The sequence below is a fragment of the Dreissena polymorpha genome, chromosome 3 (assembly GCF_020536995.1).
Source record: "Dreissena polymorpha isolate Duluth1 chromosome 3, UMN_Dpol_1.0, whole genome shotgun sequence".
In the NCBI taxonomy this organism is placed as follows: Eukaryota; Metazoa; Mollusca; class Bivalvia; order Myida; family Dreissenidae; genus Dreissena; species Dreissena polymorpha.
In genome coordinates this window covers 12,778,057-13,064,774 of record NC_068357.1, presented here as the reverse complement: position 1 = coordinate 13,064,774, position 286,718 = coordinate 12,778,057, and the positions used below count along the sequence as shown (strand labels likewise).

Sequence of the window (286,718 nt, the reverse complement as noted above, 5' to 3'; positions counted from 1 at the left end):
AAGAAACAGACCACAATAAAGAGATAAGTATGGTGAGTACAAGTTCTCCAGATTACACTTTTGTTTAACCGTTGGTGGGTCCTTCTTATACAGGTAAAACTTTCCAAAATTGACACAGGATCTGTAGTGAAAATAAATACTACAATTGCACTTTTTAGAATCATGAACATGTATCTTCCATTACAGCCAGCGGTACTGAAGCTACACAGGCAATACTCTTCCTAAACAAGGTCAAATTAATCTCAAATGCAGTTAAACGTCAAAGGTGATTAAAACTGATTTCAACATTGTGAATAGCAAATCACGTCCAGTATTTGGTATGCAATCTTACATAGATCTTGGACTTAAGCAGTTTACATTCTTAGTTGAGAATAAAGACCTTGACCGTGACCCGTTTAAAGGGGTTATTTCTGGTAAAAGCCAATTGTACTTCAAATCATATGCTGTTCCTGAGGTCAATCATCCTAGAAGAGTCCCTGAGGCACTCAAAACAAGCGATGTGTTTGTGAAACACTATGTCCCCATATATTTGACCTTTGACCTTGAAGGATGACCTTGACCTTTCACCACTCAAAATGTGCAGCTCCATGAGATACACATGCATGCTTAATATCAAGTTGCTATCTTCAATATTGCAAAAGTGTACATTAAATGAGCAATTTTGACCCATATATTTGACCTTTGACCTTGAAGGATGACCTTGACCTTAACTTTTCACCACCCAAAATGTGCAGCTCTATGAGAAACACATGCATGCCAAATATGAAGTTGCTATCTTCAATTTTGCAAAAGTTATGGCAAATGTTAAAGTTGAAGCAATCACACAAACCCACCAACCAACCAACAAACCAACAGACAGGGCAAAAACAATATGTCCCCCACTATAGTGGTGGGGGACATAAAAAGACCAAGGACGAAACCAGACAGTATTTAAAAAGAACAGATCCTTATTCAGGTAAATTAACCAACTGACTGGGTTACTTTATTAGTTATAGTAGAGAAACCTAAGACAGGTCAGTGGAGGGTATGTCTAAACCCTAAGCATGTTAATGAGGCTATCAGATATCCGCATTTTTGCTTTATTTCACAATTGATGATGTCCTGAGACACAACATGGCACAAAGCACATTGGCATCTTAAACGTAACATTATCGTGCTTATTGGTCAATAAAGTTGGGCACCTAGTCCTCTTACCTTACGTTGTTCAGTAAACCTTTTGGATTGTAAAGGTACTTACATATGCCATTTAGTCTGAATTACAGTCAAGGCATTGGGCAAAGGACAAAGACGAGACATTTGAAGGTCTTAAAGAATAGCATGTGCAGTTGACGATATTTGGATTTGTGGAAGTAGATCATCTCAGCATGACAGTAATATAATCACATTGCTGGACAGGGTATGCGAAAAAGGTGTATGTTTCAATCCTGAGAATTGATTGACGTGAAAGAAGTGCCATTCTTTGGTCATGTCCTGACAGAAAATGGTCTTAATGTTGACAGTGAAAAGGTGAAGGCCATTATGTCTTTGCAGTACCCAAAGTCAAAGGTAGAACTAGAAACAGTTCTTGGCATGGTAAATTACCTGTAAAATTGTTCACCACATTTGGCTGATATAACTAGCAGTTTACATACTTTAATAAAGAAAGCCGTGGAATTCCTATTTGATAAGCCATAAATTGACGCTTTCAATAAAATGACTGACATAGTGACGCTAAGCCCAGGACTTCCTTAATTTGACAATAATTAACAGGTCACTCTTGAATGTGATACAAGCAACCATTTTGCATGATGGCAAACCAAGGTCATGGTCAAAAAGCGTTTGATTTTAATTAATGCAACAGATGAAAAGTCTGATCCATACAATGCAGTTCTAAAGTACATAAATACTCCACTGTTTATCAGTTGTTTGCATCTTGAAAATGTTTTTCTTAGAAAAATAGGGAGATGTTCCATGATTTTTATACATAGATAAAGGCTATTGCTAATTAACATACCCAATGGTTAGTAATGATATAGATGCAGACTGAGTCCATACATTCAGTCTCGGGTATGTATTTCTTCGACTAACATTATTGCTAGTACATGTAGTAGTAGAGTTTAAGCTTCATTTCAATGCTATTTAATATGTAACCTCAAAATTGTGTTATTTTTAAGTCATTTGACTATACTATACATCTGGATTACAATCCTCTCCATTACAACAATACAACAATAGCACAAAAGAACACTCGACATTATAGGATATTGGTCTCAAAAGTCAAGCTCCACACTCAAAAGAAAAACATACATGAGACTACTGTTTATATTTAGCATTATTCACAGTTATCTGTCAGCAACACAATCAGTTTCTTCACTTGACCTGTGCTGCATGTACCTAAGATCTATTTATACTTGTGATAACATAATCACAATGAGGGTATTGTTCTAGTCTGTATTTGCTTCCGACTTCACTTATTTTTTTATTGAGCACTTCTCACTATCAACAGACCACCTGACTATAATCTTCCTTGTGAAGAAGAACACTAATGGTTCCCAAGCAGTGTTTCAAGTGTGCTGTCATGACTTATAATTAACAAGAGATTGTTTGTCAGAAACACAATGCCCCCTACTGCAGTGCTTTGAAGCCATATATTTGACCTATGGCCTTGAAGGATGATCTTGACCTTGACCTTACACCACTCAAAATGTGCAGCTCCACGAGATGCTCATGTATGCCAAATATCAAGTTGTTATCTTCAATATTGCAAAAGTTATGGCCAATGTTAAAGTTTTTGGACAGACGCACAGACTGACAGAGACTGTAGGACAGTTCAACTGCTATATGCCACCCTACCGGGGGCATTAAAACTTCCTTTTGCAATATCTAGAGAGTGAATATTAAAATTATTACAATTTAAATGTGATCATAAAAAATAATCACCTAAAAATGTTTTTATAGATTTTACAGTTTCTGTGTTCAAAAAGAATTAAAATGGTGTTGTTAAGTCTGTTTAACCGTCACAAACTTCATAATGTAGTATTCCTACTACTGCTAATGAACAGTATACAGTTTGATGAAAATACTAAAACACTTAATTTAAGATCCATGTTAGTAAGTAATTTAGAATTTCGAAAATCAAATATTACGTCAAAATTACTACAGATTGTTGCTTCTAAAAATAATTTAACAAATCCAAGATATCTACAATGTCAATGTCAAATTGTGATTGGGATGTAGCTTTGGTCTTGTTCAACAACTGTTAAAATATCCAAGTGATGTAGCTCATGGAGTTGATGCAAGAGAAATCTTTGAAATATTGTTTATGTGTACAAATAGAATCAGACCATCACAACTAAGAATATCAGGAATATTCAATATCAATGAACAAGTGTAAAAACCTATAAATAGTACATAATAAATGGCAATATATTTTGTACTTCATTATAACAAGTCCTATCCAAAAACGAGAACAAAATGTGGAAAGTGAAAGTAAGAGCACACCAAGATTTCTATTTATTAAAAGGGATTGAAGTGTTTCTACGATTGTTCAATTTAAGTGTTGTTTACAGTACATATCATATAGAAAAAACAGAATATCAGTAAAAATAATCAATGTACCCCAATATTGTGCTTAATGCCAGTCATTAAGTTTGCAGACACTTAAAATTAATAATTTTCTTTTTTTTGAATTATTTTTCCAACCCCGGTAACCCTTACCCTTGTTTCTGAAAATTTAGATACGAAAAATATATTTAAACAAGAGCACTGCATAATGGGTGCCAACGCTCTGCTGCCAAAGCTTGTCAGATTATTTTTTTTAGAGGTCACAGTTACCTTGACCTTTGACCTAGAGACCCCAAAATGGGTGTGGCGTGTAGAACTCATGAAGGTGTATATATAAAGTTTCAAAGTTGTAGGTGGAAGCACTTTGATTTTAGAGCAAAATGTCAAGGTTTTAGCACGACGCGGACAGCGGACGACAACGGACACGACACGACGAGCAGGCTATGACAATACCTCGGGTTTTCTCCGAAAACAGCCGAGCTAAAAATTCAGGTGACCGAAAATTTAGAGACAAAAAACACATTTCATTGATGCCCAGATATGGGTATGCGTTGCATAAGAGCATCCATTGTACAAACAGCTTACCGTAATTACTTTATGTTTTCGGACACTCTAAATTTTCGGACATCCCTTTTTTAACAAAAATAATTATATCTTACACTCTTAATTTTCGGACACACGAGTTTGCGTCCATAAATAATGTCTTAGAATTTTTCGGCACTTTATTTTACAGCGCTATTTTACCAAAATTCGGTCCTGTTTTCGATATCTAATGACACTTCGATCATGGGGTTTAACAACCAGATTAACATCATAAAACATGGCAGGTGCATGCCTGAGGGCAACGGAACATTACATGTGCGTTATTGGGTAAATAACATTGTAAATCGGTATAAAACAATGGTTTCGCCCTATAGCATAAGTGTTATGACAATAACCAGGGGTAGTGCCAATTAACAGTTCAATTATCTTCTGCAATGGTACTACCCCTTCTCAGTAAAATAAGTGTGACAAATACTTAACGCTTTAAAGTGTGATGCACCCTATTGCAAGTTTTACGAACAATGGAAGGTGCTAGGCAACAACTATCGGAAATGAACAAAGAATTCATAGTTTGCTTATTTTATTGCGTTAATTAAAATGCAGTGCAAACATATATAGCTGTAATTTATACTATACCGCATGGTATTTTACAAGCGCGTGCTATTACCGGTAGTCGTTGATACAATGAACACTATTTTTGGACACTTCATTTTTCGACTCTAAGTTTTCGGACACCTGTATTTTGTGAATATTTTTCGGACACGAAAACAAGTTATTATTTTTAAGTGTCCGAAAACATAGAGTAATTACGGTATATCACGTGCTCCTAAAATACCACGTCGTGTAGTATAAAATACTGCTAGATGTGTTTGCAATTTATTAAATATAATTTAACAAGCTTTATTTTTTATGCTCCCCCGAAAAATTTTGGGGGGAGCATATAGTCGCCGCTTCGTCTGTCTGTGCGTGTGTCCCTCTGTCCGTGCACAATTTTTGTCCGGGCTATTTCTCAGCAATTAATGACCGAATTCAATGAAACTTTATGGGAAGCTTCACTACCAAGAGGAGATGTGCATATTATCAGCCTGTTCTGCTCGGATGATTTATAGAGTTATGACCCTTTGAAATTTTCCATTAACTGTACATATAGTGCAATTCTTGTCCGGGCTATTTCTCAGCAACTAATGACTGGAATTCAATGAAACTTTATGGGAAGCTTCACTACCAAGAGATGTGCATATTATCAGCCGGTTGGCGTCGGGTGATTTTTCACAGAGTTATGGCCCTTTGAAATTTTCCATTGTACATATAGTGCAATTATTGTCCAAGCTATGTCTCAGCAACTTATTACGGGAATTCAATGAAACTTTATGGGAAGCTTCACTACCAACAGGAGATGTGCAAATTATCAGCCGGTTATGGTCGGATGATTTTTCACAGAGTTATGGCCCTTTGAAATTTTCTATAAACTGTACATATAGTGCAATTCTTGTCTGGGCTATTTCTCCCCAACTACTGACTGGAATACAATGAAGCTTTATGGGAAGCTTAACTACCTTGAGGTGATGCACATGTTATTAGTGGGTTCTGGTTAGATGATCATTTAGAGAGTTATGGCCCTTTGAAATTTTTAAGTTGCTAAACCGTCCATCGTATTATTTTGTCCAAAGTTATGCCTCTCAAGACGTTTCCTTTTATCTGAATATATAGTGCAATATTGTGACAAAAAAAACTTTGGGGAGCATCACCCGTCTCTGACGGTTTCTTGTCAAACAAAAATTACTACAACAGTTGGGGAACAGGTTCAAAGATAAGCATTTGATATCCCAATACTCTAGTATGTAAGTGTAATTAATGCAATAAATAAACATCTGCAAACTATTAATTCTGTGTTTGTTCATCAGTTTTTGTCTATTCCCTTCAATTGTTTGTATAACTAGCACCAGGGCGCATTACGTTTGGAAGCATGTATTATTTGTCAAGGCTATCTTTCTTAGATGAAACCATTGTTTAGTACTGGTATACATGAATATTTACCCATTCACACAAATGTAATGGTACATTGCCATCAGGCATTCATCTGCCACAGTTTATGACCTTAATCCGGTCATACATCGCATGATCAAAGTCACACCAGATAAACGTAAAAAACACAGAAATCTGGTCTCGTAGCACTGTCAGATAAACTGTCAGAACAATTTAGAGCTATTAAATATAGACGAAAACCTGTATATAAGAAAAATATGCAAATCAGCTTTGAATATAAAACAAGGCATTGCCTTTCTGATAAAAAATAATATAGGTGTCACAGTCGATAACTTTAAGGAAATAATAATTGGCAGACAAGCAAGTATAGATATCAAAATACACGAAACACAAATAACATTAATCAACGTCTACGGCCCTAACATAGACGATTCCACATTTTACGAAACATTACAATCCTTTATAATAAATAACCAAGATAAAAACATTATAATCGGTGGTGATTTCAATACGGTCCTGAACCCATTAATAGATAAAAAGAATGGAAACCTTTATACTCATACTAAAAATAGAAACATTTTTAAACAACATAATTGAAAACTACAATATGATAGACATCTGGCGTACAGTATACCCAAACGAGAGCAAATTCACCTGGCATTCAAACACAAAACCAACAATATTTTGTAGATTAGACTATTTTTTTAATATCTGAATCTCTTTGCAACATTATTGACACATGTAAAATAAAACCAGGATTTATGACTGACCACTCTCTAGTTGAACTTAAACTGCACAATATACAACCTGAAAGAGGCCCAGGATACTTTAAAATTAACAACAGCATCTTATTAGATACACAATATCAAACACAAATAAAACAGGAAATATTAAATACAGTCCAAAATAATAAAGATGCAAACCCAAACACCTTATGGGAAGTAATTAAAGGAAATATACGTAACACAACAATTAGATACACATCATTTAAACAAAAAGAAACACACAAACTTGAAACTGAAACCATCAAAACCATTGAAACACTTGAAAAACAATTGCATCAAACAAACACAAATGACACCACCGACATTGAAAATGAAATAACATTAAAAAAACAAATATTAGATGGAATCTATCATACACATCTCAATGGAATAATACTAAGAGCGCGGGCACAGCATGTTGAACACAATGAAAAGAATACAAAATATTTCGCAAACATTGAAAAACGTAGAAGTGAACAAAAAACTGTACACAAATTAGTAGTCAATGGCAAAGATATAACAAACAGAACTCAAATACTAGAAGAACAACGTTTGTTTTTCGAAACCCTCTATAAACGAAAAAATGCTGAAAATAACACTCTTTTTAAAAATACACATCATGCTTTAAACCAGGAAGAAAAAGAACTGTGCGACGGATTGCTTAATGAATATGAATGTGGATTACCCCTAAAAGAAATGCAAAATAACAAAAGCCCAGGATCTGATGGCATCACAATCGAATTTTATAAAATATTCTGGAATAATATAAAAACACATCTAATTAATTCACTTAACTATTCATTTAACAACGAAAACTTAACTACGCTACAAAAACAAGGTATTATTTCACTTATTCCAAAACCTGGAAAAAACTTAGAATCCTTATCAAACTGGCGCCCGATTAGTTTACTAAACAATGATTACAAAATTGCAACTAAAAGTATAGCAAACAGAATAAAAAAAATATTACCATCAATCATTTCAAAATCTCAATCTGGTTTCATAAAAGGACGTTACATTGGTGAAAACGTTCGTCTTATCCAAGAATGCATAAACTATTTCAACAACTCAAATAATCCTGGTCTAATATTCTTTGCAGACTTTGAAAAGGCATTCGATTCGCTTGATCATTCATTTATGTTCTCTTGCTTAGAAAATATGAACTTTGGTGAAAGTCTCATTCAATGGGTCAAACTATTCTATACCGATATTAACAGTATAATCATCAACAATGGCTTCTTTTCAAACAGTTTTAACATCGAACGAGGGGTTCGACAAGGATGTCTACTCTCATCATCGCTATTTATTATTTGCATAGAGTATCTATCACATCACATCCAATCAAATGAACACATAAAAGGCATATCACTAGAACCTGACGAAGAAATCAAACAATCCCTATTTGCTGATGATGCAACTTATTTTTTAAATAACAATAGCGATTCTTTCCATAACCTCATAGAGTCGCTAACCATTTACGGAATGACATCGGGTCTTAAGCTAAACAAAAGTAAATGTACTGTGCTACGAGTAGGTAAATTAAAACAAAGTAATGTTCAATATAAAAAAGAAATGAAATTTAATTGGACATCCGATGAAGCCACAACGTTAGGAATTACATTCACAAATAATGAAAAGGATACAGTTCTTAAAAACATAATACCTAAATTACAGAATTTTAAAAACTGCTTAAAATCATGGCATCATCGTAAACTTACACTAATCGGAAAAAACACTGTATTGAAAACGTTTGCACTTCCTAAATTAATATATGTATTAACAGTTCTCCCAAATCCACCAAGTGATGTTATTAACGATATAAAATCAGCAATATTCAATTTCATATGGGACGGTAAGCCTGATAAAATAAAAAGAACTCAGTTAATTCAATCTGTAGAAAATGGAGGTATCCAATTAACGAACATTGAATCATTCTTGAATGCAATCAAATGCAGCTGGGTTAAACGATACCTAGATAATACCAATACGAGTAAATGGAAATTATTCTACCAGAAAATCCTAAAAAAATATGGTGACTCCTTACTCTTTGAATGTAACATCAGCAATAATATCTTACATGAAATTGCAAACGAAAACATATTTATGTCTGATGTTCTATCAGCGTGGAGTGATGTCACTCATAACTTAGAGACCCAAACCAGCAGTAAAACAATTTTATGGAACAATAAAGACATAACTTCAAACAATAAGACGTTTTTCTATAAAGACTGGTTTGAACGAAGCATTAAATATGTCGACCAATTATATGACTACAGAATTAAGGATTTCTACTCTTTTGATAATATATGCTACATATACGGAATACCTTCAAATAATTTTTTGAAGTACTACACACTTATCAAAAGCATACCCATACATATTAAATCGGAAACCAATACAAATAATACACCATGTACTCAAACAACATTTGTAGAAAACATACTTGGAAGAAAAAAACAAAACAAATAAAATATTTTACACACTACAAATTAAAAACCCTACAGAAAACTCCAAAATCCAAAATAAATGGCAAGTTCTTTTGGAGAAAATGAACTTAATTGGAAACACATATTTACCATGCCATATAAAGCAACTATTGAAAGCACACTGAGAAATTTTCAATATAAATACATCCATAGAATTATAGCTACAAATAAATATCTTTTTAAATGTAAATTATCTAACTCAAATCTGTGTGACTTCTGCAGTGAAAACATTGAAACTATAGAACATCTTTTTTGGGAGTGCAAACACATCCAGCCTATTTGAAATCAATTAATATCTTTTCTTGAACAACATCAACTAAACGTTAAACTATCTCTCTTAAATGTAAGTTTCGGAATTAACTCATTGAAATCAATAGACTGTAATAATATTGTGAATTTTATGGTTATATTAATGAAATATTTTATCTTAAACATGAAGTACAAAAAACAAGTACCAAATTTTAATTGTTTTGTCCATAGTCTTAAACTAAAAATTCAAATTGAGAAAGAAATAGCCCTCAGTAATGACACATTACACATCTTTGAACAAAAATGGAATCGGATTAAATTCTCATAATGTTTTGTCCACTTATATACATTTCACTCTAATGTTAGTCTATCTCTCTAAAATAGTTTGTTTATTTTTTTTTTATTCTTATTTTTTCAGTCAGACAAGATCATTGTGAATATACAACAAAACACACAAGTCCAGTATCTTTTCTTTCAACTTTATACAATTCATCATATTTCATAACTATTCCTCTGTTGTTCTTTTCTTTTCTCTCAAAAAAAAATATATATATATTAGCATATCTTGTATAACATGTCTGAACTATATTGCTTTGTACAATCACTATGTTGTATGATCATATACATGTTTACATTGTATGTATGATATTGAATAAAAAAAAAAAAAAAAAAAAAAAAAAAAAAAAAAAATATTGCTATCTGTCAGTATTAAGTCTGCGTTCCAAGTTAAGTGACATGTGATTAGGTTCCTATAATTTCCTAGGTGCCAATCACCAAAAAGGATATATAGGAAGAAGCCAATGAAAGTACCAATCATTTAAGAATCTTGACATTTACTGCACATATTACATTAGTAATGGTTTAACTTACCAAAATTAATCTAAAACTCACAAACTCTTTGAGCATGAATTAGAACAGTCACGTTCATGCCTGAATTTTGTTCAGAGCGCAAGGGAAATTCAGTTTTAAGAACTAATTTCCAAAAATGCAATCCTCCTACCAATTAAGTCTTGTTTTGATACCTCATATTACAGCAGAGATATTCCCTGTACACATTTCTGCAAGACCTTGTGACCTAGTTTTGACAAAAGTGACTCAGATTCTAACTTGACCTAGATAATTTCAAAATAAACCTACCTAATTTCATGAAAGATAAATTGAACAATATTTCTTTTTTTTAACACACTTGAACGTACTTTCAACAAATACAATTTAGTGAATTTTAAGTGCACTTATATACTTAAAATTTACACTGAAGCGTTTGTTTGTTTTTAAATACACTATATCTTTTTTTAAATACACTTGAGATAATTTTTCAGACAAATAGTCTTAAAAGTGTATACATGCACTAGATTAATGCAAGTAAGTCTATTTTTCCAAAGTAAATTAACGCGGTTAAATAAACTGAATAATTACACTTGAAGTGCACTTTCTTGGGAACAAAAAAAAACTTAAGTGTATTAGTGCACTTTAATAATGCTTTTAGTCACACTTAACCCAAAAAATGTACTTAAGCGTATCAGTTCCACTGGAAAATACACTTTTAAAATACTCTAAAGCGCATTATTATACTCAACAAGTGTATTATTTGAGAAAAATGCATAAACAAGAGGGCCTGAAAGGCCCAAAGTCGCTCACCTGAGATAACAAGATATTATTGGGACAAATCTTCTGACCAAGTTTCATGAAGACCACCCCTTGGAAGCCATGTTTTTCATGCAAACATAATTATTTTCGACTTTATCCAAGATATCATTGAGACCAATCTTCTGACCAAATTTCATCAACATTGGACAATAAATGTGGCCTTTTGTGTTAACAAGGTTTTACTATAGCCATATAAGGAAATATGCCCCGCCCCCTGGCGGCCATGTTTTTCAACCAAAGGGCATCATTTTTTAACTCTTCTAAGATATTATTGGGATGAATCTTCTGACCAAGTTTCATGAAGATTGGACAATAAATGTGGCCTATATAGTGTTAACAAGATTTCACTATAGCCATATATAGCCATATAAGGAAAAATGCCCCGCCCCTTGACAGCCATGTTTTTCAAGCATAGGTTACCATTTTCAAACTCATCCAAGATATCATTGGGACAAATCTTCTGACCAAGTTTCAAGAAGATCGCAAAATAAATGTGGCCTCTAGAGTGTTAACAAGGTTTTACTATAGCCATATAAGGAAAAATGTCCCGCCCCCTGTTGGCCATGTTTTTCAACCAACCGGCATCATTTTCAAACTCTTTCAAGATATTATTGGGATTAATCTTCTGACCAAGTTTCATGAAGATTTGACAATAAATGTGGCCTCTAGAGTGTTAACAAGATTTTACTATTGCCATATATAGCCATATAAGGAAAAATGCCTCGCCCCTTGGCAGCCATGTTTTTCAAGCAAAGGTTACCATTTTTGAACTCATCCAAGATATCATTAGAAAAAATCTTCGGACCAAGTTTCATGAAGATCGGAAAAAAAAGGTGGACTCTAGAGTGTTAACAAGGTTTTACTAAAGCCATATAAGGAAAAATGCCCTTCCCCCTGGCAGCCATGAACGGCCACCGGAAAAACTTTGCGAATCCGAAATTTCGCAAACTTAAGTACCCTTTTTCTTAAAGATTTGCTACTTTGAGACATAGTATGCGATAAAAGTCTTATCGTTGATTAATAATTGGTTATTTTCACTCAAAAACGCGTTTTCTTCACTATGAAATTTATAAGCAAAGTTGGGGTTCCCATGGGATTTTTGCATTTTCCCATGGGATTTTCGATTTTCCCATGGGATTTTTTCTCCCATGGGATTTCTTTTCTCCCATAATTTGCAAATGGGAGAAAAATCCCATGGGATTTTGAACATTTTAAAAAACGTGTTTTATTTGCGTTTGCAAGTATTTTAACGTTATTTAAGGACTGTATATTGGTTTTATGCCAATTATATATAAAAATATTTAGTAATAAAAAAATCCCATTTTAAAATGGGAGAAAAAAATCCCATGGGATTTTTTTCTTATTTTGAGAGATTTATTCATGAAACTTTCAGAAACATCATATTTTATGAAATGATGAACAACTACGATATTTTAATGCGTTTAGTCGTGTTTAAAAAAAAACAAAAAATCCCATGGGATTTTTAAATCCCATGGGATTTTTAAATCCCATGGGATTTTTTCTCCCATGGGATTTTTTTCCAATGGGATTTTTCAGTTTCGTAAGCCGAATAAGTTTCTTAATGCGAAAAACAACAATAAAGGAAATAATAATTATAATTTTGAATAATAAATTGAATAATATAAATAACATGAATATTTTTAAAATGAGTTACAATTAAAGGTTTATGCTAGTAGAACTTATCATTTCTTGTTCGAGCAGATGGTTGAGTCCAATTGGTGAGTATGCCAGCTTAGAACCAGTATAAATGCATCGCAGACAGACAACGCTGTCATACTGTACACACCGCTGAGTAACAATCTTTATTGCATTTCATTTTGCAACAGAAAATGAACTCCGTAGTATAATTGATCTTATATATGCCCTCTGCTTTTGAAAGCGTGCAACACATTAACATAACAATAAGTCCATGCCAAAAACTATGTGCAAATTCCATTCAAAGCTATATACACATTATAAAGGTCAGATGATCCGCGTCATGCGAAAATGGGTCTTATGTCATATGCGGCCGAAGTTGGTCCATCCTAGCTTGTCCAACCGCGCAGTCTGGTCAGGTACTACGCTGACTAATATATAAAGTCAAGCCATGATTCGTGGTCTCATATCCTAACTCGGTAGCTCCTGTGCGAAACTTTCACCGGAAACGACGGCACCGAGACGGGCGCTCGAACTTTGCGGATGCGCGTTATATGTTATATATAATAGCGCGATGTGTTTTTTCTTGCCTCAAATTAGTAAGCCCAATCAGCGTTTTATTGTGTTTTTTGCTTCTACTATTAACAAGAACTTCAACTGATACGAACATGAATTTTATTTTAATATGTTTATTTAATGCTCGGAAAACTCATTGTATATTTAGACTACTACTTATAAAACAAAGTCGGGTTTTCGGCATAAAAATTGTTATTCCAAACCAGATTTTACGCACTTTACTGTACAAAATACCGTTAGGGCCACCGTGGTTACTCATTAAAATCCAGAGGGCGAGAATGCGAGAACGCGAAAGTACGATGACGACAGTGCGACAATACGATGGCGACAATGCGTTCGTACGATTGCGAAAACGCGCTAGTACGATGACGACAATGCGACAGTGCGACAATACAATGGCGGCAGTGCGATAGTACGGGGGCGACAATGCGATAGTCATATCGTACTGTCGCCGTGGTATCATCGCAATGTCGCCATCGTTCTATCGCATTGTCGCCATCGTATTGTCGCACTGTCGCCATCTCATTTTCGAATTGCCGCCATCATACTATCGCGTTATCGCATTGGCACCATCGTACTATCGCACTGTCGGCTATCGCCATCGTATTGTCGCACTGTCGTCATCGTATTTTCGCACTGTCGTCATCGTATTATCGCACTATAGAACTGTAGTATTGTCGCCATCGTACTATCTCACTGTCGCCATCGTATTGTCGCACTGTCGTCATCGCACTGTCTGATTGTCGTCATCGTATTATCGCGTTCTCGCATTGTCGCCATCGTACTATCGCATTGTCGCCATCGTATTGTCACCCTGTCATCATCGTATTGTCACATTGTCGCCATCGTACTATCGCGTTCTCGCGTTCTCGCCCTCTGGATTGTAATGTGTAACCACGATGGCACTAACGGTATTCGGTAATACTGCTAAAGCACAGTATGATTAGGTCACTCCCAATGCTCAAATCTCTATGTCTATTTTAGTAACAACACATGTCTATGGAAGGATATTTAGGTAAAAGTTACATCATTCGTGGTGAATATTTACATTATGACCGATGCTTATTCTAATTTGCTTTATGACAATTCCAACATGCTTGTTGTCTATTCGTTTATACTTGATGATTGCTGCAACATTACATCATTCATGAATAATATTTACATTGTGCGTGATGTTTATTCTAACATGCTTCATGACAGTTCCAACATGCTTGTTCTCTATCGGTTATACTTGATGATTGTTTCAACATGCTTGGTGACTATCCAATGTTTGTGTGTTCATTATTCCTGAAACCAGTCATAATCGGTTTTGCCACTAAGCGTCATTAACAACGGCAGTTAGCAACAGGCAGTAAGCAGAATGCAAGTTACTAAATTATGACATCAGGTGGCGCGCGTTTATTTTCCGTATGTTGAATAAATTACTTTTCGGAAAAAAAAACCGAAAACATCCGAATCATTTTGACTAGTAAACTGAATAAGCTGAATTAGTTCCCTTCGTTATATAATCTCCATTAAACTAAATACGTTCATTATTGCCATGAAGACCAGTAAGTTTACACAATGAATTGACTGCCGTGAATGTTTTTGATATTTGTAAGATGCAATTGGCACTCAAGAAATTATACATGCATTTTATTCAGAACATAACGGGGCTGATGTGTTGGAATTGTGGCCCTTCCCTAGTCCAAATAATTACAGTAGACGTAATCTACCGATGTGCATTGCATATCGACCTCATATTTATAAAGTAGCCCAAACCCCCATTGCCACAGACCTGTGCGTGAAACTTTCAGATTTCTCTAGTCTGTTTACCATGCTATAATTACAATTTCTATAAACACATATTTATCATTTTATGACTATATAATGTCTGTGGTATACAGAGAAACCTGAAAGTTACAAGTACTCGTGTCTAGTACTGTACAACTATTGTACTCCTCGTTGAGAAAACAACTACTTCATCTACATGTATTAAAATATCATAAAACATAATTTTCAATCAAGTTGGAAAAAATCAATAAATAAATGTCATATAAACAGGTTTGTCATGAACGTTGACGTCGCTCTTGGTTACCAGAAAAATTCCCACGCACGGATTTCAACCGTCATTGTTTACAATCAATTAAATGCATAAGTACTTGAATTTGTATAGTGTTTTTTAAAAGTGTCCAGCTACAGGTGGTTAGCGTGTGGCTATAATACTAGTTAGTGAAAACATATTTTGGAATGATAAGTAATCATATTATAACGAAAAATCAACTTTTCTTAAAAAAAATAAGTTAAATATATATTCAACAAGGTATCCAACTCGAAATCATCCGAAAACGGGATGCATCGTTTTAAACAGCCATTACTTCATCAATTTTGCAGCGATTTTCACGATCTTGGTCTTATTCAACGCAGAAATAAATTTCCTTTCTGGAAATGTATATGTCTTGCAATATTTTTACAAATACTGGGTCAACTTTTAAAAAATAACACGATACACAACTCGCGTGACCCAGCTGTGATCGATCAGACAGTATTCATGACTGAAATCTTCACGGGGAAATGGGCATTTTCCCTGCAAAGTTCACGAACCTCGATACCATAATTCAATAAAACGTATGAAAAAAAAACATTCTTACCGTGCTTGCCGTAGAATTATGCATCAAAACTAACTGTCCAGCGCATTTTCAAACCTTTGTTTACATACATTTCAACCAACTGACATTTTAAACACAAGGGTGATTTCATTGCTCCAATGCGGAGTTGTGTCCTTACAACTGGAGATTTCATTCATAAATACGGTCTGATCGATAACAACTGGGTCAAGCGAATTATGTATAGCTTTATTTTTTAAAATTTGACCCAGCATGTGTAGAAATATAACAATATATATACATTTCCTAAAAGGAAATTCATTTCTGCGTTGAATAAGACCGGGTCATGAAAATCGCTGCAAAATTAATTTAGTAATGGCTGCTCAAAACGATGCACCCCGTTTTCGGATGATTTCGAGTTGGATACCTTGTTATATATAAAACGGTAGTGATTTTTTTTTTTTAGAAAATTTGATTTTTCGTTTTAATATGATTATTTATCATTCAAAAAGATGTTTTCACTAATTATTATCATAGCCACACGCTAACCACCTGTGTGTCCAGCACGTGTGCCGGGAGAACAGGGCTTAATGTATTTTTTGTTAAGCTCTATAATATTTATATCCAATCTGTATGAAAAAATGTCGGTGAACATTATTCCGGTGTTAATTTTTGAAAATATTGAGGCATTCGTTAATTATGGATCTAAAACGGAACATTAATCCGCAAAAAAAACACCGGGCATATTGCATATTAGATCGGACACATGAAATTATTTCGAAAGAAAGCAATAAGAGTTTCAATTCTACAAGAGTAAGTATCGCTGTGCACGATTACGCTCTTACTGCTCGTATATATTTGACTCTTGGCAAATACCTAGTGTTTTATTTTGCTTAATCTAAATTGTGTCATGCATCTATATGTACTTAAAGCAGCATGACCAACAGCTCTTTCATATGTGAAAGAGATTGACACGAAATACCTACCCATCTATAATAAAGTTTATATGTGCACTTCAATATTATAGTTTTAAAGAATTTTATGTGGTGCAATATAAAAGTACTCTATTAAATTTGAAATTATGTAATCGATTTCCTCTCAACATACATGCAAAGTTCCAGATAACTTTTTCAGCAAAATCTTGGTTTACACTCTATAATAATCCAGCCTTAAAGTCTATTATTAATTCTTTTTTTTCATGTAAATATAATTTTTGGCACATCCGCATTTAGGTTTATAGTCTAAGAAGAGCTAATGACAATTGCCGGTTTACAGCAGACTTTTTGCGATAAAAGGACCAGATAATGGAAAACGTTCGGCTTTTCGACTGTTGTAAAGATGGTCTGTTATTCATAATAACGTTAAAGTGCTGTTGATTTCATAATTGTAATGAGGGCCTAGACGAGTGGGAACTCATTGATAAAATGTTTACATTATATGCATTGATATTGAGTTTTACGCATGATCACACATTTTGAATTCTTATTTTATTTTTCCAATGTGTAACCGTACGCACAGAATTTAAGTCTACTTTTTTACTAAATTTAATTCAATTTTTTACGACTTTAAGCGTCTTATCTGGAGCTCTGCATACATGCATTAGTAGCATATATTGAAATATATCCATAGACTTTCTTTGGTTATTGAAGGTAAATTACTGTACAAAAAATATGGTTAGTCATTAACCAAAAAAAAGTTAAGTCTACAAACACGCGGTTAATTTCGGTTCAGTAGCAAATATCTTACAAAGGTGCGCAACTTCTCCTATAACATAAAATTTCCGTTATACGCCGTAAATTTCCGTAGTCCTCCGTAGCATTTCGGAATGACTGTCAATTGACATCATTGTATCATGCATGATAGTATGTTGCTTTGTGCTTGGGTGAAACTCACATCTTACCATCGCGTTAATTTATTAAACGCATTAATATTTGATTTCATTATGCACTGCGCCTATTGCACAAGTCTCTCTGCACAAACCAACATACACATATGCAGCATGCAATTAACGAACAAGAATGTTGCATCTGTACACATGCATGATACCATTAAGCAGAATGTAAATAGACATTGGACATCAGGCAAGATGTAAGTGTCATCAAGCATGAAAAGGTGTCTACATATTAATTGAAAGTACCATCAAGAATCATGACACAGTCACAAAGAAGGATGTAATTTTTACCTAAATACCCTTCCATATTTGTCGGCACTGTGTGTTTGCTTAATTTCACTGAAGAACGTCTACTGGTAAATCTTACAAAAAAAGTGATAAATAAGACTGAGTAGCAATTTTTTCGGCGTTGCTGTTTAACGTCAAATTTGGCCTTTCAACGAACTTCTTAAAAGCCCATTGAACTTTAATGAAGAAGTTTCCCGCTTGTAGGTCCGAATGAATTAAATCAAATTTTGCAATTGGCAATTTGATAGAAATCCCCATAAAACATTGCACATAGCTTTCTGAAATAAACAGGCCACATTGAACGCATTCACGATATCCAACAGCTCTCTTTGCAAAGACCTATCTAGTGTTTCTTGGCCGTGTAAGATCTATAATTAGAACATCGTCACCTAAACATCTACTAATAGAAGAGCATATTTTGGGGAAACAAATTCAATAAGAGTACAAAACGTCCACGATCAATAATGTGTAGTTTGTTAAAGATATCACGGCAGTAAAAACATAGCACTTTAAAGAGACCACAATCTGGTACATTTGGTCAATTGTTGCGTCCGTGGCGGACAATACATTTTTAAAAAGAAAGCGTACAAAAAAGCAAACACAAAGTTCTTCGTAAGCTTGTTTTAATCTTAAAAACACATAATCGACAGTCATTCCAGTCAAATACAATACTAACAGTCAGCACTCTAGAGATCAAAAGTGCGGATATAAATATTTAATTCAGGGATATCAAGTGTATCAAGTTCGAATTCCGGAAAAAATAGCCGGTAGTCTGGGGCATTAGGTCCCTTACAGGGATAAAAGGTAAATCCCCGCCCGAGCCGTAGCTAACTGATTTATTGTAGTCTTTCTAGTTGCAATTTCTGGTGAGTACAATGCGGAATATTACGGATATTTGCAACATGTCGAAGATTTTCGGAAAGTAGCGAAGAGGTTTTCATCAGTTAATATTCATGTCCGTGCCGGCCGCTAACTTATCAGAATCAATAAAAAAGAACCAGAAAAAATCGGTACCGATCGCAAATTTCCGGAATTCCGATAAAGCTTCAACATAATTTGTTCTCAAATGATCGCGTACTCGAACGAATCTGTCCCTACGCCTCAAACTCCCTTTAAATCTCATCGGACGTACATTGATCTCAAAATCTATCCTTGACGACTCAAATCATATTTCCTGAATAGTTTGGCCTATTGACGTCCCTGTAATTATAACAATGGTCTTTTGGATAAACACCGCTAAGTTGTTGCAATATAATAACCGTTTAAAATAGTTACCGGTTTTCATTTAATAAAATGAGTAAGTCATATTCGAGATTTCAGCGATTGCGAATATTTTGCTTTTGTTTCTCATAAGCATATGGTGCTTGGTATCTGCTATTGACTCCTATGTAGATTGCAAATATTACATAACCCTTACAGCGGCCGAGCGCAGATATCTGCATTTGGCCGCTAAAAAGAAAAATCTTTGCGCATTAATTTAATTCAAATCTCATTATCATAATCAAAATCATCATCATCGTCGTCGTCGTCACTACTACCACCACCACCATCATCATCATCATCATCTTCTTCTTCTTCTTCTTCTTCTTCTTCTTCTTCTTCTTCTTCTTCTTCTTCTTCCTCCTCCTCCTCATCATCATCATTAACAACAACAGCAACACCAACTTAACATCATCATCAAACAACAATAAACATCGTTAGCATACAATGTGCTTCATCAACCATACATAATTATATGCGTTAAAACACCATAATAGAACAGCATGAATGAAGCTGTCTATTACTCTTTTATATTTCCTATACCAATATTTTTTTCGTTAATTGAAGGACTAGTTGAAATCTTCTATAAAAGCCCTCCCACCCCCCCCCCCCAAAAAAAAAAAAAAAATAAAATAAAACATAATAATAATAACCCTAGCAAACAACAATAAACATAGGTTAGTTAGTATACACTGTGCTTTAGCAACCATGCATAATGAATGTTTATGACTTCGGACCGTTGTGATCAAATTTAAAAAAGCAAGATGGTATGTATGCGGGGTATCCGGAGAAGCGCCCCCCCGGAGAACTGCCCCCCCCCCCCGGAGAACTGCCCCCTTATTTTAAAGGTGGCGGAGAGGTGCCCCCCCATCAAATCGGTAGGGGCGGAGAACTGCCCCCCTGTCAGAATTTAGTAGGCGGATATCTGCCCCCCATCAAATCTGTCGGGGCGGAGAACTGCCCCCCCCCCGGTGTCATATTAGTTATTAGTTACGTAGTGAAAACAATACTTAAGGGTAATTTTACGTTATCGCCGTACACATTTTATCCGGTAACAATTTAATTTCAGTACAAGTATATTACCATTTATCGAACTAAATAACACAAATTGTCTAGAGGCATGTGATAATACTGTTTAAGGCCCTTGGTACGCATCTGCACCACTCACTATACATGAATGCCATGTAAAAGTCGTGTTTTAATAAGAGCGCGAAACATAGTCGAGATCCACACAGGAAACGCGTGCGTGTTAATACTGGCCATGTGTCGCAACTAAATATAGACGTGCAACTCAGTACTTATTGAGAAAAAGTTACATCGGAATTAAAGGGGCCTTTTCACAGATTTTGGCATTTTTTTAACTTATAACTAAATATGGCAGAACCGTTAAACAGCGAGCTACTCGCGTATTTGAAAAAGCTAGACACTAGAATGGACAACATAGAGAAAAAGCTAAACACTCTTGAAGAAGTAGAAAAAAAGGTTAGTAGCTTCGAATCAGAATTAAAAAAGTTGTGGTTGGTGGTAGAGGATAGAAACCGGAAGTTGGGCGAACAAGTCACGAGAGTCGAGGAAAAGACAGAGAGTATAGACTTTGCCCTGAGTGCTGTAGACAGTAAAGTGAGCGAACTGGAAAAACAGAGGAATACTTTGCAGGAAGAAGTTGTCTACTTGCAATCTCAATCTATGAGAAATAACTTGATGTTCGGTGGCATACCGGAACCAAGCGCCGGCACAACAGAAGACACCGAAAACACGTTACGGACGTTTCTGCACGAGAAAATGAAGCTGGCAAAGGAAGAAGCAGCATCCATTAGGTTGGAACGTGTACATCGGTCCCCAGGATCGCCAGTACACGGGAAAACCCGAAACATTGTGGCGAAGTTTAGCTACTTCAAAGACAGGGAAATGGTGAGGAAAAAATGGAAAGAACTGGACGGCACGGGTTTTACCGTCTTTGAGCAATATCCTCCGGAAGTGATACGGAAAAGAAGGTTATTGGTGCCGAAAATGAAAGAGGCGAGGCGGCTGGGGAAAAAAGCGTACCTGGCCTTCGATACGCTCTACATCGACGGAACCCCGGTGCGTGCCTAGGAACACGGCGGTGATGAACTGAAAATCCTGTCCTGGAATGTTAACGGACTTACCGATTGTAAAAAGTTATGTTCAAATTTTGTTAATATCTTGAGTTCTAATGATATATGTTTTTTGTTTGAATCCTGGACGAATAGCTCTAGTAATATAGATTTGAGTGGATATTTGACTTTTAACTTTTTTAGAAAATTCCAACATCGTAAAGCTCGAAGAAATAGTGGTGGTATTGTTGTTTATATTAAAGAAGAACTAGCCGATGGTGTTTCAATCGTAAAAAATCATTATGATACAATAATTTGGTTAAAATGTGATCGTACATTTTTTAATATCCCAGATGATTTTTATATATGTGCCACTTATGTATGGGGACATGATTCTCCAGTATATAATACCTTTAATGTAGATCTCTTTGAAATTTTAGAAAACGATATAACTTATTTTTCGGAATTTGGTAAAATATTTGTTACTGGCGATCTTAATAGCAGAGTTGGCAATAAATGTGATTTTATTGTACAAGATAAAATAAATACTGTATATGATGACTCTGATTACTGCCCAGATAACACCTCAGTTAGGGCCTCTGTTGATAGCTCACTAAATTGTCATGGAGTTAGATTACTTGATCTATGCAAATCCACTAGTTTACGTATTGTTAATGGTAGAGTTGGAAATAGCTGTAAGCAAACCTTTTATTCGAATAACGGTACGTCTGTCATTGACTATTTGTTGACAAAAGAATGCAGCTTTTCAAATATATCGGATTTTACCGTGCATGATTTTAATGAGTTCAGTGATCACGCCCCGTTACATTTTTCGTTATTATGTAATTATGTCTCGTCAGAGTATCAGTCTTACACCGATGTCAATTATAAATGGGACGATGTGTTACGAGAGCAATTTCGTTCAGGGATTATTTCTATGTTACCAGCATTTAATAATATTGTGCACCATATAGATTTTTCAAGTCGTTCATCAATTAATGACGTTTTGAATAATTTTACCGAAACTATTCGCAGTGTTGCGGACCCGTTATTCTCCAATTGTCGTGTTTATAATACCAACCCTAGTTTTAATGTTAATACCTGTATAAAACATGCAGAATGGTTTGACCACGAGTGCGTTACTGCACGAAATTTGTACCGCGCAGCTTTACGTGTTTTTAACTCTTGTAAAACAGATACTAACAGAGAAGGTTTATGTTCGAGTAAGAAATATTATAAAGACCTAATTCGTAGGAAGAAAGCCGTTTGCTATAGGCAACAAATGTTGAAGATCGAAAATTTAAGGAAGCAAAAACCAAGGGACTTCTGGCGATTTTTCAAAGCAAAAAATAGCGTCATTAAAAATAAAATATCATTAGAAGAATTTACAAAGTTTTTTGAAAACATTAGTAACAATAATGCTGATTTTTGTCATACTGGAGCAGAGGATTTTTGTTTAAATAATGATTTTAACTTAGAAAATTCTGCATTTCCTGAACTTGACTTGCCAATATCTGTTGAGGAAGTTCGCAATGCGATTAAACATTTAAAACGGAATAAATCATCTGGTAGTGATTGTATGTTGAATGAATATTTCCTTGAATGTAGTGATATCTTATCTGCCCATTTATGCGATGTGTTTAACGGTATTTTTGTATCGGGTTTTTTCCCCGATAAATGGACAGAAGGAGTAATAATCCCTTTGCATAAAAAAGGCTCAGTTAATGATGTAAATAACTATAGAGGGATTACCTTAGTAAGCTGCTTTTCAAAATTATTTACCACGATTTTAAATAAACGCATTGAAACTTTTTGCAATGAAAACACTATTATTTCGGATGCGCAGTTCGGATTTAGAAAAGGCTATTCAACTGTTGATGCTATTTTTATACTGATGTCAATTGTTCAAAATTATTTGAATGAAAATAAACGTTTGTATGTTATATACGTCGATATGTTTAAATGTTTTGACAGTATTTACCGCAATGCATTATGGTTGAAAATGTTTAAGTCTGGTATACAAGGTAAATTGTTAAGAATAGTGAAGGATATGTATGCGAATGTTAAGTCACGTGTTAAATCATGTTCATCCTATTCAGATTATTTTAGTTATGCGGTTGGACTGAGGTAAGGGGAGGTAATGTCGCCGATCTTGTTTTCTTTATTTGTTGAAGATTTTGAACTTTACTTACAAGATAGCATTAACTCTGGTTTGAGTATAGATGATATTGTGTTGATTTTATTATTATTTGCTGATGACATGGCTATTTTAGGCAAGTCACCTGCTGAAGTCCAATCACATTTAGATAAATTATATGTATACTGCAATGCTTGGGGGCTAAAAGTTAACACTGCAAAAACTAAAATAATGGTATTTCGGAAAAGAGGGCGATTAAAAGAAAATGAAAAATGGTCATATAATGGTATTGATATTGAAGTCGTTGATAACTTTAACTATTTAGGCACGGTGTTGAATTATACAGGAAGTTTTAAATTAAACCAAGAACATTTGGTTGGTAAAGCCCTTAAAGCATTGAATACATTATTGTTTAAATGCAATGAATTTGACATAAAACCGAAAATATTTTGCCAGTTGTTTGACGCTTTTGTGGGTTCTATATTAAATTATGCTTCAGAAGTGTGGGGTTTCACTAAGTCAGATGATATAGAACGCATACATTTAAAATTTTGCAAACGATTGCTACAGGTGAAAATAAATACATGTAATGTTGCTGTTTATGGAGAATTAGGTCGATATCCATTGTATGTAAACAGGTTTGTTAAAATTATTAAATATTGGTTTAAAGTTATGAACAATGAAAATATCATTATGCAAACTGTGTACAAACAAGCCTTGAGCGATTGTAATAAAGGTTATACAAACTGGGTCTCAAATGTCAAGAACATGTTAAATAATTTTGGATTCGGTTATGTATTTGAAAATCCTAACGTTGTACATGTTAATAGTTTTATTAGCGAGTTCAAATGTAGACTTGTCGACAATTTTAAACAAGAGTGGTACGGTAAAATGAATAATAGTACTGTATTAGATATGTATAAAGCTTTTAAAAGCTGTTTGGAATATGAACCATATTTAGATTTACTTCCTAGAAGCCTTCGATTATTTTTTGTAAGATTGAGAGTCTCTGCACATCCGTTGAGTATACAAACTGGCAGATACGCCCGAAATAACATACCACGTAATGAACGTTATTGTTTATGTTGTAATGTCTTGGATTTAGAAGACGAATACCATTTTATATGTATATGCCGCTGTTACACTGATTTAAGGAAAAAATATATTAGTCGCATATTTTATATTAACCCATCTGTATATAAATTCCACAAGTTATTAGCCTCATGTGACAAACCAGTCATTTCAAATGTATGTAAATATATGAAAGAAGCTTTTGCTATAAGAAATGCAATTCTTAATAATGCTGTTTAATAAATTTCATTACCGCTTTGATAGAATTTACGTATTCATGCAATTTGATTGTGTTTATTTATATTTGAATTCTTAAATGACCATTTATGTTATGTAATGTTATGTTGTTATACCTATTCATGTGACAGAAAATAATGTGTATATTTGTGTATTAAGACGATGTACTTATGTATAAGTCTGAATAAACTGTCTGTCTGTCTGTCTGTCTGTCTGTCCCATGGAAAAAAAACGTAAATTTACGTATAAAAAAGTAAATTAATAGGCAAAGCAAAGGCAATAATTTAGCTGACTTGAAGAAAAAAGTGAAGTGAAGTCGAATTCATAATCAATTTATTTATGTTGTTTAGTAAATTCATGTGACATACAAAATAACATACATAAATACACACATTACGGCAACAGTTTGCATTTTGAGCAGATCATGTCGACATGCCAAACAAACAAAATCGGTAACAGTTGCTTTAATTAGCAGCTAATAAGGCAGGCAGAGAACTTGTTACCGTTAACGATAAGCATCGCGATCTTTTAATTGGTAGACCGGACCGACCTTAATTGTTAAGAACTTGTTAGCTTTGAATAAAGCCGCATATTGAATAAAGCCGCATATTGAATAAAGCCGCATACGGGTTTATTATATTGAACCGTCCAAATCCGTAATTGGCGAAAACAAACAAATAAATTATTGTTTTCAGCTTGCATAAGGATGGATAAAATTGCATGCTAAGTGTTTGTTTTAATTAAGGGGAAAATATCAAATAATTCAGCCGCGAAAACTTTTTATTAGCAAAAAGTGATTTGTTTTTCTTTGTTCACATAGACGAAAATCACGTGATTATCAAGATGGCGACGTCCATGCCGAGGCAGGTATTTTTTTTTGCAGTTTTATAACTTTTATTACTTGTACAACTTTATATTATTTTTGAAATTTCACTCAATTTCCAGACATAATAGCAAGAAAGTTACTGGCGTTATTGTCATTTTAATACTCGCTTTATATATCGCCGCGAAACTTCTTTAATTAGGGGGCACTTCTCCGGGTCATCAATTCTGACAGGGGGGCAGTTCTCCGCCCCTTATTAATCAGCAGGGGGGCAGTTCTCCGCCCTATAAAAAACAGTGAGGGGGCAGTTCTCTGCCCAGTGAAAAATCTTTGGGGGGGCAGTTCTCCGGGGGGGCACTTCTCCTAGAGCCTGTATGCGGCACACAACACATAGATAATTATAGTTTTATACCTTAAACGTAGTTCATCAAAATAAAGATAAGTTATTATATATGTAATACTTAAATTAGGTTTATAACGTATGCATATTTGTCTAAAACTTGTGAAATGTGATTCGTAAGCCGACGACAACATTATCATTCGGACCCTTCTCCCCACCTAACAATCGAGATTAAACACCTGTGGAGATCCCGATCTTATCAATGAATAAACCGGTTCAATGATGTCAAGTCAAATAAAACATACCATTACTATCCAAATAAATATCTATCAAAAATGTAAATTGATATACCTACTTAACTAAAACTAAACTTAAACGATTAGCAAGAAAAATATATAAAGAAGAAGCAGGCAAAGTAGACAAATTAATTGTAACATATGTTTTCTCAGTCTCCCACTGTTGAACAATATAAATAGTATTTATCGCCACCCCAAAAGGGATCTTTATCACACGTTTGGCTCAACTAATATATAATCGTGACAGGACAAACTGTCAACAAATACCTTGTTAATGTTTTATACATAACTCCAGTCAAAGGTCAACTTCCAAGGAAACTGCGGCATGTTAAAACTGTTGATTATGACAAAATGTTGTTTAGTACAAATCAGTACAATAGCGTCTGTTATGTGGCCTATACTAATCCAGTTAAATAAAACTTTAATCGCAGAAAAGTTTAGATTCTTTACACCTTTAAAGGGGCCTTTTCACAGATTTTGGCCTTTTTTTTAACTTATTCATTAAATGCTTTATATTGATAAATGTAAACATTGGATCATAAAAGCTCCAGTAAAAAATCAAGAAAAAAAAAGAAAAAGGAAATGTACATTGCCCGGAGCAGGGTTCGAACCAGTGACCCCTGGAGTCCTGGCAGAGTCCTGTAGTATAAACGCTTATGCCTACTGAGCTATTCCGCCGAGTACACATTCTCGACGTATTTTATACCTTATATAAGCAATCTTCGTAGTTTCACAAAATTTAACGACAAAAACAGAACTCTCCAAATTATTCAATCGTTTCGCGTTGCAACGCTTTATATTTTTTAGGTTTTAAAATCGTCAAAAGATGCATATAATGGCTATATTAGAGCATGGTTAATGTTCAGTATAACTGTTTCCTCACAAATATCATAACTAAAACGAAAACTTACGAATCTGAAACAACTTTTTTCAATTTTGTCAATTTACCAAAGCGTGAAAAGATCCCTTTAAGAAAATATATAAAACAGTTCTTTCCTGTTTTAACAAAATGATACATTTAAAAATAAATTATGAAGCATCGCTAGCAATATTAGAAAGAGAAGTAGAAGGAGAATTATTATCAATAGTAGCAGTAGCAGCAGCAGCAGCAGTAGCAGAATCAGTAGCAGTAGCAGTAGCAGTAGCAGCAGCAGCAGCAGTAGCACTAGCAGTAGCAGTAGAAGTAGCACTAGCAGTAGCCGTATCAGTAGCAGTAACAGTAGCAGCAGCAACAGCAGCAGAAGCAGCAGCAGCAGTAGCAGTAGCACTATCAGAAGCAACAGCAGCAGCGGCAGTGGCAGCGGCAGTGGCAGTGGCAGTAGCAGTGGCAGTAGCAGTGGCAGTAGCAGTGGCAGTAGCAGTGGCAGTAGCAGTAGCACTATCAGTAGCAGCAGCAGCAGCACTGGCAGCGGCAGTGGCAGCGGCAGTGGCAGCGGCAGCGGCAGTGGCAGCGGCAGTGGCAGCGGCAGTGGCAGCGGCCTTGGCAGTGGCAGCGGCAGCGGCAGCAGTAGCAGTAGCAGTAGCAGTAAGAGTAGCCGAAGCAGTAGCAGTAGCGGCTTTTTGCTTTTTTGTTTTAGAAGTGTTTGTCGTATAAGAAGAACGCAAGGAAGACAAATTAATTGTAACATGTGTTATCTTAGTCTCCGTTGTAGTAGTATTTGTTGTATCTACACAGCCATTTTTCAGTCACCTGAGAGACATGTTTTTATAAGAGATTTAATTGTGGACCAATACATCGTGTATTAATATCAGTGTACACACTGGGACACCACATGGGGCGAGGATTAACAGATAAACTAGGCCTTCAATTAATTATGCGCCTAGAGGCAAACAATACTATAACTTACTGATAATTTTAGGATTGGGATGTGTTTGTATCTTATTTGAAATTAGCTAGCTTAATTCAAAAACTAATTATAGCCTCAATATTATCACAAGAACATCATCACATATTCATTGTGCAATATATAATCATATCACCATCACAATATGCCAGAGCGTTAGTATTTATTGTGCATACATATCCTACAGCAACATTTACAAAACTTATTACAAACCAACCGCTCAAGCTTTAATTAAGATTGATTTTAATTTATATTATGACATACATTAAAGATCACTGTCAATTAATTAAAAAATAGCTTGATGCTTCGTACTCAGCGATTTAAATAAAAGAAACGTTGCGTACACAATAATTGGGGTTAATAAAAAAAGTCTGCAATTAAAATAATCAAATTTAAATAATACAAGATTTAGTTTCAAATTGTCGCTCAAAAAATGTATCAGTTATATCAGTTACTAGGGAATCGATTTGTTTAATCTCCGCAATCCAATAATAATTATGGTGTTTGTATGACAAATTAATAGCTCTTCGTCATTGAATGTATGATACTCATAAAAATATTGAAACAATAACCACAACAACAACAACATATGTAATTATGTATATATCTTCTTCAGATACTCTGTGTCATACTTTCAAAATTATCCTCATAAGATTCATAATAATAAAATAAACACTATTGCAATCTTAGTAAAAACCAACTTAGCCGTTATGCTAATGATTTTATGTTCAGTATGCGTGTACATTTCAATATTATATAACAACAAGTGTTCACAAATACCTATGTTTAATAAATATTAAAAACATGAGAACCAATGAAGGTATTTCATTTTAATAGACTAGTTTTACCGTGTGTGTACATTCATATAAAATCTTTTGAAAATCACACTTGAGATAATGTCTTTAGGTTTTGCTATTTCTAATCGATTTTAACACCATAAAACCACCGTATTTTCTCTTACATTCTAAATTTTCTTACATTTCCTTTTTAAGCCAAAATATTTATGTTTTCATGATTCTAAATTTTCGGACATACGGATTTTCGTACAGTCAGTTAAACAGCGCTATTTTATCAGATGTTGACCCTGTTTTTGCTTATCTGATGACCCTGCGGTCATGCATTCTTACAACCGGATTAAAGTAATAAAACAGAATCATGCCTAAGGGCAATCGACCATTACATTTGCGTACTTGGGTAAATTACCTTGTAAACCTCTAATAAGCAATGGTTCCTTCCAACAGCGTTTGAAATGATATCGTATTAAGAAAGCCAAACGTTTATTGTTTTTACTTTTTATACATTATTTCAGTTGATTGCAAAGCTGTTAAGTTGCATTTTTAAAGTAAAGAACGAAGGGAACAACACAATAAAATTATGTACACTGATGTATTATTTCTACTTCAATTAAATAATTGACAAACAAACATAACACACTTGTCTCTAAATATTTTTCGTATTTAAATTTTCCAACACGAAAAACAATATCTTTAAGTGAACGGAAACTTATAATTATTACGGCATATAGTAAAAGCAGAGTTGTCTGAACCATCAGTAAAATAAAAAATAAAAAATGACACAGCTTATTTTTCCCTCAAGTGTTAATGATAATATGGATAAACAATTAAAAATACATAAAGTCAATTGTGTTGATTACTCGTTATTGAAATATTGCAATGCCAATTATAAGACATCTGATTAAAAACAAAATGTATGGTGGAATACCTAATCTGGAAATACAAACTAATGATACTATTAATGCAACAACAACAATCACATCTTTTCAAGCGCAATCAGAAAACTGCTACAGCTTTGTATTAACAAACATAAATATGTTTGTGCTTATAGATTTTGATAAACTTCAAATCTTTAAGCGTGCTATGAATTGAATATAATTTATATTTAAAAGTTTTGCTACTCTGTTGATAACTAGCAACAGCAAAAAGGAAGATACCATTTTTTATCATCTAATTTTATTTATATTTCATTGTTTATTTGTTTATGATCACAAGGATTGTTTGGATAACAGAGTGTGTCTAGATATACCGGTACCCTTAAAAATATTTTTATGAATTGCAATTAAGCGTAGAAATTAAACAGGCCCTAATACAGACACCATTTTTATCGGAATGCGATTATAGTTTCAATAGCAACTCGTAACGCTTTTAGCGACAAATTGACTTGGTCAAATACTGCATCTTAAACGGATAAATAAAATTGAAACCATTTATTTTCAATATTATCAAAATTATTATTTAGTTATTAATACATTAAGCAGCAAACTCTATTAATCAAAAAGATTTGATATAACATCCGAATTCACTGCAAAAATGAGCTGAGCGATAGGTTTTACGGTTGTTGAAATTGTTCACGATGAGAATGACGATGACGACGATGATGACGATGACGACGACGAGGAGGAGAACAACGACGATAACAATGACGATGATGATGATGATGATGACACTGATGATGATGATCACGACGATGACGACCATAACGATGTTGTTGGTGATAGTGACGATAATGCTGCTGCTGCTGCTGATGACGATGCTGCTGCTGATGATGCGGTGGAGGCTGAAGAGCAGGACGAGGACAAGGGCGACGACGACGACGACGACGATGATGATGATGATGATGATGATGATGATGATGATGATGATGATGATGATGATGATGATGATGATGATGATGATGATGATGATGATGATGATGATGACGATGATGATGACGATGATGATGATGATGATGATGATGATGATGATGATGATGATGATGATGATGATGATGATGATGATGATGATGATGATGATGATGATGATGATGATGATGATGATGATGATGATGATGATGATGATGATGATGATGATGATGATGATAATGATGATGATGATAATGATGAGATGATGATTATGTTGATGATGATGATCATGATAACGTTGATAACGATGATGTTGATGAAAATAACGATACTGTAAGTAGTAAATTAACTCATTAATTGTTATTATAATACACAAGCACATGCTAATGGATCTGTATCCGCAAGGCGGTCAAATGAAAACTCACTTGGTATAAATATGAAAATTGAATCAAAATATCATTGATTAGCTTGTTCGCATTGCATATGCTTATCATTGTGCACAGGCTAATCTTATTTGACGTGCATTAAGCCTCGTTTTCCATGAAAGCAGCCAATATGTGCATATTTTAATGATAAACACTAGACTGGCCATTGGCGTTTACAAGCTGGTATATACATTCACTGCTAGAGCAGAATCATTTGTCGTCTGCTGCAGACAGGCAGTGGTAATCGTTCCTAGCAGAGTGAGTTGTGGTTCTTGCCGTACTTAAGTCTTCTAAGCACCTACTGATTTGCATTTATTACCCATTCTCTTGAAACGCCGACTAATAAAGTGCGATAAACCGCCTTTAAGCACTTGGCACATTAACAAATAAGAACATTCCACACCTAACCGAGAACCGACGTCTTTAATCGCGAAACTATTACCAGAAATTGAATACCGCCAGAAACAACAATGAGCTCACTTCGATTAAATATAAATACACTATATTCATTGCGTCCTACGCAATCAAACATATCAACCGAAAATACCAGCGAATACAGTATTATATATGACATCGATCTTATATATCGCCTCAGACATGCGAGAGCGCCACGATGAGTGAAGAGTGTGTGTATGAGAGTTTGTTTAAAGGTCCTACTAGCATCTTCACGAGATTTGTGTAGCCCGACCTGAATGATGAATGAAATGGATGTAGTAACAGTTATATGAACACGATATATCCGTACCAATATCCACGTGAGCATATACTAATAATAATTAATTTTTTAATCGCCATAAGCTTGAAAATAAACGTAAATAGATACAACAAAGACCAATTCGGAGACTTTAAAATTTTTTAATTACCTCCCCTGCAATAGAAAATATATATGGAGACTCGCATTCTTTGGAATATCTAAATCTCATTATATCTTTCTCCGAAATTTTTTTCTGGTAAAAATCATCTTAAATTTAGCTGTATATTCGTATGTAATTAATTAAACAAGAGTTATAAAAAGGCATTGCAAAAAATATCGCGTTTTACTTGAATAAGTTACCTCCCTTAAGCCTATCGGAATATCAAAAATACGTATATAAACAAAACGCGTTCCTTGCATAAGTGATAATAAAGCGCGTGCCCGTGCCACTCGTCCTCCAAATACTTACTACATATAGTACAACGTATCTACAATCATTGCGACTAACTCATACCTCAGTAAATAAGTAACCAGGATAAATATACGTTTAGGTAATTAAGATATAAAACATACATATAAAAATTTACATGTTCCCTGTCTGCCGAACCCGGTCCATGGACTATAGCCACAAGAGGTTTCTATGTACCTATGTAGCCGGATTGCGCCCTCAGAGCGCCCAACACCGACACAGATCACGCTACTCTCCGGTCAAACACAATACTGCATAGGACTACTGCCTTTGTCACCATATTATCAGAATCATTAAAGTGCAAAATGGAAACTTTCAACTGTCCTTTCACTTCATAAGCCATTGGCGATCTTCAATGATCGCTTATTTCCGAGAGATGCATTTTATTTTTTTCAAACTTCGAATTTTGATATATGTTTAACTTATTCATTTAGATTACATTATTTTCACTATAAATATTGACTTTGATCCAATTATCATCTGAAAAATACGATTTCGCGATTTCTTCAAAGATCGAGCGAGCCTTTTTACCTGTTTACTTATATATATCTAATTTAAGGTTACACAGATGTAAAGTTGTCGTGGCCGAGTGGGTAAGGCGATAAAATTGATTTCTTTTGGGATTTTCCCGCGCAGGTTCGATTCCTGCCGACATCGCATACTTTTTGCGACGCGTTTTATTTCTTTTCTAACGTAATTTGATTTAATATAGCACATAAGCTATGTTTATTGTTAAATATGTTGAAAATTGTATGCACATCCTTCAATTTTAAAATTAAAACAACGTTATGGCTAAATTGATTAATTTACTGCTGAAAATACGAATGATGCATGTTGCATTTTTATTTTTATTTCAAAAAGTAAACGGTAAATCTGTCTATTTTTTGGTATTTTTGCTGTATATAGTGTTTCTATAAAAACTTAATTTAAAATATAACTTAAATGATACTATTTTGAATTTTATGACACTTTGTTTTTAACCGACCCAATTTTTACTTGGCTGAAATCACTTACATTTCATGGCGCTATTCCATAGATTAAAATTTGTAAAAAATAAATGTCTGTAAAAGAATACTTATATCATCTTGTTTAAACTATAAACACCTTTACTGCATCTGTACACACCAACTGCATGCCCACATTTGGAAATTTGAATGAATTATGGAACTTTTATATACCCCAGGGGTGAAAATAAACTGGACAAAAGCCGAGCGTGAGGGTGGTTTTGAAAAAATCGGTTTATTTTTTTTAAGCATGGAAAGCTACCTACAAATTTGCATGTAGTGTAGTAAAATGATGCTGATTAGGAAAATAATTAATTAAATTATATTTGGATATGTGCCCATTAGAGGTGCGCAAGCTTAAAAAGGTAGAATTACCGAAATTCCCGTTCTTACACGTTGTAGCATGGATCGGGTATTGAACACGATACACGTGTGTATTAGCACCCTACTGTAGTCCCGGCGGGGTTATCAACTGCACCAATACACCGGTAAGCAACCAGGGGAATATCATATGAAAAAAGAACTATCATGCATGTTTGTTTTGTTAAAGTGTGTCACAAAATTTCCCTAACTGCCGATGTCGGCTATAATCTCGGTATAAACATGCAAAGAAATTAACATATATATAATGTTAATGCCGATATGTTATTGGACATTTTGTATGTCAAATGTTCATTATTTGCATTAAAATTAAGACGATTGTATTGAACACGATACACGTGTGTATTAGCACCCTACTGTAGTCCCGGCGGGGTTATCAACTGTACCAATACACCGGTAAGCAACCAGGGGAATATCATATGAAAAAAGAACTATCATGCATGTTTGATGTGTTAAAGTGTGTCACTAAATTTCCCTAACTGCCGATGTCGGCTATAATTTCGGTATAAACATGCACAGAAATTAACATATATATAATGTTATTGCCGGTATGTTATTGGACATTTTGTATGTCAAATGTTCATTATTTGTATTAAAATTAAGACGATGCTTATTTGCCAGAAAGCGTTTATTTCAAATTCAAAACAAGCAATAATCATACATAATACCAAAATATAAAACTAACAAAATGGCAACACTCTCGCTTAACGCAACGTTCAGAAGCACGCGCACTTAACAAAATTATTGCAACTAATGCAAGCTGTAATTAATATGTGACTACTTGCTATACAACCAGTATCATGCGAAAATTGATCTTATTTAATTGTGGTTCCCTCTTTGAATTTATGTTGCCTGTCGACTTTTAGAATAATGTGTCAGTAAGAAATGTATTGCTTGCTCTACAACCAGCATCATGCGAAAATGGATCTTATTTAATTGTAAATCCCTCTTTGAACTTAAGTTGTCAGTCGACTTTTAGAATAATGTGTCAGTAATAAATGTTTTTCTTCAGTTTCAGTTGTTTTTTAAGAAAATTTAGTGAAAGATGCAAATGTGTCTTATTTATTTTTTTCTGTGTCTTCAATGTATCTTATTTATATGTGACTGCGTGCTTATTTTTTTTTCAAGAAATGAAAGATGCAAATGTGTCTTATTTTAATTGTATCCATGTCTTAAATGTGGCTTATTTATATAAGATAAAATGATATACTGCCAGTGTCATGCAAAAAAGGATCTAATTTCTTAATATCCACATTCACGCTTTGTTCTTTATTAGCACCGTCTTTAATTAGGCTATCTATTTAAAGTACAGATTACTGTGAACTTAATAATTGTGCAACGGTGATGTTGATCCATTATCGTTGTTAATTTAAAATATAGACAACAAGTTAGCAATTAATGAAATCAGTTATTTTGGAAGTAAATCTAATTGTTTCTGTACAGTAGCCAGGTGGATGTGTATTGAGCGGATAAGATAGGGATCACCACAACAAGTTTTTAATACACAGTATAGACTTCCCCTATTATTATTAATTACCTGATTGGAATAAAAAAAAGTGTTAAAGATCATTTCATGTGAAAAGCAGGATTTCTGACATAATTTCAATCGTTTTGCTTTTATACACAATTTCATGGAACAATGAATATATTGGCGCGATGGAACACAATTTATAAATCAAGCTGACAGTATAGTATCATTTTTTAATTATGTGTAATTTAATTCGCATTTCTCCCTTAACTCGTTCAATGACACGTGAACTTATATCAATTATAAAACATCACGTGCATCATTAAATATTTTTTTTTAATTATGAAAACATATATGTTCTACATGGTTTTGTTTAGTTTTTTTTCTCAACCAGAGAGACATTATAAAACATTGTTATATATAAAGCGCTTTACTTTTCTACATTACATAAAGATATATCGATTTTTTTGTTTAGTGTACGTGCTTGACATATTTATAAAAAGGCAGTGTTTATTTTTGTAATAAAATCGAAAATTGACATTTAATTTGATGCAATCCACATTGTTTAGCGGCCAAGCGCAGTATTCCGCTCTCGGCGGCCGATGGTGTATTGCAATATATACAATGAAAAGCTGGGTTTCTGACATAATTTCAATCGTTTTGTTGACGCGGAAGTGCTTTTTGGTGGCCAAAAATACTATTGTTCCCTTTATTTAAACCTAAATCAGTATTTTTTTACACTTGAAGGTTTGTACAGCGGGGATTTCGGTACCGGCGCGGGTTTATGTGCTTGTTAAGAATTACCGAAATCCCCGCTAAGAGGCAACATATTATCCTGATTTATGCTTTGATTAAACATTGATAACTAAATTGCAAAAGTGTATAGCATATTGTAAATAAGGTAGTACGATATCATTTGTTTCATCAGATTTGTTTGGAAAATACTTTCTGAAGACTTATTATTACTATGTCATGTTATATTTACATATACTTTTGTGTAACCAATGTTTTAAATGTACATTTTACCTTTTTTACATTCGTTTACACATTTTTCACATTAATAAACTATTTAATAATGGAAAAAATATTCTGATAAGAGTGTTTAAATGATTAACACTAATATGATTGTGTACAAATCAACATTAATGCAAAGCCAAAACCCAAACATAATGACATATAGACCCTTTAAGGCGTAATATGGGGGATTGGCGTAAACATGGGTGATTTCGGCTCTGGGCGTACGAATGTAGCAGTACCGAAATCCCCGCTAATTATTTTCCAAAAGAAGTAACCGAATGGGAGATAATACATGTCACTGGTTGCTAATGAAAAAAAACACTATAATAATTTTGTTGACACTTGAAGGTTTGTACAGCAGGATTTCGGTACCGGCGCGCGTTTAAGTTCTAGTGTAGAATTACCGAAATCCCCACTGAAAGGCAACTTAATGCTGTCAAGAGTGCTTAATAATTAAAATTAATATCAAATTTGTTGCACCTTAACATTCATGTGAAGTCAAAAACCATTCATACCGATGACCTATTGACCCTTTAAGGCGTAAATATGGGGATTTCGGTACTAGGCGGGCGAATGTAGAATTACCGAAATCCCCTTTTCATCATCGCACATTAGTGTAACATAAATTTTAACACAATATATGTAGGGAAACTCATATGAATCGCGTAATGTGAAAATGATTATTATGCTATAATTCGACCACGAAACTTGACGTGACTTAATACCGGACATTATGGAATGGAGCTACGCTTGCCGTATTTGACATAAGACCCATTTTCGCAAATTATCTTATCAATGCTTATATGAATTTGATTGCTATAATCTTATGCGTATTCGACACGGAATTATTGTCAAGGTTTTTCATTTTGTCAATATTTATCATAGCAGGGGACATTGCTGACATCAATATGGATACTGTTTTCATTTTCTGTCGAGAAATGATATGACTTATTATCAAGATTATTTTATAGTACGGTAGCGTTCTCTTCACAATTGAGATTTATTTGTACAGGTAAATTGCTCTTATACTCACCATTCGGACTCGACGATCGGCTCGAATAAAAATGTTAGTCGCTTAAAAGTACAAATTCATCATATTGAGCACGATTATTATTATTATTATTATTATTATTATTATTATTATTATTATTATTATTATTATTATTATTATTATTATTATAATTATTATTATTATATAGCTTTTAGAAACTTATACCATAAAAAAAATCCCATTGGAAAAAAAATCCCATGGGAAAAAAAATCCCATGGGACAAAAAAATCCCATGGGACAAAAAAATCCCATGGGATTTTTTTATTATTTTAGAACACGATATAACGCGTTGAAATCGCGAGAAATGCTCATCATTTGTTAAAAGGTAGTGTTTCTAAAGGTTACATGAATAAATCTCTAAAAATCAGAAAAAAATCCCATGGGATTTTTTTTTCCCATAAAAAAATGGGATTTTTTTCTATCAAAGTAAATTGAACGAAAATAAGCACACATGCTTTAACACTGCTTAAAATCGATAACTAAGCACAAACGAACGTGTTTTATGTTTTTGAAAATCCCATGGGATTTTTTCTCCCATAAAAAAAGCTGGAGAAAAATCCCATGGGAGAAACCAAAATTCCCATGGGATAATGAAAAATCCCATGGGAAATTACAAAAATCCCATGGGAACCCCAACTTTGCAAATAAAGTTCATAGTGAAGAAAACGCATTTAACAAGCAAAAATAACCAATTATTAATCACAAGTTAGACTTTTATCTTATACTTTATCACAAATAAGCAAACCTTCAAGAAAAAGGGTACTTAAGTTTGCGAATTTTCGGTTTCGCAAAGTTTTTCCGGTGGCCGTTCATGATTTTCAACCAACCGGCATCATTTTCAAACTCGTCCAAGATATTATTGGGATGAATCCTCTGACAAAATTTCATGAAGATCAGACAAAAAATGTGGCCTCTAGAGTGTTAACAAGATTTTATTATAGCCATATATAGCCATAAAAGGAAAAATGCCCCACCCGTTGGCAGCCATGTTTTTCAAGCAAATGTAACCATTTTCAAACTCAACCATAAAACTCCAGAAAACACATGTTCTGACCAAATTTCATGAAGATTGGACCAAAAATGTGACTTCTAGAGTGTCCACATGTTTTCACTATCTACATATAGAGAAAACTGCCCCGCCCCCTGGCAGCCATGTTTTTTCACCGATCTGGACCATTTTCAAACTCGTCCGAGATATCAATTAAAACCAATGTTTCCACCAAGTTTCATTTTGATTGGGCAAAAAATTGTGACTTCTAGAGTGTTCACAAGGTTGCTCTATAGCCATATAAGGAATACTGCCCCTCCCCCTGGCGGCCATATTTTTCAACAGACCGGAACCATTTTCAAACTCAACCAACATATCATTTAGACAAACATTTTGACAAAGTTACATGAAGATTTGGCATCAAATGTGACTTCTACAGTGTTCACAAGGTTTTTCTTTTTTTGACCTAGTGACCTAGTTTTTGACTCAGCATGACCCAGTTTCGAACTAAGTCGAGGCATCAATGGGAAAAAATTTCTGACCAAGTGTCATGAAGATCGGACTATAAATGTGGCCTCTAGAGTGTTCACAAGGCAAAATGTTGACGTCGGACGACGCCCGACGGACAAAAGGAGATCACAAAAGCTCACCATGAGCACGTTGTGCTCAGGTGAGCTAAAAACACACTTATTTGGACTAAAAATGCAGATGGTAAAGTGAATTATACCGTGCCAATCCTGCTGTGTTTAGTACACATCAAATGCATTTTTACACACTTCTTCAGGAAGGGAAGACATTCAATTTTTCTTTTAAAAAGTCCCCAAAATTTGTCAAAATTGTATAAAAATAAGACACAATCTCATCAAAAAAATTTAAAAACTAGTCAGATACTTTTAGAAATAGTAAAATTATGTTTCTTATGCATAAGTATAGTAAAATATCACAATTTCATTTGCTGGTCACTTTTGCTTTAAACAAGAGCACTGCATAGCGGGTGCCAACGCTCGGCTGCGGGTGCAGTTTTGAATTAATGAAAGCTTGTCAGAAGATTTTTTTTTTATATTATAGTTCACAGTGACCTTGACCTTTGACCTAGTGACCCAAAAATGGGTGTGGCGTAGAACTCATCAAGGTGCAGCTACATATGAAGTTTCAAAGTTGTAGGTGGAAGCACTTTGATTTTAGAGCCAATATTAAGGTTTTAGCACAACGCGGACAGCGGACGGCGGACAAGCTGGCTATGACAATACCTTGGGTTTTCTCCGAGAACAGCCGAGCTAAAAAAAAACATCATTCATCATCTGATCAATACAATTCTGACATGTTAACTATATCGTCAATAATAGCAAATACCATGGTCAATACCTTTGACAAACATAAAAATGTGTGTCTATGTGTTGTTTGGTTAGACACAATATTAGTTTATTCATTGAATTTTAGTTCTCTTGTGAGAAATGTAAGCCATATATTTTTTCCAAGTTTAAAACCTTTGTCAATAAAAAATGTCCCATGCTCATATGATTCCCTACAAATCATTGATATTTACAATGTTTGAAATTGAAATGTGTTTCATGAAAATGCAACTTTTAAAACAATATTAACACATATAAATGGATAAGAATACAACACCAGATTTCTGCACTTGTCTCGCTATCGGTCATCACAACATAATTACTCATGTGTTTTAACTTTCATCAATTTATCTTCCTCATAATTCAAGCAATTTCCAGTATAAAAGTGAATGCTTAAATCTTACTGTGATTGCTTTAAAGTGACTCCGTATTCGAACACATTTAGATCTCCGCCCCATTCTCACTCAGTTTTTTAACACAGAATCTCGAGTATTTCTATAAAATAAACTTATTTTCTAATGAAATGGTGTGGGTTATTATCCGAGCTTAAGTTACAACAATGGTTTCACCAGTTTCATGCCTTTGAATCATAACGGATTATAATCCATTCAAACAGCCATAACCCAGTCTTTGCATTAATTTTTTTAGGCACTATAGCCCGGTCGGGCTACCAGCTTAAAAATTTCACTAGCCCAAATCAATTTTAACTAGCCCGAATTAAAGTTATAATTCTGTTACATTTGTTACTATGTTTGTATTGAAGAAACTTAGAACAATCAAGATTAAACAAATAAACACTTGATTCTGTTTTTATTCACAGTTAATGTTTGACAAAAAATGTAATGCAAGGTCTCCAGACATCTCCATTTCATCATGGACGTTGTCTGAAACACTGACATCCAGGTCTGACAGGTCAGTTATGCTCTTAAAGGCAGCCTGAAATAAAATAATGTTATAACATGATACAAATGCTCCACACAAATATCTGAATAAAGTAAATGCACTTTCAAACTAGCAATAATACCTGGCTGTGCATTAGAAGAAGAACAAGAAGGTAACTTTTCTGCCACAACTTCTGGGTCTTCTTTATCTAAAACAACATTGAAAGTAGTAGTAACATTGCCTTAGCCTCATCTGGTTTGTTGCCGATGGTACCAGCATCTAAAATGCAGTATGGTACATATTTTAATTTACTGCCAGGATTTGTTCCTCGACATACAAACTTTATCTGTTTAAACTATACTTGTAAGTTAATGCATTATATTTAATTCATGGTTTCCACCAACCTGATGAAATCAAATTCCCTGACTTTTAACTGATTTTTCCCTGACCAATTCTTGGTTTTCACTGACTAATTTCGCGACATATTCGGCCTCCTCCTCCCCATACAGCTGACTAAATCCACCCATTTAATGTTTATTTTATTCTTTAACATAAAATATTTAACAAATAACAAAGCAGTACTACTTGTACAATAAACTATACATGAAGCAAGGCTATATGGTAAATACCACAAAACAAAAGATAACAAGCAAATTGTTGAATTGAAAGCCCCGGCTAATATGCTTCTGGACACAAAAAAGTTATATTTGACACTCAAAAAGCATTTTTTCAAGATACAAAGGGTCATAACTCTTATATTATCAGATGGTGTACAATGCCATTTGGCGTGCATCCTCCTATTATCCATATATATACTCCTACCAAGTTTCAATGGAATCCGCCAAAGCACTTCCAAGATATGGCTCCGGATGGACGGACGAAAAGATGGACGGACGGAAGGACGGACGGACAACGCCAAAACAAAATCCCTCCGCCTATGACGGGGGATAAAAAAGTTATGCATGTACAACCACCACATAATATGATTATGTCTCAAAAAATATATGAACAAAACATACTTCTATAGGTAGATACATGTGATGTTAGTTATGGCAATACAGTAGTAGCTTGTTTTCCCATGTTTCCTAGCGTAAAAGAACCACCACCACATATAAGACAGCGTGCTATGTTATCATTTTTAGAGTTTTTGCCAACCCATGATGAAAACAGGGTCTTTGAGCCAACAATCATTAAATAATGTCTGTTTACTCATGCTGGTAATATGTCTATATATGTGTACATTATATTAAATCTGAAATTAGAAGAGAAAATCAATATGTGATCTGTGATATATGGTAGGTTAATACGTGAAAATCATGCAGTTAGGAGCAGAAGCAGGTCTTCTTGATAACTGAAATAAATACGCAAAATTAGTAAAGCTCTTTCATGCTGTCATCTGTTATGAATCAGCTTTGGGGGCAAGGGCTGCAAAGCCTTTCAGCCTTCAAGGATACAAAAAATTAATCAAAGATAAAACAAGAAATGTGTTTGTCAGAAAAACTATGTCCCCTACTGTGCCGCTTTGAAGCTATATAGTTGACCTTGAAGGATGACCTCAACCTTTCACCACTCAAAATGTGCAGCTCTGTGAGATACACATGCTTGCCAAATATGAAATTGCTATCTTCAATATTGCAAAAGTTATTGCAAAATGTTAAAGTTTGAGCAAACAAACAAACAAACAAACCAACCAACAGACAGGGCAAAAACAATATGTCCCCCACTATAGTGGTGGGGGACATAAAAATAGACAAATTAACATTTTTGAACATGCTTTACACATGTTAATGTTTTATGTACATAGAAATAGTCAAAACATTTCAAATTAAACATATACTGTTGAATCTACTAAAACAAATGATACCTGAAGACTGCCATAGCCACTAAATAACTTATGCATTTACCCAAAATTTTATTTTTCCCTGACTTTTCACTGACTTTTCTGAAATTTCATTTTTCACTGACCATTTTTTTAAATTCCCTGACTTTTCACTGACCTTGAAAAAAATCAAATTTCCCTGACTTTTCAAGTTAAGTGGCAACCCTGTAATTGCATTTTTTTCATTTTGTATGAAATGCACTTACCACTTACCAGCCAGTCAGCAATGCAGGCTCAGAATCGAATTCCTAAATACTTGGAAACATGAAACCAAGCAAAGACCGATTATTTTTCCATTAAGGTTGGAATTTTCGTTTTTTTGACTGTTCATATTTTTTGTTGCTACCTTCATTCTCATTTTGCGGTTGATGTTTGTGGGTTGCGCCCTCAAAAAAACGCAGAAAAGACATTTAAACAAATTAATCTCCAATAGTTCTCCACCCAGTAATAATAGTTAAAGCGTCTCATGAGATCGAATGACAACACTGTTCGATAAGCGTCTAATCAATGAGTGCTCAACGTTTTTAATAAGCGTCTATATGAAGCTATGTGGAACTTGTTTCTAAGTTCGGACACGAAAGAAAAACACTCGACCGATCAGGCTACCGACTTGGAATTTTCACTCGACCCACGCAAAAATCAATTGACTTGGTCAACAGTCGAGTGGGTTACGTCCAAGACTGATAACCCATTACATGAGTAAAAAACAAAATTTGCAAAATCAGAAAAGAACAGCAAAACAGTTTGTACTTTTTAAATATAAAAGGTATATTTTTGACATTGTTGAGCCCAAAGAGTCCATTTAAACAGTTTACAACGGCTGTTTTTGAAAAAATATTTTGGACATATTAGATTTGTGAAACACTGGAATAAAATTTGTGAGATGACTCGGAACCCGGGCACTCTCAAAGAAGGAAAAAAGCCCTGCAACATGTCTAGGTTAGGATTGCAGAATAACTCCATGATTTGTTGCAGTATAACCACATGATTTATTGCAAAATAGCAATCTTTAATTTCATACTTTGTCTACAGAAAACAGGTCAAGGGTGGTCAGCCGTGGTAGAATGATTTAATAACAAGCAAAGTTTATCATGATACTGTACATTGCAGTTGCATTGTAAAATTATTAAAATCCACATTATACTATAAATTGAACCAAATTGTGCTACAGTGTACAAGCCTGTTAATCTGGCAAAAAGGACATGATTGTGTTTTCTAAGGTATGACAAGCATTGATAAATTATAAAAACAATTCTAATGACGAGTAAACACGTGACGTCATGCGCACCTGCAAAGTTAAGACTCCGCCTACTGGTTGGCAAAAAGAGATAGAATTCATATAATCATCGATTTTATTGATAATCATGCACTATATCAAATATAATTTTATAAATTATAACAGTGAATAAAATATAAGCATGCAAGGAAATGCATTTTAGGTACAATTATATTGTTGTTATTATTTGTTTTTACTAAAAACGAACTCGGGAGTAAAACACAATCTACGAGCTCGGTGTGTGATTACCACAACGATCTCTTTACTTAACACATCATTTAAGATTAAACAAATCTCAGAAATGTAAATTCTTTAAGAATAAATTAAATTTAATGAAAGAACACAATTAATGATGAAAACAAACAACAAATAGATCGATTTTATGTACGCAACATATAGTTCTGATTTGAACCTTAATATGTCTGTAATAACTTTCCATGTTACGTATTAAATAAATTATCTCGATAAATGTAATTGTTTTTATTCAATTGTTCACACCAATTTTGACACTGTTTGTTTCATCATTTTTAACCCGGTGTTTAATTACATCTTTGTTCATCACAAACTGATTATCTCGTTATGATCGGATACTGTCCAGACAGTTACAAAGTAATCATGGTGTCATAAAACCAGGGACCTATACTTGGGGTGCCTGCATAAACCACATGTGGTAGATGATTTTATTGTCATTAAACACAATTTAAGATACCTCCATGTTATCTCTTGGCATATTGACCAGTCATTTAAGCCAAATTTTAAAGCCATAATAGTTGCTTTAATAAAATATGTTATAATATTTTAAAAATTGAAGATATAAGTCCGAAATGGATTAGCAGGATTAAGTGTATATATATATATTAGCCAATTTAATCATAATATACAGTGTTTAATAACTATAAATTTAAAAAAATGTGCAATTTTACTGCTACACAATGAATGTATTTAACGATTACCGGCAAATATAAAATCGGCAATTACGTGTAAACATTGTACGTTACAGCAGTGCATGAAACAGTCCATCGTGAAAACAAGCAATCAACAAGAGCTGTCACCATAGGATGACTATAAACGCATGACAGAGGTTATGAGCTTTTTTCGAAACTTAAACGCAGATTTCGAAACCTAAACACGGACCCTAAGTTCAAGGTAAAGGTAACAGGGGTCAAACTTTGTGTGCGTATGGAAAGGCCTTGTCCATATACACATGCATACCAAATATGAAGGTTATATCTCAAGGGACATAGAAGTTATTAGCATTTTTCGAAACCTAAACACAGATTTAGAAACCGAAACGCGGACCCAAAGTTCAACATCAAGGTCACAGGGGTCAAAATTTTTGTGCGTATGGAAAGGCCTTGTCCATATACACATGCATACAAAATATGAAGGTTACATCTCAAGGGACATAAAAGTAATGAGCACTTTTCGAAACCTAAACACAGATTTCGAAACCTAAACGCGGACCCTAAGTTCAAGGTCAAGGTCACAGGGGTCAAAATGTGTGTGCGTATGGAAAGGCCTTGTCCTTATACACATGCATACCAAATATGAAGGTTATATCTCAAGGGACATAGAAGTTATGAGCATTTTTCGAAACCTAAATGCAAAGTGTGACGGAAAGACGGACGGACTGACGGACAGTCCGATCACTATATGACCTCCTACCGGGGGCATAAAAATACTTGCGTAAAATAAATTAAATATATAGTGTTATTTATCATAAAAAGCTTGATTGTTACATGTATCACTCCTTACACTTTCAATATACATGCAAAAACAGTTCAATTTGCACAATATGCAGGTTTTTTATGCTTAAAATTATTAATATTGTCATTCAATGGAAACGAAATGAAAATTCATTCAATGGAAAAGAAAATTACAAAATTTCACAATTATTATGTATTCCGCTTTGTTAGGGCTTTGTTTTATAATTGATTAAATGCAGCTCTTACACATTTGATCGCTGATGAACAATAACAATATCCACACCAATTATAATTATGATCAAATAAATATATGTTTCATAATTTTTGAAATATCATTTATTAAAGTCTTACTATAAGAAAGAATATGGCTTATAATGTTTTGTTTTGTGGGATTTTCAGTAGTTAGTCTTCCGATCACGTTTACTCTGATGCTAATAACTTATTCGTATTTTTATAAAGACGAACATATCTATGAATAAAAATTTATTGGTAGCAAATATGATTTTTTTGCGCTATTATTTGAGAGATTTGATGTTTACCAGTATTTCGAATTATTTTATCGTTTTATTGACTAAACAAAAGTCCTTTATATATGTTTTACATTACTGTAACCAGTGTTTTGCCAACCAGTCAGTGCTCATGCGCGGAAAATCCTGAATGTAAACAATAACAATTAACTCGTCTATATGAAGTAACATGCAGTTACTATCCTGCCATAGATGATCTAGGAGACGATAACATAGAACATGGATGTATTCTAATAATATGGGATTCATTTATAAATGTCAGGCAATTACAAAAAATGTGCATACAATCATGTGGAGCCTGTCTAAAAATGAATAATAAGTGTACACATATAAAAAAAAAAACACTTTAGGCATTAATGTGTTTCATATTAAAAATATTTTTTCCAAGTATATAGTCACTTTGATGGTATTGTTTAGTTGAGTTTGTCTTTCAGACATAACAGTTTCAAATCAACATTGCCCATTATGAATAAAATCTTCCGTTTTAATGAGAACACTCCTAAGTATTAACTAGTGGTTGAAGTGTGCATATATGACCTATGTATTGAACCAGTGGAGAACAATCTACAATACATCCTCAAGTTCAAATGTTAAAATATCAAAAGTGCTTTTTGGAAGAAAAATGCATCACAAAATTTACAACTAAATGTTTTTTATAGATTGAACGATTTCTAGCTTTAATATTCCATCAAAAGAAATGTTTGTCTTCAGCCTGAAATTCGTAAACGAAATTATAAATTCCTACATAAAAATTAAAACAAGAACACCACCTAGCGGGTGCAGACCTCTCAACTATTTTTCTTTTTAAAGGTGAAGGGACCTATCTTAATACTTCAATCAAAAAGGGGGAGGGGTGGGGTGGAGAAGGTTGTATAGTGTGGGGGTGTGGTCATTTATTACATTACCTTTGAATGAAAAAAAATGAAAAAATGATATTTTCTTGTGTTTTTTTTTGGGGGGGGGGATTCTTGGGTGGACTGGTCGGACAGTCTTTCAAAAATAAAATAATAAAAATAAATATTTTTTTTTAACCATGTTTCAAAAAATAATTTTTTTTGGGGGGAGGGTTTGTGCGGTGAGAGGGGGGTATAGTGTGGGGTGGAGTCATGTATTAGATGATCTTTAAAAAATAAGAACACAAATGGAAAAAAAAATGGCGGGATTCTGGGGTGGAGCGTGGAGGACGGTTATGGTGGAGTCCATTGTGGTATGTAAGGTAAGTGTTGTTTTGTCAAAGTATGAATCAAATCTGATCATAAATAAAGAACTTTAGCAATTTTAGCAAAATTTAAAACCTTGACCTTGAGAATCATGGTCAAAGGTCAAGGTCAAATTCAACTTGCCAGGTACAGTACCCTAATAATAGTAAGAAAGTATTTGAAGTTTGAAAGCAATAGCCTTGATACTTTAGAAGTAAAGTGGATCTAAACACGAAATTTAACCAAATATTCAAAGTAACTAAGTCAAAAAAGGGCAATAATTCTGTCAAAATGCCAGTAAAAGTTACATAACTTTGCCTGCACAGTCCTCTTATGATAGTTAGTAAGTGTTGCAAGTATGAAAGCAATAGCTTTGATACTTTAGGAATAAAGTGGAATTGAACACACAACTGTACCAAATTTTAAATTTTCTAAGTAACTTTGCCTGCCCAGTAACCTCATGATAGTAAGTAAGTGTGCCATGTTTGAATGCAATAAAATGTCTTTAAATGTCTTTAAAAATCTCATTGCGTATTGTAAATGGCACATTTTAGCACAATGTTTTTCTATGTTAAATTGAATTCAAACTAGCAAATATAGCAATATGGCAAATAAGGGTACCCTATTCAGGCGTTCAGAAACGATTTCCAGAGGTGCTGACCAAGTACAGCAAACATTTGTGGTTAGATAATTAAACGATTTCCATCTGATTGAGACACTACTATTTCAGTAGTGTTTGTTTTCTCAACTTCAAAGCCAAACTGTGTTAATTGATAGTCAATTAAGTCTTCCCCTGACTATTTAGTGACCGAGGACAGACCCTGAAATTCTGCATGATGGATTTTAACTCGTAACTGCAAGTGGGCCACAATTCGTGTCTATGTGTCATTTGAACATTGAGAGAGTAGTCGGGAATTCCTATTACTGAACACTGTAACATGCTTTACGCTGTGCACAGACACAGTGATGTGGCCAAAGTTTATGGGATTTCTCTCAAATCAAGCATGTCTAATGGTGTTATGTATAGGTCGAGTATCCCTCCGTAGGGTGTAATTTCTAAAGTTCTTTTTCTCTTTATTCATAAAAGCCATTGAGACTTGTATTATGTGGCTATTTCTAATATCCTATATGCTTCTTGAGTATTTTGATGACATCAATTGCATTTTAACTTAAAATATTAACTTGAAGTGTTTGTTTTCTGTTGTATGGGGCTTTTGTCGAAATATAGCTGCCAAAACGATGTTTGTACTGGTGTCTGACATTTTATTGAAATTATTGGAAGACGACATTCAAATTATACCAGGCTTGGAAAAGGAAAATGAAAGGCCAGAAAAAATGTTTTGAAAATTGGCAGTATTATAATGGGAACCTATCGGATTGGAATAAGTGTAATTTAAATTGTAAAAGCACATATACTGGAGTGTCAAAGTCGCAGAAATTTATCTGCAAGCATGATAGGAAAACGATGTTTAATGAGTTTTCGAGAGTTGGAGTACTATACTAGATGAGAGATGTGAATATTTTGGTAAAAATGGGTGGGAATGTAAAGGATAGGAAGGGGATCCGGTTGGGAAGAATAAGTGTTACATTTCCGTATTACCTTATGATGATCTTCATATATTTAAATTTCAGATGGAGGAAAAGATTTAAAAATACACAATGGCATGCATGCATCCCATTCATGCCATTCTCTCTTTTTCGTAAGCCTGATCATTTATGCCTTAAACAACAAATTGCGAAAAAATCAGTGGCAGTCCTGCTTTGACCTGTGTACTGGACATGATTTCAATCAATATTATCCGGATTGAATCATTTAAACACCACTATCACTTTTCTGGCTTAAATAGTAATGTCTAAGCTTTGTTTTACCTGTGGACCTACATTTTAGTTTAGTTTGAGTTGGTTGATTTGCGTGTTGTTTTGTTCAATTTTTTATTTGTGTTTGGTACATCCCATTCACGGTCACCATCAGTCACTAACTGTGTAACGATTATATCTCAACCGACTACTCGATTGCTCAGGGTGTATGGAAATTACTAAGGGTATATGGAAAATACACCATGGGCAAGTGACCCATCTAAGCCAATCGGATTAGGTCATTTTTGTAAGAGGTGAGATATAATGACATACGCAACAGATGAGCATAGCAACGTACAATCTTATATGCCCTGCTACATTGGCGATTCAATAATTAGCCTGTTGTTGTTCAGAAACAACTTGACATGCTCAGTTTGACATGCTACGAAATTATCCTTGTATAACCATCTTATTGAGTTTATTGGTCCAAAAGTTTGGCATTTGTGGGGTAGGGAAATTTGGTCAGACTTCCAAGAAATTTTTTACTTTTTGCCATTGACAGGCTGTATGAAGCTGCTATTATGAGCAAAAACACTCATCGTTTAGATAGAGTAATCAAACTAGACCTGCATTATACGTTGTATTGGCAATTCAGTGCATGGTATCAATTAACTTTAACCCTTTCCTTGACAGCCATTTAGCCAGTATAAGCCTCTCCAGTTACCACCAAACCTAGCTGCCTGCTGACCAGTGGCCGATAGCCTTCTGATCAATATCAATACCCCATCTTTACAGGCATTATTGGAAAAACGCTGTTTTATGACCTTCATTGCTTTTGAACCTGATATTTTCATAAAAATTGAAATATTATTGAAAAATACTCAATATGAAAGTTTTAGCTAATACAATTTCCTTTCCTGTGGTGTAAACTGTATGTTTCTACCTTAATTTATTGGTCAGTTATAGTCATGCAAAGTTGACCGTTGTGTGTTTTACTGGGTTTCAATGCAAATCTACCTTTTTGGAAACGCGACCCGCATTGCCTTTAAACCTGATTTTCTCATAAAAGTTGAAATATTATTGAAAAACCCTCAATATAAAAGTTTTAGCTAATACAATTTCCTTTCCTGTGGTGTAAACTGTATGTTTTTACATTATTTTATTCATCAGTTATAGTCATGTAAAGTTGACCGTTGTGTGCTTTACTGGGTTTAAATGCAAATCTCTTTCCAGCTCATATAGAAACTTTGCAAAGTTGGTGTGTTGAATCAAATACAAATAATTATTTTTTGGAATATTAAATATTTTTTCTTACTTTCCAAACTACAATTCTTCTTTCTTGAAGGAGATTTTTTTATATTATAAATTCATTCTGCAAGCCTCAAATTTTATGTAAATTCTTATAAATAACTATAGAAAAACAGAGAATTTCTAAAACAACTTCATTCATTTTCAAAATCAATTGTATTATTTCTCATAAAATTCTTACAATACTTGGTATTTCTATTACATTTGTATTCACCAAATGATTAATAAACATTTATAGATACCGGTATATATTTGTGGTTATTCGGCTAAATATTTTGTTATTTCAATTGTTTCTGCCTCGCATGCAATCCCTTTTTTTACAATAATAAAGTTAGACTAAAACACAAGAAGTGAAAACAATGTGAAAAAAGTGAATATCAATATTTATTGCTAATAATAAACAAACCACATAATAAATTTTTACATTCAAAAGACAAAAAACTATGCAAAAAATGTACATCTCATAAGTATGAAATCTTACAACGAAACGAAAAATGCAAGATCTCAATAATGAAAACATACAAATTACACTATTTACATAACTCACACATATATTTACATATATTACAAACATATTTACACTGCTACACATAAAAAAATATATTTACACTGCCTGATGATAGGCCACGTGGCACTCCTTACACAGGTGTACATTGCAGACTTCGCACCCATATACAGTGTCACTGCGGTGCCCAACCCTGGTTTTGTGGTACTTGCATGTTGTCCTTTTCGCATTTAGCCGAACATTTCTGTGACCTACGATGTTCTCTACGGGCATCAACGCTGGCCTGTCCACAGCATCATCCCTATCGCTGTGCTTGCGCCTCCGGTAGCCACCAATAAGCTCCTTCAATAGCTCCCTCTGGAAGTCGAGATGCGTGTACCTCCTCTTCTTCGTTTCCCTGGTGGACCACTCCTTGTAGAGGACGTAGCTATTCACAATAGCCGAATCCAGTAGCAACCAGAAGAGGTACCGCCACCATTTCTTAGAATTCCTGCCTGATGGGTACTTGGCACGCAGCTGGTCATGCACGTCAACACCTCCCATAGACCTGTTGTAGGCTGCAACTGAGTGGGGCTGTTGTTAATGGAGGATGTTCTGGCCAGATCGACGGGTTGCATCACAAATCTCGGTGGGGTCACTTAGGCTGGACAAATGGTGCACAGGCTTGCGGTCCATCCAGACAGAGGCCGTGATGTTGCTGTCCCCAAGCTGCAGGACTTGCGAGTCACCTCTTTGCCGAAGAGCTGCTGGCTTCTTCAGCTGTTGGGGAAATCCCTTCCGATTGCACCTCACTGTGCCACATGAATACAGTCCATTTTGGAGAAGGGATTTCACCATTGGAAGACCAGTGAAGAAATTTTCAAAGAAGACCCATCTGAAGGTATTTCTAATAAATCGTGTGAGTCTCATAACAACATTGTAGGCCAGTCCATGCTCCACACTATCACGGTCACGTCCCAGGTAAACTTCAAAAATGGCAAGGTATCCTGATCTGGAATCGCACAGCATCCAGCACTTGATACCACGCTTGATCGGTTTCGCAGGCATGTATTGTCGAAAGGATAAGCGTCCTGTGTATCCGATCATCGCTTCATCCACTGCCACATCTCTAGACAATACATAAGAGTTCCTGAATGTCTGAAGTAGAGCGTCTATCACCTGGCGGATCTTGAATAGCCGGTCATAGTTGTCAGATGCTCTGCTTGCTCAAGGCTCCTGACAGATGCATGGAAGTACCGGAGGATCTTGCAGTAACGGTTCCGTGTCATGGTCATCTGCACTCCTCACAGTCCAAAAAACATGTCCCTGGACCAGTACATGTCTGTTGTCGGCATCTGAACAATCCCCATCAGAATGTTGATTCCGAGGAAGGCCCGCATCTCTGTCTCTGTGACTTCAGCCCAGGAGGTGTCCGGACCATCCCTTGCCATGCAGAAGGTTGCGTAGGCATTGGTATGAACAACTAGCAGCTGGAGCAGAGCCACTGGAAAGAGGATGAAGAAGTTGTCAAGTGGTGAGCCTGTCGCCCGGTCCACCTTGCCCTCCAGCTGAGGCCCCGACTGTTCTGTGAACTCACGCATCTGTAAGCAAAAAAGATACCTCAATATTTTATAAAGCTCACCTATTTACTGGACATAATTTGATTGATTGATTGATTGATTGGTTGATTGATTGATGGACTGGTTGATTGATGGACTGATTTATTATTTGATAAATTGATTGATGGGCCGATTGACTGATCGATTGCTGAATGGATTGATAAATGACTGTATGGAATTTTTACTTGATCCGCTAATAAAAAATATTTTTATCATATTATTACAATTATTGTTATTATTATTTTTTTTATGATTATCATTATTATTATTTTCAGATACGTACCACAATCGGTGACAAGTCCTGTATCCAAGTGGCATCATCAGATATGACGACTGGTGCGTCATCATCGCTAAACGAAACGTCAGAGTCATCACTCTCATCAAGTGGCAAATCAATGTCAGAAGACCCAAAGCCAGAAAACTCTGAATCGTCGGAGTCACTATACAAAATGTGTGCCATGATTATACTAAGAATAATACATACGGAGTAGTTTTGAAAATCTGTAAAAATATAATCGTATTTGCAAATTGCTTTCTTTTAATAGCCAAACCACACACAATCAAAACCCCATCCAGTCTTTGATTGGATAAATCCAAACAAATATTTTATTGGCTAAAATTAAAGCAACATTTTACTTGGATGTTGCATAATGTGCCATGAATATTCATATAATTAATTTGTATTTTGCATTTTATTACCGATCGATATCCGGCAATGTCGGCGTCTTCAATAAGTCTTCAGTTTGTGTATTTATTTGCAAAATTCCAAATTGAGGCGGCTACTTTATTATCAAATAATCCAGTTTATAATCTGATTGCCGACAAATAACTTTATTACCCAGAAGTCGCCAACAAATCCGTGTACCAAATTACAAAACGCCGCGGTAACATGGCATGCGCGCCGACGTCATCTGAAGACTACTGCTGTGTCCGGTAAACGTGTTTATTAAAATGACACGGGTCCATATGCATACCACGAAAGAAAAAATATTTTCGCGCCCCTTTATTACAGTGATCATGTCGACATATATCACAAAACAAGCTAGTTTCCAAGAAACACCAAAATGCCGTCTTTTAAAATTCATACTGAGAAGCAATTATTTACTTTATTTTTTATATAATTTAATTACTGAATTCCCGTGTGAAAGTCAGTTTTGCTATAATATAACTTTCCTATCACAAAGTTTGATATCTTTCATTGTCATTACTAATTTTATAAATATAAAAGGATGAATTTTTTTATTTCGCCACGTAAAGATAGAAATACGTTTGCGATCCAGGCAAATAACAACAAAGTCGTGCATTTATTATGCTTATATTTGTTCAACATCAACACATATAATGTGGGTTTGAAGTCAAGTACTGCTTTCTGAAATAAAAGCAATAAATGTTAAAACAGTTTGCAAGAAAAATACAAGTGATAAATAAAACGTTTCTTTCAATGAGGTGATGAAGGACTTAATTGAAATATTTTTTGATTTGTCGGCATTTTGTTTCATTTCAGACACCATGCAGTTTTCATAATCTCTGTGCTTTATTACTTTAACCCGTGGTTTTTATCCCTAAATGTTATATAAGCACGTGCGCTATTAATTATTATGTTGGTCAGTACAAAAGGCATATTGAAGACCGCCGACTGCGTCTTTGTTTAATTGCCCAATCAAGCACCGATAATCCAATATCCAGTGTATTACAAAACACAAACTTTAGATAAGCACGTGTCGTGTGTAAAAACATTGAATTTACATGTCAGAAAAACATATCGAAGTAATTCTCGTATATGATATCGGAAACAAACATTTACGATATAATGGAATCAAACAACAATAAGAATGAAATCGATTTACTCCCTAATCATATTTATTCCTATGGAACGTGTTTATTTTTGTGGCAATTCATTTTTAAAGAGTTATTAATACGTTTTCGGAAAATGTCTAAAATTAAATACGGTTTGAGAATGGCAGTTATTTTAGAACATTTCGAAATGCCCGTTGCACGCACATCCCAGAACGTGATTTACGCATGTTCAAATGGTAAACCCTCGTCTGGATTTGACGTCAATTGCATCATAACTTTAAATAGCAACATTACCGGATGTTTACTCGACAGTTTAGAAAAATGATGATCGCAAGTGTACATGCAATTCTCTTACACTTAAAATGTCATTTTAAGCATTTAAATAGCAAATTTAATCGTGCTTGTAAAAATGCGTATATATCAGGTAATAGATAGGGTAGTAGAAATGCGTAGATATCAGGTAATCGATAGAGGCGTAGAAACGCGTATTTGACAGGGAATCGATAGGGTCGTAGAAACCCGTACCTGTCAAGGAAAGGGTTAAACCTATTAACGGCCATGCAATCGGGATCAAACTAGTTCTGGCTACCATAACTTTAAATGTCGCTTTTTATGATTTTTGACTGGCGCGACTTTAAAGTTATGGACTAACCCCATTAGGTAAGTCAACAAGAAATTCCTGAAAAGTTGACAGTTAACAAAGACCTGTCCAAAAAAGCTTTTAAATGCAGTTATTGGCCCAAATCAACCACTTGATCGGAAAGATTGACATCTTTCACATTTAACTGATATATTTCTTCACAAAATACTATCTAAAACATTTGAAATTTATCTTTTCTGCTCTAACATATCGAAAAAACAGCGATGTAACAGACATTCTTGAAATGAATATCTCCAGAGATTTCATGGTCATATGACGTTATTTCTATTTTTAGAAACGTACCATGTGCTTAAGTGTTTTCAAATTCAGAATGACATTTCACGGTATTTTAAATTATGCTGGCTTGTTTTGTAAACAAATTGTATTAAAATACAAACTCAAAGTAAAAATTATTTAAAACTACCTGATTCACACTGAAATCAGTCTTATAATCCACCGGACGTAAGTTGTTAATCACAAATAATAGATTTCAGAAAACAAAAGAAATGTTTACAATTTCAGCAAAAAATGTCAAGGTCGATCCGAATGAAAACTCGTCAGGTGACAAAGCGGCAATGGCGTAAAAATTGTGAATTTCAGATTGATGAGGGTTATTTTCATCTATTGTAAGATGCATTTGAAACATTTGAACCTTAAAATATTCCCTGATACAGTAATATATATTCATTCACAAATATATGTAGAAATGTATCCAAGAAAATTACCTTTCTTTGATTTATAGCGTGACATAAATATGCTACGACTCTGGTTGACTTTCGATACGGGGTTCCCTTCAGGTTCAGGTCTGTCAATACTATATAAACTGTACGCTGAAGTTTCTTTAGCTAGGATCGAACTTGTCGTGGGGCGAATTATATCAGTGTCTTGATGTGGTTCAATGTCATTATTTATAATTAAATATATGGTAAACAAACACTATGCATTTATAATGAAAAAGGCCTACCATACTTTCATCGTTGTTGTTGCAGAATAGAGCATTTTGGTCGTTTATTGGAAATACACGAAATATTCCCGCGTTGTTTACTGCGTCAATATTGAATGTGGTCGTCAAAATAGCTTCTTTTAGATCCATTCGTTCCTCCAAACTTCATACCAAAAATGTAAATACATGCCTTATCCCAACTCGGTGATAGCGTCGTTGCTATTCCGAATTATGATACAGCAAAACTATACAATTTCTTTGAAAATTATTTTGCCAAATAATATCAGTTGCTGCATAATCACATGAATTTCATAACAAGTGGCACTTTTGCGCCCTTCATCGCGAGGTATATTATTGAAGACCGCAGAGGGCCCATATCCGCGGAAAGGTTTTTACGTGAACGGAAATGGCCATATGTACTTTATTTTAAACCTTTCCAAACGTATAAACAATAGTGTAATAAATGTCTCTTTTAAATACGTTTGCACTGAAAATTTCCCCCATTGTTATGAAATATTCATGAATCGCGAGAAATTTTCAGGTCCAACGATAGATAGATAGGCTACTGAAACGACCAAACACAGTGAAAAGGGCTACTGAGTAAACAGTTTCGTAAAAAGAACGAATGATGTCATTTTTCGTGGAGTAAAATAAGGGCCACGTGTCATATCGTAAACAGCTTTTTATCTAACCAGAATCGATAATCAGTGTACAAATAATATATATATTTTACACGTAGCCTACATAGCTAAGTATATGTATAGCCAATATACGTATAGATGTAGGTCTACGAAAACCTACATTTGTACACGGAGCGTGTTTCTCATCTAGAGTCCGTGATTTGTATCATATGCAATAAAGAGATTTCGTAATTTTGTTTATCATGTTCCAACGCTAAGACGGAAACGCAAACCGCAACTGAAAGCGGGAAGTCTGTACACTCGCGAATCATATTAATATTACGTGATTCATATTAACAGATCGTTAATCAAATACTATTCTTTGTAATTGACAAAAAATAAACAAGTTAAAAGCATATTAAAATCTGAAATATTGTGTACTATGCGTCCAACTAGACCTGCAAGCCATTATACATGCCGCAAAAACTGCTACACTGATATTTTTTTAACACCTTTATTATAGCATTATATATTTCATATGAATTATATACCGCCGAAGATTTCTTGTAGGCGTAGTAATTTATACTTTCAATACTTTCATCAAATGTTATTAATGATTTACAGGAAGGCCAGAAAACATTACTCCTACCTCCATCGTACTACGGGTGGGCCATAAATTAATATTCTCTGACATCCGTAGAAAAAACCAAGCTTGGGAATTTTGTTTCGATGTAAAATGTCAATTCAAAAATAATTTAATTCGACAATTACTTCCTGACCATTTATGATACATTTACATGTTTTATCAAAATTTACAGATTTTTGTAATTAAATATTAAAAACTTTCAGCGAACACAGTTTGGCAAACCCTCCAACACTATAAATTGGAAATCTAAGTAAAAACTAAAAATTTACTTAAGTAAAGAAGGAATGGTGTATGTTATAGTGTTATAAAAGTTAGACCGCCGTAAACAAATACGATTCCAACCCATAAAGCATAAACACGCCATAGGCGGGACAGTTTATTATTGAACTCCAGTGGACAGAATGCAGTAAGATGGTAATAGAGTCTCTAGCGAAACAAGAACCATTTCTGTGCCGTTCCGCGTAAACCCATTGTCTGCGTCTCATCGGTGTATCGTTGCGTTCTACCGTGATGCTGTTGCAAAGACGCCACCAGTAAGATGAACTTCGGGTTTTACTTTGAAATATTTCCCGCGACATGGGGTGCTATTTGTTCTCCACCAAAGAAAGATGTCAGTTTAACGCAGTGGTTCGTACATGAGCTCCTCAAGTAGGCGACCCGGGTTCGAGCCCCGCTAAAGGCCACTGTCGTTGGTGGTCACCATTGAATGTATTTTAACAAACACTTTAATACTTAGTAGCTGGGAATTGCAACTGTAGTTAAAAATTAATTCCAACTTTTGTGATTCTAGTCAGTAAATAGACCCTTTTCACAATAGGCCATCTGATTTTAACCTTTCACTCTTTTGAACATTCGGCTATGTAACGACTTAGAAAACACAATATTGCATTGTCAGAATAAGTTATAAATATGTATTTGACATTATAAGTGTCAATACATTAAATAAATTGTCTTGTTTAAAGTACTTGTTTTTCTTTTTATTTCACACATTTGACACGCTCTGGTGGAGCTTTTATATCGCGCTGTTTGAATAAAGATCTATCTTGTTTATTGATACATCTGTTGTTTAATAGCCCCTGTGTTCCGGATAAACCCATTATCTCGTTATGATCAGATACTGTGCCGACAAATACTAAATAGCAGCATGGTGTCATAAACCACCCGTGCATGGTAGAAGCCTGGTCATTGAACACCATGTATGGTACCCCAATGTCTTTTCGAGGTAGAAGTATTACGTTGTCATTTCTAAGACTAATGTAACGCCAAATACTCAAACTAAATACTGTATGGATATTAGCCAGTTTAATCATAATAATACAGAGAATGCTGGACATTCGTCCTAGCCTATTTTTCACACAGGCGAACATTCGTTCCTATGTTTTTGACAACCTGATTCGTGCCTTCGTTATTTTGAAAATGCGGATAATGGTTCATACATGATTTTGACAGCCCGGACATTCGTTCCTTCGTTATTTGGACAGCCCGGAGATTCGTTCCTGAATAATTGCTATCAGGGTCATTATTATCACATTTTATCAAAATAATATGAAACTCTGGGCATTTTATCCGGTATTTTAAAGCGGGTATATACGATTTTGTCAAATATTTATGATTTTATATAAAATGTGTAAAAAACTAATTATATATATAATTCAATATAAATTAAAATAAAAGTTAAGAAGAACATGTGTCGAAAAATGCGAAATAAGCCAGATATTTAATTCTCAAATTGAAAACGGCTGTACAGCCAAATTCGCCAGCATGTATATCATTCATTAACAATGTGAATCTAAACTTAGTTTAACGGTTAATTTGAATTTCTGCAACGATATCTATTCATACGACACACGAACACTAACTCCAATCCTAATACAAAGACGAATGCTTCGGTTATTGTAGGAAAATATGTTCGTCACAATCGGCTCGGGCCGCTAATTTGTCTTTGCTGCATTTTATGAAATTCGGCTATATTGTATAATTTTTCTTGTCTATTTTGTGTAATTGTAACATATTTTATCAATATATTACAAATAAACACATATAAAAAATCGTATATACCCGCTTTAATATGTCGTGATTAAAGTAGTTGAAAAAAATAATGATTCATATTGTGTGTTATACCTTATATTGTTGTAAGATTTTATCGTGATCATGAGAATGAAAACGTTAAAAAAATATTCGAATATATCGACTTACACCGAGAACTTTATTTTGCCAAACCTAGCAGAAATCTGGGCGTTAAAACTATGTAGGAGTATATATATCCGGTCTGTCAAAATAATGTTGGAACGATTGTCCGGGATGTCTAACAACGTATGAACGAATGTCCGCCTTGTCAAAATTAGCGTAGGAACGATTTTCCTTGTTAAAGAATTTTCGGATACATAATTAAGTGCTTAATACGTATAAATACATTTGAAATATTTATTAACTTTTATGCTAAACACGAAACCTATTTAGCGGATACCACTAAAATACATTTCCGTCATTACATTGTCTTATAAAGAGTGTTCGTAAGTGTATGGAAGAACACAATTAAAACAATCATTTTCATTTACCGGGGTTAAAGAATGTTTCAGAAAAATAAAGACATGCGTCCACACAAGAGACATATATTTATCACTCATAATCAGGTTTAAAGAGAAATCAAGGTGCATGCATAGACAGTTCAGTTTGCTCCACGTTCGTTTTTTCACCTGTATAAAAGAATTCTTCAATATTGTCTTTCACTGTAAAAGAACGTTAATTAAAGTTAAACGAAACATGACATAACATTTAAAAAGTGCATGTGCTTTGTATTTTATATTGCTTTTTCTTATGATTGAGTCAGCACACATTTTACACATTCGATCGTTCGTGAAAAATATTACAGACCAACAAACAGAGAATTTAAGAAATATAATAAAGTTTTGTATTGTACAACTTAAGTATATCTTTGTTTTGTGCAATTATCAATGTTTATTCTTCAGATCACATTTGCTCTGATGACAATAGGTATATTGAATTTGAATCAAGATTAAATAAAATGTATATACACGTATACACTAGTGGTACTATATACTATGGCTTTCAAATATGACTTAGGTGTGGAAATGTTTATTTTATAACCCCTCATCAATTTATGGACTTAACAATACATCCATGTATGCATGTGTTTGCCGTAATTGTAACCAGTGTCAGTACTTATGAAAATCCCGAATGTAATACATAACAATCAACTGGTTTATAATCATCGATTCGATATGCTCCGTCAAAGATCTATACACGTTCAGCCTCGTTCTAAAATTCGACGCGTCACGTGATATCTAAAAATAGCAATAGCGGTAGTATTGTGAAACTGGTCTATTAATTATTAGTGCTCGGACATACTCCGAATACACACATAATGCAGCCTCCGGCGCGTAAGGACCTCATAAACTTCGATGCGCGCATACATACTTGGTGTTCCCATGGCGTCTTTATGCTTTTTGGCCATGTTCCACCGGTGTATGGTGAGAATTGCAAAACCGTGAATTTCTTAAGATAAACCGGAAGTCTTGCATTTCTCACGTTACCCCCGTGAGAATTACAAACCCGCTGACCGTGAAAACATTAAGACCAATGTCCGATACAAGTAGCACTTATTTAATTTGAATTTTTAGTAGTTTTGTTTATATTAAAAGTACAAAATGACTTTACATCAAGAATGCAAAAAACTACTGTTCGGATTGTTGTTATTTCCGGACATAAATGGTGAAAATTATTACTGGTAAAAATGAAAACGGTCCCGAGGTAAAACGGCCTCACAGGTTAAAACGGTCACTGTTTAAAATCAATGTGCTTACAACCGGACCCACATTTTTATGAATATGTTTATACTAAAGTGTTACCACAAGTATACTTAAAACGTTAAGATATCACACATTCTGTGAACGCTTATATGTGGAAATATGGTTAATTCTGAAGGTATTAAGTATCTGTAAGTGTTTATATTGAATTATAATGACTTGTTATCTTGGTAAATTAATTTTTTAAAAATCCTGCCAAAATTACTTAAGATATGGGAACCAAAAAGTGAATATTGTTTTATTGTGTAATACATTTACAGTTATTTCATCATTCGTCAAGTTATTAACCAAAATAATTGTGCTGGTGTTGGAAATATTTTATATTTCTAATGGCTTTTTCTAGCTTTTTCCCATTTTTTATATTCCCAAAATATTGTTTCAAATTATAATTGTGGAGATGTCCTATACGTATTGTCTATTGCTAGTAATACATTTATTATTATATATAATTACATTTGATTCATGTAAGACTCACTTTAATATTGACTGAAATAATGATGTTGGTAACTTGGTAGCGGTGTATTATATTTTTCATGGCTTGCAAAAATATTTGCCTTTTAGATTTGCAAAACCAACTTACAAACTGGCATCTCCAGCTGATAATAATTGCATTCGAGAAGTGCAAAACCAAGTAATTGTCTGAAATAATGATATTGGTGGTGGTTGTGTCTTATATTTGGCTTAAACTGCTAATACTTATTGCACGTGAAAAGTGCAAGAACAATCATTTGTCTAAAAAATAAAATTGGTGGTGGTTGTGTCTTATAAATTTGCCATAACCGTCTTATACTTATTGCCAGTGAGAAGTGCAATACCAAGTAATTGGCTGAAAAAATGATGTTGGCATTGGTAATGTGTCTTATCTTTGGCTTGACCAGCTGATAGGAATTGCCAGTGAGAAATGCAAGACCAATTAATTGTCTGACATATTGATGTTGGTGGTTCTGTCTTATATTTGGCTTGACTAGCTGATACAAATTGCCCCCCGAGAAGTTCAAGACCAAGTAATTGTCTGAAATAAAGTTATGTTGGTTGTGGCTGTGACTTATATTTGGCTTGACCTGCTGATACTTATTGCGGATCAGAAGTGCAAGACCAAGTTATTTCCTGAATTAAGGATGATGGTGGTTTTGTATTTAATTGTACTTGACCAACTGATACTTACTATCATTCGAAATGTGTCAGACCAAGTAATTGTCTGATAATGATGTTGGTGGTAGCCGTGTCTTATATCTGGCTCTTGTATCTTCAATGCAATTGAGTAATTAAATAGTAATTAAATTGAATGCGTTTTAGTTCTTGTATCTTCAATGCAATTGAGTAATTAAATAGTAATTAAATTGAATGCGTTTTAATTCCCTTTTATTATTGTTTAATTTGAGTTACAATGCTATGACGTTAAATTTTATTTACACTTAAATGTATTATGAATATTGCTGGGCCAAGTGTGAGGTTGAGCGCTCTATAACCAGGTTTAAACCCCCAATGCTTTGCATTGACCGTTCCAAGGCGGTGACCCCAGCTTTATTCATATTTTGTGTTTATGTTGGTTTGTATTGTGCTGTATTGTGCTGTTTTGTACTGTTTGGGCAATCGGTCACTTGCCTTAAATAAAGGACCAACTAATTGTTTTTAATAAAAATTCAATACTGCTCCAGCAGCTGGAGTTTCACTTCTTTATATTGAACAGCAGATATGTATTACCCATGAGAAGTGCAAGACCAAGTAATTAATAAAATCATGATGTTGATTGAGGTTGTGTCTTATGTGAGGCTTGACCAGCTGATACGTATTGCCCATGAGAAGCGCAAGACCAGGTAATTGTCTAAAATCATGAAATTAGTTGTGGTTGTTTCTTATATTTGGCTTGACCAGCTGATAGGTATGGCCCATGAGAAGTTCAAGACCAAGTATTTGTTTGAAATAATGATGTTGGTGGTGTTGGTGTCTTATTTTTGGCTTGACCAGCTGATATGTATGGCCCGTGAGAAGTGCAAGATCAAGCATTTGTTAGAAATAATGATGTTGGTGGTGGTTGTGTCTTATATTATTGGCTTGAACAGCTGTTATGTTTTGCCCATGAGAAGTGCAAGACCAAGTTATTGTCTAAAATCATGAAATTTGTTGTGGTTGTGTCTTATATTTGGCTTGACCAGCTTATATGTATGGCCTGTGAGAAGTGCAAGACCAAGTATTTGTTTGAAATAATGATGTTGTTGGTGATGGTGTCTTATCTTAGGCTTGACCAGCTGATATGTATGGCCGTGTGAAGTGCAAGACCAAGTATTTGTTTGAAATAAAGATGTTGGTTTTGAATGTGTCTTATTTTTGGCTTGACTAGCTGATATGTATTGCCCGTGAGAAGTGCAAGACCAAGTATGTGTTTAAAGAAGCAATCATACCACTTTAATGGGATTTTACAATTTAAAATTGCAAGTTTCAAACAAATAGTCATATATTCAATAACGAGCGTATGTATTATATTCAAACAAGCAAAATGACGCTATCGGCTAAAAAACAATAATGGTGCTTTAAGGGATAATAATCAACTGAACTAGATTAAATAATAAAGCGCTTTTACGCTTTTCATTGTAACTTTGGAGAAAAAATCATGTGTTACTTTTAAATCGTATAAAATATACGATCTACAATAAGTATAAATACGTATAAAATAAGATGTTAGCTTTTGGTAATAAAGGCCCGAGTTAAAATCCCGTGGTAGGCAATGAGATATACAACTAATGTAAAAATACTGAGCTCAAGCCCGGGATTGAACCCACGACCTCCAGAGTGGTAGTCCGACACTTTAACCACGTCGCTAAAGAGCTAGCCCAACAGCAAGGCTGTTGGAAGTGACCTTATTTCACTACACTCCTCCCCCTTTTAATGTTTCAAGGCCCAGACACGCCCGCTACAGCATGTCTTGCATCCGCATGGCCCTCCCAAAAACCATTAAACAGCTCAGACCCATTCCCGCATTCACAGTTCTTTTTTGCCTCGTCGCCATAAATGTGAAAATACTGAGCTCAAGCCCGGGATTGAACCCACAACCTCCGGAGTGGTAGTCCGACACTTTAACCACGTCGCTAAAGAGCTAGCCCAACAGCAAGGCTGTTGGAAGTGACCTTATTTCACTACACAACATTCTTTATGGCTTCGTAATTGTTTTTACTTTGTATAGATTTGTAAAGCTTTTAGGAAATAGACTTAATGAACCTTTTCAAAAAAGCGGAATTCGATGAAAATCTACGAAAAATCCTTTTTTACTCACGAAGTCGTTTGTGTTTAACATTATGAAACATTGACTTTGTAACGATAACATGAATATAATTTGTTGTAACTTTGATCATTATGTGCAATGATTGTCAATCTGTGATTTCTGCGTAGGTTTATAAAGGGGTGTTGGTAAGTGGCGTATATTTCTTTAAGCAAACAAATTCGTTGACCATTTAATGTTGGTATTGAACAACACTGAAGCTGTTTCAACATTAATATACTGTTTAGAGATTACAATTCTTCGTTGAACACGAATTTTTTACGACACAAGTACTAGTAAAACGAGATCAAAACGAAGAAAACTATATTTTTAAGTCATGGCATGACTTGCATCTGGTTTATAAGATATTTAAATGGATATAAAACGTTTATTACAAACCCATTCCGCCCATCTTAGAAACAATGAATCTTTTTTATCTAAATTTTATTTTGTATATTGGGATCTTTGAGATTTTTGCTGGTCTGGTCAATGTCTGTGAAGGTTGAAGGTGGTGTCTCACTTCAGATAGATTGATCATTGTATCATAGAGGCAGATCACGCATGATAAAGCTGGATGTCAGCTTTAGAACATGTCACATCATATGTATGCTAACGGCTTTTGATATTGAAAGTCATTAGTGCATATGCTAAAACCCTGCAAACATAAATTTCTCAAGAGAGTTATATAAACTTCCTTAAGTATATGTAATTCGTGAGACTAAAATGACAGGGAAAACATGTGTTTTCTCCCTTTGAACTCTACAAAGTTAACGCATCCGGGACTAGAATGCGTACAAGCAGGAGGTCTAGGAGGAAATGACTGTAGACCTTATTGTATGACCAATACTTGCACGATGTATTGTTTAATTTTAAAGACAAAACGTTCATGACGATGCATGAGGAACACTATCATGACCTTGAAACTGAAAGTCGAATTGCAATGAGAATGTTCCCATTCCAACGATAGCATACTTATTTATTAATACATCGTATACATTAAACATGTAATTGTTCTTGCTTTGAGACCGCTGAATTTCCTTAATTCAGCCGCCTGGTACATTGTTTCAGCATATCTGGTAATTTTTAGCAAAACTATTTTAAAAACTCTAATTAATAAACTGTCCTTTTCCAACCGTTTGTAAGAACGTTACACACGATTGATTATTTTATATACATGATTTTCGACTGATTTTTAAACATACCAAATTATAGTTTTAATCATTAATGTGGGTTCGCTCGTTTACATATAATTTACTCAATGTTTTATCGTTTTTGTTGTCAATGTAAAATTGCCAATAACTTTTCAAAACAATTTATTTTGTCAGTGAGGAGTTACCTCTCTTTGAAATATCAACGTTTCGATTCATTGCCACACTATATAACGATTCACTGACTTTGAAAATAAAATAACATCAGTCGAGGTAAAGTTTATTCATAGTAATACCGCATGTGCATGTAGACGCCTACAGGAATGCGTTTAAACATTACTTACAATTTCTGCGTAGGTTTATAAAGGGGTGTTAGTAAGTGACGTATATTTCTTTAAACAAACAACTTATGCGTAGGTTTATGAAAGGATGTTCATGAGTGATTTAAGCAAACGAAGTCGTCGACCATTTAATGTTGGTATTGACAAACCCTGAAGCTGTTTTAACATTAATGAATTGTTAAGAGATTACAATTATGCGTTGACCACGGCTTTTTAACGACAAAAGTACTTGTATAAAGAGGACAAGAAAAAACGAAGACAACTATATGTTTAAGTCATGGCATTACTTGCATCTGGTTCATACGATATAATTGGTTATTAGCTATAAAACGGGTAATTACAAACCCCTTCCGCCCATCGTAGAAACAATGAATCTTTTTTATTTCAATTTTGTTTGTATATTGGGATCTTTGAGATTTTTCCTGGTCTAGTCAATGTCTGCGAAGGTAAAATGTTATGTCTCACTTAAAATAGATTTATCATTGTATCATAGAGGCAGGGAACGCATGATAAATCTGGATTTTAGCTTAAGAACATGCCACATCTTATGTATGCTGACGGCTGTTTGCATTGAAAGTCAGTAGTGCAGATGCACAACCGCTGCATGCATCACAGATTGCGCTGACTGTTCATTCTCTGAAGGGCTGATATATATCAACTTTTAAATTCATCTAACTTCCTTAAATCGCTCGATTTTTTGTTGCTGTAGTTAAAACATTTTTCTCAAAACCTAGTTAGTTATTAAATACTAGTGCTGGTTCACACTCCGTCTCCTCAAAACATGCAATGCAAGAAGATCTCATGATCTCATGCGCTTCAAAAAAAACACATCCAATTTTTCGTCAGCTGAAGTTTCGCATTAACTTTATTAGTAATTTCACATAGTATCTGTTTTTGTACAGTTTTTAGCTGTATGAAAAAGTAGCTTCATGAAAAGACAGCATTTTTTTATGCAAATCAGTCCAAAAGGTTTCGTCGAAAGTTAAACACATGATGAAAGCATATTTAAATTAGTTAATATCTGGAATTTTATTTATTTCACTTAATCTGCACGAATACAACAAATAATGGCAACATTAACTTAATTACTTTAAGCAAACTATTTCATATTTAAATGTTAATGCGATAACATATCCATATTTTTTAGACAATATATCAACCATTTGACAAATATATAAAAAGTAAAGGAATCAAGTCCACGATTGAAAATCACTTATAAATAGTTTAGGCAAATTATAAATGCTATCTTTGAAAATGCAGTCTTCTGAGCCCACCAATCTGTAGACATTATAAAACTCTTTATGGAAACGATCAAACAAGGACCACCTACTCCATTCCTCCACCCACTGAATTCCTCTACTAACTCCATGCCTACACCTGCACAACTGTCGCAACCATCCTTTGTATTTTAGTGATTTTGGATTGATACATTATGTTTGATTTTATATTTTCTTTTTATGACTATGTTTTATTTCTGTTTTCAGAAATAAAAATGTCATTGCATAATTATGTTTTATCATCTACATATTGCGGCAATAAACCACCTTAAAACGAAGTTAGATGATTTTAAAAGTTGATATCTATCAGTCCTTCAGAGAATTAACAGTCGGCGCAATTTGTGATGCATGCAGCGTGCGTGCATATGCACTCTGCATGCATGCGCTGACTGTTCATTCTCTGCAATACTGATAGATATCGACATTTAAAGTCATCTAACTTCATTGTAAGGTGGTCTATGGCCGCAATATATAGATAATCAATTGTTTGTGATGAAAAACAAATAGTATGTTCAAAATAGTCCTATCTTTTATTAACGTATACCGAATTCAAAGAAGTGCAGTGGACACATTTTAATGTTGTCATTAATAACGCTTTTCTATGTACCTGAAATTAAAAAAAATAATATTTTGGTATATAGTCATACTATACAAAGGGAATATACACAGTAAATATATGCAATTTTGGCAGATGTATACGCATTTGAGCTGTTCATTGTGCCAAGAGCCAATTATGATGACAGTCCGTTTTCTTTACTTAGTGAGAAAGCTTACGAAGGAATTCGCATTGCGAGTGAACACCAATGTGATAGTATATCCAGGTGACATGGTCAATAAAATTCATGCCGAAAAGACTTTACACGACCTGGTCCATCTTATAATAAATTTGTAATGCAGTATAGTTAGTGCTTAACTTTTGACATGTGCGTAATCGGTATAATTTGTATCATTATTGATATATGTATAATTTAAGTGTGCACTGAATCATTACATATTTTGAGTTATCAGGGCTTATTGAAATGCAGTGGAAAGTTGGGACAGACATTGTGATTTAATAAATATTAAATAAACTGCGTTTTGTTAAAAAACAGATACTTCATGTTAGCTTTTAAGAATTTAAATTAGTTCCTACGCAAAGAAGATTTATCATTTTAACTGTAAACTTTTAAGATGCTATCATGATTTTGATGGTATGCAATGTGCCTACCCGGATCCTAAACATCCGAGATCAATAACACGCAAACATAACTTACAGATTTCCTCTTAAATATACACCCATTAAAAACGAATAATTGTTGTTAATGCGATAATAAAACTGTTTAGCTGCTTTTATTAACCGCATAACGTGATAATTTTGTTTCGTTTCACATGATGATCTTTATTTGCATTATAAATAACCAATTAAGTTGTAATATGCATATCTTGCCTGCTTGTATTTATGGTTTGAAAATGAAATGCATGACATAACTTTTTTAAGTGTAGTTATTCATAAACATGAATATTAAAAGTTTCTGGCAACCCTGCACATTGATCTTTGATAAAAAAAAGTATACCAATGTCACCAAAACTCAGTCTAGTTGCAATTTTTAGTCACATACAACAATTCTTCGAAAACAATTGCGAAAATGCAAAGCAATTCAGAGACTTATATAAAATTGTATTGAGTTTCAATCGAACTTTGATACGGATTTCTTATTGGTTTCAACAAATAATATGCTTGAAACTTAGACAATCGTTTAAGTATTTGGTGCTGATTTTTGCATCGAAGATTATTCGCTTTTATTTCCGAAATGGTATTTTCTGCTGCACACATGATTCAATAAATTCAATTAAATGCCATTGTAAAAACAGACTTCAAGAGTATATTTATAATTTCTTAAGATATTTAATGCGGCATGCTGTATGCAGCCCGGTCAGTAAAATCAGTGGCGATCGTAGAAATTAAAAGATTTAACTATATGCATACAAGACGGCAATAAAGGCCTTTAAGCGCTCACCTTAGTTTACCGACATACTTTGCTGAAGACTTGACCTAGTTTGTGATCACGTTTGACTCAATTGTAGGTCTGCATACTGTACAGAATAAAATATTACCAAGTTTAATCACGGCTGACTCATATGTAGCACTAGAATTGTGAACATTTTTTGACCAGGATTCCTTGTATTGTGACGCATCTGCCCTAGATTCAAACTCAGCCTTCATATTTTCAAGAAATTTAATCTTACAAAGTTTAATGAACTTGAGTCATAAATGTTGCAAATAGAGAAGTACGAAGTGCGATTTATAGAATAATTTTACCTGGTGACCTAGTTTTAAGACAAAGATTCAAACTTGACCTAAATATGTCCCGATTGTCAAAATAAACATTATGTCAAATGTTCATAAAGCTTGACATATAAAAATTTGACCTTTTTACATAGTTTTTTATTCACGTGATACATATTCTTATTCAGGCTATCCATTGCAAAAAATAAAGTTCAGACCAATTTTCATCAAAACCATATTACTTATGTGGCCTGTTAAGTTGTAATGAGGTTTTTCTAAGCTTTGACCTGGTTGCCTAGTGTTTGGACAAAAGTCAAACAAATTGAACTCTGCTCAGAAAATGTCAAGTTATACATTCTGATTAAGGTTCATAATATAGAGCCTTAAATGTTTGGACCTTATGACCTTGTTTTGAGAAACAATTAACCCATATTCAAACTCAACCTAGATAACATACACATAAACATGTTCATTTAAGTTTCCTCAAGATTGGATGAACAATTCTTAAGTTACCCCTAAGATGGTCTAATTTTGAAATATTTCTTACGTTATTTTACCATGAAAGTCTTATACATCCCCTGACCCCTTGTCTTGGCAAGTTTTGACACCCGGCTCATGGTTTGAACAAACTTGTTCAAGGACCACAATAAAATGTTGCGTTCCAAACAACACATCTCTCTGATTTTCGCTTTATACATAGAATGATAACAACTGACCAACAGTGCAGGATAAATGTTTACGCCATTAGCATAATTTTGACACATTTGGAACCATCACACGATGTCTTACACTGAATATCAAACCCTTGCCCTTGCATTAAAAAAACAATTTTACGCGATTAAATAGACGAGTCCATATAAATAATGTGACCCTTGGGGCGTAGCAAGTTTTGATCCCATTTGAACATAAGTTGAGGACCACAAAACCATGTTCCATCCCGAATAGTTAAGCCATGTACCATGTCATATCAGAGAGGACGAGTTTCTCAAGCTTATATTTTAAATATCTATTTGTTGCTTTTATTATCTATGTATGCAATTGATCGGAACGATTTGAACAAGTTTGTAAGAGAACAATCAAGAGATTATTCCTGTTAAGTTTCAACGGATAACAAGCTCAATGTTCTCCGGTGAGCTTAAAAGGCTAATACAATTCAGATAAAGGCCTTTCTTGGCCGGTTTTTATTGAATGTACATGAATATGGCGCGCTTTGAAAGTAATTTATTTGTGACAATATTCCTATTATGCATCTTTAAAATTGGGTGCACACATTGTAATGATATGTTACGATTTGTTTAACTTCCGACCAGTAATTATTTGGTATGATGTGTGTGCAACATGTAAGTATAATTATTATTTCAAAATAACAATGCACATAGAAAAAAAAGAGGGCACTTTGTTCGTATATTGCTAGCCTGAGTGGGTCAACCGATTTCGAAGCCAACGCATAATTGGAACAATCATGAAAGAGAGCAACACTCTAATGTCACATACCAAATATCAATTCAATTTATACGACTTCACCCCAACATCATGTGTGTGCATTTCCAAGTTTTTATAAGGTACTTCCGCAACTGGAGCTGCATTATGGGTGGACTCAGAATGTGCCTCTGCCTTGCTACATAATTTACATTCTTGACGAACGTTGGGATTATGACTATTATTTTAATTATGACTGCAGTTTCCATCTGTTTGTTGTTTCCTAAAAAAAATTTAATTTAAGTCTTTTTGTGAAATAAAAACACCCGGTGTATCCGGAGGTAACCACACCTCTTCGGTATTTGGACCACTAACTGAACTCAAATGCTGCCTGGAACGGGGATTAAACCCGGATCACCTAGATGAGAAGCGCGTGTACCAACTACTGCGCTTACCGGACAGCCAAACCCTCCACACACGCAGGCTGGGCCAATAGTGAGCAGAATAACGACACAGTTAAGCGAGAACCATTTTGACGTGCCACACATTATGCCTTCTTGAATTTTGCGTTTTGTAGATTGTTAAATTCAACTATAAAAGTGTATATAAATTATGTGAACCTTAGATGTGACTCGTTTTGACAATAGGACTATGATTTGAGAATTTTTTGTAAAGGACAACAAGATGATGTTTCATACTAAATATTAAACACATTCGCTTTGTGTGTTTTTTTAGAAAAAGATGTACACAGTTATTTACAATATAAGTCATTATAAATCATGTGACTCCTGGTGCGTTGCCTGTTTTGACCCCAGGGGGCATGATTTGATCTTTGTTGAGGACCACTAGACGATGTAAAATATGAACTATTTAAAATCTGCGCCTTTCGGATTCAACGGAATTTTTTTTAAAGAATGACCGTTAAAATCTATTTTTACCTCTAGTGACCTTACTATGCACAGACCGCAACGATTTGAACAACTTTGAAAGGCCGTCATTTTTTGGGAAGTTTCGTGGCTATGTCGCATGGAGCAAATTGTTGACGACACACGGTAAACAACACATTTCGCCGTGCGCCAGAGAGACGCACACCACAAAAGCTCATAGTGAGCATTTCGTGCTCAGGTGAGCTAATATAGCATCTTTCCTTGTGCGAAAATATGTGTTCTTTTCATTCCATGCTGAACTACAGAGCAAATAATGGCAAAAGGTAGGGTCTTTGTCATGATTAGATGTGTGAACTTTAACACACGCTCTTTCCGTGATGTTGAAGATTAATCTGAATAAGGGACAGATATCTATTATTTTAACAAAAGCAGATCTCGTGTGTAATGATGATAGAGCAATCTGCAAAAAATTGTTATTTTATATTGTCATATATTTTTGTGATCTTAAAAACATGTCAATAAAATTGACAGCATTAGTAAATGTGTTGAAACAGGTGTTTTATATTAAATATATCATGAAGTTAACAATGATTATGTTTCATTTTAATCAACTGAATGCAGTTAATGTTAATTCATGGTGACAATAATGTTAATTTGAACTCTTTAACTGTGTAAAAAATATTGAAATAATCAAAATCAGATAGCTCCAGGACGGGGTCAATTTGAACCCTAGGGGCTTTAAGAAACTTGGTAGAAGGCCACCATACGATTACAAATATTACTTCTTTTGGTCTTATTGCTTAAGCAAATTTGTTTTGTCATTTTGATATATAAGTCTTAGTAATTTATGTGACCACTTGGGTTTGTTCAAGTTTGACCCCAGGGACACGACATAAACAAATTGATAAGAGCAACACTATCCGATGTTACACAACAAATATTAAAGACCTGACCCATCTGGTTTAAGGGAATTTTTTAAATGAAATTTCATTATTTCGAATTTTATTTTCAGTTCTGGTGACCTACATATGTCATGAACCAAAATGATTTAAACAATTTCAAAGAGTGTCACGCAAATATTATATCTGTGAAGTTTCGCTAAAATATGTCGAGATGTGAAGACCGAGTTCATAGAAGACAACCGTCATACACGCACTACACGCACCGAATCCCTGAAACACGACGGACATCAGAGTATCCTTAACGCTCTTCATGAGAACTACTTGCTCAGGTGAGCTACACATTGATCGATGAATGACGAAGTTACAGTTTAAATAAGCTTGACCATCGACCAGTTAAAATGGTATTGACCTTTAAACAAGAGAGACATGTTTTTCATGCGACACTAATTCTCCTCTTGCTGGTTGTCGTTTTTTGTAATTTGTATTTTAAAAAAAATCATTATGAATGATGAACTCACTGTCTAGACATACTTGGAACAACACACACATTATCAGACACTCGAACGCACACACATTAAATTAACAATTAGGCCAGATTTATCGTGCTTTTATGTCTGATTCGACTAAAACACTAGAGCTTTGTCACAATTGTGACCATTGTATACACCCCACCGCTTTGTCAAAGGAAGGACGTCATGGCTAAGATCAAGTTCACATAACTCTGCAAGTGTGGATCACTGCGCAAGAAAATTGTGTCTTCTATATATCTGCACTTTAGCTGTAATAGTTGCCACACCTATTATTAAACTTGCCAGAACACTGTATTTACAGTACCGTCAGAATGATGAAGAAACAATAAAAAATGCCCCTCAACCCTAACAGGCCCATATTCTTAATCGGTCAAGTATAATAAAAGCAATCATTTTAGGCTAGTTTGGATAAATGTGGAACTTTTCCGATATTAACAAGATTTTCTTTTGCAATATATGACACACTAGCCTGAATCATGACATATATGTCTGTAAGCAGAGTCAGAGCCATTTGTGAACAAACAGAAGATATTATAAGAACACATATGGAGAGTTAGTATGTAGTGCATATATGTCATTACTAAAATTGCAACTTTACTTGTTGTGTTAGAATTATGGCTAATACTATGGTTGATGTGTTAGATCGATGGATGATGACTATGCTTAGTATCCGAATATGGCTAATGATTCAATGCATTCAAGGGTATAAGATTTTAAGAAGCATTTCTGTAAAAATAATATTTTTAGTGTGGCGATCTTATTTGATACATAAAAGCAATTATTTCTCTACAACCTAAAGAGAAAAAGAAATGTGGCTGGATAACAATGTTTTGTTTTAATTCTCAAAACACTCAGATTTGACAGAAGTCTGAGCAAACGATGGCATTTCAATACTACTGTCTTCAAGTATGATATATTACTGTGTCTGTTCATGTTTGAAAGAATCAATTTCTTTTTTTATAGACAAATGTTTGAGAGAAACATGTTAACATGTGTATGTTCCCTTTAATTATACCATAGCATTGACAACTTATTTGTTAGCATTGATGCAAAGGCTAAACAATAACATTCCGCTCAAATTGTTTAAACATGAATTAGGGATTTATTTTCAATAACCATTCCATATCGGAATAAACTCGGCAATCTGTATCGCATCGTATGGCATTGTACTTTGTATTGCTCATCTTAAAAATAATAGTCTCAGTATACTGTTTTCGTATTGGCAATCTTCTACCCATCAGTCTCGAGGGCGAATGCGACAAGTTAGGAACTGGAGCTCAGCCAAAGACTAAGTTTGCGACAAAGGGAACATCCCTGAGTACATTAAATGTAGGAACCCTTCATGCGTGCGGCAAGGCTGAACTGATGCACGAGCTAAAGCGCTACCGCTTTGATATCATCGGACTAGCCGATGGCAGATGGCTGGGCTTCGGAGAGACATCAACAGATGAAGGGTACAGTACATGGTTCATTAGTGAAGAGTGTATACACCGCCACATGTGTTATAGCAGATGATGACGGTTACCTCCTGTGCAATATGCCAACAGATGGGAGAAGTGGCCAAATGTGTGGACACAGTCTCTGGTCATCCCCACCGATAAAGGGAAGCCTCAAGTTGATGGAAAATTATCGCACCATCCGCCGTTTTAGCTATCACATCACACATCACCGTCAATCGATTGAAAAGTAAGACAGAGAAACAGCTTGTGGAATAGCAGGATTCCGAGCTGGGCGGAGTAAAGTGGAATGACAGCACTATGCCAGAAGATTTGGGAGGAGAAGAAGTGGCCCAAGGGGAGCATCCAGTCTCTGGTCATCCTCTCCCGAAAAAGGGCAAACTCAAGCTGTGCGAGAATAACTGGACCATCAGCCTCATCAGTCATCCCAGCAAAGCCATGCTACGCATCCTCCTAAACCGAGTAAAAGTAAGTCAGAGCAGTTGCTGACAGAAGAGCAGGCTGGATTCAGACCTGGGCGGAGCACAGTGCAACACCTCTTCAACTGCAGCGCCATTATGGAGAAACACCTCGACGGAAACTCCAGCAGAGCAGTACTTCTCAATGGACAGACGGGGGACTTATTCACGACGACACTAGACGACCGTCATGGTTGTCAGCTCTCCGCAGTCATGTTTAACCTTTTTATTAAGAAAATAATGCAGGAGATCCTCCAAGACCATCGCGCCACTATCTACATTGGTGGAAGACCATCTCCAACTTGGGATTTGATGATGACATTGACATCATTGGTGGCACCAGCAATGAACGCTTATAACCCACAAACGAATCTATGAAACAGCAAGAGCATAATTAATACCAGAATACCGTAACAAGATATTTTTTCGAAAATTTAGTAATGCACGTAGAATGTGACTCCCAAAGACAGTCTGGCTTTTTTCTATTCGTAGCATTATAACTCTCTGACGGTCTGTGTATTTTTTCATCGTCGAATCCTTATGACGTTTAGTAAAGTCTAGCTATCTCTTGGACTTTTATATTTCCTGGGCGTAGCCTGATGACCCTCAGAGACACCGGACAAAGTTGCTTGTTCCCGGACGTAGCCTATCGACATCAAATACAGCAGACAGCCAGTGACTAGTCGTTGCCTTATTTCACCGAAAGGCATCCAGACAGTCTAGCTGGTGACAAGTCGAAGTGTAGCAACTCTTAAAGAGTTTCAGACTGTCTGTCTTGCTAGTTCCAGGGTGAAGCCTTGTGACTGTCAATTCCTTTTAACATTATGGATAGTGTCTGGTCGTACCCTGATGACTCCCAAAGGCTCACAAACAGTATGGATTGTCCCTGATTGTAGCCTCGTAGCCTAATAACTTTGATAGAGGGTGCGCGTTGCCTTCCAGGGGCGATTCCTAATGTCTCTCAAACGATCTGACAGTCTCTTGGAATTAACCTTGTGATTTTCAAAAACTCGCACACTTCTTGCTACCGCTTAGACTTCAAAGCCCTAAACAACTCTAAAATTGTCTTGATGGATCTTGGGCGTACTCTTGTGCCCCTCAAAGGCTCACAGACCGTCGGGCTAGTGACTAGTCGTAGCATATTTTCTCGCACAGACTCCAAGACGGTCTGGTAAGGTTTTTTGTATAACATAGTGACTCCTTACGACCGAGGACTGTCTGGCTTGTACCTGAACTCCAAAACATTCCCAGACAACAAGGCTTGTGCCTGATAATAACCTCAAAACTCTTAAAGACTCCCAGACAGTCTGGCTAGTTTATGGCTTTGACACTTACCTAGGATCCATAATGACTAGAACACGCGTGTTGTACTGATTTTAAAGTCTCTATAAAGCTCAAAATCAAAGAAAATTTCGTAAAGTATTTCGTAAAATAAAGTGAACACCTAAACAATCAGTGTTCCTTATAGCAATAGCCACTATTTCAACGCTAGATGTGGTATGATTACATAGATTTTTGTAGATACAAAATGATCGTTTTTATTTATTTGTGACCACAATAAATTCCATGTTAATTTCCTGCGAATATATCTATTGATACGACACACGAACACTAAAATGGTACCATGTTAAAACCATAATAAAAACGAGCATTTTGTATCCACAAACATCTATTTTACCAGACCACATCTGGCGTTGAAATTTCGACAATGGCCATAAGGAACAATGATTTTGGCTAGTTTAGCTTTATTTTACGAAATATTTTACGAAATTTTCGTTGATTTTGAGTAGTAATGTAACTTTAAAATAGCACGAAGATATAACTCATGGGTAGTAATCGCTGAATGTAACTGCAATATGTAGGATATTAGTTCATGGGTAAGTACGCCCTCTAATTAAACTTTGCAAAAGCCAACATGTGTAAGCGTTCACATATATGTATGCTTTCACAGTTTAAGATTGCATTATTCGTGTTCTCACATACACTAGTAATAAACTGATTATAACGCATTTGCTTTTAACATACGTTCATATAAAAGACGTCATATGTATCGCCATTTATTCCATATGAAAGCGTTATTCAATTGAAAACTGGTGCATTAGTATACGAAGTTTCTATGTATATCAACAAAACCAACAGTGTGCAAAATGGATTTTGTATCGATCAGTGTGTAAACAATAGTTCTTCATTTAAATAGATCTATTGGGATTGAAGCTCATACCTAAAAATGGAATTTTTCATTACAATTTATGTATTGTAAAATAAACCATGCATTACATTTAAATATTCGTGATTATACATCACTCGTTCGGTTTAATGCCAAATGTTACATGACGCAAAATTACACATTCTCAGCAGATACCTAAATGATTCTTTCTGCCTACGTGAATCCGGGATCCAAATTACGCCTTTTATCATCAAAAACCTAATGCGTCTTTCCACCCACGTGAATCCGAATTTCTCTCTCTCTCTCTCTCTCTCTCTCTCTCTCTCTCTCTCTCTCTCTCTCTCTCTCTCTCTCTCTCTCTCTCTCTCTCTCTCTATATATATATATATAATATATTGTATTATGCCCTGATGAGCTATGCGAAACGCGTTGGCTAAATCAATATATATTTAAAATCCCAGACACGTGTTTTCACTTTTATTATATATATATATATATATATATATATATATATATATATATATATATATATATATATATATATATATATATATATATATATATATCGAACAGAATTTCGAAGTAATAGAAATGTATATAAAACTCGGAGGTAGAAAATAATGCACTCGTCATTGACTGGCTGTAACATGTTATTTCTGTTTTGCAAACGTTTCACACTCTGACAATTCGCGTTGTCATCACATACGTTAATGCTTTTTGTTTGCCTACGCGAATCCGGATTCAAAAATAAAGATTGAACGAGATTTCAAAGAATTACAAACTGTTTATGACTATACAGGCCATAAACCTTTTCGTTATGGCTTTGACAGACTAGAGCAATAGCAAGAGGTGGCGCAACATTTTCTTTTAAGATGCTATCATGCTTTCAATAATATGCAAGTCACCTACCCGGCCCGAATTGTAATGATTGATGTGGTTTTTAATATTTAAATTGTATAATTGCCTTTGATCATTGTATCATATTAATACCAAAACACAATTTCCTTTTTTTATTTACCAAATCATGTGGCAGCTTCGTTTCAATAAGGCTGTAAAAAGAGGTGTAACTGATATGGTTAAATCGTTTTAACGTAACATTGCACTCAATGTGAGTATAGTTTTCTGCTGTAAACCTGCTTCAATTAATTTTAATTGTATGTGGATGAAAAGTAAACTTTCAAAGGCTATGTATTATTGATCAAGCATTCTTATGCGAAATGCTGTATGCAGCATTAAAATAATTTAATAAACTAGATGCATGTCTTCAAAATTACAAGCCGTGTGTCAAGAAGGCATGTAATTACTTAGCAAGCTGCACCAATCCCATTATTTGTGGTAAATAAATACTTGGTCTTGCACTTCTCACGGGCAATACATATCAGCTGGTCAAGCCAAAAATAAGACACAATCACCACCAACATCTTTATTGCAAACAAATACTTGGTCTTGCACTTCACACGGCCATACATATCAGCCGGTCAAACCTAAGATAAGACACCATCACCACCAACATCATTATTTCAAACAAATACTTGGTCTTGCACTTCTCACAGACCATACATATAAGCTGGTCAAGCCAAATATAAGACACAACCACAGCAAATTTCATGATTTTAGACAATAACTAGTACTTGGTCTTGCACTTCTCATGGGCAAAACATAACAGCTGTTCAAGCCAATAATATAAGACACAACCACCACCAACATCATTATTTCTGATAAAAACTTGATCTTGCACTTCTCACGGGCAAAACATATCAGCTGGTCAAGCCAAAAATAAGACACCAACACCACCAACATCATTATTTCAAACAAATACTTGGTCTTGAACCTCTCATGGGCCATACCTATCAGCTGGTCAAGCCAAATATAAGAAACAACAACAACTAATTTCATGATTTTAGACAATTACCTGGTCTTGCGCTTCTCATGGGCAATACGTATCAGCTGGTCAAGCCTCACATAAGACACAACCTCAGTCAACATCATGATTTTATTAATTACTTGGTCTTGCACTTCTCATGGGTAATACATATCTGCTGTTCAAGCCAAATATAAGACACGACTACCACCAACATCATTATCAGGCAATTACTTGATCTGGCACATTTCTAATGATAATAAGTATCAGTTGGTCAAGCACAATTAAATACATAACCACCATCATCCTTAATTCAGGCAAAAGCTTGGTCTTGCACTTCTGATCCGCAATAAGTATCAGCAGGTCAAGCCAAATATAAGTCACAACCACAACCAACATAACTTTATTTCAGACAATTTCTTGGTCTTGAACTTCTCGGGGGGCAATTTGTATCAGCTAGTCAATCCAAATATAAGACAGAACCACCAACATCAATATGTCAGACAAATAATTGGTCTTGCATTTCTCACTGGCAATTTCTATCAGCTGGTCAAGACAAAGATAAGACACATTACCATTGCCAACATCATTTTTTCAGCCAATTACGTGGTATTGCACTTCTTACTGGCAATAAGTATAAGATGGTTATGGCAAATTTATAAGACACAACCACCACCAGTTTTATTTTTTTAGTGCTACGATAATAGTGTTATCCCTTCGAAAATACAATATCTACATTGTTTTGTTGTTTAATTTTTAGGAAAAATAATACGTTCATCATTGAATATTTATATGTTGATCGTTTAATTCTTGTTCAGAGTCATTCAATAAACGAGTCGCGTTCTGAGAAAACTGGGTTTAATGCATGTGCGTAAAATGTCGTCCCAGATTAGCCTGTGCAGTCCGCACAGGCTAATCAGGACGACACCTTCCGCCTTGACTGGATTTTCGTGTAGAAGAGACTTCCTTTAAACCAACAATACCATAAAAGCGGAAAGTGTCGTCCCTTATTAGCCTGTGCGGACTGCTCAGGCTAATCTGGGATGAAACTTTACGTTTATACATTGAGCCCCGTTTTCTCAGAACGCGTCTCAAATATACGATACATGAATTAGCATTCTTTCAAGACACAAATGCGGTCTTCTTAATGTACAAATGAGCGATTGGAAAACGTTAGTTGAAGATTGTCTGTATAGTAGCCAATTAGCTTCCTATGCTTTAAAATTTCCATAGGAATAAAGACATGTTACAGAAAGAGGCATTCGTTTGTTTTAACGTTGATTCATACGGTGGTTTACACGATGTACTGCAAATTCGAGTACGTGTTTTAAATTGTATTATAAGCTTTTTGAGACACAGTAAGGAAATCATTAATGAATAAATTATTAATCAGTTGACTGTTCCTTGGTTGCTAGGATATCCTGGCACTTAAATGCACCCCTTCAACCCACCACCACCTCGAAAGACGTGTGTCCCTATAGTACAGTTATGTCTCGTCTCGACCCTTCCAGCTTTAAAAGTATATCGGGTACTATATTCAACATTAACCCATTTATGCCTAGCATCTAGAAAGGCCTTGGCAAACAGCGTAGAACCAGATGAGACGCCGCATATTGCGGCGTCTCATCAGGGTCTGCGCTGTTTGATTGAAGGAATTACTGTAAGAATTATTTTAAATATAGAAATAAATATACTAGACATCCCTAATTTTGGAAATAAAGTGATCCAATTTAGAAGGATGCGAGAGACCACTAGGCATAAATGGGTTAAAGTGTAATGCTCCGTACTAATATTGTTTGTTTAGTGTTTAGGGAATTGTGATAAACCTTTTACATGCCATTTGTAGTCAACACATACATTTAGGCAGTATCAGGCAGTAAATCCATTTAGCAGACGCGTGGCAAAAATGGGACATGCATAAACAAACCTTTTGTAATTTAGATACAAAAACAACGTTCTACCCATGGATTGAAATTGTGACTGTTAATTAAGATCGCATGTGCAGATTTTATCAGGCAGTGGTTCATTTTAAAATTTGAACAAGTGTCATCGTCTCTTGAAGCTTTATGTTTTTGAACAAACGCTAAATAACATTATAAAGTTCATTGTAAAAGTTATTATAAGAAAATGAGTTAATCAATCACGTAACTCCTTTGAAATTGGATATTTTCTGAATGAAGTGTTGCTATAAAATAATTTTTAATCAATCGTTAAAAACAAGCAAAATTAAAATACTATTGTAAAAGGTTTATTTAATAACATAGCTAGGAATTACATTATTTAGGACATACAGGATTTAAGATTATACTGATAAATAGACAAACAGAAAGTATGCATGCGAAAACGTAAAACCACAAAACACAGCTGGTTGGAGTAAGATCTTTATATTTGGGTCCGAATTATCGAGCAAAATATTGTGCAATCATAGTATGGTAAGCCATAATAAACACATTCTATTAACAGAATATTTCAACTTACCATTGTTCTAGCTTATTGAGGCAATCCAAATTTTAAATTATAAATAATTTAAAGCATAACGGATTTCTGGATGTTACTTTAAAAAATCAGTGTTTTGCATAGGCTTGTAGACAGGCCCGATGTTTTTCTCCATTGAATGCATTCCTCCTCAAAATCGCTTTAGCAGAACGCCTGAAAACGAGCTGTACAAATCGCCATATACGTGCTGATTCGTGTAATCTTGGTTCTGCACCCAGACCTTCTCGCCTTCTCTCACTGGAACAATCACCGTCTGACTGCCTTCGTCCCAGACTCCTCCTGTCGCGTGTACCTTTGCTATCGTCCTGCCAGAGAGCATGATTCCCGCATGCATTGATTGACCATGAGGCATGTGTAAGATCGTTACGGAGAACAAGTAGATGCCAGCTCTGGGAGCTATGAACAAACCATGATAATTGTCATACGCCCTGCCTCTGTTGTAAATTACGGTTTCGAAAGGAATGACCTGATTCAGGCCGATGTGCGACAATGTGTTGGCTCTCACAGCAGTAAATGCGACGTATCCCCATCGACGACCTGTTAGAAAAGAAGATTATATGAGCATTGTTCTGAGAAAACTGGGCTTAATGCATGTGCGTAAAGTGGCATCCCAGATTAGCCTGTGCAGTCCGCACAGGCTAATCAGGGACGACACTCCGCTTAAACTAGATTTTCGGTTAAAAGGACTTCCTTTAAACGAAAAATACCATTAACGCGAAAGTGTCGTCCCTGATTAGCCTGTGCGGACTGAACAGGCTAATCTGGGACGACACTTTACGCACATGGATTAAGCCCAGTTTTCTCAGAACGCGGCTCATATTTGATTTTCCATATGAAAAAAGTAGAAACGCAAACGTAATACATCAACCGGAATATAAGAACACTGAGTAAAAGTACACGTTCGTCTTTGCACCGAGCACTATGTACCACCGTTTCTTCAAAAATTGCGAACGGTGTGTTTTTCTATTAAAACTCAAATATAACATTAAATATAAAAAAATCGGAAACGAAATATCATTCACACTCGGCGAACGTCAAATCAAACCATCACATCATTTCGTTAAATCTGACGAAAGTTGTGTCTGAATGTTTCTTATGGACCTTTGACGTTTTGAAAATAGTCAGAACGTATCACACAGGTGTGTAAATAAAAAAGAGAACACAAACTTTTTTCAATTGAAGGGACCTTTTCACAGATTTTGGCATGTATTGAGGCTTGTCATTAAATGCTTTATACTGATAGATGTAAATCTTGGATCTAAAAGGTTCCAGTAAAAAAAGAAAACAAGAATAAAATTAAAGAAAGAAATTAATGTAGCCCGCAACTTGACTCAAACCACTGACCCTTTGAGTAAAAATCTAACACATAGACCACTCGGCCCTCCATGCTCATACAATGAATGATGTATGTTATACTTTATATAAGCAATCCTCGTAATGTCACAACATATAACGACAGCAACAGAACTTTCCAAATTATTCAATTGTTTCGCGTTGCAACAATTTACAATGTTCAGGTTTTTAAATCGTCGAAAGATGCATATAATGAATATTTTAAAGCATGGTAAATGTTCATTATTACTTATTCCTCGCATATACCATAGCTACAACGAAAATTTGCAAATTTGAAACTTTTTTTTTATTTTGTCAATTTACCAAAACGTGAAAACGTCCCTTTAAAATGTACTCATAATAACTTTTATGTACTTAACTACACATTGACCAAATTCGACGACGTGATACTTCAATATATTGTTTATGATTTTTAATTCTGATGTTACATATGATATTTGTGAACGTATATTGAGAGTATTGAGGGTTATTAGCATCGCCTTAGGCCCAATTTCTTCATTAAATTATATATCATATATATAATAACAACACTGCAAAAAAGCGTAATATAAGTAAAATTTGCTATGACAAATAATATACACGTGCACATTTTGTCATTATTCGTGATACTGTATTATTCTTGCAACACTATATTTGAAAAAAAGTCACATTATTTCAGTTAGGGTAATAGTTTCATGTACAAAAAAAATTATATTGCCATAAATGTGGATTTCCATGATTCATAAAACGTATGATGATTTCAAGTTCAATAAACACCCAACTTTAACTTAAATGGTAGAAAAAACTATCCAAAATTACATGTGGTTTGTTATTAAAAATGTCTACCGCTGTCGGTGTTTTCGAATATCTATATCACGTGACCAGGCGGGAAAATCGATCAGTCATTTTGCTAGTGGTCCATTGTAAGGTGAAATAAATAAATAATGAACCTCGTTCTGATAACAAGATTTCCCTCATTGAATGGCTCCGATGTCTCAAAAATGTTGTCTGTCTGACGGGCTTTAGTTGATTATTTTGATGATTATTACCACTATTTTCAAAGTTTGTGATGCCTTTCACATCAATGTTTATATTTTATAAATGCATGCATATACAATTTGAATTTAAAGCTTGCAAATTCTTATTCAATGTGGACAAGTGGTAAAACAAGTGAAGAAGTGAATAATGTTAAAAAAATCTGTCACCTAAATGGATTTAGATATACGCGTAAACTCGAACAAAGCAAATGCACACTTGACAGTACTCACCCGAAAGGTTAGTGCTGTTTTCGGTAGCATCATCCTCACAGTCATACCTCGACTGTTGCAGTTCCTCTATTTGCTTTTGCTGCTGTTGATCAGTTGTTTGTAGATCTTTTATCTGTTTCTGCAGATGCTCGATGATCGGGGTGCTCTGTAGCGGAAATGGTGACTAAGAACTTATACAATGTTGTGTCCGTTGCTACACATGCATTAGTGCAAGACAAAACTTAGTTTTAATGCTTTATATTGACGCAATAAATTATTAGAAAAGATAGAGAAATTAAAAATGATATTCTTACGAGAAAGAGTAACGTGTGATCTATGCAATCTAACGACCACTTATTCATAATTTGAAAGGCCCTTCTAAGAGTGTTAACCCATTTATGCCTAGCGTCTAGAAAAAAGGCCTTGGCAAACAGCGAAGACCCAGATGAGACGCCGCATAATGCGGCGTTTCATCAGGGTCTGCGCTGTTTGCGTAAATGAATTTCTGTGAGAAATATTCTAAATATAGAAATACATATACTAGACATCCCTCATTTTGGAAATAAATTGATCCAATTTAGAAGGATGGGAGAGTCCACTAGGCATAAATGGGTTAAGGTATGCTCTGCTTCGCGAATATAGAAGTGTAGAGGAAGTGACACGACTTTAATCACATACATCGTACTAGGTTAACTACACTACACTATGACACATCTTACGCTTTACACCCGTTACAATTCTCAAAGACGAACGTATACCATGTACGGATCAAACGAAAAGTAAAAACTCACTATATGCAGCGGTTGAGCTTGTTCAGACAAGTCCTTGATGAGATCAAACTCTGCTATATGTTGTCCCCGAGCAAACAGAAGATGCAGCCCCACCGTGACGATGATGAACAGAGCCATTGCGATTCAGTCTTCGGTAGTTTCCGTTGTGAAGATCAAATCCAAATAAATTTGCTTCAATGTGCAGGGTTTATATACATTTTTGCATGCGTTATCGGTAACTCAAGAAAGGAAGCATTTTGATCTCTTAAAAGAATTAAATGATAAACACATTTTCGGGTTCCGAGCGAAAGTGAATTAGATCTGTAATATGCAACAATCTCTTCACAGCTTTTGGAAATATTGTTTCTAAAGATTTGCATGGGGCGTTTCACATTTAAAGATAAAATGCGATCAAAAGTGTTACACTTAAGATATCATTGTTAATGATCAGTTCAATTTTTAAGTTCGAGTGCATCCGTGTAAGTTCAAGTGATACGGTCACAATCAGATAATCTTGCAATTGACTTGTCTCTTAATTTCATGTCCTGGTTCATTGATATTCTTGACCTAGGTTTTGTCGTCCAGTAGTAGTTGTAATAGTAGTAGTAGCAGTAGTAGTAGTAGTAGTTGTAGTAGTAGTAGTAGTAGTAGTAGTAGTAGTAGTAGTAGTAGTAGTAGTAGTAGTAGTAGTAGTAGTAGTAGTAGTAGTAGTAGTAGTAGTAGTAGTAGTAGTAGTAGTAGTAGTAGTAGTAGTAGTAGTAGTAGTAGTAGTAGTAGTAGTAGTAGTAGTAGTAGTAGTAGTAGTAGTAGTAGTAGTAGTAGTAGTAGTAGTAGTAGTAGTAGTAGTAGTAGTAGTAGTAGAAGAAGTAGTAGTAGTAGTAGTAGTAGTAGTAGTAGTAGTAGTAGTAGTAGTAGTAGTAGTAGTAGTAGTAGTAGTAGTAGTAGTAGTAGTAGTAGTAGTAGTAGTAGTAGTAGTAGTAGTAGTAGGAGTGCGCCTGTATCTTTGTCTGTTTTTCTTTCTGTGTGTCTGTATTTCTGTTTATCTGTTTGTATGTCTGTTGTCCGTCTGTCTGTTGTCTGTTTGTCGGTGTGTCTGTCTTTCTCTCTGTTCCTCTGTCCGTCCGTATTACCGCCCGTGTGTCCGTCCGTCCGTGTGTCCTTATTTCCTTTTGTCCGTCTGTCCGTGAGTCGCGTCTGTTTCTATGTCTGTCTGTTTTTTTCTGTATGTCTCTCTGTATGTCTGTATGCCCATTTGTTCGTGTGTCATTCCGTGTGTCCTTATTTCTGACTGTTTGTGCATCTGTCTTTCCGTCTGAATGTCCGTCCGTTCGTCCCTGCGTCCGTATATCCGTCTGTCTTTCTTACCGTCTGTCCGTTTGTCGGATATACGGACATAAGGACGGACATACGCACTGACATACGGAAATAAGGACCCATGGACTGATGGAGGGATAGAGGGACGGGCGGAAGGACAGACAAACAGACAGACAGACAGACAGGCAGACAGACAGACAGGCAGGCATGCAGGCTGGCTGGCTGGCAGGCAGGCATGGAAGGCAGACAGGAAGGCAGGCAGGCAGGCAAAGACACGCAGACACATAGACAGACAGACGGATGGTCGAACGGACGGACAAACAGATAGACAGAAAAACAGACATACACACAGACAAACAGACAGACGCACGATTGGACGGAAATACGGACCGACGGACATACGTATGACGTAACCATTAAATCTTTGACAATAACCGAGTGTTCCGAGTGAAAATAACGCCAACTTATATCATAGCGAATGAAAAGGACATCATGTTAGATATACCCGCAGGTTAGTACAACAAACACACAACATACCATGATAAACACACAGCATATCATGACAAACACGCAGCATACCATGACGAACACACAGCATACAATGCCAAACACACAGCATACCATAACAAACACCTAGCATTCGATGACCAAAACAGCATACCATGACAAGGTACAAGAGCAAGACAAGGTACACGAAAAAGACACGGTGTTTTACAGCTGAAAATACTGCATATGCCAAAGAAAAAAGTCTTTATTGAAATGATTACTTTTTCAATTACCAGAGTGCAGGCAAGACCACAACAAAATGGGAAAAAATCTGTCAGAAACAACTTAATACAAAAATGTAGCTGCAAATTGCAGCTATAATCCAAAATGTGTCTCATATTTCGTAAGCCTATTAAACAAATTGGGTAGGATTATGTGACACGCTCGTGGTCCTTATATAATACAGCCTTAGGTGCGGTAGGGCCTGATAAATTTCGATCTTCACAAACACACGTGCACACGTATTCTTATCAAACGGGATTTATTTGAATGACAATTTATTATATAATAATTAATTATACATTAATTAAGTTAATTATACATGCTTATTGTCATTTAAAAATATTTAATTACCAGCACCTATACCAACGTGCAATGAACACATCAAAACGTGTCTCTTTTGCCAGTTTGTTAATTCATTGAAAAGTCATAATATCGTTATATTCGACTCTAAATTAGTATCAGTGTGGCCCTGAAAAAATATAAGTGTGCATCTTAAATGTGATTGTATTTCTCAATTAAACCGTCATTTTAAAGTTAGTTTTTGAGAAATAATCTATAACCTAACCCGAACACCTTCAAAATGTGGTTGTAATTATTGTCTTCGTATAATTAATCCGAACTGGTTCTTCCGCATTCTATATTTCTATGGTAAACCCATTTACCAGATGTCACTTTCTGTTGCACAGTTTTGAATTTTCTCCTGAAAGTTAAAGTATTTCTTAATGTTACCCATCGATGAAGACCGTCTTCTCTTTATTGTAATATACTACTAATTATAAATTGTTTTCACCACTGTAACTACATTAATTTTGAATAATTCATTCTCAAATTAGTAACATATAACGACCACAAGTTTGTAGTTGTTGTATTCCCTACACAAGTTACATAAAGCCAAGCATATGCTATGTGTGAATGACGTTATTAGGCGTCAACTTAGTATACAAAACTGCACCTAAAATGACTTACTTAAAGTAAAAGCACCGGCTTAACCATCATGCATACATTAGTCAACAATAACAAAACTTAATATACAAATGTAATATGAAATTGATTAAGGATAATGCAAATAAATAAAATATTTCACCGATAGAGCTGTCGGTACAGATCATACAAATCAAATCATAAACAAAAGATCATATCTTGTTCACGTTAAATAGTAAACAACTTTATATATCCGTGTTTTTCTATTCGACAAATTAATGAAACACTTGCGTCCTAAGTGGTGATCAAGAGATCCGCGATGTTATCTTTTAAACGTGTACCGGACTGATTGAAAACACTGTTTATCTCGTATAAGTGGTATGCTTTTCAAGGGGAACTCATAAAAAGTGAATGATCGGTGATCGAGAGATCCGCGATCTTAGCTTGCAAACCTACATTGAACTGATTAAAACACTGATTATCTCGTAAGTGATCGAATGTATATAAATATTGCCAGGATGTTTTCCATCCTTCACCGAATTGTGTTTGATATTTGACCTAGACATCACACTTGAGAGATGTGTTTCTCTAATCAGCCAGCAAGGTATGTTTGTCTGACAGCAATGACTTGCAAAACTTTCCACTTGTCTCGAAACGAGGATGGAGGATTTTACATGTATCCTTGACCTGGTTATAGGTCCACGGGCGAAGCAGCTGCATTGTTTATTGTTCAGTCCCGTATTGATCTGGAGATGCAAAAGTTGGAGAGGATGAGAATGTGTTTACGATGACATATTGCAATGGCATTAAGACAATTTAACTAATTTGAAACTATTTAATTGTGCTATTTTGTGTGGCAAAAGAAAGGCATACAGAACCAAGCTTTGTAATTTGGCCTTATAGCGGCTTCTTTCTGCAATGCTCTTCGATGATCTGAATGTAAATACTAGATATTGGTATGTCTTTAAATCTTTTTAATGGAGACGAAATGTAGATGGTACTCATTTTCATTTCATTTCATCGTGCCTAAAAAAGTAACGGTTCTGGTGCTATGGCCTGTATAGAGTCATTAAGTAATTAAATTGAAATATCTGCTCTTTTATTGTAATTTACTTTGAATTATGATGAAATGCTGTTAGATTTTATGGACCCTTATATGTTTGCTGAATACTTTGGACCAAGGTGTGAGTTTTAGAGCTCCTTTAATTTAAACCAGTTTAAGCCCACACTGTGTTTTTCCATTGACCTTTCCAAGGCGGTGACCCCTGATTGATTGATTTTCCGTGTTTTCGTCGTTAAATGTTTTCCGAATTCTTTATTATGTAAATATGCAATTTAAGAGAAATGTTTTGAGCTGAGTTTGAGGTTTTGGAGCTCGATAAGACCGTTCCAAGGCGAAAACCCTATATTTCTTCTTGATTGTGCGGTCTGTTATGTGCATGTATGTCTTTTCTAGTACATTTGTCTTGTGTCTCGTTGTTCTTTGCGCAATCGATTCCTTTCCATAAATAACTGACCGCCATATTTCCTAAATTAAAGACTGCAGCGTATAATAAGGGTTTGCTCTCCTGATGGTGTAGCTAACAACGCACTTTGTGTTTACATTAAACCCCTGTTGCTATGATATACTATCAAATGGTCCTTCCAGAATGTTCAACCCACTTGTAGTAATGATTAAATGATCTCCTTGCACTAATTTTTTTAATATCTTCAGTCGGTTACAGGATTAGATAAGACTGGCTGGTTTTAATTCTAATTAATGTAACACATATTGATTTGTAAAAATATTACTCATTTTAAATAAAAATAAGTTGTAAAGTTAACAACAAATCTACTTTAAAATGGTTAAATCATGTTTTAATAAAGCGAATAGGCAAGGTTTTCTTAAAACCAAATCCACATTTTTAGTAATATGCACAAGCTGGTGCCAAGATAGTTTTTCATTCTTTATAGAATGCTATTTAATACTTTTTAATACTTAACGACATGTTTGGTCAAATAAATTTGAATTGAATGATAAAGATAATGGTCACGTACGTGTGATCATTCTTTATTGCAAGTAAACATCTTAAGTCCTATTTCCGAAATATGTATCACAATAATTTAAATCTTCAGGATGAAAACATATTTAGATCCGTGTGCGAAGCCTGGTATGGTTTAGTATAGTCTTCGTATTGTTTTGAAATCGTAAGTGTTTCGTTTTTAACAGCTAGTATGTTCAAGTATGTATTTAATTCAAGTAGCAAAAACATCAAAACTAAGGTCAGGTAAAGATACAGATTAATCATCGTACTTCAAGGGTCTAACTACTTATTTAACTCATATTAGATAGATCATTTTCGTGATGATAATGCTATTATTAATTGTTATATTTACCAAACAAGAGCCGTGTTTGTGAAACACAATGCCCCCTACTGCGCTTTGAAGCCATATATTTGTCTTTTGACCTTGAAGGATGGCCTTGACCTTACATCACTCAAAATGTGCAGCTCCATGAGATACACATGAGTGCCAAATATCAAGTTGCTATCTTCAATATTGCAAAAGCTATGACCAAGGTTAAATTTTTGGACAGACACACACATACAATGACAGACAGACAGACAGACAGGCCAAAAGCAATATACCCCGATCATTCGATCCGGGGGCATAATAGGAATCTTTATATAGTATATCTGCAAAAAATAAACCAATTCTAAACATCCTTAATTAAGGAATAAAAAGACTACATTGGCTTGTTGTTTTTTCATCCACGTCAGAGGACTTGTGTCTTATATGGTGAGTTAACACTTTATGTTTATTCGTGCAATGTATTAGTACTGTGTTCATTTATATCATATATCAATAAACTAGTATTTAACTTGAAAATGCTTGAGCGCGTATTTCGAAATTTAATTAATAAATACATTCGGAATTCATTAGGTTATTTACCTTCGGGACATCGATTTAAAACCATTGCCTGCACAAGAAAACCTTTATAACCTTCAAGTCATTTAAGTGCAAATAATGCCAGTGCAAAATTGCATTATGTATCATTGAGCATTTAACATACTGACATATACCGTAAAAATTATTGGTTGGGTTGATGCCCAAGTCAGAAAGTGTCTCTTTCGCAGAGTATCTCATCCTTGCTTTTCATCAAGATTTTCCGCGTTCAACTTTTGAAACATATATTCAATAACATGGAAATAAATATATCAAACTTTAATTAAGGCGTAAAATACAAAGTTGTTTCTTTCCACTAACTCGACCAACATTAATATTTTGTGCCAATCCTAAACTTTTTCGGTTTTTAAGTTTTAATTTTCAATCCTTTGTTGCTGAAGTCGATCATATTTACTTGAATTTATTATAACTTTTAATTATAAAAAACAATTTTGTGAAGAGATTTGCAAATTTAATGTAATTTAATAGCCATATTAACCTGAGATAAAATCATATGAAAGTTAACACGACCTATGTACACGATTGTTGGGGAGATGTTAATGGTCACTAACAACATATAATTTTTGACTAAGTGTTCTTTCGTCTTACGGCTGTATTTTCACTCTCTGTTTTTATTGTACCCGTTGGGTAAAATCGTCTGCTAAGGTTTGCGTAAATCCTATAGCATGTGCGGTAATATTGAAAACTAATTGAGTAAACCGTTATAGAGTTGATACATTGATCACCAAACCTCGTTGAATACATTCTCTTGTAAAATGAGACACACATACTAGTACTCAAATAAATTTCTTATTTTGCATCAGTGTGATATGTCAATCTTATTTGTCTTATTTATTAAACATGTTTAAAGCATTAAATTGCATATACTTTGAAATATTGACCATTATAATGCCCTTCTAGAATTGATGTTCTTTAGTTATTTTTAACGCCAATAATTGCAATACATTTAGACGATTCAACATGTATAAAATGCAAATATGCAATATATTCTGCTTATTGATCATTTACCTTTATGTAGTCTGAAACAAAAGACGACACTTGCAACAAGGAGGTAAATAATGTCCACCATGAGGGTAACGCTGCTCTTCGCTTTCTTAGCCATTGTTCTGACAGCTTCGTGCGGTAAGTCCACACTCATCTTTTCTCTTGTATTAGCTTGTTCACGGTGCCTATACCACGTGACTTTTTCGGATCTATGTTGGAAAATTAAAGCGCGATCCAGTTAAGAAATTTTAAGGAATGGGATAAAGTGGAGAGCCCGCTTATTAGTAAGAGTTTTCTATACGTATCATGATCTTTTTAAACAAATAAGTATTTTTTTCAGTAAAGTGCAACCGCGCGTTTGAACGGTTAGAAAAATGTCGGATCAGTGTGGGGACTTCATATTACAAACGCGCGGTTTTACTTTGCTGAAAAAATACTTATCTGTTTAAAACAATCATGATACCTATACAAAAATATTTAAAGACATCATTAAAAATGTTAACTGGGTCGCGCTTTATTCTCCCAATAGGGTATGTAAGTGTCGTCATGTGACCACCGATATTTTACGAGATCTCCAACTTCCGGGTACAAAAAAAAATCAGAATGGCTATATCAATAATATACTGGTCTAACTACGTTGAATCGCATGTTAAATTAAGTCGAAAGAGTGAAGCAACGGTTGAAAGCGACAGGGTATTGAAATTCTTTATGGACGAACTGCGTATAATCCGTGCCAGCGTCCAGGCTTCGATGAAAAATACATCATATAATGTTACGGTTAGTTATATACATCCGAATTACTATGACAAAGTAAAATGATAATCGTACTCGTAATGGTTTAAACACTATTTATTTTCTCATTCAGATTTTGTTATATATGTTTCATTAGATTCACCTTGAACCAGAGGACAACGGCGTGATACAATCATCGACATGTCAGTGTCCAATGAGGGAATTCAAATGTCATCATGTGGCTGCTGCTTTTACTGTTTGGATAATGCACTAAATTACATATATTTGTATTGTTTATGTTTGAAACATGCTGTAAATATACTCAGAGAAAATAATTATCTGTTTACTATTCATGATACTTTTTTCAGCTAACAATTACATTTGTAAGTTTTTCATAATAAACACAAATATCCACACAGGGAATGTAGAAGCAAATGCTTATGTGTTACTATAGTATTAAGTATGTCTTGTATGTATTAAAGCTTTTAAAAGTTGTTATTAAATTAATTCATGATACAGATACAAGACAGCGAGCAAAACTGAAATTAAGTGTTCCTGGATGAAGCGTCCGAAATCCGCACCATCCAAGAAAACTGTGACGATGGCGGAAATGTATCCACCAAATCAGCCTGGATACAGGTAAAGAGCAAAAGAACTTTAAAATGATTAAAAAAATGTCATCTCAAAGCTGTTATTTTGAAATAATAAAATTGTGTACTCTATATAATTCTTATTCGAACCATCCTAGATTTATTCATTAACTCATGAGAATAATTGTTTTCATAATTATTTTTTAATGCAATGTACCTTTTTTACTCGTTACTCAAGGCTCTAAACAGATCTGTCTCAGATGATGACATAACTTTTATTTATAAACAACTTGGACAGTTGGGTCGCTTTACAGGTTCGCATAAGTGGTCCCTGTTAGAATGTTTTGTTCCTGTTATCATGATTTTTTCCTGTTAGCATTTTTGGTTACTGTTGAGCGGTTCCTGTTAGTATGAGTATTTCAGGTATGTGCGTTTGAATATATATGTATATGTTAAGCAATAATTTTCATGTAAAAAATTATGCTGTACAAATAGTGAGATATTACTTATAAAGCTATCTCATTGGCAATTATGTAGTTGTGATAGTATGACTTATAAATAATAATTCCAAAAAATCCTTGGTATGTCAAAAATTATCAATACCACATGGTCTTGTTTTTTTTTTTAAAATCATGAGCATTATTTAAATGGTCTTTTGCTAATATTTGACCTGTTCTTTTTATGTTTGAAGCTCTGCATTGGATTATGGCAGAGGAGCCACAGACACCGGATGTACCAGTGCCTCTCCTGAATGACTTGATGATCCATCCTGATTATCTGGGAGCTGTGGACCCCCGCAACCAAACAGCTGCAGCAACTATTGGACAGAGGAAAAATGCCTTATGGGCAGCTGTTCGCAAGTTGAGATTTACCGCCTCTAACTTCGGACATATCTTGTCAAGCGTTTGACAAAAAAACGTAAGTGCTAGTACATATTGCTATAATTTTAATATATATGACGCACATGTCTTCATGTTATGTGAGTTAATATAAATTTAAACTGGGTGGTCAATATGAACTTCTTATATATGTTTCTCAACATTAAAAAATAGACTTGCTTTACTTTTCTGCCATGTTTTAATGCATTGCAGTTACTTATGCTCGATTGGTCATTGTCGGCTCGGGTACTACTTACATGTACCCCGGGTACTCTTAAGTATACTTACATGTACCCCGGGTACGGTAAATATACTCAAAAGTACCCGGGAATTTGAACGCTAAATCGGTCGTTGTCGACTATTTTTGTTAAATTAATTTTGTTAACATAAGTGTCTTTTTTCTGTTAAATTGCCTCTATATCATCGAAACTCATACTCAAAAAGCATGGTGATGTAGTGTTTTTTTAAAGAGAAGTTTGTTTAAGATACACGATATCGTTTAACGGTATCGGTAGTATTTATTACGACATCAGATTTGGGGCGGGAAAACAACTCGAGTACAGTCTAATATAGCACGGGTATGTTTAAGTATATTTACCGTACCCGGGGTACATATAAGTATACTTAAGAGTACCCGGGGCACATGTAAGTAGTACCCGAGCCGACAATGACCAATCGAGCGTTACTTATACTGTTGTTTATTTGTAAATAAACATACAAGATACATAAGTGTTTTATATGTTTTTCAAGACTGACAGTGTCTTTGAAAAAAAGACTTCTGAGCGCGTATAACCTGGAAAAAAGGGCACCTGTGCAGTGGGGAGTAACACATGAGCAGGTGTGCATAGCTGAATACTGTAAGGTTGGAGGAGTCGCTGTACGCCCGACAGGCAAGTGAAAAATGTGTTTTTTTTTATAAGTTTGAACTGATCTTTAGTTGTAATAGAGTTTCATAATGTGCTTATTCTCCTGTTAATGCAGTTATGCTTTGTAATAAAATTAATTTTTAAGGTCATATCTGATGTTCTATCATTTTATTACAGGAATTTGGCTGCACAAGTCTGGTGTCTTGGGTGCATCACCAGATGGTTTTGTCGAAGGCGTGTTTAGGGGTTTAGTTCATCAACAACATGGACAAGCAACATGTAGTGCAGACATCATAGACGTAAAGTGCCCCTACACCGCCAGAGACATGACTATCCAGGAGGCGTGTTCATCTATCAAGGATTTCTACTTAGGTAAAACTATTATTTCTACATTTTCAATGTTGTAATGCATATTGATATAGTATATACAATTAAAAAATATGCATCAATTACCCATTTTGCATACAACGTGCAATTACATCCATTACTATAATTAAAAGCAGTGTGATGTAAAAGATGGTCTTGCTCTTACAATCTCTTTATGTATATAACACTACTACAGGGATTTCAATAGATTTGTGTAAACCAGGAGTCAAATTACCCCATGCTTGACTTTTTCGGGGGTCAAATAAAATAATCAGGGGTCAAAAAATGAAGTTATCTGTTCCTTGAATAATTTTTATATAGTCTGTAAATGTTGTTTTGCATATACTGAAATGAAATACTATGCAAACAATAATTGTATAAGAAATATATTGTGAAGTTAGTTTCTTTGTTACATTTGTGTCAATATGATGCTATGCAGTTATTTTCAGGAGTCGAAAGACCATCAATTTCAAAATCAAAAGCATAAAAAAGCATGATTGTGCTTCAATAGAAATTCCTGCTACTAGGTGACAATTGCCTTATAACACATGGATGCATGCTCATTTCAGATCAATCTTCTGATGGACAGCTTTCCCTCAAGCAAGCCCACAACTACTGGCATCAGATTCAAGGACAGCTACACATAACGGAGAACTAATACATGCGATCTTGTTGTGTGGACAAATAAAGAGCAAGTGATCAGAATAGCAAAGGATCATTTGTGGTCGGTCAATCTGTCAAAAATGATTGATTTTTATTTTTCGAGCTTTTTGACCATCACTATACGAATAAAGGTTACATTAAATCTGAGATGTTATTACTCCAGGGGTCAGTGCTTCGACCCCAGTTGAGGACTACACCTTTTGTTTTTATTCATCTTTTTGTAACTGGAGCTTGTTAGATTCAAAGATTAACATTTATCAATGTAAAAGCATTGAATGGAAAACTTCAACACGTGCCAAAATCTGTGAAAAGGCCCCTTTGAAGAAAGATGTTAATACATGTACTACCAATTAGTTGATTATTTATATATTGTTTATATAAAGATAAATGCACCATTTTGTGACAGTACAGATATTCTTTAATTCTACATTTTCAGAAGAATGTTGTTTTTATGTCCCCCACCACTATATTGGGGGACATATTGTTTTTGCCCTGTCTGTTGGTTGGTTGGTTTGTTTCTGCAAACTTTAACATTTGCCATAACTTTTGCAATATTGAAGATATCAACTTCATATTTGGCATGCATGTGTATCTCATGGAGCTGCACATTTTGAGTGGTGAAAGGTCAAGGTCATACTTCAGGGTCAAATAAATGGGGACATAGTGTTTCACAAACACATCGCTTGTTTTTATAAGTTTTCATTTGTTCATGTCGTAAGTAATGCATGCCTTTCAACAGCAGCTTTATCATGGTCTGAAGAGGTTCGCTCCTTTCAACTACTATGCTAGTTAGACTGAAACTTGCCTCAGCATAGAGGATCAACTCTTTATGGTACATACAAGTCACAACTAAATCCATTCTTTTTACAAAAAGATTTAGGAATACAGTATCATATACACGAAAAAATGTTTGAAGGAATTTTACAGGAACACAAAGTAATTCAAGTAGTTTAAATCCGATCTTCACCAAACTTGGTCAGAAGTTGTATCTAGATGATGTCTAGATCAATTTCGAATATGGGTTATGCCGGATAAAAAACTAGGTCATTGGGCCATTTAGTGCGTTTTAAACATTCAGCATGTTGTCTGCTCTCTAATTCAAGTAGTTTTCATCCAATATCTTTACCAAAGTTGGTCAGAAGTTTTATGATCTCTACGCCAAGTTTGAATATGGGCCATGCTGAGCCAAAAACTAGGTCATAGGGTCACTTAGTGCGTTATTTAACATTCATCATGATGTCCGCTCTTTATTCAAGTAGTTTTTATCCGATCTTCACCATACTTGGTCAGAAGTTTTTTCTAGATGATGTGAAGGTCAAGTTCGAACATGGGCCGTGCCGGGTCAAAAACTCGGTCATTGGGTCACTTTAACTGTGACAAAGCTCTAGTTTGAATCAATTTCATATTTATCTGCTATTTCCTTTAACAGAGGAGCCTGAAGATTAACAAGACAACAACACAATTGAAAAATTTTTGTCGATAAATGTCTGTATTGTGCAGGAATATGATCTTAAATATCATAATTTTTTATCCTTTCATTTGCCCTTTCTACATGAATTCGGCTCCTTCCAATTTTAAAGCAAAGTGAAGCTTCCTATTTTGTGAAATGACCTTAACTAGAAAGAAAAGAAAGAATGTTTAAAGAAACTCCAGCAGGAAGTTTATCAACAATTTGAAGCCCTTATCAGCCAAAATCAAGTCTCCTGGTTTAAGCTGCTCTAATATTTTCGAGTGATCAACAATAGCTGCATCTGATGTAGAGCCTGGATAAAGATCTGAACAAAAAACTAATGCACCATTTGGAGCAACACATGTAACAGCTTTTACAGTGTGTCTACTTTTATAATTACTATAAGAAAGTGTTTGATGGCTCATGTTACAAGGAACATCCTGCACAATTTCTGTAGCATCCATTGCAATTCTTGCAGAACTAAAGTCTTCAAATGACTTCGGCATGGATCCCTTGCATTTGAGTTGGCTTGGAACTCCTACTTTAAGTAAAATTCATTCAAACAATATTTCATGAAGCACAAAAATATATGTATTTATAATGTTCGAAACAGTTCCTCTGCTTGTATCGAATCTAACTGCCAAATCTAAGTACTTACAATTCAGACGTAATTTCATAAGGGTGATTAATAGTTGATCCTCTAGGCTGAAGCAGGCTACAGTCCAGCCAGCGTAGTAGTTGAAAGGAGCTAACCTCTTCAGAACACCCACCAGGACTTGGAAGACATCGACAGGAAAAGATGTGTAGAGCAGCATCTGAAATAAAACAGTGTGACATGAACATATTGAGTTGTGAGTGAGCAATGTTTTAACTGCGGTAGGAAATAAAAAGGATTAGAAATTATATACAAATTAAGCTTTTTAATACAATCAACATTACATTTGTACTCCACTGACTTTATTCCATATTTTGTGCAACAAAAATCATACGGATTCAATGATATAATTATTCTATATGTTCCAACTTAAAAAGAAAAGCAATTAGCCACTTATAAGTATACAAGAGATGTGTTCGTCAGAAACACAATGCCCCCTACTGTGCCGCTTTGAAATATTTTATTTATTTTTTACCTTTGACCTTGAAGGATGACCTTGACCTTGAACTTCCACCACTCAAAATGTGCAGCTTCATAAGATACACATGAATGTCAAATATCAAGTTGCTATCTTCAATATTGCAAAAGTTATGGCCAACGTTTAAGTTTTTTTTTCGGACGGACGGACAGACTGACATACTGACTGACGAACAGTTCAACTGCTATATGCCACCCTACCGTGGGCATAATAAAAGTCATGCATATACTTGTGCACAGTATCGAAATGATGGATTGTACCGAATTGCAAATGGAACAACAATTACAAAAAAGAAACTTGTATTATAACCAGAATGAATGAATGATATATTTTGTTATGTATTTTTTCATTGAGTACATTTTACAAGTATAAAAACAAATACCTTATCATTGTCACCAATAATGTCCTGAACCGACATTTTGGGCGCACTTTCATGCAGCCAAGTTCACCCTTTAGACGGGCTATCTCCCTTTCTAACTCTTGAACTGCAAATGAAAAATAATGAAAACTTTTATTATTAAAATGTTGCTGTATATTGAATGTCAATCAGTGATTTTTTACACGCAAGTCCTGCATCCTGTACTCACAAAAACCTCTAGGGATGCAAAGTTTCGAATTATGTGAGTCCAAAAAATGCATTGAAATTTCTAAAAAAATAATATCGTTTAATAATTGGACTCATTCTTTTATTTCTGGGGCTCATAGATTTGCCAGTTATTGAGTCCCAGGACTCAGATTAGAAAATTTGTTAAAAAATATCACTTGTCACGAACACTGTATTATGTGAATTTGGAATAAGACATCAAACTGGGAATGGATATCATTATAGTGATTTTCTCAAACAAAACTGATCATTTAAGATCTGAATTTATTTTATCAATACTTCAAGATTAAAAAGCAATTTTCCATGACTTTTTCATTAACAGTGATTGTATTTTTATCATTTTAACTGTATTTTAAAACTGTGTTCATGCGCGGCATGGACACAGTCTTATTTTATGAGGATTATAATAAAAATTCATAAAAAAATCCAGTTTTGTAGTAAAATCAATTTAAATGAAGCTATTATAATTGCAAGTGTCTATTTTAATCATAATTTGTCAAACTAAATAAATACAACATGTAAAACTGTATATTATGCACAGTTGAAAAAACACAATTTATTTCCAAGTTGATGTCTTTTTCCAACTTCACATAATAGAGTGTTTGTGTGAGTATTAAAGTAAGCATAATTGAAAAATTCTGTAGCATACTAGATTTTGTTGGTAGTTCAGCATCAATGTCATCATAAGCCCTGTAAGTCATGCGTGTAATAATTATGGTCCTGGGAAATTGTAGTAACATCTTCTGGTATGCTTTCTTTCACATCTTCCCTTTCCTTCAACTTCGGCCTTTTGCATCTGTTGTAAGAAAATAATTACTATAGCAAAAACTGAAACTGAAGAAACCTTATTAGAAGAGAAATTATTGTTATTATCCACTTCTTTCATAACAGAATACCAGCTATAAACATAAAATAAGGACATCTGGGATCAGCAACATTGAATGGTCAATGTGAACCATGATTTAATACTGTTTTTTATGAACATAGACTTAGTACTTTCTACTACATATTCTTTACTTAAATTTAAACTGTTAAATGAAAATTTAATTTGCTTATGTTAAAAAATAAATAAAAAATATAACATGTTATAATAAATATTCTACACTTTTTACTATGATATTTAAAACAAGATATGTGTTTGTAAGAAACACTATGTCCCCTTTTGCGCAGCTTTGAAGCTATATATTTGACCTTTGACCTTGAAGGATGACCTTGACCTTTCACCATTCAAAATGTGCAACTCCATGAGATACACATGCATGCCAAATATCAAGTTGCTATCTTCAATATAGCAAACGTTATTGCAAAATGTTAAAGTTGGCGCAAACCAACCAACAGACCAACAGACCAACCAACCAACCAACAGACAGGGCAAAAACAATATGTCCCCAACTATAGTGGTGGGGGACATAATAAATACTGAAAGTTTACTTGAACAATATTTTGCTCCGTATATAATTTTAGTACTTTAACAATATTTTGTTCCGTATATAATTTTAGTAATTTACCTTTTAGGTGTGTTCATTTCTTGGAAATGTAGATCTTTCTTCTGGTAATCAAAAACGGTTGGGCTATTTTCTTTCTTGCCATCTACAAAATGACAGCTACATATCCGGTCATTCCCGTTAACATCTCTGCCCGCTCGTCTGGAAATAACTAATTTCTTTTTCATTACGTATGCTATTGGAGTAAATAATATCTGCAAAATTCCATTTGATATAATCATTAAACAAATTATACTGTCATAAAATGGGTTTTCTTGTTAATGGATACATGTGTAGTGCCATTGACATCCGGTGCCACGCCCCCCTGCATAGAGGTACTCGGCTTGTGAGACGTTAGGATGACGGGACCATGCTGCCAGGGATGGGGCTCGCGACCAATCGGATGGAAGCTGATGCCTGCTTTGAATGCCACTCCTGGACCACGCTCTCTTTCGATGCAGACAGCGTACTGACCAGACGTAAAACTAGAAGATGCATTTGTGCACGAGGTAGTATAAGTGTATTGCATTGTATTTGTCCCCAATTTATTGCTATTTACCCATTGATATATGATTATTGGCCATACTTGCAAGAACCTACAAGAGCTAACCGTTTGAATCACTTCAATGGTGTCTAGAAGTGGGGATAAGTGAAAATTGTGTTCGACGGTTAGGCAGTTCTTCATGCGAAAGTCGGTATCCTAAAAGTAAGTGAACCGTGAATCGTATTTAGTCGTACATTTGTCTTGTTTGTTGCCTACGTACAATTGCAATATAAGTAGTCTGTGCTAGTCGTCTGCTAAGGAAGAGCCGTCTATTTTTAGACGTATTGCAAGGTGACCACGTGGTCTTACTGCTGGAAAACCACGCTTGTCTGCATTCGAGGTCGCGTGATTATTGGTGCGGAGTAGTTTAAGTGTACTAGCTGACCTGAATGTTTACAATGTTTGCGTCGCTGTTCAAAATGTAAACAGAGTACGAGAAATCGGGGTTTATGAGCAAGTCCGTCTGTGGTGTAGCTAGAGCAGCGCGGGTTGGGTAGTGTTTTGTTTTGGATTGGTGTAATGGATATGGTGAAATAATTGTTTTATTTGATGGTGAAATAATTGTTTAATTGCAATAAATATTCGCATTGAATCTGGAAATAAATTGCTAGACGTATTTTTTATATTGTGTGTGCTGTGTTTCTTCATTTTCTTGTGTACTGTGCCGCATTAAAAATGAGCAGTCAAAATATTTCTCCGGGTCCACAGCTTGTGCGTGTAAATTTCGACCCCCCCCACAAATGCTAACGTTGATCTCCGGAATAGGACCCAAATTGGCACGAGTCATTGTCCAACTTCGACAGGAATCAGGTTACTTGGACCTGGACACCTAAGAGGTCCTGATTAGGCGGCCCCTAAGTGTTAGGGAGTTAGATCAGCTGGATTTTACAGAAAATCCAATGCTTGCAGCGGCGTCCAAGGCTAGCGGAACCGATGACGACTACATTGATTGGGAGCCCTTAAGTAGGTCCAGGATCTATGAGTCTAGGTTCTGGGAGCACCCCATACATAGACCGGGGCCCCGAGGCTCAGGAGCGGGTTAAGGCGGAGCTAGCCTCTAAAATTTCCGAACCTGAGGCTGACATCACTGCCACATTGGAGCAGCTCCAGATACAGAGGCAAGAACCCCTGGCTCCTGGCGTCTGTTGACAAAACGGGGCCCAGTTGTTGCAGGAGATATCCCGACCCCTTTCGATAACCTGACATCGCGCCTCCCCATCCCGCCCCAGCCATTAGCTTTTCCCCGGATGAGGGCGGATAGAGCAATCGAGCGACCTAGGCGAAGTAGCCCTTGTCGTTCGGTTGTTTCAGCGGCCTCTTCCATGGCCCTTCCAGTGCATAATCCCTGGCGCACGGCAGATCACGACATGCCAACAATACTTAGAGAGATGTCCGCAGAATATTTGGGACACTAGCGGGCCCCAAGAAGCCTCCCTGCTCCTGTAGCGCGTCCTTGTCCAACCCATTTCACCATGCCTAACAGCCAACCTGTTGCAAGTGGCGTCTCACTGCCTAGCAACCAACCTGTCGTAAGTGGCGTCCCATTGTATAACAACCAACCTGTTGCAAGTGGCGTCTCACTGCCTAGCAACCAACCTGTTGTAAGTGGCGTCCCATTGTATAACAACCAACCTGTTGCAAGTGGCGTCTCACTGCCTAGCAACCAAACTGTTGTAAGTGGCGTCCTATTGTATAGCAACCAACCTGTTGCAAGTGGCGTCTCACTGCCTAGCAACCAACCTGTTGTAAGTGGCTTCTCAATGCCTAATAACCCAACCGTTTTGAGAAGTGTTCCCATGCAAAGCACCCTACCAGTGGTAGGTAATCTTATAGCAGTCAGCAATTTACCCATATTAGGTAATACAATTGCACCAAACGACCCAACCGTGGCCCTACCCAACACTATCCCCGTCCCGATAGGCCATCCAGTCCCAAGTAACCCCCCAACCCAGAGGGATCGGGACGTCTTGACTAGGCTGCCCAAAAGCTTGCAGTAAGACGGGCGAAGCAACTGATCCGTATTTCGCACCAAATTCGAGCGATACGTGAAGATGAACAACTGGACGGAAGCGGAGAGCGCAGACTGTCTTGTTTGGTGCCTGACAGGGAAGGCTGTAGATTTCTATGCTGTACGGGCTGAAGGGGGTGGTACAGTGCCCTATACTGACCTAATGCAGCGGCTGCAGGAGCGCTTTGGCGCTAAGGAGCTCCCTGCTACGGCTCAGGGCCGTTTCAAAGTAGCCCATCAGGAAATGGGCGAGTCCCTCGATGATTGGTCGGACCGGGTGCTTACCCTGGCGACCAAGGCCTTTAAAAATCTGCCCTCAACTTATGCCACTCAGCAGGCAGTGGCACGGTTTTGTCAGGGTTTGAGCGACAAGGAGGCCAGTAAGAACGTGAGCCTGCAAGTGCCGACATCGATGGGGGGATGCTATGAACCGCATCAAAATGCACAGTTATGTCCTGGCTGCGTGCGCCTCTGTTCCTTTGGGTGGTCCAAAGGGTAAATCAGAGGACTCCGGCGGGTTCACGCCGTGAATATCGAGTCTTCTCAGGGGGCGCTAAGCGGGTCAGCTGTCGACAGACTGGTCCAGGTGGTGGAGAGGCTAGAGGGCACCGTGGGGCATTTGTCCAAATCCGGAGGGAACTCTGCCGGGAACGTCCAGACACAGGCGTATGGTAACCAGCGACAGGGAAGGTATCCTGAGGGTGCAGGTGGCGGATACCGGAACCAGAACACCTACGGGCGGGGTCCTGGCCCCAATGCAAATAACCCTTATAACCAGAGTTATAACAATCGTAATGGCAACCCAGCGGGCGCACCTCGCGGGGGTTATGCCAATAAAGGAATGTTTTCAAACCGGCCTTCAGCGAACCAGGGCGGTCGCCCTGGTAACGCGCCTCCCCTAGATCCGGTAAGGCGTGGAAGTAAGCAGGATATGGACTGTTTCAAGTGGGGGGGGTTAGGGCACTTCCAGAGGGAATGTCCTGAACCCGCGCAACCCACCGCGCGCCCTTTAAAAAACTAGCCGGGGTCGGGCGCAGCGGCCCATGCCCGACCTTGACGTCAGTGGCCACAAAAAGGGAGACACCCGTAAAGGCTTACGTGGAGGCGGAGCCGCATAAGAAACCGGAAGAAGTTCATGTTAACCAGCTGGGGTCAGCGTCGCAGTTCTGCATGAAGGTGCAGGTTGGTGATGTGGTGGTCAATGCGGTGGTAGATTTAGCAGCAGAGGTGAGCATTATCTCCGATCGGGTATACCAGGCAATAAAGCGCCCCCCTCCCAAGCTACGCGATGTCAAGCTGTTGACGGCCGGCCGGAAGTTGTCCATGCAGGGGTCTGTCGTAGGTCCGGTTAAGTTGAAGATTGGCAATTATTGGTATAAAGAACAGTTGTATGAAGCCCCGATTGATACAAATATGCTATTGGGATTTGATATCTTGGTGAACAGAGGTAGATCTATCCTTAATATGGCGGACGCTACTCTTATTTTTGGCGGACAGACTATTAATCTTGACATTGGGTCAACAGACGGGCAAACACGGGTCGCTGAAGTGAGGGTTGGCAAGAGGCGAGTTATTCCACCAAACTCAGTGGTACAGCTGAAATGTACCATGCGTAGGTACGATGTGGACTACATTGTGGAGTCGTTTAGTAACTCTAAGTTGTTGATCCCTAGGGTGGTGCGTTCGGCGGGTTCTGATCCCGTACTGTGCCTGGTCAACCCTACGGATCGCTTTAGGTTGCTGAAGAAGAATGCACTCATTGCAAGGGCGTTTCCTGTTGCTTAGTACCTCCCTGGGGAGTCTTTAGCCCCAGACTTGGGGGGTCCGGGTGCAATCTTGTTCCCTTGGTGACGCAGCGCCGTCGGAGGCGGTTCCGGCGCACGTTCGAGACCTGTACGAGCGGTCAGGAGAACACCTGCAAGACTCTGAGAGGAGACAATTAGCTGCTCTGCTAAATGAGTATCATGATGTGTTTGCACAGGATGAGTTTGATTTGGGTTCATTCACCGCTATCACGCACACGCATTTCCGGTCAAAGAGCGAATGCGACGGACAACTGCTTGTTTTGCGGGAGAAGAAGAGTCTCATCTCGAGAATATGTTGAGGGCCGGTGTGATCCAGGAATCCACGTCGGAGTGGTCCTCAGCCCCGGTTTTGATCCGGAAGCGGGACGGGACTGTCAGGTGGTGCATAAAAAGTTGAACGATGTCACGGTCAAGGACGTGTTTCCGTTACCCCTGATTGATGACTGTCTCGATACTCTAGCTGGCAGTGTCTGGTTCTCCAAGCTGGATGCGAACTCAGCTTACTGGCAAGTGAACATCGCGGAGCAGGACCGGAAGAAGACGGCGTTTGTCACCAAGAACGGTCTTTTCGAACATGTCAAGATGGGTTTTGGGTTATGCAATGCACCCGCAACGTATTCCCGGGTTATGAACCTGATACTTCGAGGTCTCAATTGGGAGACCATGCTGGCTTTTCTCGATGATGTCGTCGTCCTAGGTAGCTCCTTTGCCAACCATCTGGCCAATATAAGGGAAGCCCTGGAAAGGTTCCGGCGGCACGGGTTGAAGCTAAAGGCCAAGAAGTGCGTCCTTTTCCAGCAGCAGGTGGAGTTCTTGGGCCGCCTGGTGAGCAGCAACGAGATCGCCATGACTGATACCGATATCAAAGTAGTTGTAGACTGGCCTGTGCCCAGGAGCTCCAAAGATGTCAAGCGGTTCATTAAGAACTCCTCGGACATAGCGGCACCATTGTATCGAGTCACGGGCAAGAACAACTTCAGATGGGAAGGTGAACAGCAGGAAGCGTTTGACGCATTAAAGGCGGCGTTAACGTCTCCCCCGGTGCTGGGCCTTCCAAACCAGATTGATGACTTTATCCTAGATACAGACGCGTCGGACGTCGCAATAGGCGCAGAGTTGATACAGTTTCAGCACGGTGAAGAACGGGTGATAGCCTACGGTAGCTACGCCCTTACCAAAGAGCAGAGGCGGTATTCTACCACCAGAAAAGAGCTTCTGGCAGTAGTACGGTTCACGCGTCAATTCCGACATTTCTTGTTAGGCAGACCTTTCGTTATCAGGACTGACCACTCAAGTTTAACATGGCTGTTGCGTTTTAAGGAGCCTCAGGGGCAGCTGGCGAGATGGATGGAAGAACTGTCTCAGTTTAACATGCAGCTGCAACACAGGGCAGGCCGGAAGCATGCGAATGCGGATGCTCTCTCTCGTTTACCGGAAGGGGAGTGGTTCGATGCGGGATTATGCGAGATCCGGTCCGGAGATTTGCCATGTGGGGTATGCAAGCACTGCCAGCGGGCAGATCAGTGCAGCGCGTTCACTGAAGACGTCGATGATGCGGTTCCGTTGGTGCTACCTACAGTTCGCGAAGTTGTCCGTCACATTGGGGTGTGCACCGACATGAGCACTGCAAGGGGCAACGGTGAGACTGGCGGCGTCGGCGATGATGAAGACGTGTTAACCGAAGGCGTCGAAAATGCGGTTCCGTTAGCGCTACCTACAGTTCGCGAAGATGTCCGTCACATTGAGGTGTGCACCGACATGAGCACTGTAAGGGGCAACGGTGAGACTGGCGGCTTCGATAATGCGGTTCCGTTTGCGCTACCTACAGTTCGCGAAGATGTCCGTCACATTGGGGTGTGCACCGACATGAACACTGTAAAGGGCAACGGTGAGACTGGCGGCGTCGGTTATGCAGTTCCGTTGGCACCGCCAACAGTGCGCGAAGTCGTCCGTGACATTGGGGTGTGCACCGACGTAAGCACTGGAGGGGGCAATGGTGAGACTGAATGCGTCAGTGACGAAGCAGCAGCAGCCAAGGGAGACAACAGCGGCAAGCAGGATCCTGAGTCACAGGGGTATTGTCCGACTTTAGAAAACTTGTTTCTAAATTCGTGTAGGGTTGATGTGTTAACGGTTGATGGTGTTTTCCGGATATGTGCATGTGGTCCAGAACCGGAAGTGAAGGCGCCGGCTGGGTCAAAGGAGTTTGAACCCAGCAGTTGGGGTTTTACGTGTGTCGATTTAATAAAGGCACAACTGCAGGATCCAGATCTTGGTTTCATTCTGCAGTGGTTCAACAAGGGGGTGGAACCCGGGGAAGCAGAACTGTTTGCGGCAAGCCCTGGAGCCAAGTTTTATTGGTTAAACAAGGGGCAATTAGCAGTGATAGACGAAGTGTTGTATCAAAATACCCTCGCATCAGAGGGAAAGCTGTTGGTAATGCCAAGGTCGCTGAGAAAGGAGGCCATCCGGTTGCATCAAGACATACCTTCAGCGGGTCACCAGGGTGTCAAGAGAACGTAGGAGAAGGTGAAGGATAAATTTGCCTGGTATGGTTTGAGCAAGGATGTTGCTGGGTATGTGGCTACCTGAAAGACCTGCAACCGGAACAAGAAGTCGGAGCGGAAAGGGAAAGGTCCTATGACTGAGCACCAGGCTGGAGCCCCAATGGAGAGGGTCCATTTAGATTTTTTGGGTCCATTGCCAAAGACGCGCCGAGGCAATGAGTATATACTCATGATGGTGGACCAGTTCACCAAGTGGGTCGAGTGTGTCCCGTTACCAACGCAGACGGCGGAGGAGACTGCTCATACCGCGGTTGACTATTTCTTCTCGAGATTCGTTTTCCCCCTTCAGGTCTTTTCTGATCAGGGGCGTAGTTTTGAGTCCAAGTTGTTTACAGAGTTGTGCAGGGTTCTTAAAATTCATAAGGCCCGTACCACACCGTACCGTCCGTCCGCCAACGGTCAGGTAGAGCGTTACAATTGAACGCTGATCGACGCTGTCCGGTGTTATATATGTAAACACCAGAACCAGTGGGACCAGAACCTGCAGCAGATAGCGGGTGCATTGCGCGCATCCGTCAACCGTAGTACGGGTTTCACGGCCAACAGGCTGATGTTGGGCAGAGAGGTCAACACCCCTGCAAGTCTGATGTTTCCCCAAAAGGGAGAGCATTTCGAAGAGGACAATTATGCGCATCAGTTGGCACAAGACCTACAATCGGCCCTAAGTGTGCTAGGGGCAAACTCAAGGCCGCTACAAAACGCATGAAGCGAAATTATGATCTCCGATTGCTCGAGCGCAACTACGAGGTGGGCGATGCCGTGTATATGTTGGATACCGCCACCTTAAAAGGTAAATGTAAGAAGCTGTGTCCCCCCCTGGAAGGGCCCAGGACTAGTGGTCAAAAAACTATCTAGTCTCATCTTCCAGGTAAAGCTCCGAAACGCGGTATTTGTGACGAACCACGATCGTTTGAAACCATGTCGCGACCGATTGCTACCCGCGTGGCTGCTAAAGAAAAGGGATTCGCCGGAGGCGGATTCTGGCGAGGTAGCCCCCGATGGGCAATTGTATTGCCTGTGCCAGAAACCCTGGCAAGGACGGTTCATGATCCAATGTGATCAATGTGACGAGTGGTACCATGGATCATGCGTGAATGTGACTGCAACAGAGGCTTTGGACATTCAAAAATACAGCTGTCCGAGGTGCTAATTTTTCAATCATAAACGGTTTTTATTTGTTTATTTTTATTTAATAATAATTGTTTAATAAATAAAGACGACAAATGTGTCTGCTCTACTTGCAGTGAGTGTATATACCAGCTTGTAAGACGATATTGGCCAGTCTAGTGTTTATCATTGAAATCTGTATATATTGGCTGTTTTCCGGGAAAACGGGGTTTAATGCATGGCAAATAGGATAAGCCTGTGTGCACTGATTAGCCTGTGTTATGCGCGGCTGATCAGTGGACGACAACAGTAAACAACTTCAGTGCCTTCAGCATTTAGATTGCGGCTTTCCGGGAAAACGGGGTTTAATGCATGGCAAATAGGATTAGCCTGTGTGCACTGATTAGCCTGTGTTATGCGCGGCTGATCAGTGGACAACAACAGTAAACAACTTCAGTGCCTTCAGCATTTGAATTGCGGCTTTCCGGGAAAACGGGGTTTAATGCATGGCAAATAGGATTAGCCTGTGTGCACTGATTAGCCTGTGTTATGCGCGGCTGATCAGTGGACGACAACAGTAAACAACTTCAGCATTTGGATTGTCTATTATTTCTAGGTTATTTTATTTTCCTTTTTTATAAGAACTTAAAACATGCGCGCGTCGTCTCATTTTATTCCTACGTCAATAATTCGAGTCGCTATGGCCACAAAAAGACTAGAATTGTTTTTTGTTTTTTTTGTTTTTTTTTGTTATGCTTGACTTCGTCATCGGTGTTGCGGAGTATTCACTTTCCATTGGACCGTCATATGCTCATTCCCTTTCAGCATGGACACTAGCTTTGAGATGAATGAGATTCTGCTTCTAAATGATGTGGATGGGTTGGGCCCTCGATCTAACCCACGTTGGGCGGCACAGATGGACGACGAAGACAGGTCGGAACAGGAGGTTGTCGAGATGGACACTAGCGAGATCGTCCCGATCGCAGCCCTAGAAGAGTCGTCTAGCTACGGGGACTCTGTCGGCATAGTCCTTACAGAGTTGCCCGGGAGACCTGCCGGCACAGTCCCGCAGGAGGTGTCCAGTGTGGGCAACGCAGCCCTAGAAGAGTCGTCTAGCTACGGGAACTCTGTCGTCATAGTCCTTACAGAGTTGCCCAAGAGACCTGCCGGCATAGTCCCGCAGGAGTTGTCCAGTTTTCGGAGCACGTCAGAAGAATCGTCTAGCTTCGGGAACTCTGTCGGCATAGTCCTTACAGAGTTGCCCAAGAGACCTGCCGGCATAGTCCCGCAGGAGTTGTCCAGTTTTCGGAACACGTCAGAAGAATCGTCTAGCTACGGGAACTCTGTTGTCATAGTCCTTACAGAGTTGCCCAAGGGACCGGCCGGCATAGTCCCGCAGGAGTTGTCCAGTTTTCGGAGCACGTCAGAAGAATCGTCTAGCTACGGGAACCCTGTCGGCACAGTCCTTACAGGGTTGCCCAAGAGACCTGTCGGCATAGACCCACAGGGACCTTCCAGATTCGTAGAGTCGTCTAGCCATGGGAATCCTGTTGGCATATCCAACATGGATTGCCCAATTTTACCACTGGCATAGTCCATCAGGGATCTTCCAGGTTTGTATCGTCTAGCCATGGGAATGCTGTTGGCATAGTCCAACATGGATTGCCCAACTTTTCCACTGGTATAGTCCATCAAGGATCTTCCAGGTTTGTATCGTCCGGCTATGGGAATATTGCTGGCATTGCACCGAGGCCCAGCAGGGATTGCCCAGTTATGGGAGTAAATCGCGGTGAATTGTCCGGTTACCAGTATCACACCGGTGACCACCAACAGGAGTTTTTTGGCTATGGTAACCACCAGGAGTCGTCCAGTCGCCGGTTTCCCACCGCGGGTAACACCCAGAGGGATCAGCGTAGTAATAGCAACTCCTCGGTAAACCGCCCTGGCGGTGCGTACGGTTATAACGTCGCCCACAACTCCCGGGAAAAACGACAGCTAAGACATAGGTCTAGTCATGAAAATCTAGGGAGGGATGGGAGATCTGGGAAACATTTAAGTGCTAGAAAACGTCATGCTCTAAGGGATGGGTCTGGGGATGAGGGTATAAGGTCCACCAAGATGACCAAGTATGAATCGTGTCCAATACGTGGGTGCAGAGGGGATTTCTCGCTACGCCATATTTAGGGTCACACCTTCCAGAAGTAATGGACCTTCGGGTACCAGTACATGATAATCTCACCCGTAGGAGGTTAAGTTTCCGTTTGGCTATGGGGGCCCGGGTTATTCGGGAAGGAACTACCTTGGTGGATTTAATGAGGTTTTGTTCGGCCATGGGGTACACTCTTCATGGAGCACCCGGAAACCCGTCCCAGATTGAGGCCGCTGGAGCTCTCGCAAGGGCCTCTGGGGAAGAGGCAGTGGCGTTCCTCGATTTGCTACACTGGAGCATTCTGATCAAATTGTGGGCCCTTCTTCCAGTTAATGAGCAAGAATTTTTTAGGTCAACTTATGCACTTTCTCTTGAGGAAAGGGATTCTAGGTGGCCGGAGGCTGTAGACAGCCATTGTCACCTAGACAGGTGGTCACGGAGGGTTAACTTCAACCTGGATATTAACATCTGGAATAGTATGACCTGTATGTCCCCCTTGGTGGATATTGAGATTAATTTGAGAGCCGTTGTCACTAATTTCTGTGACCCTTCCACTTATCCTGATAACTCCCTACTTGAGACCCTATATGGCGTCCGTTGTTTTTCAACGATTGGTTTGCACCCTAAGGGAGCCTCGAAGTATACGGACGCCGACATTCAGAAATTCTGTATGTTACTGGAAAGGCCAGAGGAAGTTTGTTTCGGGGAAGTCGAGCTCGACCACTCAGTGCCTTATGCAGAGTGGCTGGGGCAAGCAATCTTACTTAAAAGAGTCCTCAGTTTCCTTAAAGAACGCCATGTTCTGGTCCTACACTGTAGGGGGGCAGATGGGGACATACATGGAAAAGAGGTACACATGTGCCTCTTGTCCAAGGTGCCTGAACCACGTGACTTTTTTGGCTATGTGTGGGACAATCGGATGTAAACAAAACGTCGCTTCAGGTAACGTTTTTGATAATTTCTTTATTATTTCAAAACCATTTTCAAAAAAAACAAAGACGAGTGCCCGGTCATTCTCAAAAGACACAACTTTGGTAAGTTTGCGCTAAATTAATTAAGTAATTTTTCCAAAAAGTGCAACCGCGTGCTTGAAAACACACGAAGTGAAATGCTATGTGTGGTATATTTTTTATTCGATCAACAAAAACGTTGATTACAATGTTGTCGGGGGTTTAAAAAATCGGGCGGACATTGTAATTCCTTATAGAGAAGCTAAATACATTGCATGTTTGCGCAAATACATCTGATTCGGAGTGTGTGTATGAAAATGTAATGATGCTATGTGTGGGGCAATTTTTTTAAATGCTATGTGTGGTATACAAACTAAACTAGAGAATCGAAAGATTGACATTAACGTCAATAATATTTAAAGTCTGTCTGAATAACAAAAGTTGGTCAATAAACATTGTTGGTAGTGTTTTGCGCGCCTTTAATATGATAATCCTACGTTCATGTTACTCAAAATAATCATGATTGTCGATAACTTATATTCATATTTTGTTTACTTTAAGAATGCCATTTGTTTGCGAACAGTGTGGCAGAGAGGTCAAAACACGGTCGGGGATCTCCTTACACAAAGCCACCCACGCACGGACAGGAAAATAGTTCCGTTGGGCAAACTTTTTCTTGTTTGTTTCTATAAAATTGATTGCAACAAAATGTTGAATTTTCAGTGAATTGTAACTGCCAACTAATGCACAGGTGGAAGTAACGTACCCAGGATAGTATTTTTCATATATATATTTTTAGGAGCCCAATATATTCAAATAAATATATAAAATCATGTTTAATAAGAAAAAAATTGACAAAGAGCCATGAAAAAAAAATCCCCACCCTCTGATATTGAAATCATAACAAGGTCATTAACTAGACTTTATTATAGACCTGTCTTCGCGGGCCGCAAAAATGTCAAAAATAGCTTTAATCCAAAGCATCCCTTGATCCTACTATGGGCAATTGGACAACCTTTCAAAAAAAGTTAACTTCAAAAATATCTGTCCAGCCGTTAACTCACAGTTGGTCGAAAACCGAGCAATATTTCGAGTCCGTTTGTCAACACGAATAAATCTTCTACAGACTTTCAAACAATATTTTTTAGTTTTTGCCCCTTAATCGATAACTCCCGTCCTATTCCTTTGAAACAACGAAGCGTGTAAAATAATGCATGCATATGAACCACTTACCCCTAAAAACTTATTCCAATACAATCAGAATGATAAGTTATTTCCATTTATTCACATTTATTAAAACATCGTTGTTGTTGTTGATTGGATATTTATGTGCCTGGCTCTGTCAGTGTAATTCACTGCTAAGCCGGGTTCAAGAGCGATGGCTACTGTCGTTTTCAAGTAAATCAAATTTAGAGTTAAAACAGTTGTTGCAAAGAAAACATAACATTTTGGAATTAGTTTTTAGGGGTAAGTGGTTGCATATGCATGCATTATTTGACACGCTTCGTTGTTTCAAAGGAATAGGACGCGAGCTATCGATTAAGGGGCAAAAACTCAAAAATATTGTTTGAAAGTCTGTAGAAGATTTATTCGGGTTGACAAACGGACTCGAAATATTGCTCGGTTTTTGACCGACTGTGAGTTAACGGCTGGACAGATATTTTTGAAGTTAACTTTTTTTGAAAGGTTGTCCAATTGCCCATAGGAGGATCAATGGATGCTTTTGATTAAAGCTACTTTTGACATTTTTGCGGCCAGCGAAGACAGGTCTATGATAAATTCTAGTTAATGACCTTGTTATGATTCCAATATCAGAGGGTGGGGATTTTTTTTTCATGGCTCTTTGTCAATTTTTTTCTCATTAAACATGATTTTATATATTTATTTGAATATATTGGGCTCCTAAAAAATAAATAAATAAAATACTATCCAGGGTACGTTACTTCCACCTGTGAACTAATGTACTTGTTTAATACACAAAATCGTAAGGATTGTTTGTGCCAGATGTCATGTGAATATTAGTGCAACAAAACTACAAAAAGTGTTAGTTGTGTGTTTTTTAGCAGGAATGTGTAGGCATTTTTGACTGTAACGATAGTTATTAATTAAGCATAAAGAGATCATACAGCATTTTAAAATAAATAGACATTTGGATCTATAACATTTTTTTTCTGGAAAATCATGCATTTGTATCGAAATCCTATTGAGCTATCTGATATATCACGCATGCTTTTTTAAGTTTAACAGTTTATTTCATTTGTATTTTGTTCTTTTCAGGGAGATTAAAGTATATTTGGAAGCACCTTCAAGAGACGTTCTGATATCTTGATCAATGAAAAGTTGTCATATACAAACATGTGTAGTAAATGTACCAAAGTTTAAATGACTGTTTGTTTTATTACCAGATGGTGCAAGTATTGCAGGGAAAGAAAACAATCAAAGTAAATATTACATAAAAATTTGACATTTCAACAAATTGAACAACATTATATGATTTAATGTTTATTACTTGGTGCAGTGGTAACAAGATCTTGCAGCGCCCTTTCATGACCAGGGCGAATGAGTATTTTCATTTAACATCTCAAACTATTTTTAGTTATTCAGATTTCATTTGAATTTGGGTAAATGAAGTATTGATGCAATTCAATATGTTTGTTGGTATAATAACCCCCCACAAGTCAAGACCTTTTGGCGATGATCATTTGTTAATTAGAGGATTCATATGTTTGAATAGCAAGATTTGCAAATTCATAAATTGACTGATTACAATTTCTTTGTGAATACTAATGTACTTCTTTATGTATGAGGTGCTTTATTTTCTATTGTTACATGTGCATGCTAGTTATAAAGTGATGTTATTATTAATGACGTGTTTATTTTGATATACTGAAGATATTCATATGGAGATAATATTGGAATACACCACAAACAAGCATTATTGGATTCGAAGATGTTCATATGGAGATGATATTGGAATAGACCACAAACAAGCATCATTGGATTTAAATTGTTATTTGTTATGAAACACCTGTTTTATTAACACACATAATCAGATTTTATATTCATCTAATCAATTTTAGTAATAACATAAATACAAAACCCATAAATATACCACATATCAATACACACACTTTGTTTTGCTTATGCAAAAATACATGTTAAATGGTATGTTTGCATAGGTAGTTGAAATAGCTGTCCATAAACATCACAGAATGAAGCGGGGTCCCTGTCTCTGTCACTGTGGTTTTGATAATAAACTTTCCTCATATCACCTTCCGTGTGGTTTGATGGTGTTCATGTAGTTCTTACACAGCTTCGAACCTTAAAAGCGTTACAGATACTAATCCTTTTCAAGTCTGAAAAACAATAGAAGTAAAACCCATTTTAAAGCATGTGCTCTTATTTTCTTTGTCATTCATTAAAAAATGGACCAAATTCAATAATAAGGCAGAAATATCAATCATTATATTTATTTAAAGACAATAAGTAAAACAAAGAAATATTGTATTTCAACATAACATGTATGCTTTTATAAGGATTATGTTCAGTTAAACATAAATTGTTTACTCATTACACGATTACTTCAGTATTCAATAATGTATCATTTGGTTAATTTGATATATTTTCAGGACAGACTAAAGTTTATGTTCTAGATTCTTACAAAACTGTTTTCAGATTAAATGCAGAACTGACGGGCAAATTCTTGTATACCACACATAGCATTTAATAAATGTGTCCCACATATAGCAGTATAACATTTATGTACACACACACTCCGAATTAGATGTATTTGCGCAAACATACAGTGTAAGTAGCTTATCTATGAAGAATAACAATGTCCGCCCTATTTTTTAAACCCTCGACAATATTATAATCAATGTTTTTGTTGATTGAACAAAAAAATATACCACACATAGCATTTCACTTCATGTGTTTTCAAACACGCGTTTGCAGTTTTTGGAAAAAATACTGAATTAATTTTGCGCAAACTTAAGAAAGTTGTGTCTTTTTACAATGACCGAGCACTCGTCTTTGTTTTTTTGAAAATGGTTTTGAAATAATGAAGATATTATCAAAAACGTTACCTGAAACGACGTTTTGTTTACATCCGATTGTCCCACACATAGCCGAAAAAGTCACGTGGTTCAGGCACCTTGTTGTCCATCATGCTCGGAGTAGTGAGTCCAGAGCAGCGTTTCCACTTACATTGTTTCAAAGGAGACATGGAGGTTCTACGTATCTTCTTGAATTCTTTTCCCAACACTTACGTGGGATATACACACAATGTGGACGATATGACTGAGGATGCGGCAGTAGCACTTCGGTTAGTCCCTTCCGACCGTTTGCCTATCGAGACAGATGCCCCGTATTTTGGTGGCCCCCACCATTAAGAATACGTCAGCCCCAATGGTGGTTGGGTGGGCAGCCAAACATGTGGGTCGGTTTAGAGGCGAGAGCACCGCAAGTGTGCTAAGGGCCACAGTGGCTAACACTCGGGCACTCTATCGTTTGAACTGGTAAGGGATGAGGGCTGTCTGCAGGTTGTACCGTAAGTGTAATGTAGGTAGGGGGCGATAGTTACTTTTATTTTCTTGTACGGATTGTTGTTGCATTCCATTTCTTTTCTGTCTGTGGATAGTATTGTTAGTGTAATGTAGGTAGGGGGCGATAGTTTCTTTTTTTTTCTTGTACGGATTGTTGTTGCATTCCATTTCTTTTCTGTCTGTGGATAGTACCGTTAGTGTAATGTAGGTAGGGGGCGATAGTTTCTTTTATTTTCTTGTACGGATTGTTGTTGCATTCCATTTCTTTTCTGTCTGTGGATAGTACCGTTAGTGTAATATAGGTAGGGGGCGATAGTTTCTTTTATTTTCTTGTACGGATTGTTGTTGCATTCAATTTCTTTTAATTTCCTTGGTGTACGGGTCTTTGCCATTTTTTGTATAGAATTGAAAGTTAAATTTTCCGCATGTTGCATTTTTCGGTAGTTATAGGATTTTTCCTTCCAGTCCGCATTCCAATTTCCTTCCATTATGTTTTTTAGTTAATTTTTCCGGGAATTCTCCGAATGTTGCATTAGCCTGACACCACAAACCTTTTTTTCCTATAAATGCTTTTGTTTTTTTCTTAAGTACATAACATTATTGTTGATGGTATTCTAGCAAGGTGGCAACTTGTGGGTGATTTCTCCATGCCAAATAACCCACTTGTAGTTTAGCTGGTAAATGTGATGATGATTTTTTAATGATTATGGCGGTGGCGGATGTAGTAGTTTGTGATGATGGTGGTGCTAGTGATGATGACAGTCTTTGTAGTTTAGCTGGTAAATGTGATGATGTTTTTTTTTAAATTATGGCGGTGGCGGATGCAGTAGGTTGTGATGATGGTGGTGCTAGTGATGAGACTGGCCTGCGAAGTTTGCGCAGGCTGATTGGTGTTAAAGTGTTCAAATTCATAACTTATTGTTTTTTACAGGTTTCTTTGCTTTGTTTACCCGGTGCAAGTTCACTGTAGTTGATTTATTTTTAAGACACCGTCACAGGCTCACATACACAGGCTCAAGAGAGCATACGCTAACGCTCACGTTACAGGCTATAAGCCTGGGCTGTGAGTGTGGGAGTGTTGTTTTATTTTAGGGCTCAGGCCATTTATTCCATTAGCCCTTTATTGGCCTCGCCCACCAGTCCATTATTCTTTTGTCTTTTGGTTCTTTTTATTTTTGTACGGTCTCCTGTGAGTAGAACTTACTGGTAGGTTCTTTTCATTTTTCTTGTTTAATATAACTTCTCTATTTTTTTAATAATTCAGATATTTTTTGTAATGTAAAATTTGGCTGGTAGGATGTAGGTGCACGTTGGCCACTGTAAGGCGGTGGTTGTAGACCTGACACTCATACCTCGGCTTCCCTTCTTTGTGTACATCATTCGTGTACTCTTATCATTTTTTCTTGTCTGATTGTTTAGTATATCTGTTTATTCATGTTTCCCTGATTGGGAGTGGATATGCTGAAGTTGGTATTGCCACCCGGAAATAAATAGAGAATAAATAAAGATTATTATAGTTTTGTTATTAGATATTAAAAAATACATTATTTATATATTTACATGTTTATTATATCTATTGTCGTGCCTGGACTGATGGTGTGTTTTCATCCAAGTGTAACACGCATAAGGTCGTAAAAAGGTACGCGTAGCCTCGCTAAATACTGGCGGGTAGTTGGCTGCAGGGCGAGAGATTCAGGCAGTAATAAGTTGCATCTAGTGTAGTCTAACGGTGAGCTCTTTCAGCCCACTATTATTGGAAGTTCTCTGAAAATCCGGACTTGTGGGCATGTCACTGCCGAGGGAAACTGTTGCATACCACTCCATGTGGTGTTATTATTATTTAAATATTAATAATAATTTATGTTGTTATTTACAGCCACCGCTATGGCGATTGACATAACTGGGCGTAACCCTTCACACTCCAGTTTCCAGTACATTATGTCAGTGTTTCTTTTCTGTAGCGTGTTTTGCTGTCTATCCATGCATTTATAATGGCCAATTTCAGTGCTGGAGCTGTTTGCAGCCGAAGGCTGTTAATGGTTCCACTTTGTAGATGAACTGGCAGGGCGAGCCCATATATCTCAGAGTCCCTTCTTTCTTATTTTTGTAATAGTTCCTGATTTCGTCTATGCACGAGTCGCCCACTGCAGTACACTATAAATCAAAATAACACTGTTTGCATATGTATTATAAATATTCTTGTCCGGGAACAATTTAATGTTTGCATCTGTCATTTTAAGGATTTGAGGTGTTAGCATGATTAAAGATGACTAGGTATTGTCGTCGGAATCCTACTGGAATAGTCCAGCAGGGTTTGTCCAGTTTTGTGGACGGAAGTTTTCTATTGTTGTACTTGTTGTTCATTCTTTATTAAGTTCCCATTTTCTTGTGCTAAGGCTGCCCATGCAAGCGTGTTTGATTAGTCTTTAGTGTTGCGTTGGGCGCAGTTTAGTTACCTCATTCACTAAAGTTCAGGATGTATAATGTTCCATAGGTAAATACCTCATCAATAGAGCAGATAGAAATAACGATACATTAGTAATAATCAGAATAGAGTAGATGAATAACACATACAAGTAGAATAGAATAAAAGATAGATAAAGAATAACACATACAAGTAGAATAGAATAAAAGATAGATAAAGAATAACACATACAAGTAGAATATAATAAAAGATAAATAAATAAGTAATAAGTACCAATATACTCAGACCGGTGTTGGACATGGCCGACTGTTGTCTTAAAGGGTTGATCCGTGACCACCTGTCTAGGGTTGGGGCCATAAATCTGCATGTTGCGGCGTTCCCGCCGTATTGATACAATTAGGTTGTCCCGACTTTGGGGAGTCTGGGCACTGTCATAGTTCCGCTAAGTCGCTGCGTCTAGGCGTACATCGCATGGCAAAGGCGCCCTCCTTGCTTACGAAAGGGGCATTCGGGTCCGAGAGATAGTCAATATACTTCCTTGGAGTGCATGGGACGGCTTGGGCGCAGTGGCTTTAGAGGACGTTGCATGGCAAAGGTGCCCTCCTTCCTTACGAAAGGGGCATTGGGGTCCGAGAGATAGTCAATAAACTTCCTCGGGTGCGACGGGACGTCTGTTGCGGACTGACTATGACATTCGGTGGGACGATTCCTTGGTGAGTAGGGGGTCGTCCAAAAGAGAGAAAAGTGAGGGGATTGTAGTGCCAGTGACATCCGGTGCCACGCCCGCCTGCATAGAGGTACCCGGCTTGTGAGACGTTAGGATGACGGGACCATGCTGCCAGGGATGGAGCTCGCGACCAATCGGATGGAAGCTGATGCCTGCTGGGACCGCCACCTGGACCACGCTCTCTTTCGATGCAGACAGCGTACTGACCAGACGTACAACTAGGAGATTCATTTGTGCACGAGGTAGTATAAGTGTATTGCATTGTATTTGCCCCCAGGCCCAATTTATTGCTATTTACCCATTGATATATGATTATTGGCCATACGTGTAAGAACCCACAAGAGCTAACCGTTTGAATCACTTCACATGTTATACCAATCAATTCACTAAATAAACTTAGCCGTCTTTGATTCAAAACATATGGTTCAAACTTAATACTTACTCTACAAATATAAATGTTTAATGTATGTAAACAAAAAAGTTGGCGTTAACAAGCCGAACGTATCATATCCGGAAGCGTTCACACTCGTCAAGGGTTAACAAACTGGTTTGTGATTGTGCAAACAAAATCACTATACCTGCATCTATCAACCCATTTCTTCTTCTCCTTTGGGTTTATGGGGAACCTGAACAGACTACAGGTTCCATTGCCCCCAGTCCTGTGCACACAATGAATGGCAAAGCAATACACCATTTCAATGCTATAGCTGATGTACCCGGAAGTTCAAAAGCGAAAGTGAAAGTAAACGAGACTTACATAGCTATACAGATCTTAAAAAGTCACGTGGTATAGGCACCGTGGTATTATTCATTTCAAAACAACTGGAACGAATAAAAGTATACCATTATGTGAAGATAATAGTATACGTATATCTTATTTACATATGAATTATTTAACTTATCTAAACAAAAATGATTATTTAATGTGAAAATAAAAGGAGACGTCATTCCATGAGCATTTACTACATTACTGTATTACAGCACAGGTGACAGAGGTATTGGTATCGGTCAAATGTTCAATCTGACTGAGCGAATGTAATGCTCCGATCGAATTAAAGACATGATATTTATATCCCATACAATCGCGATTTTTCTTTAAACACTATCATTTATTTGTGTTAATTAGTTTACAAATCGAGTTCATATTTTCTATGCATAACAAAATCATTTCGGTTATAACTGATATTATGTGACAAACGCGCTTACTGACCTAGCAGTACATAAACACAATAATTCTGCTTCTTTTATTCTGCAGACATTCGCGGCAAGGATGCCCAAGCAAACATGGACGAATATGATGGCGGAATGATAGATGAATATAACAGCAAGATTGATGGGAAAATTGGGATTGGGTGATAGAAGTGTGGGAAAACAGTTATTCTGCAATTGTAAATTTTTTAGTTGCAAGTGCCGATGGACCAACGTTGGCAAGTGCTCTAACTTTTGCCTTATCCGTCCTCTCTGCCAGAATCGATGCTGCAGATATGTTAAGCAATAACGAATAGACATTATTCTGGTAAGAATATTACAACAAATGATATAAGTATGTTGTTGCTGGTTCAGAAAAGATTCAAGTTAGCGCATTTAAGCGATGCCCTTGAATCCAATACGATATGACATAGTATTTCGGTCGTAAAAACAATGACTTATTGAGTGGGTTTTCACAAATATATGATTCAGCATGTGCATCGTACATGATTGCATATGGTATTCTTAAAATGTACAGTAAAAAGCCAGAAATTGCATCCTTAAAGATAATTTTTATCAAACATTGTTTAAGTTCATTATTTCAAATTCAGCATGCATTGCGATGAATATAAATTTGAACTACATAAAATAGGTAGATCTAACTTTATTGTTAATTCAGCCAATTATTTGTCATTTACCCAGTAAAGTTAATCCAAATGTTACTTTTTTTCAGGACATGCAGCCTAAAGGACGGATTTGACTGCCAATACGTAAAGACAATTAATTATTTTGATCTTTGCTGTTAAAAACACACAAAAAGATATAAATATTCGTTTTGTGTTGTGTTATTAATTTAAACCTGAGATAAATACACGTACATATTATTTGTTCTAAACTTTGATTCCGGCTGTTGATTCAAATACCAATACCCATACAGTACAATTAACGCCAAATATAGATATGCCAATAATTAAGCCCCATCAATGCGAGTACCGGTAGCTTACATGTATATCAAGATTATAGTAATTTTCAATGATTTAAAATGTTCCTATTCATTAAAAAGGTAAAGAGGCGGAATAAATCGAATACATTGCATAGCACAGTTTTAGAAAGTTTATCCGATTCGGCCAAAAAAAGAAAATAAGGCTCGCTTAAGAATGCCGTACATGCTTTTTTCCAGATCACGAATAATCTCGTTACCAACCATGCATTGTCTATATATAGTACACTATGTAATACACAGGTATAAAATAAAGCAGTTTGATGCTTTCAATAACTTATGTATCTGTAGACCGTTTTAATTAACCCCTGAATGTTATGACTGATTCAAATAAGTTGAATTGATTTTATTAACGCAAAATGTTGAGTGGCGAGAGACGCAACTAACTGACGATTCGGCAAGAGAAACAAATGACTGACGAGTTGGCGAGAGACACAACTGACTGACGAGTGGTTAAAAAACACAATTGACTGACGAGTCGGCGAGAGACACAATTGACTGACTAGTCGTTATGTGTGTAGCCTACGTTACAACTAGAGTGATCTAGAGGTCACAATATACTAAAAGATTTCCTTAACAAATTCAATGTAAAAGCAATAACTTTTACAAAAAAAAAAAGTCAACTTTTGCGCATAGAGACCCTCATAACCGTACCTTTTCTCGAAGAGCATTCCAAGCCGATTTGATTTAAACAATAAAATTATAGGTCATGCGATATGTAAGAAAGAACTCGACACGAATAAAAGGTCACTGTTTTACGGCCATGTTCGAACCAAGAAAGAACCTGACAAAAGTCAAAATCGACTGTTTTTGCAACTTTTTTTCCGGCCGTTTTCTAGTGGAATGTAACCTTTTTCAGTTCAATGTTTTGCTTGGTCTGGGGCCCAGCTTCTATTGTAAACAAATAGAAGTCTGGCATGAGCGGAATAATGGCCGACGCGATGATAATAGTAAGTTAACCAAATATTTTTAAAAAGTGGTTCGTCGGGCTCTCATTCATTTTTCAATCGAGATGCATATATTTCATTCTGTAAACGTTCTTCCTTTTTTCGAGTTCTTCCGCATATAAGAGTTAATTAATGTTCCATAACCTGAGTATGTTTCGGACAAGTACACAGATAGTGTTATTTCGGATGTCTGAGTAAATTTGTAACATACTGTATTTCTGACGTATGTTTGAGTAGTGTGACAAATATGAATGCATTGCGGTGTGGTTATCTTTGATTAACATTGCATCTTTATGTATTCAGGCCTTTTTCCAGTTTAACCACAGTCGAATTTCAGACCTGCTTTTCCCAGATTAACAAAAATGCTTCTAAAAATCTTTTCTAAACTCCATTAAAAATGGTTCATGGTTTTCAAAACAAAGTTATTTTATTAATTCATAAATCATATTTCAGATGGATCATACTTATATAAAAGGGGAGAGAGTGTCTGGGTTTCAAGTGATCGGGAGTAGGTCTGGCCCAGATCACATATAAAGTTCCTGTGCCCCCAAAGACTCAAGTACCCCTCCGAAACGAGGAAGCAAGAGGGCAGTGTCAACTCCCACAGGACAAACACCTACACATAAACATAAAAGGATTGAACTGGTGATTATTTTTCACTTTCTAGTACTACTTTCTTTTCTATAATAATTCAATTGTATTTTTATAATTGTGAAATCTCTTCAACCAATTGTAAAATTTGTTGAACACACAAAATATAACTTATTAAGTACCATCATTTGGTAAATATACTATCTTTAAACATAGGCTTGCTTATTAGAACACTGTCTTGTTGTTTATTTATTTTATTTATGCCATTAATATTAAGTTCTTTGCATTAGGACATGGGCTAAAATTTTAATTCAAAGATCAAATAAACCACTCTTCATTCATATAAACTATTTAAGCAAAAGCCCATCAATCATTTTTTCACCTTTGCCATTACACACTCAAATTTTCATGTTTCATCGCTGATCTAGGATGAAAAAACCAGACACAACAAATGGTCCCTTGATGAGACATCCTTTCTGAGAGAATACAGTCAGACATTACGAAAAGATGGCGAGTCAGAAAACAGTTTCTGGAACAACTGCGCAATTGCAATGAACAACATGTTTGGTGAAAAAAACAGAACAGGTAAATAATGATTCTTAAACAGTGATAACATTAGTATATTTTCCTTATTTTGCTGGCATGGCACTCAATTTTTAATTTATGTATGATATAATGTCATATGAATCATGTTTATTAAATTGAATTTAGAAAACTGTCATTACTATATGTCAAAAGCTGTACATATGTCCTTAATGACTAGGCCAGGCCCCAGTATCTGTTGACTGTGGTTCATTTGTGCAGTAAAGCAGTTTTTGTTAAAGGTTATTATTTGATGTAGTTGTAGTAGGTATGGTCTTTGTTTCATTGCAGACTTAATTACTGTGTACTCATCTCATTTGCTTTATATAGGGAAGTCCTGCAAGATGGCAGCCTGGCGGTTAAATCTTTCTGGTACATGTAACAGCACCATGTGTACTTCTGTTAATGAAGACTTTGTGGATTTTACGCCGCTGTCAGAGACAAAAGGAAACAATGTGGGAACCCAGACTGATTTGTCTTTTAATAATAAGCAAAGGCAAGTAAAATTTAATTCTGAAAGTTAATTTGATGATATTGTCTAAAACAATATACAGCTAGGAAATCAGTTACCCACCCAAGTGGTGAAGTCATTGTTCACCCAATTATTTTCTCAAAAATGCATTGTTTAAAGGCTGTTTTTGAACCCGTTAAATTTTTATTTCTGTTTAAACTGAAAGCTGCTTATATTATAACTTTATGCTGCCTTGTTTGATTAATAGTCTTTAATTACCATTACCATATTTTATCAGAAGCTCATTCTCATAATTGTGAAAATTGCACTATTAAAAATAATTGTCCCAGACTTTGAAATTTGTATCCAATATCTTTATAAATTTGATTCATATTTTCTAACTTCACTTGGTTTTTGGTATTTCTTTCCAATACCAATAATGTTAATTTATTGATAGAAGGGCTCTGAAACATAAATTCTAAATTATATGACAACCACAACTAATTTAATAGTGTAAATTTCACAAGTATGTGAACCAACTTCTTTAAATGTTTAAAATATGAATAATATATTGTCAGAATGTTTAAATGACTTGCTTGGTAGAACAGAGATATATTTATAGTTTTAAGTAAAGGAATATTAAATGTTTCAGGTCTAACAAACAAGACTGGGTTTTTTTTGAACCACGGAAAAATCTGCAGGGGGTAAGTTAAATACAATATTTTATGTACAAGCTACTGATAATCAACTTCTCACTAGTATGTAAATGTAAGTTTATTTGACAATGTAATTTGATCTGTTTTTAAACTGTTATATGATGACCTAAAGTTAGTGCAACATACTGATGCGCCAGATTTCTTTTCAGTGTTATTGAACCAAATTAAGTTTTATTATGAAATTGGACGTTAAGCAATATGGTAACATTGTTATGCTTAATAGTTCTGAACTCTTTATTCAAATTACATAGAATGTTTAAATTTTACAAACATTTTTATAGACAAGGAATTTTTATTACAGAAACTGTTTCCCATAAGGCCGAAAAAAACAATCTTGTTTCTGGTCACCAGATTGACCCTCTTTTTTCTATTCCCACCCAATCTTTTTGATTGACACTTTCTTTAAATATGTCAAAAGTAAATTATTTATAAATAAGCTCTTTTTAAGGTATATTTGATTTTTTTTTTAAAGTAAAATAAGCATAGAAACACAATTAAGAACAGAACAGACCTTTATTAGGTAACTTATACTACATGGTATATCGTTACAATCAAATGTGTATATAAAATAATAAATGTACTTAAATGTTTCAAGAAGGTCCTATTCATATAGAACCGGTAAATTACTTTAAAAAATTCATTTACAAGATTTAAGCTTATGCTTTAACAATGAAAAAGTTAAAACAAATATACTATACTCGCTGCTATTTAAACAAAAAAGCAAAGACACATTATGCATAAATTACAAGATTTAACTATGTGTTAGCAATGAAATCAATAAAAAAATAACAATCTTATGATGTATAGTTTAAAAAAATAAAATGTCACGCTACATGTTAAACAAATAATACTTTGCAATATGAAACAAATAAAAAACATGGTTTAAATTTGATACAAATACTATACTTTTTTGTAACAAAGTCTAAATAAGATTATAACCTTATATGTTGTTAAAAATGGCAATATGAATGTTAAGAATGACTTGCAGATACACTATTGGACCAAGATTGATTAAAAACATCTACTACTTGTTGCCTAAAAATATGCCCGTACATATTTTGGAAAACTCAACTATCTGCCGAAGAAGTTTAGTGAGCTATTCAAAACTATCCCTCAGTAATTAATTACATTATTAACATTTTTTTTTGTGGAGAGGAAAAACCTTACCTTCCATCCAACAGTTAGGAAAAACACCAGATTTCAAAATGGCATTAAATAAATCAGGTGAGAGGATAAGATATCAAATGATTCTACAAAATATTCGTTCGTTAAGCAGTACAATCATAAAATACAATTTTATCATACAAAAATAAAAATAAAAACTGTTGCCAACTAACCAACCCTATTTTAAGGGGATGGTGTGACCAGCAACAGTAATTGTAATAAAAATTAAAAAAGCTTTGTGCTTACGAGTCATGGTGAAGTTTAAGAAAACTAAGCTATGTATGCTTTTAGTTAGCTGACAGTTTACTAAAATCATATTCTATCCCCAGTTCATTATTGCACAAATCACAACAAATTGAAAACTGTTTGACTTCCTGAGTTTCAAAACCAAAATACTGGTTAACTAAACTTCTTCGGCAAATAGTTGAGTTTACACAATAGTCCTTCATTTCTCTGGTCATATGTTCAGATGCAATGTCTGATTTGTTAAAGAAGAGAATGGCCAGGGCATCATCATGGCTTCTTCCAGCTCTGCCGATCTCTTGTATATAAGCTGCAAATATAATGTGTGTATATATTAGTGTTTTTCCCAGGCCCTCTTAGCGTGGCGATGTGCCATGCCGCCCTCCCGGATCGCCACCCTATTCAAAGGCAAAACTCGCCACGCGCCCTTATCGATAACATCTTTATTGCCTTATGACCTTATTTGTCTTCAACTAAATGATAAATGTTGTAATCAAATTATAATTGATAAGTAAAAATAACCTATACAAGTATACCCATAGCCGTTATCATTGATAAGTAATTATCTATAACAGTACTTTCATAGCTTAAAAAGAACCACGCGTATGTCTGCCCTTTTTTGCATAAACGGCGCGTTAAAATGCCCTTTTTGAATTTACTGCAACATGGCCCTTCGCCCTCCTGGGAAAAACACTATATACATATATGAAGATTTTCAAGATATTCATTGGTTTACAATTGTACATTTTGGTAAAAATATTAGGAAAATTGTTTCTAGTTTTAGGAAAACTTTGTTAAAACGTAATAAACAGCTCCAGAAAAAATTAGGATTATATGTGACATTATGTGTTATGTTTGAGCTGAGAGCACAGAATAGAACTTAAAGCACAAAATAAAATTATATAAGCTCGGGTCAGTACTGAGGTCAGTTTGTTTGCATCAGCAGATCAAAACTTTATTAACTTGTTTGTGCTCAATGCTCAATTCTGTGCTCATTGCTCAAACTTCAAATTGTTTTGTTGACTTTTATATCTAATATTGGAGCTTCATTATGCTAACATTATGACCAATGTTGTTGAATGCTGTGTTCGTTACACTACTTTTGGTATAATACTCAAAGCATTTCAATGTTGATAAATATCTATGAAATAAACTTTTTTGAAATTGTTTACTATCTTTAAATACCTAAACTTACTTTCTAAGGAAGTAGGAGGTCCAGCATGAATCACCCTCTTAACATGCTTCAAATCTACACCCATGCCTAGAGCCACAGATGCAATTATCAGTCGGATCGTAGACCTTTCAGTCTGTAACGTCTCAACAATATGTTTCTTCAACTGAAAATTATTGAAAAGAAACAACATATAAATACTTTGCATGTTGATGGCTCAAAGATTAAACTAGATCCATTCATAATAAAACCTCAACCTTACTAAATAGTTTCTGACAAGTAACAATTAAACTAGTGTCATATTTACTGAAACTACATATTTAAAATATGTAAATTGGGCAATTTAGAAAAACAAAATAATGCAATTTTATACTATGATTGATTTTCATATTACTGACTGTATTTTTGTAAAATAATACAACATCGTACCTTCCCATCAGAGCCTTCCATAGATGAATGGTACATCATGACTCTTGCAGTTTTCTTCGATGGTTTTCCTGAGTAGAATTCATCACCAAGTATTTGCTTTGCAAGTTCTATCCATAACCAATCCAATTAATTGTCTTACAATATACAATAGTTATTTCAAAATTATCAATCTCACTCTTCAGTTGTTGCAAAACCGGTACAAATATATAGTCGTATGGTGTAAATGAGGTATTCCCTTTGGAGTTTGGACTAGGACGATTCATAACGACCATCTTAATGTTGTCTTTTGCAGGGCTAGCACTTACAACTTCATAGTTAGTCAAATGCAGACATTTTGCAATTTCAGTTTGACCTGCTTTTGTTATTGTTGCTGACAAAGCAAGAATTGGGCAACTTACAAGAGACTTCAGTTGGTATATTCTTTTAAAGTCCTTCCTAAATTCTCCGCCCCATTCAATAACACAATGAGCCTCGTCGATTACAAGAAACTTGTTATAATCTTGAAATTTGACAGAGCGAAATAGTTTGTTCACTTCAAGAGAGTTTAAAACAGTCTCTGGATGAAAGAAAAAATATTTGGTAATTGATAAGTCAACAGTGTCTATACTCATAGACATAGAAAAAGAATGTCCATAGAGTTTCAGTATTTGCTGTTCTATTATGGCATTTAAAGGCACAATAACAATCACAATACATTTTGGAACAATAAAAGGTAAAATTTCGTAAATTAATGATTTGCCATAACCAGTGGGTAGAGCACAGATGCAGTCTTTTTTTGATAATAATGTTTGTACTGCTTTAAACTGTAGTGGTTTGAGCTCTGATATATTAGTTTGGAATTCTGAACAATATTTCTGCAATGCATCTGTAATTGACTGGCTGTTTATAACCTGAAAAAAAGAAGAAAGAAGTGTAGTGTCAGGGCTAGTCTAAATTATTAGACCTTTGTTACACAGGATTATTATCCCACCATGGAAAATTACAAGCATCTCGATTTAAGCTCAGTCGGTAGTCATAATAGAATAATGATGATCACAGGTTTTAGTCCCGCACATGTCATTTTCTCTTGTGTATTATCCGAAATTACATTTTCCATTAATTTATCCGAAAACTATTCAACTTATGAAGAATGAAATATCTCATACAAAATCAATCGTTCCGTGAAAATGATTCATACCATTGAAATAATTAATTATAATACTGATCGGGAAATAAATACTTTCAAAACGAACCACCTTTTAATATTTGCTAGTTAACTTACTATTTCCATCGCGTCCGCCATTACTTCGTCTGTGCCTGACTCTTTGTATACAAAGAGGCAGGTAATCCAGACTATGTTTTGCTATGATCTCTAAGTTTATCATATTTCAGGGATTATGTAGTGAACACCTATCCATGCCTTACCAGTAACCACTATGCCCAAAAGATAAAAGCAGAACAATAGTTTAAAGTGTACAGCAAGCCTTCGAGTCAACTATGATATTTTTTAGAGAGAACATCCACGCTTTTTTAGTATACTGTAACCTATAGTTATGCAGGCAGCGATCATTCTATACATAGATGGTGACGTCACTACGTTATTGTCACCTCTATGCTAGGACGCATCACATTTCCCTGATTTGGGGATTTGTGCTTCCGCCAAAATAGTTCCGCGTAGGAATTAATATTTTTTTATAATGAGAAAAACGGTGTTAAATATGTGTTTAAAATGGAATGTTGTTTAAAGAAATGTTATTTTATATGTTTAAATGCGATTTTGAATTTCTATTAAGACTGATAGCGATTTTCAGAAGCACGATTACTTGACTTACTTTCGTTTTTACTTGTAAAAGAAGTGCTACCCACAATTCCTTGCGCGTTAGTACACAGGTCAGTAAGACCGGTGTGTACACAATGGGCAGCGCTTTTATAAATCCATACTTGTTCCCGTCAAATCTCTGCGCGGGGTTTGGTCTCAATGGGTCCATCAATATGAAGAAACAAAGATAAAACGAATCTTGCGAAACAATTTAAATTTATTCAAAACGATCAAATTTGTAACAAATGCTTACAAACTGATATATGTTCCGTAATATTAAAACTAACACTTAAATTCGGATAACAATGTCGCACTAACAACATCGTTAAAATGAACCACTGATATAATATTCAGTCTGATACAAGTTTTCTGTAATAGAAAAATGTGATGGTGAGAGACTACGATAAATATCATCTTTCAAGACAGTGACGTTATTTTCGTTAGCGCAACACAGTAAATAACTAACTCATGACCCATACACAATGAAAATAAAAGATCATCTTATCCGTATTCAAGTTAAACGCAGAGTACAGAAACATAATAATACGTTCAGATACTGCTTTGCAAAGTAACTTTAAAATGACAAAGCGAAAGTCCTGATTTGAATTTTTATATTTTTTAAATTTCATTGCCATCGAGCTTTGCACGTTCGTGGTGATCTAAGAGACGCAATCATTGACGGACCGACCATATTATCTACAAATAATATGTGTCCCAAAAAACTTGTTCTATGACCAACAAAGGGAGGGCAATGTCGTCGTCGTTCCTGCAAGAATTCGCAAAAGTAATAGATACACTCACACTGCGAACAATGCATACCAGAACTGAATATGCAGCATATTTCACAATCAGTTACAGAATCAGAAACCATGCGGAACTATGTGAGACATTGCACGAGTCAAACGAAACATAAAAAAAAACTATCTTTTCTTCAACTTGTACGAAGTCGAACGTTGATGGTTTGTTTTGAATATCTTAATGTTACAACACACGTCGTTCACGAAAACAACACGAAACCATTGGCGAGAGACATGTTTGCTTTTGTCTGAAACGAACCAAACTATATGCATTCTAAGAGGTCCAGACTTTTCCCACCATCAGAGGGGTATGTTATTTTTTCACCGCGATCTTTTTTTTCTAGTGGCGTTTTTTATTTAACCGAAAAAGTATTAGTCACGTTGAATTCACAGATCACAAGAGAAAATCCAGTTTCGTCTCAAACGACAATAAAAACCATTTGTTGCAACCGTTACTTGAATGTTCGAGACAAGCATTCCACCGGGTCCGAATTCACAAAGGTTTAAAGTGTAAGTCACAGACTCAGACTTACATTTCCCAAATCTAAAATTTAATTTTCTACAGACATCCAATCATGTTAAATGAATGAAAATGAAAAGTTATGTTTGTGTAGTTCTCTTTATATTGAATGTGATTGTTTTATTTTAAGAATTTCAATTTTAAGAATTATGGATACAACGATATTTCGATATTTTGTTCGGGTCTGTTTTTTTAATTTAGACTAAAAACGTTGGTGAATTCGAGCCGTGTCATCTTTTACAATCCATCTTTAATCATTTCATTGCGAAATGACGATCAACTTGTGTGGCCGTTTAGTGCGCGCTTTGCCCTCTAAAACTATTAAAAATTACCATCGATCCAAATTATATTGTACGCTTGGTTTGCATGTTGGTTGGTTTGGTCAAATTGCTTGTCTTACAAAAGCTACATCATGTTCGATTCTTCTCTGCAATAGATTTTTATAGTTAAAGAGGTATATACTTTTTGATAGAACTTCATGTAAAATTTGAACTAGAACTCGCTCTTAACAAGTAAGGACCGAAAATAACGTAAGAACATAACGATTTATTCGAATTGATAATGAATGATATGGCGCTATTAAACTTGTCTTAAGTGAAATAAATTAAAACTATTATTAGTTGCATATTAATCACCAAAACGTTTGCATATATATTTTTAAACACGCTGATTTGGCAGTTGATTAAGGTTACCTTACATTCATTGCAGGTTAATGCACTGCGCCGGTGTGACAAGAGTAATTAATGAATCACCTCATCGGTTATGATAAGAAAGCTTTATGTTGTTTTAACAAGTTTCTCTCATTATTTTTTTAGAAAATTTATTACGATTATAGGTGCTACCTAATTTGCGGGCATAATTTTATAACATTGCTTTTTAAGATACCGATGGTATCTTATGTATGGTACAAATATGCTCATTAAACACAACAATACGGTCGAATTCAACCGCACATTTTCCAAATTTCAACGTGAAAATATTGCTAACAGTAACACGTTTTAATCGGTTTGCAATCAGTTGCTTGTGATTTCCATGAAGTCGGTCTTATTTAACGTAAAAATAAATTTCTTGTCTGGAAATGTACATATCTTGTAATATGTGTACAAATGCTGTGTCAAATTTTAAGAAATAACACGGTACACAACTTGCGTCACCTACTCGTCATCGATCAGATTATTATTTCAGAAATGTCTATATCAAAAAGGGGGGGGGGTACATTCGATAAGCCTCTGTATAACTTTATTAAAGATCTGTAAATACTACCAAATACGATTATGCTATATAAAATCTTCCAACAACAAAAAGTGCAATAAGAAGGTTAATTTTAATAGGAAGACTCTTAAAGTAGTATTGGTATACAAACGTTAAAACACATTCATATTGCAACATTTTAGCATCTTAAACTTGTGTCACGACGTAATCTTGTTTCGTTCCACGGATGATCTCGAGTCAGGATCGGATTAATTCGGTTTGCGTTAATTTGCATAATATATGCAAGCTTTTCCAGAAAACTGCAGCTGCCATCATCAAATTCTGAAATTCAACTGTGTTTAAAAAAGAGCAATGTGTCTCGTTAATTCAATGCTTCAACCAAATCGAGCGGTGAAATTCGGCTACTTTTTAAGAAACACTGATGTTTTATGGTTTCACTTTAATTTACAAAAGGAATCGTTTGTTTTGCGAATTAACGGATCTTTACTTACATACTGATTATTCATGAAAACTACGTCATGCTTCCGACGCCACCGCGTAAATGTTCGGGTATCGTCGCGGGAAATTCGAATGGGATATATTGTCCGACAGAAATAAAGAGCATTTTATATCTCGTTAAATCAATGTTACCAGACCAAATCTAGCGTTGAAATTAAGTATATTGCTACACGAAACACTGATGTGTTTTTTATGGGTTAACTTTATTTTACATGGGTTAATTGTATTTTACGAAGTTTTTGTTATTTCTGAGCACTTACGGATCTTTAATAGTTGAAAGCAAAATATCAATACTTTATCCATACTTTGCATCAAATATGTGCCGTCTTGATGAAAGTGAAGATATTATAACTCAGTAACTTAACTAAAGGATGTAAAAATGAAACATATGTTTAAAACAAAACTTTAAACTTCTATGCACTGGGCACTGAAGAGAGTGCGTTTGGAACGCCGTAGCAGCACATCTTTGGCATCTTCATCTCTGCAAGCGCTGCAAAGACGCGCTTGAAAAGTTTTAGGGTCGAAGGCATCAGAGTGTTGTGTTGGCGTCCTTCAAACACGCTTATACGCCAGAAAGATGGCAAAAAGCAGCCGCCAAATCAACACACATCAGGATATGTTAAGCGTCCGTTAGTACCTTGCTTGTCAATTTTGTAAATACATATGCATATTTCCATGTTTTCAATTAAGACATTTTTAAATAGACATGTCGACCTGTCATACAATGTCATAAGTGACAGGTCACACTGTCTTCAGCTGTGGATCACACTGTCCTCAGTGATGGGTCACACTGTCCCTAGTGTCGGTTGCTAAAAAATAAATATCTTGTTAATGTTTGTAAGCATTTAATAGCGTTGGGTTAAGTATTACGTATATTTTACAGTGTTCCGTTAGTTCCACTCATCGTTCGCAAAACAGTGAGTAAACACGTTTTAAAGGCACAAAATAACGACGCAATTACGCGATATCACGATTCAATTCGCAAAAGAATAATAGGTTAATATCGCAATCTCCCATCATTTTCTCAAAGTTTTCACCTTTGTATTTGCAAGTTATAAAACGCTAGATTAGGCATTATTGAGTCGTAAACTCGCGTTATCGCTCCGTCATTCACAATTCATAAATACTTCACATGCTTACATTAAAACTAACGAATCACCAAACACCTTTTTTCTTTGATCACCTATCGCGTGTGCCTGTAATAGCTATCGCATGCGCACGTTATCACTCTTGCATGCACACGTAATCACCCCCGGAAACCCGATATGCTGTGAAAAGTTGGATGTGTTTGTTTAAAGGCATTTTTGAATTAAAATATCATTTGGTATATGCAATGGAGGTACTATCATGTATGTTAGAAAAATTCTGGTTATTATTATGCAGGATTTATTGAAATATGGCTATTTGAAGTCGACGATGCAGAGATTTGTCCCCTATTTCGCACTTTATTTACAAATTTCTTAAAAGGTATGCCAGTGAAAAAGTTTTTCCACCGAAAAATATATCAACCAATGTCCACGAGTAACATATCCGCCAGGGTTTCCTAACAAAAAATCGTATTGATGGAGATACTCGACTTTACATTCAACATGTTGATGAAATAATGATATGACTCGGTACAGTGTCAAAGATGTCAAGATATGACAGGAGTGCAGTTAATTTATAAACTTAAAAACTTACTATTCCAGCTGAGTTATGCGCTTTGCATGCTTGTTCCTTGCGCTGAGACTTTTCATACTAACTATTTGGTTACTGTTTGAAATAATTGTTGAGTAAATGATACTCTTACGTAGAAAACAAACACACAAGTGGTATGGCCACACTGTCAATTTCAGAAATCGATTACCATATTGCCCAGACTCTCTTGCCCTCGCCCCTTTCTAGCTTATTGTTTTATCATTCATCTAAGTATACCACAATCCAAATTATACACTAACGTGTTTGTTTTTTAAAGATGGAGTTGCTCAATAAAATGTATGTTTTAAAATAACAGACAAAACAGCTCCTTGTCCCTCAATGATCAGTTATAAACTTTAATGTGAACACAATCCAAGGCGTTTAAATATTGAATAACCCATTGAAAGAACATAGCTACAGATATGTCGGCGATGCAAATCGAAGAAAGTTTACACTAAGTGCGTTGAGATCTAAACATGACTCAAAACTTATTTATATACCGAGTTGCGGAATCAATATTGAGACTACTGAACACACAGAATCAATTTATAATTTTCAGAATTGTGCAAAAGGTACTGCCGAACGTAGTAAACCGCAGGTTTTCAAAGTACGGATTATTGTATGTCATCGATTTTTTCACTTGCTTACTGTTGAAATAACAAGAAATGATTTAGTGATTCTCTTTCTCAAACATTGGCGTTGGAGTTAATTATGATCACCGTCCGCAGAGACGTCTCTGCCGTCCGATATGTCGGGTTTTTTTTGGTGAGAGGGAGCTACAGAAATAAAATAAGAGGAGCGTATGGGTGCATGTGTTTTTTGTCTAGATTCTTCGCTTTATTGGTCTTGAGTTCGAGTATAAAGAGTTTAGCGTGGCAAACCCGATGCATAATTTCACGGATCCGATCGCACAGATACGCGGTGTATTCAACCGACGACGACATACTAGTATGGTCCGTACATTTCAGAACGCAACCACAGACGTGTCAAACCGGAAACGGAAACTTGGTTCTCCCGGTAATATCGACGGTGACAGCCGACAGGTGGGTTTCTGAATGGTTAAGGCGAGAGCGACGTATCTGTTTTTATAATTATGTCATTTCTACTACAGTGATTGTACTGGCTACGATTGTTGTGATGGCGTCCAAAGGGTTGCTTGAGCTCAAAGAGCAGCCTACTTCCGGTGTAGTGGCGGAGAAACGGCAGTAGACGTCTGTAAAAGAATCAAACGTCGTAACCAGGCAACATTGACTATACCTCGAGAACTCAACCACCAGTCAGTACTCGTTATTTTTTTGTAATTGCTGAAAAATAAAGACGATATATACATATAATTATGATAACCTTAAAGGTAGGTTGAATTTTGATTCGCAACTTAGCTTCCATTTAATTTATCAAGGGCGCACATGTATGAAGCAAGTTTTCCTTTTTATTCACGTATAAACAGCTTACAGAAAAATGAGTAGCAAACATTAAAATTGTGTTACGGTTTCCAAATATTTTAATCCATGACTTTCTCGAATGAGCAATTACTACGTACGATGACGGCAAACGCAAGAAACATGTGTCATATTCACTATCTTTCTTAAATAGTATATGCGAAGGAGAACTTATAGAATGAGTATCTTTGACTCATAGCACGATGCGATACTTATTATAAGCATCTCATTAGGCTCACAAAATTGGCGCGATTATAAGTTAAGTAGGGATAGTATCCTTCACTCAAAGCTTTTATCAATCTATGCACATGATACATCTTCTCAGTTATGAGAAGTAATGTAATTAAAACTTATTTCCGGTTCGACTCGATGTTGCGAAGCGAATATACCAAGCCAAAAATAGTTCTTATTTATTGCTGTGTTTTTTTTTCGTTCACTTCATGCACCATAACACAGGTTGACACACTTGTTCAGAAAAAAAATTGGATTAATGCATGTGTGTAAATTATCGTGCCGGATAAGCGTCTGCGGACTTCAGGGACGACACTTTCCGCCTTCATTTAAATAAGTCTCTTCTCAGCGAAAGTCCAGTTTGCGAAAAGCCTAACCTAATCCGGTACGACACTGTACACACATGCATGGAGCCCCATTTTCCAACAACAAGGCTCATAAATAAGCGTTTTTTATTCTAAAATTGAGCCGCGTTCTGAGAAAACTGGGCTTAATGCATGTGCGTAAATTGTAGTCCCAGACTAGCCTGTGCAGCCCGCACAGGCTAATCAGGACGACACTTTCCGCTTTTATGGTATTTTTAGTTTCAAGGAAGTCCGTCCTTTCCGAAAATCAAGTTTAGGAGGAAAGTGTCGTCCCTGATTAGCCTGTGCGGACTGCACAGGCTAATCTCGGATGACACTTTACGCACATGCATTAAGCCCAGTTATGTCAGAACAAGGCTCAATTGTTAGAGTCATCATAAAGACCCATGTGTTATGATTTGTTTTTTGTTTTTTATTAAGTAGCTGTAAATCACCAAAATATTACTTAAAATTTAATATTTACGTTTTCCCCCGAGTTCAATATTCGATAAGTTTTGACAAGTGTTTCAAAAGCTATTGTACTAGTATAAGGAAAATACCAACCACATATTACATCGATGACTAAGGCAACTATTGTATATTCCATCATTTTTTGTATTCATGATCTGGCACGTTTGTCGATATAGCTTGATATACATTACAGTTTTGTTATAGCAGTGTTTGTTAATAAAATAGTTAATTAGTGTCAAAAAAGCAAATATTCTCGTACACGTTATAACAGTATATCTTTGACAAGTAGACAGTATTATCGTGTGAAGAAACCTTTAAAAAAATCACTAAACTCTGCTCTTGCTGGTAAAACTGGAGGTTGATAATTAAGACATTCATTGGCTCGAATAATAAGCAATACTGTTTAATTCGTGATAAATTGTTTCGTTGTATCTTTCTTGGCAGTGTCAGACAAGCAATGATTTGCATAATTCCCCAGCCGCGATAGTACTTCAGTAAACCAGAACTCGTTTTTCGAAACAAGTATGAGGCCTTATGGTGTCTTGCCGTGAGCTAGCTTTTATAGCGACGCGGTAGTGTCTGCTTTGGAATCGGAAATGCCGGGGTTTAATCCCACATGGGGTCGAGGATTTTTCTAGGTGGGTTATGTTGGCACATAACGCAAAATAACCAGCGTATGGTTGTTCGTCTGTACGACGTGCCATACATGCCACTGCAGATAGAAAATACGTGAAAGCATTTACAAATAGAGGGGGTGTATCTAGTAGGGTGAGATATAAGGAGGACTTATAATGTCTTGGTGTGTGAGCTAGCTTTACTGGGGAGGCGGTAGTGTCCGCTTTGAAACGGGACGGCCAGGGTTCAATTCCAATTGTGGTCGGGGATTTTCCAGCTGTGTAATTGACATATTTTGTATGTACCTTTTAATATAAAATGGTCTTCATCTTTGAATGTTTGTATCTGTACATGCGTAGAAACATCTTTTATTCATACAAATTTGAAAAAATGTGTGTTTTTCTGCATCAAATAACTTGAAACCTGCACCCACAATGGGTGACATTTAATTTTAACTGTCGAAAGATTATTGTGTATTACACTCAAGCAGTAATCATGTGCATAGATTAACGGTGTTCCTTACTTACAGCATACACGGATAGCTTATTTAAATAAACAAAAGCTTTCATTTTCTGCTAAAGACTATATGTAACATAACTTGTTTGTATCCTGCTTGTATGCCCAATTTATGTACACCATAATGTTCACTATATGATTCTAGATTCTATAGTGTTTGAATATAATTTTGGCGATTGCTGCAGAAAAGATGTACACGAGCACTTCGATTCGATATCTGAACCATTGTCAAGTCGACTGGTGCATATGAATGACAAAATAACAAAGATTCCCGTTAAAATGGCAAATGTGAACAGCCCATTTTTGCTTGAATAATATACGGCATGTATGTAATATTTAGAAATTATGCGTAAAGGGAAAATAAAAGGATGATTTTAAATATACCTTATGAAAATATTATTTAATTAATAATTGTTTTAAAAATTATGATTGATTTATACAACAGCATATGTGCATAAACGATACCATCATTAGTGATTTTTTTGACGATTAAGACTATACATGTAATCTTTTTTTCCGACCTTCAATATTTTAGACATTTGGATCGAGTGGCTTGCTAATTTAATATTTGATAATATAGACGAATAATCGAATGAGTTTAAGGATGCATTCTCATCCCAATTTTAAAATCCTACGTTAAAATTACAAAAATATGCCCGATTTTCAACTATGACATATTCTAAAATAATGATTATACGACAGCGTTCTCCTTCACTTTTCAACCTACAGCATTCTAACTTACACTTCAAGTCAATGTTTCTTTTAATACAAAGCTATGTATGTGCGGTTTTTGGCTAAAAATTACACACGTTATGCCCATTTCCAACGTGGATATTCTATAACGCTATGATTATAAATATACCCTTTCAGCAAAATGGCTTCTCTTAGACCACAAGATCCACATGTATTATATTTGGTATTTAATTACTGTGTGGTAATCCCAAACAAAATTTTCTCAAATTATGCCCCCCCCCCCCCACCTCCACACCTGCAATACACTGGGCACACAAGGTTAAACAACGCGATGTGTGAAATCAATTTTGATAACAAGGATTATTAATGTATAATTATATAGATGTACAACAGACTTGCAATTGAAACATTTCATAAATACAAATGCACACATATTGCACTTGGTACATTTGTCCCCAGATATTATCGCCAGTTTAAAAGTATGTCGCCACTCAAACACAAGCAATTTTAGCCCCTTAAAATTCTGTAACCATTACAAAACAAGCGATTGTGTAGCCATCTATGAATCACAGTCTACAGTCAGTGCGTACACTCAGAAGCTGTGTAGCAACGAATCAAATGCAAACAAATGTAATGATATATCATTATTTCTTTATTTATACATTCCACATACAAGACATACAACAAACATAGATAGATCGAAAATCATATGAGCTTATTTATATGTCATTTATCTACTTTCTAGAATTAGTACCTGGTTATGTATGGCGATAAAACACATCGCATCACTTATTAGCACGTAAAATAATAGTAACACAATAATTACACTAAATGGCTGTCATCATCTAATTAGAAAATTTCTGTATTTAAGAAGCGATGATATCTTTGGAGCATCTGTAGAATCAATGACACATGTATCATTAGCCGTTCAATTCAGTTAAATATGCAGTTTGTTCGAAACAATACCTAACAAGCAAATTAGTTGAATTGATATCCACAGCCAAATACATTTTGTTTATAATTTGTTGCAAATCCCTCCATATACAGTATAATCCTAAAAAAATAAGTGTAGGGTAGTTGTTTTAATGCATTGCAATGCTCCTCATGGATATATATACACCCATGAAGTGTCATGTTGAAATCTGGTATCGTTTCTGAGATAAAGCCCTAAAAAGTTACATCATACGAAAACAACAAAGGGCAATAACTCTTATTTAAGAAAGTGTAGGGTTAAGGTTCTTACGAAAGGCAATTCTCCTCATTGATATATATCACCCATAAAGTTTCATGTTGATAGCTTATATAATTTCTGAGATATAGCCCTGCATAGTTTGTGACAGACGGACGACCGAAGGACATACGTCAATTCTATATCCCTCCGCCTTTTGCGAGGAATAATAAGTAACATTATTTATTATCTATGAAAAATATAACCATGCTTGTTTTGGACAAGCATATAACACGTGTATTATGAAACAACAAGTAAGACAATTTATTAATTACATAATTAACAAGAAATTATATAAATGTATTAACTAAACAAGCTATATAGTTGCTACCGTTTTGTATTTCACATTCTTACTCCAAATGAGCACAACACAGTGGTCAAGGAAATGAGCGCTTTTAATAACGTGTGGTAAGTTTTTTCATTAATTAGTTGTACATTTATTTCAAAGCACTGATCGACAGTGCACTGATAGACTGGATTTGCATGGGAAATTTCATATGTCTTCTTTCAACATTCTATTGTCACATGATACATATAAGTGTTTCAATACTCATATTATTGATAATTCTGAAATATTTACTTTGTTGCATTTTTACTACATCGACTTTTAAAGCCATTTCTGCACAGACAATTTCAGCATTTTCTGGAATGTCACACTAATTTTTTTTTCAAATTCGAAATATCACAAAAAACTTATAAACATAGATAAATAAGGAAAAAATATGTACTACACATTGAATAAATGTTGATTATTGTATCGAACAAAGATTTCCAGAACAACAGTTCAGTTCAGGAAATAAGTGGAAAATTTAGGATCACATCAAATCAGATAATTGTCAAATCTGCAAATATGCCTTTCGCAATATAAACAAATAAATAAATAATAATTGTAAACAATGATTGCAAAGTCACATATAATCGCATTTCTGTGTTTACCAGTTTAGAGAGATAGCAAAGGTGGAATACAAAGTGAGAAAGCCATAGCACCGTGCTATTTTGCTATGATCTTTCTTTTGAGTTGTAGTGGCAATTTTCATACAACAAAATAGAAGTCTCACATAAATGATATCATTTATAAGCAAGATACATGGTTCATACAATTAATATAGTATGAGAAAAAAATTAAACCACAAATATATAACTCGTACTTATGTAAACTCGTACTTATTGTGTGAATTTCATTCTTTTGTCACATTTCAAGAGAAAATTGACATTAAATGCTATTAATGTTTGTTACAAAAAAAGCTACTACAAAGTTATTTCATGTATCACTATAGTATTTTATTTAGTATAGTAAAATGTAACTGATTTATTTTGGTATCCATATAAGCTACCTTCAACGATGTAAATCAATGAGCATAAGACCTATTTACGGTTTGCTTGGTTTTAGAAATAACGCATTTTTGTATTGCTATTGCTTCAAAATATAACAAATATTACAGTTCAATATAATTGTATAATTCTTATAGTTCAATGACAAAATAAATTTATTCAAATCACTTCATTCAATACAATTTCAAAGGTATGTGTTTAGACCGTTCAAGTACTGTGCAGGAACAATTTGCCAAATCTTCACTATTGATTCAAAATTATATACTATAATACTGAAATACCAACACACTATTTTTTCATCAAGCAAACATGGACAATCATTTAAGTCGACAAAAAATAAGTAAATTGTATTATATAATAAACAATAAGTATAACTATCAATTCTAGTAACCTACAAGTATAATAATAATACACAAAGTATTACTTAATGACAAACTTTCATCATTGAAACATCATGGCATTGACAAATACATACACTAAATTATTAACTACAAATAAATGCACAATATTATAACTAATCAACCCAGTCAAAACATTTTGTACACATAACCTGTCATCTTTTGTATTTTTATCCAGTACTACAATGGGAAATAATTCACTGTATTGCATAAATGCTCCAATTGTCTCTTCTCAATTATTATCAAACTTAACTAATATTAAATTGCTAAATGTTATGAATCTAGTTTCACTTTCGGTGTGGATTATTTAGTGAACATCATATACTCATTTCAAAAACAAACATTTCAATAAACAATGATAAAATTTATGTTCAATATTTTCAATAAATATGAATCACCTTTCCTCAAAGATATTGCAAAAGAAAAGAGGAAAATGCTATTTTAACATCTTATAGCATGGTTTGCAAAATACACTTGTTACAGACACAATTTTTTATGACGATTTTTGATTTAAGAATATAAATGAATACTATATTCTGAATCTGTCTTGGTATTTATATAACCATGTTCAGAAGCATGGCATACAATTTCACTCAATGCAAAAAAAAGAATTCAAAAGAACTGTAGTATCAACAAGGGCTGTTTGTAAAACATGCATGCCCCCCTATATGGGCTATAAGTTGTAGTAGCAGCCATTGTGTGAAAACGTTTTTTGTCACTGTGAACGGTGGTGGTGGTGGTGATGGTGGTGGTGGTGTAATAGTAGTAGTAGTAGTAGTAGTAGTAGTAGTAGTAATAGTAGTAGTAATAGTAGTAGTAGTAGTAGTAGTAGTAGTAGTAGTAGTAGTAGAAGTAGTAGTAGTAGTAGTAGTAGTAGAAGTAGTAGTAGTAGTAGTAGTAGTAGTAGTAGTAGTAGTAGTAGTTGTAAAAGTAGTAGTCGTAGTAAAAGTAGTAGTAGTCGTAGTAGTGGCAGTAGTAGTAAAAGTAGTAATGATGACATGGTCGAATCCGTGGTGGTGGTGGTGGTGGCTGGTCGCCTTGGTGGTGGTGGTGGTGGTGCTGGTGGTGGTCCTGGTGGTGGCGTCGTCGTCGTCGTCGTCGTCGCCGTCGTCGTCGTCGTCGTCGCCGTCGTCGTCGTCGTCGTCGTCGTCGTCGTCGTCGTCGTCGTCGTCGTAGTCGTCGTCGTCGTAGTAGTGTCCCCGTAGTAGTCGTAGTGGCCGTAGTCGTAGAAGTAGTAAAAGTCGCCTGGTAGAATAAGTGGTGGTGGTGGTGGTGGTGGTGGTGGATGGTCGAATTGGTGGTGGTGGTGATGGTGGTGGTAATGGTGGTGGTGGTCCTGGTGGTGGTGGTGGTGGTGGAGTAGTAGTAGAAGTCGTAGTAGTAGTAGCAGTAGTAGTAGTAGTAGTCGTAGTAGTAGTAATAGTAGTAGTAGTAGTAGTAGTAGTAGCAGTAGCAGTAGCAGCAGCAGTAGCAGCATTACAATACCAATACTTAAGAATGATCAAATGGGAAAAGGTAACCTAGCACTGGCAGTAAATATAGGGCTCATTTGCAGGTCAGATTTGGAATCTCTGCTGTAAAATGAGATTTTGAATGAATTAAAGGGAGGCAAATCTGTTATAAAAAAGAACATGCATTTACCGTAGTTGTCTCCCTTGTTTGAACCATGCTAAATCCTTAAAATGCCTATTTCCAGTAACTGTGACCTTTACCTGTGACCTTGACATTTGACCTAGTGACCTCAAAATCAATAGGGGTCATCTGCGAGTCATGATCAATGTACCTATGAAGTTTCATGATCCTAGCCCCAAGCGTTCTTGCGTTATCCGGAAACCACCTGGTGGACGGACCGACAGACCGACCGACCGACATGAGCAAAGCAATATACCCCCTCTTCTTCGAAGGGGGGCATAAAAATAATGTATTTACACTAAAATACTAAATTATAAGCAAAACTGAACATGGTAGGTTACATGCAACAATTAGAAGTAACATAACAACCAACCCGAACATTACAGCAATACGAGTACATTAAACAAAATACTCTGCAATCTTTTCAAATTTCCCTCCACCAAACAGGTCTGGTAACTAGTGGGCAAGATTGTTTTACAGTTTGTAAAAGCTGTTTAGAGGTGGTTGTGCTTTGATCTCTAGACAAGGAAAGAATGGGAAGTCTTAACTTTTAGTATTGTAAAGATCTATAGAATAGTTTTTTCCCATATTATTCATCATCTTTTTCTATTCGATCTAACCTCTCTTTGAACCAATGTTTCATAGCATTTGATCGTGTCACAGCATGCGGATTACACTCTGGACAAGCTATAGCATTTTTGTACTTGAACTGTTTTACCAAGAACAACCCTTTATTGTGCAAGGAAACCTTCATGTCTGGGCACTGAATGTACTCTTCAAATACGGGAGAAGATTGATGAACAAAGTCTTTCAAACTTTTCTTAAGTTGTTGTCGAACCTCTTGAAACAGCCAGATGAAATTGTCTAACTTCTCATTTTCTGAGCAACAAACTATCCTTGCATAAATAATGTAATCCATATACCATATTCTCAATGTATAGGTATCATTAAGAGTAAATACAGCCAAGCCGTTGAATAAACAATATCGGCCACGTTCCTGGCAGATAGGCCAAGCACGAATGCACACTGCAACAAGCCTATGGAAAAAAGAGGGGGGCAAAAACTTTCCGCAAAACACAAAAGCTAAAACTGGTGTTTGGGGTTTATCAGGTGGTGATGTAAAGTCGTGAAGTGGCGGTGGCGCCCTGCTCAGTAGACAAGGAACGATGTGGAAATCTAACGGGATTCCAGTTATACCCTCTTCACTTGTTAAAGGCTTGGCTATAACATTTAGATATTCCATGTAATTTATAACAGCAGTCCGGTAGTCATGTATGTAGGAAGGACTGTTTTTCATAACTTCATCCAGAACATTTTTTTTTAGAATTGCAAATGTTTTATATTCTTCCCAATCTTTCAAAACAGTGGCTTCTATTTCCTGATTATGCGGTATGAAACATTTGAAAGCTTCAATGATCCATTGAGGAGCAAGAACAACAAAATCCTTTAGTTCGCCCGAGTTGAAAAAAATGATATTGCCTTGTTTGTGCTGCAATTCAAGAAACGATGTTAGCTCTTCTTTACCCAGTGGTTGTATGTTTTCAAGATCTTCTTTTTCAACATCCTTCATTTTAACTATCTGCCGCTTTTCATCTCTCATTTTGTCCAATTTTCGTTCCATGTGAATCCATCGAACTGGATATTCTTCGTCCCAGTAATCTTGCTTTGCAGCCAAACTTATAATTTCTTTTCGTAACTCTGCAAAAGCAGAATCCTTTGGAGACAAATTATTTACAAGAAATCTTTTTTTACAAATGTGATTAAAGATTGGTGAGTGTTTATCAAAGCTACATAAAGCATTGTCAAAATACAACTTCATATTTTGATATTTTTCTTCAGCACTCCCCTTCATTTTGTCTTTCCGCGTGCCAACTAAAATAACAGTTGGCTTTATTGTCCTTTCTCCAGATTGATAATCACTGTTCATGTGAATTGCATTAAGCCAAAATTTAAAAATATCCAAATAGGTACAACTATCCACCAAACCACACCAAATTCCAATTCCATCTGATTTACTTACAACATCTTCCAAACTTCTTGTCATGTCCATCACGACTAAATATATAGACCTCTCATTCAGAAAGAACTGATGTGTTGAATAGTACAGAGTCTGACCTGCAAAATCCCATACAGACACAGTGATCTCATTTTTTGATTCATCAAGTGAAGCCTTGCTCTTTTCTGAAATATCACTAGTAGTGATCTCATTTTTTGATTCATCAAGTGAAGCCTTGCTCTTTTCTGAATTATCACTAGTAGTTTCAAGCATCTTCTTGGCAACCTTAATCCCATGTTGTAAAATTTCATCTCCTTTATGCAAGGCTATTTTTTCTTTGAAAGTTTGTAATGGCTCAGTTTGTGTTTGAGTTTCATGATCCTCAGTGGATGTGACCCTTTCAGCAAGCAAATCGTTAATGCGACTCCCAAACTTGACCCCTTTTAATTCTGTATCTAAGCACCAATCACCATCTATCATCAACTTACACCTATGTATAGCGATACCTTCTGTGCTGAGTGTTTTTTGTTGTTCGTTTTGTTTGCGAAATTCCCTAATCAAATTGTTCACCAAAGACGTTTTTCCCACACCAAACAATCCTACAACCATCAGGCGAACATGATTGACTTTTTCTTTACCGTGTTCAAGAGCTTTATAAAAGAGTGTAATTGCTTTATCATCCAACTGTTGAACATCATTTGGTAACTTATCTGAAAGCATAAAACCGTGGATAATAATAACATTAGTTATCAAGTTTGCAAAAATGGCATGTTACAAGTGCAACATGTTCAGACAGGCTAGCTCAGTTGGTAGATAGATAGATAATAAATTAGAAGATCGCAGGTTCAATTCCCTGCCCCAAAAATAAATTGTAAACTAACTTTGTGTCTAAGGCCCTCCATGCCCAACCTCAGATTTAAATAGAGCAGTTGTCATTTACTGGCATAAGTATATACACTATAGTATTGGTAAACCAACACATCCAGAAAAAGAGGGCCATGATGGCCCTATATTGCTCCACTGCTGAAAAAAAGCTGAAACTAATATTCTCTGCATGCGCAAATACTTAAATATAGGCCCTTTTTAAGCACAAGTACACATTTGTGACCCCCTGGGCTGGGTCAAATTTAACCCCAGGAGCATAATTTGAGCAAACTTTGTAAAGGCCTACTATATCTCACTAACATACAAAATGTGGTAGCCCTAGGTCCTAGAGTTAAGGAGGATAATATTTTTAAAGTTTTCACAAAATAAGCAAGATATAAGCATATATAATGTTCAATTTTTGTGACCCACGGGTCAGGGTCAAATTTGACCCAAAGGGCATAATTTGAACAAACTTGGTAGAGGACTATAAGATGTTACTGCATACACAATTTGGTAGCCATGGTCCGAATGGTTTTCGACAAGAAGATTTTTAAAGATTTCACAAAATAAGTGCTTTATAAGCGTTCATTCAATTTTGTGACCCTCGGGGCAGGGTCAAAGTCGACCCCAGAGGCATTTTTGATTAAATTTTGTAGAGGTTTATTAGATGTCACTACATACCAAATATGGTAGCCCTTGGCTCAATGGTTATGGACAAGTAGATTTTTAAAGTTTTCACAAATTAGCCCCCATATAAGCGTATGTTCAGTTTTGTGACCCCGGGGCAGGGTTAAATTTGACCAAAGGGGCATAATTTGAACAAACTTTGTAGAAAACTATTAGATGTCACTACATACCAAATTTGGTAGCCCTATGCCTTATGGTTAAGGACAAGCAGATTTTAAAGTTTTCACAAAATAGGAACTATATAAGCATATAATCGATTTTATGGCCCCCAGGGCAGGGTCAAATTTGACCCCTAGGACATAATTTGAACAAAGTAAGTAGAGGACTATACATTGAACAAAATAAGTAGAGGACTATACAATTTCACTGCATACCAAATTGTGTAGCCCTTATGGTTATGGACAAGATTTTTTTTTCAGTTTTCACAAAATAGGCATTATATAAGTTCACATGTTCAATTTTGTGACCCCGGGGCAGGGTCAAATTTGACCCCAGCAGGCTGTCAAGTGACCTTTTTTCAAAAAGTAGGAAAAAATAGGAACTACTTTTGCAAGAAAAGTAGGAAAAAAGTAGGAAAAAGTAGGAACTTTTCCCTCAAAAGTAGGAATACATAATACTTATTTTTTAGACACAGGTCCAGAAAACATAGCTTGAAACAGAGCAGGAGTGTCATCACATGTTCTGTATGGATACCCACTTAAAGCTACCTTAAGGGCCCAGAAGATTTCAGCCTTGTGTACCTGTTCCTTGTGTGATGGATGTACTTGCATACAGATAGATTTATCCCCACAACCCTGAGAGCTGCTTGGCTTTTGGGCACTTCCAAACAAACGCTTTTGTGAATTATCATGCATGTATTTCATGTTTTCATTGTGTTTTTATCCATCTGCATGACTTATAAGTTGATTAGCACCAGAATTACTACAAGATGGACTTCATTCTGACAGTACAATATCTTGCAAACTCATTGCCGGTATCTCTCTTGCACCATAATCCCAGTGTTTTTCCACTGTTGTCCAACTTCTCCATCCATGAAGGGTTAAACTTTGTTTCCCACTAGGAATTTAAGCACTTATAGTGTATCTATGCTAATTAAGTTTCAAGCAAAGCTACCCTGATAAAGAAGTATACATGTAATTAGATGCTGTTCATTTTGGTGTATCATCAAATAAGTGGTTAGAGGTCTTCTGTGTATCGATATAAAAATGGTAATTATATTGTGCATGTTATATCCTTAAGCAGAAGACCAAATTTATTTAGTGATACACCAACTTGTTGTACAAGATTAATACTAGTATATAAAGCAGTGTAAATGTTCTGCTACAGCTACATTGTGAAACCTTTAAATTGACAATAGGGTGCAGTTATAATGACTTCAGTTACATTCAAAATGACTGGTCATTGCAGAGCAGATTATGCAACTGGAGATAGGACCTTATCACCTGACATCTTTTATGACAGCATTGATTGGGCAATGAAACAGTTGCACTTCATTGTTTATTCCAGTTTCAAATAATGGCTTTTACATTATTGATGACTTTGCGGGAGTGTAATAATGCCGTTTAATAATTTTAATACTTCGCTTTAACACCTTGAAGTAACCTCACTAGCTAAGGCATCATTAGACAAGAATTGTGTTTGTCCGAAACACAATGCCCACTTTTGCCCAGCTTTGAAATAAAATTTCAATATATCATTTGGCAGGTTTAGAAATTATCTCCCTTTTAAAGCTTATTACTTCTCTTGGATTGTATTTTTTAACTTTTGACCTTGAAGGATGACCTTCACCTTTCACCACTCAAAATGTGCAGCTTCATGAGATACACATGCATGCCAAATATCAAGTTGCTATCTTCAATATTGCAAAAGTTATGGGCCGCCCATATTTAAGTTTTCGGGCGGACACACACACACAGACAGACAGACAAACGGACTGACAGTACAACTGCAATACGCCACCCTACCGGGAGCATAAAAATGTATCAGGGCATTTAGGCTCTGTGCATTTATCTTTAATTACTAAACATGATGTACCTATGATATCAATAGAACATCATATCCGTTGTCATGTAATACAGAATTTATTACATTATATTTGTAAATGATGAAAACTCGGCAAAGCATCAGTTTTATCTTTTTTCCAATAACTTGTGTAATAAATTCCATATTACATAACCACTCATACAATACATGTATCTCTATATCTCTACATTCCAAACAGCAATATCATGTAAACATGCATAAGGTTTGGTCAAATTATTGTCAATGGAAACAAAATAAAACTGGAATAAACAATGGGTTCCCTCAGCTCTTGCATCACTGGGAACTGTGTAAGGTAGTGCAGTCTGCAGTGTACAAATGCTAAGGAAGTAAACAAGGCACAATTGTTACTTCAAAAAAAAACTTGTCAATAATTTTAAAAGTTACATAAGAAATAAATATTTATGCTCCTGAAGAGGTGCTAGCAGACAGTCAGCATGGGTTGTCAGGTCGTATCTAGATGAATGCACATTAACAGGGATACAGTCATGCCATAGATTCATTCATCCTGCAAGTTTACTAAATAAACTCTTTAAAAAAAAAAATTCTCCATTGAAAATGAAAAAGTAGGAATAGTAGGAAGATTTGGTAAAAAAATAGGAAAAAGTAGGATCCTGATGAAAAAGTAGGAAATAGTAGGAAAAAGTAGGAAAAAGTATGACCGCTTGACAGCCTGCCCCAGGGATAAAATTTGAACAAATTTGGTAGAGGACTATTAGATGTCACTACATACCGAATTTGATAGCCCTAGGCCGGATGGTTATGGACGAGCAGTTTTGTAAAGTTTTCCCACAATAGGCCTTATATAAGCATATGTTCAGTTTTGTGACCCGCGGGCGGGGTCAAACATGACCCCAGGGGCATAATTTGAACAAACTTGGTAGAGGACTATAAGGTGTTACTGCATACCAAATTTGGTAGCCCTAGGCCCAATGGTTATGGACAAAAAGATTTTTAAATATTTCACAAAATAAGCCCTTTATAAGCATAAATTCAATTTTGTGACCCCCCCCCCTCGGGGGGCAGTTTCAAATTTGACACCAGTGGCAATATTTGAACAAACTAAGAAGAGAACTATCACATGTCACTACATACCAAATTTGGTAGCCCTATGCCATACAGTTATGGACAAGAAATTTTTGTTTCACAAAAAAGGCCTTATATAAGCATATGTTTAATTTTGTGACCCTCGGGGCAGGGTCAAACTTAACCCCAGGGGCATAATTTGAACAAACTTGGTAAAGGGAAAAATAAGATGTCACTACATACCAAATTTGGTAGCCCTAGGCCCAATGGATGTGGACAAGAGATTTTTAAAGTTTTCACAAAATGAGCACTTTATAAGCATCTATTCAATTGTGTGACCCCTGGGCAGTTTCAAATTTGACCCCACGGGCATTATTTGAACAAACTAAGAAGAAAACTATTACATGTCACTACATACCAAATTTGGTAGCCCTATGCCATACGGTTATGGACAAAAAGATTTTTTAATTTTTCACAAAAAAAGGCCTTATATAAGCATATGGTCAATTTTGTGACCCTCGGGGCAGGTTCAAACCCTAGGGGCATAATTTGAACAAACTTGATAGAGGACTATAAGATGCCACTACATAACAAATTTGGTAGCTCTAGGCCCAATGGTTATGGACGAAAAGTTTTGTTAAGTTTTCACAAAATAGACCCTATATAAATATATGTTCAGTTTTGTGACCCCAGGGGCAGGGTCAAATTTGATACCAGGGGCATAATTTGAACAAATTTGAATGAGGTTCACGCTGGCTGAACAGGCTTATCTGGGACAACTCTTTAAGCACATGCATTAAATCATAATTTCCCACAGCGAGGCTAATAGTAACAATTGAATTGCTTGTAGATATTGTATGTATATATAGAATCAAAAACCTCGGCCTAAAGGCAATCATATGAAAGGATAAAATATAATGGACCAGAAAGATACTTTTTCTTTTTAAATCAACTGTTATAGTAAAGATTTTATCTGTATAAAAAGTAGAATATCCTGAACAGTCCTGAGATAGGAATTATTTTAATAAGCTGACCTGGTAAAAGAAAACAACAGAAATAAACTGTAAAATAGATTGATATGTCAACATTTTAATTCAACAATAACCAGGCACAAACAGGCAGTCATGGGTAAATCATTTAGATTCTTCACGATGGAAAGGCACTGTCAACATTCCCACATGACAACACTATATCAGGAGGACACTTGTCATAAAGGGATTCTTGGATAACAGTTACTGGTTGCAAGCTAGGGTTAAATATCAAGCGGTCAGTTACGACTAATATAGTTATTCCCTAGTGGTCCAACCTCGATTGTTGATGGCAGGAAAGGTGGAGGACTTCTTTGATGGTCTCTTGTGGTATGTGGTATATGTTATCTTGGGTTCATTGATAAGCCAGTCTCAAGGGAAAGTAAACCAGACTCTATTAGGAACAAGCAAAATTAATATGCAAGCTCAATCTCAAAAAGAAAAATATCCATGTTAACGCGATACGCTCAATCTCAAATAAAACAACAGAAATAAACTGTGAACTAGATGGATATGTCAACATTAAAGGGTTAAGTGTCACTATCACCCACCTCGTAATGTTGAGTCCACATTCTTGCTCTTGTGTGAAGTAGGCTTGCGGTTCAACGTGGGAAACTCGTCCGTGTCGAACTTCGGAAGGCCCGGATGGTAGCTCATTGAACCACTGGCTGTGGACAGAAATAGCATGATGTCTGAAAACTATCACATAACAAGCTTGTAAACTACCTGGGGCTAAAGTTTGGCACAAGCCCATAAACCGTCTACTAATTTATTATGTCAACAGCCAGGAAACCCTCTAGTTACATATTTTGTCACAAACCCATGAAACCTATAGTAATATATTTTGTATAAGCACCACATCACTAGCCCATAAACCCTCTATTATTATAGTTTGTATCAGGCTTTCTAAATTTTCAGAGGATTTATAAGGCTTGTTAGATTGTCTTGATTTAAAGCCATGATAATTTAAAATTATCACAGTAGCTCCAAACTAGAACAAGCCCCAAAAATACTCAACTAATTGATTTTTAACCGTTTACCACTTAGCTTCTTATTTTCACGCATTTGTAGTCCCTTAGAAAATTTATTTAAATTTAAAACTTTTCTTACAATATTTAAGGTTTTGAAGGCTTCATACCCAAACCTTAGATACTGATGAGCAGCAAACAGCAAAAAACCTGAACATACTGCGAGTTACTTGCAGGCTGTTCTGGTTGATGCTGTTTGCACATAGCCATTTACATGCTGCTTCCAAGTTGGAAAGGGTTAATTTGGCTCAGTCTTTTAGAATAATAAGGGAGGGGCTGTCCACAACATTGATAATAGTACTGCTTTATGAATAACAAGGGAGGGGCTGTCCACAACATTGATAATAGTACTGCTTTATGGATAAACAGAGGATTATAATAGAACAAACAAAGAGAGTTTAATTTTACCGGAGCTTCACTCTGGGAACAAGGGGTTTAATGAATGAACTTAAAGTGTCCACTGAGATTAGCCTGTGCAGATCGCATAAGCTTATCAAGGATGGCATTTTCTGCTTCTATGGTAATTTTCATCTAAAAGAAGTCAGTTCTTAGTCAAAATCCTTCTTTAAAAGAAAAGTTGTGTCCCTAATTAGCCTGTGTGGACTGCACAGGCTAACATGCAATGAAACTTTATGAATATTAAGTCCAGTTTTCCCAGAACAATAATCAATTGTCATCAAACTGTTTTTTAATTTAAGACATAACTATCGACAATAAAGTGAAGTCAGTGTTAATTTAGCAAGGCTTTGTACGCAATTGTGTTTACAAAACAGTTCACTGGTTTTATTATCACTATCAAGCTGTTAAAAAGACACTAAAAGGAGTCACCAGGTGCAGCAAAACATGTACAAGTTGTGATAAAAATATGCCACTGGCACATAAAATTCAAGAAATATTATTTATGGGAAATAATCTAAATGACTGAAAATACAGAATCACCAAAAAATATAATTTTCCGGAAAACATGCAATCGGCCGAAAATTAAGAGTGTCCGAAATCATTTAATTATGGTATCATTGATGAAGTGTGTTATGGAAATAATTAGCAGCTTATAGAATAATTGTCAAAAGTCTTTTATAGACCGTCAACCAGATTGACGAAAAAAAAGTTCTAAAATACCGTGTGTTTTTTACACTTATTAGTTAATATGATATATATATTTGGAAATAAAATTTTGCCATGTAAAATCGAAATTACATCGCAAAAATAGGTGACATAACAATATACACACTATAAATAACGCAAGTAGATTAATCATTTTATATATAAAATACATACAATTCCCTAAGCATGCACAATTTGCATTCCTGAGTTTACCACGTGACCACGATGATCAATCTACTTGCGTTACTTATAGTTAACTGGTACACATACCTAGTAACATTGTATTACTGAATAATGGAAAATTTAGTGAAATTTTAATCAATATAAACTTAAAATAGTAAAAAAACAAGGGCTGTTTGTAAAACATGCATGCCCCCCATATGGGCTGTCCGTTGTAGTGGCAGCCATTGTGTGAATACGTTTTTTGTCACTGTGACCTTGACCTTTGACCTAGTGACCTGAAAATCAATAGGGGTCATCTGCGAGTCACGATCAATGTACCTATGAAGTGTCATGATCCTAGGCAAAAGCGTTCTTGAGTTATCATCCGAAAATCATTTTACTATTTCTGGTCACCGTGACCTTGACCTTTGACCTTGTGACCTCAAAATCAATAGGGGTCATCTGAGAGTCATGATCAATGTACCTATGAAGTTTCATGATCCTAGGCATAAGCGTTCTTGAGTTATCATCCAGAAACCATTTTACTATTTCCGTTGTCACTGTGACCTTGACCTTTGACCTAGTGATCTGAAAATCATTAGGGGTCATATGAGAGTCATGATCAATGTACCTATGAAGTTTCATGATCCTAGGCATAAGCTTTCTTGAGTTATCATCCAGAAACCATCTGGTGGACGAACCGACTGATGGACCGACATGTGCAAAACAACATACCCCCTCTTCTTCGAATACTTTAAATGCATATAGTTGGTTTGAGCACAAGACATTTTATTTCGCCACCCCTGAATAGATTCATTAAGAATTAGAAGATAGCCACATCAAGTATAAGTCACAGTGATACAGTTGTAAAATTAGAATGGATTATATGAGCCACATTATGGGAAAAACGGGCTAAAAGCAAATGGGTTAAGTGTCATCCCAGCTAAGACTGTGCAGTCCGCACAGGCTAATCAGGTATGAATTTCTCTGCTTTAATGGAACTTTCCGTTAAAAAATGTCTCTTCTAAACAAAAATCCAGAGTAGACGGACAGTGTTGTCACTGATTAGCCAGTGTGACTGCACCGGCTAATCTGGGATGACAATTAACGCACATGCATTTAGCCTGTGTTTCCCAGAATGTGTCTTATATGGTAGTTCACAATAAGAATGAAAGATAACACTTTAAGTTGAATGAGTATGACCAACTGTCAGCAAGTGTTAACCCTTTCCCACTCAGAAGAAAAGGGAAAATGGCTATTTGCAAACAGCATAAAACCAGAACAGCCTGCCAGTAACTTGCTGGCTGTTAAGGTTATATGATGTTTGCTTCTCATCAGTATCTAATGGTTGGAACTGAAACTTTGTAAACTTGGATCTAGTAAGAGTGATCTTAAATTTTATTGTTTTTTAAGCGACTTCGAATGTGTAAAAGTGCTTCTCTGAGTGGTAAACAATTAACCCTTTCAGTGCTGGAACCAAATTTTGAAGGCCTTTGCAAACAGTTTGGATCCAGATGAGAAGCCACAGAACGTCGCATCTCATCAGGATCCAAACTGTTTGCTATTATGATAGTGTTCTTTGAAAAAAATCGAAGAAAATGCTAATGCAGCCATATCGGCCAGTAGATACAACACCACAACATATAGGGCAGCTATATCGGCCAGTTGATACAATACCACAACATATAGGGCAGCCATATTGGCCAGTAGATACAATACCACAACATATAGGGCAGCCATATTGGCCAGTAGATACAAACCCACAACATATAGGGCAGCCATATCGGCCAGTAGATACAATACCACAACATATAGGGCAGCCATATCGGCCAGTAGATACAATACCACAATGTAAAAGGCAGCCATATGGGCCAGAATATGCAATCCCACAGCCTAAAGCCAAGGGCAGCCATATCTGCCAGTAGATGAAATACCACAACCTAAAGCCAAGGGCAGCCATATCGGCCAGTAGATAAAATACCACAACATATAGGGCAGCCATATCAGCCAGTAGATACAATACCACAACATATAGGGCAGCCATATCGGCCAGTAGATAAAATACCACAACCTATAGGGCAGCCATATCAGCCCCTCATCAGCCCCTCCCTTATTATTCTAAAAGACTGAGCCAAATTAACCCTTTCCAACTTGGAAGCAGCATGTAAATGGCTATGTGCAAACAGCATCAACCAGAACAGCCTGCAAGTAACTCGCAGTATGTTCAGGTTTTTGCTGTTTGCTGCTCATCAGTATCTAAGGTTTGGGTATGAAGCCTTCAAAACCTTAAATATTGTAAGAATGTTACCTAGTAACATTGTATTACTGAATAATGGAAAATTTAGTGAAATTTTAATCAATATAAACTTAAAATAGTAAAAAAACAAGGTAGATGAAATACCACAACCTATAGTAAATACTGTTGAGATCTTAAGCATAAATATGAACCTCACTCTGGGAAAATTCAAGTGCGTCAAGTGTCATCCCAGATGAGCCTATGCAGTCAGCACAGGCTAGTCAGGTACCACACTATCTGCTTCTATGGTAATTACGTTTAAAGAAATTCACTTTTTAAGGAATATCCAGTTTAGGCTGAAAGTGTTGCCCCTGATAACGCTGAAAATGTTGTCCCTGATTAGCCTGTGCTGGCTGAACAGGCTTATCTGGGACAACTCTTTAAGCACATGCATTAAACCATAATTTCCCACAGCGAGGCTAATAGTAACAATTGAATTGCTCGTAGATATTGTATGTATATATAGAATCAAAAACCTTGGCCTAAAGGCAATCATATGAAAGGATAAAATATAATGGACCAGAAAGATACTTTTTCTTTTTAAATCAACTGTTATAGTAAAGATTTTATCTGTATAAAAAGTAGAATATCCTGAACAGTCCTGAGATAGGAATTATTTTAATAAGCTGACCTGGTAAAAGAAAACAACAGAAATAAACTGTAAAATAGATTGATACAAAATCACCAAAATACACCAAACAATCCTACAACCATCAGGCGAACATTATTGACTTTTTCTTTACCGTGTTCAAGAGCTTTATAAAAGAGTGTAATTGCTTCATCATCCAACCATTGAACATCATTTGGTAACTTATCTGAAAGCATAAAACCGTGGATAATAATAACATTAGTTATCAAGTTTGCAAAAATGGCATGTTACAAGTGCAACATGTTCAGACAGGCTAGCTCAGTTGGTAGATAGATAGATAATAAATTAGAAGATCGCAGGTTCAATTCCCTGCCCCAAAAATAAATTGTAAACTAACTTTGTGTCTAAGGCCCTCCATGCCCAACCTCAGATTTAAATAGAGCAGTTGTCATTTACTGGCATAAGTATATACACTATAGTATTGGTAAACCAACACATCCAGAAAAAGAGGGCCATGATGGCCCTGTATTGCTCCACTGCTGAAAAAAAGCTGAAACTAATATTCTCTGCATGCGCAAATACTTAAATATAGGCCCTTTTTAAGCACAAGTACACATTTGTGACCCCCTGGGCTGGGTCAAATTTAACCCCAGGAGCATAATTTGAGCAAACTTTGTAAAGGCCTACTATATCTCACTAACATACAAAATGTGGTAGCCCTAGGTCCTAGAGTTAAGGAGGATAATATTTTTAAAGTTTTCACAAAATAAGCAAGATATAAGCATATATAATGTTCAATTTTTGTGACCCACGGGTCAGGGTCAAATTTGACCCAAAGGGCATAATTTGAACAAACTTGGTAGAGGACTATAAGATGTTACTGCATACACAATTTGGTAGCCATGGTCCGAATGGTTTTCGACAAGAAGATTTTTAAAGATTTCACAAAATAAGTGCTTTATAAGCGTTCATTCAATTTTGTGACCCTCGGGGCAGGGTCAAAGTCGACCCCAGAGGCATTTTTGATTAAATTTTGTAGAGGTTTATTAGATGTCACTACATACCAAATATGGTAGCCCTTGGCTCAATGGTTATGGACAAGTAGATTTTTAAAGTTTTCACAAATTAGCCCCCATATAAGCGTATGTTCAGTTTTGTGACCCCGGGGCAGGGTTAAATTTGACCAAAGGGGCATAATTTGAACAAACTTTGTAGAAAACTATTAGATGTCACTACATACCAAATTTGGTAGCCCTATGCCTTATGGTTAAGGACAAGCAGATTTTAAAGTTTTCACAAAATAGGAACTATATAAGCATATAATCGATTTTATGGCCCCCAGGGCAGGGTCAAATTTGACCCCTAGGACATAATTTGAACAAAGTAAGTAGAGGACTATACATTGAACAAAATAAGTAGAGGACTATACAATTTCACTGCATACCAAATTGTGTAGCCCTTATGGTTATGGACAAGATTTTTTTTTCAGTTTTCACAAAATAGGCATTATATAAGTTCACATGTTCAATTTTGTGACCCCGGGGCAGGGTCAAATTTGACCCCAGCAGGCTGTCAAGTGACCTTTTTTCAAAAAGTAGGAAAAAATAGGAACTACTTTTGCAAGAAAAGTAGGAAAAAAGTAGGAAAAAGTAGGAACTTTTCCCTCAAAAGTAGGAATACATAATACTTATTTTTTAGACACAGGTCCAGAAAACATAGCTTGAAACAGAGCAGGAGTGTCATCACATGTTCTGTATGGATACCCACTTAAAGCTACCTTAAGGGCCCAGAAGATTTCAGCCTTTTGTACCTGTTCCTTGTGTGATGGATGTACTTGCATACAGATAGATTTATCCCCACAACCCTGAGAGCTGCTTGGCTTTTGGGCACTTCCAAACAAACGCTTTTGTGAATTATCATGCATGTATTTCATGTTTTCATTGTGTTTTTATCCATCTGCATGACTTATAAGTTGATTAGCACCAGAATTACTACAAGATGGACTTCATTCTGACAGTACAATATCTTGCAAACTCATTGCCGGTATCTCTCTTGCACCATAATCCCAGTGTTTTTCCACTGTTGTCCAACTTCTCCATCCATGAAGGGTTAAACTTTGTTTTCCCACTAGGAATTTAAGCACTTATAGTGTATCTATGCTAATTAAGTTTCAAGCAAAGCTACCCTGATAAAGAAGTATACATGTAATTAGATGCTGTTCATTTTGGTGTATCATCAAATAAGTGGTTAGAGGTCTTCTGTGTATCGATATAAAAATGGTAATTATATTGTGCATGTTATATCCTTAAGCAGAAGACCAAATTTATTTAGTGATACACCAACTTGTTGTACAAGATTAATACTAGTATATAAAGCAGTGTAAATGTTCTGCTACAGCTACATTGTGAAACCTTTAAATTGACAATAGGGTGCAGTTATAATGACTTCAGTTACATTCAAAATGACTGGTCATTGCAGAGCAGATTATGCAACTGGAGATAGGACCTTATCACCTGACATCTTTTATGACAGCATTGATTGGGCAATGAAACAGTTGCACTTCATTGTTTATTCCAGTTTCAAATAATGGCTTTTACATTATTGATGACTTTGCGGGAGTGTAATAATGCCGTTTAATAATTTTAATACTTCGCTTTAACACCTTGAAGTAACCTCACTAGCTAAGGCATCATTAGACAAGAATTGTGTTTGTCCGAAACACAATGCCCACTTTTGCCCAGCTTTGAAATAAAATTTCAATATATCATTTGGCAGGTTTAGAAATTATCTCCCTTTTAAAGCTTATTACTTCTCTTGGATTGTATTTTTTAACTTTTGACCTTGAAGGATGACCTTCACCTTTCACCACTCAAAATGTGCAGCTTCATGAGATACACATGCATGCCAAATATCAAGTTGCTATCTTCAATATTGCAAAAGTTATGGGCCGCCCATATTTAAGTTTTCGGGCGGACACACACACACAGACAGACAGACAAACGGACTGACAGTACAACTGCAATACGCCACCCTACCGGGAGCATAAAAATGTATCAGGGCATTTAGGCTCTGTGCATTTATCTTTAATTACTAACCATGATGTACCTATGATATCAATAGAACATCATATCCGTTGTCATGTAATACAGAATTTATTACATTATATTTGTAAATGATGAAAACTCGGCAAAGCATCAGTTTTATCTTTTTTCCAATAACTTGTGTAATAAATTCCATATTACATAACCACTCATACAATACATGTATCTCTATATCTCTACATTCCAAACAGCAATATCATGTAAACATGCATAAGGTTTGGTCAAATTATTGTCAATGGAAACAAAATAAAACTGGAATAAACAATGGGTTCCCTCAGCTCTTGCATCACTGGGAACTGTGTAAGGTAGTGCAGTCTGCAGTGTACAAATGCTAAGGAAGTAAACAAGGCACAATTGTTACTTCAAAAAAAAACTTGTCAATAATTTTAAAAGTTACATAAGAAATAAATATTTATGCTCCTGAAGAGGTGCTAGCAGACAGTCAGCATGGGTTGTCAGGTCGTATCTAGATGAATGCACATTAACAGGGATACAGTCATGCCATAGATTCATTCATCCTGCAAGTTTACTAAATAAACTCTTTAAAAAAAAAAATTCTCCATTGAAAATGAAAAAGTAGGAATAGTAGGAAGATTTGGTAAAAAAATAGGAAAAAGTAGGATCCTGATGAAAAAGTAGGAAATAGTAGGAAAAAGTAGGAAAAAGTATGACCGCTTGACAGCCTGCCCCAGGGATAAAATTTGAACAAATTTGGTAGAGGACTATTAGATGTCACTACATACCGAATTTGATAGCCCTAGGCCGGATGGTTATGGACGAGCAGTTTTGTAAAGTTTTCCCACAATAGGCCTTATATAAGCATATGTTCAGTTTTGTGACCCGCGGGCGGGGTCAAACATGACCCCGAGGGCATAATTTGAACAAACTTGGTAGAGGACTATAAGGTGTTACTGCATACCAAATTTGGTAGCCCTAGGCCCAATGGTTATGGACAAAAAGATTTTTAAATATTTCACAAAATAAGCCCTTTATAAGCATAAATTCAATTTTGTGACCCCCCCCCCCCCCCTCGGGGGGCAGTTTCAAATTTGACACCAGTGGCAATATTTGAACAAACTAAGAAGAGAACTATCACATGTCACTACATACCAAATTTGGTAGCCCTATGCCATACAGTTATGGACAAGAAATTTTTGTTTCACAAAAAAGGCCTTATATAAGCATATGTTTAATTTTGTGACCCTCGGGGCAGGGTCAAACTTAACCCCAGGGGCATAATTTGAACAAACTTGGTAAAGGGAAAAATAAGATGTCACTACATACCAAATTTGGTAGCCCTAGGCCCAATGGATGTGGACAAGAGATTTTTAAAGTTTTCACAAAATGAGCACTTTATAAGCATCTATTCAATTGTGTGACCCCTGGGCAGTTTCAAATTTGACCCCACGGGCATTATTTGAACAAACTAAGAAGAAAACTATTACATGTCACTACATACCAAATTTGGTAGCCCTATGCCATACGGTTATGGACAAAAAGATTTTTTAATTTTTCACAAAAAAGGCCTTATATAAGCATATGGTCAATTTTGTGACCCTCGGGGCAGGTTCAAACTTGACCCTAGGGGCATAATTTGAACAAACTTGATAGAGGACTATAAGATGCCACTACATAACAAATTTGGTAGCTCTAGGCCCAATGGTTATGGACGAAAAGTTTTGTAAAGTTTTCACAAAATAGACCCTATATAAATATATGTTCAGTTTTGTGACCCCAGGGGCAGGGTCAAATTTGATACCAGGGGCATAATTTGAACAAATTTGAATGAGGTTCACGCTGGCTGAACAGGCTTATCTGGGACAACTCTTTAAGCACATGCATTAAATCATAATTTCCCACAGCGAGGCTAATAGTAACAATTGAATTGCTTGTAGATATTGTATGTATATATAGAATCAAAAACCTCGGCCTAAAGGCAATCATATGAAAGGATAAAATATAATGGACCAGAAAGATACTTTTTCTTTTTAAATCAACTGTTATAGTAAAGATTTTATCTGTATAAAAAGTAGAATATCCTGAACAGTCCTGAGATAGGAATTATTTTAATAAGCTGACCTGGTAAAAGAAAACAACAGAAATAAACTGTAAAATAGATTGATATGTCAACATTTTAATTCAACAATAACCAGGCACAAACAGGCAGTCATGGGTAAATCATTTAGATTCTTCACGATGGAAAGGCACTGTCAACATTCCCACATGACAACACTATATCAGGAGGACACTTGTCATAAAGGGATTCTTGGATAACAGTTACTGGTTGCAAGCTAGGGTTAAATATCAAGCGGTCAGTTACGACTAATATAGTTATTCCCTAGTGGTCCAACCTCGATTGTTGATGGCAGGAAAGGTGGAGGACTTCTTTGATGGTCTCTTGTGGTATGTGGTATATGTTATCTTGGGTTCATTGATAAGCCAGTCTCAAGGGAAAGTAAACCAGACTCTATTAGGAACAAGCAAAATTAATATGCAAGCTCAATCTCAAAAAGAAAAATATCCATGTTAACGCGATACGCTCAATCTCAAATAAAACAACAGAAATAAACTGTGAACTAGATGGATATGTCAACATTAAAGGGTTAAGTGTCACTATCACCCACCTCGTAATGTTGAGTCCACATTCTTGCTCTTGTGTGAAGTAGGCTTGCGGTTCAACGTGGGAAACTCGTCCGTGTCGAACTTCGGAAGGCCCGGATGGTAGCTCATTGAACCACTGGCTGTGGACAGAAATAGCATGATGTCTGAAAACTATCACATAACAAGCTTGTAAACTACCTGGGGCTAAAGTTTGGCACAAGCCCATAAACCGTCTACTAATTTATTATGTCAACAGCCAGGAAACCCTCTAGTTACATATTTTGTCACAAACCCATGAAACCTATAGTAATATATTTTGTATAAGCACCACATCACTAGCCCATAAACCCTCTATTATTATAGTTTGTATCAGGCTTTCTAAATTTTCAGAGGATTTATAAGGCTTGTTAGATTGTCTTGATTTAAAGCCATGATAATTTAAAATTATCACAGTAGCTCCAAACTAGAACAAGCCCCAAAAATACTCAACTAATTGATTTTTAACCGTTTACCACTTAGCTTCTTATTTTCACGCATTTGTAGTCCCTTAGAAAATTTATTTAAATTTAAAACTTTTCTTACAATATTTAAGGTTTTGAAGGCTTCATACCCAAACCTTAGATACTGATGAGCAGCAAACAGCAAAAAACCTGAACATACTGCGAGTTACTTGCAGGCTGTTCTGGTTGATGCTGTTTGCACATAGCCATTTACATGCTGCTTCCAAGTTGGAAAGGGTTAATTTGGCTCAGTCTTTTAGAATAATAAGGGAGGGGCTGTCCACAACATTGATAATAGTACTGCTTTATGAATAACAAGGGAGGGGCTGTCCACAACATTGATAATAGTACTGCTTTATGGATAAACAGAGGATTATAATAGAACAAACAAAGAGAGTTTAATTTTACCGGAGCTTCACTCTGGGAACAAGGGGTTTAATGAATGAACTTAAAGTGTCCACTGAGATTAGCCTGTGCAGATCGCATAAGCTTATCAAGGATGGCATTTTCTGCTTCTATGGTAATTTTCATCTAAAAGAAGTCAGTTCTTAGTCAAAATCCTTCTTTAAAAGAAAAGTTGTGTCCCTAATTAGCCTGTGTGGACTGCACAGGCTAACATGCAATGAAACTTTATGAATATTAAGTCCAGTTTTCCCAGAACAATAATCAATTGTCATCAAACTGTTTTTTAATTTAAGACATAACTATCGACAATAAAGTGAAGTCAGTGTTAATTTAGCAAGGCTTTGTACGCAATTGTGTTTACAAAACAGTTCACTGGTTTTATTATCACTATCAAGCTGTTAAAAAGACACTAAAAGGAGTCACCAGGTGCAGCAAAACATGTACAAGTTGTGATAAAAATATGCCACTGGCACATAAAATTCAAGAAATATTATTTATGGGAAATAATCTAAATGACTGAAAATACAGAATCACCAAAAAATATAATTTTCCGGAAAACATGCAATCGGCCGAAAATTAAGAGTGTCCGAAATCATTTAATTATGGTATCATTGATGAAGTGTGTTATGGAAATAATTAGCAGCTTATAGAATAATTGTCAAAAGTCTTTTATAGACCGTCAACCAGATTGACGAAAAAAAAGTTCTAAAATACCGTGTGTTTTTTACACTTATTAGTTAATATGATATATATATTTGGAAATAAAATTTTGCCATGTAAAATCGAAATTACATCGCAAAAATAGGTGACATAACAATATACACACTATAAATAACGCAAGTAGATTAATCATTTTATATATAAAATACATACAATTCCCTAAGCATGCACAATTTGCATTCCTGAGTTTACCACGTGACCACGATGATCAATCTACTTGCGTTACTTATAGTTAACTGGTACACATACCTAGTAACATTGTATTACTGAATAATGGAAAATTTAGTGAAATTTTAATCAATATAAACTTAAAATAGTAAAAAAACAAGGGCTGTTTGTAAAACATGCATGCCCCCCATATGGGCTGTCCGTTGTAGTGGCAGCCATTGTGTGAATACGTTTTTTGTCACTGTGACCTTGACCTTTGACCTAGTGACCTGAAAATCAATAGGGGTCATCTGCGAGTCACGATCAATGTACCTATGAAGTGTCATGATCCTAGGCAAAAGCGTTCTTGAGTTATCATCCGAAAATCATTTTACTATTTCTGGTCACCGTGACCTTGACCTTTGACCTTGTGACCTCAAAATCAATAGGGGTCATCTGAGAGTCATGATCAATGTACCTATGAAGTTTCATGATCCTAGGCATAAGCGTTCTTGAGTTATCATCCAGAAACTATTTTACTATTTCCGTTGTCACTGTGACCTTGACCTTTGACCTAGTGATCTGAAAATCATTAGGGGTCATATGCGAGTCATGATCAATGTACCTATGAAGTTTCATGATCCTAGGCATAAGCTTTCTTTAGTTATCATCCAGAAACCATCTGGTGGACGAACCGACTGATGGACCGACATGTGCAAAACAACATACCCCCTCTTCTTCGAATACTTTAAATGCATATAGTTGGTTTGAGCACAAGACATTTTATTTCGCCACCCCTGAATAGATTCATTAAGAATTAGAAGATAGCCACATCAAGTATAAGTCACAGTGATACAGTTGTAAAATTAGAATGGATTATATGAGCCACATTATGGGAAAAACGGGCTAAAAGCAAATGGGTTAAGTGTCATCCCAGCTAAGACTGTGCAGTCCGCACAGGCTAATCAGGTATGAATTTCTCTGCTTTAATGGAACTTTCCGTTAAAAAATGTCTCTTCGAAACAAAAATCCAGAGTAGACGGACAGTGTTGTCACTGATTAGCCAGTGTGACTGCACCGGCTAATCTGGGATGACAATTAACGCACATGCATTTAGCCTGTGTTTCCCAGAATGTGTCTTATATGGTAGTTCACAATAAGAATGAAAGATAACACTTTAAGTTGAATGAGTATGACCAACTGTCAGCAAGTGTTAACCCTTTCCCACTCAGAAGAAAAGGGAAAACGGGTAATCAGGGCCTTACCCAGGAATTGTTGACTGGGGGGGCCCAAACGGGGAGGGTGCGGGAGGGGTTGCCCCTCCCGAATAGATTTTTTTTATAAACCACTGTTCAAGGTGAATTTTAATGCATATAGAAACATATGTTGTGTTATAAATTTATGGATATATAACAAGTAAATCAGCACCTTTCTGAACTCTAAAGCTTTAACCATTACGGGCCGTCCATAAAGTATGTCACGCTCCAGGTGGGGTGGAGGATGCGTAAGTAAGTGACAGTTTGTGACATGGGGGAGGGGAGTCAGGCCATGTGTGATGTCACACATTAATTAAAAAAATATTGTATAATTTATTTATTATTTCTTTAGTAGAATTTAAAAATTAATTTTCTTAAATTTGTGAAACATTTCAATTAGTTTTATATCGAAATAAGACGAATTGCGTATCTCCTGATTCTGTTGTTCGAATGTTTAATAGGCAACTTGACTGGGCCGGCTTATTCAATAGGCACAACCACCACACAGATTTCAATGACGAAATAATTAGACTGTTCCATTTTTAGTTAGTAAAGGGTTGAAAGAAAATCTAAATTATAATTTCGTTTTTATTAGAGGTTAACACGTGAATAAATATTCATACTGCTCATCGTAACAACCCTACAGTTATAAAAGCCTGTAATGTGAAAGTTCTTTTACCGGTAAGTTAAATTTAAATACGGTTTATAGTGAATTGAGTTTTAGATAAAATTTAAATTAAGTATTAATTTAAAAAAAAAATGTTCGAAAGTGTGAGTTTGTGACGTACTTTAGGGAAGGGGGTCAAAGATTTTGTAACAGTTTGTGACATGCCGGGGAAAAAATGGTAAAAAAAGCGTGACATGCTTTATCAACGACCCCTTGGTGTGAAATTCACACACATGTTTAAAGCTTTAGATTTCAGAAATGTATTACACTTTATTAAGAAGTAAAAGCAACCTTTGAAACTAAAAAACCTTTATTATGAAATGTAACATAAAGTATGACATAGAGGAGGTTTGATTTCAAAGAGAAAATACTACTATGGTTATATGTCAGTAACTGACATATAACCTACTAGTATTTTCTCTTTGAAATCAAACCTCCTCTATATAAAATTTCAAAGTAATTTCATTATAACATGTTTATCATCTACAAGACAGTTTTCACAGAAATGTTAAATAAGCTATGACTCTAGAGGAGGTTTGAATTCAAAAGAAAAACACTATTATCGTTCAGACCTACGACCTTCTGTATCAGTTCCATCCATTCGCTGTTTCTCTTTCCTTGTCCAATCAAAATACGTGTTTCACCCACCATCAAAAGATGAAGCATTGAGCACAATGGGTAATTGACAGATCGGGGATGTGTGTACAAGGTGATAAGAAAACAATGCCTAGGGGCTTATTTCCACTGGCGAGTAAATTAGCGCTAATCCCTTTGTGTATCAGGGGCAATAAAACAAATCTGCACATTTGTATTGCAGGGAAGTGTACTGTGGGCCCTTTCATGTGAGAAAATTTGCAGTAGGCCCATTATTTAAAAATCATTACTCGACAGCCAGCTGGGGGGGCCCGGGCCCCTGGGCCCAGTGCCTGGGTACGGGCCTGGTAATGGTGAGTCCACATTCTTGCTCTTGTGTGAAGTAGGCTTGCGATTCAACGTGGGAAACTCGTCCGTGTAATACTTCAATGAGCTACCATCCGAGCCCTCCGAACCACTGGCTGTGGACAGAAATAGCATGATGTCTGAAAACTATCACATAACAAGCTTGTAAACTACCTGGGGCTAAAGTTTGGCACAAGCCCATAAACCGTCTACTAATTTATTATGTCAACAGCCAGGAAACCCTCTAGTTACATATTTTGTCACAAACCCATGAAACCTATAGTAATATATTTTGTATAAGCACCACATCACTAGCCCATAAACCCTCTATTATTATAGTTTGTATCAGGCTTTCTAAATTTTCAGAGGATTTATAAGGCTTGTTAGATTGTCTTGATTTAAAGCCATAATAATTTAAAATTATCACAGTAGCTCCAAACTAGAACAAGCCCCAAAAATACTCAACTAATTGATTTTTAACCGTTTACCACTTAGCTTCTTATTTTCACGCATTTGTAGTCCCTTAGAAAATTTATTTAAATTTAAAACTTTTCTTACAATATTTAAGGTTTTGAAGGCTTCATACCCAAACCTTAGATACTGATGAGCAGCAAACAGCAAAAAACCTGAACATACTGCGAGTTACTTGCAGGCTGTTCTGGTTGATGCTGTTTGCACATAGCCATTTACATGCTGCTTCCAAGTTGGAAAGGGTTAATTTGGCTCAGTCTTTTAGAATAATAAGGGAGGGGCTGTCCACAACATTGATAATAGTACTGCTTTATGAATAACAAGGGAGGGGCTGTCCACAACATTGATAATAGTACTGCTTTATGGATAAACAGAGGATTATAATAGAACAAACAAAGAGAGTTTAATTTTACCGGAGCTTCACTCTGGGAACAAGGGGTTTAATGAATGAACTTAAAGTGTCCTCTGAGATTAGCCTGTGCAGATCGCATAAGCTTATCAAGGATGGCATTTTCTGCTTCTATGGTAATTTTCATCTAAAAGAAGTCAGTTCTTAGTCAAAATCCTTCTTTAAAAGAAAAGTTGTGTCCCTAATTAGCCTGTGTGGACTGCACAGGCTAACATGCAATGAAACTTTATGAATATTAAGTCCAGTTTTCCCAGAACAATAATCAATTGTCATCAAACTGTTTTTTAATTTAAGACATAACTATCAACAATAAAGTGAAGTCAGTGTTAATTTAGCAAGGCTTTGTACGCAATTGTGTTTACAAAACAGTTCACTGGTTTTATTATCACTATCAAGCTGTTAAAAAGACACTAAAAGGAGTCACCAGGTGCAGCAAAACATGTACAAGTTGTGATAAAAATATGCCACTGGCACATAAAATTCAAGAAATATTATTTATGGGAAATAATCTAAATGACTGAAAATACAGAATCGCCAAAAAATATAATTTTCCGGAAAACATGCAATCGGCCGAAAATTAAGAGTGTCCGAAATCATTTAATTATGGTATCATTGATGAAGTGTGTTATGGAAATAATTAGCAGCTTATAGAATAATTGTCAAAAGTCTTTTATAGACCGTCAACCAGATTGACGAAAAAAAAGTTCTAAAATACCGTGTGTTTTTTACACTTATTAGTTAATATGATATATATATTTGGAAATAAAATTTTGCCATGTAAAATCGAAATTACATCGCAAAAATAGGTGACATAACAATATACACACTATAAATAACGCAAGTAGATTAATCATTTTATATATAAAATACATACAATTCCCTAAGCATGCACAATTTGCATTCCTGAGTTTACCACGTGACCACGATGATCAATCTACTTGCGTTACTTATAGTTAACTGGTACACATACCTAGTAACATTGTATTACTGAATAATGGAAAATTTAGTGAAATTTTAATCAATATAAACTTAAAATAGTAAAAAAACAAGGGCTGTTTGTAAATCATGCATGCCCCCCATATGGGCTGTCCGTTGTAGTGGCAGCCATTGTGTGAATACGTTTTTTGTCACTGTGACCTTGACCTTTGACCTAGTGACCTGAAAATCAATAGGGGTCATCTGCGAGTCACGATCAATGTACCTATGAAGTGTCATGATCCTAGGCAAAAGCGTTCTTGAGTTATCATCCGAAAATCATTTTACTATTTCTGGTCACCGTGACCTTGACCTTTGACCTTGTGACCTCAAAATCAATAGGGGTCATCTGAGAGTCATGATCAATGTACCTATGAAGTTTCATGATCCTAGGCATAAGCGTTCTTGAGTTATCATCCAGAAACCATTTTACTATTTCCGTTGTCACTGTGACCTTGACCTTTGACCTAGTGATCTGAAAATCATTAGGGGTCATATGAGAGTCATGATCAATGTACCTATGAAGTTTCATGATCCTAGGCATAAGCTTTCTTGAGTTATCATCCAGAAACCATCTGGTGGACGAACCGACTGATGGACCGACATGTGCAAAACAACATACCCCCTCTTCTTCGAATACTTTAAATGCATATAGTTGGTTTGAGCACAAGACATTTTATTTCGCCACCCCTGAATAGATTCATTAAGAATTAGAAGATAGCCACATCAAGTATAAGTCACAGTGATACAGTTGTAAAATTAGAATGGATTATATGAGCCACATTATGGGAAAAACGGGCTAAAAGCAAATGGGTTAAGTGTCATCCCAGCTAAGACTGTGCAGTCCGCACAGGCTAATCAGGTATGAATTTCTCTGCTTTAATGGAACTTTCCGTTAAAAAATGTCTCTTCTAAACAAAAATCCAGAGTAGACGGACAGTGTTGTCACTGATTAGCCAGTGTGACTGCACCGGCTAATCTGGGATGACAATTAACGCACATGCATTTAGCCTGTGTTTCCCAGAATGTGTCTTATATGGTAGTTCACAATAAGAATGAAAGATAACACTTTAAGTTGAATGAGTATGACCAACTGTCAGCAAGTGTTAACCCTTTCCCACTCAGAAGAAAAGGGAAAATGGCTATTTGCAAACAGCATAAAACCAGAACAGCCTGCCAGTAACTTGCTGGCTGTTAAGGTTATATGATGTTTGCTTCTCATCAGTATCTAATGGTTGGAACTGAAACTTTGTAAACTTGGATCTAGTAAGAGTGATCTTAAATTTTATTGTTTTTTAAGCGACTTCGAATGTGTAAAAGTGCTTCTCTGAGTGGTAAACAATTAACCCTTTCAGTGCTGGAACCAAATTTTGAAGGCCTTTGCAAACAGTTTGGATCCAGATGAGAAGCCACAGAACGTCGCATCTCATCAGGATCCAAACTGTTTGCTATTATGATAGTGTTCTTTGAAAAAAATCGAAGAAAATGCTAATGCAGCCATATCGGCCAGTAGATACAACACCACAACATATAGGGCAGCTATATCGGCCAGTTGATACAATACCACAACATATAGGGCAGCCATATTGGCCAGTAGATACAATACCACAACATATAGGGCAGCCATATTGGCCAGTAGATACAAACCCACAACATATAGGGCAGCCATATCGGCCAGTAGATACAATACCACAACATATAGGGCAGCCATATCGGCCAGTAGATACAATACCACAATGTAAAAGGCAGCCATATGGGCCAGAATATGCAATCCCACAGCCTAAAGCCAAGGGCAGCCATATCTGCCAGTAGATGAAATACCACAACCTAAAGCCAAGGGCAGCCATATCGGCCAGTAGATAAAATACCACAACATATAGGGCAGCCATATCAGCCAGTAGATACAATACCACAACATATAGGGCAGCCATATCGGCCAGTAGATAAAATACCACAACCTATAGGGCAGCCATATCAGCCCCTCATCAGCCCCTCCCTTATTATTCTAAAAGACTGAGCCAAATTAACCCTTTCCAACTTGGAAGCAGCATGTAAATGGCTATGTGCAAACAGCATCAACCAGAACAGCCTGCAAGTAACTCGCAGTATGTTCAGGTTTTTGCTGTTTGCTGCTCATCAGTATCTAAGGTTTGGGTATGAAGCCTTCAAAACCTTAAATATTGTAAGAATGTTACCTAGTAACATTGTATTACTGAATAATGGAAAATTTAGTGAAATTTTAATCAATATAAACTTAAAATAGTAAAAAAACAAGGTAGATGAAATACCACAACCTATAGTAAATACTGTTGAGATCTTAAGCATAAATATGAACCTCACTCTGGGAAAATTCAAGTGCGTCAAGTGTCATCCCAGATGAGCCTATGCAGTCAGCACAGGCTAGTCAGGTACCACACTATCTGCTTCTATGGTAATTACGTTTAAAGAAATTCACTTTTTAAGGAATATCCAGTTTAGGCTGAAAGTGTTGCCCCTGATAACGCTGAAAATGTTGTCCCTGATTAGCCTGTGCTGGCTGAACAGGCTTATCTGGGACAACTCTTTAAGCACATGCATTAAACCATAATTTCCCACAGCGAGGCTAATAGTAACAATTGAATTGCTCGTAGATATTGTATGTATATATAGAATCAAAAACCTTGGCCTAAAGGCAATCATATGAAAGGATAAAATATAATGGACCAGAAAGATACTTTTTCTTTTTAAATCAACTGTTATAGTAAAGATTTTATCTGTATAAAAAGTAGAATATCCTGAACAGTCCTGAGATAGGAATTATTTTAATAAGCTGACCTGGTAAAAGAAAACAACAGAAATAAACTGTAAAATAGATTGATACAAAATCACCAAAATACACCAAACAATCCTACAACCATCAGGCGAACATTATTGACTTTTTCTTTACCGTGTTCAAGAGCTTTATAAAAGAGTGTAATTGCTTCATCATCCAACCATTGAACATCATTTGGTAACTTATCTGAAAGCATAAAACCGTGGATAATAATAACATTAGTTATCAAGTTTGCAAAAATGGCATGTTACAAGTGCAACATGTTCAGACAGGCTAGCTCAGTTGGTAGATAGATAGATAATAAATTAGAAGATCGCAGGTTCAATTCCCTGCCCCAAAAATAAATTGTAAACTAACTTTGTGTCTAAGGCCCTCCATGCCCAACCTCAGATTTAAATAGAGCAGTTGTCATTTACTGGCATAAGTATATACACTATAGTATTGGTAAACCAACACATCCAGAAAAAGAGGGCCATGATGGCCCTGTATTGCTCCACTGCTGAAAAAAAGCTGAAACTAATATTCTCTGCATGCGCAAATACTTAAATATAGGCCCTTTTTAAGCACAAGTACACATTTGTGACCCCCTGGGCTGGGTCAAATTTAACCCCAGGAGCATAATTTGAGCAAACTTTGTAAAGGCCTACTATATCTCACTAACATACAAAATGTGGTAGCCCTAGGTCCAAGAGTTAAGGAGGATAATATTTTTAAAGTTTTCACAAAATAAGCAAGATATAAGCATATATAATGTTCAATTTTTGTGACCCACGGGTCAGGGTCAAATTTGACCCAAAGGGCATAATTTGAACAAACTTGGTAGAGGACTATAAGATGTTACTGCATACACAATTTGGTAGCCATGGTCCGAATGGTTTTCGACAAGAAGATTTTTAAAGATTTCACAAAATAAGTGCTTTATAAGCGTTCATTCAATTTTGTGACCCTCGGGGCAGGGTCAAAGTCGACCCCAGAGGCATTTTTGATTAAATTTTGTAGAGGTTTATTAGATGTCACTACATACCAAATATGGTAGCCCTTGGCTCAATGGTTATGGACAAGTAGATTTTTAAAGTTTTCACAAATTAGCCCCCATATAAGCGTATGTTCAGTTTTGTGACCCCGGGGCAGGGTTAAATTTGACCAAAGGGGCATAATTTGAACAAACTTTGTAGAAAACTATTAGATGTCACTACATACCAAATTTGGTAGCCCTATGCCTTATGGTTAAGGACAAGCAGATTTTAAAGTTTTCACAAAATAGGAACTATATAAGCATATAATCGATTTTATGGCCCCCAGGGCAGGGTCAAATTTGACCCCTAGGACATAATTTGAACAAAGTAAGTAGAGGACTATACATTGAACAAAATAAGTAGAGGACTATACAATTTCACTGCATACCAAATTATGGTTATGGACAAGATTTTTTTTTCAGTTTTCACAAAATAGGCATTATATAAGTTCACATGTTCAATTTTGTGACCCCGGGGCAGGGTCAAATTTGACCCCAGCAGGCTGTCAAGTGACCTTTTTTCAAAAAGTAGGAAAAAATAGGAACTACTTTTGCAAGAAAAGTAGGAAAAAAGTAGGAAAAAGTAGGAACTTTTCCCTCAAAAGTAGGAATACATAATACTTATTTTTTAGACACAGGTCCAGAAAACATAGCTTGAAACAGAGCAGGAGTGTCATCACATGTTCTGTATGGATACCCACTTAAAGCTACCTTAAGGGCCCAGAAGATTTCAGCCTTTTGTACCTGTTCCTTGTGTGATGGATGTACTTGCATACAGATAGATTTATCCCCACAACCCTGAGAGCTGCTTGGCTTTTGGGCACTTCCAAACAAACGCTTTTGTGAATTATCATGCATGTATTTCATGTTTTCATTGTGTTTTTATCCATCTGCATGACTTATAAGTTGATTAGCACCAGAATTACTACAAGATGGACTTCATTCTGACAGTACAATATCTTGCAAACTCATTGCCGGTATCTCTCTTGCACCATAATCCCAGTGTTTTTCCACTGTTGTCCAACTTCTCCATCCATGAAGGGTTAAACTTTGTTTTCCCACTAGGAATTTAAGCACTTATAGTGTATCTATGCTAATTAAGTTTCAAGCAAAGCTACCCTGATAAAGAAGTATACATGTAATTAGATGCTGTTCATTTTGGTGTATCATCAAATAAGTGGTTAGAGGTCTTCTGTGTATCGATATAAAAATGGTAATTATATTGTGCATGTTATATCCTTAAGCAGAAGACCAAATTTATTTAGTGATACACCAACTTGTTGTACAAGATTAATACTAGTATATAAAGCAGTGTAAATGTTCTGCTACAGCTACATTGTGAAACCTTTAAATTGACAATAGGGTGCAGTTATAATGACTTCAGTTACATTCAAAATGACTGGTCATTGCAGAGCAGATTATGCAACTGGAGATAGGACCTTATCACCTGACATCTTTTATGACAGCATTGATTGGGCAATGAAACAGTTGCACTTCATTGTTTATTCCAGTTTCAAATAATGGCTTTTACATTATTGATGACTTTGCGGGAGTGTAATAATGCCGTTTAATAATTTTAATACTTCGCTTTAACACCTTGAAGTAACCTCACTAGCTAAGGCATCATTAGACAAGAATTGTGTTTGTCCGAAACACAATGCCCACTTTTGCCCAGCTTTGAAATAAAATTTCAATATATCATTTGGCAGGTTTAGAAATTATCTCCCTTTTAAAGCTTATTACTTCTCTTGGATTGTATTTTTTAACTTTTGACCTTGAAGGATGACCTTCACCTTTCACCACTCAAAATGTGCAGCTTCATGAGATACACATGCATGCCAAATATCAAGTTGCTATCTTCAATATTGCAAAAGTTATGGGCCGCCCATATTTAAGTTTTCGGGCGGACACACACACACAGACAGACAGACAAACGGACTGACAGTACAACTGCAATACGCCACCCTACCGGGAGCATAAAAATGTATCAGGGCATTTAGGCTCTGTGCATTTATCTTTAATTACTAAACATGATGTACCTATGATATCAATAGAACATCATATCCGTTGTCATGTAATACAGAATTTATTACATTATATTTGTAAATGATGAAAACTCGGCAAAGCATCAGTTTTATCTTTTTTCCAATAACTTGTGTAATAAATTCCATATTACATAACCACTCATACAATACATGTATCTCTATATCTCTACATTCCAAACAGCAATATCATGTAAACATGCATAAGGTTTGGTCAAATTATTGTCAATGGAAACAAAATAAAACTGGAATAAACAATGGGTTCCCTCAGCTCTTGCATCACTGGGAACTGTGTAAGGTAGTGCAGTCTGCAGTGTACAAATGCTAAGGAAGTAAACAAGGCACAATTGTTACTTCAAAAAAAAACTTGTCAATAATTTTAAAAGTTACATAAGAAATAAATATTTATGCTCCTGAAGAGGTGCTAGCAGACAGTCAGCATGGGTTGTCAGGTCGTATCTAGATGAATGCACATTAACAGGGATACAGTCATGCCATAGATTCATTCATCCTGCAAGTTTACTAAATAAACTCTTTAAAAAAAAAAAATTCTCCATTGAAAATGAAAAAGTAGGAATAGTAGGAAGATTTGGTAAAAAAATAGGAAAAAGTAGGATCCTGATGAAAAAGTAGGAAATAGTAGGAAAAAGTAGGAAAAAGTATGACCGCTTGACAGCCTGCCCCAGGGATAAAATTTGAACAAATTTGGTAGAGGACTATTAGATGTCACTACATACCGAATTTGATAGCCCTAGGCCGGATGGTTATGGACGAGCAGTTTTGTAAAGTTTTCCCACAATAGGCCTTATATAAGCATATGTTCAGTTTTGTGACCCGCGGGCGGGGTCAAACATGACCCCAGGGGCATAATTTGAACAAACTTGGTAGAGGACTATAAGGTGTTACTGCATACCAAATTTGGTAGCCCTAGGCCCAATGGTTATGGACAAAAAGATTTTTAAATATTTCACAAAATAAGCCCTTTATAAGCATAAATTCAATTTTGTGACCCCCCCCCCCCCCCCGGGGGGCAGTTTCAAATTTGACACCAGTGGCAATATTTGAACAAACTAAGAAGAGAACTATCACATGTCACTACATACCAAATTTGGTAGCCCTATGCCATACAGTTATGGACAAGAAATTTTTGTTTCACAAAAAAGGCCTTATATAAGCATATGTTTAATTTTGTGACCCTCGGGGCAGGGTCAAACTTAACCCCAGGGGCATAATTTGAACAAACTTGGTAAAGGGAAAAATAAGATGTCACTACATACCAAATTTGGTAGCCCTAGGCCCAATGGATGTGGACAAGAGATTTTTAAAGTTTTCACAAAATGAGCACTTTATAAGCATCTATTCAATTGTGTGACCCCTGGGCAGTTTCAAATTTGACCCCACGGGCATTATTTGAACAAACTAAGAAGAAAACTATTACATGTCACTACATACCAAATTTGGTAGCCCTATGCCATACGGTTATGGACAAAAAGATTTTTTAATTTTTCACAAAAAAAGGCCTTATATAAGCATATGGTCAATTTTGTGACCCTCGGGGCAGGTTCAAACTTGACCCTAGGGGCATAATTTGAACAAACTTGATAGAGGACTATAAGATGCCACTACATAACAAATTTGGTAGCTCTAGGCCCAATGGTTATGGACGAAAAGTTTTGTAAAGTTTTCACAAAATAGACCCTATATAAATATATGTTCAGTTTTGTGACCCCAGGGGCAGGGTCAAATTTGATACCAGGGGCATAATTTGAACAAATTTGAATGAGGTTCACGCTGGCTGAACAGGCTTATCTGGGACAACTCTTTAAGCACATGCATTAAATCATAATTTCCCACAGCGGGGCTAATAGTAACAATTGAATTGCTTGTAGATATTGTATGTATATATAGAATCAAAAACCTCGGCCTAAAGGCAATCATATGAAAGGATAAAATATAATGGACCAGAAAGATACTTTTTCTTTTTAAATCAACTGTTATAGTAAAGATTTTATCTGTATAAAAAGTAGAATATCCTGAACAGTCCTGAGATAGGAATTATTTTAATAAGCTGACCTGGTAAAAGAAAACAACAGAAATAAACTGTAAAATAGATTGATATGTCAACATTTTAATTCAACAATAACCAGGCACAAACAGGCAGTCATGGGTAAATCATTTAGATTCTTCACGATGGAAAGGCACTGTCAACATTCCCACATGACAACACTATATCAGGAGGACACTTGTCATAAAGGGATTCTTGGATAACAGTTACTGGTTGCAAGCTAGGGTTAAATATCAAGCGGTCAGTTACGACTAATATAGTTATTCCCTAGTGGTCCAACCTCGATTGTTGATGGCAGGAAAGGTGGAGGACTTCTTTGATGGTCTCTTGTGTTCATATAGTCTCTTGAATGCATTGATACGCCAGTTTAAAGGGAAAGTAAACCAGACTCTATTAGGAACAAGCAAAATTAATATGCAAGCTCAATCTCAAAAAGAAAAATATCCATGTTAACGCGATACGCTCAATCTCAAATAGAAGGTATCCATGGTAACATGATACGCTTGATCTTAAATATCATGTATCCATGGAAACATGATAAGCTTAATCTCAAATAGCAGGTATCCATGGTAACACAATAAGCTTGATCTCAAATAGCTAGTTTCCATAGTAACATGATAAGATCAATCTCAAATAGCATGTATCCATGGTAACATGGCAATCTTGATCTCAAACAGAAAATTAACATAGTAACATGATAAGATCAATCTCAAATAGCATGTATCCATGGTAACATGATAAGCTTGATCGCAAATAGCAAGTATCCATGGTAACATGATAAGCTTGATCTTAAATAACAAGTATCCATGGTAACCTTATAAGCTTGATTACAAGTAGCAAGTATCCATGGTAACGTGATAAGCTTGAACTCAAATAGCAAGTATCCATGGTAACACAATAAGCTTGATATCAAATAAGAAGTATCCATGGCAATTATGAACGCTATTACAACATGTATTGTTATGTAAAATAATACTGACACTGAAATAAATAATTCACATGCAAATTAATGTTTGGTATGCAAAATTTCATATTTTTGCAGAGATAAGAACACACTTTGTCTAATGATGACGATGGACTCTTGTTTTCTTTGATCCTTTGATAATTTAAAACAAGATTATAGGCATTAAGATTGTTTATGACATTTTAAATGTTCATTTTATATATCCTATGATAAAAAAATTATGTCGTTGTCATGAAGTTTCAAATAGTTTTAACGATTAACTGAAATCACTATTTAACGGCTTTGAATTTGGTGCAACAACAAATCCCTTTCATCAACCTTTAAGTTACTATATTATATTTCAGTTATTGAATGTGTATCATATTCAATGCAAACAAAATAACTTCTGATATAATTTTTAACTTTTTGTGAGCTTGGCATGATGCCTATAAAACCTATAATTGTATTAACGAAGGCAGCTCAAAGCTTGATTTTCTCTTTTTTAATAACATTGACCTTGACTCAACAGACCACACATGCAATCCCAACAGAGGTCTTCGTGTAAGCCGAGTACAAACAAAATAACAACACGCATCCTCCATCCCAAATCACGTCATTCTGTTGAAACTGTTTTTCTATTTCTAGTCACAGCAACCTTGATTTCATTTGCCAAAATTGCAATACCAACATATATCTGCATGTAAGTAACCTTCTAACAAAATAACTGAAAAATAAGCAAATTTGTTGAATTGATATCCCCTGCCAAAAATAAATGTTGTGATGAATGGACGGACAGACGGATGGAAACCGCTAATTCTTATCCCTCAGCCTTTGGTGGGGGATAATACCTTCATCAAAACCAACATTATTGAGTGGAAAGTCATTTTCTATTTTCAGTAATAGTGACCTTAACCCCACTGGCCACAAATGTTATCCCTCGCTAGACCTAGTGACCTGAAAATCAATAGGGGTCATCTGCTAGTCATGATCAATGTACCTTCGTTGACCATGCTGGGCTCGGCCAGCTGAAAGCCATCTCCGAGGCACATGGGTGTCATCTGTCTCGGGTCTGGTCGGGGCGTTGGCAGAGGACTGTACTTCTCGGGAAGGGGGGGTGGTGACCGACTGCTGGACTGCTGACCCATTATTGGTGTCTTTTTATTAGTGTCTTTTCTCAGCCTTTCAGAATAGTACTGGTACTAGTTAAACATGGAACCAAAGTGCCTTAAGAACCATATGTGGTTTTGAAGTATGTTTTACAAAATTGCCCTGAAACATGATCAAAACTGTAAAATTCAATACATCAACTATTTTATTGTGTCGAGTAAGACATTTTTATTCTTGAATTGGGCAAATTTGCATCCTAATTGTATTGCCCAAGATGAATTTCTGGAGTACCCAGTACCCATTAAAATGAGAAAACACACCACAGCATAATAAGAAACTAATCAGAATATCTTAGCAAACATCAGCAATTAAAACACACGTGCATGTAACTTGCATGTGGCTTATTAGAAATCAATCAAGCAATGAAGAAAGCATGTTTTAACTGACATTAATTAGTGCATATTCAGTAGTCAGATCAGTTTCTAATGTAACAATGGCTTTGTTATAATATTCCATAATAGATCAAGGAGCATTAAAGGCTATAAAACTCTGAATTCTTAACATACTTCTTCAACTACAGATTTTACATTACATGTATATTATAATTAAAACCACTTTACGTGTTACATTGTGCAATAATGGAGAGCATATATAATCCACTAAACATCAACATTAATATATTATCAAGTCAAATGGTACCAGTACTTCCTTGAAAATATGTGAAGTAATTTCAAGACTGGGTAATCTATAAGAAATCCATTATTACTGAAATGGTTAAAAGGTGTACACAAAGTACATGTATGAACAATTGCTATATAATTCAGCATGGGCCAAAGTTGTACAAAGCATAATGAAGATTAATAATAAACAATTTGTTGTAGAAAGCCAATTATAATTTCTGTAACTTATAATAATTCTTAAGAGTTCTCCTAATCACATTTAATGTTAACAAGTTATTTCGAAATAATATAAAAGCATTTACTCCAAATATTCCTTTTATCAACAGATTAAACATTATGATCTTGATACAGTAGTCATAGTTAAGACAATACTTCACACAAATCAACTAAAGGAAGAATACATGGTATTTTAAAACATGTTATTTTACAAGTGCATATCATAAACTTAAATGTACTGTCTAACAGAATTATCTACAAGCTAATTGACACACTTTTTATATTCTCCAGCAACAGAGCCGGATTCAGACATGCTAAAATCTATAACCACTATAAAACTTCTTTATTCTCACACCTTCTTTCTCACTCACCTTCACACATCTCCCGTGAAACCACTCATCACACCAATCGCACTCTATCATAAAACCGTCATCTGGCTGTCTACACACACAATAGGTTACATCACTGTCAACAGCTAAGTGTCCAGTCGGTCGGTCAATTTCCTGACTTGGGAGATAAGTTACCTGACAGATTTTCAAACGATCACGCTTCCTTGTTTTGACCACATTCTTATGCAAGAAAATAACTAAATAAAATAATATTAAGATACAACACAGTTTATTTTCCGTTTCTTGTTCTATGTGTGTGACATTTAAGTGACATGTATTTAATGTTTTTGATATCCGTCACATTGTTGACTGATTGCGATCATTTAACAATGCAGAGCGTGAAAGACGGCTAAAGTGTGAATTATGTAAGTATGCATGTATAGATAAGAAGATAATTATTAGCCGTGTCACCATCCCCGGTCCGTTCCATTTAACCGATAGTTTTTATTATTTCACTTTCTAGTGTGCGATATCCAGCATATTGACCGGATGACCCATGGATAGTTTTTATTATTTCGCTTTCTAGTGTGAAGTATCCAGCATATTGACCGAATCACCCATGGATAGTTTGTATTATTTCGTTTTCTAGTGTGAAGTATCCAGCATATTGACCGAATCACCCATGGATAGTTTGTATTATTTCGTTTTCTAGTGTGAAGTATCCAGAATATTGACCGGATCAACCATGGATAGTTTGTATTATTTCCCTTTCTAGTGTGAAGTATCCAGCACATAGACCGGATCACCCACCTTGTTTATAACCTCCTTCGTATTGACTATACCCGGATCCCATACTTCCCGTGTCTTCTCATGTCTTTCTTTCCATGATTTTGACAAGGGGACCACATCATCTACGTCCTCCAACTCATAACCAAGTTGATACTCTAGACGATCATCCACGATGGTTTTCCTGCACAAAGCATCAGGATTGCCGTTCCTTGCTCCTGCCCTATGATTAAACATCTTGGTTCTGAACTTCATGCCCCTTTGCTCCAGCTTTTTCTCTTGAAGAAAGAGGTCTGCTCTGGGAGTGTTCAGTGTGATGATGAGTTTGTCCAACTGCACTTGTCCCTCTTCCAGAGCCTTCTGTAACTCAGTGGCCTGACTGACGGACTCAGTGACCCTCGCTTGGTATCCACTAGCAGCCTTTATCTGAGCCTTGTATCCACTGACTACCTCCTGATGGTCTGCTGCATGTTCTTCAGCCTTCTCCTGCGCACTGGTCTGAGGCTGGGTCTGCATCTCAGCTTCATCTTTCTCATGGTACGCAGCCAACTGGGCAAGACTAGCATCTGACATGTGACCAGCTTCACCTACCGGTCTCTCGTATTCCTCCTTCTGTCTATCGGCCTCAACCTGCATCTGATGGATATCCAACTCACTTCTCTCCAGAATTGTGTGGTTGTGTTGTTCATTCATCTTTCTGAAATTTTCCTCACTTTGTGCCAGTCTCGTTTGCAGTTGGTTATTTTCTCGTTCCTTATTCTAAAAGTCATTGCCCTGCTTCTTCAGGTTCTCCTTCTCCACTTTCATTTTGTTCTCATACTCCTTCAGTCTCGACTCCCTCTTAGCAATCGCCTCTGACTTCTCTGCTTTCAAACGCTTGAAGATTGCACGAGCTTTCGCCAACTGAGTTGCACGGGCTTTCTCCAACTGATTTGTAGCAGCTTTCTCCAACTTTTCAATGCGTTCCTTCAGTTGCGTGTTCTCCTGACCGAGTGATTGTGCCTTTGACCTTAACCTTAAGATTTCTCCATCTTTTCTCTCCATCTCCTCATGCATTTGCTGCTTCATTTCTGCAATAGCCATCTGTCTGTCTTTCTTTAACTGTTCTATCATCTCCCGTGCCTGTTGTACCTGCTGCTGTAACTTATTATCGAGGGAATTCTGCAGTTTTTGAAACTGGACTTGCAGCTCCTTCAATTCTCGCTCAATGCGTGCTTTATCGGTGAGCATAGCCACCTGCTGTTCTTTGCTCTCTTTCAGGAGTTCTATAATCTCTACTTTGTCCTCTATTTCCTGGTTGACTTTCACCAACAGGTCTGTCTTTGCATGCTGTTCCATGGCTATCTGTTTTTTCATCTCCGAGATACGTCGGGAAGCTGACACTGAATCATCGTCGACTTTAACTTATCTCGTTCTTGTACCACTTCTTTGTATACGGCCATCAGGTCCCTCTTAGAGACGTTGTTCAGGTCCATCCCATTCTCATCCATCTCTGACTGTAGATCAGATGAGAGGCTGTTCTGCATGTGACTGAAGCTCATGTTGGTGCGGAATGAACCCTTGTTTGTCGCAGAGCTGATGGATGAAGTGCTGGAACCAGAGGCCCGAGACGTGACATTACCTGCCCTTGTCTGATTGTTGGGTGAATGAACAGGTATATCAATCTGCTGCTTCACAGGTACTCTGGCCGGGCTGACTTCCACAGACTGGTTAGCCGTAACATAGCCAGACGAATAAAAACTACTGAACCTGTTACTGTCTTCAGGGACTGCTTTTGTTTTTGGCGTGCTCTCTGCGAGTGGGAGGTCACCCTCTTTAATCTCAGCTGTTTCGGGGAGTTCCTGGCAACCAAAACGCCTCTCCAATTTCTCCATGATTGCGTTGTAGGTAATATTTGGTGTCTTATCGGTAATAAGTGTATGGTAATCCCTCGCCGTGTCAGTGAGACACAAGCACAAATAATCCTTCTTCTCCCTTTCACTCCAATCATTCACCACCACATAGCGGTTAAACTTGCTTTTAAACGACTTCCAACTACCCTTTCCACTATACACAAGTGTCTTTGGTTGTTGTGTCAACCTTTGTCGTCTGTCATCATGTCGGTGGGTTCGACAAGCATTATTCTCTCGTTTGGGAACGATGACGCCCTTAATTGCCGGTTGAACATTGGGCTGTACATTTGTACCTGCAGGTAAAACATTAAGTTGTACACTTGTGCCTGACGGTTGAACATTTGTTTGTACATTTGAGCCTGCCGGTTGAACATCTGTACCTGCCGGTGCGAATCCATGGTTTGTTACACTAGCTTGTATTCCGATCCCTTGGTGCCCCTCCATATTAGTGAAAGGCTGTAACTGTCCTTGGGCCGGGTACCACTGCGGATAAGGGTACCATCTGTATGGGGACCCATTTTGTGGCGGTCCTTCCTGCCATGGTGGGAACTGCAATGGTTGTCCAGGGTATGGCTGTTGGATTTGTGGGTACGGACCAGTTGGTTGCACAGATGGGTACTTGTAAGGAAATGGTTGTTGTGATTGTGAAATTGGTCGTGTCTGTACTTGAGTTGGTTGCGCTGACGGGTACTGATGAGGAAATGGTGTTTGTTTTTGTACATTTTGTTGCAATGGTTTCATTTCCTCAAAATAAGCTGAACCTAAATCAATAGTTCTCTCAGCCATGGTCCGTCAATGTCAATTTACTCTCCAAGTTTAGTCAAGTATTTCAAATGAAGTACACCACACACACACATTTGCAATTTAAATGCAATGATATGTAAAACTAATACAAACAAGTATTTTCCTAACTATTCCTGGCTCATAAAAACTTTAATTTCAATATTTATCACACTCACACCCCACCATACAATCAATAAATACTCTTTCTCCACCCAATAAAAAATGGGAGCAAATGAGCACAAGTGTAATAAAACAAATTAATGGCCATCACAACTCAAATAACATATACTATACAAGAGGTCCATGATGGCCCTGAATCGCTCACCTGACTCATTAAGATCAGATGAAAACTATGACCTCTATTGTCTACACAATGTTTTTCTATGATTTGACCTAGTGACCTAGTTCCTGACTCTAGATAACCCAAATACAATCCCAATCCAGATTTCATCAAGGTAAACATTCTGACCACAGTTCATAAATATTGGATGAAAACTGTGACCTCTATTGTCAACACAAGGTTTTTCTATTTATTTGACCTAGATTTTTACCCCAGATGACCCAAATACAATCCCACCCAGATTTCATCAAGAATTCTGACCAAATTTCATAAAGGTTGGATGAAAACTGTGATCTCTAATGTCTACACAAGGTTTTTCTATTATTTGACCTAGTTTTTGACCCCAGATGACCCAAATAAAATCCCAACCCAGATTTCATCAAGATAAACATTCTGACCAAATTTCATAAAGATTGGATGAAAACTGTGACCTCTATTGTCTACAGAAGGTTGTTCTCTTATTTGACCTAGTGACCTTGTTTTTGACCCCAGATGACCCAAATACAATCCCAAACCGGATTTCATCAAGATAAACATTTTGACCAAATTTCATCAAAATTGGATGCAAACTGTGACCTCTACTGTCTACACAAACAAATTGTTGACGGACGGACGCACGGACACACGCAGGCACGCACAACGGACGCCGGACATCACACAATCATAAGCTCACCGTGTCACTTCATGACAGGTGACCTAAAAATATGTGTCGGAGATAAACATGTACAGTTGTGGTTAAAATCCCATAGAAACAAGGGCTGTTTGTAAAACATGCATGCCCCCTATATGGGCTATAAGTTGTAGTAGCAGCCATTGTGTGAATACGTTTTTTGTCACTGTGAATGGTGGTGGTGGTGGTGGTGTAGTAGTAGTAGTAGTAGTAGTAGTAATAGTAGTTGTAGTAGTAGTAGTAGTAGTAGTAGTAGTAGTAGTAGTAGAAGTAGTAGTAGTTAGTAGAAGTAGTAGTAGTAGTAGAAGTAGTAGTAGAAGTAGTAGTAGTAGTAGTAGTAGTAGTTAGTGGTAGTAGTAGTAGTAGTAAGGTTAAAGTAGTAGTAGTGGTATAAAGTAGTAGTAGTAGTGGCGTAAGTAGTAGTAGAAGTAGTAATAGTAGACGTGGTGGTGGTGTGGGTAGTAGTACTAGTAGTAGTAGTAGTAGTAGTAGAAGTAGTAGTAGTAGTAGTAGAAGTAGTAGTAGTAGTAGTAGTAGTAGTAGTAGCAGTAGCAGCATTACAAGACCAATACTTAAGAATGATCAAATGGGAAAGGTAACATAGCACCGGCAGTAAATATGGGGCTCATTTACAGGTCAGATTTGGAATCTCTGCTGTAAAATGAGATTTTGAATGAATTAAAGGGAGGCAAATCTGTAATAAAAAGAACATGCATAAACCGTAGTTGTTTCCCTTGTTTGAACCATGCTAAATCCTTATAAGTTTGGAAAGAATTGGATGAAAAATTTGGACTTTATTGCATAAACACCATTTTCTCAATTCAAGGGGAGGTAATTCTGTACTTCATGGACCAATAATGATCATTTTTTGTAGGGTTTGTGTCCACATTGATATAAAGACACTGTGCAAATTTGGAAAGGATCGGACAAAAAATGTGGAAGATTTTTGAAAGTTTTCACAAAATAGGCAAAAACGAATAAACATGCAAAGTTCAACGAGCTCCTGCGGCCATGTTTTTTGACGAATCAAATTTCTTTGAACAACTTTTTCAGGGAAGCCCTCAAAGGTCATCCCTGTGAAATTTTTTGAAAATCTGATGAGCGGTTTCTGACAAGAAGATTTTTTAAGGTTTTTACCATATATGGTCATGGCGGCCATCTTGGTTATGTGATCAAAATTTTTTAACAATTCTTTTGTCCCATGACCTAGGGATGCTCCACATGAAATTTAGTTGACATTGGCTCAATGGTTTAGTAGAAGAAGATGTTTACAAATTGTTTACAGACGGACGCAAGGACGCCGGACGCTGAGTGATCACAATAGCTCACCTCGAGCTATCGCTCAGGTGAGCTAAAAATGTAACACCCAGTATTTGGTACCGGGTATTTGTTCTTTAGTGATTGTGATTATTAATAGGGTCAAGTATAAATATTGTTCAATAGAGTGTGGTTATCTAAATGACTCCAGTGTAATAATATTAAATTGTTGAAGGGACTAGGTTTCAATCACGCAACAATACTTAATAGTAAATCTTTTTCTCAACCTGATTAAAATGGACACACAAAAATGGTATCAAATAGACATAAGTGTAATAAAACAAATGGCCATAAACACCAAAAATTTATGTATCCAAAATATAACACCCAGTATCTAATGCCGGGTATTATAGCCATAGATAACTCTCAATATTGATAGAGACCCAGTATGAATAGTATTTAATGATATGCAATTATTTTAATGACTCCAGGATAATAGGCAACTATTACAGGAAATGGATTGGGTTTATACCTATAACCTCAACTCAACCAGACACTGCCGGTAAAGTATGATGCAGGTTATGCGCGATCCCCAGCGTTGCCGGAGAACCGATAGTCCCTCTGCTCACTGCGACTGTGCGATCCCCAGCGATGCCCGAGAACCGACAGTCCCTCTGCTCACTGCGACTGCCCGATCGCAATGCACGTCTCCTCTGTACCCTCAAGGTCAGATACCTCCGGATGCAGGAACTCGTGCACTGGCTAGGCTGGAACACAACTAATGTAGAAACAAAGACATTAAATGATTATTCTCCAAAAACAATTAATGGCAAAGATTTTAATCACCCTGATAGCACTAGGTTGAAAAGAAACTGAAATATTTTTCAGTGTATTTGGTTTACTGTACTAAATTAATTACTAATTGCTTTAGAGTAAATACGGTATTGCTACAGGTGCGCTCTTTAGGAAGTAGAAAAGCTTTACGGTAAACCAAAATATGCTTGTAGTATATCCAGTCACTCAGAAAATTTACAGTTTCAACTATGCATACACCAGTACTGATACTAATATATGATGAAGCAATAAAGAAAGTTGACAATATTTGTAATAATATTACAATGAAATGAAAATGACACTATTTCCTAAGTATTTAAATTTATTTTTTTGTTCAAAAAAATAAAATAAAAATCCAGGTTGAAATAAACTGCAATTGCTATTGCACTCCAATATTAACTAGCGCAACTAATTACAATTATTAGTTACACTAAATATCAATGAACAATAGATGCAATTGCTGGAATTCCAATCACCGGAAAGTAAACAATGGCAACAACCAATGAAAAATGGGGTATCCCGAGCTATTTATAGATGGTTGTTAAATCCGGGAAATTTAAAAACTCGCAGAGAAATATCAATAATTATAATGAAATTACGTCTCAAAAGAATAAATCTTCAAACTTTCAGATAAACTAAAGATGGGTTTTACTAATGCATGAAAGTACACGTACGTTTACTGTTTAATACGGGCAAAAGCCCGCGAAGCGGGCGTTGACCGTTCATACATATGGGAATTTAGACATAAAATTACATAAGAATACCACATATGGATACATCTCGAAAAAATTTGCCACGCGACATATATTTTCGCGATGCTATTTATGACCTTGAACAAATCAAAAACACTTTTGACATGTGCTAAATCACATGTAAATACATACCTTGGGAAAAGTTATATCAATGACATAATAATTGTGTAGCGAATTGCACTAAATATTCTCGCATTATTTGTTTTTTTCGCAACCGTTCCAGAATTAAGTCATTACTCAATTATCTCCCCTAAATGCTCTTCTTCAGTGGGTATAAGCCGAAGACTGGTTCACTACATATAGTGGCAGTCTTTACCAAACACAATTTAGGTGAACATAACCCGTCTATAATATATTGCAGAATCTCAGATTTCTGTCGAATTCATTTGCTTTGATCTTTTCGATATCATATTGTTATTATAATCCTGACAAATCACAAACGCTTGTTAAAAAATTATTTGTTTTAAACATTATAGTTGGCATCTCTATTCTTCCAGTATTCTCGCGGTATTTCAATAACGACACCCTACTGTTTATTTGTCAGAATTTGTGACGCATTTTCCATTCGCTCTCAGAAAGAAGTTTTACGTGTGACCATGAGCAATATTCTGGTAAGTTTTCGTTGTTATCCACCAGAAACACATTTATTCACAAAATTTAAAGATATTCCGATCTAACTTTTTAGTCTTTTAGCTTTAATTTTTAACGTATTTACACCTCGTCTGCTCGCACTTTACCGATATCCCGAAAGGTTACATATCACTATAATTAGTTTAGGCCTAAAACCACAAAATCCGATACCGTTGGATTTCCGTACCACAATCTTACGTAAAAAATCAAATCTTCCAGATTCGAAATCAACAAAAAACAAGACATTTATAAATTGTCTGCATTATTGATCAAATTTTAAGATATGTGTTGGTTTTCCGTTTTTAGAAGCTGTTCTGCCAAGGCAAGAGCTGGGCATCATACAAACCATTCTATCCAGCAAAACTGACAGTTTTGGTTTACAGAAATCAACAAAGGAGGGATTCCTGAACTATCAAAATTTCCAAGCTATACACACAGTTATTATCTGTGGTGATCTTTATTGGTTCTGTTTGTTTACTTGGATGGAACATGTGTGAACGTTTATAGAACTTTGAAAAAGTCTATATATGTCTATATATAAACAAAAATCAGCTATGGTATAATAAGATCAGATGTGCAAACAATGTCAAAGGGTTGTTAAATTAACAATTTGAAGGCAATTATGCTGAAAAAATATGAAAGTTCCCATGCAAATTTTGTCTGTATATCGACAAGTGTCTGCCGATAATTGTCAAACTAGTAATAAAAAACTTACCACAAGTATGTAAAAGCACTAAGTACCTGTGATCATTTTTAGTAAGATAGTGTAATTCTAAACAGTAGCAAATAGCTTGTTTAGTAAATGCATAATGCAATTAATATGATTTCCGTTCTATTGTGTAATTAATAAATCTGTTGTTACTTGTTAATCCATGATAAATGTTTTATGGCTAGTACAAAACCAGCAATTTTAATTTTGTAAAAGGTAATATTATGACACCACTTTGTAATTTCATATACGTAAATATTCTTGAAATGTAGGTTGATGACAGTGTTTTAGTTTACTTATTTTGTAACTATTATTTTATGTGCAAATAAATGATGTGAAGTGTTTTGCATCTCCACACAATACCACATACCTTTTTATATATGTACTGTGTTATGTGTTATTTGAATGTTTAAGTAAAAAAATATGGATGATATAACATGATGCATTCTAATATTTGCATTCAAATTGTAACTAAAAAGCTAAGTGTATGCAGTTTAGACTGTGATTTTAGAATTGCTACAAAATGGCTAGTTTTCTACTGTACTGTGCTGTGTGCTAAATGCAACTGCTTTAGCAAGCTGTCAGGTTGAATTGAGACATTTGATGAAACAAACTGTTTCCTCGGTAGGACCTGTGTCTATATAATAGTGTTTTATCCAGGCCTTTTTAGCGTTGCGGCGCCACGCCGCTTTTTTGAAGCGCCTCGCTGCCCCTTTCAAAGCAAATCAGCGCCACGCCCTGCGCGACCTTATTGATAACATCTTAATTGCCTCTTAACCAAGCTTCTTAGCCGACTATTATCAGCGAAGATTCGCGCGGTTGTGAATTCGTCATGCGTGAATAACCATGTGTCAAAATCCAGGGTCTTCCCCAGGCCATTTAAGCACCCCTTGCCGGGGCGCTTGAATTTCGAAATCAGAGTCCCCGGGGCGCTTGAAATTTTCCGATCAGTGTATTCTTCAGTAAAAGAAAGTGGAGATTGTCCAAAAAAATCAAGGTTTCCCTATCAGTGTATCATTATTCCCTGTTTTAAAAGAGCACTCGGTACCTACTTTCACAAGTAATCGCCATAAACACCACATGGGGTAATGGATAATCTACTGATAAGAGAATAGCATGACGCGCGTATCGATTATTCTAGCCACATTACACGGTCATTTAAATGCAGACAAGGATGTATCTGGTAACTTTCCAGTCGTCAAACTGTGAAGTTCATCGTCCAATCGGTTACGCGAATGCTTATGAGGACGGGGTAAACTATCGACCATTATTTTTAATTGACGTCGGGCATGAAGTAAGAGTTTATCGCAGCTTGATTAGCAAGTAGTTGTACCATTTGAGTAATATAAAACCGGTAATTAGTACAGTACAGAACATTAAAGACGGTTTTGGGCATCATCATCACACCTTTTTACTGTAAACAAGTGTTACCTATGACTCATAATTAATACGAGAAATTAATTGCAAGTGGTAAACAATTAATTATTATAGCGGTTACAATTATGTGATAACAATTTATTTAATTCCAGTACATGTATATTTCAACATGTCCATTTAAAGAACTGATTCACCTCGTTTTTCTGACATTTATTCGACACGTAATGCGCTTTTACAAATTTTCGTTGAATTAATTACGCACACTTGTAAATGTTTCGTCCGATAATCGATAGTTATAAGACTGATGATGGCAACCGGCCGTGATCCTCTTGGACAACGTGAATTTCATGCATAATTCCGTCAAAATATTTATTCGACTCGTAAAGTGTGTAAACAAATTATCGTTGAATTTATAACGCAACGGTTAATATTTGTTGAAATCTCAAAGGGGAATAATTAAATTTGTAATCCGAAACCCATTACCGTAAGTCGATGTTAACGCGTTTTTAATCCGAAACACACTTCCGAATGTAAATGTTACCGCAACGTTAAATATGTTTGCTTCAAGTTAGCAGTGCAAATTTATTTTGTGTCGAATCTTTTCCCAATTAAAAAGAGCGCGAAAATTATGCAGCATGTACAACGTCGCGTCTATTGCATACAAATGGCGTGTATTGAGCGTTTTAACAAGCACACAACAGGTCAGGGGATTGACGCATATTCAGAGGCAATATTTCATCAAATCTATAAATAGTCACTTAAAAAATGGAAAGGTTTGTGTTAAAGAAATAACTGAAAGCTTTTATCGTAAATATTTGCCAGAAAGAGATTGATAAAAACGGAATAAACGGGATTATCGGGTAATAAATAGAAACTTGAAAAATAGTAAGTATACAGTAATAGAGTCGGGTTGAAACGGATGTATTGGGGAATCGTTAGAGTCGGGATTTTACTATCTGTGCGGAAAAGTTTTAAAACAATTTAAACAATATGAAAAAATATATTTTTAAATTTTTGAAGAGTCATAGCACACCAAATGACGTCTATTGACGCTGTTTTTCTTTGAGTTATAACGCACCACAGAACGTGAATTGACACGTTAAATTAAAAAAATCAACGTCGGGAGGGGACACCCCTCACGAACCCACCCCCGGGGCGCCTGAACAAATTCCTGGGGAAGGCACTGAAATCAATCGATAATTTCATTGGCTTTGTAACACTTATCGGTCCGGATACAATCGTGCACAGTTACTGAGGAGACTTGATGAAAACCTCGATGTTATTCATGTGTAAATTGTGCATTTCATGCATAATTCAGTTATATCAAAACATTTATTTTTACGCGTAATTAAATTTAAAAAAAACACCAGTTGTATCTGTAAAATATTTATTTGATTTCAATTTAATGGGTAGCTCATTTAACAGTATTCTAAGACTTCTTTGAAAAGCTATAGTTTGTTTAAGATATATATCCTATGGTGTTAAATCTTGTTTTTTGTTACTACATGAAAATATAAAACACATAATAAAATATACATTCAGGATTTTGTTGGTTTAATTATTCAACAATAAATCTCAAAACTATACATACAATGTTTGTGTGTAACAAAGCTTGTTATTAAGTCACTATAGAGATATATTTGTGCCCTTTTTATGGATGTCGCGCGCTAAAGTGCCCTTTTTTTAAATGTTGCACCACGCCCCTTTTCCTTCCTGCATAAAACACTATATGACATACCATGACGTCGAAAGTCTACAAGACCTACTAGGTAGAAAGAGTAATGTACTTCGACGTACAATTTTCACCAACCCTTTAGTGTTAGCCAATCAGAAGACACCTTACGTCTGTTGCTTTTAGAGATATTTGACATTGAACATTATTATTATTATTATTTATACCGAATTATGCGACTATCAACTGCTTACTCATAGATATTGTGCGTATGTATTAAACATTATTATTATTTATACCAAATACGCACAATACCAGTTAGCCGTCGATAGTCGCATAATTTGGTATAAATAACCCACTTAAGGGATCAATACAGAGACCTCCCAGTGACTTTGCCAGTTAGCAGACATCCCATCCACTATACCACAGACACCGAACCAGCTATAAATTCCTGTGGCTAGAAAACAAAAAACAAATAAGATGCTAGATCTTTAAGCTTGGAACATGTAACTCGTTTTAAGATTGATTTTTTTGAATGCATTACTTAATTATTGCAACAATTATAATATTTTGAACACAATTATGTCCGTATACTTATTAAAAATACATGGTTATCAAAAAAACTTAAAAAGCTTTTGCCCGTAAATTAGGTAGCACCTATAATCATATTAATGAGTTTAGTCCAGAAACTATTCTGAAACCATGCAAATATTCCAGAAAAATGAACTGAAAGGTTAATTCACAAAATTAATATAATAAATGAACAAATGTACAATGCAATCGTCAATAATGACTGACGACACGTGCAAAAACACTTTTACCGATCGAAGCACAAATTCACATACAGGCACTGACCTTCTTACATACTATATGCTTGCAAGATAGAAACAGTATTGAGTGGGCGCTACTTGAACGTCAGATTAGCTTTAAATCAGTTGACAGCTCATCCTGGTTCATACAAGTTCAGCATATAATGTGGAAGTACGAGTTGGGGACTGTTGCTGACAACACACCCAAGAAGGGAAAATGGAAGACACGTGTACTCAAGGCGGTTCATAGCTACTGGAGTGATCAAATAGACAGTTTAACACCCTTATATTCTACATTGTTTTTCCTGAGACAAGATAAGTATGTGCCTGGTAAGATTCTCCCTTTGCTCTCATTGGAATATACGGCCAGAGAGTCAGAACGGTTAAAAACAAAGGTACGGTTACTCACAGGGACTTACATGCTCCAAACAAAACGTAAGAACTTTAACCAGTATGACATAAACCCAACATGTCAGATGTGTGGTGAAGAGAACGAAACCGCAGAACATTTTGTGCTCAAGTGTAGTGCCCTACATAGTGTTAGACAGTCAATTATGGTAGACATAGAACGACAGTGGGGGCGATAACAGAGACTTCATTTAATACTTTACCCGTAGACGAACAGCTCTACATACTCATCAACAGTTGGCCAACTTTAAAGACTTTCCTGAAAACCCATTTGTCTTCAGAATTTCACGAGTTTGAGAAGCATTGTGGACGGTTGTTGTACGGTCTGGACAGGACACGTCAGTTGCTCTTGGTGACCAATGCAAGCCAGCGACCACCCCGTACCAAACACACACAAAAAACAAACTAAAGAAGGGCATAATTCTTAAATAAACTGGCAATAGTGTTTATTGGGTATTTTTATTCAAGGCAATACAATTCTAATGTATGTACAGAAGCACTCTCCGGCCTTCCGTAAATTCATTTAATGATTTATTTTTATTTTTATCTCATTTAATATTTTAACAACTAATGAAAAATCGCGCGTACAGTTCTAAGTCGCATATATTCGCGATTAGTGGATAGACTTATATTCTAGTGAAAGGTGTGTGATTTAAGGAGTGAATAGTGTGAACGTGTAATATAGTGTTTATATTCGGTGGAGGATTATTCACTGTCTACAAACGATTGTTTGGTTCCTCTACAAAGGGGGTTCAAGAAGATCACAGAACAGAACAGAACAGATGGCGGACAATTTTCCGCGAAAACCTAAATCGCAAAAATATCAAAATATTGTTGCACTTTCATAAAATGCAAAATTAAACGTCACTATTGTACAGTTTCTGCACAATCTTGACAATAAAATGAGTCATACCACAGCGGAACAATCATAAAATCAAACCACACAGGCGGGTATGTTCCCGCAAAGGTTCAATTTTTGGAACTGCGAAAGTTGCAAAAATTATTGCTCGCAGCGCCAGTGAAGTAAATACTGTTAGTACTTACCTAAAATAAAGATGTCTCTGTTCCAAGATCCCTCAGGACATGTTTGGAGACACAAATCAGGGGACAAAAATACCACTCGTCCGCTCGTATTGACGAGTGAAATCTTGACAGGACGAGTGGATTTTCCTGAAGCTCTCGTCCTACAGGACGAGTGAAAATAAGCTGACAATAAAATATGTATTTTCTGACAAGTAAGACTCGTTTTCATTAAATAAAATCATTGTCTTAAAGCATATCTATTCCGAAAGTAGAACGCAAATGAACCGGAAATTGCAATTGTAAATTTCATACAGCAGGTGCGCGTTGTTATGCAAAACTGTGTCCCGAGTAAATATTGACTTTTTGGTGTAAACTTTGCGCGTCCATGTTGACAGGGAACCATCCGACTGCATTCACTGTAAGTATTGATTTTTAAAGAATTATTTAACCCCGAAGAACGGCTTTAAACCAGTCTGAATTTCGTCAGAAAAGGACTGACAAACGAGCGTTCTTTAAAGTTGGCGGGAGCGATGTTCAAACGTCCGAAACGGAAAGCACACGAGCATTAGAAAAAAGGAAAACAAAAAATGTTCTTCATTTATTAATTTGTGTTCCTCATAAATAAAGTAACTTATTTCACTGCTTTTGTGATCAGCTGGCATGAATAACTGAGTAAGCAGCATTTTAGCAGTGATATAAGAAACTGTATTAATCATATCAGCCCTTTGCAATCTTTATTTCACACATATTTGAAGGACAAGATCATGTGTTGGCAGGACGAGTGAAAATTTTAATGCACTTGTCCTGCAGGACGAGTGCAGTTTAGAAATATTTTTGTCCCCTGCAAATACACAAGATGAACACAGATACAAAAGTAGACGTCCGTCCAGATGTAAGGCTACAGTATGACTGTCGATTATCTGCATTGGTTTCCGGTCAATCGATTAGCCTCCGCCGTACTGTTCTGGTTACACACCAGTAAATTTACCACAAAATGTTTTAATGAATGTAATATCTTTATAATGTTTTGGACTATTATTCCAAAGGAAGAAATATATTAATCCTATCAGTATCGTCCGGTTTCTTTTATGAAGAATGACTCAAACAGTATTGGGAATCTTATTAAATTAAGATAATGTAAAAATAACAACCGTTATAAGCGCTCATTTGTAACAAATTAATGTGAAAAGGCGCATGACATGGATTTTGTTATAGATTAGAGGGCTAGCAATTTAAAACACGTATCACATATACAAAGCTTCTTGGGTATATACATTTTACATTCATATCCGTTAATGTGTGTAGTAAATTATTATAATCAGATAAATTATGAATTATACAAGAAATGATTGCTTTAGAGTTATTTATCGGCCAAGTGGTGATACCGAAATTATTTTCTGAATCGATTATACCAATATTTGATTACCATGTGCATATTATTGTTTTTTCAATTTCAGGTGCAAACATATTAAATAAATATTTGCCAATCGAACATTTTTTCTGACTGTCACCAGTAACTACACGTTACAATTTATTCGTGCACCTTGCTTTTATATTTTACCCATTTACACACATGTAGCGTTATTTAAATGTGCCTTTGAATTGAATCATAATTTTGCTTTAGTTATTATACAATGTCAAATAAATAAAGCTTGGTTACAGAAAACCACAAAATATTGTGTTTATTTTTTATATTTACAGACCGGTAATAAAATATCTATCATCACGATCATAATTATGTATTGCTTTCGAGAAACAGACACCGCCAGCCATTATGCAATATCAATAAAACTGTTCAGACTACCCTGGTAATGTCTGCTGCGAACATGCCAAACATTGATAAATGGGCCTAAAGAGCCACACGGTAGTCATAAAATGCGGGAAAAATCTCCGTTTCATTCACATAAATCTGTATTTAATTTCAATTTATTTTATTGTTGGGTGAATGTTTACCGAAGAGTCAATTAAGTTGCCGACTCAACACGAAAAAGTAGTTTTAACTATTCGCGAAATTCGCGCTCACATATTTTCCTTTGTTAACAAAGATAAATATACAAAGATAAGAGCATAATATAATAGAAAAATAATGTTATTGTCGATTAAACAGTACATGCTTAGCGTGATTTATACATCGACATAAATTGAAGAAAAACATGTATTAAATAAAAGTATGCTCTATGTTTGGAAGGAATATGTGTTAAATAAATTTACAAACATATTGACAATAATTCTATTTTTTCCTTTTTCCTTTTGAATGCGTTAAAAAGAAACAATTTTAAAATGTCTTCATAGCAAACATGAATATCTATGTTAAGAAAATATTATTATGTTTTAAATTAATAATAAAACTATTTGTGTATATAGACAGAACATCGGTAACGGCATGCTTATTATATTACGTATGCACCTTTGAATGTGCATATATATTTTGATCTGTACAAAATGATTTCATTTAACATACAATTCGGACGCAATAAAAACTCTCTAGTAACTTGAAGAACTGGAACAAACTGAAATATACAAGTGGTATCGTGATAATGAAAGCCTATAACGAACAGAGGTCCATTATTCCTTCGTGATGACAACCGCATATTACAATTATAATCTGGAATATGGATTTTAATTATCTACATATCAAAGCATCCAAATCGGGATTTGAATTTTTCATATGAAAAGTACTTAATAGCTTTGATTGAAAAGTATTTTTTTTAAATGTGTTCACTGTACATCGTCAAACAATAACTAAACACGTTTGTTTCACGTTCAATTATTCCTTTATTAAGAATTATGTAAAAATGTTGCAATTAAAAACGTCTATATTATTTATGTCATAACACATTAAAAAAACAACATACAACTAAGTTAGTAATTTTGTAAATAAAATTACTCGATTTATAAATAAATACTTGTATTTGTATCGTGAAACATTAGACACATAAGTGTCATCGTTCACCAACTTCGATATAACATGAAAATTTGCGAAATCACATTAAAGTAAATATTAAAATATTGTCATAACATTTTAATGATGTGTGTATGTATAAGTTATAAACCAATATGAAGTCCATGAACAAAGAATTGTTCACGTTGGAACACCAGACCTTAAAATAATATGTTAAAACTAAGTATTCTGATCAGAAAATCCTGTTAAATATTAAGCATACAAATTTTAGATATTAAACTATTAACAATTAACACAGGTATGTTTGCTTTAGAGGGTTAATTCCGGCCAAGAATATCCTGATATGCGAATATTGCATGTTCTAAGATTTGGTCGTAAATGAATTCCATCAACAGAATATAGCATTATAAAAATAGCTTTATTTCACAGAAATACATTTAAGTCAATATTGACGCAGAGAATAGAATCGAAATTGGACGACGTAAGGCAAAAGGATATTTGAACAGCTAGGCATATATACATATCTGCGAAACTCTTACATAAAAAATACAAAAGAAATATACGCCAACATTACAATAAAACAACGATTATTTTTTTCTATATAAAACAACACTTAAGAATTCGCAATATCTCATCACACATTGAAGCTGCATGCATATGTTTATAAAAAAACATATGTAGCCTAAATTTATAAGAAAATAATATCAAGCTTTCCTTATCGTCGCCTAGGTAAGACAAAAAACGTAGTTACAATAGTATCAGTCGAGAAAATAGATATAGGTATTAAGTCACAGTGTTGTACAAAGTGAGTGCCTTTTTCTAAAATGTCCAATACGTGGATTTATTGAAAAAAGACTGCATATATACGGTATATGCCGTATAATGCAATACATTTGACAGTTAAATGTGATTTCAAAATGAAACAAAGAATAACAAAGAAATATTCAATCTCTCTTTATATACGATGCCTGTATAACAAAGCTTTTCAGTGCGTTTTCAAATAAATGCTGAAGAATAATCATATAATCACAACTGTTCCATTGCTGCCGCCGCTGCTGCTGCTGCTGCTGCTGCTGCTGCTACTACTACTACTACTACTACTACTACTACTACTGCTACTACTACTACTACTTCTACTTCTACTACTACTACTACTACTACTACTACTACTACTACTAGTGTTTTTCCCAGGAGGGCAAAGGGGCATGGCGCATTACTTTCAAAAAGGGCATTTTAGCGCGCAGTTTAGGCAAAAAAGGGCAAAAACGTTCCCTGAATACCTGAATTACGGGGAAACATGTAATCGCATCAGAAGCAGTTGTGGAAAAAATAACATATAAACAAGCACATTTAATGGTAATTGATGTATTTAACTTACTATGATTTATATTAATATATTTACCTTGAAATGTACATTTAAGTTCCATGCTGTTTCAATAAACTGTACAGCGAGACACACATAAAAAAGCAATATATGCATATGAATCTGATTATACACAGATCCACTAACATATAAATGAAACCATGTTTGTCTTATCCCATTTTCTAACAATAATCTTGCCAGATGTTTAAAATAACATTGCGAGTAAATTGATCGCTAACAATATGCAAACGCTCGTTTCCGTGACATACATCCACCGAGTAGATTACAAATAAATAAATAATGTTGTTGCTATCTAAAACATTTTTATGCATCGTTGATTATCACAGACATTTCATTAATTCCTACTTAATGTTAATCTCCATCGTTAATTCGATCGTTTACGACGTTATTTGCCATTTTTGCCGAGTCGCAATTAAATTCTGTATAGTCCATGTTGTTAAAATGTCAAATGATGTAAGCGACAGGTGCGCATAGCAACGTTAAATCGTATACGCGATTCGCATTTTGATAAATTAGTATACGTCTCAGTAATTATTTTAATAATTAGATCTAACTATCTTAAAGACGCAAGCGATAAAGAATAAATTTGTTTGTGTTTTTAAATGTAATTATGCGTAAAAATATATGTTTTGATATAAAACATGAATAATGCATGCAATGCACAATTGCCACGAGAATAACATCGAGTTTTTCATCAAAAGTCTTCGAAGTAACGATTTTATTTCGTGGAGAAGTACACATTGCCGACCGATAAGTGCGCTTGGTATAACATATCCTCTGAAAATATCGATTGATACTGACACGGGGTTATTCACGCATGACTAATTCACAGCTTTGGAGCAGTCTACCTATAAATCGAGCACTGTAATAGATTAAATCTGCTCAATTAATAAAGTCGATTAGACGTTGACGTCTCTCGAGTAAATCAAGCACAGTCGGAGCGTCACAGACAATCAAGGACGCTGATTTTGCGGACCAAGTTAAGTCATAAGGCAATAAAGATGTTATCGATAAGGGCGCGTGGCGAAATTTGCCTTTGAAAAGAAGGGCGCGTGGCGAAATTTGCCTTTGAAATGGGTAGAGTGGCGATCCGGGAGGGCGGCGTGGCTTTTCGCCATGCTAAAATGGCCTGGGAAAAACACTACTACTGCTACTACTACTACTACTACTACTACTACTACTACTACTACTACTACTACTACTACTACTACAACTACTACTACTACTACTACTACTACTACTACTACTACTACTACTACTACTACTACCACTACTACTACTTCTACTAGTACCACTACTACTTCCTACTACTACTACTACTACTACTACTTCTCTACTACTACTACTACTACTACTACTACGTCTACTACTTCTACTACTACTACTACTACTACTACTACTACTACTACTACTACTACTACTACTACTATGACTACTACTACTACTACTTCTACTACTACTACTACTACTTCTACTACTACTACTACTACTACGACTACTACTACTACTACTACTACTACTACTACTACTACTACTACTACTACTTCTACTACTACTACTACTACTACTACTACTACTACTACTACTACTACTACTACTACTACTACTACTACTACAACTACCACTACTAGTTTTACTATTAGTTGATACTGAATAATCGCGGATTGAGAGTTGTTGTAGTCTTGTTGAATGTGCATGTATGTGAATGTTATCTTCAATTGATGGTATTGTATAATTGTTGCTGGAGTAATTTGGCCGCATCTGTAACGATATTATTTAATTTTCCTCTAGCAAATATATCCTTTTAGATCATCTATATTTTTGGCATAGATGGTCGACGTTTGGGTATGATTACATTAAATTGACCTGTCGCAGAGTGTATATAGGTGGAGATATTATTTTTATACCTTATAGATTGATCTCTTAATAAAATGATAGTGTTTAATATTCACTAAGGAACCATATCCCTATAGATCAACTATAGTTTCGTTTTCGTTTAGGTGGTCAACAAAGGGATAATACTAAAACTATACTTAACTACAATTAAGTGTAACATAGATGGAGTTATTATATTATATCACTGAAACTTAAACGTTATAAACTTTTATTAATCCGATATTTCGAATGAAAAACTATACAAGTTTAAAGCTGGATTTATGCGATCATATTTGTCCTTACCTCATTTTTATGTATTTTCCTATTTAAAAAAACCCGCAGAGCTTTAAATTAATAAAAAAGAAAACTATCGTATATATAAAGTTTGAAATAATAAGATTTTTCAATTATGAAATTTGGTTCAGAATAATGTTATACGCGTTGCAATTATTAAGCTATGTTTGCCATCATGTGGTAACTATTGTGTAATCACAATCTCACGAAAATATGTTTATTTTTGTATTGTAAATTGATCTTTCTTTGAAATGATGAAAGATTCGTATTTACTTCAAACATGATGTTATTGAATATGCAGGTCAATTAATTTCAATTCATTTAAATAGAACTTTAATCTTTAAAAATATATCATAAATATATAACCATTCGTTTAATGAATTGAAATTAATTAAAATCAGAATATAATAGTTAAATCTGACTTACGCGTGTTAAGCTTATCGTCATTTACACACATATACAATATATACAAATATAAATATGTACTAAATAACACTTAGACTTGTACCAACAAATGCTACAATCAGTATACATGCGCATAATATATTTCATAATCAAAATTTCTTGTTACCACAAGCAGGCTTCCTTTTTTAAACCTATTTATTTAAGCTCGATTGCGTAGCAAGCCTAAGCTTATACGAAACGCTCTCGAGTCCGTTTCCTTAGTGTCTATGGAGGAGATCTAAAGAACGCTCCCACAGTGGGGATCGAACCCGTGACCTCCCGATCGCTAGGCGGACCCCATATCCACTACGCCACGGCGATCTATGTATGTTCTTAATAAGCATAATGGACATTTGTAGGTACGCATATTCTACATATTTAACTAGTTTATATAAAAGGACCCGCATTACAAACTTCTCTATTAAAATACCTATTTTTAACAGATTAAACGCCTCGTTATGAAAGATAAAATTACCAAAATACGAAATGAAGAATGAATACAATTAAATATATGTATAACAACATTTTACCTTTGCATAACACAATTTAATGACAAAGCGAGTCAACTGTCATAGTTACATTTTTTATATGCGCGTTATATACACTTCAGTATGCACACATTTTATTAACTTTATTATTCAATACATTCAAGCAGTTTCACTTTACATTTCAACAGTTCATATCCAATATCCCGATAAGTTAAAATACGAAGCCTATACGTTTAAGTTTAATATTATATCTGTTACATTCACTTATAAAACATAATATTTACGAAAAATCAAAAATGTATGCGGGACATGCATTGCTTTTCAATAAGAGCGCAACTAAAATGGTTATAATCATTCTTGAAACATTTAAGAACTACGATATCCTTTAATCATTTTAAGAAATAAAATAACTTGCATATTTGTACGTACCAATAAACTATAATATATAGTAACAATTACATATAAGATACTTTTACCGGGCGTAAAGTTATTATAGCACTACAAATATAGAGCCTTTAATAATAATAAAAAAGAAGAAGAAGAAGAAGAAGAAGAAGAAGAAGAAAAAGAAGAAGAAAATCTTTATTTAAAGAAGATAGACTTGTTAAGAAACACATCAGATGAAATTACATAATATGCAATTTATATAATTCATTTCTTATTTTCAACAAGGTCTTCTTACAATATACAATTTATAACAAATACATCATATTTCATCTTGAGCAATAAGAACAAAACATAAAGAATCATATATGCATGCACACTTATAATGATATATATTATAATTAAAAACAAATGACAGACATAAAACTACAATAACCATTTATGCAAGAACAGTATTCAAACATTAAACTAATATTATTTACTAAAACATCATGAAGCATGTTCAGTTTATTTCATAAAGTGTGGAAGAAAGATAAGCTTTTAATGTTTTCTTAAATGTAAATTGTTTGTTTGACGTATAGATTGGGGTAACGAATTCCATTTTTTTTGCTAGAAAATTCAAACGATTGTTTGAAAAAGTTTGTTTTGGGTATTCGCACTAGCTTTAAATCCACCTTTTCGCAAGATCGCAAGTTATAGTGATTTTTTTGTGAAGGTGTCAAAAGGTCACGTATGTATGTTGGGGTTTGATTGTGAAATGCTTTAAATACAATAACTGACGTGAAATAGTGATTACGCTGTTCGAAAGTCAACCATTTTAGATCTTTAAATAGTGTTTTTGAATTAGTGTTGTACTTTTTTTTAAATATGTGCACCACAACGCTTTTGTATTTTGACTACTAGTATTCTATTAATTTCCGTTTTGGCCGCTGAACTCCAGGTAAATTTGGAAAAACCACATTTGTCGATTTTATCATATTCGCGCATTTAAAATTAGCTTTTTTTCAAATGAAAAATGTCACCTGAAACGGTGACATACAGACAATTATTTGCTGCAATCAAACATTAAGTATATTTCAAATAATGCAACATTTTGAATTCAGATAAAAATATAACCATATGGCAAATAACATGATTACTTCGTGTCTGGCGTTAATCGGTCCGAAAATACTTTACTATTTTCTAAAGCAAATTGTAAATCTAAATACTTAAGTTTTTAGAAGACGACATCAATAATATTAATACTTTCAGTATATTATATAAACATTGTGTAAACTAATACAACAAAACATGTGTGGTGCCGTCGTGGTAATATTGTTGATGGTGTGTAGCCTGAAAACAATCTTATGGCACTTCGTCATGTTCGCGGATATGAATTTAGAGTTGGAAAAATGATAATGCCTATTAAATTGTTCTATTTTGAGACAATATTAACAGATTTAACACATATTGTGTATTTTTCCTTAAATATTGAGTTATACATTGCAGAAAAAGCGTCGATATCGTTCATATCCGCACTTTTCGGTCATATCCGCGGATCAATCGTGATACATCGGCTATCTCGGATTCCTCCGTAAGATTGGCCTCGTGGCTAACGGTCGCCATATTGCCTTGTATTACTACTTTACTCAATCGTGATACCTCGGCTATCTCGGATTCCTCCGTGAGCCTGCTATACTCTGAACAAGTATTGTTTCTTCTCAGAAAACTGGCTTAAGTGTCTTACTAAGCTTTAGACTTTGAGTTTCAGTGCAATCTATCTAAAATAAATTGGTCAAATTAAATAATAATTTGTAAAAAATAAACATTCTGCACAAATTCAATTATTTACTTTCAGTATATATATATATATATATATATATATAATATATATTATTGTATCATTATCATCATTAAATATTCTGAAAATAATCTAAATTATCATGATTACTTTAAAGTAGAATTTTTATTTTTTTCTCATTATTTATAATGAATTTCCACATTTGCTTGATTCAAAATAAAATGTATTAATAAGGGTTTCAGTTTTTAATTTTTATCCAATTTTTAGTTCGATTAAATTTACAGTACTAACTACAAACATGTATGTGAAATGCACTTGAGTTCGTTTCCTGGGCCTAGAACCAGTACTTGGGTGTCTCTTGAAAATTTCTTAAGAATGCTCCCACACTGGGGGTCGAACCAGTGACCTCCAGATCATTAGGTGGACACCACATCCATTACACATCAGCGACCTTTAATTAGTAAATTACTTTAGTATTGCAGCATTATATAATATAATGTTGCTACATATTTTTGGAAAATGATTAATGTGCTGTACTAAATAAATCTAAATGCATACAATTTTAATTGTGTATATTGTGTGATTATTAGTTACAAATTCACTTTTTACAGGTATAGACCGTTCCATAATTTAGTAATTACCCAATTATCTCCCCTGAATTCTCTCCGCGTCCGCCATTACACTACTGCCAAACAACCGGTAACATATATAAGAACAGAACAGAACAATACTTTATTACTCCCAGGTATACATAGATACAACATGGGGAACATATAATATACATAGTACAAAATACATTGTTTGTTTCCGGTTCAAGTGCGGGACATTTTGGTATAGGGGGAAGTCATATTTATATAAGCAGTTTGAATCACTTAACAGTTTTAACAGTTACATTGATTGTTTGTTAGTTTTAAATTAAGTTCGCAAAATGGGAGAGATAAAAATTAACATTGGTTTTCAATAATAGCATTTGTGCTTAAACAATAATTTAGTAATAATAATAGTAATTAAATAATAATAATAATAATAATAATAATAATAATAATAATAGTAATAATAATAGTAATAATAATAATAATAATAGTAATGATAATAATAATAGTAGTAGTAATAATAATAATAAATATTATTATGATAAAAAAAATAATAATAATGATATTGATAATAATACGCATAAGAATCATGCATGCACAGAATAACCCTATACATTATCATCATTTACATGAAACGATTTCATAATCAAGATATTCATATTCACAATCTCGTGTATTTTAAGCAGTGTCATAGTCATTGGTAATATACATCAACATAATGTTAGGAATAATTTAACAATAGATAATGTAAGTATACATACATAAATGCTATTCATTGTTCATCAGAGAAGAAACATCACACAATTATTAACGTGATAAATAACAGTATTTTATTTACTGGTGTATGGTACGTCTACATAGATTATAATTGTAAGTGTTTATAGAGTCGATGCGGATCATTTCGTGGAATAGCCTCATTTGCGGACTATAGTAAATCACAGGTGACGTCACTGCACTACTGCAGTATTTAACATACGGGTCTTTGCGACCTAGTTTGAGACCGTGTACAGTTAAAAGTTATGGATCACCTCGTGTGATTATTATCGGTTTAGACAGACGCGTGTTTTTAACAGATGTCGGTGCAAAATTAATTGGATATCACCCGCGAATTGAGGTAAGCCATTTAATAGTTGGAGAGTAAGTAATATATCATGCTTTAAAGTTATACAGTAGGCGTTCGATAAACTTGCATCGTGAATAATTAAAGCAAGTGAGTTCGGAGGCATTGGCGTTTTGTTGTTGTTGTTTTTCGAAGATATAAAACTCAATGCAATAGTCTAATGCCTGATAAATTTCTTCATTATAATTCTGCTAAATTTCGAAAGCTCTTTCATTTCTAATATTGATGACGGCGTCATGATTTCGTTAAATGTTGCATGCCTTTCTATTTGGTTTCCTAAATATCGATGCCGTTCGTTATCAAAATAAGGGCATGTCATTAAATAGTGTTTTTCAGTAGCTATTTCGTGTGTGTTACATAGGTTGCAAAGACGATCATGGAATGGAATGCCTTCATAGCGGCCAGTTTCTACAGGGAGGAGGTGGTTGGCAGTGCGGAATCTAAAGATACTTTGGGACTCATCGGGATGAATTTTAATCAGGTAAGGCTCAAACTCATGGTTACTTTTATAACTGCTGTAGATGCGCCCTTTGTTGCTTATTTGTAGTTCAGCGTTCCATGATTGCTTAAATTGATCAATTAGTGTTTGTTTTATTTGTATGTGGATGTTGTTTTGTGTAATTTGTGTTTGGTTTTGCCAGATGTCTGGTCTTCCAACAGATGTAAGGATTTCTTTAATTTTATTTAACCATTTGAAATTTAAATTTGGTTGTGACAACATATGTTGGTAAGTTAGTAAAGATATTTTGCTTTCTTTGCCTGTTATAAGTCTATTCCAAAAGGAGATCATTTTTGTTTTAATATTAATGCTTAAAGGGTAGCGTCCTAGTTCACCATATAGAAAGTTGATTGGTGTTGACCGACGGGCTTTTGTGATTTTTCTCATGAAATCTTTGTGAACCTGTTCTAATATTTCTAAATTTTCATATCCAAATATTTCTGAGCCATAGGTAAGAATGGGTAGAACAGTATGATCAAAGAGTTTAAAAGCTAAGTGGATAGGTAAATTTGCATTGTTAACACGAGTCCAAAGAAGGTGCATGGCTTTTGAGGCTTGTTCTTTTACATGTTTGCGGGCGTTTAAGAAGGATCCATTACTAGAGAATGTGACGCCAAGATAGTGATAAGTTTTTGTTATTTCAATTGTGTTATTTCCACATTTAAAATTAAAGTTCCTTGTTTGTCTAGCGCCAAAGATAATAACTTTTGTTTTTGTAATATTAATATTTAGGTACCAGTTTTTGCAATAATTATGAAACGTGTTAAGGCTGTTTTGCAGGTCAGAGGCACTACTTGAGACAATGACGGTGTCATCTGCATACAATAGGACCAGAAGCTTAAGCCACAATATTGCAGTATCTGGGTTGATAAGTTCAACCCCAACAGATCCATTTATATGCAGGTATGAATGAAGGTCATTTAAGAAAAGCGAGAAAAGTACTGGTGATAAATTTTCTCCTTGCCTTACTCCTATTTCTGACAAAAAGTACTGGGAGCATTCTCCATTTAGGGAAACGCATGATTTTATGTTACTGTACATATTTAAAAGGACTCTGAAAAAGTTGCCATTAATTTGCGTGCCTAGTACTTTATGCCAGAGGCCAGCTCTCCACACTTTATCGAACGCCTGCGAAAAATCAATGAAGGCGCAGAAAAGTTTTTGTTTGCGTTTTTTAATTATCTCTATTAATGCATGAAGGGTGAAAATATGGTCTGCGCAAGAGTAACCCTTACGGAAGCCAGCTTGATTTTCCTCTAAAATGTTATTTAATTCAAGAAAAGTGTTTAGTCTTTGGTTCAAAATTGAGGTAAACAATTTGCCCATACAGCTGAGCAGTGTTATGGGCCTATAATTGCTCGGTTCAGTTGGGCTCCCTTTGTTTTTAAAAATTGGGATTATAGTGCCTTCAAGCCAGGATAGTGGGATGATACCTGTTTGTAGGACACAGTTGAACAATTTAGTGTAGAAAGGGAGCAAGATATCTTTTGTTGATTTGATGTATTCATTTAATATGTGATCGGAAGGACTAGGTGCTTTTGAATTTTTCAGTTTTAGTATACATTTGCAAATTTCATCCTGGCTTATTTCCATATTTAAAAATTCATTTGTGTTGGGTATATCTTCTATATCATTGTTGAAACGGTTATCGTCTATTGAATTTTTATTTATCTCTTTGAAGTGTTCGTGAAAAGATTCAAGTGGTGGAGAGCTGGATTCTTTTGTTTTTGGTTTGAGACCCCTAATGAACTTCCAGTATTTTTTAGGGTTTTTGTCATTCATTTCACGTAATTTAGCACTGGTGCTTAGTTTTTCTTTATTAACATAAAATTTGATAGTCCTTTTATAATGATTGCTGGCATGTTTCAGACTTAATTTATTATCACAATTTTTATTAATATTGTATTTGGCTTTTGCTTCATGATATTGATTTCTTGATTGGTGACATTTGGACCCAAACCATGGTTTATTGTTGGGATAATTGTTTCTATAATTTAGATTTTGGTTTATAAATGTTTTTGAGAGCACCGATTATTCAACCGGTGAATTTCTTTCTTTTTGTAAAACTTGTTTGTTTGTCATGCAAATTGTATGAAATAAAGTTTTTCTGCTAGAGGAGATGTTAAGTTAGTGTTATAACAGAAAAATGTTTGAAAACGTGCATTTTTTAGGTATTTGTCTAGGAAAATAAACACGTTAACACATTAAAAAAAAAACATTTAATTAAACTAAATGCAATATTTATCATTTGATTATATGCATCAATCTTAAAATCGCGTAATCCTTATATATATACAAATTAAAAGTTATGTCCAATATAGAATATCAGAAATTGTGCACCGTAAAGATACTAGCCCGTTTAATCCCTGGTTTAATTTATGAAAAAAAGTATTTGATAATTATAAAATTTACCTAAAAACATAACATTTAACGTATTTAGCGGGTATCGGTTAATTAAAACTACGTCATTTCGTATGAAGATTTAATGTTACGGCAATGCACGAACGACATCATAAAACAAGAAATTACATTTGACACGAACGGGGGTAAATATTGTTTAAAAAAAATATTAATATAGATATATGTGTGTTAAAATGTTAGATATTTGCCACTCATACTCACTAGTAACGAGTTTTCAATATACATGAATACACAGTTCAAATTGCATCATGTAAAGTTGTGTTTTTCAGTTGTATGTTTATATTCCTCAATAGCGTCATTCTCTGTACAAAACCCATCAAATTAAAATTACATGTTAATACTGTCATGCACTTCGCTTTTAATAGGGCTTTGTAGTACGTTTATTTTCAATGCACCCCTTATACTTTCTATTACTCACGTGTTTATCACACTAACGTACTCATGCCATTCATAATTTTATTTTTATAATTAGATGTATTACTATTGTAATTTATTGAAGCTTTTCTGCAAACAATATTACGGCTTATGCATAGAGCTCTTTGTTGTGTCAAATTGTCGGCCTTTTAGTCTTCAGATAATCTTTAATTTGATGCTTATGCCGCGTTTTTAAAGTTGCAAATAAATGTATTAATAAATTCGTTTGGCGCTTAATAATATATTTTTGAAATATTATTAAGTGTTTTTTTCGGAGTTTTTTTGTGTGGATTAATTGACTAAACATTTGGTGTCGTTATCCATATGTTTTGCGTTATTTCAAAGACCTATAAAATACATTTTTTAGTATTTTTTAGCTTTATAGTTGTTAAATGATTCACAGATAAAAATATAGATATATCACATAGATCAAATTCTCTTCATTTTCCGAATAATCACATAAAAGATCGTCAAGATCAATATCACTCTCTCATAATAAAAAGCTCGTTTTTTTAACGTGACAAAATTCCATAATTAAATATAAATCCAAACCACAATTTTTTATCTTTTATATCAGTTAGAACAAGAAAAATAAAGGAAGGCGTATCAAAAATATCATACTTAATATAATATGTTATGATTTTGGAATGTAGATTTTTACCACATGAGACCAATTACAAACAATTAGCGGTAATTAATTGCGCGAGAATCTTTAATAAGTATTAATTAAAATATAAATTGCTTGATGTTGCGGCTATTAAAATCAACACAACAATACATGCGTGAATTGTTTGTGAAACGTTAAAAGTAACAAGTCTAAGACATAGTATGAGCGACTGAACCGGCAAATTTTCGCCGATGATTACCACTTGATTACAGATATAAAAAAAAAACAAATACACGAAAGCATTTTAAACATTTTATTTGTAACAATCAATCTCAACTTCAAACAATCATTTAAACAACAAAAATGTGATAATCGCCTCTAATTAATTCATTAAGTAATTTATTTATCCGACAACGGTTAAGCGGGTATTCTCTACGTTTTTGGCTTTTGGAATCGCAGTCTCGCACCAGTTAGCAGCAGTGTAATGGCGGACAGTCACGTGGCTGACAATATGGCGGCGGTCAATTTATCGATTATGGAACGGTCTATACTGGATTATGAAAGACTGATAAACATAAAATTGACAACTCATCTCCCCAACGATACTTTGTGTGGCTCATTTGCAGAACAAACCCATAGTCAGTGAGAAAACTACAGTGTAAAAAGACCACTTGATTGTGACAATTATGGCTGACCAAGCAAATGTTATCATTTAAAATAAAGAAAACTTCCAGTTCAATATACATTTTATACCAATTATGACATTGACCAAAACAGAAAATAATTATAACGTTGATTTTCCCAAAATTGACTGTTACAATTGGATACTGTTTTAAGCTTCACTCTACTTTGTCTGAAAATTAAAGTTCTAAATGATGTAATAGAAACATACATATTTAATTTTTAGTTTTACAAGTATATATATATATATATTTATACATACATATATTATTATATCTTTTTATCGATGGTCAATCAATTTAAGTTTAACTTATATATATACACATTATAAACATGTGTATGCTTTGATTTTTTTCTATTGAAGCCAAATTAATATCCCATTAGATAGATAGATAATATCACAGCAGTATTCCTAGTTTGTCTGCAAGTACTGCAGAAATCATGGATTATTATTTTACTGAGTCAGCCTTAATCTTTATATTTTAATTGTTAAAACAGATTAAGATGTGCATAATACAATTGAGGATGCATCAAGATTAAAAAATGGTACATGTATAAATTAATAAAGAATCAATAGCAATCAGAAACTGTGCATTTTTTTCAGTATTGTGTGAAAGGATTTGAAGTAATTATGTGTTTTTGAAATATGATTTATGTGAATTTGAATAAATATATAAAATTTAGTGATTTTCTCAGACAAAACTGTTAATTACATACCAAAGTATTCAGAATGTATTATTGTAATATTCATTCGAATGTTTTAGTACAAAAAGCACTTTTCCCTGGCATTTGTATTTATAGTAATTGCATATTTTATTATTCTGACAGCATTTATAAACTGTGCAAGCATGAACACGGTTTCATTTTTTGAGTATTTAAACAAGAGGGCCATGATGGCCCTGTATCGCTCCACTGCTGAAAAAAAGGCTGAAACAAATTTCTCTGCATGTGCAAATACTTAAATATAGGCCCTATTTAAGCACATGTACACTTTTGTGACCTTCTGGGCTGCGTCAAATTTAACCCCAGGGGCATAATTTGAGCAAACTTTGTAGAGGACTACTATATCTCACTTCATACAAAATGTGGTAGCCCTAGGTCCTAGAGTTAAGGACAAGAATATTTTTAAAGTTTTCACAAAATAAGCAAGATATAAGCGTATATAATGTTCAATTTTGTGACCCGCGGGTCAGAATCAAATTTGACCCAAAGGGCATAATTTGAACAAACTTGGTAGAGGACTATACGATGTTATTGCATACCAAATTTGGTAGCCATAGTCCGAATGGTTTACGACAAGAAGATTTTTAAAGATTTCACAAATAGGCGCTTTATAAGCGTTTATTCAGTTTTGTGACCTCCTGGGGCAGGGTCAAAGTTGACTCCAGAGGCATTATTTGAACAAATTTGGAAGAGGTTTATTAGATGTCATACATACCAAATTTGGTAGCCCTAGGCCCAATGGTTATGGACAACAAGATTTTTAAAGTTTTCACAAAATAGGCCTCATATAAGCGTATGTTCAGTTTTGTGACCTCGGGCAGGGTCAAATTTGACCGAAGGGGCATAATTTGAACAAACTTGGTAGAGAACTATTACATGTCACTACATACCAAATTTGGTAGCCCTATGCCTTATGGTTAAGGACAAGAAGAGTTTTAAAATTTTCACAAAATAGGCACTATATAAGCATATAATTGATTTTGTGGCCCCCGGGGCAGGGTCAAATATGACCCCTGGGGCATAATTTGAACAAACTAAGTAGAGAACTATACAATGTCACTACATACCAAATTGTGTAGCCCTAGGCCTAAAGGTTATGAACAAGAAAAGTTTTCACAAAATAGGCATTATATAAGCATATGTTCAATTTTGTGACCCCCGGGGCAGGGTCAAATTTGACCCTAGGGATTAAATTTGAACAAATTAGGTAGAGGACTATTAGATGTCACTATATACCAAATTTGATAGCCCTAGGCCGGATGGTTATGGACAAGAAGATTTTTGAAGTTTTCACAAAATAGGCCTTATATAAGCATATGTTCAATTTTGTGACCCTCGGGGCAGGGTAAAACTTGATCCCAGGGGCATAATTTGAAAAAACTTGGTAGAGGACTATAAGATGCCACTACATACCAAATTTGGTAGCCCTAGGCCCTATGGTTATGGACGAAAAGATTTGTAAAGTTTTCACAAAATAAACCCTATATAAGCATATGTTCAATTTTGTGACCCCCGGGGCAGGGTCAAAATTGACCCCAGGGGCATCATTTGAACAAATTTGGTAGAGGACTATTAGATGTCTCTACATACCAAATTTGACAGCCCTAGGCCCAATGATTATGGACGGGAGATTTTGAAAGTTTTCACAAAAAAAGGCCTTATATAAGCAAATTTTCAATTTTGTGACCCCCGGGGCAGAGTCAAATTTGATCCCAGGGGCATAATTTGAACAAATTTGAAAGAGGTTTACCCCAGGAACATTCCTAAGAAATTTCATCAGAATTGGACCAGTAGTTTAGGAGAAGATGTTTAAAGGAAAAGTTAATGCACGGACGCACGATGGACACAGGACCTTTGGCCAGTGGAGCTAAAATCAAATTAAACATTTAGTTTTGATGTAAAATCAGTTTTTATATGCAAGTGTTTATTTCACTTATAAATTAAAACAGCATTTTATACATTATTGAAAAGATTATTCCAAGCTTGATGTCATATTTCAACTTTGCATAGTGTAGTTAATTGAACATTGTATTGAACTGTATGGGCAGCTATATTTTTTAATTTATGTATGTTGTATTATACAAAATGCATTATTTCTACCACAAGTAGACCATATAAGGCCGACTGCTACTAAATATGCACTGGTATGAATTTGACACTGTTTTTGATGCTCATACAAAACTTTAATTATTACTTCACTTTAGTATATTAAATATTTTCAAGTTTTTGTTCAACATTTTTTGCAAAAGAGTGTCTTAATGCATTTGAAAATATACATAAAACAAACTAAAAATGCATTTTAATATACCTTTTTCCTGGTAAAGTGTATTTGGGATGATAAAAAATACACTTGCAGAGTATTAATGCTGGAAAAATGCAGAAAAAAATACATTTGTTTCTGTTAGAAGTGTGTCTGGTCTGCATTTTTAAGTGTATTAAATGCACATCAAATGCAGATAAATACAATGCCAATACTGTTACATGTATTGTAATGGACATAAAATGCACTTGTTCTTGTAATTAAATGCTTTAGTGAATTGAAATAACCTTTTACAACGTTTTAACAATTAATAATACCTTTTTATATAAATTTTCTTTTGAAATGTGACACTTAATTGATTTTTGCACCACTAGTAAGAGATATAATTTGTGCTCATAATGCTTTATCATTACACTATATAATATCATTTGTTGTATGAAAATTACCCGTAAAATTCATGTGAAAGCTCAAGAGATCAATAGCAGCGTGCTATACCCTGCTCCTTTTTACATGACTTGATGGTATTTAGTCCCCAATTCTACATGGCCAAGGGCAAATTAATATGCAGATTTGACAAATAAGTCATAACTGGGATCCAATAGGCAGACTTTCATATTACTTGTATTTAATTTAAATCATGATCTGAATTGCTCTTTGGCAAATCTTCGTTGGTCACAGTATTCAACTGAATTTTGTTCACGTTGTAGTGATTATATTTTCAATATTTATCAGACAACATCTTTCTTCAAAAGTTTAACATGATTGCTTGGTTAATTTAAAAACAAGATCAATGCATCATAACATAAAATGAAAAAATGTGTAATAGTAAAAATGGCAGCAAAAAAGCACTAGATTGTCTGCCTTAAATCTGAGACGTTATGTTGATGTATTGGAATTTCTCATAAATAATGTGTTCCATAGTTGTATAATTGTATAGTGCATGCATGAGTGTTGTCAATGTCACAATACCAATTAAAGCCTATAATTTACTAAAACAATTTAAAGTTTGATGTGTTTTTTTTCAAGATCTGTTATATATATATATATATATATATATATATATATATATATATATATTGTTGAAAAGTTAAAATGCAATATGTTTACTGTAATTAAGTGACAAATAGTTGTACTGATTTGGTTGGATGCATATATGCAGATATATCATGGTTTGTGCAGAGGACAGTAGCAAAAACAAGAGCTGTCTCCGTAGGATGACATACGCCCCCGATAAACGCTTTGATAGAAGTTATGAGCATTCTTCAAAACCTAAACGCCGACCCTAAGTTAAAGGTCAAAGGGGTCAAAATTTGTGTGTGTATGGGAAGGCCTTGTCCATATACACATGCATACCAAATATGAATGTTACATCTGAAGCGACATAAAAGTTATGAGCATTTTTTCGAAACCTAAATGCAAAGTGTGACGGATAGACAGACGGACAGTGCGATCACTATATGCCCTCCTTTGGGAGCATAAAAATGTGTTTCACATTGTTTTGGTAAATTAGTAATGTAGTTAAAAGAACAGAATCATCAATTATAAAGTTATTGATTATAAAGTGTTGCTGGCATACTTGATGCATTCATCTAGCTATAAGAAGGTCCCTGTTTTATCCCCACTGGCACTGAGCGAGGGTTCTCAAAATCTTTAAACAATATGAATTAGTACATACACAATGTATAGGGTCGAGAAAGCCTTGTTGATATGGGGGCTAAACACCTGAAATCAAAGCGACCCAGGTTAGAGGCCGAGGCCAAATAAATAAACCAGAGGCCGCATGAGCCTGCTATACTCTGAACAAGTATTGTTTCTTCTCAGAAAATTGGCTTAAGTGTCTTACTAAGCTTTAGACTTTGAGTTTCAGTGCAATCTATCTAAAATAAATTGGTTAAATTGAATAATAATTTGTAAAAAATAAACATTCTGCAAAAATTCAATTATTTACTTTACCTGTGTGCATGAAAAATTTTCAGTCTTGATGTCAAAAGCACCATAGCTATGAAACACTTGTATTTTGAATATTGCAATGTTCCTCAGAAATGATGCTGATGATAATTCTATACGATCATGACATGAAAAATGATGAATTATTAGATATATTTCTAAATTCCATTTCCACCAACAATTCGGTTATTCCACTACCAGTTCACATGCTTCATACACAGTTGAAAATAACACTATTCCACTCAACAACCGTGACACATGTACTCAATTTTTCAACTTTTCGCAATTAAAATTGTCTTCTACTGTTATTGCTGTTGTTGTACTTTTGAAAGTAGTTCGAAAGATGGCGACTATTAACCCAGAGATTGATTTATGAAATAAATCGTCTGCTGATCCAGAGTGTATTAGCAACATCGAAAATCTTAGCTGGACTGACCAGCAGAACAATATTATAATGAAGCTGTTTGGAAAACCCCTTTAATTGTTGGCGTTGTGTTGTCTGGAGTAGTTTGCTCCTTACGTGTGTAGGAGAACAATTTTATATATGACTTTGAATCTTTTTGTAATACCGTTGTCATTGTTGGCTCTGTGTTGTCTGAGGTGCTTTCCATTTACAAGTGTGTCAGGTTAATACACTGATTAAAATACATTGTTAATATTTGAATTAATACCACTTGAAATAACGTTCACGAATTATAAACAACGGAGATTTCAAATGATCCACAGTCGCCCTGTTTTACTCCTAAGTGTGGTTTATAATGTTGGTTCTTACATAATGTAAGATGCAAGATTTTATCACAACATTTTACATAATTAATTAATGAGTTGTTTAGCTTTTGTCCGCTGTGAATTACTTCACATGTAAAAGTTGAAGTAGGTAAATGCAGTTGCTTATATTCATTTCTAAGTGACTTCACATTGTATAATTATAATAATACGACTAAAAGTTACTTTAAGACACTATTTTACAGTCATAAAATTTTCATATATGTTGTTATTTGTGTAAAATTCGCCATTCCTAAAAAGTACGTTTCAGCTGTTGAAATATTTCGGATATATTGTACCGTAACATTTCTTCTCTTTTGCATTTTTGTTTATGTCAGAGAGAAGTATATTTGTTTATTGTTAGATGTAGAATCTTTTGCTCATCTATGTTTGCTCCTAAAAAATTCTTTTGTCAGTTAAAATATAATATTGTTGAATGTTTTGCCGCTAGAGAACTTTGTTAAGGATTTAGGATTCCTAAATGCATTTGCTTGGTTGTCACAATCCTAAGTCGTTATGATTGGCTTAGTCAAATTCTTAGACATTTTCATTGGTTGGTGCGCAGAATCACCCAGAATCCTAAATCCTAAGTGCTTAGCGACAGGTATAAATAGCGCCGATAAACAACTTTTGGCATCTATCAATCTGTCAAGATCAGTTCAGATCACCTTTTGAAAGTTCATGTAAAATCTATTTATCCCTTCATTTAAAATAATAGTACTATAACTTCGTATTGCGTCATTCACCATTCCAAAGATGGTAAGCGTTATTTTGTCACATTAGATGAACGCTTCGTTAGGAACTCCAGAGAGCTTTAAATATGATGAAAGTTTATCGGCATTATTAAACTTGTAATATTGTTCAATGATATTGTGTTTATATGAGAACTGATGCATATGGAATATTTTAAATATCAATTAAAACAAGATTTTGAAACCGTGAAACTGTGTTCTTCACATTATTGAAAGTGTTATCCCGACACGGGCACTTGGAAGACAATGAAGAAGGTTAACATTGCCCGTACTTAAAGGTGGGGTATACTACACTAAGGCGCTCACCTGCGACTTAAATGGATCTTTTCACGGTTTGGTAAATTGACAAAATTGAAAAAAGTAGTTTCAGATTCGCAAATTTTCGGTTTAGTTATGATATTTGTGAGGAAACAGTATTTCTGAACATTTGCCATGGTCTAATATAGCCATTATATGCATCTTTTGACGATTTAAAAACCTAAAAATTATCAAGCGTTGCAACGCGAAACGATTGAATAATTTGGAGAGTTCTGTTGTTGTCGTTTAAATTTGTGAAACTACGAAGATTGCTTATATAACGTATAAAATACGCATCTTATGCATGCTTGGCAGGATAGCTCAGTTGGCTAATGCGTTTTTACTTCAGGATTCCGGGGGTCACTGGTTCGAGCCCTCCTGTGGGCTACTTTTTTTTTCTCTTTTAAATTTTATTTTTGATTTTTTACTGGAGCTTTTAAAATTCAATGTTTACATTTATCAATATAAAGCATTTAATGACAAACTTTAAAACAAGCCAAAATCTGTGAAAAGGCCCCTTTAAAGGAACTAGACTATTCTTAGATAGTGCCAGGTGATGCATGAAGATTGGAAAAAAAAAGTGACTTCTAGAGTATTAACATGTTTGTTTTTTATTTGACCTAGTGACCTAGTTTTTGAGCTCATACGACCATTTTTCAATCTCAGTCGCGATTTCATTGGGACAAATGTTCTGACCAAGTAACATGAAGATTGGCCAATACATGTGTTAACAAGGTTTTACTATAGCTATATAAGGAAAACTGCCCCGCCCCCTGGTGCCATTTTCAAACTCGTCCAAGATATTATTGGGACACATGTTCTAATCAAGTTTCATGAAGATTGGACTAAAAATGTGACTTTTAGAGTAATAACAAGGTTTTACTAAAGCCAAATAGCCATACATTGTATAAGGAAAAATGCCTGCCCGCTGGCAGCGACAATTTTCAACCAACGGGTACCATTTTCAAACTCATCCAAGATATCACTGGGACAGATGTTTTTACCAAGTTTCTTGAAGATTGGACAATAAATGTGGCCTCTTGAATGTTAACAAGCTTTTACTAAAGCCAAATAGCAAGACATTGCATAAGGAAAAATCCTCACCCGCTGGCAGCCACATTTTTCAACCAACCGGAACCATTTTCAAACTCGTCCAAGATATTATTGGGATGAATCTTCTCACCAAGTTTCTTGAAGATTGGACAATAAATGTGGCCTCTAGAGCGTTAAAAAGGTAAATGCTGACAACACAAAGGGGCAAAAGGTGATCACAAAATATCACCACGAGTATTTTGTGCTCAGGTGAGCTAAAATACGGCAATCACATTTGTAATAGGATGTTTTTTAACCAACACAAAGTAAAATATAGTCTGTAATAAGACTTTTCAGGAACTGTCAACTTCATACATTGACGACATACCACTAAATCGTTTTAAGTTAAAATAACAATTATTTAAAAAATTATATTAAATTTCATTACATATGAACTTATTCTTAGAACAATATATAGATATTCTCCAATCTCCACGCAGAGTTGTCGTTCCTTTCTCTCACATACACCTCTGCGAAAGGCTCAGCATGCCAATTTGCCTATCAAACAGCATGCCATTTTGCCTATCAAATACGTAAAACCGAACAAACGCATTCAGTGTATATTTGATTGGATAGTTAAGATCGCATGCATTAAATTAAGAAATATGACTTAAATTTACGATTAATCCGCCAAAAACTTGGTAGTATTAATGCGTCTCCTTGGAACTATTTTTTGCCCATTTACGCAGGCGGAATCATTCCGTACACGTAACAAATGTAAACAATTAAACATAATTTTCATTGAGTGTCGTTAGGAATTGCTTCGACGTATGTATGTATGTAGGTTTCTGTACATCAAAATACCATAACAATTTTATGATAATTAATTAAGACTGATATAAGATATCATGGTATGAGATGGTTTTCTTCAATGCAGTGAATGCAATGTAACCATCATGCAAGAGATTGTTTAGTATACTGTAACCTCCATGATGATCGCTTGGAATTATCATGGCATGAATGAGACGTTTTCATAACAATAGTCCGTTCTGAGCCCATCACAGAGGTGAATGTAATGTAACCATCGTGCAAGAGATTGGATATTCTCATCTAAAAGCCTAGTTGGCCAAGGTTTTTTTAAGATACAAAATGAGGTTTCGTTTCAGCAAAAATCACAATTTGAAAATCTAAATTGAAAACCAAATTTTTATATTACCTGAAACAATATCAGTTGGTCACAACATGTACCAAATACCAAAAGTTTCAAAACTGATATTTCTCTACAATAAAATATAATGATGTATTGCAAAAGTAAAACAAGAGCACCGCATAATGGGTGCCACGCTCGGCTGCGGGTGCAGTTTTGAATAGATGAAAGCTTGTCAGATTTTATTTTTTAGAGGTCACAGTGACCTTGACCTTTGACCTAGTGACCCAAAAATGGTTGTGGCATGTAGAACTCATCAAGGTGCAGCTACATATGAAGTTTCAATGTTGTAGGTTGAAGCACTTTGATTTAGAGCCAATGTTCGAAACCTTGACAAAATGTCAAGGTTTGAGCACGACGCGGACGGGGGACACGACGAGCTGGCTATGACAATACCTCGAGTTTTCTCCGAAAACAGCCGAGCTAAAAATATATCAACAAAAGAAGTAATAACTGATACATACACAATTAATATTATAACATAACTATAATAAATATATGACCGTTTAACAAAACAACTCATAATAAATTATTTAAGTTCCTCAATAAGTATGTCGTAATATCAAACATTTCAAAATTCTCATGATGAAATTAATATGATAATGTAACAATGATTAATAATAATATGTAATACTGAACTAATCCCACTCAGCAATCCACACAAAAAAAATCACATCATTTGATTATCACTGGGGACAATATTTAATTTTGAATTATCTAACACGAAAACATAAAATCACAACTTGCAAATCTAAATTAAAAACAAAATATTCAGAAACACACTGTGACATATTTTCACATAGTCACAATATGTACACAAAAATTCCCCTCCACCTCTTCTGGATCATATCCCGTGGGAACTGCTCGAACACCCTGAAAACAGTTACATCTAGTTCTCCCACCGCGTTCGCACCATTTCCCAGTCCTGGAAGTATGAAAACTTCGCCACAATGTTCCTTAATTTCCTCACAATTGGTGCACCAGAGGAACAATGCACACGTTCGAATCAACCATCTCAATGTGGAAAGCATCCTCGAAATGCTGGGGAAGCTTATGCTCTGTCACTTCAGCAGTCTTCAGGGACCCCGAAGAACATAAGATTGTTCCTCATGCTCTGTGACTGGAGGTACAACCCATCATCGCACATGGCTTCTTGCTCCTTCTCAAGCTCCTCGATACGTGACGCCATCTGCGCTGCACGAATGTCAGCCTCGTTCACCTTGTCTTAAAACTTATTCACTCGTTCGTCCACCTTCTACATCCCCTCATATACCGTAGTGCCACCCACAACTTTTTCATGTCTATCTCCATGCCCCCGATCCTCTTCTCAATGACCTCAATAATTCTTAGTTCCTCTCTACTGACTCAAGTCAGTGATATACAGTTTCTGCCATATTTGGTATCACTAATTTAGTACCCACTTGTAAGTCAGTACACACAAACAAACTATCGTTCAGTTGATCTCTGTACAATACCGAATTAGTCAAATTTATAACTTCACTTATCACAGTAATTTCCAAACACGATTTGCAAGTAATCTGTTCATTGACAGTGTTGGTTTTGCCACCTGCATCGGAAAACTCTCCAGCCTCGATCAAGAATGGACTAATGCACATCTCTCTTGATTGCAACCTCCGCTCCTGTTTGGGTATATACCTTAAATCAACAAAACATAGGTATATAACAGTGAACTGTGAAACCAATAAAACATTTTTTTTGTCATACACAAAAGTCTTTTATAAGAAATATATCAAACGAGAGGGCCATGGTGGCCCTGGTCGCTCACCTGAGTAGTATTTACGTTAAACTTGAATGTTAACAAGGTTTTACTATAGCTATAAAAGGAAAACTGCCTGGCCCCCTGGTGGCCATCTTTTTCAACAGACCGCAACCATTTTCAATCTCAGCCAAGATATATTTAGAAACAAGAGATTGCCAAGCAATATGGTCCCCTACCGGTGAAACTCCACCATTGTCAGTAATTTTATTTATTTATTTTTTATATTTGTTGCCATAGCAACCAGAATTCTTGATGTAGGAACACAATGAATTGACGTGCATAATCTCCATATTGCCATCTGTCCTGACTTACTGACAGACAGACAGAGCGCAAACCATAAGTCCCCTCCGGTTTCACCGCCAGGGGACAAAAATGTTATGACGAAGTTTCATGAAGATTGGATTAAAAATATAACTTCTAGAGTGTTAACAAGGTCATATAAGGAAAACTGCCCCTCCCCCTGGCGGCCATGTTTTTCAACGGACCGAAACCATTTTGAAACTCAGCCAAGATTTCATTGGGATAATTGTTTTGACCGAGTTTCATGAAGATTGGACAATAAATGTTACTCCTTGAGTGTTAACAAGCTTATACTATAGCCATATAAGGAAAACTTCCATGCCCCTTAGCAGCAATGTTTTTCAACCAACCGGAACCATTTTCGAACTTGTCCAAGATATCATTGAGACACGTGTTCTGACCAAGTTTCATAAAGATTGAACAATAAATGTGGTCTCTAGTGTGTTCACAAGGTTTACTAAAGCCATATAAGGAAAACTTCCACGACCCATGGTGGCCATGTTTTTCAACCAACCGGAACCATTTCCAACTCGTCCAAGATATATCATTGGGACACATGTTCTGAACAAGTTTCATGAAGAATGGACAATAAATGTGACCTCTAGATTGTTCACAAGGTAAATGTTGACGACGACGACGACGGTCAAAAGGCGATCACAATAGCTTGCCATGAACACTTTGTGCTCATGTGAGCTTATGAGAAAAAAGAACAAAAAATCCCTAAAAATCTAGTAAAAATGATCTCTGACAAATTATTGGAGATCTTTATTAATTATTTGCCAATGATAACTGTGAAATTTCATCAAAACTCAAACAAGACTTAATCAGTTGCAATTAGAAGAAAGAAAGAAATGTTGCAAATAATTATTGCAATAGTAACTTACCACCCATTTTACTAAATATTAGGTTTGGTTTTGCCGCTGAAAGTGTAAAAAAGCATGGAAATAATAAATAACATCAGAGAATTAGTGTTGCTGCATTATCTAAATACACTAATTACTAAATATGGGATGGAAGATGCCAATATATTCTATTTTTGTCTCAAAACTCGGATACCACTCAATCCACTTTTTTTCTGACAACTTCACTTATAAACAAAAAAAAAATACTCTGGTGATTTGTTCACCTGCCTGCTAATATGTTTGTAGTTTTATGACTGTGTCAAAGTCTGAACAGATGGAATGATGGTCAAGGATATTCTACCCATTGAAAAGTGGGCATAAAAACATCAAAAATTCAATCTCAATTTATAAACATGTCTTCCATGTTTTTAACATTACTATCATGTGATTGGTATATTTAAAAGTCAGTGTCTATATTAAACTCAAAATCAAATCTCTGCAATAAGACGTTTTTGAAAAGAAAGATAAACAAGCAAATTCGTTGAATTGATACATGTATCCCCAGCCAAATAAATGCTGTTTATGGATTGGTGATCCCTTGATATATGCTATAATCCTAAAAAAAAAATTAAGTGTAGGGTAGCTGTTTTTATGCATTGCAATTTTCTTCATTGATATCTATACACCCATGCAGTTTCATGTTGAAATCTTATCTGATATATAGCCCTGAAAAGTTATACAAAAACAATAAAGAGCAATAACTCTTATTTAAAAAAGTGTAGGGTTATGGTTCTTGGCCATGGCTTTTCTTCCCATTGTTTCTACACACCCACAAAGTTTCATGTTGAAGTCTAGTATGGTATCTGAGATATAGCCCTGAAAAGATACATCATAAAAAAAACAAAGGGCAATAACTTGTATTTAAGAAAGTGTCGGGTTATGGTTCTTGTGAATGGCACTTCTCCTCATTGATCTCCTTACATCTAAGAAGTTTCATGTTGATATCTTATATAGTGTCTGCGATATAGCCCTGAAAATTTTGTTATTACAAGAAGCATGGCAACCAGGTTTTTTAATGCTTTACAAATTAATTATTTTTAAATAATTGTGGTCTACATATAAGAACAATGACACCATAAAAACACATGTTATTGAGCAGAGGATATTCTTTCTATTTTAAGTAAGAGCCACCTTGACCTTAACACGGATAGGTCTGCAGAGTGGAATAATACAATATAAACCCTAATTATTACACAAAATGTTGTTTTTTTGTTTAGCCTTAGAAAAAGTGAACTTAATGCCACTGGCCCAAAATACAATCCCATCCTTGGGCTTCATAAAAGCTATCGACACACACAGTTTCAGTGCAATACCTCCGTCCATTTTAAGTTATTGAGCAAAAAAGGTTGTTGTTTTTTTAAAAAAAAAATACACTAAAAACAGTAACTTTTACTTTGACTCAATTGACCGCAAATGCAATCCCAAGCTAGGTCTTTAGTAAGCTACCTTCAAAGTTTCAGTGCAATACCTCCATTCAAACTTAAGTTATTGAGTGAAAACTGTCTTTCTATTTTTAGTTAAAGTGATCCTAACGGTCCAAATACAAAAACAAGGTAGGTCTGCATGCAAGTTTGCTACGTACAAAGTTTTATTAGAATTGGTCAAGAGAAACTTAAGTTATGGACTGGAAAACATCATTCTATTTGACACCTCAAGACCTAGCACCTGCTAACCAATATAATAATTCAGTTGAAAACTTTGTTATATATGTGTACACATGCACACATTCTTTTCAATATTCCATATATTGTAGCTCTTCTTGCTAGCAATTGACATATATGTTACACTGATAGTACATAAATGATTTTAACCCTTGACAGTGTGGTGATAGATGCAATAATGTGCCAACAGAAGAAGTAACCAACATAAAAGTCAATGTTGTACTTTAATCTACTTTCATAACCAGCTGTCTTTTATTTAAAGCAAAAAAGGGCATATGAAAAATATCACTCTGAAAAAAGGGTCATTACATAGCATTACAGGTGAAATTACATACAGAAATAATCTGAACTCAATACTTACATTCCTTTGATTTTATTGAAACTGTTTCCAATTGCAAAAGTGGTTCATTCTCTCCATGTCCACTATTTTCACCACCAGTTTCTAGACAGACAAAATAAATAGTTCACTTGTAAAGATTCATATTCATTTAATTTTGCATTTAACATGTTGTTACACATTTTCAAAAAATCAATAACCAAGTACCGATTCGATTGAAATATTTGATATTTCCAAACGTTTTTAACTGATATGTAGGCAATGCACAAAGCATTGATCCAAGACCGTACCTTTATCCATCTTTACACATGGAAGCTCTTCATCACATACTCCTTGATCGCTCTCTTCAACAGGGTTGCCGTCTACACCTGGCAGCCGCTCATCACTCTTGCTAACAGCGTTACCTGCTAAACATCCACATGATTAACAAGAAGCCTGTCTGCAAAATATAAAAAACAAGAGATGTGTTTGTCAAAAACACAATGCCCCCTCCTGCGCCTCTTTGATTTATAAAAAAAAGTTATCATTTGGCAGGTTCATTACTTACCTTCATTTACAGCTTACTACTTCCCTTGGATTTGTTTTTTTGACCTTTGACCCTGAAGGATGACCTAAACCTTTCACCACTCAAATTGTGCAGCTCCATGAGATACACATGCATGCCAAATATCAAGTTGCTATCTTCAATATTGAAAAAGTTATGGCCAATGCACCATTCCGGGGGCATAAAAATGAGTGAAAATCTCCGACCCAGCCACACCTCAACCCCCATAACTTTTGACCCAGGGGTCAGATCAAAATTCCAAATAGTGCAGGGCCGCATATTTGCTCATAGCTACCATACGTGTAAGTTTTAAGGTTCGTGTGCTTATAGTGTACTGTAGGAGGTGATAGTGGCCAGGAGGGACGGACAGATGGACAGACGGCGGAGATAACCACAATATCCCCACGCTTTTCAAAAAGCGTGGGGATAATTAGAGAGCGGGCACTGCTGTAGACCCTGCCCGCCAAAGGTGATTTTATAATACGTCCCGTTTTAAAAAATGGACGTATAAAAATGACTACTTTGTGTACTTTACCAAAGACGAAATAGTATTTATTTAAATCATTACAATCTTTATCTTTTATGTCTCCTTTTATTGTCAGTATGGAAAATTGCACATGAGCAGCCTAGAAGGCTAGTGATAACAAGAGATTGCCAAGTAATATGTTCCTCTACCGGTGAAATCCACCATTGTCAGAAATTTATTTATTATATTTTTTTATTTGTTGCCATAGCAACCAGAATTTTTGACGTAGGAACAAAATGAAATGACGCGCATTATCTCCATATTGCCATCTATCCATGTTTCAAGTTTCATGAAAATATATGAAGAACTTTTAAAGTTACCGCAGGATCCAGAAAAGTGTGACGGACTGACTGACAGACAGACTGACAAACAGACAGAGTGCGAACCATAAGTCCCCTCCGGTTTCACCGGTAGGGGACAATAAAAATTACCATGGAGATTGGTATATGCTGCTCTACCTGGAGCTGTAACCTTCTGAAAACTGGCTGAATACTGCAGGCCCTGGCTGGAAGATGTTGCTTGTCCATCAACGGGCACTGGACTCCCAGGGCTGTGGGTTAAACCAGCACCAGTGGTTGTCATGGTTACATTTACAGACTGTGGGACATTGGTAGGGGTCGTAGGGGGTGGTGACCCAGCTATCATAGAAGGCAAGTTCCCAGGTGATGTTATGAAACTTGGCAGTGGTGCTGGGGAAGCAAGTTCTTCATTTGTGCCTGCACAATACATGTACTCAACATATACAGTTTGTTACATGGTAGCATATTTGCCAGGGAGACGGGCATCTCACCCTGCTTTTTTTACATATTATTTTATAAACCTGGATACATATACTTAACATTGTAGATTTACTAAAAGGGCGCCCTTTTAAAAATAGTACAGAATGCGAAAGAGAATTACCGAAAGCGCACCGGATAAATGCGTTATCTAAAAGATACAAGTTACATTAGTTACATTAGGCAATAGAAAATAAACAACAAGCAAAATTCTGTGTGATCTTGATCTTAGAGAAAGGGACATGAGTTTCTAACATGAAACATTGCTTCGACAATATGATAAATTGTGGTTACTTAAAAAATAGACGGGCTCGAAGGGACGCACATTTGCACATAGCCTCAACTGCCATTGTTACAATAATGTCCTCAGTAAAAATTCAGCTCCAGGTTCATGATGGCCAAAAAAACTCATCCGAGTACTGAAGCATCATTACATATCTGAAAAGGTGGTAACTTGGAGCTCTTCTACTTTAAACATCAGTAAACGTTATGGGATTTATAGAAGTATGGTTTTTCTAAGATTTGACCTGGTGACATAGTGTTTTGACACAAATGATTCTAAATCAAGCATGGCCTAGATATTGTAAAGATAAACATTCTGACCAAGTTCATTAAGATTAGAAGAAAAATATGGCATCTAAAATCTCTAGCCTCTGGAGTGGTAATGAGATCAAATTTACACAATGCACGACAACGCTTGTTAGTCATGTGTGACCCGAATATCTCATAAGAGGCACTTCATGATCAGGTGTACTGAAAAAAACTAAGTTGCCAGAATTCACATGCTGTCTAATATGTTTGTAAAGTCTTATTACTCTATTCGCAAAACATTTTGAGTTTTGCGCAACAAAAGTGAACAATTAATTTTGTTTGCTGAAAAAGGGGCAATAACTCTGGCAATATAAAAATTAATCTGAACCAAAATATTGAGAGCTGCAATTCACATGGTGGTTAATTTGTTTGTAAATTTTGGCAGCAAACCTTTTTGAGTTCAGAAAAATCCTTCTGACAAACAAGGGCAAATCAATATGACCCACCATTGAAAGTGCTGGCATATAGACATAAACATTTGTCTACAAGTCTCTCGGTTTACAGTTTTCCTTACACTATTTGTATCAATGAACAGATTCAACCAGCTCACTTTAAAGTCATGAAGAATTATCTGAAAATTAAATATAGTACCTGATTCTGTGATTGTAACTTCAAGATAGATAATGTATATTACTATATAGCCATTAAAATAGAACAAGGGCTGTTTGTAAAACATGCATGCCCCCCATATGGGCTCTAAGTTGTAGTGACAGCCATTTTGTAAATATGTTTTTTGTCACTGTGACCTTGACCTTTGACCTAGTGACCTGATATCAATAGGGGTCATCTGCGAGTCATGATCAATGTACCTATGAAGTTTCATGATCCTAGCCATAAGCTTTCCTGAGTTATCATCAGGCAACCATTTTACTATTTCGGGTCATTGTGACCTTGACCTTTGACCTAGTGACCTGAAAATCAATAGGGGTCATCTGCCAGTCATGATCAATGTACCTATCAAGTTTCATGATCCTAGGCATAATCGTTCTTGAGTTATCATCCGGAAACCAGTTTACTATTTCGGGTCACCGTGACCTTGACCTTTGACCTAGTGACCTGAAAATCAATAGGGGTCATCTGCTAGTCATGATCAATCTACCTATCAAGTTTCATGATCCTAGGCATAAGGGTTCTTGAATTATTATCCGGAAACCATTTTACTATTTCGGGTCACCGTGACCTTGACCTTTGACCTAGTGACCTGAAAATCAATAGGGGTCATCTGCTAGTCATGATCAATCTACCTATGAAGTTTCATGATCCTAGGCATAAGCGTTCTTGAATTATCATCCGGAAACCATTTTACTATTTCGGGTCACAGTGACCTTGACCTTTGACCTTGTGACCTCAAAATCAATAGGGGTCATCTGTGAGTCATGATCAATGTACCTATGAAGTTTCATGATCCTAGGCCTAAGCGTTCTTGAGTTATCGTCTGACAACCACCTGGTGGACGGACCGACCGACAGACCGACAGACCGACATGAGCAAAGCAATATACCCCCTCTTCTTCGAAGGGGGGCATAAAAATCATAACTGCCAACTTTTATCAATTCATTAAGTTTCTATTTTTGAATGTGATATGCTTTTAAATGTTGTGTTACTATGCAGTAATGCATGCACAAATATGAGCAAGTAAAGGCTGTTATTCTACTAAGTAATTACATTAAAAAACAAGAGTTCCGCGGTCGGAGATGACCGCATTGAAGCCGGATTTTTGATTTAAATGACAGGAAAGTACCTTTCGTGTTTTTGTCAATGCAATACTTAAATTACTGAAATATTGTTCAAAGGTCAAAATGAAATGTAAGTACTTTTCAAGGCATGAGCAAACCTTGTGTTATGTTTTGAATGCATGCATATACATGAACAACAATAACATTTAAGGTCACAAATATGAACTTGAATTGACAATTAGGAAAGTTTGATCTCAATTTTTTTATTAGCAAATTAGTAACATATTGTTTGAAGTTTCCATCAATTTCATTATCAAATGTAAGAAAATAAACTTAGATGAAATAATACTATTTATTGTTTTGCTTTCACATACCTACACAGAAATCCAGACATTTTTACATTCAAGGTCACAGTGACCTTGACCTTAGAATGAATGACCTTGAAATGACCAGTGGTCATCTAAGTGTGCTTGCAAACCTTCATGTCAAGTTTGAAGACTCTATGTCCAAGCATACCAAAGTTATAACAATTTTAACATTTTAACATTTAAGGTCACAGTGACCTTGACCTTCAAATGAATGACATTGAAATGACCAGTGGTCATCTTCTAGTACTGGCCAATCTTTATTTCAAGTTTGAAGACTCTAGGTACAAGCATACCAAAGTTATAACATGAAATAAGAACTTTAACATTTTTACATTCAAGGTCACAGTGACCTTGACCTTCAAATGAATGACCTTGAAATGTCCAGTGGTTACTTACTAGTTCTGGCCAACCTTCATGTCAAGTTTCAAGACTCTAGGTCCAAGCATACCAAAGTTATAACAACTTTAACATTTTTACATTCAAGGTCACAGTGACCTTGACCTTCAAATGAATGACCTTGAAATGTCCAGTGGTTACTTACTAGTTCTGGCCAACCTTCATGTCAAGTTTCAAGACTCTAGGTCCAAGCATACCAAAGTTATAACAACTTTAACATTTTTATATTGAAGGTCACAGTGACCTTCACCTTCAAATGAATGACCTTGAAATGACCAGTGGTCATCTGTTAATCCTGGCCAACCTTCATGTCAAGTTTGAAGACTCTAGGTCCAAGCATACCAAAGTTATACCATGAAATAAGAACTTTAACATTTTTACATTCAAGGTCACAGTGACCTTGACCTTCAAATGAATGACCTTGAAATGACCAGTGGTTACTAACTAGTTATGGCCAACCTTCATGTCAAGTTTCAAGACTCTAGGTCCAAGCATACCAAAGTTATAACAACTTTAACATTTTTTATATTGAAGGTCACAGTGACCTTGACCTTCAAATGAATGACCTTGAAATGACCAGTGGTCATCTGTTAATCCTGGCCAACCTTCATGTCAAGTTTGAAGACTCTAGGTCCAAGCATACCAAAGTTATACCATGAAATAAGAACTTTAACATTTTCGAGCACGCCGCTACCCCGCCCGCCCGCCCGCCCGACAACATCAATCTATAAGCCGAGATTTTTTCGAAAAAAATCCGGCTAAAAACAAGGGACAAAATTGTCACAAAACCAGGTTTTCATTGTGAAAAAAAAATCTGATAAAGGGAGAAAACTCAAACTGAACTTTTGAAATGAACAAACAAAATTACCCCCCTTTGTAAGTTTTTTTTTTTAAATCTATTTTTAGTCGTGGCGACCTTGACATTGGAGATATTGACGTGATTCTTTCGTGCGACACACCGTCCCATGATGGTGAACAAATGTGCCAAATGATTTTAAAATCTCACAATGAATGACATAGTTATGGCCAGGACAAGCTCATTTATGGCCATTTTTGACCTTTGAACTCAAAGTGTAACCTTGACCTTGGAGATATCGACGTAATTATTTCGCGCGACACACCGTCCAATGATGGTGAACAAATGTGCCAAATGATTTTAAAATCTGACAATGAACGACATAGTTATGGCCCGGACAAGCTTGTTCCACCCGCCCGCCAGCCCGCCAGCCCGCCCGCATTCGCCAATCTAATAACCAGTTTTTTCCTTCGGAAAACCTGGTTAAAAACACATGTTCATTTCCATTTAGAAAAGCTATTTGTACTGTAACAATGTAAAATACCTACCATTTGCAAGTAGAAGACGAAGTCTGTCAAGAACTCCAATAATGAGTTTATTGGCAGGTTCATCTGCAAAGAAATAAAATGCATTTAATTGTCAATTTTCCATAGAAATAGCATGTTCAAAGTATATTATCAGGAGTTGTGGGCTTTGGTCAGCATAAGCAATATATTGTAATATATTGGAACCAGGTTTTGGGTCTGGCTACATATCCTAATACAGATTTCTCCATTGTGTTGCAGAACGGCCATCTGTGCTGCTATAAAATTACTGGTATCATATACTTTATATAAGCAATCCATGTATTGCAACAAAATTTAACGATAACAACAGAACTCTCCAAATTGTTCAATTATTTCCTGTTTGCAACGCCTTATTATTTTATCAATTTCTAATGAGGAGATATTGTAAACAAACATGTATTTTCGGTATGAGTCTCAGTAATAAGTGTTATTTCGCTCACGGATGTACATTTTTCATTTACTTTTTGAATCTGTGACAAAAAGTTGGAAAATTCTCATTTTGACAAACTGCAAACAAATCCCTTTAAGAGTAAACCTTGAGTAAAACTTTGACACTGGCATGGACGTTATGTTAAATTAGTGCGATTTAAAAAAGTGTATATTACTACTATGATACATTTATAGAGGTATATCAAAGTCTTGAGATTTAAATGTGTGTTAACCAGGACTATGATATTAGCAGAAAGGTAATTTCAAATTCTTTTCTTTATGACACTAGCATTAAGTAAAAAAATTGTGATTTAAAAAGTGTTTCAAAACCTTTATGCTAAAACAATGAAAATTTGCTTCAGATACAACAATGGTCATGTAAATGGCTTCAAATCCTCCATATATAAAAATGATTACAATATATTCCTCTAGTCGTTGATGAGGGCAAGTTTGTCTGATACTGAAACATGGCTTTTAGATATGGAAGTATAAAACAGAAGCTTGTTATTTGCATTTTAATATGAGAGTTTTCTTTGTCAACGTACTCATAATTTGACACTATAAATCATGTACATGTATGTGAGATTGTGCATTTTGTTGTTTGACATTGCTTGATATGTTTTGGAAAGTTTCAGATTAGACAGACCTTTCCGACAAGACAGAATCATCTTTACCATGAACATAGCCACATGGTTCCTCAGCACAACACACTGTCTAAGGAAAGTTAAAATTGGTTATACCCCCTGTACGTCGTTAATCCAAACTGAGATGGATAATTCAAACTAAAGAAAAAAATGTCGGCCAAAACTGAAACTGAAAGGTAGGTGATTATTTTATCATTTCTGATAATTTAGTAACTATAAGGAAGTAATTGTTCTACATATGTGATAGTGAATGCCTGACACACACAGGCGTTTTGAGTTTTGCAATGATTGAATAATTTTATTGTAAAAAAATGATAAATTTGTCTTCGGAAAATGCTAATTTTCATGAAATGCGACCTTTGTGTTGAATTATTTACACGTTAATTGACAAAAGAGCGAACGAAACCGTAACAGATATGCCAAATTATATCATGAATGTCCTTTAAAATTTTACTTTTAACACCTAGTGTGTTTCTGTGTTAAAATCATGTGTTTGCAGGACTGGTATAAAAGTTTATGGATAAATCCAAACTGATATGAAAATTTCTGTGGATAAAAAACAAACTCAAAATGGATAATTCACAAACTGCGATGTATTGAACATGTTTTCCAAAGACAGGTTGGATATTATTCTTTAAAAACAACTATTTATAACCCAAAACTCACATGATGTGTATAATGGAATATAAAAAATACTTTCAACAAACATCAACATCCATGTATTTGTTATTAGTGAAATCAATTTCAACGGAACTTGCATATATATACAATTGAGATTAGAAGCAGAATAAGCATGCAAAATTTCCATTCCACCTAAACATAGATGCCATAACACGTGTTCCGTGTCATTTTGGATAGCATGAAAAGCATAGAAATTAAAAAATGTCCCTACTTATTATTGAATCACTTGATTTAAAGAGATTTGAGAAGAAGCTGCAGATTAAAGTGGCACTTGCCTGCTGATTCATGTATTTTTCACCATATTAGAGGTTTCGAATATTATTTGAGGCATTACTGATCTGATTTATTATACATTATATCAGAAAGATTGCATCGTATGGTACACAAATATTTAAGGGGCATATCGACGGCTAGTATAGCATTTTACTTTTCGAGATATATTTATACATTGAAAAGAACATATCAAATGATTTCTCAATACACAGACATAGATATTAAAAATCTTCTGTAAATTATGTATTTTAATAATAATAAAAAGTTTTCCCCATGACTCTTTTCAAATGCAAACTCCCTGTATTTCAAGGGCTTGTTACCATAGTGCTCTATGCAGTGTTTTATTATCTCACTCAAAGTTTGTTTATAGTTACTACAATACACGCAAAGGTATTTTGGCCTGTTCTTATGCAATTCCAATTCTTCATACGGGAACTACTCTGGCGATGGGCAAGCACTTTGATAAACTTTTTCTTTCACTTTGATGACGTCATTTTCAATAGTGAGTTGCTGGTGTTGTTCATCTATGTTTGTGGAGCAATATTAGCATATGTACTTTTTGTCCGATAATCTAATTTGCCAGTTGTATTATCTAAGGTAAGTTCTCTCATTTTTAATTTTTTTACGTAATGGTTATTTGTGTTATGGATAAGTATTTCTTTTAGGCGTTAAAAGGACTCTGTACAATAATAACATCTGTAGTTTTCAATTATCTTCTGTTTTACTTGAAAAGAAAACAAAATCATTTTTTGTTATGATGATTGATTAACAATGTGCTAAAATTCTTTTGTTGTCAGCAATTAAATGAATCTCAAAATATATTTCTAGAGTGTTCATTTTAGATAGATCTTAACATAAAGATATCTTGCAGTTTAGTCATTATCCATCGACTTCCTAATGTTAGTTTGGAATTATCCATACACCAATTAGGTCATTTTCCAATTTGTATATTCTTGTCCCAAACAAATACGAATAAATTGCTTTTTCAAGCATTTACACCAATCAAATTTTTTACATACATATATAAAAAGTTAATACATAAGTCCAAGCATTGAAACATTAAAAACATTTGATTATAATTGTTTTTGGCCTAAAACTTTCGACAATTTCATTTACTTTTTCCAGATTTTCAAACATATTCATTGTATTTCGACGAAATTGTTTTTAATTGTTATGGGGTTATTGGCGCATTGTATCTGGCAAATAACATTAAAAAAAACATAACGTTTATTATGTCATAACATACCTTAAATAAACGTATCCTTAGAGATAAATGACTGGAGTCTTTATTTCTGTCGCCATTTTTTTCTCCAGTTTGAATTATCCTACGCAGATTGGATTATCACGTACTGGGGGCGCTTCCAATTATTTTTTTAAGGCATTAGACAATTTAGATACTGAACAAGTTTCAATACAGACAGACAAACAGATTTTCTGGAAAAAAAAATCATATTAAGCATCCTCCAATGTACCACAGGTGGTTAGCGTGTGGCTATGATATTAATTAGTGAAAACATCATTTTGAATGATAAATAATCATATTATAACGAAAAATCAAATTTTCTTTAAAAAAAAAATTCAGTATCAAATATATATTTATAACAAAGTATTCAACTCGAAATCACTCGATAACAGGGTGCATCGCTTTGAACAGCCATTACTTCATCAATTTTGCAGCGATTTTCACGATCTTGGTCTTATTCAACGCAGAAATGAATTTCCTTTATGGAAATGTACATGTCTTGCAATATTTTTACAAATACTGTGTCAACTTTTAAGAAATAACACGATACACAACTCGCGTGACCCACTTAACATCATTCAGACAGTATCTAAGACTGAAATCTTCACGGAGTAAAGGGCATTTTCACTGCAAAGTTCACGGACCTTGATACCATAATTCAATAAAACGTATGAAAAAACATTTTTACCATGCTTGCCGTTGCATTATGCATCAAAACAAACTGTTCAGCGCCATTTAAAACCTTTGTGTACATACATTTTAACTAACTGACATTTTAAACACACGAGTGATTTCATTGGTCCAATGTGGTGTGTCTTTACAACTGGAGATTTCATTCACGAATCCTGTCTGATCGCCGTCAAGTGGGTCAAGCAAATAGTGTTTCGTTTTATTTCTTAAAATTTGACCCAGCATGTGTAGAAATATAACCAGATATGTACATGTCCAGAAAGGAAATTCATTTCTGCGTTGAATAAGACTGGTTCATGAAAATCGCTGCAAAATTGATGGAATTAATGGCTGTTCAAAGCGATGCACCCTGTTTTCGGGTGATTTCGAGTTGAATACCTTGTTATATATATATATATATAAATTTGATAGTGAAATTTTTTTTTTCGGAAAAGTTGATTTTTCGTTATAATATGATTATTTATCATTCAAAATGATGTTTTCACTAATTAATATCATAGCCACATGCTAACCACCTGTGCAATGTACAGGTAGTTGGGCTATAATTATTGAATGGTTAATAAGAGTCTTACATTTTACCGCCAAGAAATATATTATCCCAACGATGATCAGCTGTACACCTAGGCAAACACCTGCACCTACGAAAAAGGCCTCCCTCCATGAGTCACTTTCTTGAACTGAAAAAAAACAGTACAATACATATACATACTTTTCATAACATTTTTTTTTTAATGAATTAAACAAGATTTAAATAATAAGTTTCAGCTAAAATCGAGTATCCTCTGTGTGCCTAATTTCGATCAGGTGCCTAAGTTCGATCAGTTTTTTATGACGTATTTTCGAATACCATCACTAACATCCCGCGCCAGCCTTCCTGCGAAAACTTATAACAGAAGTCGTAATTCCGTCAACCTCTTGTAAAAATGCCGTCTAAACAGGTCTTTATAAATAACAAAGCTTAAATTATGTCAATTATCGATACCTCATTTTTCATGCATTTAACACACTTATATTCTTTAAATCACCATTAAATTTATAAAACATCCATCAAAATACTATTTTCTAAATTGCCAGGGACGCTGCAGTATTCAGGGGAGGTAAGACAATTCTCCGTAAATAAGCGCTTTGTTTACCTGGGGCTCATAAGGGGGCATTCATTAATTAGATCGGCGCATTACATTTTAAGATAATAGACATCTAATTAAGACTTTCATTGTTAAACTAGAGCTCTTTACTGCAGCACAATTGGCACGAAAAACTGGCTTTGAGAAGGGGTGAGACATTCCTACATGTATGTCCACATTGTGTTTAGGAAAAATATCGTATTATAATGTAAATATGTTTGGTTATTTTACAAATGTGTGTTTCTGAGTGTTTAATGTTCTTTTCTGTTACCTTCTTAATTGTTAGTTGTTGTTAATTTTAATAAATATTTAAGACACGCATTACAATAATCTTCAAAATATATGAATATCCTTTCTTTTCTAAAAAAAAAACATTAGAATTTCTCGCTCCTAACTTAATTATTTGTGTGAGCAAATAACTATTTATCTACCCCATGTGAGCCCCCATTTGTGACCTCATGAAGACAGCTGGTCGAACTTAGGAGTGCTTCTCAGTGACGTACATCATGTGGGGGTAATTTTATAGTTTTTAACCGTTTACGGCCGTTTTGTTTGTTTATATTTCATTTTTTTGGCAGATTTGGATACAGTTTTGAATACTCTGTCTAAATACCATAGCAAGTTTTCAGTAATCGTTGTTGATGTCGAGCATGCGCAGAGACAAAGTTTAACGTGATCGAACTTAGGCACACAGAGCATACCAGGAGAAGTCATTTTCATTAATCTGGTTTGATTTCATGTTGTGAACATTCCTCCTCACAACAAAACATCTTTGTAAACATGTCCATGTATCTCTCTGAGTAAAAGTCTACAGATGCTCTTAATAATGCTTTCCCCTATGAATCTGATATTTGTCTTCTTGATCACAAAATGTATAGGGATCTTGCTCCTGTCTTGACTCACTAGCAATATAGTTTTTATGATTCTATGTTCGAGCGTTTTCTTAATTTTGTGTTGAAAATGTTTCATATTAAAAATCCTTGTGACCTTGACCTTTGACCTGTTGATCTTAAAGTTAATAGGCACCTTCCTCTTGTGTTACAAGCATATCTATTCAGATGATAGTAAGTCAAGAAGCGTTCTCAATACTTCCTGCGGGAATGAACTGGTCAACAGACATATCAACCAACTGACTAAACGATAGACCGACCAACTGATAGACAGTTGCAAAGCCATACTCTTATTAAATTTAGGTATAATAAAATGATTCTGTAGAATATAAGGAACTAGAAACCATAAATCATCCAAAACAAGTTGTTTTTAAAACATACATGCCCCTAACTTACATGAATTTTTTAATGATACATTGTCCATAGTTAAAATCAGCAAGCAATACAAGTCAATATATGGATTATTGAACTTGCTGGAATAGGTTTTCGGTTGAGCACAAACAATTTGTGGGACTAGATATTCTATTATGCAGTCCTATTTGGTTTGAAAGCACAGTATGCAAAATTAAACTATCGCCTGATCGCCAATGCGATAAATTCTCAGCTCTGGCGATATAAAAATTGTCTATCAATCACCTGAGTGACGATGAAAAAATATCTGAAGACAGTTTAGAAATAAACAGAAAATAAATCAATTTACGAAAATTCGTTCAAGTGCGCAATCATTTGAGATCGAAATTAATATTGTCGACATTCTGGATATTTGCACTCAGTTCCAATTTTGCTCGGTATTTTATTTCTGATGAGCGGATTGCACGGAAATGAACGGCAACTGACATAAAATATTCGCTATTTTCCGAAAACCTTGAAAGTCAACGAGACGATGCAAATGTCCACCATCTTGAAATATTTTAAGTAATCGATCAGCAAAGTAAAGCAGTGCAATAGAATATTTTAAAGCTGAATGAAGAACATTAATACATCAATTTCAAAGGTTAACCTAACAAAACTCATTACGCACGTATGTTGCACATGGCAAGATTGGTGGCGCCAGATCCCAAATGGGATGCTGGGCATGGCTTGCACTGCGCCGCCGCCTTCAGGTCCTTGTAGAAGCCTTATTTAAAAAAGCAAAATCATTAGAGATGCACAGGAGAATGTTGCGCTCAATGGACAATTAATGTATTACTTAAGCCCGTGTATACCTATGCAGAGGAACTGATTTGTTGCTCCCTCTCTTTTTGTTGTCTTGTGTATGCCACAGGGGGTACAGGTCGTGAGCCACTTGCTCTCCGAGTACGAGCCTTTCGGACAGATCTCACACGTGTTGTCTGGTTTCAGCCAATATCCAGCACTACAGTTGCCTGTTGAAATTGAAATTAAGTGTTCCAGTTTGTCAAATTTAACATTAATATTTTTTCGTTTCAAAATACAACAAAAAATCCACATTTATCAGAATGCATGAGATTGATTTGCAAAAATGTATCACAATATAATTAATTCATATAATATATAAAAACATACGGTTAAGCATAATATGTGCTGCATGTTATTTTTCTGTCTGAAAAGCAAACTTTACCACACTTGTTATGTTGAAATTGCTATGATATCTTTATAAACCAGAGCATATTATTCATATATTAGAAAGTCTTCCTTATTTAAAAGCTTAACAGAATAGCCTTCAAAGCTTATCAGCATAGCCTTCAAGGCTTATCAGTATAGCCTTCATAGCTTATCAGCAAAACATACAAAGCATATCAGCATAGCCTTCAAGGCATATCAGCATAGCCTTCAAAGCTTATCACCATAGCCTTCAATGAATATCAGCATAGCTTTCAAAGCTTATCAGCATAGCCTTCAAAGCTTATCAGCATAGACTTAAAAGCTTTTCAGCATAGCCTCCAAAGCTTATCAGCATAGCCTTCAATGCATATCAGCATAGCCTTCAAAGATTATCAGCATAGACTTCAAAGGATATCAGTATATGCTTCAAAGCTTATCACCATAGCCTTCAATGCATATCAGCATAGCCTTTAATGCTTACCAGCATGGCCTTCAAAGCTTATGAGCATAGCATACAAAGCTTATCAGCATACCATTCAAGGCATATCAGCATAGCCTTCAAAGCTTATCAGCATAGCCTTCAATGCATATCAGCATAGACTTAAATGCATATCAGCATATCATACAAAGCTTGTCAGCATAGCATACAAAGCTTATCAGCATAGTCTTTAAAGCTTATCAGCATAGCTTACAAAGCATATCAGCATTACCTTCAAAGCCTATCAGCATAGCCTTCAAGACATATAAGCATAACCTACAAAGCTTATCAGCATACTCTACAAGGCTCATTATCATAGCCTACACAACTTTACTGAGTAAGGTCCTTAATGAAGCTTATTTAAAACTGCAAAATCGACATCAACAGCATTTTTTAAGAAGAGCAAAATGTTCTAAATTCAAGCTGTTTCCATCATAGTAGAGACACAATCAACCTATCCTGAGCATACCAATGATGCACTGGGAGATAGAAGTGGCCCCTGTTGAGGGAGTAATTTTGTCCAGGGGGCACATCAGACACATGGCAAACAGGCCGTCTGATTGGCTGCGATAGTAACCACGGGAACAGTCTTGGCACACATCGTTCACCATCTCCTTGCCATTGGGGCAGTACGCTGAAACAGAATAACACATCACTGATCAGGTCTAATATTTCATTCATGAAACATAGGATTTAATATCACAAAGGCTTGTAAACATACAAACTATTATGTCTCTTACGTATGATGACACTAATCATTACAATTACATGTAGTCTTATTGATGTTTTGCTTATGTAAAGAAAGAATAAATATTTAATTCAATAAGATATTGACAAATTATTATCATTTAAATCACATACATATTAGCTATAAAAGATTTGCATTCGTTCAAAACTAGTTTAAAAATCAAGACAACTGGATTGCCCAGTTTAAACAGAATAGGCCTGTTTTAACCCTTTACCACTTAGATATGTATTTCGTCGTGTTTGTAGTCCCATAGAGGTTAAATTTAATTAAAGACCTTTCTTACTAGGTTTAAGTTGTAAAGGCTTCATTTCCAACCCTTAGATAATGACGAGCAGCAAACAGCATAAAACCTGAACAGACTGCAAGTTACTCACATGCTGTTCTGGTTTTATGCTGTTTGCACATAGCCATTTTCACTTTGCTTCAGAGTGGGAAAGGGTACAGGGCTTGGTAAAATTTATCTGTGAACGCTCTATTAATTTGTTGTACAAATGTGGGCACCCAACATTAAAGATACAACATAAAACATGATAACACTATGAAACCAGGCATTAAACGTTTTAAATATTAATCTGGTTTAATACAAACAAGGGCTGTTTGTTAAACATGCATGCCCCCCATATGGGCTGTCGGTTGTAGTGGCAGCCATTGTGTGAATACGATTTTTGTCACTGTGACCTTGACCTTTGACCTAGTGACCAGAAAATCAACAGGGGTCATCTGCGAGTTACGATTAATGTACCTATTAAGTGTCATGATCCTAGGCAAAAGCGTTCTTGAGTTATCATCCGAAAATCATTTTACTATTTCGGATCACCGTGACCTTGACCTTTGACCTTGTGACCTCAAAATCAATAGCGGTCATCTGCAAGTCATGATCAATCTACCTATGAAGTTTCATGATCCTAGGCGTATGCGTTCTTGAGTTATCATCCGAAAATCATTTTACTATTTCGGGTCACCGTGATCTTGACCTTTGACCTAGTGACCTCAAAATCAATAGGGGTCATCTGCGAGTCATGATCAATCTACCCATGAAGTTTCATGATCCTAGGCGTATGCGTTCTTGAGTTATCATTCAAAAACCATTTTACTATTTCTGGTCACCGTGACCTTGACCTTTGACCTAGTGACCTCAAAATCAATAGGGGTCATCTTCGAGTCATGATCAATGTACCTATGAAGTTTCATGATCCTAGGCCCAAGCGTTTTTGAGTTATCGTCTGACAACCACCTGGTGGACGGACCGACAGACCGACCCACCGACCGACATGAGCAAAGCAATATACCCCCTCTTCTTTGAAGGGGGGCATAATAATTAATGTGCAATCTTAATTTAGGTTAGCCAGTATGGTATCTTCACATACAATTTAACCATAATTTCTCAATCCAAACTAGAGTTAACGAAGAAAAACTGTCTATTTTTAGAAACAGTGACCTTGACCTCTATCCTACTGCCTGGAAATGCAATCCCAAGCTTGGTCTACATGACATCAACCTACGCACAAAATGTCTGAACAATACCTCAATTCAAACTCAAGGTTACATATATATTGAGCTGAAAATGACTTTTATATATTTTTAGAAACAGTGACATTTACCTAACTTGCCCCATATGCAATCTCATGATTGGTCTGCAGGAAAGCTGTGAACACATATCTTTCCACACTAAAAGTTACGCAATTTTTCTACTTTTAGTTATACATGTGGTGACCTTGGCATTACCAGACCCAAATAAAATCCCTTGCTAGCTCTCCATTCAAGTTTGCTAGACTTTAAGTGTCATCAAGATTGTTTATTACAAACTTAAATTATTGAACAAATCAAGTATTTGAGAGCAGACAAAATTAATTTGACAAATTGGGGTAATTAAAGGGCCATAATTCAGAAAAGCTTCCAGAAAGTTTCATGATGATCTCATGTCAACTATCAGTCATAGAGTGGACAAGATAAATTTTGCTTTTTTGTTAATTCAACAGCCGTTATAAATGTTAATGCAATCTTGCTGGTTATCAAACTTGGATGAGATACTTTGCCCATCTACATGATTATGAGTTCCATAATGATATGACTTAAATTCACTTTGCTAATGAACAGACATCATCCTAAATGGCACAGTCATATCACCCTACAAATCAACTGCCCACCAGCCACAGATGTTCCCAAAATAAATAACCTTAAATAACTATAAGTAAATCATGGTTCCTGGTGCATACCTTTACAATCAGTGGCAAGAGTGGATTTTGTCTGCATGGTGCTGGTGCCATCAGGACACTTGACACAGCTGGTCTGGAACTGCAGGGGCTGGTAGTAGCCGAGGTCACAGTCTGTACATCCCGTATCATCAACAATGCGGTAGGTTCCAGCTGAGCATGTTCCTGCAAGAAGGGGGCACAATATGCAAAAGTAAAAATACTGCAAGAAGGGGGCACAATATGCAAAAGTAAAAATACAAACTACCTTTATAAATCAGTCAAGTTATCAAGTTTCATGATCCTAGGCATAAGCGTTCTTGAGTTATCATCAGGAAACCATTTTGCTATTTTGGGTCACCGTGACCTTGACCTTTGACCTAGTGACCTCAAAATCAATAGGGGTCATCTGCGAGTCATGATCAATGTACCTATGAAGTTTCATGATCCTAGGCCTAAGCGTTCTTGAGTTATCATCCGGAAACCAACTGGTGGACGGACCGACAGACTGACAGACCGACCGACCGACATGTGCAAAACAATATACCCCCTCTTCTTCGAAGGGGGGCATAATAAATGAAAGCTTGTCAGAAGAATATTATATATTTTTTATATTAGAAGTCACAGTGACCTCGACTTTTGACCTTGTGACCCAAAAATGGGTGTGCATGGTGTGTAGAACTCATCAATGTGCAGCTACATATGAAGTTTCAAAGTTGAAGGTGGAAGCACTTTGATTTTAGAGTGAATGTTAAGGTTTTAGCACAACGCGGACAGCGGACGACACGACGAGCTGGCTATGACAATACCTTGGGTTTTCTCAGATTGATCTTAGATACCCAGCCCAGTCCTGGGGAAAATGTAACTTAGGTCAGAAGAGTCGCATATATTTGTATAAGTTCAGATTTGTAACATTCACTAAATAAAAACATTAATCAATATCTTGTCTAAAAAAATCACCTGTATTAACATCATCTGACATAATCACAGAGTGACCATCATTCCATTGACACAAGAATTTTCCAATCAAATTCTTGTTTGGTATTGTCAATACTGCCCTGGTCCCCTGAGAAGAATGTTGACAAATAAGTTCATGCTCTTGAATATTATCTTCAACAGCACAATTTTCATTGTCGCCCCAACCAATTTTCATTGGACCATTGCTGTGCACTTCATAAAATGTGGCCGTTCCAGTCCCAAGATAAACACATTCCACTGCTATTAAACCATTGAACAAAGTTTGTTTCGCTTCTACTTGACGTACATCATGCTGGCTTTGCTGTCCGAGAGGAATGTCTGAAAAAAAGGAATAGTATTGCAAGCACACATGAGTGCATACAGGTAACTGTTCAATGATTAGATTTATTAGCATTCCCCCATCCCAGAGTATTGAATATAAATTGTTCTATTGTGTAACAATCAACAAGGTCATAATAGCTTAAAGTGCTCTCCTGAACACAGGCAATAACAGATATCTGACATCAAATGAGTATCATCTATTAAACAATAGTCATAAGACATCGCACTCAACTATTACTCTGATTTGATAGTATAATGTAACTTATCTGTCAGTCAACTTATACAAGGACCACAAAGACATTTTTGAAGTTGAATATCTGAAGAAATTACATATTATTATGTAAAGCAAAAGATGGATGATAATACATTTTAACAAGAAATGTGACCAAACCAAGATATTGGATGTACAATTTTTAAACAAATTAATTTAGCTGAGTTTAATTTAATTTGCAAGCAAGGTCTGCATCATTAACAACCAACACACACAATTGCAGCAAAATATGTCCATCCTAAATGAAGTTCAAGAAAGCTTTTAGAACATATCTAATGTAAAAACATTACCAAACCCACTATAAAAAAGACAGTTTTAACATTTTACCTACTAAACTAAACTGTATACACTTAATACTGGAAATGTAGACAATTAAATGGAACGTCTTTTAAAAAAATGACAAAACATTAATTATCAATCAGAATACATTAATCAGAACGCCAAAGTGATTACAGACAAAACCTAATTGCTCTAACTCGCTTGGCTCAAATTCTCCTCAAAGAACACATTTTGTTATTGCTACATATTGATATAAGTTTCTGTCGTTTGGCCTGAACTTGCGAGGGTCAAATTGACAGAAGGCGATAGTTTGTGCAGAATAATCAAATATCAGTTTGTTTGTATCCGCCAACATTATTGCTATAGCACGGCCACATAATAGCCAGCGCTTAATAGAAAATATCTCTTTCGAGCACTTCAGGCCACCCTATTATGTGGATTAAATTTTAAATAATGATCTATGTTATATTTATCTACAAGTACTCATTATTTGAGAACAGATGGATATTTTAGAAAAAAAGGCTTACATTCAACATAAGTCATTAATAAAAAACTTATGAAGAAGTGTTTCGTCTCAATAACTCTACTCTTATCTAAGTCAAATGACATGAACCTTATTAAATTGAGGTGTTATTTACCTGAATTTGGTGTAAGCAAGGATTGTGTAATTTGCATTCAATCTTGGAAATTTAGATGATTATGCAATAAATTGTACATCTGAATAACTGTTTTTTTATTATTAACCATTTAAAAAAAACAACAAGAGGGCCATGATGGCCCTGAATCGCTCACCTGACTTACCTTGCCACATGAACTTAAATTCTATCAGCCCATATACAATCCCAAGCCAGATTTCATTAATTAATACATTCTGACAAAATTTCATTAAGATGTGATGAAAACTGTGACCTCTTTCATCAACACAAGGTTTTACTAGCATTGGCCCGGTGACCTAATTTTTGACCCCAGACGACCCATATACGATCAGGGCTCCCCCTGACCCAAAAATTTCTATAGCCAACATTTTAGCCAATTGTAATTTTTTGTAGCCAAATTTTAGAAACTGTAGCCAAAGTTTTAGCAAAGCATTAGAAACCACCTGTTGTAAGTCTAGGCTAAGGGGTGTAAAAGAAGAAACTACAAAGCAAAGCTTTAATATGTTTATTACTATAATCATCATGTGTGCATAACAAAAAAAAACAGTTTACAACAAACCATTTATAGAAGTACATACATCATAACTCAAGCACATGTTCATAAAATAAGCATATGATAAATTTACATTACATGAGCACATGATATCCTGAACATACATTTTAGCAGAAGGCCATAATCCACATCATGTGTGCATAACAAAAAAAAACAACAGTAAAACAAAACATTTATAGATATACACACATCATAACTCAAGCACATGTTCATAAAATAAGCACATGATAAATTTACATTACATGAGCACATGATATCCTGAACATACATTTTAGAAGAAGGCCATAATCCGCCTCAACTTCAATCCAGCCCAAATCTTGAAAGCTTGTTAGGCCTCTTTGTGATCTGAAATAAACAAAATTAAATATGCTAAATTTCAAAACAAAAAGCTCATTTTTAAAAGTGTCAATATATATTTATTATGAACATAACAAAATATTATTGTTATTTTTAATATATTATAAATAATATAAAAATTGTTCATGTATATTCATTTTAATATTGATTGTCATTCTTTTTAATTACCTTTTCATTTTTTGTGTTTTGAAATGTTGTCTTTTTTCAACATACTACACCCAAAGTGAATGAATTTAATTTTTGAAACTGTATGCATATTTTGAAATACATCGTTTTTATTTTTGCATTATAGTCTAACCACTTGAATTCCGAAAGCCAAACATCTTTGAATGATCTTTTATCAGATTTGATTTTTTTTAGATCGTGTCATGAGATTCGTAAGAGTCCAAAGGACGCTTATTGCCTATGGTCGCCATAATGGCAGTCGCAGTTTCCGACACTTTCGCCGAAAATGTCAAGGGTTTTATACCCGTTCATCCATCGTCATTCATAATTGTAACACATTTAGCCTTTAATCATTACAAACATTACGAACTTCTCGAAATTAAAATCAATTATCAACTTCTTTACTTACGTTCATTGTGTGACTAAGTTGATAATTGGCTAACGGCTTTTACTCAAATTGATTGAAATTGGCAGCAATCTTTAATTTTTAATCAGTTATTGTTTATTTAAGTCCATAAGATGTAGGATTACACCATTGTTTTGTTTTCACACTAGTCATTTTCCTTTGTCTCGATGACCGGTTCTGACCAGTGTTGATGCCGACTGCGTATCAATTTTTCGGGTCAATAACACGGCGATGTTGTGAAGCACAGTCTACAGCTGAAAGAGTTTATTATCTGGGACGGCATTTGTCAAGAAAAAAATCGTTTGACAACGTTTATTTTATACGCTGAATTTGCTAAATTTTTGCCATTGGCGAATCTGGCAAACGGCAGCGGGAGCCCTGTAACGATTCAAAATCAGTTATTATCAGGATAAACATTATGACCATATTTCATTAAGATCAGATTAAAACTATGACCTCTATTGTCTACACGAGGTTTTTCTATTATTTGACCTAATGACCTAGTTTTTGACCCCAGATGACCCAAATACAATCCCAACCCAGATTTCATCAAGATAAACATTCTGACCAAATTTCATTAAGGTTGGATGAAAACTGTGACCTCTATTGTCTACACAAGGTTTTTACTAGGTTTTTCTATTATTTGACCTAGTGACCTAGTTTTTGACCCCAGATGACCCAAATTCAATCCCAACCCAGATGTCATCAAGATAAACATTCTGACCAAATTTCATAAAGATTGCATGAAAACTGTGACCTCTATTGTCTACACAAGGTTTTTCTATTATTTGACCTAGTGACCTAGTTTTTGACCCCAGATGACCCAAATACAATCCCAACCCAGATTTCATCAAGATAAACATTCTGACCAAATTTCATAAAGAGTGGATGAAAACTGTGACCTCTACAGTCTACACAAACAAATTGTTGACGGACACACGCACGCATGCACAACGAACGCCGGACATCACACGGTCACATAAGCTCACCATGTCACTTCGTGACAGGTGAGCTAAAAATAAAAAATGTTATGGACGTTATGGAACTTGGTCCATGACCTCAATCACAAGTGTAAAGTTTCAATTGAATACCTGACGTATTAACATTAAAATTGAGATGGTGCAGATTTATTTGAGCCAGAGCATTACGCCGACAACATTTAGGTGAGAAGTAAAGCTTGAACTATTTGGTAAAACAATGTTTGGGTAGCAGAGCTCAGACTATTCTATAAATGATTGAGTAAAAAAATGTTGTTTATTGCAAATAAACAATGGTGGTTGAGACTGATACGTTATTAATCTTAATTGCAATATGCATCAAAGCTCTTGTTTCATTAACTGATAATAAAATATATAAAAAACTTAAAAAATGAAAGGTTTTACCCATTGATGTTTGGATAAACATCATAAAAATGATGGCAGCACCCAAGAGCACCTGAAAATAAATTAGAAAAAATGTGCGTTTCGGTTAAATCTGTTGACATTGTCCATGAATAAAGCATTTTACTAGACACGACATGTGTAGCCAAAAAGCAGTGTTCTGCCCAGTATCCGTCTTTCCTATAACTTTGTGCACCCTTATAAGAGCGTGTATTCTTTCATGATGTAAACTTCTAAGCAACATTTGAAAGCATGCGCCCGAAAACTGTGTAACTTTGCAACGTAAGAATTTCCGCAGACAATAAAATTACAATCATGAGGACAAAACAGGTACTAACACAAATATGATATAAACTTCGAATAATGATGTATTGTCGGTTTTTCAAAGCTCGTTCCCTTAGAAATAGCTGAAAACATGTTATAAACCTGCAAAATCCCTTCACCAGATGGACACCGCCCTGTTTGTCAATGTTCTGATAAAAAAATGTTGTAATGGTTGTTTCCCTTGGAGGCTCGTCCCAAATTTGTATTGTGCCCTCTGTTATAAATGCTTTGCATTACAATACGATTGCAAATCAATTACCATCGTTTGAAAACAAATTAAACATATCCTGTTCTCATTTTTGAAACTCCAGCCTTGTCCAATTCTAGCAAGTACTGCAAGAAGATCCGTAATAACACAGCAGAGCTTCTAAACAAGGCATTATATTAGTGTCAATACTGAAAAATTATCTGTGAGAAAGGCAGCCTTGATGTTTGGGGTCCCAATCCAGACTATGCAAGATCGAGTGAACGATGTATTGACCCCACAAACTTAAAAAAACAGACAAGATTGCTTTCATTTGTAGAGAGGCAATTTCTTGTAGAACACATAGAATATTTTCTCTATATGGAAATGTGGTGGCATGGGAGAAATTGTTTCCCTGTGAAGCATTCACAGACAATACACCCGTGCAGAAGATCAAGACAATTAAGTCACTAAAAGATGCCGTCGAACCATAATCAAAAATCAAAATGGAATCTATTGATATGCTCTGTCAATTACGTCATGTATCTCTTTACCCTCCTAAAGCACGCCTAAAGGCTGATTGTTGTTGTAATGGAAAATCAATATTGGCCAATGAGAGCGCACGCTCTGAATGAGCGACAACACTCGTAAGCAGTCAAACCTGCTGTAAGATCATGCAGATGAAGAGTGACGTAATTTTCAAAAGTGTGTGATTTTATGGCAGTTTGTTGGTTTTGTTATCTTAGTGGGTGGATATGGAAAAATATCTCCAAGTATCTGGCTTTTTCGGCCCCATTTTTAATTTAAATAAATCGTTCAAAATATGTTTAAAACTATGAAATATTGTTTATTACAACATTTTATTATCTTTATTGAAGATTATTCCTTTTGAAAAAAGATTATCTTGTCTTTTGCTTCAGGTAGTCGTCGTCGAAATGAGGCGTTATAATAGACTTAATACAAGATTCTGAGACGGCTTTGAAAATAAAACCAAACTATAAATTTATTTCTATTACATATATTTGGATCACTTTAAAGTGATAACAAAAAGGAATACAAACGTCTTAACAATACAATACAGTATCGTATTTACTGCACATAAATTGTTCATTTTATAAATAAGTTCAATAACATTATCATCATAATCATCATTATAATAATCATCATCATTCATCATAATAATCGTCAGCATCATAATAATCATCATCATAATAATCATCATCATAACAGCTTGAACATTCAGTAGCGCCGGAGCTGGGGTGGCCGCCGCCCCAATATTTTCGGCAAAAATGAAATTTCAGCAAAGACCTTTTTTCATTTCAATACCCGTATATTTGAAAATATCTTTACCACGAAGCAAGGTTATCACGCTTTCGCGGTTATGACACGTGTATTGTTGATTGTCATCACCCGCCCGCGGTAATGTACGTGTCAATTATGTTGTTAATTGATAGGTCTCTTTTATAACGATAATCCCTTTATTCTTGAGTAATTAAACCTGGGAATCTTTAATTGTCGGTATGATCTAAGCATTTGGTTCCCTTTATTAATATAAAGGAAAGTATGACATGAAACAAATGTGCCTATATCCAATAGTCCTTAATTATCACAAAATTCATGCTGTAAGACTGATGATGGAAACCGGGTGAAATCCTCGTGGAAATTGTGCATTTCATGAATAATATGGTCAAAACATTTATCCGACACATGATGCGCTTTAAAAAGTTATCGTTGAATTAATTACGCACAACTGTAAATGCTTCATACGATTCTCAAATGAGCATTATTCAATTTGTAATTTCGAAACATGCTTCCCAATTTTTATGCTAGCGCGACATTAATAAATTCTAGCGTCAAATAAACAGTGCGTTATCCTTTGTCTCAATAAAAAGCGCGCGAAAATTATGCAGACATGTAGAACGTCGCATGGAAAGTGTGGGTGTATTTTGTGTTGTATAAACATAAACATAACGTCAGGCAATTTACGCGTGTTCAGTGGGAAAAAAAATGCCCCGATTGGACGTTAATCCATCACATCTTTAAATAGTTACAAATACCAAAATTTATTTGATACTTAAGAAAAATGGCGATTGTTTGTATTTCTTGAAATTTTTGAGCACTTTATCATAAATAATAACCAGACTTTGCTTTAAAACTGGAATATACGGGATTATCGGGTAATGAGTAGCGACGGGAAAAGTAGTAAGTATGCAGTAATAGATAATGTATCAAGAAATGGATTGAGACCGGATTATGGGTATCTATGTGGGAAAGGGTAAAAACCATTTTTTTAAATGTCAATGACGTCATTGCTGTTTTTTTTCTTAAAGAGTCATAACGCACCAAATAACGTCATTTTACTCTACAAATGTAAAAAAAATGTATGGAGGGTGCAGCCCTTTCATACCCCCCCCCCCTAACGGCCCGGAGCGTCTGAAAAAAAATCCTGTGGAAAGCACTGACCCTGGGAATTCATTTTGGGCCAGTCAGGTCCAGGAATTTTTTTATGGTAGATTTTTTTCCCATCCAATTACATGCTTGAGAAATCAGTTTGGATGGAGGTACATATATTTTGGGCTGAATATATATATATGACTGTTAAGAGTGAATGTGAACAGATAAAGGCTTTTAAAATGTTTTTCCAATTATTTCTTATATAAAATGTGCTTTGTGACTAAAAATACCTTCAATATATATAAACTGTTAACTCAACTGAAAATTTTAGTGCTCTTATTGACATTATCATTTTTTAAACTCCAAATTAATTTCCTTTTTTAACACTCCAAATTAATTTCCTTTTTTAACACTCCAAATACATTTCCCTAATTATAATGACCAAGTAGCCTCTAAACCTATAAGTATAAGTCCGTGCACCTTTAACTTCAAAGGCATTTAAATGATTTATTTTTAATGAAAAATCAGGAAACAATACCTCAATGTGATTAGCAGTCCTTTTCCTGCTCCATTTTGGGAAAACACCACACTAGAATTTTGGGAATTTCTGGGAATTTCTCGTCGTGAAAAATTACATTTTGGGAAAAATATTAATCACAAAACTGGCTCAATTGGGAAAAAATAATGGCATGTAAATACCGGTAGTATTTCTTATATTTCATAGAAGCCATGGGCATAATGCATGAATGTTTAAGATTTTAGGACTGCTTAAAATAAGAAGAATATCAAAGTTATTTTATAACACAATTACTAACAAAATGAATCGATCTATAATCAATTTCAGTTATCAAAAAAATAATCTTATGTCGCATCTTGTTGTTGAATTTCAGAAATAATTTATAACAATCTTAGTTTATTACTAGAAATATTTAGGTGCATTTTTATACTTAATACCTCACCCGATGTTGTTTTTTTTCTTTTGCTTGTTGAAAAGGGACAAAATTGTTGGTGTATTTTTTTAATCTTTTTTTTCTTATTTTGGCAACGTAATATTTGCTGTTATGCGGTGCCATTTTGATGATACAGTACAGCCAAAGCGGCACAAACATAATCCGCGGCTACGCAACGGCCAGATTATTAGTCCGCGGCAGCCGAATCGTGTGTTCACGCGGCGTATCGCCATGGCACTCGGCATCGATCCGCGCAACGACGCCAAGTCTGTATTAACCTCGCGTACTTTCGCGGAGTAAATCCGCCGCATACGTACGCGGCAGATCGAGTGAAAAGATATCCACCTACATGTACATACATGTATGTGTAGCGAAAAATTAATTATGCGCAACTATTTATGTTTCGTTCGATTATCATTATAAAATTTGTAATCCGAAACACACTTCCGAATTTTAATGCTAACATGTCGTTTGGCAAATTCTAGCGTCAAACAAACAGTGCTAAAATATCCTTTGTTTAAAAAGCGCGCGAAAATTATGCAGACATGTAGAACGTCGTTTAGAAAGTTTGGGTGTATTTTGTGTTGTATAAATACATGAACATCACGTCAGGTGTAAATCGCGTGTTCAGTGGGGAAAAAAACGCCCCGATTAGACGCTATTTCATCATCTCTATAAATAGTAACAAATGCCAAAATGTATTAGATACTTAAGAAAATATCGAGAATGTTTGTGAATCGTAAATATTTACCAGCATTTGCTTTAAAACTGGAATATACGGGAGTATCGGGTAATTAGTAGCGATATTAACTGTATAATGTGAACAAAATAAAACGTGTTTATATACGCATATTCAAACAATAGTTACAATAAGCTGATAATTAACAAAACAACAAATACGTCGTCACTGTCTGGATTATTGATGTGGCTTCAAACTGCTAATTTTCTCAGCTTAAATATAATAGCAGAATCAACATGCAATTAATTTATAAATCCACCATATGCTGGAGCCTTGACCACTCGTATATGCGAAAACATAATTACGTGACCTTGTTTATGTGTGAAATACATACACTACGGGCGGGAAACAAACTTAATTGGCCAGACACATTAACTATGCTTACATGTATATGCTAATACAATCCGCGCACAATAAATTTATTATGATTTTAATTATTATTATAAATGTTCTTTCAAAATTTGTTAACTACATGTAACTTATAATTTTTAAAAGATTTTGTTATTTCATGATGTGCATCGACTCTGCATCATGTCGCGGATTGCGGCATGCCTCGGCGGACAGATGCGAAGTTTCGCGGCGAAATGCGACTTGACACCGCATACTGACGCGGCTTCAACAACTGACGCGGCATCAACTCGTTTCGCCTTGCCGCCGCTGATCGCGAAATACGTTTGTTCCGCTTTGGCTGTACTGTAAATGATTACCTACACAGTGGGCGCAGTATTGATCGATACAAAGCTAGGCTCAAAACGTCATCTTGCATATAGAAAACAATAACAAAAATTGAATATAATTTATAACTGGCAATGTTACTTGGCCATAGCAAACAACACAGTTCATGTTTCAACAGATCAAATAGCGTGTTAGATGGCCTTGTGAATGGTTCTGATCACGTGATCGGTTATGGCTACAAGTGATCCGTTAATGCATGAATTCTGAGGCGAAAAAAAGGTATCACAAATACATTTTGCCTGCTCTTAAAAAATAAGACTATGCGCTAAAACAGTAAGCATAGGTAATATTTAATCAAACTGTTGTAAAAGAAGTCTCAAAACATTACTCGTCGACTCACCTTAATTCGCGACTACCCTAGATTGGCGGATTTTGTTTATGTCACATGACCAGTAGCGAGATTTGTTCGTGCGCATGCGCAATCGTGGGAAAATATTTATGAATGTTTACTCAATTGGAACGTTTGAAGATTTTTGAAAAACAATGCGTTTAAAACATGTAAAGCGTATAAATTAAAATCAATTAGCCTAAAAAGCATATTTTCTTAACACCAATTATATCCGATAATTGTATTTAATATATTTTGTGTGAAAATCAAATATCATGATTTTTAGTTGTCTTCTACTGTTGAAGTACGATTTCCATATATGGGCACTGTTTCGCTTCGATCAGGAATGAGGCCAAAATAATTTTTATTGTGCGTTTCTTAGAACTTGAAAATTAAGCTGATTTTTATTTTTCTATTTTGTTTTTAAGGCCATCTCTGAGCCTTGTCCAGAGCTCCAGATAAGGGTCGTATTTTCGTAATTACGAATTATTTTCAAGTCCGTTACGTATATATTTTAAAATCTTGTCGTACCATTAAGAATTACAAAATTAAGTTACGAATATTATTTTTACATCGGTTCGTATCGATTTTTATTGAGTTCTATTCGCGTATTAAAGATCTTTGCGGTGCTTATATAGAATGGTTATCGGGTTTGTTTAACAAAGCGCATTTTTTCCAAATAAAAGCGGCATGTACAGTCTATCTGTCAAAAAACAATGGCGGCGCCCAGAGAGCGTCCTAAAAAACTGCAAAGCATCCATAAACACGCTTTTAACATATTATACGCAAAGTGAGCCGAAGTTAAATGTTTAGATAGACATTATAGAAAAGATCTTATACGATGTTGTATGTTCAGTTGCCGACACAGTCGGAAAAGCTAAACAAAAACGCGACATGACGGGTCCAAACTTAAACACAAAAAAAACATTGAAAGAGTGGAAGGGACAAGTCCCGTGGCTAATCGTTGAAAAGATTGAAGGGGAGACCCGTTTTAAATGTGAAGTATGTAAAAATTCATCTAAGGCATGCAATCTAAGCACAGTTTGGGCATATGAAGGTATTGGAAAAATAAAATTGTATAATTCTGAAAAGACACTGTTGAACTCGTATAAATAAAGTTGCTAGTATGTTTATTTTGAATTTTTTTGCATGAAAATAACCATTATTATGTATTTTTAGGTCATTTAGAAAAAATAAGAATTATTTTCCAAAACTTAGTAGTAACGTTAAGAATAAAATTTCAGAGTTAAGAATTCTTTTTGAAAATCTGGTAGTAATTTAAGAATTTCACAAAACCTTATCTGGAGCTCTGCTTGTCGGATGAAGTATAGACTTTATTCGCCAACTGTCTTGATAAATGCTTACACAGCTGTTAAGGAAGAGAATGTGTCCGTCCTTAGAGCCTCAAAAATATACAGAGAAATGGCAGACCATGTCTGCATCGGACCCATTTAAACTACTGCACCCCTGTCAGACTGGTCAGGATACAGGAGAATTTTTTTAATGCAATTAACAATGTACATATGTAAATATTTAATTGTTATTTCTTGTTGGACTTTTCTTATAGTTGGCATAAGCACCAGAAACTTACGTTGCCTGTTTACAATAAGTTCATTTGGCCTAATTGCTCAAACTTTCCATGAATTGTTGTATGACGTCATACCCAGGAATCAAGGGTAGAAAAACAAAATGGCTGACGCTTTACACTGATGTAAAAAAATAAATATATTTAAGACTTATAAAAACAGGGTGTTGAATTTATAATGGAACAAATCAGCGAGGGATGTATTTATTTTAAAGGGTTAGTGTTTGTTAGTGCTGTTATTTATATGTTACGATTTCAATTTTGACATTAAATGTTAAGGTCGCGAATTTACAGTAATCAACTATCGAGGATATTGCTTTTCACTAGAACAACTTTATTACGCTACTGATCCGGTAATGGTAACATGACTGTACTACGGTAAATCCTATGGTTTCGTTCACTCGTATGGTTTCGTGAACTTATCGATGACGCAATTTAAAACCACTGCACGTTCACACGCGCGTCCGAATTCTATTCGTCTCTTGCCGGAAGTATTTGGCTCTCCAGAAAACAGTGAAATTCGGAAGAAACAGGTATTTTTAACACTATTTACCACATCCCATGCTGTAAATGCAAACTTTTTGTAATGCAAATGTCCATTCCTTAAGATAAAAACCTTTTATTTCGCGATTTCTGTCATTTGTTTCTTTCACCAGTGTCAGCAGACGCTGTCAGCTGTTTTCGGTATATCACGTGATCGTAAAGGACATAACTTTTATCAAGAGGCCCGCCATGTGGTTAGATCTATTTTATTAATCATAATGATATGAATACTTTTCTCTTAAGCTCATTTAGTAAGACAGATTTGTTTTTAGTTCTTTTCTTCAGCTTAAACCCCAAAAATATCACTCAAATTATAAGAAGTACAATTCTGACAATTTGTTGAAGGCCTATAGCGCCGTAAAATCAGACTAAATCAGTGTACGCAAGGCAGCTCTGCAGTACAGCGTACCATACCAAACACTTAGAGATAGACTAACTGGGAAGGTTGACATAGAGAACTATGGAAATGACACTATATTTAGTAACGAAGAAGAGCTTGCCATTGTCGAGCACTTGCAATCCTGTGCCATGTTAGGGTATGGTTTTTCCAACACGGGGCTTCAGAAAACGGCCGGCGATATGGCATTTGAACTTGGTAGGCGGCCAACAGATAAGCCACTAAGCAACTCGTGGTTGTACAGCTTTCTTAATCCTTGGAAAGAGAACGTTACATCACTGAAACCAGCAGCTTTGGATTCAAATAGAGCAAAGTATGTAACGCCAGAAAGCGTAGATCAATACTTCAAAAACCTTAACGAAGCTATCGGAAATCTGGGTCTTAACGAAAAACCAGAATTTATATATAACCTCAATGAAACGGGCATCAGTCCAGAGCATAGACCTCCCAACATAATCCCCAGTGCGAGAAAAAGCACAAGCTGTTACTTTTTCGAGATCCTCCACTACAACCTTTATTGCTTGCATAAACGCAGCAGGAACGCATCTACCACCGTACTTTGTTTATAAAAGGTCTATATACATGTATACAATGTATATGTTGCATACTTGCTTTACTAAAACCCTCTACTGCACATACTAGTTTTCATAATTAAGTCACTCTTATCATTTACATAATTTTTCAATTATCATTCATTTCGAACCAACTTTGTATGCGCTATGTTATACGTATCAGTTAATATAATGCAAAACATTCTCCTTACAAGGTCGCAGGGCTAGACCAAATCAAACCCAGAATCTTACGGGAATGTGCAAATGAAATTGCACCTATTTTTACAATTCTTTTTAGCAAATCACTTATTTCTGGTTCTGTCCCTTCTGACTGGTCCATGGCTTTTGTATCTCCTATTTTTAAAAAAGGTGAAAAGTACAAGCTAGTAATTATAGACCAGTCTCATTAACATGTATTGCTTGTAAATTGCTGGAGCATATCGTTGTTAGTACAGGGCCCTCAATCTGTCAAATCCACGGCCGAAATTCGGCCGCATTCCCCCCTGAAAAGTATACTTTTTTCCCCTTTTTGGGGGAAAAATTCCCCCTAAAAAAAAAAAAAAAAAAAAAAAAATTATTTTTTTTTTAATAGATAGATGTGTCTCATGATTATTATATCTCAATTCTTTTTAAATTTAATCTTTGCAAACATACTAAATTATGAAAAATGCAATGAACATAGTGCAAACATGTACAGAGTAAGTAAAAAATCCCCCCAAAAAGGGAAACGCCGCGAAAATTCCCCCTGCTATGGGTAGCGACCCGCTTCCCCTAAAATGGATTGAGGGCCCTGTAGTAACATCTTAGACTACTTGACAACTTTAATATCCTGGTGGACAACCAACATGGCTTTCGAGCCCGGCGGTCTTGCGAAACCCAACTTGTGGGCTTTATCCATGACTTAGCTTCTACCATGCAGAGAGACCAGATGGATGTTGCCATCATGGATTTTAGCAAAGCCTTCGATGTTGTACACCACGGTAGATTGTTGCTGAAACTAGCCCATTATGGCATCACGGGCACTACACACTCTTGGATTAAAGCTTTTCTTGGTAACCGTACTCAACAGGTTGTTGTAGATGGGGCAACTTCCACCATGGCCCCTGTAATTTCTGGCGTACCCCAGGGATCAGTTCTTGGGCCTCTTCTGTTTCTGCTCTACATTAATGATCTACCTTCGTCTGTGAAGTCAAACGTCCGTCTATTTGCGGATGACTGTGTCATGTACAGATCCATAAAAACTTTGGCTAACACTATTCAGATTCAGAGAGATCTAGATAGTCTATCATTGTGGGAGCTGAAATGGAAGATGTCTTTTAACATAGAAAAATGTCATATCATGCATGTTACGAGAAACCGTAAACCATTAAAAACAGCCTACACTCTTCACAATCAACCTCTGTCTGTTGTAAACCAAGCCACCTATCTTGGCGTTGAAGTAAGCTCAACTTTAAACTGGTCACCTCACGTAAATAAAATTAGTAGTAAAGCAAGCCAGAGCTTAGGTTTCTTAAAACGAAACATTCATTCCTCTAAAATGGAAACTAAGGCAGCGGCATATAACAGAATTGTTAGACCATCCTTGGAATATTGCTCTAGTGTGTGGGACCCTTACCATCAGAAAGATATTGATAAAATTGAAAATGTTCAGCGTCAAGCTGCCAGATTTGTAACAAATAATTACAGCAAGACACCGGGCACGGTCACAAATATGATTAAGGATTTGAATTGGAATACCTTGCAATCAAGAAGACAACAAGCTAGACTCATTTTGTTCTATAAAATAGTATATAATCATGTTGATGTCAATCCCCTTCACTATCTCACTCCATACATTAGACACTCACGCCATCACCATCACATGGCATACCAAATACCACCAAGTACAGCTGATTACCACAAATTTTCTTTCTTTCCAAGAACAGTTGTACAATGGAACACACTTCCATCTTATGTAGTCAGCGCTGATACGATCCCTGGTTTTAAATCAGTGCTGTCTACATCAGTGTTCCTTCCTTAGATCACATGATTCTGCTTTTATCCTGTTTTTAACTCGACTAATATTCTCACCACATGCACAGTTGTATATGTATATATTTAAGACTTAAGGGCTTAAGGTGTTAGGTTTTGCACCTTTTTTTATCACTGTTGATAGGATTTTCCTGAGTGGTTTGAGTAACTCGGGAAACCTATCAATCTATTTCTTTTTAACCCCCACACATGGCCATAATGTATCAGTATTGAACATAGCCATTATTATAATTATTACACTACACATAACAGAGGAAGGCGTAAAGAAATTACTTGCTGATTCGAACATTTCCAAAGCTAGAGGCCCAGACAGTATCCCAACCATTGTTCTCAAGAACTGTGCAGCTGAACTAGCCCCAGCCATGCAATATATCTTCCAGAAATCACTGGACCACGGGACGCTACCAAGTGACTGGTGGAATGCAAACATCGCCCCTGTCTTCAAAGAAGGAGATGTTCACTTGGCAGAGAATTATCGACCTGTATCTCTAACTTCAATATCATGCAAACTTCTCGAACACATAATCTGCAAACACATACTTAACCATCTAGAACAGAACAAAATTCTTACTTCACTCAACCACGGCTTTAGATCTGGATATTCCTGCGAAACGCAACTTATTACAACCATCCATGACCTCCTAATTAACTACGACAAGGTAAGCCAAATAGACATGGGCACATGGCCATACTCGATTTCTCGAAAGCGTTTGACACCGTCCCACACGAGAAGCTCCTGAATCAGGGATTCCACTGGCCCAAAAAAAGTTGTCGCCACTTTTTCGCGGTGCGAAACTGTCAGTTATTCCAACCTTATTAATTATGACAATCGTCTAAGAAACCTTACAACATCAATGTCATTGACTATATTATTACTTTTAAAAGTATGTAAATACATAAATAATAATAAGTAACTTCATAAGTCTTAATGAGCTTTATTTATACATAAAAACATTGGTTTGCACATGATAAACAATCACATATAACCAAACTTATCTAATAATGTTAACTTCAATGGAACAGTATGCTGCATACATTTTTTATAAAAAATTATTTAAACATACAATCACACAAATGTACATCATCTGGAAGGGAAAAAATTTCAAACATCAATAAATAAAGCCTCTCAATTTAATTGTTAAACAGTTACATTTCAGAAAATAAAACATCTAAATTTAATTGTTTAACAGTTACATTTGGTCATTTGGCTAATATGATGCGCATAAACTGAAAGGGAAAAAAATGATACACATCTGAATGACAAACATCTCAATTTAAATTAAATTAACACCGCCTTACATATCGTTATAATCATTGATCTTTGTGCCAGTTTGTCCTAAGTGTTACATAATTGAGTGTTCTTTATCATAAAAAAAACGTTAATCCGATAATAACCCCCATCAAACTTGACAATAGCAGTAAAAACACCGACTGTAACACTTTCACGCTTCCGTGATTTGAGTGCACTCTACACTGTAGGTCGCTTACATCGTCGTAAATCAATATTTACAACTGACAAACGCTGGGCGCTTATGCTCGGTCGCGTGCTTTTCGACTCGCAGTACATTTTCGGATAGGATTTTATCGATTTTTTTAAATTCGCCACTTTAAAAAAATTGGAGCCACTTTAAAAAAATTAGCGCCATTTGGCGCCAATGGCAATCGACAGCGGAACCCCTGTGAATAAACTTTCCGGTTATGGCATCGATGGCCCACTGAATACATGGCTAAGAGATTTCCTCACCAATCGCAACATGCAAGTTGTCCTAGAAGGAGAGAAATCCACAACCGCCAATGTTGACTCAGGAGTACCCCAAGGAACCGTCCTCGGCCCCCTCCTGTTTTTGTGCCACATAAATGACCTCCCTGACACAGTTAAGTCACAAGTACGACTGTTCGCAGACGATTGCCTCTTGTACAGGCCCATACGATCCATACAAGACCACATTGCCCTCCAAGACGACCTGAAAGCGTTGGAAATCTGGGCATCTTCATGGGGAATGCATTTCAATGCCAAAAAATGTTACATCCTGAGCATTAACAACAGATCATCTCACTTCTATGAATTAAATAAACACATCCTCCAACAGGTCAAAGAAAATCCATACCTAGGCGTCACAATATCCTCCAACTTAAACTGGGACACCCACATCAATAAAATAATCAAGAAAGCTAACTGTACCCTAGGATTCATACGTAGAAACCTCAAACACTGCCCGATCACCTGTAGATAAACAGCTTACTTAGCGTTAGTCAGATCAACACTTGAGTACAGCTCTGTGGTATGGGACCCACATCTAGCAAAGCATATTGACAAGATCGAGCGCATCCAAAGACAAGCGGCTAGATTCATCACAGGAGATTACCGCTCGCGGGACGAAGGCTGTGTATCTTCAATGTTGAAAACACTGGAACTCCAAAGCCTACAGGACAGACCACAGGTGGTTAGCGTGTGGCTATGATATTAATTAGTGAAAACATCTATTCGAATCAATGATAAATAATCATATTATAACGAAAAATTAACTTTTCTGAAAAAAAATATTTCACTATCAAATATATATATAACAAGGTATGCAACTCAAAATCACCCCAAAACGGGGTGCATCGCTTTGAACAGCCATATCTTCATCAATTGTGCAGCGATTTTCACGATCTCGGTCTTATTCAACGCAGAAATTAATTTCCTTTCTGGAAATGTATATGTCTTGCAATATTTTTACAAATGCTGGGTCAACTTTTAAGAAATAACACGATACACAACACGCATGACCCAGTTGACAGTGATCATGCATTCTTTATGAATGAAATCTCCAGTTGTAAAGACACACCTCCGCATTGGACCAATGAAATCACTCGTATGTTTAAAATGTCAGTTAGTTGAAATGTATGTAAACAAAGGTTTCAAACGGCGCTGGACAGTTAGTCTTGATGCAGAATGTAACGACAAGAACGGTAATAATGTTTTTTCATACGTTTTATTGAATTCTGGTATCGAACTACATGAACTTTGTAGGGAAGTTGCCCTTTACTCCGTGAAGATTTCAGTCTTAAAGACAGCATGATCACTGTCAACTGGGTCATGCGAGTTGTGTATCGTGTTATTTCTTAAAAGTTGACCCAGCATTTGAAAAAATATTGCAAGACATATACATTTCCAGAAAGAAAATTTATTTCTGCGTTGAATAAGACCGAGATCGTGAAAATCGCTGCACAATTGATGAAGATATGGCTGTTCAAAGCAATGCACCCCGTTTTAGGGTGATTTTGAGTTAGCATGTTCATCCGTTGTATCGACCCTCTTATTACTCATAACGGGTTTAGCGGGTTTAAAGTTAATAATTAATACATTGATTTTGTATTTGTTTTGTTGATTATCATGTAAGCTGTCAATTCGAGGTGAAAGACCGAACAAAAATATTAACGGTATCGGTTTACATTAACCGGACTTACCTCCCTCTGCTGCTCCATGTCATTCGAGCGCTGTCTCATTGTATCGCCACTCGTGATTGGTTGCTATTTATTATTGGAAAGAGCAAGAGTTCATGCTACAATTCAGTTCGCAAAGTGAAGTACAACTTCTGAACGTAACAGGGGCAACGAAAAAGTTAAAAGAAGTAACTCGGTTTAGGATATCAAGTAGTTTTTTTAAGTATATATAATCAATTTGTAACAGAAAGCGTATTCAAACATAAAATACACAATTCAATACACAATTGTAACCAATAACAAATGAACAATTAAACCAACAATTAACTATTTAAGTCAATGTTTTTCAACGGTAACGGTTAATTTCACAAATCGTCTTGACATTTTGGACAAAAGAATTGACTATTCCGCCTCACGACCCGAACTGAAGTGCAGAATGCAAGATGCACCCAACCATCGCACTTGTCGCACTGGGCCCAATTTACAATCTTCAGACAAGGTTGATTGCGTAGTGTAGGCGGTGTGATCTGGTTGCACATACAGCACGGAATGTCATCGTCCAATTCTTCATCTGAGTCAGACAGATCATGAAATTCATTTCGAATGGGATTTATCCCACTTGTTGATGGCATCTGAATTTCACGAGTTTGTATGGCATTCAAGGTGTCTTGGCTTTCATTATTTTTTTTCAATTTGTTGTCCCGATGTTTTTGATATTGTTTAAGTTCCGAATGAAACACGTCATTTGTTATTTCTTTTCCACCAGAGGACGGCTTCTTCACCGTCCCATCCTTTTGTTCATCTTTCTTCATGCGACATGAACATTTACACATCGGACATGCTTTGTTGATAGAACAAAGGTCCTGCGATGTTTTCATGTGTTGTTCCATGAACAGCTTCACTGCTTCTTCTCCGCCTTTTAAAGCCTTCACTTTTCCGATTGGGTCCTTTTCGCGAAAGCTTTCACAAGGGAATAGTTTTTGTTTTGGCACAACATCATTTGCATAGGGGAAAATGCCCTACTTTCGGAAAGCCGACTGTATGTTTGCGGGTGTCATTGACTTTAGGTAGGCTTTACTAGCTAGTGCGCAAAGTTCATACCTAGTAATTTGCTGCCCCATGTTTTTTGTCAAAAACGATGCGCATTCCGCATTGTAGTACGTTTTGAAGGGTCCAAAAACGCCTTCATCCAACGGCTGGAGAAGATGGGAGGTATGAGCAGGTAGCACAAACAGAACTACGTTATGGCTCTTGGCCCATTCAATGGTGTCTATCGAAACATGTGAAGCATGTCCGTCGTAAATCAACAATGCATGTTGATTGGGATTGGCGTTCATGTTGCCGACGTGTGGAAGAAAGTGGTTTTGGAGAAATTCCTTAAATATCGTTCCATTTATCCAGCCGGATTCGGACATTGTGCAGTATGCTCCCGCTGATGCGCCGCTCATTAATGCAGGATCGAATCGCTTCCCCTTGAATATGAAGAACGGCGGGAGTGCATTTCCAATGGCATTTGCGCATCCAATTATGGTCGTTGTGGTGGAACGTGGTGAAGTTATGGTTTGTGCTTTGACACCAACGGGAGCAATAATGTTTGGAGGTCTGTGTTCTGGGGTTATGCCGGTTTTTGTCCATATTGAAGATTAAGTGTGGTTTGTCTAGGAGATTGTACGTTGTCAATGTGTTGAGTAGATTTTTAAAGTAGATGTCAACAGCTTGCGGCGTTGCTGACTTGGCCCGTGTACTCTCCAGCCTTTTAGCAGAAAGCGAAGCGATTTGGTGTTCCCATCTGTGAAGAAATCCGTAAAGCCAATTGTTGCTCATTGGTTTGTTGTTCTTTTTTCTTCCCAACGTGAAGACCAGGTCGCCTGCCAGTGTTTTTAGCCTCTCATTGGTGAGTCCGTACCCAAGCTGCGCTAGTGTTTCCACGTAATCAACAAGTACCCGCTCCTCATCGAGACTCAAAATAGGGGCCCCGCCAACTACTGCTTTATCGTGATTCACATGGCCAGACACCCTATCTCTAAGCGTTGTACGGGGAACACCAAACATTCTGGCTGCCGTTTTAACTTTAACGCCTTTCTCGTGGACTGCTTTATACGCGAGGTTCAATGACTCGATATCATATTGACGCCTCTTTATTTTATTTATTAAAAACCTATTGGGCTTTTCCTGAAAGGAAAATTTTATCTTTAAAATGTGTATTTTGTATTCACTCACTCACTCACTCACTCGCCCAGTCACTCACTCACTCGCCCAGTCACTCACTCGCTCGCCCAGTCACTCACTCGCTCGCCCAGTCACTCACTCACTCGCCCAGTCACTCACTCACTCGCCCAGTCACTCACTCACTCGCCCACTCACTCACTCACTCGCCCAGTCACTCACTCACTTGCCCAGTCACTCACTCACTCGCCCAGTCACTCGCCCACACACTCACTCGCCCAGTCACTCACTAACTCGCCCAGTCACTCACTCACTCGCCCAGTCACTCACTAACTCGCCCAGTCACTCACTCACTCGCCAAGTCACTCACTCACTCGCCCAGTCACTCACTCAATCGCCAAGTCACTCACTCACTCGCCCAGTCACTCACTCACTCACTCGTCCAGTCACTCACTCACTCGCCCAGACACTCACTCAATCGCCCAGTCGCTCCCTAACTCACACAAGTTTAGTCACTAACCCTACTCATGCACACACTTTTCTCAAAAACAATTTAGATATTTTTGGATTTATGGTCACGTCATAATAAATGAGAGTAAAATTACAAAGGCAATTTGCGCGTAAATTTTTGGACGTGAATGTGGTGTATTTGAAGCGGTAGATTACAGCTACTGAACTATCGTATACATAAAGCATCTGCATGCGGTGAACAGGCAATGTCAAGGTTAGCCTAGGATGCAAAAAGATTCGCAGAAGTAGACGGTAAATATTGGGAATTAAAACATTTTAGAGTGATAATTGCAAAATATTTTTTGAAACTCCAGTGTTTTTAATACGATTTAATGTGTTATACCTGTTTTTTACGCATGATTTCAATGTTGAAAGGCAAAATACGTCTGCTTGCAATAAACGAACCGTATTCGGACAACTTCGGATAAGCGCGAGCCTTGATTCTTATCGATTTTCATTACGTGACGATACGATGAGGAGGGGCGATACGATGAGAGAAAGTGGTGTATATATATATTTGATAGTGAAATATTTTTTTTTCAGAAAAGTTAATTTTTCTTTATAATATGATTATTTATCATTCAAAATGATGTTTTCACTAATTTATATCATAGCCACACGCTACCCACCTGTGGGACAGACGAAAGACCAATCGACTCACCTTCCCGTACAAAGTTGTCGAGGGGAAGGTGAACGAAACCATAGGAAAAGTGTAGTCCAAATAATTAGACGTAAGCTACCCCGCTTACGTCTAAACGGCTACCGTCGTTTTCCTATAGCAAATTGAGTTCAACTTAAACTTCAGTTTTTCTCGTTAAATCTTTGCTAATGCATAAAATTATCATTAATTAGACATAAATGTGAGCGATTACCTCTTAAATGTGTAAAAATTGTGCTTTTAAACCAGTAATGTACATTTTTAAAAATAAACATACACAACACACGAAGTGTGTTTGTCGTTTATAGAATTACATTGAATTATCTTGAACGAAATTATTTTTTGAATAGGTTACACATTACCAATTGTTGTTGTACAACAAACCACATCACTTTTTAGCTTTCTGTACTCTTTAATTAAATGAAACCTATATGTGTGTGTTAAAACTACCAGTTGTATCGCGGAGTGTATATTGATAGGAGATGAATCGAGTATTTGACCCGTACTGTAGTAAATTCAATCTTATGCAAAAACTATTCATCCGATTTTATTGGTTTATACGTTATCTTGTTGCTTATTAATTCCTCTTTCAAAAAATATACGTTTTAGTATATTCCCGTTGTTATTAATGGATTTATAGCGAGATAAACACAAGAAATACACATTTTATGTTTTACCACCGCGCGTTTTACCGTGTTGTGGCTATCGATCTTGTACAATTAGCGTACAGCGAAGCGCCGAGGTTATACATTTTGATGTACCCACTCACGTCTTTTGTTGAATTATAGTTTCATTTCTCGGCTGATTTTGACAAATTATATATCATTAGAAAGCTAACGTTACGTAGTAAACAGATATATAAATATATATTAAGTTTTTCTTCTGATTTCGACAGCCCGGCGAGTTATAACTTTAACTTTTGCAAATATCATACCGTTTTGGAGTTTTAGAATCTAGATTTATGGTTGACATGTTTGTACTTAATACCAATTTGTAGCATTATTCTGATTTCGACAGCCCGGCGAGTTATAACTTTAACTTTTGCAAATATCATACCGTTTTGGAGTTTAAGAATCTAGATTTACGGTTGACATGTTCGTACTTAATACCAATTTGTAGCGTTTATATTTGGAGTTCAGTTTTAAAAATTAGATCTTGCTAAGGAGAATAGAATTCTGTATACGATAGAAAAAAATTTTTAAAAACGAAAGTAATTAAGGAATGAAGGCGGAAGAAAGTAGCGCGCGTTTCTAACGCACTGAACTGATGCTACGGTCTTGGCGATTATGCTTTTGTTTAGAAACCGGCCATTGAATTTCCTTTGCCATGATTATTATATTTTTTATGGAATATATTGTAGTATTTTGTTCACGAAACATATCAATAAAGCTTATTATAAATTAATCTTAATAAATTAACGATTTCAGCTCTTGTTTATAACACAGAAAGGGTGTTAAATTTATGATGAAACAGCGTATATAGCGGACCCTCTTGATTTTATTCGGCTGTACATGCATACTTGAAATAAAATGGGTGTCAAAAACATTCATTGTTTGCTGATAATTATCAACGAGGGAATTATGTATAATTATATGAAATGTTATTTACCTTAAATTATCAACTTATTAAAGATTCTTGAAAATCACGGTCGGTGTTACGCGGGTCATTTCGTATTTTGACATCAGGGCATCATGTCCAAATATTCAAAATCAGATTTTTTTTCACTGGGACGATGACGGCTTAGATTTAGACAGGCAGACAGATAGTTTATTCAGACTTATACAACAATACATCGTGTTCAACTCAAATATATAAATTATTTTTACTTTTAAACGAATTGTTAGGTGATTACAGTGATTTTTTTTGCCGGAAATTACAGCCGATATTCGGCTGCTTCCCAATTGCAAAAAATGACGTTTTTCCCAAAAATTTGATTAAAATTTCCCAAAATAAGACAAAATTTTCCCAATAAAGCCAATAAGATTACAATGTAATTTAGCAATAATTTCGAACGAGTGTCGATCGAGTTGCCGAGTCGTCGCCGAACAACAACTGACTTACGTATTTTTCGCGAATTTAGCCGAATACGATTTTACGTTGCTATCCACATCTCTCTGTATATTGCGGAGGATACCGACGATAGTCCATGTATCCCGATTGTAAACGCCTGTTTTTACACACGCCCAAGATGGCGGCAAGCAGACGAAGAATTTGCGATGCGCGGCGAAAATGATAAATAAAATTCAAATTAACAACGGATATCATATGGTTATTACGGAATAATTTAATGCGTGTGTCAATTAACGCAAAATATAACGTTTGAGATAAAAACAACAAATATTTATTACAAATCTTCATAGTGAATGTGCATCACGGAAATCAGTGTTGGGAAATTGGAGTTAGTCTACCGTTACTCACAAAGTTAATGCATTTAAGATGAGTATCCTTCGAAAATGGAAAGAGACAAACATGATATGATTTATATGTTAGTGGATCTGTGTAAAATCAGATTCATATGCATATTCTGCTTTATTATGTTTGTCACGCTTTACAGTTTACTGAAATAGCATTGAAGTGCAAGATGTTGAAAGGTAAAGAAATGAAATTAATTATTTTAACTCCATATTATACATCATTAACATAGCAAGACCAGTAAAGCGTTTTTTTATAAATATGTGTTAATGTTTTCACCATATGATATTTTATTTAAAAGAATACTGAATTAAATTCTTACTGTTAAAGAGGTTATGATTAAATAGTATATTTAAGAATCTATATAGATTATTGCAAGTTCAATATGTATGTGGAAGGATATTAACTTAACATTGTCTTCATTGTAAGAACACATTAAATTAGTACTTTATAATATAAAAATGCTGTCAAACATACTTAAATAATTTTAATTCTGTTTTTATAATCATATTTATAATGTTTCCCAATTTCATGGTTTATCGCGCTATTTTTCCCAATTTCATGGTTTATCGCGCTAATTTTCCCAATCCAAAAGGCACAGGCTGTAAGAAAAAAAAGGAAAAAAAATCACTGGATTACACATATAGCAGTGATGATTCTGAGAATGTTGCCATGTTTCTTATCCGTGTAATCTAGAGTCCGTGGTTTGAGCATTTTCATCGCGGTGTTCAATAAAAGATATCTCAATAATCTTGTTTATTGATAGATCTGTGGTTTTATTGCCCCTGTGTTCAGCACAAACCAATTATCTCGTTATGATCAGACACTGTGCCGACCAATACTAAATAACACTATGGTGTCATACGCCACAGCAGGGACCTATACTTGTGATCATGGAGTCTAAGTGCAAGACTTAAAAAAGTATGTTGTTTCGCTTGCGGTTGTTAAATCCAAAACGGGGCTTCCCAGCTGGCACAGCTGCTGATATTCGAATCTGAATACTTAAACTTATTCAGACCTTATTCTTAACCGTTGCGCGTATTACGATATCGGATTTTAGGCGTGAATACAACTCAGTGAAACTATTCAATTTCTTATACAACATTAAGCATATTAACAGTTATTGAAATTAACAATATCAGCAACATCTTTTTAAAGACTAAACACCTTTTCAAGTATCTAATTTAACATGTCAATAAAATATGTTAATACCAAAAAAGGTTTCATTTAATATTGTTCACATTAAACCTTTAAACGAAAGTGTCGCTTTAACTATTTTCCGTGTCTTATTAAGCCGCGAATCGTTTGCTAAAAACAGTTAACAAAAAGGGCTACACGTTCTAATTCTTAATGAAATACAAAAAAAAGTATGACATAATTAATAACGTCCATAAACACACACGGCAAGATCAAAGTTTTAATAGAAACTAATATGACATTCCACGTAAATTATTATTTTCGTCTAAATCGAATACTATATATATAGAAACAATGTATTTATAACCGACCAATGAGGTAACATTATGCAACTTTCAATTTACACAGAGCTATATGGCAACAATATGGAATTTGAACAGTGGTAGTGTTTTAAGGTCTGGACTATCATTACTTGTAAGTTTGTATAAACATTTTTCTAATGCGATTAGTAAAATGTTTATATTTTATGTTTAATAATTTATTGCATGATTATTCTGTGCTGTTATATGAATTTGATGCCGTTAAAGCTTCCGACATGAATTCATGTCGGAACGATGCTATTGCAAAATAACGTTAAACGATATGAGGTCGATGTAAATCGACCTCATATTTATAGGAGTAAGGAAAAGTGGCTACGTACTTTCGTCTTTGGAACAGCAAAACTTGACATGAAGACACACGTTTGGGCGGACAACAATGGGCAATGGTGTGATAACATCTCACTGACACTGTTAAAACAGTAAATTTTCAAAAATAGTGTTGTTGTTGTTGTGTTGTGTTGATGCGCTCCTTGCGGGGAGGTTACATATTACCAATTGGTAACGACTCGCCCCCTTAACGACTCGCCCCATAACAATTCGCCCCACCTATATAACGACTCGCCCCACAGATATAGGTCACAATATACTAAACAGTTTCCCTATTTAATTCAATGTAAAAGCGACACGAAAATAAATGCAACATTTTGCACATAGAGACCCCCCATAACCATACCTTTTCTTAAAGGCCATTCTAAGCGAATCGATTAATGCAATAAAAAAGATAGATCATGTTCAAACCAAGAAAGAACTTGACACGAATCAAAATCGACTGTTTTTGCAACTTTTTTTCGGCCGTTTCTTAGTGGAATGTAACCTTTTTCAGTGCAAGGCTTTACTAAAGTCTCCAAGTTTATCATATTTCAGGGATTCGGTCGTGAACACCTATTTATGCCCTACCATTATCTCCGAAAGATAAAACCCAAACAACAGTTTAAAGAGTAAAACATGCCTTCGAGTCAACTATTGTATTTTTTAGAAAGTACAGCCCTACATGAAACGATTATTTAGTATATTGTAACCTATAAGACAACGTTTGCTGTTAACATCGCGATAAATAAGCACTTCTCGATAATTATACACCTATTTTCTATGAGTATGCCAAATTTCAGACAGATCTTTCACGTAGAAATGCTTGAAAATGCATTTTATTGTAAAGTCTGATAGGCCATCTGGCTTTCGCGGTCGGAGCTTTGATTTATAACGGGCGTTCAGGAGTAAAACGATTACCCTTAATAATAACAATCGGTCAAAATACTGGAATATTGTTACAAGCTATGTAGAAAAAGAAGTAAACAACTATTAAAACGTGTTCACGAGTTCTTTCAGCACAAAATGTTGCGATTTGAGATGCTCAAGACGAGTTTTTGTACGTTTTTTCTCTTATTTTCCTCTAAAAACGCATTTTTTTTCTGAAAAACTCTCAAAGCTCATTAAATTCACGAAACAAACGCATTTATTCCATGAAATTTGCCAAAATGCGTAATATCCCACCCAAAAAATTATGATTTTCTGTTAATACATCTCCTTTGTGACTAGGCCTGGTTTGCGTTTAGGTCACAAAATACTAAATAGTTTCCCTATATAAGTCAATGTAAAAGCGACAGCTTTGAGCGAAAATAAATGCAACATTTTGCAGATAGAGACCCCCATAACCATACCTTTTCTTAAAGGCCATTCTAAACGGAATCGAGTAATGCAATAAAAAAGATAGGTCATGTTCAAACCAAGAAAGAAATCGACTGTTTTTGCAATTTTTTTTTCGGCCGTTTCTTAGTGGAATGTAACCTTTTTCAGTGCAAGGCTTTACTAAAGTCTCCAAGTTTATCATATTTCAGGGATTCGGTCGTGAACACCTATTTATGCCCTACCATTATCTCCGAAAGATAAAACCCAAACAATAGTTTAAAGTGTTAAACATGCCTTCGAGTCAACTATGGTATTTTTTAGAGAGTACAGCTACATGAAACAATTATTTAGTATATTGTAACCTATAACGACTCGCCCCATCATAGCTTATATGGTAGGATTTTGGTTTAATTTGTTAATAGCCTAGTATCTTTGATTAAATTTCGGTCATGTTTATGCTTAATTTTGATTTTATTGTGTTTAAACAAAAACGAAACATTAAAAAGTGGGTGGGTGGGTGGGTGGATATGGAAAAATATTCGGCCGCATTTTTAATTTGAATAAATCGTTGAAAATATTTTTAAAACTATGGAATATTGTTTATTACATTATTATATTATCTTTATTGAAGATTATTCCTTTTGAAAAAGATTATCTTGTCTTTTGCTTCAGGTATGTCGTCGTCGAAATGAGGCGTTATTATAGACTTGATACAAGATTCTGAGACGGCTTTGAAAATAAAACCAAACTATAAATTTATTTCTATTACATATATTTGGATCACTTTAAAGTGATAACAAAAAGGAATACAAACGTCTTAACAATACAATACAGTATCGTATTTACTGCACATAAATTGTTCATTTTATAAATAAGTTCAATAACATCATCATCATAATCATCATCATAATAATCATCATCATTCATCATGAGCATCATAATAATCGTCAGCATCATAATTATCATCATCATAATAATATTCATCATAAAAGCTTGAACATTCAGTGGCGCCGGGTCTGGGGCGGCCGCCGCCCCAATATTTTCGGCAAAAATGAAATTTCGGCAAAGACCTTTTTTCATTTCAATACCCTTATATTTGAAAATATCTTTACCACGAAGCAAGCTAATCACGCTTTCGCGGTTATGATACGTGTATTGTTGATTGTCATCACCCGCCCGCGGTAATGTACGTGTCAATTATGTTGTTAATTGATAGGTCTCTTTTATAACGATAATCCCTTTATTCTTAAGTAATTAAACCTGGGAATCTTTAATTGTCGGTATGATGTAAGCCTTTGGTTCTTTTTATTAATATAAAGGAAAGTATGACATGAAACAAATGTGCCGATATCCAATAGTCCTTAATTATCACAGAATTCAAGTCTGTCTGTCACAACTTTTGTCATTCAGAATATGCCAGCAATAGACGTGTATACGATCAGGTATCAGACATAAAAACGCCAGAATGCGCCATTTGATGCTAAAGTTAATTTGAAACCATGGCAAACTTTACGCGCTAATTATTTACACCTACAAATTAAAAGAACCGCCATTTAATTAGCATTTTAAAGTAAAGTTTGTGTGAACAACACAAAAAGACTAATTAAAATGCCCTTCATTTAAGGGTTTTAAAATAGATTTTAAACGGGACACAAATACATAGTAACTTTTATTGAATATGTAAGAAATTTTTGAAACGCGTGTTTATAATATGCAATAAGATTTTTCATAGAAGCACCGCACCAATAATAAATTAATTGTAGATATTCATTCTATTGACATGTCGTGTACAGAACTTCATATTCATTTTTTGTAAGTTATGGACAATGCCATATTTTTATGCTTTATCCACATACGTTTTATCTTAATGATGAATACAGTGTCACGTAATCGTTCATAGTTCATGGACGACACATAGTTACTAGCAATGTTCATTACTCTTAAATTACTGGTGTGTAGCCTATCATTCATTATCTCGTCATGCGCGTATTGCCATGATGACGAGATTTGTATTAACTACCATTTCCCCGTGTCGCGCATGGGACAAGTCCGTCTCTCTCTATTAATGTTAATTTCTCTGCATAATGTGGGATAAAATATTCAACAATACCACATATCAGTTTCTAGTCCAATTTAATGTCTTACATACTTAACATTTTCAGTTATACAAATACAGTCTGATAGCTACATGATCGTATCTTTCTCGATCCGTACGCCTCCATGTCTAAACGCTGTCTAATCTCGTTACCACACCAAACATCTCGTTCTATCGAACTACACATAAACATACAATAATACAATTTCTATAACATATTTGATTGGTCGATTCTATGCTGGTTGCTGGTTGGTTGAATTACAACCTAGGACTGGAGAGTTCACTATTCAAGTATGTACACGCTAATCAGCATTGTAATACAAATAAAGAATGCAAATACAGCCCAAGCCTTGTGTCAACAGCATCGTTCCCTTTTTGTTGTTAAACATACACCAGATCTAAATATTTAATCTTTCACTTTGTGACTGCCATTGATAAACTTGTCAATATTTCTTACATAAAGAAAAACCAAATATTTCACCTAATTTCCTATCATTATGTGACAACAGCGATTTTAACAGTGTGTCTAGAATTTCAATAATGAATATATATTTTAGTTAAATATAGGGCTGATAATGGTGTTAAACCGAACCCCATGGTTATCAAACTATTTTTACCCTTTTACACTGCGGTTCATTACATTCATTATGTTGAGGCACAAACGACAACTCTGCAAGGAGAATGTATTTTTTATGTGTGGAGAATTCTGCGGCTAACTGAGTCCCCAAATGAAGTTCTAGCAACCCCTATTTGAAAGCCTGCATTGAGCTACCTTCCTTCCCCTGTTACTTAATGGAGCCTGATTGTTAAGCTTAAACTGATTGCCTACATATCTGTATCTCGTTCATTTTAACCATTCCTTCCAACCTAAACCCCCAAATTGAGCAACTTTTTGTTTCGCTAGGCTATAAACCCCCATTTTGACCAGATTGACACCATAAAATAAAAAAAGTATTTATTGTGTACCCAAAATATGCAATTTTGTATTCCCTTTAACCTCTTAATTGGAGCTGGCAATGCATATTGACCACCTGCTGCAGTTTAAAGGTACCCATGACATTATACTAGAATATATCATTGGCGACTGGTAATTAAATGGGCTCCGACTGACAAAGTGCTTTCAAGAGTTCACACTTTATTGGTGTGAAACAACAAGTTATTGGAAGCTGATTGATTTCTACACTTCAAAGTATCTTTGATCTCTCATTTTTTTAAACCTATTTTATTAAAGCGGGTATATACGATTTTGTCAAATATTTATGAATTTATATAAACTGTGTAAAAAACTTATTATATATATATTTCAATATAAATTAAAATAAAAGTTAAGAAGAACATGCGTCGAAAAATGCGAAATAAGCAAGATATTTAATTCTGAAATTGAAAACGGCTGTACAGCCGAATTCGCCAGCACGTATACCATACATGTACGATGTGCATCTCAACTTACGAGGGGTGTTCCAGAAGTTTGTGGATTTTCTCTATAACTTTCATTTGGTAACATAAATGGACAAACAAATAGCATGTTAAGAATATTTCATCCTTTCCAAATCTACTCTCCAAATATCATGGAAATACATAAAACAATAAATATATATCAGAGATTTAAACATGTGCACAATGCGCACACCGACGCACGTGTAACGTTTCTGTTCAACGTCAATGACGTTATGAAGTTAACAACTGTCAAATCTTTTCCACATAATCACCTCCAACGCGAATGCACTTTATGTGTCGGGAAATCCACTTGTCAAAAGTGTCTCTATACCAGTCAGCGTCAAAAGACGACACCATTCGCTTTGCTGCAACTGTAAGTTCCTGTTTACTTGAAAAGCGAATACCGCGCAACTGTGATTTAACTTCCGGGAAGACGCGGAAGTCCATAGGGACCAAATCCGGGCTGTAAGGAGGACTTAGGCGCTGTAACACGAAATTTGCCGTAAATTCTGTTTATCAACGACATTAAAACCAAATTTAAATTCGCGTAACGCTCATACTTATAATAAAATACACGCGTGCGCCGCATGTCGTTTCTGAGGTCTCTATGGCAACGCGTTTCAAACGCGCTTTATGGAATTCGTGCATTTTTAGCTTTTATATAAAGTCCGTGATAATTTGTTTGTATAATATGTTAATTTCATTGACTATTACCTATTACCACTAATAAGTTATAGCGAAAATCCACGAACTTCTGGAACACCCCTCGTGGTTTAACGGTTTATAATACAAAGACGAATGCTTCGGTTATTGTAGGAAAATATGTACGTCACTATCGGCTCGGGGCGCTAATTTGTGTTTGCTGCATTTTATGAAATTCGGCTTTAATGTATAATTTTTCTTGCCTATTTTGTGTTATTGTAACATATTTTATCAATATATTACAATTAAACACATATAAAAAAATCGTATATACCCGCTTATATATATATAGCGGGTATATACGATTTTTTTATATGTGTTTAATTGTAATATATTGATAAAATATGTTACAATAACACAAAATAGGCAAGAAAAAGTATACATTAAAGCCGAATTTCATAAAATGCAGCAAACACAAATTAGCGCCCCGAGCCGATAGTGACGTACATATTTTCCTACAATAACCGAAGCATTCGTCTTTGTATTATAAACCGTTAAACTGCGAGGGGTGTTCCAGAAGTTCGTGGATTTTCGCTATAACTTATTAGTGGTAATAGGTAATAGTCAATGAAATTAACATATTATACAAACAAATTATCACGGACTTTATATATAAGCTAAAAATGCACGAATTCCATAAAGCGCGTTTGAAACGCGTTGCCATAGAGACCTCAGTAACGACATGCGGCGCACGCGTGTATTTTATTATAAGTATGAGCGTTACGCGAATTTAAATTTGGTTTTAATGTCGTTGATAAACAGAATTTACGGCAAATTTCACGTTACAGCGCCTAAGTCCTCCTTACAGCCCGGATTTGGGCCCTATGGACTTCCGCGTCTTCCCGGAAGTTAAATCACAGTTGCGCGGTATTCGCTTTTCAAGTAAACAGGAACTTACAGTTGCAGCAAAGCGAATGGTGTCGTCTTTTGACGCTGACTGGTATAGAGACACTTTTGACAAGTGGATTTCCCGACACATAAAGTGCATTCGCGTTGGAGGTGATTATGTGGAAAAGATTTGACAGTTGTTAACTTCATAACGTCATTGACGTTGAACAGAAACGTTACACGTGCGTCGGTGTGCGCATTGTGCACATGTTTAAATCTCTGATATATATTTATTGTTTTATGTATTTCCATGATATTTGGAGAGTAGATTTGGAAAGGATGAAATATTCTTAACATGCTATTTGTTTGTCCATTTATGTTACCAAATGAAAGTTATAGAGAAAATCCACAAACTTCTGGAACACCCCTCGTAAGTTGAGATGCACATCGTACATGTATGGTATACGTGCTGGCGAATTCGGCTGTACAGCCGTTTTCAATTTCAGAATTAAATATCTTGCTTATTTCGCATTTTTCGACGCATGTTCTTCTTAACTTTTATTTTAATTTATATTGAAATATATATATAATAAGTTTTTTACACAGTTTATATAAATTCATTAATATTTGACAAAATCGTATATACCCGCTTTAAGCTGGATTGCATAACAAGCCTAAGCTTATATGAAACGCTCTCGAGTCCGTTTCCTTGGTGTCTATGGGGGAGATCTAAAGAACGCTCCCACAGTGGGGATCGAACCCGTGACCTCTCGATCGCTAGGCGGACACCATATCCACTACGCCTCGGCGATCTCTCATTTTAACTAATGTGTGTATCGTCTTGAATGAAATTGACATTTTTTGGTTGATTTTGAAAAACAAACAATTACAAAAAATACATTATCAAAATTACTAAGAGTGAAAATATCTAACAAAGTCATTCTTTTCCCAACTCACATAAGCATTACATGCATTTTAATTTGGTTTGCTTTGGTATTTTGTTGCAAATATTGAACACTCCAGCTTTAAATCTTAAAGCGACGTTTAAGTTTTAAGAAGCTCACAATGGCCTTATTCGGACCGAAATCACCGTCGTTTCAAAATATGGAATAAAATAGCCAAATGGACAGATAAACCAGCCAAACCCTAGGTTAAAATTAGATATCATCTGCAAGTGCCAAATAAAATTGGGAAAGCTGATTTTTGGTCGTTGTATTAGCAAAACAGAAGAAAATAAGTGCAATATAAAGAAGTGAAACTCCAGCTGCTGGAGCAGTATTGAATTCTCATTATATACAATTAGTTGGTCCTTTATTTAAGGCAAGTGACCAATTACCACAACAGTACAAAACAGCACAAAACAGCATAATACAAAACAACATAAACACAAATTCGAATAAAACTGGGGTCACCGCATAGGAATGGTCAATGCAAAGTACTGGTGGTTAAACCGGTTTTAGAGCGCTCAACCTCACACTTGGCTTAGCAATATTCATGATACATTTAAGTGTAAATAAAATTTAACCTCATAGCATCGCAACTCAAATTAAACAATAATAAAATGGAATTAAAACGCATTCAATTTAATTACCATTTAATAACTCAATGGCAGGAAAGAGACCAGAGCAACATAGTTACAAATTTTTGAGGAACGATGAAATGAAACTACGAACAGGTGTCAGCTACATTCCATCTTTATAGAAAAAGATTGAAGAATATAGCATCATAAAGTTAATGTTTCAGATCATCATCGCGCAAATACAGGAAGAAGCAGCAATAATGGGTGTAAAAGATCCATATTACATAGCTTGATTGTTTATGTGACTGCTAAAAATAAATCAAACAAGAAACGCCTGTCAGAGAGAAAAAAGAACGCTCTAAACCCAATAACCTATGCATGTAGATTAAAACAGATATAATTTTCTTTGTTTGAGTGAACGAATTAAAAGAAAATTGATTTCCCTTTACATAACGTATAGTCCGATAGGTGGCGTTGTAGAAGGGATTAAGGAGAAGTTAATTGATTGAAAATCATTCAGCTTTGGACGGTCGACAAGATCGGTTTGAAATTTCCTGTTTACACGTACCCGATTATGGCGGATAGAGAAATGGCGCAAGAAAATTCGACACTGCCAATTCAACAGTGCGCCAGTATGAAATCAACCCGATAGCAAGCGATAGCGAAGACAAGTCGAAGATTTACATGGCGGAAAACAGGGCTTTAAAACGAAAGCGCTCCTCATCGCGCGGCAAGATGACGTCATCGCAACGACCGGAAGTTCTCAATGAGAATTTTTCTTCAAACAAGGCATGGGGAACCTCATCATTTTGTCGAGGATACAGACCCTTTTCCGGTTCAAGAGGGCGGCTTTTTCGGGGCCTGTAAGAACAAGTTACAGGTAGCGCAGCCACCGCAACCGCACCTGGGTAATACATGTTGTATTATCATTTTTACAGGAGGGCCATCATATGATGTAATTCGATCTCACCAGCGCCTATCACGTTGTATTTACCCTCCGCATACAGAATTTTTAGGGTTCTCATGGGGAGATTGCGAGGGAAATTTGTCATATTATACATTTTTGGTTTTGCCTTTTGGTTTGTCAAGTGCTTGCTACATATTGTCAAAGATAACACGACCACTTGTGAAACGATGGAGAGGGGAAGGAATATCGATGTCCATGTTTTTAGATGATGGAATTGGCTGTTTCACGACTTATGATAGAGCTATTATTATGAGCAATCATATAAAAAGCGATATAGAAATGTCTGGGTTTGTTCCAAACCCGAAAAAGTCAGTATGGATTCCAGTACACATTTTGGAATATTTGAGAACGATTTTTAATACAAAGAAAGGCATTATAAGTATTGCGGATATGAGATGACTTAAAGTGCGGTCAAGCATAACTGATTTGTTATAAGAGGACAATAATACAGAAATGTGCCTGTGAGAAAAATGGCAAGTGTGGTAGGGCAGATAATTTCCATGGGAGTCGTAATCAGTAATGTGTCCTAAATAATGACCAGGTAATTACGTGCAAACATTTTGCAGGCGCCTTATTGGAGTTCTTATGTTCATCTTGAAGTTGCAAGTAAAATGCAGTTACAATTCTGGTTGAGTTATTTACAATTAATTAACTCCAAACCGGTAACAGGTTTTGATAAGTGTTCAAAAATAATGTATTCCGATGCTAGTTCAACAGGTTTCGGGGGCTATGAAGTGAATACAATTCAGGGAGTTTCGCATGAAACGTGGTCCCAAAATGAACAATTGAAATCGTCAACTTGGAGGGAACCTATGGTGGCATATCGTGTTTTTCAGTCGTTACTTCACATTCTCAGTAATCAGCGTATCAAATGGTTTACCGACAACCAGGGGGTAAAGTCTATAGCAGTTAAAGGGTCCATGAATAGTGATTTGCAAGGAATTGCTTTAAATATATTTCATACGTGTTTACAAAATAACATTGTATTAGATATGGAATGGATACCTAGGTCTGATAATGAAAAAGCGGACTATTTGTCCAGGATTGTAGATTTTGATGATTGGGGTTTAGCCCACAGTACAATGGAGCTAATCTTGAACAGGTGTGGCCAACCAATTGGTTTGCCTCTGAGCATAACGCAAACTTGCCAATATTTTATTCCCGTTTTTGGAATCCGACATGTGAAGATGTCGATGCATTTGCAAATTACTGGGGTGATCATATAGGCTTATTTGTTCCGCATATCAGTCTTATTTGCAGAGTATTTAAGAAAATGAAATTTGATAAAGTTCAAGGTATTTTGGTTGTTCAGTGTTGGAAATCATCGATATTTTGGCCTTTTATTTGTCCAAATGGTACGTTTGTACATTATATATTGGATTGGTTTGATTTGCCTGTACATAAATACGCGTTCGTAAGATGTCAAAATGGCAAAGGCATGTTTGGGAATGCCGACTTGCATTTTAGAATGCTGGCATTAAAATAGATTTAAAAAACACAAAAAACAACAACAAGATGAACAGATTTGAATAGAAAACTGGTTGTTTTTGACATTTAAAAAGAGTACGTATGTAAACCGTATGGGGCGATACCGCCGTGTACGGTTTACTCTTTTTAAAAAAGGCGGAATCGCCAGCACGAGAATGAGCATGATTAGGTGTAGGCGGTATCGCCAAGTACACCGGTGTTATGATTATTAATACAAGATTTGTGTCGATTTATTGATGTGACAAACATTGAAAAACATATAATTAGCTTATATGCGGTAATAGATATTGTATTTGTTTTTCTTATGGTTTATTGTATGTCTAAGACAAGATGTTTTTACCGAAATATTTTTACACGATTGTTTTTTCAGAGTTACAAAGAGGAAATAGGCGAGTTGTCGGAGGTTTTATTGGACAAAGTGGAGCTGTTCCCCGACCTACTACTCAAATCCAGAGCTCAGAGTACCAGTAAATGTTACCATAATGCGTTTGAACGTTTTAGAAAATGGGCTATGCGTAATGGGTTTGGGAGTAGTGACATTTTGCCCGCTAAAGCATTTACGGTAGCATTATATCTTGTTTCAGTAATACAAACTGCTAGTTTCCCAAGCCCAGTTGTTACTGCATTTTATGCATTAAAGCGGCATAATGATATGTTTGGGTTTAATTCATCTACTGATTCAAAATTGTTAGTAAATTTATTGGAATCCGGAAAAAGAATTTTGGCAACGGCAAAAATGAAAAAAGAGCCAATTACAGTTGAAATTTTAAGGAAGATTTACAGAAAAATGTATGAAGAAAAAAATTAAAACATCAACGAACTATGTGTGCTTGTTTGTTGGCTTATGCTGGATTTTTGCGTAGTTCTGAATTATTGAACATCAGAGTTTCGGATTATATTTTTTATGACCAATATATGGCTTTATACTTAGAAACAAGTAAAACAGATCAATTTAGAGATGGTTCTTGGATAATGATAGCGTGTACAGGGACTGAATTTAGTCCTGTTGAAAACACCAAAAAATTGATAAATTGGAGAAAGTTAGAAGAAGATAATTATTTGTTTTGTAATATTAGTAAAACGAAAAAAAGGGTTTAGAGTCAGGAATGTTTAACAAACAGATGTCATATACAAATTTACGTGAATTGTTTATGAATGCTGTAAAGCCACATGTGGCAGACGTGACAGTTTATTGTTTGCATTCTTTGCGAGCAGGCGGTGTTTCTGCCGCCGCAAATAATGGTGTTAAGGACCGAATGTTTAAACGTCATGGCAGATGGACAAGTGAAAGCGCTAAAGAGGGATATGTGAAGGACAATTTACATGAATGGTTGTCTGTGTCTTTGTGCTTAGGACTATAGCATGTGTCGTTAAGAACATTCTTTACTTAAAAATGTGTATACATACTTACATAAGTAAATATACTTCTAGTATGTTGTTGTATTGTTGTTCCAATCTATTTTTATGTTTTATATATGTACAAGATAATATTTTTGTCTTGATATTTTTCCTATTTTCCCGTTCTTTGATTTCAGCAATTTCACCAAGGACTAAATACAAATAACAATTTGAATTGTTTGAATTGAAAAGTGTGTTTGTTATTGTTATCAGACTACGAGAGAGAGTTTATGGGAATGAAAGTTTGTCGTATGAAGCAATATAGAAGCGATGGCGTCACAAAAATCAATGTAGCCAGGAACAGTGAAAGAGTATCGTATGACGTTATAGAGAAGCAAAGACACGATGACGTGAACAAAATCCACGGGCAGTACTGTAAAATAAAAATTAAAATATGAAAGGGGCGGTAGTGTCAAATTGAATTACCAATAAAACCAGCTGAGGTGATTAAATATTTAAGAATCAAACGTATAAAATGGTAATTCCATTAATGATTCCAAATTTTAAGAGAAGAAAGATAAAGTGAATCGAAAACCAACACGCACGTGTTTTTAAGTACGTTAACATCATATCCTTTTGATAAAAATGAGTTAATTAAATTGAAAAGTTTAATATAAACATTTTTTTAAGATTTCTTAATTTGCGAACACGCTTCAAAAGATCTCCATAAAATGATGGGTGGAAAATTCCATTAGTTAAATGCCATTTTTAATAAACATTATATTTTAAAATTAAATCACCATACTTAGAGTGAAATTTAGCGAATTTACTTCTTAGGTTATGATACAAAAACATTGTTTTAACAATTTTTTCGTGAATATACGATTACGATCATTAAAATCTTTAATACACGAACATGCTCTGGCATAACGTACCAGCTGCAGAATGTAAATACCGTAGGATGGACCTTTAGGGATGTTACCATCTAGGAACGAAACAAATGCATGAACTAAGATGGTTTCATCTGGACTAGTTGTAATTCAAATAGATCCCCCACCATATTATGGCCGAATAAATAAGGGCTTAATTGATTTCCGACTTAAAATCAAAGGCATTTTTGGTTGACCGTGTAGCGTTGATGTGCTACATGAGGTAAGAATTCAACGCCAGAGAGTCTGTGAGCCACTTACGCAACAATAGCTTGTGCGTCAAGAATGAACAGAGCCCCATTGTACCAACATGGGTAGTCGGACATTTTTGCAGAATGGACAGTGCAGCAAGCATTGAACTTTGCCAGCCTGATATATAGTACAATCATGAATAAAACAAGCTTAACCACTTCCTCTTATTCACATAAATGCATTTTTTTTTCATTTTATATCTATTTCTATAAGTTATTTTGACTTTTTCAAGTAGCTGAATGTCTGCGGCTGATCCGAGGGCCACTTGATAGAGGCTGTTGAAGCCAAAACAGGGAATAATAATCAATTCATTATTAGGTAAACAAGCAAACATAATACTACTTATGCTAAAGGTGTGGAAGAGTGCCATAATACGGTTTGGCGTCACTCAAACCCTTGTCGCCGTGTAATTCCTTATGTAGTTTGTATCTATAGTTCCGCGTCCTGACACGTACAGCTCGTGCTTTGTGAGCAGAGGAAGTTGGCTCTGAACAGGTTAACCTTATTTCGTGAGCATTGACGCAGTCAAGCTGAGTTTTGCTACTTGTAACCTACAATAAACATGTTATTTGTATTGTTTTCACACAATATGCTTATGGCCAAGGTTCCGGCTTGAAAGGGTGTCGCGTCAGACTTAAGCATTGGATTGTTGTAGCAAGTGTCCCCTTCATCATTTACCTTAGAGGGATCTTTTTGACAAATTTTGGCATTTTCAGAAACCAGTTTTTTTTCTTTATTTGGTACATGCTTCTCTCATTCAGTGATTTAAGGACAGTACTGACCTTTTTAGCTTGTCTTTGCATAAAAAGTGGAGAGGGAGCAATGATATTTGTTGTGTTGAGAATGCTGCGGGAAGCTTTGTTCCCAAAAGAAGAACTAGAAACCCCTATGTGGAAGCCTGTATTGATTTGAGCTGCCTTTCTGCCCCTGTTACTTTATGGAACCGGATTGTTAAGCTTCTGAGGAGGTTGCCAAACTCCACGCAGCGGTCATCTGCTGACGTCTACTGGCGATAACCATTGCCATCACAAGAAAATCCTTCCAGAACTGGAAGGTTTGTGTTTTTTTTATAGTATTATATAATGAAAAATCGCATAATTGTGTTTATATTTTGAAAAGATTGTATACGTTTAGGTTTGTAATAAAAAATAATTACCTTAATTAAACAAAAATAGTAAAAAAAACAACGGGAAAATTTAAAACAGCTATCATCACGTGGTTATAACGGCAGGGATTTGATCGAGCTATTTACATGCCCTCACAAACATGAGAATGTACAATATCCAGGCAGAGTTGTCGTTCCATGCTCTCATATACAATATGCTGGTTCTAATCAAATCTCTGCGCAGATGTTGGTCAATGTAATGTAACCGTTGTGCAAGATATTGGCTCGGAACCAGTCAAATCTCTGCGCGGTGGTTTTCAATCTCCATGCAGAGTTGTCGTTCTTTGCTCTCACATACACTCAATGTTATGTGACCGTCGTGCAAGAGATTGCAGTGTGGCAATACAACGTGGTCCGTGGCGTCATTTTGGCTGGCACGCCAAGTAGAAAATTGTAAACATTGCTTCCATTAAGAAACTTCAAATCCACGTAAGTATCTTATTATTTACTCTATTTTGACGAAATGAAGCGCAGGCTATGGGTAAAGTTGAGCACTATTCTCGGTTATATAACTATTTGACACCAGATAAGTTTAGTCTATCATTCGAGGCAAATTCCTAGTTTTTACACTAGTACAATGCATGCAAGCACGACAAGCACGTTTTAAATCTTTCAAAATATCTATTTTATTTTATTTTTTGCAGTGCACTTATATATGCGGACGTGAATAATTCCATATAAAATGTGTTTTGTCCGAAAGCAAAACGTAAAACACCATATAATGACATTTCTAATGTACACCAACAATTTGGCTAGCACGACAAGCAACGAAATTCAAGGCAAGCACGACAAGTCGATATTCGGCTAGAACGACCAGTATTTATTTGTGTAGAATTGGTAACTTTTAGGTTGTCAAATAATATATCTTCATGTATTTAAATCTGTGTGTCCCTTGTCTATTTACTGTCTCTGTGCCCTGTCCTGTGTGCGTTTTAAACCATGTATAATGTACATAAAGTAACGTGTTTAAGATTTTAAAACTGAACAAATGAACACAATCTGCACTTATAAATGACTACTGAATCGAAATTCAGACATTATGTTACCATAACTAAGACTCTTCGCCCATGAGGAGTGAAGGGTAATGAATTTATATTTATATTACCGAGAACAGTTTTTGCTATTAAAAACGTATAAACAAGTATGCATTCATATGGACCACATTTGTGCGGTCACAATAATGCCTTTTATAGTTTATAGTCACTTTATGAGGATATACTTCACAGCCTTTCCAAGTTGTTTTCATATACAGAAAACATGTTGACTATATATTTGGTATATTTGGAACAATCGCAAAAGTGTCAAATTAAAATATGCCGACCAACCTATCTTTTTGTGATGTAAATAAAAAAGATAGAACATCAAATAAACAAAATAAAAATTAATATTGTTAACACACTCATATTTGAACTACATGTATAATTATAACTTTTTTTTACAAAATTTATTTTTCCTTTGTAGGAATCATGAGACCAAAAAGCAACACTCAAACTCGGAAAGCGAAGCAAGCGTACCCAGACAAGACGTCAGCAACACGAATGTCCAACGTTGATGTACTCTTGGATCAAAACCAAAGATGAACTATTCAATAAAGTGAAATATGAACAAAAAAAACACACACATAATGTTTACTCATCACACAGTCCCAGTCGAAATGCTGTTGCTAGGTGAACATTTGGAGTACGGTGGGATAGTGCGAGAAGAAGCGGGAGCAAGTTGTTACCTACTTATAGACTTGGACTCGACATGAAAGAAATTTCTGTAGAATTCCTTGTTTTAGAGGGATTGCAATGAAGTAGCTTGACTTGAGATAAAACAGACATTTAAATATATATATTTATTCATGTACATAATGTGTGTTTAAATTTGTCCAGTATTTAATGTAATGGACGTGCTGAATATTTACCTCAGTCAAATAAATGTAAATGTTATGTGTTTCTTGTCGCTTTTGTAAATCTGACCACAACTGTTTGCAAATAATTAATTAAAACTTTGACCATAATTGAGTCAAACGTTGTTTGTATAACTTTAAAATGTTCCAAAACTATCAAATATTTCAACTGCTAATGTCAAAAGATAATACTTCATTTATATATCGTGTGACAGAGATAATTGAGAAATTTGGGATAAAAGAAACGTTTAATATAACATCAATGCTCATTTGACTTTGCTTTTTTCGTGTGATTTGCTCCATGCAGTTAACGAACAACGAAGATTTGCTCCCTCTTTGTGAGAACCAATTACACGGATTTTGCATACATTTTGAACCGATATGTTTTCTTTTCATTCATTTTGTTTCAGAAATGAACACTACACAGTGTATGTTGTATTTTTTGTATTAATGAAACAATATTAAATGGCATAATTAAATCACACGTAAATCACAATCTTTATCACTATTGCTATAATATAATTGTAGCGCTAACAAAAATAAAATACAATACAAATAAAGAAACAAGTAAACATCGTGGTATTAACAGATTAGATTCAAATGTTAATTATGACTGAGATTTGATGATAAAGCTATTATCACAACTATTAAATCACGGGTAAATCACAAATAAATCACAGAGAGGTGAAGCCACGTTATACACGTCATTTGTGTTTTTACCCGTAGTGCCTACAAAGTGAGCTGGTATTTTTGTAGGCGGCTTTGTACACTCTGCAGACATGTGTTTTGTCTTCACTATGTGTTTTCAGATGTTCATGCCCGAGTACTTCTCCTGTGCTCACATATATCACACTCTATCTCCCGAGAGCGCTATATGACAATGACCTGTGTCTCTTTTTTGGTCGTCTAGATAGAAATGCAGCCCCGCAACAGTTAAGGGGTAACATCCCAACGTGTGATCTTTCATGATATACCAAATTGCGTCTGTGATTATATCCTCTGGTGCATATAACACATATATATCGCGCTTCTGTCGTCATGTTTCAAATATTTCATCCACTTAACCATTAAATCTACATGTTAAAACAATTAAAATCAACGTTAACAAAAGTACAGTTTAATCCTTGTAATGGCCGTAACTGTTGGAAAGAACATGGACATAACCAACAGTAGGATCAATCGAAAGCCAAGTTAATTGCAACGCCGATCGATATATCACTTGTCATGAATCTATGTGTGCATTGAGTATTGTTTTATCAAAACGTACATAAATATGCTACTAACCAAATGTTACTAATATAATCCTACCAAAAACAAGTGCAAATATACGTCAGCATCTTTCACTAAAGTATACAACGATCAAAGAAACATGTGTTGATATGTTGCGTCAAATGTGCCATTTTATATCAATCAGTTCGTCTTAACAATAGTGGTAACGATAGTGGAGTTATTGTTGACTGTTTATCGAAATCAAAAGATTAAATTGAAACCAGACTCCAAAAGGGTGTGCCAGACAGTCGCCAGATTAAGTTGGAACTTTTTTTCAGACATATAGATCTCTAGTCTCGCTATCAGCATGATCAGATTCCGAGGCTTGTTTTTGTGAAAATTTCACGTTTTTACAGGACTTGTGCAAGACAGCACCGAAGCTATTGTTCTTGTTGTGTTTTATGTGAATATCGACTTGTCGTGCTTGCCTTGAATTTCGTTGCTTGTCGTGTTAGCCAAGTTGTTGGTGTACATAAGAAATGTTATAAGATGGTGTTTTAAGATATATTTTTTCGGACACAACACATTTTATATGGAATTATTCACGTCCGCATATATTAGTACACTGCAAAAATGAATATAAAACGGATATTTTGGAAGCTTTAAAATGTGCTTGTCGTGCTTGCGTGCATTGTAACGTAAAAACTATAAATTTGCCTCGAATGATAGACCAAACTACTCATCTTGTGTCAAATATTTATATAACCGGGAATAATGCTCAACTTTACCCAAAGCCTGCGCTTCATTTCGCCAAAATAGAGAAAAATAATAAGATACTTACGTGGATTTGAAGTTTCTTAGCGTAGGCAATGGTTACAATTTTCTACTTGGCATGCTAGCCAAAATGACGTCACGGACCACGTGGTATGGCCTCACTGGATTGGGAGGCTGCTTATAGCCGTGACTCATATCAGCGGATATGAACCCAACAACCGAATATGAACGAATAAAGGCATGTTCGTTTCTTTTCCCTGCAATGTTTTGATCAACACATTTTTGTACAATAAAAAATACATAATGTGTGCTACTTAAATCCGTTAACATTCTCTCAAAATAGAGCATTTCACTGGACATGGCGTGTGTGGCCTTATAGCAGTGTTCTTGCCGCAAAATTAAGTACACATTTAATGTAAACCGCTTTTCCAAACAAATCCATCGCAGACAGTTCAAACTGTGACTAGGCACTGTCTTCACTTTTACTTGTCTTGTCTCTATTAATAGTGAAGCTTTTAAAATTTATTAAATATTGTTTATAGTTGGTTCTAAATTCTTCTGGTCCGAAATTATTTATTTTAATTCTGGAAACCAGTATTTAAGCTTCTTTTGTAAAACGTTGCGTAACCTACAAAATAATTACAGCTAGGTGAAACTCCACATACCAGGAAATAGCCCCCACTGATTTATAAAACTGCGTGGAGGCGCGAAATCGGAACGTTTACTAAGTACAGTTTTCATGTGTAGCCTCTTTCCCTGTTTAAGTATTGAGCACAAAAAGAGGTTAATTGACTTAAGATCATATTTGAACTCACTTTCAACATCAGTGAGACAATACTTTTTAATTGAGGTCATTCAGCCTACAAACTTAAAGCAAGCCAATTTTGGATTGTAACCCACAAATTGGGCACACTAGCAAGCCTATTCTGTTTTAAATATTTGCTTTAAATGTGTTCATTTATTAAAGAAATAGACAAACACAAAATATTGTAAACATGTTAAATATAAGTATCCTTAAATATTTCAAGGGTTTTCACCTAACCGGATTATGTACCGTTAACAATAACTGGTTAACAGTATAATGTTTTAATAGCAAGTTGCATCCCTGTTGAACCAAAGTGGCGCTTCCTTTCCGACGCCTCAAGCACAAAACGGCTCAGAGATGATCGAACTGATTTTGATTTGCATCCCTAGTTTTGATTACCAAATGGCCCTATTTTAGCGCGCATTATTTTCCTCCCAAATGTTACGAATTCGAATACAACGGTAATCTTTTTTTTTAATTTAACCGTTTCGTTCTGCTATAAGAGTTATGT

General features: G+C 35.7%; 4 protein-coding genes, 1 long non-coding RNA gene and 1 pseudogene across 25 annotated transcripts; 2 read left to right on the top strand and 4 right to left on the bottom strand.

Annotated features, from left to right (window-relative positions):
* Positions 1-50,962: 50,962 nt before the first annotated feature.
* On the bottom strand, positions 50,963-51,406 carry LOC127871393 (piggyBac transposable element-derived protein 4-like). Its single transcript, XM_052414298.1, has one exon. The coding sequence runs from the start codon at positions 51,404-51,406 to the stop codon at positions 50,963-50,965; it is 444 nt and encodes a 147-aa protein (XP_052270258.1).
* Positions 51,407-81,138: 29,732 nt separating this feature from the next.
* On the bottom strand, positions 81,139-85,095 carry LOC127874046 (collagen alpha-1(X) chain-like). Its single transcript, XM_052418157.1, has 3 exons — positions 84,770-85,095; positions 84,000-84,144; positions 81,139-81,936 (listed from the first exon to the last, which is right to left on the bottom strand). Exons 1-3 carry the CDS (start codon positions 84,884-84,886, stop codon positions 81,530-81,532), a joined length of 669 nt encoding a protein of 222 aa, XP_052274117.1. The 5' UTR covers positions 84,887-85,095; the 3' UTR covers positions 81,139-81,529.
* Positions 85,096-92,284: 7,189 nt separating this feature from the next.
* On the top strand, positions 92,285-95,964 carry LOC127871389 (uncharacterized; annotated as a pseudogene).
* Positions 95,965-122,333: 26,369 nt separating this feature from the next.
* LOC127875216 (uncharacterized) lies at positions 122,334-124,076 on the top strand. 2 transcript variants are annotated; one of them, XR_008047330.1, is made up of 4 exons: positions 122,334-122,411; positions 122,862-123,053; positions 123,428-123,584; positions 123,912-124,076. It is a non-coding gene; the product is annotated as an uncharacterized LOC127875216 (long non-coding RNA). The 2 variants fall into 2 exon arrangements; XR_008047329.1 differs by having other exon boundaries at positions 122,341-123,053.
* Positions 124,077-142,773: 18,697 nt separating this feature from the next.
* On the bottom strand, positions 142,774-194,225 carry LOC127873024 (probable serine/threonine-protein kinase pats1). Of its 17 annotated transcripts, XM_052416583.1 has the most exons (10): positions 193,343-194,225; positions 185,640-185,885; positions 178,045-178,316; positions 171,097-171,168; positions 166,261-166,431; positions 161,705-161,821; positions 156,134-156,205; positions 151,352-151,468; positions 151,079-151,194; positions 145,716-145,862 (listed from the first exon to the last, which is right to left on the bottom strand). In XM_052416583.1, the coding sequence occupies exons 3-9, from the start codon at positions 178,190-178,192 to the stop codon at positions 151,145-151,147; spliced, it is 747 nt and encodes a 248-aa protein (XP_052272543.1). In that variant the 5' UTR covers positions 178,193-178,316; positions 185,640-185,885; positions 193,343-194,225; the 3' UTR covers positions 145,716-145,862; positions 151,079-151,144. The 17 variants fall into 17 exon arrangements, with proteins under 17 accessions (XP_052272526.1, XP_052272528.1, XP_052272527.1 ...); XM_052416566.1 differs by lacking the exon at positions 151,079-151,194 and having other exon boundaries at positions 142,774-145,862; XM_052416568.1 differs by lacking the exon at positions 151,079-151,194 and having other exon boundaries at positions 142,774-145,862; positions 178,045-178,246.
* A 22,115-nt stretch (positions 194,226-216,340) lies between these two features.
* Positions 216,341-267,632, bottom strand: LOC127873362 (uncharacterized). Of its 4 annotated transcripts, none has more exons than XM_052417210.1 (13): positions 267,503-267,632; positions 245,733-245,784; positions 241,325-241,660; positions 240,389-240,550; positions 237,894-238,058; positions 236,589-236,747; positions 233,942-234,046; positions 229,392-229,454; positions 224,672-224,956; positions 223,461-223,577; positions 223,195-223,275; positions 221,155-221,190; positions 216,341-219,846 (listed from the first exon to the last, which is right to left on the bottom strand). In XM_052417210.1, the coding sequence occupies exons 1-13, from the start codon at positions 267,578-267,580 to the stop codon at positions 219,785-219,787; spliced, it is 1,701 nt and encodes a 566-aa protein (XP_052273170.1). In that variant the 5' UTR covers positions 267,581-267,632; the 3' UTR covers positions 216,341-219,784. The 4 variants fall into 4 exon arrangements, with proteins under 4 accessions (XP_052273170.1, XP_052273171.1, XP_052273172.1 ...); XM_052417211.1 differs by having other exon boundaries at positions 223,461-223,574; XM_052417212.1 differs by having other exon boundaries at positions 224,699-224,956.
* Positions 267,633-286,718: the final 19,086 nt, after the last annotated feature.

What these genes read in the sequence shown, in the direction of transcription:
- LOC127871393 (XM_052414298.1), bottom strand. Translation starts at nt 51,406, where the DNA reads ATGGGAGGTGTTGACGTGCATGACCAGCTGCGTGCCAAGTACCCATCA.
- LOC127874046 (XM_052418157.1), bottom strand. Translation starts at nt 84,886, where the DNA reads ATGGCTCTGTTCATCATCGTCACGGTGGGGCTGCATCTTCTGTTTGCT. An exon ending in AAGCTCAACCGCTGCATATA is followed by an intron (nt 84,145 to 84,769) that starts GTGAGTTTTTAC and finishes TTTCCGCTACAG; the next exon opens with AGCACCCCGATCATCGAGCA. An exon ending in AAACAGCACTAACCTTTCGG is followed by an intron (nt 81,937 to 83,999) that starts GTGAGTACTGTC and finishes CTTTTCTAACAG; the next exon opens with GTCGTCGATGGGGATACGTC.
- LOC127873024 (XM_052416566.1), bottom strand. Translation starts at nt 178,192, where the DNA reads ATGGGTCAGCAGTCCAGCAGTCGGTCACCACCCCCCCTTCCCGAGAAG. An exon ending in CCCCCCCAGCTGGCTGTCGA is followed by an intron (nt 161,822 to 166,260) that starts GTAATGATTTTT and finishes TTCTGTCCACAG; the next exon opens with CCAGTGGTTCAATGAGCTAC. An exon ending in TGTGGACTCAACATTACGAG is followed by an intron (nt 145,863 to 151,351) that starts GTGGGTGATAGT and finishes TTATGCTTTCAG; the next exon opens with ATAAGTTACCAAATGATGTT.
- LOC127873362 (XM_052417210.1), bottom strand. Translation starts at nt 267,580, where the DNA reads ATGTTATCACACCATTGCCCATTGTTGTCCGCCCAAACGTGTGTCTTC. An exon ending in ATATTTCTTGGCGGTAAAAT is followed by an intron (nt 229,455 to 233,941) that starts GTAAGACTCTTA and finishes ATTTCTTTGCAG; the next exon opens with ATGAACCTGCCAATAAACTC. An exon ending in AATATTTAGTAAAATGGGTG is followed by an intron (nt 219,847 to 221,154) that starts GTAAGTTACTAT and finishes TGTTGATTTAAG; the next exon opens with GTATATACCCAAACAGGAGC.